Raw genomic sequence first — 280,140 nt, forward strand, 5'->3', positions numbered from 1 at the left:
CTATTGTTATACAAGTATTGGGACATTATTAAATGGTAAGATAGGTATCCCTATTGTTATACAAGTATTGAGACATTATTAAATGGTAAGATAAGTATCCCTATTGTTTTCTACCGACAGTTGCCCAAGTGGAGAATGTCTGGCTGCATAAAGCTGGGGTAGGTGTTTTATCAATTGATATCATAATTGGGTATCAACATCGCTTTAGTTATGACATTGAAGACTGAACAAACTTCTGTTATTTGTAGGTTGTTAAAAGGTTGTCAATATTCTTCGGTTCCAGATTTGTTTTTATACTATAAGTAATTATCTTTGAAATGGATACATGAAAACTGTCTAATCGTAGGATGAATGTTAAAGTACATGTAATCATTCATAATTTCTTAATTGATTCGCTGTGGTTACCAGATTTAAACTAGATTTTTAACTGTTAAAGAGATTAGAAGATTATTGATTAATACAACTTTATAATATGATCTAAAGTCTTGTTGTTTTGCTTTCGTATTTCATAGAATCGTTTTTGCAATAAATGTTGTTTATTTTGAAAGTTGTTATCTCATATTCATCGAGCATAACAATCTTTTCTCTAAAACAAAAAAATGAAACAAATATGAAAACAAAAAATGAAACTAATATATCTTATAGGGGTTTGGATTCGTCACGTTGTACGATGGTTCATCCGTAGATATGGCGCTGACATTAAAGGGGGTAAGTTTTTGACAAAATAACATCGAATCCTATGTCATTTTTACCGGCCCCATACGCCATCGTACAATACATTTTTACCAGAAATGACACAGATTCCATTCGAGTAGCATCCACACTTATTGAATTATCGAATACGAAATCGGTTCATATTTGTTGCGGCTTATACACCATTTCTCTTTATTTAAATGTTTTGACTCGATTTTGATTTTCGAAATTGTCCCTTTAGATTTACACATTAGCTTTGACCCTATCGTCTCTGATAATGCATGGAAAATAGATTTTTGATGCAAATGGATATATTACTTACTGTATAGATGATAATATATATAATATATATATGGATATAATGAATATTAAATTTCGCGTTATTTGCGGCCCAGCGAATATCACATATTGCACGTAAAATAAAGACGCCAAGGGCTGATAACAGTCAAAATATGAGTGATATCCATCGCTTAGTTCCACAGAAGGTTGATAATGCAAATTTAAAACCCGCTTATTAGAAACGTAAAATGTGTACATTGATTTTGATATGAAAAAATGAATTCAGCCATTTTCATACTTGTACAGTGGTTTTACACGAAACATGCGCTCTTTTTCAGAAGATCAAAATCAATGGAAGTATTCTGAGACTTAGTAGATATCAGAGAAAATATTCCCAAAGAAATTTACTTACCAAAGCGACTAAAGTTACCTCGTCCCATATTGATATCCAGATCAGCAGTGAACGTACTGTTCGTGGTAACTATAGTAACGGTGGAGGTCATGGCTATAACACGTACAGTGCCTTCCGAAGAGATGTACCACAGACTGACGACCTATTCAAATACACACAGCCCGTTCTTCCCAGAAACATGCAACAGAAAAAGAAACACCGGAAACATTTTACTTCGCTGTCACCAAAGGTAGAACTCCCTGCAAAACAAAGTCCAAAAGTATTGGCGACATCAGGACCGAAACAGGAAATCAACCGGGGTAAAACGATATGAAAAATCATTGTTTTTCTTCCTGTCTTTTAAAGCTGCATACTCCCAAATAATCTAAAATCCTAGTTGCACTCATGTATTAATAACAATCCAAGATGCTAGTTTAAAATCTGCTAACATTAAAATGACTACTGGACTGGACGCTTGACCAGGGGAATCCTTGCGACATCAGTGTATAAAAAAACTCGCCGCATCTTTTTTATCTCGAGATTTGTCAAGGAGCCGATAACGCGGCTACTACAACGTACATGTACACTACACATACATTACATGCATGCATGACTGGTGTTTACATATCGAGTATACGTAAACTTGCCTAATAATGCTCTCATTTGAACATATTAGTAAGATAAAATCGAAATAACTTATCAATATGAACAAACATACGAAATAGGCAACTAAATACTTTTTTAAATATAGCAATATGGATACAACAAAATATCGATAAAATTCAGATCGGTGAAGCTGACTATGTTCGAGGAATATGTAAAAAGCTAACCAACAATCCAATACACGTTCGGCAAAATCGGAATTCGAGTCTATTTCTTTTTCTTCTCTTGATAAGTTCCAAATCAATTCTTTTCCTAAGGAAAGCCCGGCGTTTTGCCGATTCCAGTCCCTTTTACGTTTCTTTTAGGCAGAATCTCTCTGCGTGTTTTGCAGGCCCACGCTTTCGACGGTCTACCATTTTGTGTTGACTGATAACCCGCCAGTTGCATTTTGGGACTAATTTGCACTGAAACTTAGTCCGTCGGACCCAGTTATAATTTTTTGGAATTTCCGGAAACTTTCGTAAATACACATATATTTTCCTTATATTTACATATACTTCTTTGGGAGTATGTTATGGCGCGGGAAGGATGTCATAATTAAATATTTTTGCCTAGGCAAAAATCGAATATTGCTTAGGCAAAAATATTTCAGCCTAGGCAATATTCGATTTATGCCTAGGCAAAATTATTTCTGCCTAGGCATAAATCGAATTTTGCCTAGGCAGAAATCGAATTTTGCCTAGGCAATATTCTTTTTTTGCCTAGGCAAAATTCGATTTCTGCTTAGGCAAAAATACTTTTGCCTAGGCAAAAATATTTAATTATGACATCCTTCCCGCGCCATAGTATGTGGCTTAAAATCAATCAAAATGTACCCTGACAGGATATTTTTCTTCCTTCTCTCACACTAAATTAAGAAACATACAATCGTATGGTTTTAATTTTCGTAACACATTTATGTAAGTGTACCAATGATTAATTTGCTTTTGTTTATATTTATACAACAGAGCCGCACAACACAGACAAATTTGGCTCTTACTAAAGGAGAAGAAAGAAAGGGCATGTTAGTCGACGTCCAAATGGCGGAGGGACAATATCAACACAAACTTACTTCAGACCCCGAGTTTGCTTCCACTGATACAAACGTACAACAGACCCCGAATGTTTTACGGCCTGCAGTAGCCCGTGTTCATGTGTACGATCATTCTAGGTATCTGTACGATGTAGATGTGGACACAATCAACAACAATGGCAGTGTAATTAAGGAAATTGCTTATAAAAGTCAAATTCCAGTGGCCTCACTTCTCTTGTCATGCAAAGGAAAAGTTGTTGGTGACACATTTTCATTGAAGGTTGAAGACGATGACAATATCCACATAACTGTCAAGGGGAAGGGTGGAATGAAGGAAGGTGGCGAATCTGTCGAACCAGGAAATTTAGCAGGTCAATACCTATATACGATTAAATTTGATGTTAGACCATGGCCTTCCGTTAATATAAATGTATTTGACATGAACTATTTTCAAATAAAATTTCAGTCGATACATTGATTCTGCATTTATCTATTTCAAATATTCATTTTTAATGCAAATCGTGTAGATCCTTAACACTGTTTCTTGTTTTTGTTCAGGTGACATGCTTAAATTAGAAAATGGAATTGTTGATGAACCCAACAACTCAACTTCATCGCCTCCAAGTAAAGATGAGAGCAATATACCTATTATGCATATGAAAGGTAATTATTAGTTTAATTCAACAGTACACTCTAAAAGTTGATTTAATGGATTATATTAGCTGTCAAAAATATAGACGCGAAAAATAATTTTGAGAGAAAAAATGCCAAAAAAAAAAAAAAAATAAAAATGTTAAACCCCATAAAAATGCGACAACTGATACAACATAATGTAGCATCTATAGTTTAATTTGAATAAATAGCGCTGCTGTCTCAGAATTTATGTACATCATATATGTATATTAAGTTTCTTCATCACAGAAAGTAAACAAACCAATCTAATTAATATTAGACTTGTAATATCCGCTCCTCTACGATACACTGCAATACAAGATCTGCGAATCAGCGCGGCGCGCCTCCTATGAAATTGTCGGTGTGATTTCATTCTTCAGAAGTACTGACGTAACGTGCCCAAGGTTTTGCGATGGTCGATAGCAACGGTAAACAATATGACTTCGCCCACTCCGTCTCACCGAAAACACCTCAACGAATTTATAGTTTTACAAACGTGTGCTGTCTGTGTGTTTTTTCCTTATTCGTACGGGAGATAGACAGTGAAGGCAACAGTGTTGTGGAAAAAAATGTTTGAAAGGAATAACGTGTATTGTAACGATTTTCGAAATACAGCTGGCAGCACAATCCGTCCTATCAACGAGATATTGTTTAATCGTTTTCTGTTCTTCTATCAATGTAACTTCCAGAGTATAGTCTACCAATAATGTTTGTGAAATTTTGCGTATTTCAAATAAAAGCTTTGAATAGAGTCTTAATTAGTAATGAGACTCAACCGAAGGCTCATATAAGATTCTTTGTCATTGGTTGATTACTGACGTCATTGACCAGTTTTCATTGGCTTACATGTATATTTGAAGCTCAAAGGTCATGCTGAGATGACCGCCAACGGGGTATTGTTAGATCTTGTATTGCAGTTGATCGTAGAAGTATCGTAAAGGAAAGGAAATCACAGGTATAATTTTAATTAGATTGCAAACCAACGGATGTGTTCTTGCGCACAGCGTGGGCATTAAATAACCTAATTTGGCGAAAATATCGTTTATATATCAAATCTTGGTTAATACCATTTTGGGCTGTATCTAACTCTTAATCTGTTTTGATAGGTGCTGATAATTTGTGATCTTTTGTACAATCGTTATACATTCAACGTAATGGAGACGTAAAGCAATTTGAATGCAGCTGATGTATAATACATGAAATTCAACATTTATCATATATATTTTCTAATCCTAAACTTCAGATAACGAAATAATTTATCGAATTATATCAAATATTTCTTAATTATCTTGCAGATTTAAAAGTTGCGGATGATAAGGAGGTCAGTCTTTTGGACGCTAGCTTGGCTGTCAGCGAGGCTTTGGATGAAACATGTTTTTCGCAATATCAAAATATGTTACAATGTGTCGTATCTCTCACAAACGAAACACCAATCGCGGCGTGCAGGTATGATCAAACGGAATTTGAAATGAAGATAGTAGAAAGCTTTGGAGAAGGTAGTCATGTCTTTCATAACACTCAATCTGATCAAGATTTAATGGTGGTTGCTGTCACATGTCAAGCATATGAACACAATACGCTTTGCGTGCCAGAAAATTTTTGGCAATTTAGGATGGAACCATGCGACATAAATACTTGCTATGTTAAACTCAGGGTAACGAAAAAGGGATCAATACCTGCCCTTTTTGATAAGCTACCGGGCATTGCAGGGTATGACACAACATTAAAAGGGAATTACTTGTCAAATGCTATCCCAGCAACCATGAATAATTTACGAAGGAACGCAAATATTTCACATCCATTGTTAGACCATTTACCTTTCAGGAATGTATTCAATGGAGGGAGGATTGTAACAGGGCCATCTCTTTCACATGTCATAAACGGAACGTTTCCTATTGATAAAGTTGATAACGTTATTTCTATACCTTGTCCAATATGGCCTGATGTGGCAAAAGAATGGGTCAAACGCAAGCGCAACTATGACTGGCCTTCTCGTGATTTTATATCAGAAAATATAAAACGTGGGTGTTACGTTGTCCCAGTCGGATGTAAGGAATGTGAGCGTACCTACCTGGATTGGAGACTGTCGTTTGTACTTGTTGAACAGGCGTTGGTTTTGGATTTCAACACAACTCAGCTTAAGTGTCTTTTGCTACTGAAACAACTTAAAAAGATCACGTTTGAGGAAGAAATCGGTGACATGATATCATCTTATATCCTAAAGACTGTTCTTTTCTGGGTAATAGAGGAATCTCCACCCGACCTCTGGGTCCCACATCGACTTCTAACAGCAGTCCAGGTGTGTCTAGATAGGCTGATCGCATCTGTACGGAATGACTTCTGTCCCCATTATTTCATTCGCACAAGTAATCTGCTGATAAAGAGGTACAACGCTACAGAAAAACAGGCGGTTCTTCGGGTATGTGTTTTGGCAAGAACGAACACTCAAACATGGCTGTGTAATATACCGCTATTTAATGAAGTGTTCCAGGCCCAAAATACGGAAAAGGTAGCATCAGAAACTCTGGATTACGATAACTTAGCATACATACAACATTCGATGTTCCGAATGCTGCTATATAACTTTATCAGTGCATTGTTCATGAGGTCATCATTATCAAACCAGGGATCATTACTCAACGCTATAGAATGTTGTAACAAAACATGTTACAACATTAGAAATATTTGTCTGAGAAATGGCATGCAACTACAAGGCGCCGCGGATTTAACGACTGATATAGAACTGATGCGAAGTCGACTTTTGTGGACAAACACTTATCAGTGTGAAGAAAGTAATTCAACTAATACATGTATCTCATTACCACAGAACACATCAACAAAAAATGATAATTTAATGGAAACTATTACTATCGGCCATCTGAATGCAGCTGCCGGGCACTATTATGTTGCTAACGACGTAGTTAAAGCGTTAATTACAAAACTGAAGCACTTACCCAACGTTCGGTTACAGACTATTTTAGGTTCATTTTCTGCCGTTAAGGATCATGCGAGCATTTATGAATGTATTTCAGAATGCCTGTTCAAGGCTGAGACCTGTTTTTCTCATAAATGTGATCCATTTTTACCGGACATTGTGTTCTTGCGATTTGAAATAGACCTCCTTCCTATGCCTTTACAATTGGAAATGATACCACTCCAACATCAGAACGAACATTTTGACTTGTCATCCGGTATGCGACAGACAGTTGTAGTAGATCCTCTCGTGTACGCGTGCTTCCTCAGGTTCTGGTGTTGTATGAAGCTGGAGCAGAACATAGAGATGCTGAAGGCACGTGACGACATGGTGTGGTGCTGCAATCTTCCAGAAATCACAAACAAAGCCGTGGCCTTCAATTTACTCGGGTTCTGTCACAAACAGCTGGAGGAATACCAGGACGCCTTCACGGCCTTCTGTACGGCATGGAAGCAACGTCCTCAGAGTAAAGCCACACTGGTGTACATCGCTGTCCTCGTTAACAAGACAATATTCAAAGACAGAACGCGACTTGTCGAAATCGATAACAGCCATATTCAATAACTGATCAGTATATTTCACAATACTATGAATTAATAAATACTTCTTTCATGGGTTTAAATTTCAGGTTTTTCAAAATGATGTCAATAAGGCGATATCCGTTTATTGCAAATAATATTGTCGGCCAATTAAAAGTATGATATTTATTTCAATGATTTGAATCAGTTTTCGTGAGTTAGTTCCAGCGTTTTAAAACAACACGGTACACCGATACCCTACACGGCACACCGATACCCTACACGTTACACCGACACCCTACATGGTACAGCGATACACTACACGGTACAAAGATACCCTACACAGTACACCGACACCTACACGGTACAACGATACCCTACACGGCACACCGACACCCTACACGATACCCTACACGGTACACCGATACCCTACACGGTACTCCGACACTCTACAGGGTACAGCGATACCCTACACGGTACACCGATACCCTACACGGTACACCGACACCCTACACGGTACAACGATACCCTACACGGCACACCGACACCCTACACGATACCCTACACGGTACACCGATACCCTACACGGTACTCCGACACTCTACAGGGTACAGCGATACCCTACACGGTACACCGATACCCTACACGGTACACCGACACCCTACACGGTACACCGACACCCTACACGGTACACCGACACCCTACACGGTACACCGACACCCTACACGGTACACCGACACCCTACACGGTACACCGACACCCTACACGGTACACCGACACCTACACGGTACACCGACACCCTACACGGTACACCGACACCCTACACGGTACACCGACACCTACACGGTACACCGACACCCTACACGGTACACCGACACCCTACACGGTACACCGACACCTTACACGGTACACCGACACCCTACACGGTACACCGATACCCTACACGGTACACTGACACCCTACACGGTACACCGTAACCCTACACGGTACACCGACACCCTACACGGTACACCGACACCCTACATGATACCCTACACAGTACACCGATACCCTACACGGTACACCGACACCCTACACGGTACACCGACACCCTACACGACACACCGACACCCTACACGGTACACCAATACCCTACACGGTACACCGACACCCTACACGGTACACCGATAACCTACACGGTACACCGACACCTACACGGTACACCGATAACCTACACGGTACACCGATACCCTACACGGTACACCGATACCCTACACGATACACCGACACCCTACACGATACCCTACACGGTACACCGATACCCTACACGGTACTCCGACACCCTACACGGTACACCGACACCCTACACGGTACACCGACACCCTACACGGTACACCGACACCTTACACGGTACACCGATACCCTACACGGTACACCGATACCCTACACGGTACACCGACACCCTACACGATACCCTACACGGTACACCGACACCCTACACGGTACACCGACACCCTACACGGTACACCGATACCCTACACGGTACACTGACACCCTACACGGTACACCGACACCCTACACGGTACACCGACACCCTACACGGTACACCGACACCCTACACGGTACACTGACACCCTACACGGTACACCGACACCCTACACGGTACACCGACACCCTACACGGTACACCGACACCCTACACGGTACACCGACACCCTACACGGTACACCGATACCCTACACGGTACACCGATACCCTACACGGTACACTGACACCCTACACGGTACACTGACACCCTACACGGTACACCGATACACTACACGGTACACCGACACCTACACGGTACACCGACACCCTACACGGTACACTGACACCCTACACGGTACACCGATACCCTACACGGTACACCGATACCCTACACGGTACACTGACACCCTACACGGTACACCGATACCTTACACGGTACACTGACACCCTACACGGTACACCGATACCCTACACGGTGCACCGATACCCTACACGGTACACTGACACCCTACACGGTACACCGATACCTTACATGGTACACCGACACCCTACACGGTACACTGACACCCTACACGGTACACTGACACCCTACACGGTACACCGATACACTACATGGTACACCGATAAACTACACGGTACTCCGACACCCTACACGGTTCACCAATACCCTACACGGTACACCGACACCCTACACGGTACACTGACACCCTACACAGCACACCGATACCCTACATGGTACACCGATACCCTACACGGTACATCGACACCCTACACGGTTCACAAATACCCTACACGGTACACCGATACCCTACACGGTACACCGATACCCTACACGGTACACCGATACCTTACACGGTACACCGATACACTACACGGTACAGCGATACCCTACACGGTACACCGACACCCTACACGGTACACCGACACCCTACACGGTACAGCGATACACTACACGGTACAGCGATACCCTACACGGTACACTGACACCCTACACGGTACACTGACACCCTACACGGTACAACGATACCCACGGTACAGCGATACCCAACACGGTACACTGACACCCTACACGGTACACCGACACCCTACACGGTACAGCGATACCCTACACGGTACATCGACACCCTACACGGTTCACAAATACCCTACACGGTACACCGATACCCTACACGGTACACCGATACCCTACACGGTACACCGATACCTTACACGGTACAACGATACACTACACGGTACAGCGATACCCTACACGGTACACTGACACCCTACACGGTACACCGACACCCTACACGGTACAGCGATACACTACACGGTACAGCGATACCCTACACGGTACACTGACACCCTACACGGTACACTGACACCCTACACGGTACAACGATACCCACGGTACAGCGATACCCAACACGGTACACTGACACCCTACACGGTACAGCGACACCCTACACGGTACAGCGATACACTACACGGTACAGCGATACCCAACACGGTACACTGACACCCTACACGGTACACCGACACCCTACACGGTACAGCGATACAGTACACGGTACAGCGATACCCTACACGGTACACCGATACGCTAAACAAATATATATATCATCAGAACTTGGTTAGTATAACAATGTAATCGGGTCCGGATTCAATCAGCCATGGAGGAATGTACATGTAACTTATGAATGAACCAACACATCTTTTAATTGTAAAACATAATGACATCACCATGCGTTACCAATATTTGATAGCAATTTCCAATTTTGTTCCGTCGTTCTGTTAAATATTTTCATCATATATAAATGTGCGTTCGTTATGGATTAAAAAGAATCAATATGATCAATCTAGCTTGTTAGAAGATGCATTGCCTTTAAACTGTTTGTTGTGTAATCCACATCTAATTGTATATGTGGTTTAATGTTGAATTTGGAAAAAAAAACAATAAAACAAACTAAATAACTTATTATATTACCTATTATATCGCAATATGATTTTGTTTTATCAAAATATGATTACATTGTATTTCGTTTTATTGAAATAATATTTCGTTTTATCGGAGTGATAATTCGTTTTATCGAAATATATTTGATTCATTATTATAGCAATATACCGAATTTAGACATTTATACAATATTAGACTGCAGTTTTTATTATCTTCGTCTAAACATCTTCCTAATTAACCCCGCAACGAAGTTAGGGGTGGTATATTGGAATCAGGTTGTCCGTCCGTCCGTCTGTCTGTAGACGTATTTTGTCCGGACAACTCCTCCTAAACCGATGGGCCAATTCCGATGAAACTTCACACAAATATTAATGATCATGTGTAGATGTGCATGCCACTTTATTTTTCTCAAAATTATGGTTGCTATCGCAACTGGTCACTATAAACAGGTTTTCCTAGAAGAGCCATAACTAAGTTTGTCCGGACAACTCCTCCTAAACTAAATGGCCAATTTCAATGTAACGTCACACAAATATAGAGGACCATGTGTAGATGTGCATGCCACTTTCTTTTCTTTCAAAATTATGGTTGATATGGCAACTGGTCACTATAAACAGGTTTTCCGATAAGAATCATAACTTTAAGTTTGTCCGGACAACTCCTCCTAAACCGAAGGGCCGATTTCAATGAAACTTCACACAAATATAGAGGACCATGTGTAGATGTGCATGCCACTTTTTTTCAAAATTATGGTTGCTATGGCAACTGGTTACTATATTACTGGGTTATCTTAGTTAGATTGCGGGGGTATTAGTCAGCCATCCTGGCGACAGTTCTAGTTGTGTTTGATCAGCATTGATTTTGAGTAACGGGATATACTGAGGCGATGGAGCAAATGTTAATATTCATGTATCGATATTTTAGAACCGAATGGGCGTAGAAAAGAACAAACACAGACACACGGAAGAAATGGGTCGTAAAAATCGAATTAAATTAATTGCAAATCATTACTTGTTTATTACTTCCTGTATCAACATTACATGTTAATTACTTCCTGTATCCACATTCCTTGTTAATTACTTCCTATATCCACATTACTTGTTAATTACTTCCTGTATCCACATTCCTTGTTAATTACTTCCTATATCCACATTACATGTTAATTACTTCCTATATCCACATTACATGTTAATTACTTCCTGTATCCACATTACTTGTTTATTACTTCCTGTATCCACATTACTTGTTTACTACTTCCTGTATCCACATTCCTTGTTAATTACTTCCTATATATCCACATTACTTGTTAATTACTTCCTGTATCCACATTACTTGTTTACTACTCCCTGTATCCACATTACTTGTTCACTACTTCCTGTATCCACATTACTTGTTTACTACTTCCTGTATCCACATTACTTGTTTACTACTTCCTGTATCCACATTACATGTTTACTACTCCCTGTATCCACATTACTTGTTTACTACTTCCTGTATCCACATTACTTGTTCACTACTTCCTGTATCCACAATACATGTTTACTACTTCCTATATCCACATTACTTGTTTACTACTTCCTGTATCCTCAGTACATGTTTACTACTTCCTGTATCCACATTACTTGTTTACTACTTCCTATATCCACATTACTTGTTTACTACTTCCTGTATCCTCAGTACATGTTTACTACTTCCTGTATCCACATTACTTGTTTACTACTTCCTATATCCACATTACTTGTTTACTACTTCCTATATCCACATTACTTGTTTACTACTTCCTGTATCCTCAGTACATGTTTACTACTTCCTGTATCCTCATTATTTGCTTACTACTTCCTGTATCCACATTACTTGTTTACTACTTCCTGTATCCTCAGTACATGTTTATTACTTCCTGTATCCACATTACTTGTTTACTACTTCCTATATCCACATTACTTGTTTACTACTTCCTGTATCCACATTACTTGTTTACTACTTCCTATATCCATATTACTTGTTTACTACTTCCTATATCCATATTACTTGTTTATTACTTCCTATATCCACATTACTTGTTTACTACTTCCTGTATCCACATTACTTGTTCACTACTTCCTGTATCCACATTACATGTTTACTACTTCCTATATCCACATTACTTGTTTACTACTTCCTGTATCCTCAGTACATGTTTACTACTTCCTGTATCCACATTACTTGTTTATTACTTCCTATATCGACATTACTTGTTTACTACTTCCTGTATCCACATTACTTGTTCACTACTTCCTGTATCCACATTACTTGTTTACTACTTCCTGTATCCACATTACTTGTTTACTACTTCCTGTATCCACATTACATGTTTACTACTTCCTGTATCCACATTACTTATTTACTACTTCCTATATCCACATTACATGTTAATTACTTCCTATATCCACATTACTTGTTTATTACTTCCTATATCCACATTACTTGTTTACTACTTCCTGTATCCACATTACTTGTTTACTACTTCCTGTATCCTCAGTACATGTTTACTACTTCCTGTATCCACATTACTTGTTTACTACTTCCTATATCCACATTACTTGTTTACTACTTCCTGTATCCACATTACTTGTTTACTACTTCCTATATCCACATTACATGTTTACTACTTCCTATATCCACATTACTTGTTTACTACTCCCTGTATCCACATTACTTGTTTACTACTTCCTGTATCCACATTACTTGTTTACTACTTCCTGTATCCACATTACTTGTTTACTACTTCCTATATCCACATTACTTGTTTACTACTTCCTGTATCCACATTACTTGTTTACTACTTCCTGTATCCACATTACTTGTTTACTACTTCCTGTATCCTCAGTACATGTTTACTACTTCCTGTATCCACATTACTCTGAAATCGATTGTGATGTGATGATCTGGACAATGACGTTTTTGACATTTTGACTTTAAACAAATCAAAATGAAAGATTTCTCAGTTATGCGATGAAGATTATGTTATCTCTCTCATTTCATCCAAGAATTTTTATTTTCGAGTAAAATTCAGTAGTATGATGTCAAATTATATCTAATTTGAAATCATTTTTGACAAAGGGACGAATGAAGTATAATGATTTATTTTGAAATTCATAAAAATTATTAAGAATGCGGAAATTGATATTCAGATGGCAGTATATTTGTAAACGTGGCCACTACCTGTTGACACGGACACTGCCCCTGGGTATACAATGCCATTTACATAAGAACTCTGTCTATTTGGACACAAGTTATATATTTACCTAAGTATTAAGTGATTTGGATTATGTAATTAACATCGTCCCTAGCATATAAAGAAGCAGTGCGACAAGAGTTAGGACCGGGGGGAGAGACAGCCTTAGGACCAAAGGTGACTGGTCCTCGGGACAGTCCGGCCAGTAGGCCGGGCGGGGACACTCTGATTTGATATCCTTTATTAATTAATTAAAAAGCGTTCCCATGTGTTACTATATTTGTATCTACAGGTTAGGTTTAACGAAGGTATACAATAACTGCATGTAAACAAAACTGAAGATCAGCTGTTAATTATTTATTGTTAATGACCCTACCCAGAGACATATATACAGAGAGATTGGCAGCTCTCTATTTGCCCTTGTGTTTACATAGTGGCCCCTGGCCTTCCCACAATCCTTTGCGGTCGCTCGGTTCAGTCTTCGCTAGACGCCATATTGGAGAAAACTTGAAAACCAGACACATAATTATCGATAATTTCTATTTGAAATCATCACCAAGATCCAATTATGTGCTTTAATTTTATTAATATCAAAGTGCAGAAGTGTCATCAATATGAAATATATCACAATTTGCTGTTCAAGTGTTTGTATTTTGAGTATGAAAGTCAAGCACAACGCAGGAAAGATCGGCGGGAATCTCCAATTTTCGAAAAGTCCCTATGGGGTTTTCGAGAATACGGATAAATGACAACAATGTGCATGATAATCAAGACCACATTCCATAAGTATGATAGTTTTTGGTTAATGTGGTAACTTTTGTAGTGGCCTAGATAAAACAATGTGCTTTTTGTGTGCGTTTAAAATTGACGATGTTTTGGTCTGACGTAATGGCGGCTTAATTACAAACTTGGACATGTCGAATAGGACCCAATGGATTTTCGAAAATACGGATAAATGACAACAATATGCATGATCAATAAGACTATATCTCATAAGTTTGATAGTTTTTGGTTAATGTGGTAACTTTTGTAGTGGCCAAAATAAAACGATGTGCTTTTTGTGTGCGTTTAAAATTGACGATGTTTTGGTCTGACGTAATGGCGGCTATTTACAAACTTGGACGTGTCGAATAGGACCCAATGGATTTTAGAAAATACGGATAAATGGCAACAATGTGCATGATCAATAAGATTTTATCCCATAAGTATGATAGTTTTTGGTTAATTTGGTAACTTTTGTAGTGGCCTAAATAAAATGATGTGCTTTTTGTGTGCGTTTAAAATTGACGATGTTTTGGTCTGACGTAATGGCGGCTTAATTACAAACTTGGACATGTCGAATAGGACCCAATGGATTTTCGAAAATACGGATAAATGACAACAATATGCATGATCAATAAGACTTTATCCCATAAGTTTGATAGTTTTTGGTTAATGTGGTAACTTTTGTAGTGGCCAAAATAAAACGATGTGCTTTCAGTGTGTATGTAAAATGACGATGTTTTGGTCTGACGTAATGGCGGATTAACCAGAACATGTCGAATAAGTTCCAATACTACGATACACACATGCGCATAGCCCGATTTACCTGCGCTCGCGTGTGTTTGATAGGAGGCAGGACGCTCTCGATAAGGGATATGCTTGAGTGGTCACGAATAAAGGGAGCCACTATGTGTACGGGGAAATAGCGATGTTACTAATCTCTCTGTATATATGTCTCTGCCCTACCTAAATGGATACGTATCCATTGTACAATCAGTCGATTTAATCATAATATGATGATTTAAAATGGTCTCATTGTTTCCGACAAAGATCAAAGGTCTCATTGTTTTATTTAAAAAAATCAATGATCCTATCGTTATGACGGATAATTGTTCTCAACATTTTCATAATTAGCCTTCGATCTCATTGTTTTTCTTATATGTTCATCATGATTTGTTTGTTATATTTATCTTATTTTCATTGATTGCGAAACAAGTTATATGAACTTATATAAATCACTCTTTTTGGTCGGGATGGGAGCGCGTGAGTGATCTTACTGTGTAGGGAATTCCAATTATGTTTTTAATGTACGTTAATGGTTTTAAATGATTTCATTACTAATGGTATTCAGCCATATGAATTCGGTGAGCTTAGTCTCTTTTAATTAATGAACGCTGATGAGCTGGTGCTTCTTGCTGAATCAGCTGAAGAGCTGCAAAACATGCTGAATAGGTTATTTGTTTATGCAAATACATGGGACCTGACAGTAAATACTTATAAATCTGAAATTGTGATTTTAAGAAATGGAGGCCAGTTACGAAATGAGATTTGTTTTTTTTTGATGGAAAGAAACTGGAAGTTGTGGAAGAGTTTACTTACGTTGGAATTATCTTTAAATCTGATAATAAGTTCAATATTATATATTGTACAAAAATAACTATCATTGCAAGGTCGAAAGGCTGTGTTTGCGTGGTGTCTTCCAGCCTAGCCAACATTTGAGATTTTAGGTGAAAAATAGGAAGAGGAAAATGTTGGCCAGGGTGGATTAGGTGTGTTTTATCAAAACAGCACAGGTACTTACCATCGAAACACTGACAGATCATGCAGGTAGACACAGGTGAACTCAGAAGAGAATGAAGTCATCACATTTTGAATATTTTAACATATTTTATTTCATTAACCAGTTACAAATAATTCATTAATAATTTAGTTATCACAGTTATGAAGACTTGCATACATATCATTTAAAACATATCATAATATCAATCTAAACTAATACATTCGATTGTGTCTATAATATTTATTCATCAATATTATCATTTATAAACTAAATGCATGTAAAAATAACATATGTAGTTCATATCACAAGTTATTTTCAGTCAAACATGATTTAAACAACCAGTCTTAAGACCATATTATTTAAAACATTTACCATTATAGAAAAATTACTTCCTATATCACAATTTGATCAATGTAATTTTATGTTTAATAAATTTAATAATTGAAACATTATTATAAAATCTTGAAAAACGAATCAGTGGAATTATCACAGAATTTGTATAAAAATACATATAAATATTAAAGAATGAGCACTAGTGTTTAACACTAACACTGGGTAACTACAGGTTTAGCTAAAGCACTATCTTGACAAGTGTAATATACATATATATGTATATGCGAATATAGCAAAAAGTATAAATCAATGCCCTACTGCTAAGATAATTCATTATAATATAGCATTTATAAATATAATAGCAAAATGTTCATATCACAGCTTGTATTACAGTTCAAACTTTTCAAGCGAATATGTAGTTGGGTTTTACTCATTTAGATGAATCAAATGAGAATCTGCGTCACCATACGCATAAACGTCAAGTTCGCCATTCCCTGTCCTTCGGGATGCGCAATCTGGTATCAATGCGCTGGTACATGGCCTTTTCCCTTCCTTGCTCTTGCTAGGAACTTTCTCTAACAAAGTCTTGACATCTACATCGAACTCCCTATATCCCTCATCATATAGTGATGGTACCGATGGAATTTCATCTCTACATCGTGTCTTCAGGTTTACTACAATTACATCAGCAGCAAGACCAAGAGTGGCGGGCGGATGGTTGTGATTCTGTCAATAATGTCCAACAGGAATATTATCAACAGTGGTTAATGATGCAGTGCAATTAAGATATCTTATATCTTCGAACACATCCCCAGCACACTCCTTTGGCCTTTCTTGTCTTAATGGAATACTTGTAGCCAGCATTTGATAGATGATGTCCCCCCTCTTCCATTCTCCAGAAAACCCACCTGTATCTATACATTGGTCATAGTAAACTGTGAAGTATTAGATTTGAAAACTAAATATAGGTAAGTGAGGTCTTTTTACCTAGAATTTACCTGGTGGTCACTCAGTTATGACCACGCCTGGCCAAAGTGTGAAAATAGAAATGTTGGCCAGAGTGGAATGGTGTTTGAACCGTTTGCATTACTTAGAAAGTGAAAAAAAAACATCAATTTAAATTGCCATACATTAATCAAACTTGTTGACACCTATGTTTCCAGTATACTGTGTTACGCATCCGAAGTATGGGGTTCATGCAAGGGTCACGATATTAAATAAGTCCACTTAATGTTTTGTTTGTAAAAAGATTTTATGTGTTAAAATCCACATGTAATGTAATGATTTATTTTTATTTTCTATTATGTATACCCAGTATTCTAAGGTAATTAAATACTGGTTCAAGCTATTAAATTTTAAGAATTGTATCCTTGGAGCTGCATATGATGAATAAATATATATGCCAAAGCGAAATAGTATATTTTTAATTAGTTAACATTTGTAAAAGACAAAACTTTTTTCACTCGGTCTTGGTGATATGTGGATAAATACTTTAAAAACAATTTAAATATTTCTGTAGACTTGACATGTATTAAGAAAAGAATGTTTGACGATGCACGACAAGATATGTTTACATTATTGGAGAATTCCTCAAAATGTTATTTGTATAGACTTGTAGTAGATGATATATCGATTTACAACATTAGTTCAGTAAATATATAACAAAACGCAATATAATTGCTTTTAGTAGATCACGGCTCTCAGCAGATACTCTGTACATTGAAACTGGTCGATATCACAATATTGGAAGAAATGAACGTCTATGTAAAGTTTGTCACCCTGGTAACATAGAAACTTTCAAGCTTTAAGATCAAGATTCATTAAGACTCATTACTGGAAAAAAAGTATTTAAGATGCAACGAACTTTAAAAATTTAACACTCTTATGTAAGAATGTACATGATGCCACACAATTAAGGAAAAATTGATCTTAAGTTTAAATTTGTTCACAGATTAGTCCATTCTCTATATATATTGATATTTCACTGCTATTTTGCAGTGACTGCCAATTTATTGTATATATATATATATGTTATACATGTATGTACTGGTGAGCTGTAAAACTTAAAGTCAATAAAATGAATTGAATTGTGTGGGGGAAAGAAGTACCCACAGAGAGCCCACGTTTTTTTTATTCGTTGATCTCAACGTTTTCATGATAGGAAGTATGATCTTCTGAAAGGCTAATCAGTACAGTGTTATGACCAATAGATTGGTAAAAAAGTAAAAACAATATGAAATCAACAGAAATATAAAACATGTGTCAACAATTAACAACATCGCCAAGACGACAGATACAATGTATCAGTGCTCAAATATTAATAGTAAAAAGTGGAAGAGTTTTAACAGTTTCAAAATTTAGACGTGTTTGTGGAAGTTCATTATGCATCAAATATGTTGTTATATTATTTTCATTGACCGTTGTCTTTTGCTATGATGTAAATTTCAGTGCTATTTCGTGGTATAAATTAATTAATTTAGATTATGATAATATTTTGATCACTCAGTTTGAAACTTCCAAGTATAGTTGTGTACGACTTATTGACGAATTAGGCTGATAATTTACAGGAAGATAGAAGATGTTACTATCTTAGATAAAGTTCATTACGTGGTTTCTCATTCAGTAGGAACATTCATGGATACAAAGAGTAAATAACGTTGCTAGAGGAAACCAGTGTCAGCAACTGACAGAATATCAAATTTTGTTTGTTTTTGTTTAACCTTCTATTAATAGCCAGGGTCATTTAAGGACGTGCCAGGTTTTGGAGGTGGAGGAAAAGCCGGAGTACCCGAGAAAAACCACCCGGCCTACGGTCAGTACCTGGCAACTGCCCCACGTAGGTTTCGAACTAAAAACCCAGAGTTGGAGGGCTAGTGATAAAGTGTCGGGACACCTTAACCACTCGGCCACCGCGGCGCCTGAATATCAAATACAGAGCCGGTAAAAATATTGAGAAACAAAATACTCACTATATTTCATATATTTAGAAAAATTATTTTCATCGATTTTTATGGCTTTCTTTTTCAATGAATTTTCTTGAAATTCTTTCCGTAGTAGACAATTGTCAGTTCTTTCACCTGATCTTTGCTGCTTTATATTCCAGAAAAGTATGACGTCGTTGCTATAGATTTTAAATGGAACGTAATGTGTCGTCAAATCGAGGAATATGTACAACTATTCAAAGTAAATGGCACAAACTTTTTTAAAGTACATCCGAAATACCAAACATCCTTTCAATGTCGGAAAGATCGGAGAGAGGAAGTTGTCCTCCCTCGGCTTCGTAATGGACACACATATCCTACTCATTCGTTCACGCCATGCATGTGACACTCCATTTACAATGGATGGAGCAGTTTTTAATAGAATGTTCCGATTTTAAGAGCATTCGTGCTAACTACCCTTTTCAGTTCTGTGGATTCGAAGGATTCGTGCTAACTACCCTTTTCAGTTCTGTGGATTCGAACCCACTATATATATATTTAGGTATTTGAAAGCCATCGGTCTATTCTATAGACCCCGATATCTCTCTTCTATTTATCTCTTTTATTATTTTAACCACCTTTTTATTTTATTTTTAAAAATGAACCTTTTCATCTTATTTTGTCTTTACTTCTCACTTGTTTGTTTATGATAAGAGAGTAAATGAATCGTCATGGTCCTTAATGACCACAAACCAGAACAGACTTGAAATAGCTATGCAAATGATTCTTTGTGAAATTTCAAGATAATCCATTCAAAAACAAAGTAACAAAAATTCACTGAAGATTTGTCAAAATGCATAAAATATGTAGTTAAAATATTTTGGTGTAACACTTTTTTTTCACGACTATGTAGGTCTTCATCTTCATTGTTTTTTTTTAATTGTACCTCTGCAACGAGCAATCATAAAGAAAATTAAATTTTAAACCATGAAATACGCGAAGAAAACAAGGGAATGACAAACAATTCGTTACAAATTAAACAATAAATAATAATAATAATGAATGGTTATGAAACAAGAGACCCAGAGGGCCTGTATCGCTCACCTGGTTTATTTGACCAAACATCCAAATAATGTTTATGTTCCATTTGCTAATAGCTTTATTAGCTGATGTATGACCTAAACATGATATATAATTATGTTGTCAGTCCCATTATTTGTATTAATTTGAATCCCAGCCTCCTTGGGATGTTACCACAGAAAATCAATGTCATACATTGCTTAGTTCCAGAAAAGAAGTCATTAATATAAACATTGCCAAATGGACCCCTTTTGGCCCCCACCCCTTAGGCCCTCAGGGGGTCAGCTCCACCTTTTGTACAATTTTAAATCCCTATCTCATAAGGATGCTACGAATTAAATATGAGCGATATATATAACTTAGTTTAGAAAAGTCGTTTAAATACATGTATCTTTCGCCAAATTGATCCCTTTAAATTCACCCATCAGCCACCTGGGGGTCAGCTGGACCATTTATGGTTTTTTGAATCCCCAACCCCTAGGGATGCTACCAGTCAAATATGAAAAATATTCATCGCTTACTTCCAGACAATTAATTGTTTATAGCAATTTAGCAAAATTGACCCCTTTTGGTCCAGCCCCTCAGGCCCCCAGGGGGTCGGTCCCACCATTTATACAATTTTGAATTCCCACGCCATAACGATGCTGCCAGACAGATATGAGCGATAGCCATTGCTTAGTTCCAGAGAAGAAGCTGTCTATATCAATTCAGCCAAATTTACCCCTTTCAGCCCACCCATCAAGGCCCCAGAGGACCAGCCCTCACCATTTGTACAATTTCAAACCTCTACCCCATAAGGATGCTACCAGTCAAATATGAGCGATATCCATTGCTTAGTTTCAAAGAATAAGTTGTTTACATCAATATAGCCTAAATTGACCCCTTTTGGCCCCGCCCCTCAGCCCCACCATTTGTACAATTTCTAATCCCCGCTTCATAAGGATGCTTCTGACCAAATTTGGTCAAATTCTAGTTATGAAGGAGTCGATTGTTGACCACGGACAACGGACAACGGATGCCACAGTATGGCTTAAGCTTACCTTGGTCTTTCGGACCAGGTGAGCTAAACATAATTTTTCATCCGGTAAAAAGATCGTTTTTTCATGAAAAAAATCCTTTTTTTTTTTTACAAAAAAATAGAATCTAGATTTAGATTAATCAACTCGTTTTCAGTTTTGTTTTACTATTATTATTTTCCATTGTGGATTAGACATTCAAAAGTTGAGGGTCGGCTTATTCCCGAATATTAGCCTATGCAGAAAAAAAGTGAAAAATAGGGGGGTGAGCTTATCCCCGAGCATGGGCTTATATCCCGTAAAATACGGTATAGCATTTTTACAACCTATGGGAACAACGATCTCTTTGCCGGATGAAAAATTATGTTTAGCTCACCTGGCTCTACAGCAACTTTGAAGTTGATTGAGGTCATTTCTATAGATATTATGATGATAGCTGCTTTATTCAAATATCGGAGTAGGCTAGGTTTATTCATGTCAATAAATTTTCTAGTCCTTCATTCCAGCAATTTATTTGGCTTATATCAGGTCTCGGAGACTCTTGGCTATGGCAAAATCATTGTTTAAAAATTGAAGCCTTTTTCACCCCGTGACTTTGAATGTAGGTCAAGGTCATTCATTCCAACAAACTTCACCCCAGCATGCTAGAGACAGGCCCAACATCAAGTCCCTGGGCCTCATGGTTGTTGAGAAGAAGTTGTTTGGAGATTTTAGCCTATTTGACCCACGAGACCTTAAATATAGGTCAAGACATTTGTTTGAACAAACTTGGTAGCCATTCATCCATGCATGCTACAGGCCCAATATTAAGTCCCTGGGCCCCTTGGTTATTGAGAAAAAAAGTCATTTGAAGATTATAGCCTATTTCACCCATGTGACTTTGAATGAAGGTCAAGGTCATTCATTTGAACAAACTTGGTAGCCCTTTACCCCAGCATGATACAGGCCCAATCTAATTTAAATCTAGATGGTCATTCTCACCAAGTTACATGAACATCTAACAACATCCCATAAGGGGTCCCGCCGGGGTGACCTTTTGGATTAGCCAATCAAATGACTACTTCCAGAACCTTGGAAGTGAATTTTATATGTCCGAATTAGCATGAGTTAGTGCAAAGGTTGCATAATCTGTCAATTTGTTTCAAGTCATTTCGTTCTACATAGCATATAGCTATATACATGCAGTGCCGAAATGGTTTGGTTCAGATGCATGCTGTGACGAAATGGTTTGCTTCCAAGACATCGAAAAATTGACAATTCGCCCTGAAAATGAAACACACACATCTCAAAGGTCATCATAACGTGACCCCTTTTATGTTGTTATATGTTCAGTTAACATAGTGAGAATGACCATCTAGATTTTAATTAGATTGGATACAGGCCCAATATCAAGTCCCTGGGCCCCTTGGTTATAACCTATTTCACTCATGTGACTTTGAATGAAGGTAAAGGTCATTATTCATTTGAACAAAAATGGTCATTCACTCCAACATACTACAAACCCAAAATCAAGTCCCTGGGCCTCTTGGTTATTGAGAAGAAGTCGTTTGAAGATTATAGCCTATTTGACCTCTGTAACCTTGAATGAGGGTCAAGGTCATTCATTTGAACAAACTTGGTAGCCCTTCACCCCAGGATGCTACAGGCCTAATATCAAGTCCCTGGGCCTCTAGGTTATTAAGAAGTTGTTTAAATGAAAAAGTATCTTTTTTTTTATGCCTGAGCATGTGTATTTGAGCACGAGTATGGTCTCATTAATGCGTTAGGACCCTGGTGTTTCAAAAGAGAAAATGTCTTCCATTTCATTGTCAATACCCGTCATGTAATTCTAGGTCAAAAATGGATTGTTCTCAAAAAGAGAACCAAGGTATGATGATAAAAATACAAGAACCAAATCCTATATGCATGTTTATATCATTTAATTATTATATTTAAATACATGAAGTGTTTCCCAACATAGCAATCAATCAACATCATTTGGTAGTATATATATATAAATTAATAATCAACTCTCATTATTTCAGTCACGACTCATTCCTAATATGAATTGTAAATGATAATTTGAACCAACCAATCTTTATTATTATCACAATATTGACTTTTGGATTGCATCATGTACATGATTACCCAGCACAAGCAGTGCTAATCACAATTACTGAAGTTAACACACAATTACTGAAGTTAGCACAATATAATCAACATACTTCATCCCTCTAAATATAATATCATTAGTCCTCAATACCTAGTTATATGGTTACAATAAAGTCCTTTCTGGTCATTTTTATACATCAATTACAATTATCCCACGATGTATACGACTTAAGTATTTTCATCATACATGTAGATTCTGGTATTTACGACTTCGTGGAGGTGTAATCTTTATGTCTACATATTTGTATGCATATCAACCTTCGTATCTTGATTATTACCGGTGTAGTCTTTCATTGGCCACCTCTCCATGCAGCTATTTTCCTTGATCCCTTTAGGTGGCCACATACCGGGTAACACAGACAGATCATAATAAACTATCCGACATGCACAGTAAACTTGTACTTGTACTTAATAAATAAACAATACAAATCTATATCTGGGTATATTGTGAATGTATATACAGTGTACTATCCATAACTTGAATAATTCAATAATGATTCAAGCATATCCCATCTAATATCTTAATTATGAATTTATTTAGCTTACAAGCATTTGTTTTATCTATTTCTTAAGGGTTTTGTTTGGAAATTTAAAAAAAAAAGTTGTCGGGTTTTTTTCCCCTATTATATCAATGTTTTTAAAGATTCATACTTCCCAAAATAGATTTTGAATTGTACTATGCTCAGGAACAACTCAAATAATCAATCAGTATATCAAACAAGCGTGACATTTTATATAGACCGAAGCTCTGATGGCCCAGCTATATTTCCAGCACCTCATTAACTAGGCAGAATGTCGAATAGAATGCATTATCTGTGCTTGCTTTTTTTGTTCACGAGTTCTTCATTTGTCCATGATATTTGTTGATGAGTTATCTCCCCTTTCAAAAACTGACTGTTAAGCAAATGTTAAATGTAAACGATAGAAGAGAATGCTGAATATCAGAACTGTTTGGGCGACACTTGTTCCTTAATGCGATTCCATAACAAGTATATATGCTGGGGATGAGGAAGGAGATAAGATAATTGATCATTCCGATATGTGCCGTCCAGTGATATTCTAATGACCAGGTATTACATATTGTAACACCGTCTCTGTTAATGACCAAGACTCACACCATCTCTGTAGGTGGATAAGTGGTAAGTCATCTAGCATAGAGTCTATATATTTATATATTCTGACTAGGAAATTATTCAAACATAAATTACAGTGGAAATCCAGATATATACAATATACATTGTAACTTTAATTTACAGTCACACCGCTTTATTACAAACACAGCCTCCCTGAAGGATATCATTGCTGCACACATACAGGGACTGAAAAAGATGTACTTTCGATGAAATAACCCTTCAGCTCAACAACAATTAACTTTTCTTTACGTTGATTATTTTGATTTTTAATATTTACTTCCTTCTCCAAAACAGCAAAATATAGAAAAACTCTTTAAACAAAAATAACATGGACTAGAGTCTGAAAATATGGTTTGTGATGTTATTTGTTCTTTACAGCTGTAAATAAACATGAAAGAATAAGATTGAGTGATGAGAGCAGCTGAATGTCTGAAATCCCAATTTGTAGTGTTTTCTATGATGGAATATTAAAATTAACATTACAGCCAACATGAGAAAAAGTCAGAAATCAGACTTTTATCTGTAAATTCTCATGCCTGAAGATTACATTGTCATGGAAACAAATAACATCAAATAATGGATTTCAGTCACATTCAGATAACATCACACATTCTCAAGATGACATCATATATTCTAAAGATGACATCACACATTCTAACCATCCAATAGTAAACTGATCACCTATCAGAAAATACCTGGAAATCAGTACTTACACTACAAATAGACATAATCGTTCAAAATCGATCTATTCTAAAATCATCAATATCACTAGGACGATATTGTCTCTTGACGTCGATATCTTACTGATTTACAGTATACTTGACGTCGATATCTTACTGATTTACAGTATACTTGACGTCGATATCTTACTGATTTACAGTATACTTGACGTCGATATCTTACTGATTTACAGTATACTTGACGTCGATATCTTACTGATTTACAGTATACTAAGTGCTTTCACAATACATTGTCAATATAAAGCAAAATGGAATGTATAAATTTCAGCAGACAGATTTTTTCCTTACAAAATTTTCGCAATTTTTCTTTCTTTAGAAAAAAAAAAGAATTACTAAAGAATAAAAACTTATTTGAGTTTATGAGTTTACCTGCTTTTATCTTCCTTTTATTATGACAATACATTTCATCAACTATTATAATAAAACACACACAATCAAATTTTTTGTGTATGTATTCCATTGTTAAACCTAAAGGCTATTACTGAGGGGTACAATCAATGGTATATAGTCTGTGGGGTCTCGTCATTCTTAATATCTGTGTACTGAGACTAAGGAAAAATCAATTGTGTTTGGCGTCACATTAATAGGTTTCCCTTCGCAATTATAAATCAACAACCCCTAAAACAATTGTAGTCTCGTGATTTCAATTTATGAAAAAGAATTTTCACCAGAAATCCTCCATTATAACATTTTTATTGTATATATAGATAATTATAATAGATGGTTGCCTATCTATCAGTTTCCCTATAAAATAAAACTATACTAATACCTTGAGTGTTTAAACAGTAAACCTACTTTGATCATCCTTACAATCAATACATATAACATTATATATTAATATAGTCCTCTCTCTCTGGACTGCTTACAATGACAGGAGTGACTAATGGCCGAACGATCCAGAGAGTTTAACAAATGTGCACCATTACGGAATGAAAACAGCATTGACACTGATGATGACAACATAACATCAGATGACTGCATTCAATGTAAACATCAATGACTTTGATGATGACTGCGTACCAGATTCCAGTCGACCTCACTGTAATGAGCTGAGACTAAGCCTTCGCGGGAACAAGACCTGGTGCATCTTTAGGAGTGGTGTCTTGTAACTGTCGGCCAAGGTATTCCCTATAAAATATGGGACAAAACATTGTAATTAGTATACCACAACATGAAATGTTAATATAAAATAACTTAACAAGTAATCATTATAATTTGCGGGGGACAACATATAAAGTTTGGCTTGAAGTAGGGGGGTGGGGTCATTAAGCTTATTGTATGACAAGGGGTTTATACTGGATTAATACTTTAAGTGACCCCTGTATTATACTAGTATGTTTCTGCATTGTTCTATTACATTTTCAGAAAGTCCTTCATTAAAACAAAATGTTAGGAACAGTGAATTGGTCAACACTATTTGTCAGTTAAAAGATTATATATTACTAACATCTTCAACTTGTCAAAAACCATATAGACCCTCTCCAAACATACCAGTTAATATGCACTTTCTATATCATATACTTACCAGTTAATATGTACTTTCTATATCATATACTTACCAGTTAATGTGTACTTTCTATATCATATACTTACCAGTTAATGTGTACTTTCTATATCATATACTTACCAGTTAAATAATGTGTACTTTCTATATCATATACTTATCAGTTAATATGTACTTTCTATATCATATACTTACCAGTTAATATGTACTTTCTATATCATATACTTACCAGTTAATATGTACTTTTTATATCAGATACTTACCAGTTATGTACCATGAGCTTCTGCACTGCAATCAGAGCTTCAAACCTCACATTAGGGTCATCATGGGAGAGGTACTGCATAACCAGCTGCTTACCACCAAGTTGTTCTATAACACTACAAATCAAACCACAATGTATTCATGGTTATATAAACACCACAATAAAACAACAATGTATTCATGGTTATATAAACACCACAAATCAAACCACAATGTATTCATGGTTATATAAACACCACAATAAAACAACAATGTATTCATGGTTATATAAACACCACAAATCAAACCACAATGTATTCATGGTTATATAAACACCACAAATTAAACCACAATGTATTCATGGTTATACGAACACCACAAATCAAACCACAATGTATTCATGGTTATATAAACACCACAAATTAAACAACAATGTATTCATGGTTATATAAACACCACAAATCAAACCACAATATATTCATGGTTATATAAACACCACAAATAAAACAACAATGTATTTGTAACCCTTGTAAATACTAGCTGCAATATACCGCTTGGCTAGAGAGATCTTCTCTTTAGCTCGATTGGTTGAGCGTAAGACTAGTAAGCCAGAGGTCATGGGTTCAATACCAGGCGGAGGCAGTGATTTAAATTTAATTAATCTTGCGCTCTGTTACATTGATGCCCATGTAGGGACCCGGGAAAAATACTCAGCCTTGCTCCACAAACATCGCTGTTACCCCTGGAAACTCGAGGACGAGTTCTTTCCTGGAGGGGGAAATGTGATCCTGGTAAATACTAGCCTCAATATACTGATCGGCTAGAGAGATCTTCTCTTTAGCTCGATTAGTTGAGCGTAAGACTAGTAAGCCAGAGGTCCTGGGTTCGATCCCTAGCGGAGGCAGTGATTTAAATTTAATTAATCATGCGCTCTGTTACATATTCATGGTTATATAAACACTACAAATCAAACCACAATGTATTCATGGTTATATAAACACCACAAATCAAACAACAATATATTCATGGTTATATAAACACCAAAAATCAAACAATAATGTATTCATGGTTATATAAACACCAAAAATCAAACAATAATGTATTCATGGTTATATAAACACCACAAATCAAACCACAATGTATTCATGGTTATATAAATACCACTAATCAAACAACCATATATTCATGGTTATATAAACACTGAAGATATTCATGGCTGTATAAACACTGAAGGTATTCATGGCTGTATAAACGCCAAGCTATTTTTTTTTATAAATACTGTAAAATAAATAATTATGACAAGGTAGTACTTACTTCTTTCCCCTGGGGTAGTATCGCACATACTCCCCTAAATCATGGGCAGACACAGACAAGATAAGTGGGTCTTTGCTGTCACTCAATAGCCTAACTAATATTCTGAAAGTAAAGTAAGTTCATAAATGTTGTAGTAAAATAAAGAAAAAATTGAACTCCTGACCTGAATATTCTAACATCAGTCACCTTAGACACCTAGTATGCCAACATCCTGTCTAATTTGACCTCAGAGTATGCCAACATACTGCCTAATTTGACCTCAGAGTATGCCAACATCAAGTCTAATTTGACCTCAGAGTATGCCAACATCAAGTCTAATTTGACCTCAGAGTATGCTTACATCCAGTCTAATTTGACCTCAGAGTATGCCAACATCCTGTCTAATTTGACCTCAGAGTATGCCAACATCCAGTCTAATTTGACCCCAGAGTATGCCAACATCCAGTCTAATTTGACCTCAGAGTATACCAATATCCAGTCTAATTTGACCTCAGAGTATACCAACATCCTGTCTAATTTGACCTCAGAGTATGCTAACATCCAGTCTAATTTGACCTTAGAATATACCAACATCCTGTCAAATTTGACCTCAGGGTATGCCAACATCCTGTCTAATTTGACCTCAGAGTATGCCAACATCCTGTCTAATTTGACCTCAGAGTATGCCAACATCCAGTCTAATTTGACCTCAGAGTATGCCAACATCCAGTCTAATTTGACCTCAGAGTATGCCAACATCCAGTCTAATTTGACCTTAGAGTATACCAACATCCAGTCTAATTTGACCTCAGAGTATGCCAACATCCTGTCTAATTTGACCTCAGAGTATGCCAACATCCTGTCTAATTTGACCTCAGAGTATGCCAACATCCTGTCTAATTTGACCTCAGAGTATGCCAATATCCTGACTAATTTGACCTCAAGAGTATGCCAATATCCTGACTAATTTGACCTCAGACTTAATACCAACATAATTTGACCTCAGAGTATGCCAACATCCTGTCTAATTTGACCTCAGAGTATGCCAACATCCTGTCTAATTTGACCTCAGAGTATGCCAACATCCAGTCTAATTTGACCCCAGAGTATGCCAACATCCTGTCTAATTTGACCTCAGAGTATGCCAACATCCTGTCTAATTTGACCTCAGAGTATGCCAACATCCAGTCTAATTTTACTTCAGAGTATGCCAACATCCTGTCTAATTTGACCTCAGAGTATGCCAACATCCTGTCTAATTTGACCTCAGAGTATGCCAACATCCAGTCTAATTTTACTTCAGAGTATGCCAACATCCTGTCTAATTTGACCTCAGAGTATGCCAACATCCTGTCTAATTTGACCCCAGAGTATGCCAACATCCAGTCTAATTTGACCTCAGAGTATGCCAACATCCTGTCTAATTTGACCTCAGAGTATGCCAACATCCAGTCTAATTTGACCCCAGAGTATGCCAACATCAAGTCTTATTTGACCTCAGAGTATGCCAACATCCTATCTAATTTGACCCCAGAGTATGCCAACATCCTGTCTAATTTGACCTCAGAGTATGCCAACATCCTGTCTAATTTAACCTCAGAGTATGCCAACATCAAGTCTAATTTGACCCCAGAGTATGCCAACATTCAGTCTAATTTGACCTCAGAGTATGCCAACATCCAGTCTAATTTTACTTCAGAGTATGCCAACATCCAGTCTAATTTGACCTCAGAGTATGCCTACATCCTGTCTAATTTGACCTCAGAGTATGCCAACATCCTGTCTAATTTGACCTCAGAGTATGCCAACATCCAGTCTAATTTGACCTCAGAGTATGCCAACATCAAGTCTAATTTGACCTCAGAGTATACTAACATCCTGTCTAATTTGACCTCAGAGTATGCCAACATCCTGTCTAATTTGACCTCAGAGTATGCCAACATCCAGTCTAATTTGACCTCAGAGTATGCCAACATCCTGTCTAATTTGACCTCAGAGTATGCCAACATCCTGTCTAATTTGACCTCAGAGTATGCCAACATCAAGTCTTATTTTACTTCAGAGTATGCCAACATCCAGTCTAATTTGACCTCAGAGTATACTAACATCCTGTCTAGTTTGACCCTCAAGCTATTTACTAGTAAACCAGAGGTCAAAGGTTCGTTTCTGATGTAGGCATTATTGTAACTATTAATAATTCATCCTCATATCTGTTACATTAATATTCATTACACCATTTGTTAAGATATACTTGGACAACTGGACAGACACTACAGATGTCAATAAATGCTTTTAAAACAAGATATTCTTCTTCAGAGGGTAGTGATCAGGATATGGGCATTCCATATCCAGCAGAAATACTTACTTAAGCAGTTCATAGTTTTTCTCGTTAAGCCGAGGGGCGTTTTCTCTCCAGAAGCGTTCAGATTTGTGTACTGGACTCCACTCCAGTCGTCCTGACTTCACCTCTGAGCAGTACTCATCAAACGAGCTGCAGAAGAAAATACAATCATATTACTCGTCAAACACTTCAGTGTGCTAAAAGATGGTACATTGTACTATAAGAACACTGTTGGACTCGCTCCACCTTAAATTTTACATTATGCAGGTATTAATATAAATTCACGGAAAACCATTGAAATGAAAAAATGAGAAAACAAAGAGTTTTTGATCATAAGCATCTTTTTTTAACATTTGGGTAATACTGTTACAATAGCTTTTTACTTCATTCTGAGAAAATTTGGAACTGCATATCAAATACTGTAAAAATTCCACCCATGTACACAGGCTGTCAAATACTGTTAATTAAGGTTTTGAAACACTGGCTCACCAATACTGTTAATTAAGGTTTCGTAAACACTGGCTCTCCAATACTGTTAATTAAGGTTTCGTAAACACTGGCTCTCCAATACTGTTAATTAAGGTTTCGTAAACACTGGCTCTCCAATACTGTTAATTAAGGTTTCGTAAACACTGGCTCTCCAATACTCTTAATTAAGGTTTCGTAAACACTGGCTCTCCAATACTGTTAATTAAGGTTTCGTAAACACTGGCTCTCCAATACTGTTAATTAAGGTTTCGTAAACACTGGCTCTCCAATACTGTTAATTAAGGTTTCGTAAACACTGGCTCTCCAATACTGTTAATTAAGGTTTCGTAAACACTGGCTCTCCAATACTGTTAAATTAAGATTCAGTAGTAGTGGCTGTCAATTTTTTTTTATTAAGATTCTGAGTGCATAAATTATCAAAACCTACCTCAGATCTTGGACTGATTTCTGGAGGTTTTCATTCAGGAACAAGATGTCATCCACGATATCCGGATCATCAAACTTGCGAGAATCCAGAAGCTCGAGCTGTTTGAGGACCTTACACTGAACCATAGCTAGAGCATGGTCCTGAATTGTCTCAGTTTCTGCTGGCTTCTCCAACAGGTTCTGTTATATAAACACCAAACTCGGATTACCATCAAATGTTGAATAAAGGAAACTCAATGATAAGCTAGAGGCAAGTCACAGGTTAGATAAGAGTGGGTCAAAGTCCAGCTAAATGCAGTTCAAAGGTTAGCTAAAGGTGAGTCAAAGGCTAGCTAGCGACAAGTCAAAGGTCATCTAAAGGTGGGTTAAAGGTTAGCTAAGAGCAGTTCAAAGATAAGCAACATGCATATGTAGGTCAAAGGTAACCGCAGTGTGGGTAAAAGGTCAGCTATCAAAACTAACGGAGGTCAAAGTTTAGCTAAATGCGAATCGAAGGTAAGCTGAATGTGGGTTGAAGATTAGCTAAAGGCAAGTCAAAGGTTGGCTAAAGACACATGAAATGTTAACAGACAACAAGTCACATGATCTATCACTAAGAATTGAAGGTCAATAGGTCAAATTCTTGATACATTATGTATGTCATATAAGACAAAATATCCCATAACCTATCCATCACAAATTATGAAAAGGTAATCAAGTCACAAACTTGCTTCAGTTAACCGAGACATTCCAAGTTACATAATCTCTGTATCTCTTACCCTGAAAACTGCTAAGATGATTCTGGAGACTTTTTCCTTCACATTTTCACTAAGAATGTCAGCTAAGGTTGGAATGATGTTGTACCTGTCAAATACATGCAGGAAATGATGAAAAAAAATTTGCAACATTTTCCAATACAAAATCATATTAGTTTTGTGTAAATAATCCAAATGATTTGGAATACAGATATCAAATGGATGATTCCTTGAAACATAACACCTAGATTTCACCATCAATCATGTCCCACTGTTTGTGTACCACTACAGACAGTATCAAGTTTACCTGGACACATAACAGCAGAGAAGTGCATGAAAGCCTATGATGAAGGTAAAGAAATCACAATGATCAAGTAAGGGTAAGAAGTTTGAGGTTCAGCCAAGACTTACATATAACTTCTCATGTTAAAGTATTGAAATATATCTCTGTCAACATCAACAGGAGTTTCGTGTTTCACTAATGATGCAGACAAAGACATTTTGATAAAGGTAATAGTCCAAAAAATGCTAAAATTTCCGTAGCATTTTCATAATAAAACAGTCAATACGTTTACTCGATGATTTGCTCCAGGAGATAAAAAGTGGTGCATGTCTAGCTTTTCTTTTGACATGCATTGAGTGTTTGGTATGTAAAAATAGGTTAAGGCGTTATGAGGCATTCAAAAGTAACAGTTCCAAATGACTAACAGTTACTTCCACAAAACTAGAATTCCACAGAAGTAGATGTGTCACCTGTGAACACTTTTAATTAAATTGACAGGAAGTTGTTTTGAATTTAATAACGAAAACTGTAATTTGATCATGAGAATTCCTACGACAAAAGGCCATAACTTCAACAAGAAATGGAATATTAATAGTGATACAGGGCTCAAACTTAATTTGTAATCCGTTATGATAATTGAAAGTCATATACAATGTTTCAAATTGATGCAACAAGCAGTAAAATGAACTGAAAAGTGAAGAATAAAACTTGATTATAATAATTTTCCATGTACAAAGGTTACTATCTCTAGTAAAAAGTAGAATACTGTAATCTATAAAGACAAAGCCACATTCCAGGTTACAAATTGATGTAGGAAGCAAAAAATAATTACGAAATTTCCGTAATGCAATGAGCCAATAAATAAAATAAAATAAAAGTAAAATCTGGAATACTGACACAGGGTTTTGACTCATAACTGCAATCCATTATGATAAATCCATAACCCAGGATACAAAATGATGTGGCAAGTGGTAGAAAAGAGGCCAAGAGGGCCTGCAATGCTCATCTGGATATTTCAGTAATCTTGGCAAAAATTATTTTTCTGCCTTTTTTGCTGCATCTGGACCAAATCCTGTCATTCTTCAAGAAGGAGTTTTTTTATTTTATTTTCCCCCTATTAGGCCCCCTCTCTCCTGCCAAAAGAGACCACACCCTCCATTTATACAACATAAGATATATTTTGCCCAATAATACTCCTGACTAAATTTCATTAAAATCCATTAAATTATTCAGGACTAGTAGCGATTTATAAGATTTACCTTAATTTCCCCTATTGGGCTCCATCCCTCTGGCCCCAGGGGGGTCAGACTCACCATTTATACAAAATCTGTTTCCCTTCCCCCAAGAATGTTTTTGTCCAAATTTTGCTCAAATCTATTTAGCACTTTGCGACAAGTAGCGATTAAAAGGACTTACCTCTATTTCCCCTATTGGTTCTCACCTCTCTGGCCCCAGGGGGGTCAAGAGTCACCATTTACGCCAAATCTGTTCTCTTTCCAACAACGATCTTTCTGACCAAATTTGGGTCAAATCCATGCAGTACTTTATGACTATTAGTGATTTCAAGGAACTACCTGTATTTCCCCTATTGAGCCCTGGCCTTCCAGTCCCAAGGGGGGGGGGGGGGGGGGGTTAGGGTCAGAGCCATCATTTATGAAAAATCTGTTTTCAATCAAATTTGGTTCCATTCAGGACTTTTTGACAAGTAGCGATTTAAAGCAAATGTTGACGGACGACAGATGGACACATACGACGGATGCTCCACCATGGCATAAGCACACCAGCCGTTTTGGCAAGGTGAGCTAAATTAAAGAACGGACAACAGTTAATTCAGAAAATTTCCTTTGTGTAAAGGGCCAAAAACCACAATATGTTGACAAAGGATTCAAACCCAATATGTAATCAAATCTGATAAAGTTACATGTAGCAAGCATCTAGAAAGCAGTTAATTTTGAGAATTTTCTATGTGCAAAGGGCCATAACTCCAGCAAAAAAAGGAATATTGGCACAGGGTTCAAACTTGATCCATAATCCAATGGGTGACAGACGATGACTGCAATGCCCACTACACATGACAAAGTGATCCGTAAGTATTCCCTTTGCCTTGCAGTCGACATAAAAACAGGTGGTCAGTATTCCAATGAATTGAAAAACATTAATGACAATTTTACCTGTTCATTTTTTCAGCTAAATCAGGGTTGAAGGTCAAACACCAAAGGCAGAAGGTCAACTGGTATTGGATTTGGAACCCCACCTTTCCAGCAAGGACCATAACAATTCTGAAATGTTAAAGGTTGAAGGTTAAAGGTTGAAGGTTCAAAGGTTGCAAATATCAGTTCAAGGTTACCTACCCTATACATTATATAATGTTAGCTTTGATGAACAAATCTGAAGGTGCATAGATTTGAACATAACATATCACTTGGCATTGTAGGAAGAATATTGACAATGTTTACTGTCTGTAAGATGTTATTAAATAACCAGCTTGATATAACCAGTTCTATTGTTCAAACTTTGTTTAAAATTCATTTCAAAAAGAAACTTTAAGATTGAACACTTTAAGAAAACATTATTCCTTATCTGTAGATTGGTTTCATAGCTTAACTTTCATCAAGCCTGTTATATATAGTTTATAACTGAAAACAAATACATACGAACAAGTTATTAGATATTTCTTATCACTAAAGAGGAAGAATAAAAGGGAGACAACTCACGTTGATATACCATCTACCTCCACAAACACTTGTCTGTACATGTCAATGCGTAACATCATCTGTAGACACCTGGCTGCTGTCTGCATATACTCGTTACCTGGCTGTCGGAGTTGATCCTTTAGCCAGTTCAGGTAAAACTTGAGATCCTCTGCTCCCATTGACTCCTTACTCCAACAGGCTATCTTAGCAATGATCCGACTTGTCTGTTCAATAATAATGAAATATTTATTTATCCAGCATTAAGCCAGTGTCTAATGCAGTCCACTAAAAAAGACTTAACATTGTCGCTCTAACAGACTAAGCTATTGTAGCCCCCTTACCTGAGCTAGGTTACGTGGCCAACAGTCTAACCGACTGAGCTATTTCCGCCCCCTCATTTGAGGTTATGTGGCAGGTGCTCTAACAGTCTGAGCTATTTCCGCCCCCTCACTTGAGGTTACATGGCTAGCAGTCTAACCGACTGAGTTTTCGTGGCCCCCTCACCTGAGGTTATGAGGCTGGCAGTCTAACCGACTGAGTTTTCGTGGCCCCCTCACCTGAGCTTATGAGGCTGGCAGTCTAACCGACTGAGTTTTCGTGGCCCCCTCACCTGAGGTTACCTGGCCAGCAGTCTAACCGACTGAGTTTTCGTGGCCCCCTCACCTGAGGTTATGAGGCTGGCAGTCTAACCGACTGAGTTTTCGTGGCCCCCTCACCTGAGATTATAAGGCTGGCGGTCAAACTGATTGAGCTATCACGGCTCCCTCACCCTAAGGCTACGTGGCCGGCACTCTAACTGACCAAGATATTGCTAAATGACATACAGCATTACAAGTAAACATATAACAAAATGCACCAGAGCACTTAGAGCTTGGTCACTTATAAGGACTATAAATATCACAACAAGGCTTACATGTACATCTAACTAAATATGTGTTTGTAAAACATGCATGTTCCTGTTTCTGCTTTGATGGAGTGAAACACTAGAATTACATTGTACACAAAATCAAAAAAAAATGTGAAAAATTTCGGGAAATCCCAATTTGATTGCACAACACTGATGTTTGACTCCAGAGGAATTTTTTGTATCAATATTTCTGAACATCCTATCACTATTTATGAATTCATGATAAAATACAAAACTTCATAACCAAATTTGAGGCAAGTGACACTTTATATTCCTCCGTCCACTTCCTGGTGGGGGCAAAAAATCCAGAATTATAGGTAATTACTTACTTGATACACAATGAAGCGGTCATCCCTGTTTAGTAGGTGGAGGAAGGGAGACCACACCGATTCCTTACTACGTTTAGCATACCCTTTAAATATGTCCACACGGGACTTGTCTTCCTGTTAACACAATACAAAGTGAAAATTAAAGTAAGAAGAACAACGCTAAGGAAAGACTTTCAACAAAGAATAAAATATTTCTGGCCTGAATTAAACAGGATTCATACTAGTAATGTGGATCACCTAAATCTGTCAGGTAACGTGGATCACCTAAATCTGTCAGGTAACGTGGATCACCTAAATCTGTCAGGTAAACGTGGATCACCTAAATCTGTCAGGTAACGTGGATCACCTAAATCTGTCGGGTAACGTGGATCACCTAAATCTGTCAGGTAAACGTGGATCACCTAAATCTGTCAGGTAACGTGGATCACCTAAATCTGTCAGGTAAACGTGGATCACATAAATCTGTCAGGTAACGTGGATCACCTAAATCTGTCGGGTAACGTGGATCACCTAAATCTGTCAGGTAACGTGGATCACCTAAATCTGTCAGGTAACGTGGATCACCTAAATCTGTCAGGTAACGTGGATCACCTAAATCTGTCGGGTAACGTGGATCACCTAAATCTGTTGGGTAACGTGGATCACCTAAATCTGTCAGGTAACGTGGATCACCTAAATCTGTCAGGTAACGTGGATCACCTAAATCTGTCAGGTACCGTGGATCACCTAAATCTGTCAGGTAACGTGGATCACCTAAATCTGTCAGGTAACGTGGATCACATAAATCTGTCGGGTAACATGGATCACCTAAATCTGTCAGGTAACGTGGATCACCTAAATCTGTCAGGTAACGTGGATCACCTAAATCTGTCAGGTAACGTGGATCAACTAAATCTGTCAGGTAACGTGGATCACCTAAATCTGTCAGGTAACGTGGATCACCTAAATCTGTCAGGTAACGTGGATCACATAAATCTGTCGGGTAACATGGATCACCTAAATCTGTCAGGTAACGCGGATCAACTAAATCTGTCAGGTAAATGTGGATCACCTAAATCTGTCGGGTAACGTGGATCACCTAAATCTGTCAGGTAACGTGGATCACCTAAATCTGTCAGGTAAACATGGATCACCTAAATCTGTCAGGTAACATGGATCACCTAAATCTGTCAGGTAACGTGGATCACCTAAATCTGTCAGGTAATGCCGATCACATAAATCTGTCAGGTAACGTGGATCACCTAAATCTGTCAGGTAACGTGGATCACCTAAATCTGTCAGGTAACGTGGATCACCTAAATCTGTCAGGTAACGTGGATCACCTAAATCTGTCAGGTAACGCGGATCACCTAAATCTGTCGGGTAACGTGGATCATCTGTCTTGTTGTGACTAGTACAGCAGTTAGTGTCAATATCAAAGAGGAAAGATTCTCACAGAGAGAGCTAAAACTAGGATTGTGAGCTAAACTTAGGATTTGTGATGGACTGGATGTAAAAGCTTTAGCTTGTTTTAACTGATACCTTCAAAATACAAAGTAAACGAGATCCAATGTCTGGTATAGGTAGTACTATACATACGGTAGTCCCACTTGGATTCCAAATAAAATTCACGAGAGTCGGGTCCATAAAACATATAAATGGCAAGTCCAGTCAACATTCGTAGTTCTGAAGATCTATCTACAGATGTTTCGTCTTCTGTACTTATTAATTATTATTACTGATATCTTCAAAGTTCACTTCCAAATCATTGTTGGTGTTTACTATAATGTTGACTGTAAAACATGACATTGTTCTATGTAATCTGAACAGACTACAGGGACATGACCTTATTCTGTCAGATTTATCTCACTATGAGGTAGAATCTATGCGTAAATTATGATATATTTCGATCACAACATGAACACAAACCTGTAGAACATCGTCCAGCATTGTCAAGATGTACTGTAGTGTCTGGTCCTTGGCAATCTGACTCATGAGGTTAAAAAATGTCTTGGCAAACTGGAAGGAAACACAAGATATAATTAAAATCTATAACATGAAATGAACTTGCGTAACCTTCTGATCAGATATCTTACTCTCGATTTACCAGATGGGTATTTTTTTTCAAAGAGATCAGAATTTGCTTAGAACAGGTGACCTCTAGCCTTTGAAACATGGAATATAAAAAATCCCCATTATTTTCAGGAAGTCTGTTTAAACCATAAAAAAGGACCAAACATAATCTAAAAATGACTCAATTTATAAAATACCCAGTGTAAACCCTGGATAGGAACATTTTTTGAAGATCATATAGAAATATTGTATACCTGACATTTGGACCTTGAAAGTCATAATTAGTGGGTGATATAATCCAAGAAGCTACAGAACACGTACTTCACACGTATCAGTAACAATCCCACCGAGGAATGTATAGCCGGAGATCCATTACATAAACGTAAACAGATACATGCAAGTAGAAATTCCCAAACTAATTGTTCTGAAACAAATTAGTCCAACTCCCCAGCACTACTTCGGGATAGAGTTTATGAGTTGGCACCATGGGCTTATATTACTGCTTGGTAAATACAGTATACTGCACATGTACTTATTTTAGCGCACTCATATTTTTGGGTTCTGAGTCTAGGGTATGTAGACTTATTAGCGCACTCTTGAATTCGCTCAATCATCACAAGTATATTTTTAGATTAGCAGTAATACACTTTTCTGAAACAAATACATGTCATGCAAACTTTGAATTCCCTTTAGACTAACATATAATGCAAAACGAAACCATTGGAGCAATGTCGGACTATATAGAGCACGTCATCATTCCGTGTGTGGAAAATGTCCGAGATGAGCTGCCGCTGAATGCATCTTCCAAGCCTACTTTATGTATATTTGACATTTATAAACCTCATTGAATGAAAGACCAATTAATTTTTTGTGTATGCAGAATGACAGGTCAGAGAAACCTTAGTGCCGCACTTGAATTAGTGCAATGACTTGAGCACAAAAGGCACTAATATTAGAATACCGCTAAAATAAGTACACGTACAGTAACTATGGATACACATGCATCATGGATCTTAAAGTGCCTTTCTAAACATAAAAATTTGAATACTGATGAACAACCATTATGGACAATAATATTTGACATTCGTACACACTGCTATCCTCGGCCCAGGTGAAAATTGCACTTTCACTTATTTGTGCTTAAATAAACAATGGTGTGATTTTCACGCAGGGCCTAGGATGAGGCACTGCATGCCAGAAGCTTGAATAAAAATAACTAATAATTATAATAATAATATTTAATGATTTGTGCCTTTTTTACCTGTGATGGATTTTCAATGAGGATGGCTTTTCGTACTTCACTGCTGGCCGTGTCAAATTTAGAGATGAAGGAAAAATCTTCTGAGGAGATCATCTGTCCCCTAAAATTAACATTTTATAGATATACAATTGGTACACATTTCTCTACAGTGTTATTTCCTATTTTCTCATCTCTTGAGTTGTACTGGTTTAACGATCATAATGACCATTATGGGTCTAAATTCTGGATCAAGAGGTCTTACTTTCTTGCTCGGTTATTAAAATATTTAATTCCGGAAAGTAGAATATTATAATAAGCAAGATCTATTGTAAAATTGAATTAAGGTATAATCATGAACTATTAAAACAGGTCACTGTGCATGATGATATACTACTGTACTAAATATATACCAGTATATATAGTATATACAGTGGACTCTGACTCCATTAGGACCATATAATTTGGCCGGTTTGAAGAGATTTTTAGATTGTAGAGAGTCTATATATATCTACTTTTACATCATTACATGTATAATAGATAGTGCTGGGAATCGCCATGATATTGAAGATCGATTATCAGGCTGTCTAGATCGATCGATAATCGATTATCAGCTGGAAATGGTTTTTAATTAGGTCCGACCACGTGTTTAATAAATTCTGGAAAGTCCGGATTCCGTCATATATTAGCAAATTAGTATAGCCTTGTACAAAACGCTGCACCGACCACGATTACGTAAGGTAGCTACAACGCTTGAATGCCGGCGTGGTTCAAGCGAGACATAACAAGAACAAGCGAAATGGATGTTTTATTTTGGTTTATTGAAAATAAAAGCATTCATAACAACAGTACGTATCTGAATAACTTCAGCCATTCAAATTAGAAACATATGAAACGATCTATGCATAGCCAAATTTCACAATCGATCTTTTAAGTGCAAAATCGATTATCGAATCGATCTTGGGTCCAACTCGATTTAATCGATGTTTCCGGTTATCGGTACACCACTAATAATAGATTTATGATATACGGCAGTTGAGTTTTATCCAATTGTATGTAAATTATACATACAATCCTGGGACCACATTTCATCTGTGTTTCATCAAATTGTATCTGTGAAGCAATGTTTATTTTATTTGGCAGGTTTAGTAAGAGATCCAGTTCAGACAGAGTCCGGTTCAGACAGAGTCCAGTTCAGACAGAGTCCGGTTCAGACAGAGTCCGGTTTAGACAGAGTCCAGTTTAGACAGAGTCCAGTTTAGACAGAGTCCGGTTCAGACAGAGTCCGGTTCAGACAGAGTCCGGTTTAGACAGAGTCCGGTTTAGACAGAGTCCGGTTCAGACAGAGTCCGGTTCAGACAGAGTCCGGTTCAGACAGAGTCCGGTTCAGACAGAGTCCGGTTTAGACAGAGTCCGGTTTATACAGAGTCCGGTTCAGACAGAGTCCGGTTCAGACAGAGTCCGGTTTAGACAGAGTCTGGTTTAGACAGAGTCCGGTTTAGACAGAGTCCGGTTCAGACAGAGTCCGGTTCAGACAGAGTCCGGTTTAGACAGAGTCCAGTTTAGACAGAGTCTGGTTTAGACAGAGTCCAGTGTAGACAGAGTCCGGTTTAGACAGAGTCCGGTTTAGACACAGTCCGGTTTAGACACAGTCCTATTTGTATATACTTACTGGAGGTAGGATTGCCAGTTGACACGATTGGAGCGGACATCATTTGCTCTCTGCTGCAGCAAGCTTGTGGCTACTTGTGCACCTACAACAGAAATACAATTCCACAATTAATCAGTTCCTAATTTACCACTGAAATAGGCCAGTATTCTGTTGTTTTGTTTCCTGTAAATATAATAAATTTCATCAAGAAAAAATAACCAATATATATCATGTAATCAAGTCCAGCGATCTAACACAATATAGCACAGTTTGATTCAAACTCAAATTAAGGAATACAATATGTACTTTAAGGAATGCTAATTGGCTCATGCATGACAAGGAAATGAGATTTTTACAGTACTACACATAATGTAATACATAAGAAGATCACCGGACAAATGTGGTATTTTTATTAAGCTTTTAAACCTTCATGTCATAGGATCTACGATATTCATGTAAAAATATATGTCCAATTTCAAGGAAATGACCGTTGAATAAATTAATCTTATCAAAAATACCTTAAAGTGTTTTTTCTTTTTTTTCCCATATAATTATAACTGATGACATATTGATACACGTTAATTAGTTTTGATTTTACCAATAATTACCGACCAATTTTCAACATGCCGTATAAACATTACATTTCTTGAGTAACATACCAAACAGACAATGCTTTAGTGAGGATCGATCCTATGTGGATAATATGTGTTCATGCACGGCAAGGAAATGAGATTTTTACTGTTACAATGACACATGGCTCATGACGATCATGATGTACTGTAATCAATATCAAGATATACACTGCTTATTTCAAGTGTAAAATTATTGCATGTCTGTATAATTGTTGTTTTTTTTAACATTATCTACAATGTGACTGTAAGATAGAGTCAAATGAAAGGATATTCTAAGAAATATCATCAGGAACACAGGGAATTAGCCGAAATTCCTACAGTACACAATTATTGCTTAATTGGTACTTATAATTATAATACACTATACATGGTGTAGGGTAATTAAGGGTTAGAAAACATAGTGCCATTTCCCTGTGATGAGGAGGTTTTGATCCCTATATGTAATTAAATGCACAAATCAATACGGGGATGGGATGGAGTGGAGAAACAACGTCCCGGAAGGTATAGAATTATAGCAATCTAGATGAATCTGCCGTGGATACAGGTGTACAGAGATCTCATCGAAAATCCAGTAATGAACTGATGACGGCTACCCTATAGCCAAAACATGTAAACAACGCTCTCCAATAAATCAGACCTTTAAAAGAATCTTTGTGTTGGGAAATTTTTATGCATACATTAAATAAAGAAAAACACATGCACATGCACCTACTACATTACAGAAGATCTAGTGGGATGAAATGTTATCTGATTTGTTACTATTTAAGAACATTAATGTTAACTCCAACAGGACTAACACATTTATAAAGTACGAACTATTCAAAAACTAATATTATATTAATTTTTCATACTATAGATATTGAAATACATTAACTTTTATAAATTGGATTTGAATTTCAAGGAAGTAATTTAGTACAATGGTGTCATCATTTTTTTTCATACATCTGCAATAACAACTTTGACCTTGACCTTTTGTCTGAAGATAGTGTGATGTCATGACATTGTCCATACGAATCTCTGTTTCTCCCGTCAAATTAATCCTGTGGCAATGTGCTGGTTCAGAATTACTACGACTGAAGAACCGTAGTTTTGAGTCTGCTTGCTGCCCCTCGGGTCCATCAGAATCATTAACCACATATGTATTTGATCTTCTCATGTTTATTTTCTGTCAGAACCCAGAATAACACATATAAATTTGAAATCAAATTTCAAATGTCATATTAACATTTTTCCTAGAGGCTTAGAGTCATAGACAGATTTGTCACCGTGATAGAGGCCGATGTGTCAACCAGAAGGCTCCCTTGTTGCCTAAATATTGATACAAAAATGTACCAAAGTTATATGATGCAAGCACACTGGAAAAGGAATTTTATCCTGACAATGTCATCCTCTGCCGACTCTCTTGTTCCCTAAATATCGCATACATATGTAATATTAATTAATGTCCGCACACTGGAAAAGGAATTTTATCCTGACGATGTCGTACAGATGTGTACATGAAGACACACATAGGGTGGAACTATATATACTGGCAATGTATATTTCTGTCATATGATACTAAAGACAGATCAACACCCAGGGTAATTTCTTTGCCACCTTAGGCAATTACATAGTAATGCCGGTAATATGTGACCATTTAGCCCCTAACCGACCAGTATACACATACAGTGATCATCACCTTAGAAATATCAACTTTGTTACTTTTACATTTCAGACCTAGTTAGTCAGAAAAACTTGATGTTATAATTAGCCCAGGAAAAATGTTTTAATTATGTTCATGATTGACCAAGAGAAATTCTTAACAAAGCAATTTTAGATTAAGTTTTGATAATTTGGTTCCCTATAAAGAAATGGCCTGACATGCTATATCAACCAGTGAAGGAGCTACTGGGTAAGTGATTGTTTTATCATTCCCTCCTGGATATATATACTTTATAGGCATAAGGCTCTGTAGCAAATTTAAGTTCAATAAATGATTAAAAAAACAAAAGCTGACTTTACACAGAGAAAATTCTTAATTGATTTAGAGATTTGTTTTCTTGTCTTTCCTAAAACTGGATGTGAAAAAGTGTGCAAGTTTCTTTTCTATATATTCTATATTTAGATACCAATATAGCACTAATCAAAAGGACTTATATATTATAATTAATGACATCAATACTCATTTTTACATTTCCATATCTTATGCTTGACTTTAATATTATGCCAGTAGATGAACCATAGAGTAGGGGATATATACCGAGTCCCTGTGACACCAATTACATCCAGGAAGTTAACATTGATGTACATCTCATCGTAATTACAGTAGCTGTAGGCCATGTGCTGACCAAGTCGCCAAGTTTATAAACACCTGGTAGGTTATTTTACCAACTGTACATGTGTATTTATAACATACAATTTTTGATACCAAATACGCTTACCGGGTATCTTGCAGGATGCCTAATTTTATTTGATTATTTGGATTTGATTGAGAACTGTGACAGTTAACTATGGTGGTGTAATATACAGCAGAACCGATGACATTGGACATGTTTGCTACCAACAAGGTAACTTGTCATTTCTTCTTATTGGCTATTAAATACATTTAATTAAGTAAGATATATATAGAGTTGTTAAAATAAGAGTTAATACATATGAGCAGGTTTTTTCCCAGTAATTTGGGATGGGGCCTTTTTGCTTCATTTTGGAAATAAAGTCAGTGAAATTTTCATGAGTAAACTACAAATTTTGGAATTTGACTTTAACATGAAATAATTTCATTTGAAAATTGGGCCTGAATTATCACTCACAAAATCCCTCAGAAAAAAAACCTTATCAATAAGGGACCTTTATGACCTTTAAATGGACTGTATTCTGCAAATAAATAAAGCTGCATGTATGATGAATTGTCTAATGAGCAAGTTCCTCTCACCTCGTTCTATACTACAATTACATTTATATATTACAGTATTTTGATTTCCTTACTCTATGCCTGTGTAGATGCTTTGTTGAAATTGACATATTTTACTTAGAAATATGACATCAAATGTTTATCAAGGTACGAACAAATAGTAATTGAAAAAAAAAAAAATCTCTTGTAGAAAATCTGAAGCCTATAGCTATGGCAATGTGATTCCAGGTAATTAATTTGGACACCCTTGATATTGTCTTCTGATTATATCATATATATCACTTGATACTCAATAACAATCATCCCAACATGCAATGATCCAACATCATGATCCTGGACATGGTTATTCAAGAGAGCTTTGCTTAAAGAGATAAACACATTTAATTCATTGCTTGAAAGAAGCCTGGGTCAAGGTCATTAACTTTACAGATTTCCCAGACCTTCATCACAGCATGCCTATGACCTAATTATAAGCTTGGTCTCTTGTTATTTAAAAGAATTTTTTTAAAGGTTTTAACACGTTTATCACTATTAACCTGAGAGGTCAAGATCCTCCATTGGAACACAATTTCATAGTTCTTTGGTTATCTCCGCATACTGAACTGGACAATAAGCTATATATATATATAACCCAGTTTAAGTTAATAAGACAATGATGTTTAAAAGATTAAGTCACATCTGACCCATGACCTTGAATGTGGGTGTCACTCATCATTTGAAAGACTACATAACCCTATACATCCCAGCATGCTCTGGAATCTGTTCTTGGTTATTATGAGTATGACAGATTTGCACACATTTGAACACTGAGGCAGGTCAATTCAAGGTCACTGGTATCAACAAACCTGACAACCTTTGGTTTCATCTTAGCATGCAATTTCTGATCAATGTATCACCACCATTTGGGTTTCTTAGTTTGATGTTTAATTTAGAAGAAAACAGTAGTTTGAAGATTTGTACTGTCACCTTGAAAGGATTGAGGTCAACCTGGGAAGTCATTCATTGGAACAAATCTGATTGCATTGCCCCTTGTTCAGTGATGTGTCTTACTCAGTAAATGTATACGTCATAAATATTATACCTATACAATGTACATTCAAAAGCTTTACTTTGTATTTCCAGTAGCCATTTCATTGTCAGTTTTGTACTTTGAAAGCGTGTGGCTTAATTCTGCCGTCTCAATTTGGAATCAATTAAACTATATAGAATCTGACAAGATAAATTTGTTCTTTGTGTAACTACATGTACTTCTGAACAGCTTTCAGAAACAACAATAATTCAATCTTAGCATTTCTCTTCTTGTGGAATTAAGTCATAGGAACAATTACAATATTCATGTGAAAAATGTATGTCCAAATTTCAGAGATATGACTCAAATGATATGGGTCTGAGCATACATGTTATACCAGTAATTTTACATACATATATAAAAAACCAACTGTTAGAAATGTCTGCCTTTGATGACAATTGCAAGTACACAGATCATCACAAGGAACAAAAACTCAAACACATAAAAGGTTTGAACATAAAATGAAGCTTGGCAAGGGTTATTTCACTTGTTACACTATAATCTACTGATCATTACGTTCAAGGTGAGGCTGCAGTGGCCGAGTGGTTAAGGTGTCCCGACACTTTATCACTAGCCCTCCAACTCTGGGTTTTTAGTTCGAAACCTACGTGGGGCAGTTGCAAGGTACTGATCGTAGGCCGGTGGTTTTTCTCCGGGTACTCCGGCTTTCCTCCACCTCCAAAACCTGGCACGTCCTTAAATGACCCTGGCTGTTAATAGGACGTTAAACAAAAACAAACAAACCAAACGTTCAAGGTACTTGATCACTTGCAAATCTGTAGCTGTTAGTATATAGGGCAAATGTAAACAACTTATTTACACATATATATGATAAAACAAATCAGTGAGTGTAGATAAAAATGCAACAATTTAATTCCAGTTGCCTAAAATTGAACATATTTGCCCACAATATGTTGTCCATTTTTTTTTTAATTATTATTATTTTATCTGCAGAGACCTATACACTATAGAAATGATATGCAGATTTTGGATCTGGATGGGAAATGTGACCATTATCGCTTAATTATCTGTTTGTTTACATTGATTAGGTATGCTTTCTCAGTAAGACATACCCCAGTTTTTTATGACCAACTTCGATAATATACTCGGAGTATACATTATGTATTTTAGAACTTTTTAAGTGTATATACAATTTTGTGATTACTAAGTGTGTGTGCAACCGGAATGAAGTCGCGAAGGACAATCATTAGCTGTGGGAAAACGTCAAGATACATCAAAGAAGTCAAATAAGACTTATATCGATGTCTTCCAGTGATTCAGTGATATGCCAACTATTTATAGCAAGTATACAGTCAGGTTCATAATTCTGCTAAAATTACTTCTCCTTAAGGGAACATATCATTTCATAGAGCGATTACTGTTCCTGTGCACATGTACGAATTAAAAGAGAAATATACATGAAAAATGGTGTTTATGGTATATTTACTGTGTCGAACTTCCATGGAATCAGTCAATGTAAGAACAACAGATTTCAGTTATCACAATACCCTATCAATGTGCATGTATTTCCCATCCCACCTGTGAAGAAATTTGATGAACAATGGCATATGTTGGAGATCACCTCATTCTGTTTAATTTAAAGTCAAATACAAATGACACATGGCCTGCTTAAAGGCCTAGTGCCGGGTCGAACGATTGGCTAAATCTGGAAATGACAGCAACCGGTTGATAGTTCGACGTAACCTAACATGTATAACATTTATGTGATCGGATTCTTTCTATTACCTTTCTCGATGTCATCTATATTTCCCATCACACTTCCGATACTCCCAAGGGAAGCCATCGTTATTTCGTTTAGTTTTTCTGCAGCTGAAGGTTAGAATTCCTCGGTTTCCTAGGCCTATCGACGTTTTCCTAACTTATCATATGATAAACAACGTCCTAAAAATGTTTTGAACAGAAATGATTCGGGTGTACCTGCAAAAATCGTTCAAGTGATGGAGATTTTTACATCGGAGTTGTAGGTCGAAGAAATGGATAATCCCCGAGGTATTCCTAAATTTGCTGATACCAGAAAAGAATAAGGGATAAAAGTTAAAAATTAATAAATGCAGTTATTTTTCAATCATGAAATGCAGTTTTGTACATTTATAATCAATAATCTTAAGTAACCTATAGATAGCTTAGTAAACTCAATTTGCAATGTTGATATTTGTATTATATAAAACTATAATGTTTTTTTGTCTTACATAAGATTTATTGACTACATTTACCTTTCTACTTCCGTTTCCAATATGTGTGTGCATGCTGTGGAGTGAAGGGTAAACTTTATCACGGTGCTTGTGTTATCACTTATCTTTAAAAGCCTGGATGCAGACTTCTGTTTAAAATGGGAAAGCCATTGACATTAATAAGTTTGTGTTAAATAAGCGATGTGTTAAAAGGAATTGTTTAGTGTAGAAACCAAAGACATGCCAGGTGTTGGTAATGGTGGGAACCTGCGACCGGGAGCCAGTTTGTTACATTATGTGAGATGGGAACATCTTCTCGCCGGTGTCAGTGGCGGGGTTATAGCCACTCTCGTCCTTCATCCTCTAGATCTCGTGAAAATCAGATTCCAAGGTATTTGCAATAAAATGAAATGACGCAATGACGCAATGCGAATCCTGTACTGTTACCTAGCTGGTCAGTACCATTCTTCCAACGGTAAAAGTGGAGAGTGCAGCACTTTCAGGCAGTCACTATATCAGATTCAACTGGAAAGAATCATACTCTTGCCATGTGGTAGGGTGGTCATAATATAGCAATATACTAGTTGGTAAACTAATAGGTGCCCAATTATGAGCCTGATATGTTTTGTCATTTATTCCTACATATTTTTGTCATTGATCATGCATGGATGTGATTATCTTTTGGCAATTTATAGACCTTTTCAAGGAGCGAGTTGTGTAGCAGAATTAGTTTCTCTGGCCCTACAACAGACGTTTGACAATAAATATTTGGTGTCTAAGTCTGGTGTAGGGCCAGAAGAAACACAGGCTAGGAGTAGTGTGAAAGTGGACAGTACAAATCACCTTACCAGATTGGTCTGGTTGAAAATTCCCTTAAAGTTTAGTTAGAGCTCTTATGACAAACTAAACTATCTGTGGACTTTTGTTGACACCCAGTATCTTCCTTTAACCATTCCAGCATGTGTTTACATTGTATTTGCTTATTGTTCATCCTTCCTAGTTGATTTCTACATATCTTTGTATTCCTCATTATATCATTAGGTAATCTGATAGCTAATTCACTATTTTTTTTAAAAAAAGCTGTGCATCTTCTTAGTCCTGGTCATATTTTCTATAATTGACTTTCATTTAGTTTTTTTCTTAAACACATATATGTGTTGCTTGCACAGTAATTCTTTGAAGATAAAAAAAAATAGCCAAAACTTTCACTTGCTATTGCTATCTTTCAACCCACAAGGAACAGTTCCAACTTAGGAAAGAAATTGGATTAACATGCCAATACCCATGTATTTCAAACCAATGAACATAAATATTAATGAAGTTGCTGTACATGTATATGATATTTATAAATCATGATGTACCAAATAGCCTTAGAGAATATCAGTATCTATGTTGCCTCTAAATAAAACACTTCCACTCTCATCCTTATATCATCAGTTGTGAGTGCTTCCTCCCCAGAATATGCTGCAGATTCTGCCATATTTTAGTAAAATTACAATATTATACTTTAACTAAATGTACTTTAACGTGGTCATTGAAAAGCACTGATATGGTTATGGTGATCTCTTTCAGTGCACGAAGGTACTGTGGCTACAGTGTCAAGACCAAGGTATAATGGAATCATGGACGCTTTTCTACAGATTATTCGTAAAGATGGAGTTACAGGGATTTACAGAGGAGTGGTGCCCAATGTTTGGGGTGCTGGAATGTCCTGGGGATTCTACTTCCTCTTGTAAGTAAATTATAGACAGAATTCTGTTAATAATCAGTGAATTATCTGTGGCCTTTCAGGGGCCAATATTTGTCATGACCTAATTCTTCCCAATTTTAATCTTACATTTCCCAAAAAGACCACACCCCCACAACCCTCTGCACAAAATAAATAAAACAAAAACAAAATATCCCAGATAATTATAAACCGTTTTAGTTTTATGGAGACTCAAGCAATTAGATATTTCTGTTTTTTTGACCAGATCTGTCCGGTAGCATACTACCATTAATCGACGCAGCATTTATGTGTGATGAATTTACATTAATAAGCATGGAGTTATAGGCTTTGTTTTTTGACAAAAAACTCAAAGAATGGGTGAAAAAAAGCTTGATTTCTGCCAATGGGAATGAGGGGCAAATTTCAAACCTAAATAACAGGTACATATCATTACACTGATAATAAGCGATGCCTGATAATCAGTCCATTTATGTTTATCAAAATTCAATAATGATGCCAAAACTGTCATTCAATTGTCGGGAATGAGAAAAAAAAAAATTATATTCTAGTCAAATTAGATTTGATTACAAATTTATAATAATCAAAAGCACAAAAGCTAAACTTGTGTAAATTTGGTAAATATTTAAGAGAAAAACACTCCTTTAGGATGGAATACTCTAAATAAATGACAAATTAGATATGTTGTCTTTACCCTAAATAAATGACAAATTAGATTTGTTGTCTTTACCCTAAATAAATGACAAATTAGATTTGATGTCTTTACTCTAAATAAATGACAAATTAGATTTGTTGTCTTTACAGCTATAATAGTCTCAAGACTTGGATGCAAGATGGAGACTCTCGTTTGAACCTTGGTCCAGCCAAACACATGCTTGCTGCTTCTGAAGCAGGTTTGTATACTTGGTACCACATGTGGTTCTTTATCCTTGCAGCCTCTGTAGTAGGTTTGTATACTTGGTACCACATGTGGTTCTGTATCCTTGCAGCCTCTGTAGCAGGTTTATATACTTGGTACCACATGTGGTTCTGTATCCTGTATTAGTAAATTCCAAGGAGTTGGCAACTCTCCTTCTTGACTGTCCATGACAGGTGAAAGCAAAATCCTTGTCAATCATGGTGCAGGATTGGATACACCAGTCCATTTATAAAATATTTGTTGCCTACTATGAATTCTTTTTGAATTCATATGACATTAAGTTGATTAAAAATTTATGTATATGAGAATTATTAGATTTAAATAAAATCCTCTCGATGGGAATTTTTATATTGAATACTTCTGACCAATGTTTACAGGTCTTCTTACTCTGATCCTGACCAATCCTATTTGGGTTGTAAAGACAAGAATGTGTCTACAGTACGAAAAGCAAGCAGGGTCCAATCAAAACTACAAAGGCATGTTTGATGCCCTCACCCGGATCTTCCAGAATGAGGGTTTCAGAGGTCTATATCGGGTATGTATACAGAAAGGAAGTATAAGGCTCCCAGAGGTCTATATCGGGTATGTATACAGAAAGGAAGTATAAAGCTCCCAGAGGTCTATATCGGGTATGTATACAGAAAGGAAGTATAAAGCTCCCAGAGGTCTATATCGGGTGTGTATACAGAAAGGAAGTATAAGGCTCCCAGAGGTCTATATCGGGTATGTATACAGAAAGGAAGTATAAGGCTCCCTGAGGTCTATATCGGGTATGTATACAGAAAGGAAGTATAAAGCTCCCAGAGGTCTATATCGGGTATGTATACAGAAAGGAAGTATAAAGCTCCCAGAGGTCTATATCGGGTATGTATACAGAAAGGAAGTATAAGGCTCCCAGAGGTCTATATCGGTATGTATACAGAAAGGAAGTATAAGGCTCCCAGAGGTCTATATCGGGTATGTATACAGAAAGGAAGTATAAGGCTCCCCGAGGTCTATATCGGGTATGTATACAGAAAGGAAGTATAAGGCTCCCAGAGGTCTATATCGGGTATGTATACAGAAAGGAAGTATAAAGCTCCCAGAGGTCTATATCGGGTATGTATACAGAAAGGAAGTATAAAGCTCCCAGAGGTCTATATCGGGTATGTATACAGAAAGGAAGTATAAGGCTCCCAGAGGTCTATATCGGGTATGTATACAGAAAGGAAGTATAAGGCTCCCAGAGGTCTATATCGGGTATGTATACAGAAAGGAAGTATAAGGCTCCCAGAGGTCTATATCGGGTATGTATACAGAAAGGAAGTATAAGGCTCCCAGAGGTCTATATCGGGTATGTATACAGAAAGGAAGTATAAGGCTCCCAGAGGTCTATATCGGGTATGTATACAGAAAGGAAGTATAAGGCTCCCAGAGGTCTATATCGGGTATGTATACAGAAAGGAAGTATAAGGCTCCCAGAGGTCTATATCGGGTATGTATACAGAAAGGAAGTATAAGGCTCCCAGAGGTCTATATCGGGTATGTGTACAGAAAGGAAGTATAAGGCTCCCAGAGGTCTATATCGGGTATGTGTACAGAAAGGAAGTATAAGGCTCCCAGAGGTCTATATCGGCTGTTCCTCCCAGAGGTCTATATCGGGTATGTGTACAGAAAGGAAGTATAAGGCTCCCAGAGGTCTATATCGGGTATGTGTACAGAAAGGAAGTATAAGGCTCCCAGAGGTCTATATCGGGTATGTGTACAGAAAGGAAGTATAAGGCTCCCAGAGGTCTATATCGGGTATGTATACAGAAAGGAAGTATAAAGCTCCCAGAGGTCTATATCGGGTATGTATACAGAAAGGAAGTATAAGGCTCCCAGAGGTCTATATCGGGGTATGTGTACAGAAAGGAAGTATAAGGCTCCCAGAGGTCTATATCGGGTATGTATACAGAAAGGAAGTATAAAGCTCCCAGAGGTCTATATCGGGTATGTATACAGAAAGGAAGTATAAGGCTCCCAGAGGTCTATATCGGGTATGTATACAGAAAGGAAGTATAAGGCTCCCAGAGGTCTATATCGGGTATGTATACAGAAAGGAAGTATAAGGCTCCCAGAGGTCTATATCGGGTATGTGTACAGAAAGGAAGTATAAGGCTCCCAGAGGTCTATATCGGGTATGTATACAGAAAGGAAGTATAAGGCTCCCAGAGGTCTATATCGGGTATGTATACAGAAAGGAAGTATAAAGCTCCCAGAGGTCTATATCGGGTATGTATACAGAAAGGAAGTATAAGGCTCCCCGAGGTCTATATCGGGTATGTATACAGAAAGGAAGTATAAGGCTCCCAGAGGTCTATATCGGGTATGTATACAGAAAGGAAGTATAAGGCTCCCAGAGGTCTATATCGGGTATGTATACAGAAAGGAAGTATAAGGCTCCCAGAGGTCTATATCGGGTATGTATACAGAAAGGAAGTATAAGGCTCCCAGAGGTCTATATCGGGTATGTATACAGAAAGGAAGTATAAGGCTCCCAGAGGTCTATATCGGGTATGTATACAGAAAGGAAGTATAAGGCTCCCAGAGGTCTATATCGGGTATGTGTACAGAAAGGAAGTATAAGGCTCCCAGAGGTCTATATCGGGTATGTGTACAGAAAGGAAGTATAAGGCTCCCAGAGGTCTATATCGGGTATGTATACAGAAGGAAGTATAAGCTCCCAGAGGTCTATATCGGGTATGTATACAGAAAGGAAGTATAAGGCTCCCAGAGGTCTATATCGGGTATGTATACAGAAAGGAAGTATAAGCTCCCAGAGGTCTATATCGGGTATGTATACAGAAAGGAAGTATAAGGCTCCCAGAGGTCTATATCGGGTATGTATACAGAAAGGAAGTATAAAGCTCCCAGAGGTCTATATCGGGTATGTATACAGAAAGGAAGTATAAAGCTCCCAGAGGTCTATATCGGGTATGTATACAGAAAGGAAGTATAAGGCTCCCAGAGGTCTATATCGGGTATGTATACAGAAAGGAAGTATAAGGCTCCCAGAGGTCTATATCGGGTGTGTATACAGAAAGGAAGTATAAAGCTCCCAGAGGTCTATATCGGGTATGTATACAGAAAGGAAGTATAAAGCTCCCAGAGGTCTATATCGGGTATGTGTACAGAAAGGAAGTATAAGGCTCCCAGAGGTCTATATCGGGTATGTATACAGAAAGGAAGTATAAAGCTCCCAGAGGTCTATATCGGGTATGTATACAGAAAGGAAGTATAAAGCTCCCAGAGGTCTATATCGGGTATGTGTACAGAAAGGAAGTATAAGGCTCCCAGAGGTCTATATCGGGTATGTATACAGAAAGGAAGTATAAGGCTCCCAGAGGTCTATATCGGGTACGTATACAGAAAGGAAGTATAAAGCTCCCAGAGGTCTATATCGGGTATGTATACAGAAAGGAAGTATAAGGCTCCCAGAGGTCTATATCGGGTATGTATACAGAAAGGAAGTATAAGGCTCCCAGAGGTCTATATCGGGTATGTATACAGAAAGGAAGTATAAAGCTCCCAGAGGTCTATATCGGGTATGTATACAGAAAGGAAGTATAAGGCTCCCAGAGGTCTATATCGGGTATGTATACAGAAAGGAAGTATAAGGCTCCCAGCTAGGATATTTGTCTAGACTAGACTCCATGCATTTGGAGTAGATTCCCAGCTAGGATATTTGTCTAGAATAGACTCCATGGAGTTGGAGTAGACTCCCAGAAAGAGTATAGACTCCTAGCAAAGGTATTTATCTAAAATAGACTCCATGCAGTTATAGTAAACTCCCAGAGAGAGTATAGACTCAAAGATAGGATATTTATCTAGAATAGACTCCATGGAGTTGGAATAGACTCCCAGCTAGGATATTTATATAGAATAGACTCCATGTAGTTGGAGAAGACTTCCTGAGAGAGTATAGACTCCTAGAAAAGGTATTTATATAGAGTAGACTCGATACAGTTGGAATAGACTCCCATAGGAAGAGTAAAGACTCCATGCTAGGGTATTTATCTAAGAATAAACTCCATGCCGTTATAGTAGACTACCAGAGAGTATAGACTCACAGATAGAAGGATCATTTTATTTCTAGAGTAAATTGTGCTGTTTAAACAAACTCCAAGCTAGTAATTCTTCCTATTTTGATTGTTTGTTTCCAGGGTTTCCTGCCAGGAGTGTTTGGGATATCACATGGTGCGATTCAGTTCATGGCTTATGAGGAAATGAAGTCCCAATATAATGTGTACAGAGATCGCCATGTTGACTACCGTTTGGTGAGTACTTGTTCCTAGCTGGTAAAAGTCCGCAAGAAAAACCATGATGAGGATACTTACACATATTTTCATAGCTCGAAGGGCCGATGAGCTTATGCCATGGTGCAGCGTCCGTCATCCGTCGTCTGGTGTCCATCAACATTTCCTTTAAATCCCTACTAGTCCTGAATGCCTGAATGGATTTTTTTTATGAAATTTAGTCTGGAGCATTATTGGGCAAATGGGATCAAACGTTGTATAAACGAAGGGTGTGGCTCCCCTGGGGTCAGAGGGGCGGGGCCCAATAGGGGAAATTGAGTAAAGTCCTTTAAATCCCTACTAGTGCTGAACGCTTGAATGGATTTTGATGAAATTTAGTCTGGAGCATTATTGGGAGAAGGGGATCAAAAGTTGTAAAACGAAGGATGTGGCTCCCCTGGGGTGGAAGGGGTGGAAGGGGCGGGAGGGGCGGGGCCCAGTAGGGGAAATTGAGGTTAGTCCTTTAAATCCCTAACCACCTTAACCACTCGGCCACCGCTGCCCCCTTTTAGCATCCTATTAACAGCCAGGGTCATTTAAGGACATGCCTTGTTTTGGGGTTGGAGGACCCGGAGAAAAACAACCGTGGTGGAGGGCTAATGATAAAGTGTCAGGACACCTTAACTACTCAGCCACAGTGGCCCCTGGGGTGGGAGAAAGGGGGCCCATTAGGGGAAATATAACAAAAAAAAACAAAAAACAAAAAATAAAATCTTTTTGAAGAATGACAGGATTTAGTCCACCTTGTTAGGAGAGGAAGTTCAAAAGTAGGAAAATATATGAATCAAAGCTTGAATTATTAGAGTATTTTGCCATAATTACTGAAATATCCAGATGAGCGATGCATGCCCTCTAGGCCCCTAATATTTCTTCTCATTTTCAGATGAAGAATGTACTGTTATGACTATCCAAATATTTTACACTATTCTGTTGTAGAAATCCTTGGAATACCTAGTGTTCGCAGCCTTATCCAAGATAATTGCAGCTAGTACAACATATCCCTACCAAGTGATTCGGTCACGACTACAGGACCAGCATAGACAGTACACCGGAAACCTAGACATTATACGGCAAATATTCCGGTAAGGTTACAGGTATATCTACTGGGGATGCTTCCTTGTCTTTTATATAAAGGGGGGATAGCTGATAACAAAGGATATTTCCTTGGACTGTTCCAGGAATAGATATATAGGGGGGACAGGTATAACAGAGGATGTTTCCTCGGACTGTTCCTGGAATAGATATATAGGGGGGGACAGGTATAACAGAAGATGTTTCCTTGGACTGTTCCAGGAATAGATATATAGGGGGGACAGGTATAACAGAGGATGTTTCCTTGGACTGTTCCAGGAATAGATATATAGGGGGGACAGGTATAACAGAGGATGTTTCCTTGGACTGTTCCAGGAATAGATATATAGGGGGGACAGGTATTTAAGGATGTTTCCTTGGACTGTTCCAGGAATAGATATATAGGGGGGACAGGTATAACAGAGGATGTTTCCTTGGACTGTTCCAGGAATAGATATATAGGGGGGGACAGGTATAACAGAGGATGTTTCCTTGGACTGTTCCAGGAATAGATATATAGGGGGGGACAGGTATAACAGAGGATGTTTCCTTGGACTGTTCCAGGAATAGATATCCCGGGGGGACAGGTATATAAGAATGTTTCCTTGGACTGTTCCAGAAATAGATATATAGGGGGGACAGGTATATAAGAATGTTTCCTTGGACTGTTCCAGAAATAGATATATAGGGGGGACAGGTATATAAGGATGTTTCCTTGGACTGTTCCAGAAATAGATATATAGGGGGGACAGGTATATAAGGATGTTTCTTTGGACTGTTCCAGAAATAGATATATAGGGGGGACAGGTATATAAGGATGTTTCCTTGGACTGTTCCAGGAATAGATATATAGGGGCAGGGTTTTTGCCAGGCATATTTTGGGTCCGGTACACGGACCCATTCCCAATTGAAAATTGGCACGTATTTTTCCAATTTCGGTCTATATTTTCCCAATTCCGGTCTGTATTAATTTTCCCAATCGCTGTTAACATAAGACCTAAAAATTTGGATTTATACGAGCTTCCAGTCATTATTGTGTCAACGTTAAAATGTTACCGTGAGTCATCGTGTTGTCGTTGGTTTTGCGATGCGCGCATGCGCTTGGATAGTCTTATTGAAGTCATATCATATCTGCGTTTGAATCGCCCGTTTAAAGGGGAGTTTAATGCAAAGCACGTACGTTGACTCGTTCTATTTACCGAGGTCAAATCAAATACTGGACTCGGGACGATATCACACAATTCCAAAAATTACGCAAAGAAGATTTTGCTCAAAGATTCGAAAGATTTAATGAAAGTTACGAGCTTTTTCAAACGAAATACTGGTAATTCCCGATCTGAAAGTCAGGCACACTAAAGTTTGCGCACACTAAAGACAGAAAATTAAACATTCTCTGATTGATTAAAACAAATATCCTGAAAAAAGATGCTGAATTGTATTCATTTGTACAAATATTATGAAAAGAAACAGCCAAGCTTGTATAATTCATATATTTTTCCAATTTTATAATATATTCCCAAATTTGATGAAACACCGATGATATTTTCCCAATTTTTGTTCAGGGACCCTTTCCCAAAATAGCTGGCAAAAACCCTGAGGGGGGACAGGTATAACAGAGGATGTTTCCTTGGACTGTTCCAGAAATAGATATATAGGGGGGACAGGTATAGCAGAGGATGTTTCCTTTGACTGTTCCAGGAATAGATATATAGGGGGGACAGGTATATAAGGATGTTTCCTTGGACTGTTCCAGGAATAGATATATAGGGGGGACAGGTATAACAGAGGATGTTTCCTTGGACTGTTCCAGGAATAGATATATAGGGGGGACAGGTATAACAGAGGATATTTCCTTGGACTGTTCCAGGAATAGATATATAGGGGGGACAGGTATAACTGAGGATGTTTCCTTGGACTGTTCCAGGAATAGATATGTAGGGGGACAGGTATAACAGAGGATGTTTCCTTGGACTGTTCCAGAAATAGATATACCCAGTATAGGGCTATTCCAGAAATTTAATATCGACTGTTGTAAGGATATTTTCCCGAGTAAACCTGAACAACGTGTATCTACAGACAACAAGTGGCAGGTTGTTTTGATCATTTACCGTCAATTTTATCCCCTTCAGATTTCCTAGATTTTGTCTGCTTTTATTCCAATATCTGTTTGTTTTCAATATTAACAGAAAAAATATTTTCTGATGGAAATTGATATTTGGTATCAATTGGTATAAAGTTCACAAAAATATCTTAATATGTTTATGTATCTAATGTATTAATGTTGCATTAAGAATAAATGTCATATTAAGTTACTGAAATTTTAATATGAGCATTTGCGACGGCTGCCACCAGAGAGCTTCTCAATCATTGATTGCACAGAATCTTTTCTTTGCTTCTCTTTTGTAATCAAGCAATTCAGCAAAGATGTTTGGTGTACAGAACAGGAAGAAATTTGTTAAAAGACTCCACTAACCCACCTTCATCAATGGAATGGTGGTCTGTTTATATCACCTGTCATCCATCTCTTGTCTCTCCTCTTCATCTTAAACACGTGTTATGATTGTGCCTATACAAGTCTCTCTAAAAGTGATAGAGCCATTTCTCAACTTTCAAGTGCAACACCTCCCATAGTCCTCATTGAGCATGCTTTAACTTAGTATGGGACTGCCAGGTTGCCATCTTGGATTGTTACAATTGAATTTTATTTCACAAGTTTTGAACATTAAATTAACTACAGTTCTGTATTTTATATCATATATCCATGTATCATATGGAATGTGGGTATCTGATGTTATTTACGGCCAGCCGTCCATTACACAAAATGTACGTGCCTGCATGTCCACAAAATTTGCATGGCTACATTTTACCAATTTCATTTTCATATTCTAAGCCATCGTTCACCCTGTTGTAGCGTTTGTAGGCATCTTGATGTACCAAAGGCGTTTCAGTTGAACCTTGAATTTCAGAAGTCACACTAGCATACTTCACTCAAATCTGAAGGGTTAAATTATACTGGTATTAACTCTTAATCTGAAAGATTTCCCAATAAACTAAAGAGTCAATAATAAACTCTTAAAGCTAGAATTATAAAAGCCATGATGTACTTCTTACAATGCAGGATCTGTCCGACCATTCATCAAATATTTTATTTCTGCATATCTTAACAAGCAAAACATGTTCATGATGAAGTGAGGGGCTTTACCATGCAGCTACAACATGTGTATTACAAGCAAAACATATAGAAGATAGAGCCTGCAGCATACAGTGTAGCTTTGTTTGTCACTGACAGAATACTGTTCATGAATTTTCTTGCAATATTTATTCGTATATTTCATTTTTGTGAAGTTTATTTATTTTGCATATTGTGCAGATGCCGACTGCCATTGGTTTTGTTTTGTGCAGGTATGAGGGGGTTCGAGGCTATTACAAAGGGTTTGGTGTTTACCTCTTGCATGTGAGGCCAAACATATGTATAGTGTTCCTTCTCTACGAATACGTGTCCACCTGGAAAAAAAACAAACGTGTAAGAGACCAGGATCAGAAGAACAAGTGGAGTTGATAAACATTCACATTCTAGTGTTCAGGGTACATGTATTTTCAAATTGAATCATCAGAAGCATAAGAGTTTGGATGATAAAGATCATTGAAGACGAATCATTGCAAGAGTTTGAAAGATACAGATCTGAATTTTTTTAAGGTCATCACAGTATACTACTCAACAATCCTGATTTCTCCTGTAATTCTCCCGTTTTATCTTCATTTAATAGTCCAAAAGCTTTGTTGATAACGAATCAAAGTTACATACATTTACAGGTAGCATACACTGTAGATTGCAGCTATCTAGACATTGAAACTGTGCCAATCCCGAAATTATACAGTTTTGAAAATAAAACTGTACACAATTGATAGCAATGATAAGTAATATTTTGTAATAGAAGCATGACAATCAGCAGTAACTTATTTTTGTGAATAATGTAGGATACATTTAGTTTGTGGAAGACAATCAGTGTCTGTGATAAATTTTACATTAAAAAAAATGTGATTCTTTTAGATTGAAGAATGTTGCTTTTAATGTGTTTTCGTTATCTATTTTAATCATGTATATAAAAAAAATCACCCATATTAGTTAATGTGATATTTTGGTGAATTTTCCATAAAGAGCATTTCATTCCATTCTAACTAGAGGTTATGCAATTGTGATAGGATACCTTTGTAGCACCTAAGTCTTCATAGTTCTTGTTTTAAGTGTGATATTTGAAGTTTCACAATTTGAGCTTAATAGGCCCTCTTGTTCTAAATATGTTGTCTTGTTCTGTCATCATAATTATAGCTAATTTATAGAAGATAATAGAGTTTAAGTAATTTAAATGTGATAAAGTTTCTGTTAAATGTATATATAATTTAAGTAGTGGGTTTTAGTTGTCCTATGCTGTCCTTTATTGATCATCTGGTCAGGAATCCTCTATCAAATAGGGTTTTTAATTAGAATATTATGTATGCTCAAGGCCACAGGGACCTGTAGTGAATTGCTTTCCTTAACATAGTTAAGTGATTACCTCCTGTGTATAAGGTTGACAATTTGCTACTGGTCCCTGTACTCAAGGCCTGCTTCTCCAACAAAGACTAATTATGATGTTTTGAAATAAGATGTTATATATTTTTATGCACTACCAAAATTTACTTACTTTATGCTATTTAGTGTGAGCTTGGAATTTTATCTTTTTAATTCAAAGTGGGTATACAGTGGAACTTCGTTAACTCGAAGTCGACGGGACCACGAAAAAACTTCGAGTTATCCGAGTGTTCGTATATATTTAAGCACATCCCAAAGAAATGCTGTCATGCCCCAAATCTCTTTCATGTAGCTTTCAGTCATTTAGCCATTCATTATTAGGACACTGTTTTTTTCCCTTTTATTGGTGTTAATTAGATATATGCCCTAGGTGACATTTTATGTATTGTTGTTGTGAAGAAGTGTATAATGTGTATTCACAGTTGATCAGGTAGCATCTTCAAATATACAATGTACTAAAAACCTCCTTAGATCCGTTCATGTCCGGTGTGAAAACCCTTCACAAACTGGAGATTTGGGATTATGTGTCTTAGATACAGTCATTCTGTTGTCCTTTTTACAACCTTATATTTATAATTATATACTGTAATCAACACAGTAGATTTTGTGAAAATACAAGCACTTTAAAAAATCTTCTGTTTCAATGAGACCAAACTTTAACATTGAAAATTGCCAAATTTGCTGAATTGAGCTAGATGCCCCAGTTAAATTTAATTTAAGAACTAGACATGTATGTGTCTATTGTATCCAGAGAATGTCTGACATCTGTTGTATATATGTGTATATATACCGTTTATCTCGGTATGCTGTGCTGTGTTGTTATTTTGATTGATGTGTTCTAGATTTTATTGTTCTAAGCTTTGTTACTTTCCATGCTTTTTTATCAGATATGTGTTCAGTGTTATTAGATATAATTTAACACACTGACAAGCTTGCCGTTCAGTGTTATTAGATATAATTTAAAACACTGACAAGCTTGCTATTCAGTATTATTATATATAATTTAACACACTGACAAGCTTGCCGTTCAGTGTTAAAATTATTATATATAATTTAACACACTGGCAAGCCTGCCGTTCAGTGTTATTAGATATAATTTAACACACTGACAAGCCTGCCGTTCAGTGTTATTAGATATAATTTAACACACTGACAAGCCTGCCGTTCAGTGTTATTAGATATAATTTAACACACTGACAAGCTTGCCGTTCAGTGTTATTAGATATAATTTAACACACTGACAAGCCTGCCGTTCAGTGTTATTATATATAATTTAACACACTGACATGCTTGCCGTTCAGTGTTATTATATATAATTTAACATACTGACAAGCTTGCCGTTCAGTGTTATTATATATAATTTAACACACTGACATGCTTGCCGTTCAGTGTTATTATATATAATTTAACATACTGACAAGCTTGCCGTACACTTACAAGCTTGCCGTTCAGTGTTATTATATATAATTTAACACACTGACAAGCTTGTCGTTCAGTGTTATTAGATATAATTTAACACACTGACAAGCTTGCTGTTCAGTGTTATTATATATAATTTAACACACTGACAAGCTTGCCGTTAAGTGTTATTATATATAATTTAACACACTGTCAAGCTTGCCTTATTTTAAGCTTTTACATTACATTATATGATAATAATAACCATATATTTAAAGACAAAATATGAATGTCTCTTAATCTCCACTACCGGTAGATGCATGCTGTCAAAATTCTCCACCAGTTTGTTTTGTGGTTTTGAATTTTTATTTTTCATTTCTAAGAATTCATTGATTGTTGCCATTTTATAAGATATGTCTTGAAATGTTAATTTGGTATGAAGAGCTATTTACATGTATTTTATTGACTAAATATTACTTGGTGGATCAGTACCCTTGGTAGTTCTATAATTGTATTTTTCAAATTATATTTTATTTTCATTCATTTGAGGTGGAAGGAAACAAGACTCACATCATAGTTCATGTATAATGCGTATTTTGCGAATGTTTTTGAACTCGAACATCAGCTTCAGCAATATGACAATTGGCTTCAATTTTATCAAATTTTTTATCAAACTTTTTTGAAATTTTGTAGGAAGAAGATGATTATGCTTCATTATATAGTCACATAACGGGGACCTTGCAAACTTGTCAGTGTTGTAGTTTTTAAGATTCAATATTGTCATTTCCATTTTTAGAATTCAATTCAGGTACAACTGCAGTCATTTTCAGTGTATTTGTTGTGTCGCCTGCAAAAAGCTCCCTTGGGCCGATCAAACTCAAACTTCATGCAGATCTTCCTTATCACAAGAGGGGCCGCGGTGGCCGAGTGGTTAAGGTGTACCGACACTTTATCACTAGCCCTCCACCACTGGGTTGCGAGTTCGAAACCTACGTGGGGCAGTTGCCAGGTACTGAACGTAGGCCGGTGGTTTTTCTCCGGGTACTCCGGCTTTCCTCCACCTCCAAAACCTGGCACGTCCTTAAATGACCCTGGCTGTTAATAGGACGTTAAACAAAAACAAACCAAACCTTATCACAAGTGCTTGCTTGGAATTGCTTTTCAGGTCCAGAGGTCAAGGGTCAAGGTCATTGTTAATAGAAGTAAAAAATTAGTGTTAATATGAATAGAAAATCTGTTTTCATGCAATAACTCTTGTAATCTGTGACCCAAATTTTTGCACAGTCGACACATCCACTTCTACGGAATTCTTGTACATTTTTGGTATCTATTTTTACATAGCTTCCCAAATTTCATATTTTGCCAGGTTAGACAATTGAATATCTGCTTTTAATGTATAATTTTGTGTTATGCTGGACCTGTTCTGGTACATCTGCTGTCTCCATTAACTTTATTTCTCAGATATTTTGTTTTAAACATTCATTGCAATATTGCAGTAAAAACTTGGTATTTAAAAACTAATGATTTTGTTTAATTATTTTTAGTTAAAGTTTATATGCATGGTGAAGTATTGCTGTGATCTATTTAAAGATCAGTATTTTGATACTTTAAACTGTTAAATGTGTTTTATGTTTAGGATTTTGGTTCGGTATTTTACCATTTCACCTGTGGTACTGCATCTGTCAGCTTTATATCCACCCCCACATCACGTTTTCCTGTGCTCGGCTGGCTGCTTTTCCATTAAAATCAGAAGCATACAGTCATCAGGCCAGATACATAATGGAGTTAAGGGCTTTTAAAATTGTTCAAGTGAATTACCTACCTTGACCTAGACTATTTTCAAGGCCATAGGGGTCAGACGGGTTAAATTCTCTTAACAACCTAAGTTCAATAACTTGGATGTTCAGGTTCATGACAGTAGGAGTATTTATTTGAGATTTACCTCAGTGGCCTAAGCCAACTTTGAAAGCTACATCATAGAAGTACAGTATATCAACATAGATTTTACTTCATAAGCTAAAGAACAGGCTGGATATACAGGCCTAGTGGACCTCTTGTTTTGTCTTGCCACAACAAAAAAATGAAATATAAAAAGATGTTTTATTTTGAATTACATTGTAGATCATTTTCTCAGTAAGTATTATTTTACGTAAATATAGCCACCAATTTGATTATAGAATGTACAACTTCAGTCAGGAAAAACTCGAGAATTTGTATGCTTATACAATGTACATTTGTATATCAAATTATCTGAGTTAAAAAAAATGAAATTATGATTGATTTTGAAAATTGGTCACAGCCCCATCATTATTTTCCGATTCCTTCATTATAACACAGGGTTTTGACTTATTGATCAATTTTGCTTTATTGGAGAATTAAAGTGGGTATTGTAAAACTTTTATTGAATTCTATGTTGAAACTTTTGTCTCGATCATTAAATAAATGTTGAAACATACCTGTACTTTTTATGTATTCATTTGATGTTGAACTGTCATCACAAAAATTCCCAACGTCACTCAGGATAAATTCTGTACCATTGATTACACAATCATACTCATGTGATCTGGAGATCACAGTGACATTGTGTATCTATGATCACTTCACCTTTTTCATTGGAGGAGATATATAGCTGCCATAATCATTCTGGCCTCTGATTGGTCAAACTGCCATAATCATTCTGGCCTCTGATTGGTCAAACTCCAAGATGGTTCAATTGTCATAAATTCTAGTGTGATCATTCTTTCCATGATAACTTTGTAAATTACCAATATTCTAATATACTGCAACATTTATCCAGCAATTAGCCCATGTCTATTAATAGACTCGCCTATAATTCATAGAAATTCACAATGCTCTGTTCCGTAATTAGTCAGGTATGCCCTTACTTTCAGATTTTGTTTTGCCCTCTCATCTCACCCCAGGTTTATTGTGGTTTGAAAATGATAATAATTGTAAATTGTATCTAGAAAACTAACACATTCCTACAACACCAAAATAATACACAAATCTGTTACACTCAACTTTAGAGCTACATCAAATTGTGTGTCTTTTCAATACCTCGGTATATAATTGTAGCTGGTTTAATTTAAAAAGTCTGATGACCCTTCAAAAACAGTAACTCAATCAACACTCTCCCTCTCTCCTTGGTAAACCCGTCAAACAAGTAGTATTCCATCCAACATCTTCCTTAATAGTTTGCCTGACTGTCCGACATGTTCGTCTGTTTACAGGTACGAAGGATGGCGAGGATTCTACAAGGGCTTGTTTCCAAGTCTGCTGAGAGTGACGCCTGCATGCTGTATTACGTTTGTTGTGTACGAGAACATTATATCCTACTTCACACAGAACAACAATAGCTGATCGTAGCTATAATTTAGGAATAGGAAAGCTGGAGTTATCTGTTCTTGACTTCATTATGAATAATGAGATTTTATGTGTTTCTTGTAAGCGGTAAGAATGTGTTTTTATATCCTGGATGTTAAATTTTACTAAATCTTGTAGAGCTGGGATTATGGATGTGATGAATTTGGAAGGTTTTTACTCCAGAGTTATCTGCCCCTCAAAGTATTTTAAAACAACCATCTCTTTATGTTGCTAGAATTAATTACAATCAGAGAGCAAAAAGTTGAGATCAAGAAGAATAAGTGAATTTGACTGATTTAATATGAAATGGTAACTTACAGTTTTGATATTTTTAAGAGATACAGTATTTATTTAAAATGAACTCGAGCTATATTTTACTTTATTATAACCAGTTTTGAAAGAAATTTTCTTTCGATTGTTCTTGATTTTTAGGTCACTTGAGACGAAGTCTCAGTTGACCTATTGCAATCGCCTTTTGTCCGGCGTCGTGCGTCGTGCGTCGTCCGTCATAAACAATTTACATTTTCAACTTCTTCTTAAAAACTGCTGAACCAGTTGGCGGGGCCAAAAAGGGTCAAATTGACAAAAATTCCAAAAATCTTCTTCTCTACTCTCAGATATGGTAGAATCAAATACTCTACATAGATGGAAGGGTCTTAAGGTGCTTTACCAAAATTGTGAATTTCATGACCCTGGGGTCTCATGTTTGCCCCTGGGGAGGGGGTAAACTTTACTATAGTTTATATAGGGAAATCATATTTTTGACTATTATTTGTTGGATTTGTATTGGAATTCATTCTAACTTGTATCAAATTATCAGCATGGGAAGACACTTTGATGGTATGTACATGTTGGCCCTAGTTGACCCCCAGGGGCTGGTGGGCGGGGCCAAAAAGGGTCAAATTGACAAAAATTTCAAAAATCTTCTTCTCTACTCTCAGATATGGTAGAATCAAATACTCTACATAGATGGAAGGGTCTTAAGGTGCTTTACCAAAATTGTGAATTTCATGACCCTGGGGTCTCACGTTTGCCCCTGGGGAGGGCGTAAACTTTACTATAGTTTATATAGGGAAATCACATTTTTGACTATTATTTGTTGGATTTGTATTGGAATTCATTCTAACTTGTATCAAATTATCAGCATGGGATGACAGTTTGATGGTATGTACATGTTGGCCCTAGTAGACCCCCAGGGGCTGGTGGGCGGGGCCAAAAAGGGTCAAATTGACTAAAATTTCAAAAATCTTCTTCTCTACTCTCAGATATGGTAGAATCAAATACTCTACATAGATGGAAGGATCTTAAGGTGCTTTACCAAAATGGTGAATTTCATGACCTTGGGGTCTCATGTTTGCCCCTGGGGAGGGGGTAAACTTTACTATAGTTTATATAGGGAAATCACATTTTTGACTATTATTTGTTGGATTTGTATTGGAATTCATTTTAACTTGGTTCAAATTATCAGCATGAGATGACAGTTTGATGGTATGTACATGTTGGCCCTAGTTGACCCCCAGGGGCTGGTGGGCGGGGCCAAAAAGGGTCAAATTAACAGAAATTTTAAAAATCTTCTTCTTACAGCCCATTTAAGGTAGAATTAAATACTCTTCACAGATCGAAGGGTCTTAAGGTGCTTTACCATAATTGTGAATTTCCTAGCCCTGGGGTCTCGCGTTTGCCCCATGGGAGGGGATAAACTTTACTATAGTTATAGGGAAATCACATTTTTGACTATCATTTGTTTTATTTGCTTTTAAATTCATTCTTTCATTCAAATTTACTGAAATATTTCAAAAATCAGGTGACCGTTAAGACCCATGGGCCTCTTGTTAATTAACTCAGTAATCCAGCTGATGGAGGGAGTAACCATCTGATTTATGATAACCACACTTTAATTGTACAGTAGGCCAATCATTAACAGCTGGGGTCTGCAGCAGACTTCTGTGAGAAGACATTTTCTGTTTTGAAGTTTGGAAACATATTTTAACAGAGATTGTTAACAACGTTTAATGTAACGCCTACAAAATTCATGATTAATGAAATCATTTTCTGTATCGCCCTGTAAAAAGAGCAAGCTGGAACAACACATAAAGTCAGACTTAAAGGGTGCAGGCTTTAATTTCAAGGAAATAGGATTTGTAACCATTTCTACTGAAATCTCGTTGCAGAGTGGGCTTATTATCAGATAGATAAATGGTACATGTCAAAAATAAAGGACTGCATTATCAGAGACTTGGCATGAATACCCAACCCTAAGTATATCATTGTAATACATAATATTATTTATATAGACCAATAATAGGTTGGAAATTTAAGCACTATTTCATCATTTTACAAAATGTGTATAATGGAACAATAATGGATGTATGAAGTATACACCTACACATAGTATCTAACATGGAGTGATTGATAAGGACATCTAACAATGTAGGGATCACACACAGTGGTCGGCTTCTACATTGGTATACACTAATTGCCTTTCACCTAGGAAGCCAAAATTCAATTCCTCCATTGGAAGTGAAAAGGTATGGGGTCACCTGTCCGGTATGGGGTCACCTGCCCGGTATGGGGTCACCTGCCCGATATGGGGTCACCTGCCCGGTATGGGGTCACCTGCCCGATACGGGGTCACCTGCCCGATATGGAGTCACCTGCCCGATATGGGGTCACCTGTCCGGTATGGGGTCACAGGCTTGGTATGGGGTCACATGCTTGGTATGGGGTCACATGCCTGATATGAGGTCACCTGTCCGGTATGGGGTCACATGCCTGGTATGAGGTCACCTGTCCGGTATGGGGTCACATGCCTGGTATGAGGTCACCTGCCCGGTATGGGGTGACCTGTCCTGTATGAGGTCACCTGCCTTGGTATGGAGTCACCTGCCCTGTATGGGGTCACCTGCCCTGTATGGGGTCACCTGCCCTGTATGGGGTCACCTACCTTGTATGGGGTCACCTGCCCGGTATGAGGTCACAGGCCCTGTATGGGGTCATCTGCCTGGAATGGGGTCACATGCCCAGTACGGGCTCACCCGCTAGTAGGGAGTGAGCTACCCGACCACATGGTTTTCTCTGGGTATGGTACTCTGGTTACCTCCCATAGTAAGGCCACTAAGTACACTTCCATCCAGGTCCACATGCATGCTGATAAAAAGGCAGGAAAAGTGACATAATTGTTTTGCTGTTTTTGTAAAATAAAGTTTATGTCAGCTTATACCAGGGACCATCTATACCCTGAACTGTGATCACCAATGTGATGTATTACAGAACTTAGTTCTCCAGGAATATGTGGCTTAATACACACACAGTTTTGATTGTGTTGGGTGGCCAGGTGGCACAGTGGTAACAGTGAACTCACCTTTTACTTAGGTGGTCACTTGCTCCACCATTTGGGTTATTTTCCTCCCACACTGATACTTCTACTGAGCTTCCATTTGGGCAAACAAGAGTGATTGATATAGTGATTGATATATAAATGGATATAACTTGTTTCGCAGTTGTTATAAAATACATGTAGATCAATTTCATATTATTTATATACAGTCAAACCTCATCACATCAAAGTCAGTCGAGTCATAAAACAACTTTTGAGATATCCAGCTGATGTTTGAGGTAATGGAGTACTTTATATAGAATTTTTAGAACTGAATCTTTATTTTGTAAATAGGCAATAAAAATCTGGTTTCAAGTTAATCCCTATGTTTGTCACCTTTAAGCACAATCTTTGAGTTACCAGAGTTTGAGATAATGAAGTTTCAGTGTATCAGATTTGTTCTCAGGGTATTTATAGTTATTACAGTGATAACATCATACTTTTCTATAGTTTCCTAAAAACAGGGACCTAATCTTTTTTTAAGCCAGAAATGTAGATCTAAATCCATGTAATCTATTAAATCTGTTGTTTTATCATTTTAAAATAAATTCAGATTTTAAATCCTATTTTTTGCGCATCCCTTATCTGAAGGAATATGATAAGATGATTTAGGTTCTTATTTAAAATCAAATATGAGTGAAAAACCTTCAGGATTCAGTAGGAGTACCATTACAGTTTTAACTATTTTCATACATGCATTGAAATTTTTAAATCATACTTACATTTCTGAACTTCAGGTCTGTGTTAAATATTTGATTCCAATTTCTAATTATGGTATGTCATATTTAAAAACATTTGAGTGTTCTAATATGAATGTGTTAAATGCAATACACCATTATCTGACAAGATTTTCCTTCAAAATTATCAACTTTTATCAGGAATTATCATCAATTAGTGCATAGATAAGGACAGCAGACAAGATACACTTCTGATTGGTCAATATTAAATGTGATAGCACTTGCAGATTTTTTTCTGATACATGTTGCATTGCATAAGACTATCCGTTTCTTGATGATGATAGAATCCAAAATATCTAATTATAGGATTATTATAATTCAAAATATCTAATTATAGGTTTATTATAATCCATAACATCTAAATATTGGTTTATTATAATCCAAAATATCTAAATATTGGTTTATTATAATCCAAAATATCTTAATATTGGTTTATTATAATCCAAAATATCTAAATATGGGTTTATTATAATCCAAAATATCTAATATGGGTTTATTATTATCCAAAATATCTAAATATGGGTTTATTATAATCCAAAATATCTAAATATGGGTTTATTATAATCCAAAACATCTAAATATGGGTTTATTATAATCCAAAATATCTAAATAAATATAGGTATATGATGATGATATATCAAAATCGAAACCCTTGGATTTGGTGATTGAGTGATACTGGCATAAACAAATTACAATAAAAAAAGACATGTACTTAAATTGATAATGAAGAACACATATCTACAATGTACAATGCTAAAGAACAAAGGATGTGGTGTTTGTTACTCAGTGATATCAACTGTACTGGTGATTTTGTGAAATTTGGCCATTAAAAATCCAATAGTGAAGGGAAATCAGTTTTATTCAATTAAGTGACCTTGACCGACCTTGTGTCGGGAGTCCTAGGGTAATGATAATACCCTGTAGTTATGAATAGATGTTTTTCAGGTGTTAAGGTCAAGGTTAAAGTTATATATCAAAATGAACCAGTAAACCAACACAGGATATATCTAAAAACATAAACCATAACTTGACCAAAGTAGGTTAATTAATTTAATTGTATGATTGCCATGGCATGGAATATTCATAGAACCCTCTTTCAATAACCTTGACCTTTACCACTGAAGTTCACGAAAGTGAGACATGTAACTGAGGAGTGACTGATACAGGTCCATTGGACCTCTTATATATAATAATGTAATGTGATGTCAAAAAGGAAAGTTAGGGAACTTTTCTTACAAAACCTGAAGTGTATGTGTAATTTATGTGTTTTTATATGTGATTTTAAAACTGGTAAAGAAAGTCAAACAGAAAACTATATGATTTGGGTCAGAGGTTATTACATGGAGGTTAATTAAGTGCAGCATGAAACATTTATTATCATTGAACATTTGTTATAGATAAGGTACCACACAAACAAATACATGTACAACAATCTTAACTGAAGGATTACAATGCTATTAGTTTTATATGACATCCACAATTACAGCTTGTACCATGAAACTATCTGAATAGCTTGTAACCATTCACATGGGATGTTATTGACTCATTGTAAATTTTAGTAACTGAATTTATGTTTGTACATGGTTAAAATGATTATTTGGAATTAAAATGGTTTAAATACACAATATAATTTTTTTATTATCAACTTTCATTTCGTTTCTTTTGTATCACATTTGTTTCGAGTGGCTGTACATTACTTTTCCTTGTGCACAAGATAACTCGAATGGATTTTCCTGAAAATTGGTCAATAAAGTCAAAGATGAGTCCAACTATCTGGCTGATTCCACTGCAACTTACAGAGTTATGGCCCTTCGTAGTTTTATTGCCATTTATTTTTAATAAATTTTTATGAAACTTAATTTTAAAATAATGGTCTGCAAACTTGTATCAATAAGATCTTGGATGAGTTTGTCTGAGAATTTGGCCGATTCAATTGTAATTTACAGAGTTATGGCCCTTTGTAGTTTAATAACTTTAATTAATTATAACTTGGTTATAATCAGCAGGTTTGGATGACAGTTTGTTGGTATGCACCTGTTAGCCTGAATGAAGGGCTGATGGGCAAGGTCAAATGACTGAAATATTTCAGAACTAGAGGTGACTGTTTAAGGCCCATGAGCCTTGATGTTTTCATTACTTAAAGTACAGACTTATGATTTAAGCTGCCTGAAGCACATGTTTAGATATGAAATTCCTTTCTGAAAATCATCAACGGAAACCAGAGACCTAGTACAGTGAAAGTATTACTCGGGGTTTTAAGTATTCAGTGATACTGTCTACTAAAGCTGAGGTGTAAATAAAGTCTGCAGCGGTCCAACAAATCACAATTTTTTAGTGATCTAGGAAATTAAATGTCTGACTGGTCTACCAATTATTGCAATTATGTAACGGTCCAGCAAATTAAAATTTTAAATGGTCCAGAATATTCAAGACTCGAATGGTAACTGGCAATTTTGAGTCTTAACAGTCTAGCTAATTCAGTTCTTCGACAATAACTTACAGATTCAAGTATTTAAAACACTGGGGTTGTAAGTAAAGTCTAGCTCCAATGCAAGGGTTCAGTGAATTCAACATGGGTTTGTAAGTAAAGTCTAGTTTCAAGGGTTCAGTGAATTCAACATAGGGTTGTGAGTAAAGTCTTAAGCTGCAAGGGTTCAGTGAATTCAACTAGGTGTTGTAAGTAAAGTTTAATTAGCTCCAAGGGTTCAGTGAATTCAACTAGGTGTTGTAAGTAAAGTTTAATTAGCTCCAAGGATTCAGTGAATTCAACATGGGGTTGTAAGTAAAGTCTTGTTTCAAGGGTTCAGTGAATTCAACATAGGGTTGTGAATAAAGTCTTAAGCTGCAAGGGTTTGTGAATTCAACTAGGTGTTGTAAGTAAAGTTTAATTAGCTCCAAGGGTTCAGTGAATTCAACATAGGGTTGTGAGTAAAGTCTTAAGCTGCAAGGGTTCAGTGAATTCAACTAGGTGTTGTAAGTAAAGTTTAAATAGCTCCAAGGATTCAGTGAATTCAACTAGGTGTTGTAAGTAAAGTTTAATTAGCTCCAAGGGTTCAGTGAATTCAACTAGGTGTTGTAAGTAAAGTTTAATTAGCTCCAAGGATTCAGTGAATTCAACATGGGGTTGTAAGTAAAGTCTTGTTTCAAGGGTTCAGTGAATTCAACATAGGGTTGTGAATAAAGTCTTAAGCTGCAAGGGTTTGTGAATTCAACTAGGTGTTGTAAGTAAAGTTTAATTAGCTCCAAGGGTTCAGTGAATTCAACATAGGGTTGTGAGTAAAGTCTTAAGCTGCAAGGGTTCAGTGAATTCAACTAGGTGTTGTAAGTAAAGTTTAAATAGCTCCAAGGATTCAGTGAATTCAACATGGGGTTGTAAGTAAAGTCTTGTTTCAAGGGTTCAGTGAATTCAACATGGGGTTGTAAGTAAAGTCTTAAGCTGCAAGGGTTCAGTGAATTCAAGATGGGGGTTACAAGTCTAGCTCCAAGGGTTCAGTGAATTCAACATTAGGTTGTAAGTAAATTATAGCTCCAAGGGTTCAGTGAATTCAAGATGGGGTTACAAGTCTAGCTCCAAGGGTTCAGTGAATTCAACATTAGGTTGTAAGTAAATTATAGCTCCAAGGGTTCAGTAAATTCAACATGTCGCTGCAAGTAAAGTCTATCTTCAAGAGGCCTGTGAATTCAACATCAGGTTGAATGTTGACCAGAAACTTCTCATTCCAGTAATAATAACAAAAAAAAAGTCTTTTTCTTTTTTTTTTATTCCATTGAACTTTCAATTTGTACAGTCAATCTATTTAGATATACAGTTAAACCTGTTATACGACACCTCTATATAAAGGAGACTTGTCTATAAAGGACAGACTCATCAGATCCACTTTCCTTCCAGTTTACTCTATAATTAACCTCTGTATGAAGGACACCTGTGTATAAAGGACAATTTGCATCTGTCCTTTGTGTGTTCTTTATATACAGGTTTGACTGTAGTCTAAAAATGATTTGATGACAAAATGATATACACAACATTAACAAGCTATATAATAGTTAGTAGTTCATCATTACTGTATTCAGTATGTTAAGGTTATCAATGGTACAAAAACAAAACAGAGACATATAATTAAGTTATATCCAGTGATATTTGTTTCCATTTGAAATCAGGGTTGGAAAAAGAAAATGAGAAATGTATCAATTTTAGACAGATAATGTCAAATCACTTCTCTGAAACATCTTGTTGTAAAGAGTTAAATTATCAGAGTATATTAATGATGTGAAGTAAGCCAGATTTTATGGATTTAAGTGTACCCATTATCTTCCCAGAAAAAAGGTGAGGATGGGCTTTTAGGGACGGATGCAGAATCCAGACAAGATAAATGGCGGAAGGTTGAACACAGTGAAAAATGACATACATTCCCCTAGGTTCATGGAGGAGGACTATAGTTAAAATTCATATTTGAGGACAGAAAGTATGGGAGACTATATTGTACAGCTTAGGGTTTTTTTTAACATGAGCAAGGCCTGGAAGTTTGTACATGTATATGTTCTTACTTCTATGAGTTAATGTCAGTTAATGATGGTAAGATTGTCACTGACAGGATGCATTGGCAGGCTTTATCATTATGATAACATACTGAATATGCTGAGTGGATTCGAGCATCATGATAACACCAAAGGAATTTGGTATAAATTTCCAACCCAGAGGCATATATATAATTATTTTATATAATACAAATAAAGGTGTGTGAACTGTGGGGTTGGAAATTCATGCCAAGTCCCTAAAATTGTACAAAATAAAATAAGTGTTTGATAAAATCTCTCACCCCCTGGGTGGGGGAGAGGATGGAGATCTGATATTTTTTTCCTACCCTGTTTATCCAGTCATATAATACCATCACATAATATATCTTATATATAAACATAAACGCAATCATTATGAGTAAAGTATCAATTTGAAATAGACAGAATCATTCCACCCTTTGAGGATGTGGTTAGGTGTTCAACCCAAAGGAATGGGGTTTATACCCTAGTGTAAATATGGACATTCTGTACCTATCGAGGCTATATCGAGGCTATATGTAAATCTACTGGGTCAGTAGATCTGGAATTGTGTTCCAAAAGCAATTTCATAATGTTAAGAAAATGCATACATTGTTAAATAAAACTGGAAATAACTTTGTGTTGGCAAGTTAAAAAGCATTCGTTTATGGCAAATCATTACCAGGTATACATTTATTTTGCATGGGGGGGGGGGGGGGGGGGGGGGGGGTTTGTACAGGTAAAACATTGCAAGTTGCAGAAAGACATATTTATAGATCTCATTTTGACAAACTAGAACCAGAAAGCAGCATGTTTGAAATTGTTGCTTTTTCTTGTAGATTTTTTTTTTTTTTTAATATGAAAAATATAAATGGAGAAAAATTCATGTCAAAAATTAGGTTAAAATTTTTAATCTCCCTCAAATATACAAAGGCAAATATGCATGTATACCAGGTAAAGTAAATGTATTGTATATACTACAAACTAAAACATCTATACTCACCTATAATGTATAATGATAATAATTATATTCTTTAACTTTAGGACCAATGATACACCCAGTGCATATATATCTTACATTGTGCTCATGATATGATATGTAACATATTAACACAAAATGACGAAGGAAGATCATTTTATGACTCGTGCCCTGATCCAGCCTCAAACAGCTTCTAATTGCCTAGCCAGAAATACCTGCGCATCACCTCCATGTTCTTGAAAAGAATGTTTCAATGGCACAGCAGAGACTTTTTATGTATAATAGTTAAATATAAGGTCTCTGGGCAAAGTGATGGTTGGCCTGATACCCAGACATGATCATAGTCGTCTATCAGATGATTTGGTTTGGTTTGTTTTTGTTCAACGTCCTGTTAACAGCCAGGGTTATTTAAGGACGTGCCAGGTTTTGGAGGTGGAGGAAAACCGGAGTACCTGGAGAAAAACCACCGGCCTACGGTCAGTACCTGGCAACTGCCCCACGTAGGTTTCGAACTAAAAACCCAGAGTTGGAGGGCTAGTGTTAAAGTGTCGGGACACCTTAACCACTCGGCTCCAGATGATATGAATACCTGGATCGCAATATGTATATCTCATACATGGATGTGAATTGCACACATTTCACACATGTTCCACATATATGGTACAATTTATATATAATGGTGTAACCAGGATATTTATCTGGCAATTAGCCCATGCCTGCTGAAAAACTCGCCCATATCTGGTGATAAACTCACCCATGCCTGGTAATAAACTCACCTATATCTGGTGATAAACTCACCCATGTCTGGTAATAAACTCACCCATGTCTGGTAATAAACTCACCCATATCTGGTGATAAACTCACCCATGCCTGGTAATAAACTCACCCATATCTGGTAATAAACTCACCCATGCCTGGTAATAAACTAAATCATGCCTGGTGATAAACTCACCTATATCTGGTAATAAACTCACCCATATCAGGTGATAAACTATTGCTGTATCGTATAATTGCTACCCAATGCTATTACATATATTTATAAATTACAGTAATGGTGTATCAACGACAACATTCACAGCAGCCACTACTACAAAGTTCATAAAACTAATCGTGTACTAATGAGTAGTGATGACATATGCATATACAGTATGAATATTCAGATCTAGGGTGTAAAACTCTTCAGCAACATTTCTACAAATATATTATAATATTTCATGCATATATTTTGATAGATTTTGTATGTACATATACCAAAAATTTCATCAACAAGGACAGGGTATTATTGGAATCAAAGAAAAAAAAGGCACTTAGTCGTGAACCACACCAACACCGCAGCATCCTCTGTACTCCTGGGGTTGCGATCTCTTTCGCTGTGTAGCTAGAGAGCGTGAGTGTTCTATCCACTGGAGTATCGAGGATGATCAACATATACCAATGGATACCCCATACACACAAAAAACTTTCTGCAGATTTTCTCTTTGTTAATTTATTAATAAGAGAATTAGAACTGCTACTAAATGATATTGCATGGAATTTGTATCCTAGAATTTGCTTAAGTAACAAACCCTCAGGGATTTGGCCCCACCCTTAGTCCATGTACATGTATATAATTATACAGTAATTTATAGGTATCTTTTAGTGATAATACACATGTGATACGGTCTGTCATGATGAGAATTTATACCAAGTCCTTGTGATCAAAACTATATTTTACATAAAACACCTCCAGATTAGTATATTCTCTCAGTATGATTTATATAATACCAAAATTCATCATCAAAAATGTAATTCTCTTGCATGAGGATGGAAAAACTCCAAATTTAACTAAAGGTGTAAATCTATGCAGACAAAAATGGCACAATTAACTGTGTTTAAATAAGCTTCTTTTCCACATTCACATTGATGAAATTAACAAATAATATCAGAAGTATAAATCAAGTTTGTAGATATATGAGGTCATGTTTTTGTTCCTTAAACTGGTAAAACATTGGAAAGATATAAAATATTAATCAAAAACTACAGTAATTGTATAACAAAATTAAATATGTATGTATTCAACAAACTACAAGTAAATTCATAAAAGCACTACACAAAATACTAATTATAACAATTATAATAACTTTAGATTTATATACCGCTATATATCACAGCAACAGTGTCATCTCAAAGCAGTTCACAAATTATTATCCATGCCTATCGGGACTTTTTGTAACCAGTCACTGTCTTTCTCCCTCAGTGCTAACAGCTTTCACCACCCTACCACGTACTCATTTACAGCTGAGTTGACTGGAACACAGCGGAGTAAAGTATCTTGTTCAAGGATACAACACAGCGCTCGTGTCAGGACTCGAACTAGCGACCCATTCGTCGTGGAGCCCTGTATCCTACCACTGCACCACCTTGCCTCCATTATGAAAATACTATGAATATTAAGACAGAATAAATAAATGTTATGGTAAAGTAGGGTATCATCAAGCCAAATAAGGTCCTGTTTGATAAATAAATTTTGATTTTGATGGTATGTTTTTCTCTGCAGAGACAATTATGTCACTCATTGCGATGTCAAAATATTATTAGGTTGAGGAGGTCAGTTATGTGGTAAATTTCAACTATTCAATGGATATTGAAAGTTTTGCTATTAAGTCAATTTCTATATTTTTTGAAAGGTGTAAATCAACCCAGTATATCAATACCTAGACGACAATTTTTTTTCCTTAACTACACTGAATGAACGTTGGTTCTTTGGGGATTTCCCCACTTAATCAGTATATCAATGATAGTAAGAAAACAATTTGTCTGTTCTTCAATAAAATGTCAGTTTTTAAACAAAAACATTTCTTTATGTCTCAAGTTTTGAATATATGTAGGCCCCTATATTGCTTTGTGACATAAACTAATATGCATATATAATGTACATGACAAACTCAGTATGGCTCACACTTTAGCCTTACAGTAATTAGTCATTTGGCTGTTTATAGACAAAAATACAGTACATTGCAACCACTTCATTCATACATGTCCTTCAAAAAACAGAATACAAAAATTAAAATGTTTGAAGTTAACTAAAAAAGGGAGCCAAAAAATTCTACATTACTCTATTTTCTTACTTCAACCAAACAGAAAATGTCATGCATTTTTTGTTTAGATCATCAGAATTTATTTTGGTATCTCAAATGCAGGTTGAACAGCTCTGTGGTTTTTCATAGCCCAGGCCATCCAGTCCAGTTGGTCAAGCAACTTTTTAGCACCAGACTCCATATGTTCGTTGAGGGGGTTTCCTTCTGTATCCAGGGACTTCTGGGCAGAGGGTATTCCAAATATGTTAGATACACTGAGACACCCCAACTCTCCTGTCAGTGCACGAAGCTGCATGGCTGCTCGCATTCCTCCATACTGTCCTGTATAAATGGAAGCCAGATGATGACAATCATGGAACAATTTTCATCACACCAAGCTTCAGGTAATACAATATTCCTATCGGTCCCCAGACACATCTTTTAAAGAAGTGCTTTCACAAGTTGAAAACAAACCAAAAATGCACAGAAATAACAACAAAAAAAATAGATAATAAGTTCACGCAAGAACATTCATGCAAAGAATAATATCAACATGCACTGCTGTAGCGTAAGTTTCGTCTGAATGGTAATTCTAATGCTTTGGATTAGTCTAATAAAATTAGCTTGAAAGACCCAAAGTCATATCAGCTAGTGTAAATGAAACAGGCTGCATGGCATGACTTGTACACAGTGTTTAATACATTCTCTGTCACCCTGCTGAAGGAAGGAGGAGATTTTGCCTCTTTGGCTCAAGAGGTAGAGCTGTCACTAATCTTGACAGTTGTTTTCCCCTGTTCTTTCACATCAGTATTTCTTGCTATTTTTATTATATAAGATAAATCTAATAAATATCCTAAAGGGCAGATGGACACAATCAGTATTCTGTAAATACATTGATCAAATCTGATAGACGATAAAAAATTTGCCATTTACCTGCAGAGTATGTGACAAGGCCGCTAGGCTTCATGGAGAAGCAACTGCCCCCGAAGTGATCAATCATGTTAGTCAGACCAGGTGGTATACAGTGGTTATACTCAGGGGAGATAATCACATACGCATCTGCTTCTTTGACAAACTTCTCCTTCTCCACCAGGAATTTTGGAGCTCCCTCTCTATCATTTCCATAGAAGAACACTGGCCTATTCAGCATAGTGAATTCATTATCCGCAGCATCTACAAGAATATACAACATAAGAGGTATAATGTGCTAGTGTTATCTTAAATCTGTAATTACTTCTAAGGTCAAATTATATGTATTTTGTACAACTTTCAAAGACTGTCGAGTTATTTCTCCTGGAATCCAGTTGATTTTTAACAATTTTTGAGAAATTGGAAGGGTCAAAACATATGTCAAATAGTCATGTCCCTTCAATCCGAAGAGTTTAATCTGATTTTGGGAGTCAAAATCATAATCTCAAGTGTCTACTGGAAGCCCTGATTTATAACTTAAAGATACATTGATATCTAAAAGGTGTATTTTTATAATTGAGAGTGCATCGTCTTAAGAGTCAGTCTCAAAGCCAGGTCTGTACAAGGCATACATCTATTTAATACGATTTAATACGATAAATAATGGACGCAGGCTGTAAGCCTCTATGTCCATATCAATTGATATTACAATGTTTACAATGTGATATACATCTGGTGTGCAATGAGTTAATTTGTCCTTTTTCATATATATACACAAGTTATTTGTTGGTATTATCCCAGTGATTGTCCAGTGCAATTTCAAACTGTTTAACCTCCTCGGCATCTATAACATGTTGTGGCAAATTGTTCCAAACATCTACTACCCTGAAGCTGAAAAAGTTTTTTCTTATGTCTAGGTTACATCGTTTTTTGAATATTTTGTGCGAGTGTCCCCTTGTCCTGCTGGTGGTGTCCATTTGGAACATATTTGTTGTGACTCGCTCGTCATAAATATTCTTCACGATTTTAAAGACGTTGATTAGGTCACCTCTATTCCTTCTGTGTTCTAAGGTTGGCAGTTTCAGTCTCTGCAAGCGTTCCGGGTACGACAAGTTTTTAAAACCAGGTATGAGTTTTGTGGCCCTCCTCTGGACGTTCTCTATCAAATCGATGTCCCTCGTCTTATAGGGACTCCATACGCTTGAGGCGTATTCAAGATGGGGTCTTACTAGTGCCTTAACCCTTTAAGCCCTGATGATGCATTAATGCATCACCGGGCCGGGGCCGAATGATGCATTAATGCATCACCGTGCCGGGGCCGAATGATGCATTAATGCATCACGGAAGTAGATTTTTTTTCTGCATTTTTTTGAAGTGATGATACAGCGATTTAAATAATCATGACTGATTCTTACTTGAATGAGATAATGTTTGGCAATAAATAATGAAATTAACAATACGTAACACAACTTTAGATGTCTAAATTTACGTATAACGTCCAACTTGTTTTTAACTTCTGCTCTCGAGAACTTCCGGTCGGACGGGAGCGAGTAAACAACTGATTCCCGAAAAAATATATAACGAATCTAGTTGTTTGTCCTGTGTAATAAAGCTGGGAATGTTCAGGACAGTTTGCAATATGTATTTAAATTGACGTTTTGTACAAATGGTTAACATATTCGTGAATTAAAAACACAGAAACAACGATACGTTTGATTAATTGAATGAACCACTGGTGCATCACGTCAGCGGCGCGGCAGTGTCTGCCAACTCGCTAGCTTTTATGATCAAATCTCCACCATCTATCAAAGACATCGTTCCAAAACTACTTGCATGGTTTTATATGTATGTTTCATTGTATTTCTGTTGATACTTTATCGGGAAACGAGCTAATAATTCGGATTTTTAACACAAACAGAAAACCGAATATTCTAATTTTAGTAACACAGATCATGATCACATGACCATATCTTATCCAAGATGGCTCTATAAACACACACATGTGAGTAACGTCGATTGATACGAATTCACGATTTGGTTTATATTTAATTGCGTGATTTTTTAAAAGATTTTGAACTTGTAATTCATATCGTTTTTTACATTCTCGTTACAATCATGGAAAAGTATTATATCTACCAATAAAGTAGCGATCTTTGTTGTCATGTAGTTATTTTGCGTGCTGTCAAAATCTGAAAATGTCTACGGCTTCGATTATTTTGAGAGAAGGCTACGACATATTTTTACATCAAGGGGAAACACAAGGTCCTTGACTTAAGACAAGGAGTCAGTGGATTATCTGGCATTGTTTTTAGATCAGGTATTAATTGATACACTGATAGAGGAGATCGGAATTATATGCTCAACACTGCAAATTCGAAATTGACACAAGTGACAAATCCGGAATAAAACAAAATTGCAAGCAACCTTGGAAGGGCCGCCTTGAAAGGCTGTTAGTGTTGTTAAATGAAAGCTTTCCTGTGTCTTTGTATGGCATTGAGTGTGGTCATGAACCAGGCTGTCAGTAAAACTTTATGGTAATGAATTGACTACTTCATCAGATACAATATTATCAGCTGATTATGGTATTTTTTCTCCTACATGTACTTGCATTTTTTTAATACCCATTTTTTATTACATTCATACTGAGTTGTACTCATTGTGAAAACATGTATCTCAAACTTCATACAACATCCATAAAGGTGCATATGTAATGCTGTCCCAATCACAATTATAGTGCAAAGATAAAATTTATTAACACTCAAAATGTATCCACTCATAACAAATAAATCCCTATATTATAATGACATTTTCATAATAAATTAACTGGAGGAAGATGCCATCATACAGAAGGAACTCTAGCCAGTGTTGTGAAGAAATGTTTACAGGGGACTGGTATTCAGGGTCAAGGCTGGGGACATGTATACCAGGATGACTCTTATTAACATCACTTTGAATGAGAACACCTATGACTGTTGTACAGTAATTATATATATATAAGGTCTATAGTAATTAAGGTCCAACTGCCATGATCTACCAAGGGATATCATGCAGAAAAGGCCAGATGATATTGTACAAAAAAGGCCCACTGGTATCTGTTGTATGGAAAGACAAAAAAATGTGTCACTGCACTCTCTACTTTTCATATCGAACCTGCCACAGAGGTATACACAGACTCACAGATTATTAAACAAGAAGATGACAAGTTTGCCAGGGAAATATATCTTGCCCAGAACTAATAACAGACTACATTTCCCATATTGGTGGTGTAAACAAGGCAGATCAAAACCTGCAGTATTTAATTAATCATATAAGCTGAACTCTTATCAGGTGTTCCTTCAATGTACCAACAACCTTCCTGGACAGGGCAAGCAATAGTTGTCATTCCTGCAGTATACATAAAGCATCATATGGGGACTGGTTGATAAATTCACCTCAAGAAAGGATTGTCTGACCCTACCTGGGACAAGTTTGCATCTCGGTCATGGTATCATGTTTGTTACATGTGTTGCACAAAGAGACAGCAGGATAAATCAGTCAGTCTTTTTGCTGAACATTTCATTTTTCTGGCAGTATTAATTTGCTTGAACTACTAAGTTGCAAGCAATGAATATCATTTACATTGTACCTCATTATGAAAATTAAAAAATAATGAAAACAAGAAAAACAAATTAAAAGAAAGAAAGAAAAATTGAAGAAAAAAAAAAGCCTTACGAAAATGCGTTTTTGTAATATTGCATCAAAATATAAAAAAAAATCATGTATTTTAAAACACAACTTGTTAAAAAAAATGAAAAAAAAAAACCAAACAAACAAAGAAAAAGGCTGCCCTTTCATGCTTGCAAGTGACTACCCACCCTTGATGCAAGCGTTTAACACTTGATTCACTGTGTTGTTCATTGTATTGTTTTCAATTTCTTTTTCCCTCGTTTATATTAAATGTTAGAAGAGCTCATTCAAACTGTATTTTGCTTCCTAAGTTTTCGTTGCGGCGAGAGTTATCCTTCTTGATGTTGGAACCGCGTCGTCAAAATGGCGGCTAACAACCAAAATCGAGAATTTGCTGTTGGTACTGCATGCTACCGCTGACTGTACAGAGCGGTTTCCAAAAACAATATCCAATAGTTAGATTTGTAAATCTCGTTTTTAAAAGTATAATATGATACTTGTTTCCATGACGAATGTACGTTTTGATCGCGCTGCAAAACGAAAGTACACATTCCCAAATTTGGAATTGTGTTCTCCGCTAGAATTATACGCAAGGTAGGCAAGTCACAAGCCAATTTGTTGTTTTCGACTGTATTTTTCACGCGTATTAAATCTATAAGATATTCTCGATAATCCTGTTTACTTATGTGCGTCTGTATCATCAATTCTGCAATGCATTTCTCTCAAAAACGTGCTTTTAAAAATAAATGTCAAATTGAACGTCAATAATCGTAAATTAATTCAGGCCAGGAAAAGCCACGTGCATATTTTCTTAGGGCCACAATACCCATCATGCAATTTATTCAGTGACGAAAGTGTTAAATAATAGTTTGAACATCTTTTCGTCTAAATATGTGAATGTTCTTCTAATTAGTCCTAGAATACTATTTGCTTTATTCACTCCCAACTGGATATGGGTTCTAAAATTTAAATTTTCATCTACTGTCACTCCAATGTCCTTTTCAGATGTTATACTTTCTAGTTCTAATTTTTCACCCGTTGTTCCTGACATGTAATATAATCTTTTCTCTTTGGAGTTAATTGAGAGCACTTTGCATTTGTTTGGGTGGAATTTTAGTAGCCATTTTGCAGACCATTGTTCAAGTTTGCTCAGATCATTTTGCAGAATGTCTTTATCGTTATTATTTCTGATTTCTCGGTATAGTTTTGTATCATCCGCAAAAAGTGGGGAATTTGATTTGGGAATTTCAGGTAAATCATTAATATATATTACAAACAAGATTGGTCCAAGCACGCTTCCTTGGGGTATACCGCTTACTACGGGGTACGTTTTTGAGGATTCTCCATTTACTAGTACTCTTTGACATCTGTTGCTGAGGATGTCTTTTATCCAGTTAGTGACCTGATCACTAATTCCGTATCCTTTAATTTTCTCGAGTAATCGACGATGTGGGACTTTGTCGAAGGCTTTCATGAAGTCCATGTATACAACATCCAGCTGACCGCCATTATCAATTATTTCTGTCCATTCTTCCAAAACCATTAGTAGTTGAAGTTGTGTAGATCTCCCGGAGACAAAGCCAAATTGTTTATTGCTGAGTAGATTATTTATGTTCATATGATTGACTATGCTATCCCTTACTAATTGTTCCAATGTTTTTCCTACTATGCTGGTTAAACTGACTGGTCTGTAGTTCCCTGCCTCTGATTTTGAGCCCTTTTTGAAAATAGCAGTAATGTTTGCCTCTTTCCAAGCTTCTGGTAATTTACCGTCCTGTAGTGATTTGTTAAATATTTCTGACAGAGGTTTACTGATATGTTTTCGTAGTTCTTTCAGTATTTTAGGGTGCATCATGTCTGGTCCTTGAGATTTATTTTCATTTAGATCCGACAGCAGTTTTTCAACCTTTTGCTGAGTGCATATGATATCCTCAAACGGGTGAACTATGTTGCTTTTGTTGAATTCTGGTAGGTCTCCTAGGGGTTCTTGGGTAAAAACACTGCTGAAGAACTTGGCGAGAACTTCGGCTTTGTCCTTATCTCTCACTGCAATTTTTGTATCATCTCCGTTCAGACCCTTAAGGTCCGAAATTCCAGTTTTGACCTTTCTTTTGGAGTTGACATATTTCCAAAATTTCTTAGGTTGTTCCTTAATATCCTCGGCAATTTTTTTCTCAAGTTCTCTTTTGGATTTTCTGACTTCCCATTTCAGCTGGTTTCTGATTTTCGCATATTCCTTATATTTTTCTTCAGATTTGGTTTCCATGTAGCGCTGCCATGCTCTGTGTTTTTTGTTAATCTTTTTCAGAATAGACTCTTTTAGTGGCATGTGATCCTTTTTGTTTCCCTGGTGGCTGTTAAATTTGTGTTTTGGGATATATTGATTTGAAAGTTTTGTTATAAAATCGGTATTTAATAGATACCGATTAATAGATATACACATCTACCCCAGGTGTTATCCAGAAAACCAAATAAAATGAAGTATCAGTTTATACCTCAACATTTTATTAGAGACAAAAAGAAAGGGTAACTGTGTATTATATATGGCACGTAAAATGTTGATATGAAGTATCTTTAACACCTACAGTACAGAGTTCCAAACCTCAGTCCAATTAACTCTATTCCACATGTACATGAAGTATTATATATATAATTATATTTCTTTCCCAATAACAACTTCAGAATACATGTATTATTTTTTACCCACTCTAGCGATTAAATCACAGGTACTTGTGGACATGATAATGATGTTTTTAATTTAAATGTTACATTATAGCAGAGACCTATATAAAGGTCTCTGATTATAGACAAGTAAATTATTGTATTTCAATCACATGCTTAATTTGTAAAAAAAAAAAAAATATCATACCTTGGCCTTATAAATACTATTTATAAAGCCAAGGTACAATATATTTTTTCATTGTCAGCCTCAGGGCCAAGGGAAACTCGGGCTAGCCATAACGGTGTACTGTGTTCGCGTTCTACATAATCACCCGGAAAGTATAGTCATCTTAAACACCGATATCCTGGACGCAAATTTATACATTGGTCATTGGATATGTTATATACATGAGTATATAATATATCTCGCCTACTTTACTTGTATATTATATACTTATATACTTCTAAAAATACTTTGCGAATTTCCGCCAGATGTTGTAAAGGAAGTCTGCTGTGGAACTACACTGTCTACAGGCCTTAAGTTAACTTACCGATAACATTGATCTCATAATTTCTCGCTTTCAGACGATTCATCATAAAATTCTTCACTCTTTCTCCAAGCCTTCCATCTCTGGCTGACCCAACAAACACCACAATCTTCAGATTTTTAGAAGCAGTTTTAGAAGCCATTCTGATCGCTGTCTTGTACGCCCGGTACATTGCCTGTCTCAGCGACAATTGAAGAGTGCCGCCTGTGTGAAACGACCTTCAGCTCGAGTTATCGAACTTGTTTAGCCGGGTGAAAAACTGGAATGCGCAGCATTTTGTTACTCTATAAGCTATAGGTGTGACTATTGCAATTACACTAATAAAATAGTTACCGTAAATGTAACAATAAAACAGGTATAGATTTCTACGGTAAATAATAAAGATACAATAGCGCAATAGTATAGAGTGCTCAAACTAAATGTTTCGACGAAAGAGTTATTTGCCCTTCGCAGAACTCTCTTTTCAATAACACAGCCTGTCAAAAACAACACGTGCGTGCTGTCTAGGTCTACTGATTTGTGCTGCCCTTGGAAGTATATTTGTTTTTAATGATTCTAAGGCATGGTGATGGATTGCCTCTTAGCACGAAAGCTGAGCATGTACTAATCATTTGCAGTACTGTTAGACAACTGCCTTGAACAGAACGATTACGCAGGTGCTGAGTTCATGAACATGATGAATATATGTCATTTTTTTCTTCATCTAAATTAAGTTAAGCAAACGTTCCTACGGATGTACTGTAGCCCTTCATCTGAAATCATGATGTTTCTTTATGCGGAACCTCCTTGTGTCTTACCCTAGTTTTATACACCAATTTTCAAGAAAGTTGTTGATAAGTCATGGTTTAGAATAGATATACATTTAAAAAATTGATATTTTTTACTAGAATTTATATTTTTAATATTATGATTTATTTTAATTGGCATTTTAGGATTAATCAACACATTCCAATAACTTGGATATAGGCTATCTGTAGTTTTTAATCACTGAGTTTGTTACATGTAGCCGATCATGTACATGTGCATCCAGGACTTGCAATGGTCTAGATACATGTAGTCACCTCACCTGCTGGCATCGTATCAACAAAGCTCTGTAAACAACAATTAAGACTTGTGTGTATGTCCTGCATACTCACCTGTTGGGATCATATCAATAAATCTCTATGGTAAAAAACAAGAATGACACGTTCTATATAATCAACTGTCCAAAATTAAGAACATGTACATATATAGAATAAAATCTACAGCTAGGCCTGTCCGCTCGCCTTGAAACAGCTTCATCATTGGTACACTGTACATGAAGTCATGAAAACCAATTTACAACAGAATAAAAAAAACAAAACATGGGAGAACATACAGTAATAATGAAAGAGATTATTAGATATTTGTAATAAGAGAGAAAAAATGCCCAGTACTCAAACCCTATAGACCTCTAACTATATGATCACAGCGACATGTATAGTATATGATAAAATTAGCCAGAAAAATATATATAAATTCATCATAAACTGGTACTTCTGGCTATTCAAGACTATAAACATCTTGTAGTTTGAGCTAACTGGCCTACATACCATAATTAACATAAATTGTTGTGGTTGACCTGGACCAGGTTAATTAAAATGACGGTGGTAAGATATCTCAAATCATTGCAGTGTCCGTCAAGAGTTCAGAGGTCCCAGGTTTGAGTTCTGGTCTGCTTATAAGGGTGGTATAGGGTCTTGTGTATGTCTTCTTGGTCAAAGACTTTGTTAACTCTTTCAGTACCATAGTCGACATCAAAATGTGCTCCCTCTTCCCTGTTGTCGACTATATTCAACATAATTTTAAGCTCCCTCTTCCCCGTGGTTGACTATAGTTGACATAATTTCAAGCTTCGATCCTCTTCCCCACTGTTAACTATACGCTATTAAAGTGTTGATTTGTTGAAGATATCACCCGGCATATACAATCAACCGATGAAATGACATATAAAAAGTGTTAAAAAGGTTTGAAACAAACATTTTTGTTGATAAATTCGTTTTTTTATTTTGTTCGGGCTACAAATTTTTCCGTGAGAGTAATAGGTGATATTTTCTCAATATGTTGTTAATGTAAACAATATGGCAGCTTGCTACATTTGCATTTTAGAATCAGTTTCTAGGATGTTTCAGAGTGTTCAATCTGACATTTAGATCTTATTTAGTTAAATATTTCTTAATTATGTACAAAGATGGCAATAACCTTTGTGTTTTTATATGAAAAAAATAACACACCAAAAACGCACATGTAGTCTGCCGGTCACGGGTCAATCTAGAATTTGGAGGTCCCAGGTCAATCTGGAGTTTGGAGGTCCCAGGTCAATCTAGAATTTGGAGGTCACAGGTCAATCTAGAATTTGGAGGTCCCAGGTCAATCTAGAATTTGGAGGTCACAGGTCAATCTGGAGTTTGTAGGTCACAGGTCAATCTAGAATTCGGAGGTCCCAGGTCAATCTAGAGTTCAGAGGTCCCAGGTCAATCTAGAAATCAGAGGGCCCAGGTCAATCTAGAGTTCGGAGGTCCCAGGTCAATCTAGAGTTCGGAGGTACGTCCCAGGTCAATCTAGAGTTCGGAGGTACGTCCCAGGTCAATCTAGAGTTCAGAGGTCACAGGTCAATCTAGAGTTTGGAGGTCACAGGTCAATCTAGAGTTCGGAGGTCCCAGGTCAATCTAGAGTTCGGAGGTCACAGGTCAATCTAGAGTTCGGAGGTCACAGGTCAATCTAGAGTTCGGAGGTCCCAGGTCAATCTAGAGTTCGGAGGTCCTAGGTCAAGTCCTGGTCTTGTTGCGTTATCCCTCTCCTGTTACACAATATCAACTTTATTTTGTACACACAACATGTACATTTCTCATGCTTTGAGATTAAAGTATATTATTTTATTTTCAGAGATGGCTGCCTGTAGATTATCCTCTCGGTTAGGCGACAGCCTCAGGAAGGTTTATGGGAGGTCTACCAATGTTTGTGATCTGTGTTGGCAGAGGTCGCTTAATATTGGATCTTCTTCACAAAAGAATGAACTACACAAACTTAATGATGAAAAAGTGATGAGATCTTCTGCACCTCCTCTAACTCCTGAAGGAGGACATTATTTATCAGCCAGAGGGCTTTATACAAACAGTATTTTCAAAGCATTTATTTTTGATATGGCTAAATCTACAAAACTATCTTGTTCGGGCAAACCAATGATAAGGACATCAGTGCTATGGTTAAATTACTTTTCTGGGACCAGGTTAAAATTGAACTCAAATCTATTTTGTGGTTCTAGACATTTTTGTAGTGCTGAATTCAGAAGAGATCTAGACAACACTGCAGAAATGAAGGAAGATCTTGGTGCTGATTCTGATACACAGGAAATGGATGAAACTGTTGGCGAGATGTTGCTCAATGTCAGTAACCATGGTGACCAGCAGGTTATTTCCAAACCTTTGGACGTTTATGATTACAGTACTAGAAATCAGGACAGTCAACTCCCCGGTACCACACAGCCTGCTCCACCATTGCCTTTTCAATCCTATAACTTGGCACCTTTTATAGCCAAATCTGATGTATTAAAATACCTGTTACATTTGAATGTGAATCTGGCAAAGGTTGAAGCAAAGCGGAATGCAGCCAGTAGTCTTGTGAAGTTGGACTTGAAGCAGGACGTCATGCCAGTGATGTTTTTCCTGAAGGAGGCCGAGATACCAGATGACAAATTAGGAAAAGTCATTGGTCTTTATCCTTTCATATTTGAGAAGTTTGATGAAGCAAAGGTAACATTTCATTGTATCCCCACTTTATTCCTGGGGGCCGGAGAATTGTATAGTGGCTATATTTTGCAGGGGTTTTATTTGCGATACATTTGCTTTTTCACGAAAATCCAGGAATTCTAAACACTAGTGAAATATTGAGTATATCACTGACATTGTAGAGAGGTTCAACATTATAGTATGTATCATTATTGGTAAATATATAACTAAACAACTCTACATAAGATTAATGTACATTTTAATCAACTGAAAAATAGAAGTTGGGATATTAAACGTATTCTGGTAACAGGTAGATACATGTTAAAATATATTGATATACAAGTGATACACAAAAATAATTTTAAAAAATAGGTGTAAAGGGAAATTGAAACCATGTTAATATGTTCCGTAAACGAAAACGCAAAATATTGACCCTGCAATTTTAAATTGCACTACACGGTATTTATAAAAGAAATTATGTGCAAGATGAGACTAATTTGTGATCATCTTTGTTAATCTCTTAAACATAACGGTGTTGTTCCCTAATTGTATTAATACACTGTATATCATTATTTCAAGCTCAATGTTTATGTTGTCACTGTCTGTTTTGCAAAAGACACAAAAAATGTACTGTAATTATAAAGATGATAGTGATGGAGTTTACTGGTATGCACCGGAGAGACAATTAACTTGCATTCAAAAGTCTCAATGATGTATTGTACCAAGTTTAACTAGAGAAGAAACATCCTTAACTGTCAAAAAATGAAGAAATAATCATTTTCCATTTTGCTGTATATCTTCTGGTGGTAAAGATTCAAAATTTTGTACAAGTCTTGCATTCCCAAAGTTAAAAGTTTAAAAAATTAAAATAGATACGGGTATATACATTTAAACAGTAAATTCATTATAGATTTAATTTCATTTACGATTAGACCAATATGTAGCTATGGAGTCAGCATCGATTAGACCAATATGTAGTTATGGAGTCAGCATTGTCTGTTTCAACCAATATCCTGTAACAAACAAAATTGATAATCCATCCACAATTATCTCATCCTCATATGACCCTGGCTGTTGTGAGGACGTTTAACCCCTGAAAACAAAAATCTCATTCATTATCTAGTTGTTTCAGGAGCGAGATTGACACAGTTGTCTCACTTTGCTTTCAACCCATGTCACTTTTCTTCTCTATCTTGCAGTTGATGATGGAGTATTTCAAATTAAAAAAATTTAAAAAGGAGTCCATTGCACATATAATTGTTGGAGCACCAACCGTTCTAGGACTGCAGGTTGTTACAACTGACACAAGAATTGGAGCATACCAAAAGTTCTTCAATCTCACAGGTAAGTTTGGAGTTCTCCAGCATTATTTATTTTTAAACATCTTCCCTATAAGCGGCATAGAGCAATGATGTTAGGCCAGTAAAATGCTGTGAGGGCCATCAAATTGGTTCAAAGGAATAACTTGACCTATTTTCATTCAGATTCAAATATTGAAAGCTTCAAGTGACTTAGAAAAAAATGCAGTATACCAAATATAATTGTTCCAAAGTTATTCTGAATTAAAGACTGTCAAGTTTGTCAAATTACAATTGTAAGGATTGGAATGTTAGCAGTAAAATCTAAAATTAAATAGGTTAAAATTAATGTGATGAAAACCTGATTTTATGTCCTGGTGCAGGTGACCAGACCAGACAGGTGATGACCAGGGTCCCACGAATTCTTCTCAATCACCCCGACGTATTAAAGGTATGGCCAAGTTATAGCATAGCCAAGGACATGCCTCTTCATACATAGGAAGATCACATTTAATGTTCCCAAACAATAACCAATACAGGAAGATAAATGTTCATCTTGCCCCTCCTGAATAGAAACGTCGTCTCCACAGAAATAGCTGAACCTATATATGAAACAAGATAATGATGTTCACAGATATTACTTTGAATCTAATATTTCACAAGAATTTTTATTTTTATTTTATTTAAAAACTTTCAGGAAACAATAGAGATGTTTAGAGCTTATGGGTTTTCAAAGGATCAGTTGAAAAATATTCTCCTCCAGTGCCCATCGGTCTTTAAAAGTAAGTAATCCAGCAGTCTTTAAATTTAAAATAAGTATTTTATTCCATACCTGTATGTACATAAGTATTTTATTCCATACCTGTATGTACATAAGTAAGTATTTTATTCCATACCTGTATGTACAGAGTCCAGCTGTCTTTGAATTTAAAATTTGTGAGTATTTTTTCATGTTATTAAAGTTTTGATAACTACGTCAAAGCTATCAGAATCTCATTTGATAAGAGTTTTCAGAAGACAACATGACTTGTTAAGTGAATTGAAATTCGCGATTAGTTTATTAAATGTAGGTCAAAGGACACCATCAAGGTCAGCCGGTTCGCAAATGTAACGGTAACGAAATGGAGGCCTCTGATTGGTCAAAATTAAGAAATTGTAAAATTAATGTGAAAATTGGTATAGATAGGTTATGAGGGATAATGAACACATTGGTATGACTGTGGGGGTGTTTGGGGGACATCTGTAATGGTCCCCATTACAATCAGTAATTGTTATTATATATGTACTACAGTGAAACCTGACTTTACTGACACTGTATTAGACAAAGTAAATGTGTCAGATATGACATTGTGTCAATTAAATCAGTGTTGACTGTGACATTGGAGCATGTCGTAGTTCTGTCAGATATAAAAGAATTTTGTTAAAGTCAGTGATTAGTAAAATCAGGTTTCACTGTATATAATAATTGTAATGAAAAATGGACTAAATGTAAACTGTGCGAGGATTTTATGTTCAATTTTTTTCAGCAACATAAAGGTAAGCTTTGAAGGGGTATTACAAAGTGTATACATATAGAAAAGCGATCCCTAGCCCATTAACTAAGGAGATAACAATTCTAAGAGTGTCGATCAGATTAAAATCTTTGTTTTCCAGGACCAGAAGAAGATAATTTGAAGCATCGTCTACAATACTTGCTCATGAACATCCCAATGGACCATAACACCATCACAAAGTTCAGCTACGTTCTCCGGTACCCCACCAATCCCATCAAGGAGCGACATCTGTTTCTATTGGAGCTTGGCCGTGCACAGTATGATCCCACCAAAGAAAATTACATCTCTCCAACAGACTTGGTGTGTTCACCCGAGTCAAAGTTCTGCCAGCTAGCCAGGACTACACCAGCCTTATTTAGGGAGTTTAAAACGACCTTATAGTGGTCTAGTAATTCTGTGAAGTGACGAGTTGAGACAATTAGTGATACACTCATTAATGAGACAATGAGAGATAAAAGAGTGCCAACGTTTAAGTGAAATATTGTCTGGGCTACACTCATTAATGAGACAATGAGAGATAAAAGAGTGCCAACGTTTAAGTGAAATATTGTCTGGGCTACACTCATTAATGAGACAATGAGAGATAAAAGAGTGCCAACGTTTAAGTGAAATATTGTCTGGGCTACAAATTTTATATGGTTTGAGAGCTTAAAGTACATCTGCAGCATCACTTACAGGTGTGAAGTACATAGAAAGCATGTCATTGTGACCTTCACCTCAAGGTCAAAGACAAAAGAAATACAAATATTGTTGTTTGAAATCCTTATAAGGCATATTTGTGTTCATGAAATCATGTATTGTTAACGTCAGGATGCCTTTGGCACCTGCCGTTATAGTCGTGGTGGGAAAATGTTGTTAGTGACACTTTTGTTTCCGGCTAACTATTCCTCTTTTCTGTCATACAAATGATATACATCCGCAGCCTAATATAGTTCCTATTTTGACAGCAATTATTGACACGATTTAACTGATGTAAACCGTGTTTACTGCAATCATTAAAAATGAAATATGAATGTTTGGTGTTCTAGACTATTTTAGAGTATAAATATAAACATTTTCCTCATCAGTATATGCAATTCTGTTGGCGTAGGATTACGTAGTTCTGTCTCGATCCTGCCTTCAAAAAGAAAGTATTAAAAATCAGTTTGATCGTCGTGGAAATTTACATGCATTCACAGAGAAACTATCCACATGTATTAAGACTCATATGTTCATCCTGAGTTCATATGCAGGAACATTTCATATAAGCCTAAAACCAACCCTATTTATGTAGTCAAATGCACCCGAGCATTCCATGAGATAACTTCAGCTGTCACGTGACTCATCACTAGTCGGCCAAAATGGCGGTTATGTCTAATGTAACTAAACCAGCGACCGTTCACAGTTTCATATTCATTTGTATGTCGCTAGAATACGCAAGAAATATCACCAGGAATTGAAGGCAAGTTGTAACAAACAACATTGCCGTTTTTCTTGAGGATTTTATTAAATAAGGTTATTATTTGTTTATTTGAAAAGAATCTAATGATTATGATCCGTGACTGATCATGAATACATGATGTACTGGCGTCGGTGTCAAAACTAGATATGTCTCGTCGGACAACGCGACCGCAGTTTTCTATCGGAGTTAAAATATGTTACTAGGGGTCATAAAATAGATGTTTGATAGGCCTTATTAACATCTTATAGTATAAATAAAATTTTTAAAAACTTAGGCTGTGTACATCTTGGATTTTATCTTTGGTTGTACAACATGTTCTGTTAATAGACCGATTTGTCATTCAGTTGATTTTTTTTCAAAGTTTACAAGCAGCTTTACTGATTCAGGAGTATATCAATAATCTTCCACAAGCATAAAAGAAATAGGGAAAGAACTATACTCAGCTATTGTAAAGTTGTCAGCTGATAAATATGTTATACATGTTTTCTTGATTATATATAGAATAGGAATACCAGATTCAGACATTTCATCTGATACAAATGTAACTGACTATAAAATCCAATTTTAAATTTCTTATTATATGACCTCAGACCCTGACGTTTCTCAGGACCTTTGGCCCTTTGATTTAATTTGATCACCTGCTTTCATATCACCAGAAAGAATGTCACAAGTAGCCCTGTGTTAAATAATAAATAATAAACTTGTATCTGTCATGATTTTATTTGAAATACATAATGATGGCTTGTACTTGTACATGGGAATTTAATTCACTCAACCAACTCCAGGGATATTTCAGGCGCAAATCTCATGTAATAATCAATGTATTTACAGGCCAGGCTAGTGCCTGTGTACCAGGTACAGATATACAGATACAGGCCAGGCGAGTGCCTGTGTACCAGGTACAGATATGCAGATACAGGCCAGGCTAGTGCCTGTGTACCAGGTACAGATATACAGATACAGGCCAGGCTAGTGCCTGTGTACCAGGTACAGATATACAGATACAGGCCAGGCTAGTGCCTGTGTACCAGGTACAGATATACAGATACAGGCCAGGCTAGTGCCTGTGTACCAGGTACAGATATACAGATACAGGCCAGGCTAGTGCCTGTGTACCAGGTACAGATACAGGCCAGGCTAGTGCCTGTGTACCAGGTACAGATATACAGATACAGGCCAGGCTAGTGCCTGTGTACCAGGTACAGATACAGGTCAGGCTAGTGCCTGTGTACCAGGTACAGATATACAGATACAGGCCTGGCTAGTGCCTGTGTACCAGGTACAGATATACATATACAGGCCAGGCTAGTGCCTGTGTACCAGGTACAGATATACAGATACAGGCCAGGCTAGTGCCTGTGTACCAGGTACAGATATACAGATACAGGCCAGGCTAGTGCCCGTGTACCAGGTACAGATATACAGATACAGGCCAGGCTAGTGCCTGTGTACCAGGTACAGATATACAGATACAGGCCAGGCTAGTGCCTGTGTACCAGGTACAGATATACAGATACAGGCCAGGCTAGTGCCCGTGTACCAGGTACAGATATACAGATACAGGCCAGGCCAGGCTAGTGCCCGTGTACCAGGTACAGATATACAGATACAGGCCAGGCTAGTGCCTGTGTACCAGATACAGATAAGGCTAGTGCCTGTGTACCAGATACAGATATACAGATACAGGCCAGGTTAGTGCCTGTTTACCAGGTACAGATATACAGATACAGGCCAGGCTAGTGCCCGTGTACCAGGTACAGATATACAAATACAGGCCAGGCTAGTGCCTGTGTACCAGGTACAGATATACAGATACAGGCCAGGCTAGTGCCTGTGTACCAGGTACAGATATACAGATACAGGCCAGGCTAGTGCCTGTGTACCAGGTACAGATATACAGATACAGGCCAGGCGAGTGCCTGTGTACCAGGTACAGATATACAGATACAGGCCTGGCTAGTGCCTGTGTACCAGGTACAGATATACAGATACAGGCCAGGGCCTGTGTACCAGGTACAGATATACAGATACAGGCATGGCTAGTGCCTGTGTACCAGGTACAGATATACAGATACAGGCCAGGCTAGTGCCTGTGTACCAGGTACAGATATACAGATATAGGCCAGGCTAGTGCCTGTGTACCAGGTACAGATATACAGATACAGGCCAGGCTAGTGCCTGTGTACCAGGTACAGATATACAGATACAGACTTGTTAAACTGATGGTAGGGTCAATACAGTTTTGACATTTGTCTTTCTATGGATAGAAAAAGTCATCCACATCTCAATCTCTATTTCTGAAATACAATAGAAATATCCACGAGGAAAGTTTTCTGAATTGAATGACAAAACTTCCACTCTATTTTTTGTCCTATTTTCCGAGAACAAGAATCTCCATATTTCTCATGATCTTGTGTCAATTTCATCTGTAAAATCTCGGAAATGGTAAGATGTATGATAATTATTTCATAAAACTGGAATCAGATTTATCATTAATCCTGAACACATATTTTGCAAATTAATTCAGACACAACCTGCTTTATATTACTAAATTATAAATATTTCAAAGGAAATGAAATTTAATATTTACAGAATTTCAGAAATACAAGCATGTGGTTTTTCCAATGGAATCTTGCAAACTTGAAGCAGAGAACATGTAAATGCATAAATATTTTTATTCATCTATTTCAACAGAATATAAATCTATTCCGTACATAATATATAAATAAATTAAGGTGATTTTGTACAAATTAGTAACAAATACAATGTACATATTTTTTGCATAGATTTTTTGTTTTTCTTTACAAACATATTTTCCTTAGGGAACTATATAAAAACGAACAATGCCAGCATCATACTTGCACTTAAGAATGCTCATATCTATGTTCTTGTTTTACAAACTATAATAGAACTGCCATCTATGGTCATGAAATGTTTGATAATAAGGGGGACAACTGTGTTAAAATTTCTATGTGGTGGATACAAAAACAAGAGGCCCATGGGGCCTGTATCGCTCACCTGGTTGGATTAGACCAAATGTCAAAATAATGTTCATATTCAATTTGTTTTATTTGTAAATCTCTAACAATGCTATATATGGTTATAGTGTGGGAATCCGAACTGCTTTAAAGATTAATGAAGTCCAGACTCTCTTAGGTCTCAAAGACCTCAAGAATTGTTTTTAGAACATGCATGCATTCATCACTTTATGACTAGTAGCAATTTAAAGGAATTACCTCTATTTCCCATATTAGGCCCCGCTCCTTTGGCCCCTCGAGGGTCAGAGTCACCAATTATGCAAAATCTGTTCGCCTTACCCCAAGGATGTTTCTGACCAAATTGGGTTCAAATCCATTCATAACTTTATGACTAGTAGTGATTTAAAGGAATTACCTCTATTTCCCCTATTAGGCCCCGCTCCTTTGGCCCCTCGAGGGTCAGAGTCACCATTTATGCAAAATCTGTTCCCCTTCCCCCAAGGACATTTCTGACTAAATTTGGTTCAAATCCATTCATAACTTTATGACTAGTAGCGACTCAAAGGAATTACCTCTATTTCCCATATTGGGCCCCGCCCCTTTGGCCCCTCGAGGGTCAGAGTCACCATTTATGCAAAATCTGTTCCCCTTCCCCCCCAAGGACATTTCTGACTAAATTTGGTTCAAATCCATTCATAACTTTATGACTAGTAGCGATTTGAAGGAATTACCTCTATTTCCCCTATTGGGCCCAGCCCCTTTGGCCCCTCGGGGGTCAGAGTCACCATTTATGCAAAATCTGTTCCACTTCCCCCAAGGATGTTTCGGACCAAATTAGGTTCAAATCCATTCATAACTTTATGACTAGTAGCGATTTAAAGGAATTACCTCTATTTCCCATATTGGGCCCCGCTCCTTTGGCCCCTAGAGGGTCAGAGTCACCATTTATGCAAAATCTGTTCCCCTTCCCCCAAGGATGTTTCGGACCAAATTAGGTTCAAATCCATTCATAACTTTATGACTAGTAGCGATTTAAAGGAATTACCTCTATTTCCCATATTGGGCCCCACTCCTTTGGCCCCTCGGGGGTCAGAGTCACCATTTATGCAAAATCTGTTCCCCTTCCCCCAAGGACATTTCTGACTAAATTTGGTTCAAATCCATTCATAACTTTATGACTAGTAGCGATTCAAAGGAATTACCTCTATTTCCCCTATTGGGCCCAGCCCCTTTGGCCCCTCGGGGGTCAGAGCCACCATTTATGCAAAATCTGTTCCACTTCCCCCAAGGATGTTTCTGACCAAATTGGGTTCAAATCCATTCATAACTTAATGACTAGTAGCGATTTAAAGGAATTACCTCTATTTCCCCTATTGGGCCCCACTCCTTTGGCCCCTCGGGGGTCAGAGTCACCATTTATGCAAAATCTGTTCCCCTTCCCCCAAGGACATTTCTGACTAAATTTGGTTCAAATCCATTCATAACTTTATGACTAGTAGCGATTCAAAGGAATTACCTCTATTTCCCCTATTGGGCCCCGCCCCTTTGGCCCCTCGGGGGTCAGAGTCACCATTTATGCAAAATCTGTTCCCCTTCCCCCAAGGATGTTTCAGACCAAATTGGGTTCAAATCCATTCATAACTTTATGACTAGTAGTGATTTAAAGGAATTACCTCTATTTCCCCTATTGGGCCCAGCCCCTTTGGCCCCTCGGGGGTCAGAGTCACCATTTATGCAAAATCTGTTCCCCTTCCCCCAAGGATGTTTCTGACTAAATTGGGTTCAAATCCATTCATAACTTTATGACTAGTAGCGATTTAAAGGAATTACCTCTATTTCCTGTATTGGGCCCCGCCCCTTTGGCCCCTTGGGGGTCAGAGTCACCATTTATGCAAAATCTGTTCCCCTTCCCCCAAGGATGTTTCTGACTAAATTGGGTTCAAATCCATTCATAACTTTATGACTAGTAGCGATTTAAAGGAATTACCTCTATTTCCTGTATTGGGCCCCGCCCCTTTGGCCCCTTGGGGGTCAGAGTCACCATTTATGCAAAATCTGTTCCCCTTCTGCCAAGGATGTTTCTGGCCAAATTTGGTCAAAATCCAATAAGAACTTTTTGACTAGTAGCGATTTGAAGCAAATGTTGACGGACGACGGACGGACGGACGGACGACGGACGGACGACGGACGCTGCGCCATGACATAAGCTCACCGGACCTTTGGTCCAGGTGAGCTAAAAATTAATGTATATTTGGATAAAAGAATGAAAATTAGCCACACAAAATCACAAGCATACTGCACACTGATATATACAAAACACGTGGTTTAACATCTGACAGATGGTTAAAGACACTTCTGATGGCATTCTTAATTAAGATAATTAAGAACTCGTCCCAATATGATATAACAGAGAGATGCTAGTACCCCGGTAGTTAACATTTCGAAAAAAAAAAGTCTGAAGATACATGTATTTTCTTTGTTCAGTTGTTTTCGAATCGATCATTTACTAAGGGTAATTATCAACAGTAAATGACCTTTAAAATGTTTTTAGCACCCTGTACATTTAATACAATTTGGAAGGAAGACCCGATTTATGTCCATAATCACAACATGTTTCAAGCATCTTACCAAAACTGCTTCATCCAATTTCGACTTCTTTTGCCATTGAATGAGAAGTTTAGAAAACATCCATAAATTTGATCATTGCACATACACTCATGACTTGACTACAGAATTCTGTACAAATTCTGTGAGAATATTTTTTCAAGACTTATTTGCATTCGGTAAAGACTTGATAAGTTCATATTCTACGGCTTTTTCCAGAGCGGTGACCACACATTTACGAGATTCAGCACGGGTAGGATCATCTAAAATACTGAGTGCCATTAATATTTCCAGCAACTGTCCCTTCAACAAGCTTCGCAGCAATATCTTTATCAGCACACATCAAGTTCATAACAATGTAACAGCCTCGATGTTGGACTTCAACTGATTCCTCAACCAACAGACTTTGGAGTATCTCGTACCAGGAGTTTACCTGAAAATGTATTTCAACAAGAATTGCTATTAATGACAAACCAACAGCATTCTAAAGTTTGATCGTAATATTAGTATTGGAGGTTTACACATATTTTAGTTTTTGTCTGGTTTTAACAGGTATCATTTTTCAATAATTGAGTTAGACCGACATGTTCAATGTTCTGAAATAATTTTTCGGCAAAAACAATTTATGCATCCCTTACAATACAGAGGTAATGTTTGTTATGTTTGAACAAGGTTCTATTTTTCACTCTCCTGAGAATGGGATACCAATCCAAAAAGAGACATTGGAAATAAAATCAGTAGAGAAAATTATAGTATGTTTCATAATTTCAACCAAAACTCTTTTTGTTTAACAATGTATATATAAAATCAGAAATTTTAAACCATAACAAGAGGCCCAGGGGCCTTAACGGTCATCTGACTCTAAATTAAAACCCTTATATTATTGTAGTATGCATTCTCTGTAGCAAGTATATAGTGGCACTGTTGGCCATGGTGGCCATCTTGGATATCTGACCGACCCAATAAATGATAACACTTGGTCTGGACCATCTAAGGATAATTTCTGGTAAGTTAGAGCTGAATCCCACGGTGTGGAATTTGAGAAGAAGTTTGAAATAGGTGTTGTTCAGGAAAACCATGATTGCGCAATCATGTTACAAAATGGCCACCATTGCTGCCATGCCAAAGTTTTTACGAGGCCAAAAAAATAACAACACTTTGTTTGCCCTCCTTCCTTAACATCCTCACCAATTTCGAGCTCAATGGCACCAGTGGAACTGAAGAAGAAGTTTAAAATGTGTTTTTTAAGATGGCGGATATGGCGGACTGACCTAAAAAATAACAACACTTGGTCGGGATCATCTCAGGATTATTTCTGGCAAGTATCAGCCCAACAGCACTGGTGGAACTTGAGAAGAAGTTTAAAATGTGTTTTCAAAATGGCGGCTTTGGCGGCCATCTTGGATTTCGGACCGACCCGAAAAATAGCAACACTTGGTCATGATCATATCAGGATCATTTCAGGCAAGTTTCAGCTCAATAGCACAGGTGGAACTTGACGGCCATCTTGGATTTTGGACCGACCCGAAAAATAACAACACTTGGTCGGGATCATCTCAGGATCATTTCAGGCAAGTTTCAGCTCAATGGCACTGGTGGAACTTGAGAATAAGTTTAAAATGTGTTTTTCAAGATGGCGGCTATGGCGGCCATCTCGGATTTTGGACCGACCCGAAAAATAACAACACTTGGTCAGGATCATATCAGGATCATTTCAGGCAAGTTTCAGCTCAATGGCACCAGTGGAACTTGAGAAGAAGTTTAAAATGTGTTTTTCAAGATGGCGGCTATGGCGGCCATCTTGGATTTTGGACCGACCCGAAAAATACCAACACTTGGTCGGGATCATCTCAGGATCATTTCAGGCAAGTTTCAGCTCAATGGCACTGGTGGAACTTGAGAAGAAGTTTAAAATGTGTTTTTCAAGATGGCGGCTATGGCGGCCATCTTGGATTTCGGACCGACCCAAAAAATAACAACACTTGGTCGGGATCATCTCAGGATTATTTCTGGCAAGTTTCAGCCCAACAGCACTGGTGGAACTTGAGAAGAAGTTTAAAATGTGTTTTCAAAATGGCGGCTATGGCGGCCATCTTGGATTTTGGACCGACCCGAAAAATAACAACACTTGGTCGGGATCATCTCAGGATCATTTCAGGCAAGTTTCAGCTCAATGGCACTGGTGGAACTTGAGAAGAAGTTTAAAATGTGTTTTTCAAGATGGCGGCTATGGCGGCCATCTTGGATTTCGGACCGACCCAAAAAATAACAACACTTGGTCGGGATCATCTCAGGATTATTTCTGGCAAGTTTCAGCCCAACAGCACTGGTGGAACTTGAGAAGAAGTTTAAAATGTGTTTTCAAAATGGCGGCTATGGCGGCCATCTTGGATTTCGGAACGACCCGAAAAATAACAACACTTGGTCGGGATCATTTCAGGAAAGTTTCAGCTCAATAGCACTGGTGGAACTGGGGAAGAAGTTTAAAATGTGTTTTTTAAGATGGCGGCTATGGCGGCCATCTTGGATTTCGGACCGACCCAAAAAATAACAACACTTGGTCAGGATTATATCAGGATCATTTCAGGCAAGTTTCAACTCAATGGCACCAGTGGAACTTGAGAAGAAGTTTAAAATGTGTTTTTCAAGATGGCGGCTATGGCGGCCATCTTGGATTTTGGACCGACCCGAAAAATAACAACACTTGGTCGGCATCATATCAGGATCATTTCAGGCAAATTTCAGCCCAATAGCACTGGTGGAACTTGAGAAGAAGTTTAAAATGTGTTTTTCAAGATGGCGGCTATAGCGGCCATCTTGGATTTTGGACCGACCCGAAAAATAACAACACTTGGTCGGCATCATATCAGGATCATTTCAGGCAAGTTGCAGCTCAATAGCATTGGTTGAACTTGAGAAGAAGTTTAAAATGTGTTTTTCAAGATGGCGGCTATGGCGGCCATCTTGGATTTCGGACTGACCCGAAAAATAACAACACTTTGTCCGGATCATATCAGGATCATTTCAGGCAAGTTTCAGCTCAATAGCACTGGTGGAACTTGAGAAGAAGTTTAAAATGTGTTTTTCAAGATGGCAGCTATGGCGGCCATCTTGGATTTCGGACCAACCCGAAAAATAACAACACTTGGTCGGCATCATATCAGGATCATTTCAGGCAAATTTCAGCCCAATAGCACTGGTGGAACTTGAGAAGAAGTTTAAAATGTGTTTTTCAAGATGGCGGCTATAGCGGCCATCTTGGATTTTGGACCGACCCGAAAAATAACAACACTTGGTCGGCATCATATCAGGATCATTTCAGGCAAGTTGCAGCTCAATAGCATTGGTTGAACTTGAGAAGAAGTTTAAAATGTGTTTTTCAAGATGGCGGCTATGGCGGCCATCTTGGATTTCGGACTGACCCGAAAAATAACAACACTTGGTCAGGATCATATCAGGATCATTTCAGGCAAGTTACAGCCCAACAGCACAGGTGGAACTTGAGAAGAAGTTTAAAATGTGTTTTTCAAGATGGCGGCTATGAAGGCCATCTTGGATTTCGAATCGGCCCGAAAAATAACAACACTTGGTGGGGATCATCTCAGGATAATTTCTGGCAAGTTTCAGTCCAACAGCACTGGTGGAACTTGAGAAGAAGTTTAAAATGTGTTTTTTCAAGATGGCGGCTATGGCGGCCATCTTGGATTTCGGACCGACCCAAAAAATAACAACACTTGGTTGGGATCATCTCAGGATCATTTCTGGCAAGTTTCAGCTCAATGGCACTGGTGGAACTTGAGAAGAAGTTTAAAATGTGTTTTTCAAGATGGCGGCTATGGCGGCCATCTTGGATTTCGAATCGGCCCGAAAAATAACAACACTTGGTGGGGATCATCTCAGGATAATTTCTGGCAAGTTTCAGCCCAACAGCACTGGTGGAACTTGAGAAGAAGTTTAAAATGTGTTTTTTCAAGATGGCGGCTATGTCGGCCATCTTGGATTTCGGACCGACCCGAAAAATTACAACACTTGGTTGGGATCATATCAGGATCATTTCAGGCAAGTTTCAGCTCAATAGCACTGGTGGAACTTGAGAAGAAGTTTAAAATGTGTTTTTCAAGATGGCGGCTATGTCGGCCATCTTGGATTTCGAATCAGCCCGAAAAATAACAACACTTGGTGGGGATCATCTCAGGATCATTTCTGGCAAGTTTCAGCTCAATAGCACTGGTGGAACTTGAGAAGAAGTTTAAAATGTGTTTTTCAAGATGGCGGCCACAGCAGCCATCTTGGATTTCGGACAGACCCGAAAAGTAACAACACTTTGTCGGGATCATATCAGTATCATTTCCGGCAAGTTTCAGCTCAATAGCACTGGTGGAACGTGAGAAGAAGTTTAAAATGTGTTTTCAAAATGGCGGCTATGGTGGCCATTTTGGATTTCGGACCGACCCGAAAAATAACAACACTTGGTCAGGACCATCTCAGGATCATTTCTGGCAAGTTTCAGCTTAATCCCACTGGTGGAACTTGAGAAGAAGATTGAAATGTGAAAAGTTTACGCACGGCGGACGGCGGACGGCGCACGACGACGGACGAAACATGATGGCTATAGGTCATCCTGACCCTTCGGGTCAGATGACCTAAAAAAAGGAAGTTAAGGTCGCCTCATTGTCAGAAACCCACGATTGATTGCACTAAGCCATGATGCTTCCTCTATTTCTCCTCAGCTCTTAGTAATTGTTACTTTAAATTGAGCCCTATATCTTCAATATTTCAACCACTTCCTCCTGCACTCAATATAAAAGGACAGATTGATATCTCGGTCCTATACAACTACCAGCTTACATCACGTAAGGGGGAGCTGAGGAAGAACGTACCTGTAGAACTCTTTTACAGACAATTGGAGGAGCGTACCTGTACAACCCTTTTACAGACAATTGGAGGAGCGTACCTGTACAACCCTTTTACAGACAATTGGAGGAACGTACCTGTACAACCCTTTTACAGACAATTGGAGGAGCGTACCTGTACAACCCTTTTACAGACAATTGGAGGAGCGTACCTGTACAACCCTTTTACAGACAATTGGAAGAGCGTACCTGTAGAACCCTTTTACAGACAATTGGAGGAGCGTACCTGTACAACCCTTTTACAGACAATTGGAGGAGCGTACCTGTACAACCCTTTTACAGACAATTGGAGGAGCGTACCTGTACAACCCTTTTACAGACAATTGGAAGAGCGTACCTGTAGAACCCTTTTACAGACAATTGGAGGAGCGTACCTGTACAACCCTTTTACAGACAATTGGAGGAGCGTACCTGTACAACCCTTTTACAGACAATTGGAGGAGCGTACCTGTACAACCCTTTTACAGACAATTGGTGGAACGTACCTGTACAACCCTTTTACAGACAATTGGAGGAACGTACCTGTACAACCCTTTTACAGACAATTGGAGGAGCGTACCTGTACAACCCTTTTACAGACAATTGGAGGAACGTACCTGTACAACCCTTTTACAGACAATTGGAGAACGTACCTGTACAACCCTTTTACAGACAATTGGAGGAACGTACCTGTACAACCCTTTTACAGACAATTGGAGGAGCGTACCTGTACAACCCTTTTACAGACAATTGGAGGAGCGTACCTGTACAACCCTTTTACAGACAATTGGAGGAGCGTACCTGTACAACCCTTTTACAGACAATTGGAGGAATGACCTGTACAACCCATTTACAGACAATTGGAGGAGCGTACCTGTACAACCCTTTTACAGACAATTGGAGGAACGTACCTGTACAACCCTTTTACAGACAATTTGAGGAGCGTACCTGTACAACCCTTTTACAGACAATTGGAGGAACGTACCTGTACAACCCTTTTACAGACAATTGGACTGTGTGTGAGTATGGCTAGTGCTCCTGATGCAGCCTTCACAACATGTGGGTCTTCCTCAGCACAATACAGCGTCATCAGCTTGGTCCGATCATTCTCCATCTCGTACATCTTCACTACCTGTGTAAAGTACAACTTTATAAGTCACTACCTGTGTAAAGTACAACTTTATAAGTCACTACCTGTGTACAGTACAACTTTATAGGTCACTACCTGTATACAGTACAACTTTATAAGTCACTACCTGTGTACAGTACAACTTTATAAGTCACTACCTGTATACAGTACAACTTTATAGGTCACTACCTGTGTACAGTACAACTTTATAGGTCACTATCTGTATACAGTACAACTTTATAAGTCACTACCTGTATACAGTACAACTTTATAAGTCACTACCTGTATACAGTACAACTTTATAAGCCACTACCTGTATACAGTACAACATTATAGGTCACTACCTGTAGACAGTTCAACTTTATAAGTCACTACCTGTATACAGTACAACTTTATAAGTCACTACCTGTATACAGTACAACTTTATAAGTCACTACCTGTATACAGTACAACTTTATAAGTCACTACCTGTGTAAAGTACAACTTTATAGGTCACTACCTGTATACAGTACAACTTTATAAGTCACTACCTGTGTAAAGTACAACTTTATAAGTCACTACCTGTGTACAGTACAACTTTATAAGTCACTACCTGTATACAGTACAACTTTATAAGTCACTACCTGTATACAGTACAACTTTATAGGTCACTACCTGTATACAGTTCAACTTTATAAGTCACTACCTGTATACAGTACAACTTTATAAGTCACTACCTGTATACAGTACAACTTTATAAGTCACTACCTGTATACAGTACAACTTTATAAGTCACTACCTGTGTACAGTACAACTTTATAAGTCACTACCTGTATACAGTACAACTTTATAAGTCACTACCTGTATACAGTACAACTTTATAAGTCACTACCTGTGTACAGTACAACTTTATAAGTCACTACCTGTGTACAGTACAACTTTATAAGTCACTACCTGTGTACAGTACAACTTTATAAGTCACTACCTGTGTACAGTACAACTTTATAAGTCACTACCTGTGTACAGTACAACTTTATGAGTCACTACCTGTGTACAGTACAACTTTATAAGTCACTACCTGTATACAGTACAACTTTATGAGTCACTACCTGTGTACAGTACAACTTTATAAGTCACTACCTGTATACAGTACAACTTTATAAGTCACTACCTGTGTACAGTACAACTTTATAAGTCACTACCTGTATACAGTACAACTTTATAAGTCACTACCTGTGTACAGTACAACTTTATAAGTCACTACCTGTGTACAGTACAACTTTATAAGTCACTACCTGTATACAGTACAACTTTATAAGTCATTACCTGTATACAGTACAACTTTATAAGTCACTACCTGTGTACAGTACAACTTTATAAGTCACTACCTGTGTACAGTACAACTTTATAGGTCACTACCTGAGTACAGTACAACTTTATAGGTCACTACCTGTGTACAGTACAACTTTATAAGTCACTACCTGTATACAGTACAACTTTATAAGTCATTACCTGTATACAGTACAACTTTATAAGTCACTACCTGTATACAGTACAACTTTATAAGTCACTACCTGTATACAGTACAACTTTATAGGTCACTACCTGTGTACAGTACAACTTTATAAGTCACTACCTGTGTACTGTACTGCTATTTAACTGTGTATAGTATTTCATAAATGAACAACTCTTGTCCTACTGGTCCAACCTTTTGTACCGCGATAAACAAAAACAGACCAGTTGTTTATTAAAACTTTGACTTACCTCCTCGTTCATAACCAAATTACACATGCATTCAGTAGATGCCCGTGACAACATTTCATGTTCCTCTGTCATGTAGTTCTCAATCATGGAAACACCTTTCTCCGCAACAATACGCTTCCTGGAAAGAAAAATGGGGTTGATTTAACAAAATGTTAAACAAGATAGATCAATAGTTGTCTCCCTTTGTTTTAAATTAACAGCATTTTATTTCAAAAACCTCACACAGTTGTTCTTTTTACATCTAATTTGACAAAGATTCCTCTCCCAATTATATATTGCAAGCATTTTCTCCCATACTTCTTAGAGGAATCTCTGTTTTGGAAGGGAAAAAGAGAGCAAGCGCCATGATGCACAGGTGGGGGTTGCATGAGGGAGCCATTTTTTATATATATAAATATGCTTTCTTTAAAGTGGCTCTTGATACAAGGTGGCGTTTTTTGGCCCCCTCGCACACAACAGTTATACAAACTTAATATTATTTTGTATTAGTTCAGATAAATACAAAACAAATGCAAGTTGTATTCTTTGTAAGGGGCTTATTACATGATTTGTAAAATGTATGTTATATGTTATGTCGTTTAGATAAAACGGTCCTTTTCAATCAAAACTTGAAGTATTGCTTATTTTTTACTATAATTGTACTATTAAATAGCTTGCTACTGGTCTGTCTGAGGAAACCATTCAACATAAATATAGAAATTATATATAAACGTATGGTTATATTTCTATAAATAATTCTAGAAACACCAAATTTGAAATGAAAAGTTTGAGTTTAACTCCCATCTGTAACTCTCTACATGATGTCAAGTTGAGTAAACATGTTACACAGACTCGACACAGCCAAATCCTGCACTGTATGTCACAAAAATTCAATTAAATACTGTAGGTCGCAGAAATTCAATTAAATAATGTAGGTCACAGAAATTCAATTAAATAATGTAGGTCACAGAAATTCAATTAAATATTGTACCGGGTAGGTCACAGAAATTCAATTAAATAATGTAGGTCACAGAAATTCAATTAAATAATGTAGGTCACAGAAATTCAATTAAATAATGTAGGTCACAGAAATTCTATTAAATACTGTAGGTTACAGAAATTCAATTAAATAAATAAATGTTGGTCACAGAAATTACATTAAATACTGTAGGTCACAGAAATTCAATTAAATACTGTAGGTCAGTCACAGAAAATTCAATTAAGTTCTGCATCCACACGGCCTTGATAAGTTAACGCTCATCTTTAAGGGATTCAATGATGGACCTTTACTACTGATACATGCATATACTGACCTGAGAGAGTCGCTGATTGAGGAAAGGTTTGTGAGTGCCATCAGACCCTCAAAGTTTTGTAGAGCAGTATTGTCAATGTGGAGGAGATTCAACATAGGCCTTACCAGCTCATACATCTGTGGAATTGAAAGTTTTACAAAAACACAATATACTTTGGAATAATCTAATGAAAGGAATTAAAACCAAAACAGACCATCTTGGCACTGAACTTATGAGTTTCTATATTTAGAATTCACCTAACCAATCATTAAGTTTCCGCCTAATTATATAATACAAGGTTACATTGAAAGCAAATAGCTCTGAATTAAACACTTCAAGTCTCAAATGAGATATCAACACTGTTAAGTGTCTGATATCTACCTAAAACGCCACAAACACATCCTGGGAAATATCTGTTTTGCCAACAACTATATTAGGAGATTTAATTGTAAGCTTCATTTTTTCCTAATGAAGACAGAAATATCTGTGAGCTTACCCGTTGTCCTGGAAACGTTGTTTCTGGGTTCATTGTTATGGTGATTTTAGCGAGGGCCTGTGCTGCCAGGGGCTGGCCTTTGTCTGTATTGTTATCCATGGCCAGACCCATTAATGCCTGTACATTAAACATGATCAGGAAATAATGAACTGATTATCGTAACACGTAATTACACGTAATTACATGTGTCAATATCTTAGAATTCTACATGGGTACTTTAGATATATTTGAAGAGACTAATAAATCTTAAAGTTCTGAATAATTAGGCAATTATTAGGCAATAGGTGCGAGAAATGCAGAAATTATTGAATTGTATATATATGCAGATGCATTATAAGCACATCTGTCATTGAAACGCTAAAAATATACTTAAACACATAACCTAAAATTGATTTTGTTCTAATTCCAGAAAGATTTTTATCCCAAAACCTGCAGTAGGCTCTACTACCTTTGATATGTGTATGACTGAGGTTTGCTTGGTCTAGCTATGATACTCTCTCAGATATAGACTTAAACTCAAAACCTTAACATTGATTTTCTTCTAAGTCCAGAAATTTTATGTTTTTAGCCCCAAAAAACAAAAATCGTAGAAATGCTAGTAAAGAGTGTAATGCATTCAGCTGTACATCCCAACGTACACCTACAACCAAAGTTTGATTGCTCTAGCTTTTATAGTTTGTCAGAAACAGCCTAATACCCAAGAGCTTAATGCAAAACCTTAACTGTGATTTTTTTTAGCTTAATGCAAAACCTTAACTGTGATTTTTTTCCAAAGTCCAGAAATTTGAGATTTTTATCCCAAATATGCAGAAATCCATGAAATATTTTAGTGTAGTATGCGCTACTACCCATGTTTTATCTATGATTGAAGTTTTGTTGGTCTATTTTTGTCAGAAACAAGCTTAATGCAAAACCTTAACAATGTCGACGCTACCAGCGTCAGAAACCATCTATGTGACAGAGTCATTTAGGATAATCCTTAAAATATTTCCTACCTTGGCTCCTCCCTGTGCGACAACTAAGCCCCTCAACTCTTCCTCATTTGTCAGTGCCAAGAATATCCTGAAAGAAAACAAAGATTGTGACAGTTCTGTTACTCATGTATGTACTCTGAACCTGCTAACTCCTTATTGATGAGCACCTTACTGTAGTTGTAGTTAATTATCAGACATCAATTATCACAGACTAACATTTTACAACATAAAACCGGATATAATGTATGTATACATAACAAAAGCATTCAATGTTAATTGTGAATTGTGTCTTCATTAAGCAATTGTAATAGAAAAGAGAAATACTTAGTTTTGTGTGTCAAACTACCGACGACCTCATACTCTCAAAGCATACAATCCTTACCACTAGGCTGAAGACAAATCCCCACTAGCCTCCGCTAGTCAGGCGACTCTATGATACCACTTTTACACTACTCCTTGTTACCGATGACAACCACATCCCTGGATCTACTGATTCAACAAAGGACCTTAATCTCCTATAATAGCTAAACATTAGAAGTGGCTAACCGCACACACTATAGGACCAAACATTTATGGAGGAAGCCTTGTTACCTGGATAGCTGTTCCCGTGTGTTTTTACTTTCAGCATTACTGAGGGCGACCAAGGCTGTTACCACACCCGAATTTGCCAAAGTCATCACACGCTTCTTCACGAATTCTGGCTTGTCCTGAAATATACACCCTCAAAAATCTACACACATTCTGGTATGTTGTGAAATATACATCATCGAAATCTACACAAATTCTGGCTTGTCGTGAAATATACATCATCAAAATCTACACACATTCTGGCTTGTCGTGAAATAAACATCATCAAAATCTACACAAATTCTGGCTTGTCATGAAATATACTTCACCAAAATCTACACACCTTCTGGCTTGTCGTGAAATAAACGTCATCAAAATCTACATCTTCCTAAACCTACAGTATTTACAATGTCCTACAATAAAACACTTAGCCTCTGAGTTAAAGCCAAGAATGGGCTAATCACAGAATAGCAATACGAATAGGTACAATGTAGGTTTAGTAAATAAGAATGGACCTTTTAGATCATACAGTATCCTACAATTGCTTCAGGGGCACAATCCTGTAAATCACTTATGTTTAGCATGGGATTTATTTCACATTAATGCACAAGTTTGACGAGAAATTCAAATCCTTCGCGATTATTTGTACGAAAATAGGACATTTGGATGGCAACCAAGCTATCAGTTTGATTTACTGATATAGAAGCATTACAGAGACCATGACTGTAATAGTTCATCATTCCTGATTTTAAAGGCATTCCTAAATCAGCACTCACAAATCTTATATAGCTGAATATGTCTGAAGTGTCATATGATTGACTGAGCGAGGTCCAGCTCCCTGCCATGTTGGGATTGGGTCATACAGATGACTCTGCTGGATTTAAAAGCTTCATTACCACTACAAACTGGAGCTAATTATTGATTGATATATTTCGTGAAATTTTGACATTTATCCTGAGTTTGTCTTTGCTAACCTTTTCATGTTCCTCAGGCACATGCTGTTTAGCATATTTGGCCAGCTCAACCATTTCTGGGACAATTTCTTTCTGGTCGTAGCTGTTTGTGATATTCACAAATACTGTTGAGGCTGGGTACAGAATATTCTTCTCTGCTTTCTGGAAAGGAGAAATTAAAAGTATGATTCTAAATGCAGCAAAATGACTAAGGATACTACTTTTGTCAGCTGATAGTCAGATACAAAATTATAAAAGTAAGGAGTTTTTATCAGTTATACCAAATGTTGAAAGTAGAAAGTTTTTCTTGTGGAAAATACAATTTACCGGTAAAAGAAACCATAATTTTACCTACTAATTAATTCCTAATGTGAAGGTGGAGATTATGAAAATGGTCATCATTTGACTACTAACTTAATTTTCATTATGCAGTGTTTTTCGTAAAATTTGTAAAATGAGCCACAATGAATACATTTTCGAATTTACTCCTAAAAATTCCTGATCTTCAATGTAACTGTTGTATGTTTTTTTGTAGGGGAATAATAAACCACAACTTACTGCTGTCACATCTATAAGTGACTTTAAGGCACTGACATCGTTGACAAGATCTTCCTTCACTTCAGCATCCAGTGTGAGGAAAGCCAAACCCTCTGTTGCCCAACGTCGCAAATCTACGTCCTTTGAGGGATTATTCAAAAATCTACAAAGAAAATATTTGCATTCATGATTTCATCATAAAATATTGCATAATGTAAACTATTAATTCTAAATAAGAATCAGGGAACTGGCCCAACTGGAAACTTGTCGGGTAGTGAACCTGAAAGATGGACGGGCGACAGGCGATGGACACCATGGCATACAAGTTAAGTTCATTTGCCTTTTGGACAAGTGAGCTCAAAAGTACAAAATAATAAAGAATGTGTTTGTGTTTTTCAATATATGTACAGCTGTGATATGCACAGATATCCTAAGATCAAAATCATCAATTATAACTTACAAAATGGCCATTACGATTTTAAATATCCTCTCAGCAGAACAATCAACTGTCTATCAGATGAGCTTACCGTCGGCAGGACTTTGCCATTGCGAGAGTCGAACCCTCAGCCATGGGCTTATTGCTGGCATCTGACCCTCCTGATGTCCCAAGTTTACACAAACCCTATAAAACAATAGATAAATATAATAAATAATTAATGGTACATGTTAAAATGTAAACAGTATTACCAAAACTGTTCTACAGACGGTATTACCACAGCTCTTATACAGATGGTACAGATACACATTTCAGCTTCTCTCGATTCTCTTCTTGGGTGTAATCTCCTTTACATATGATCAATCAAATCTTATACATTTGTATACATAATACCTTATTTTGATTATGAGATGAAATTTAATAATGTTTGTATTTTAATTAAAATTATATTTCTTTTTGTGAAATGGAGATTAATTCAAAATCTAAGTTTAAAACATGTCATAAGTTGATTAAGAAATTTGATTTTCCAATTTGACTGCACAGCAATGCAGTCACCACTTCACTCACCACTAAGGCGCGCACTTTGATGGAGTCTTCAGCAGTCTGATACAATTTCTTCAGAATGGGAACCGCACCGGCGAGGAGACTGTTACATCGCTTCTGCTTTTGTGCCGAATGGACAATAGCCTCGACGGCAATTTGCTGTAAATTTTTACAATAAGAAAGGGAAAGTCAAAACAATATTACAGATAAACCTATCAGGGGTCATCAGACGCAAAAAGTTTCTTTTCTACAATGTGTCCGATATCAGGCCTTTTTTCACTTGTAAAATCCAACTAAGAATTTGTTTCCATTAGGATAGTTTTGGTAAGCAGTGTTGTTTTCCATTAGGGTAGTTTTGGTAAGCAGTGTTGTTTTCCATTAGGGTAGTTTTGGTACCGTAAGCAGTGTTGTTTTCCATTAGGGTAGTTTTGGTACCGTAAGCAGTGTTGTTTTCCATTAGGGTAGTTTTGGTACCATAAGCAGTGTTGTTTTCCTATTAGGGTAGTTTTGGTACCGTAAGCAGTGTTGTTTTCCATTAGGGGTAGTTTTGGTACCGTAAGCAGTGTTGTTTCCTATTAGGGTAGTTTTGGTACCGTAAGCAGTGTTGTTTTCCATTAGGGTAGTTTTGGTACCGTAAGCAGTGTTGTTTCCTATTAGGGTAGTTTTGGTACCGTAAGCAGTGTTGTTTTCCATTAGGGTAGTTTTGGTACCGTAACGGTGTTGTTTTCCATTAGGGTAGTTTTGGTACCGTAAGCAGTGTTGTTTTCCATTAGGGTAGTTTTGGTAAGCAGTGTTGTTTTCCATTAGGGTAGTTTTGGTAAGCAGTGTTGTTTCATTAGGGTAGTTTTGGTACCGTAAGCAGTGTTGTTTTCCATTAGGGTAGTTTTGGGGTAGGCAGTGTTGTTTTCCATTAGGGTAGTTTTGGGGTAAGCAGTGTTGTTTTCCATTAGGGTAGTTTTGGTAAGCAGTGGGTACCTTTTTGTCAGCATAGTCATCAAAATCCTTTCAAGCCAATTAATTTGAGCTAATTTCACAATTTGTCAGCCATTTTGTTTCTGAATATTTTTAAAATTCAATATTCCCAATTAGAGATGAAGGGGAACCTACTTATAAAATTCAACTGGGGACTATAAAGCACTTCCAAAGAATTAGTGATAACAACTTTCAACCTGTCAAGATTTAATATAGCCACCTGTAACCTTCATTTATTTTACAATAATTGCGAAACCAATGACAACAACTTATATTAGTCACTCTTGTTGGCCCAAATGGAAGCTTGTGAGGGTCATACTATGGGAAGAAATGAGAGTACCTGCTGGGTGGGAAAACCCATGAGGTTGGGCAGGTCAGTTTCGAAAATCAATATGCATATCTAGGGACTATGGGGAATCTACATATACTGTATACAATATAAAAAGTTTGAGAAAAATCCATACAGTACTTTCTGAGAAATAGCGGTATAAAGATGTCGCACCATGCCATAAAAAAGTTAACATATAAAATAATTGATTAGATAAAGGCCCCTTTTCATCCTTTCTGAACTGTACAGATTAATCAGCTTTTCAAAAGGTCGAATTTATAAAACGCAATTCTAATTAAAAAGGGAAATCCAGCTATTTTGTTAGGTACACAATATTTGGTGTTTTCAGTCAATTCCACAACTTTTTTTAACGAGTGATTTATAAGAGTAATGCATAACCTTAACTGAACCTACCTGGTGGAGAACATTGTTGCTGTCCGCTAAGGCAAACATGATTTTGGTGACTCCTTCAAACCCCAGGATCATGCTGCCTACCTCGTACGGGCCCTGTTGATGAAAACAGATACCATAATCAATTGGCATATCTCCTCTATCAAAAGGATTCTCTGCATTGCCTGACCATACAAATAATATAAAACATCACCTAAAGGCGATAAACTGATGTTGTGCAGTAGATCTGTAGACCACTTTATTTACTAGTAACAATATTGGTTTGGTTTGGTTTTGTTTAACGTCCTATTAACAGCCAGGGTCATTAGTAACAATATAGGTAGTTCTCTACTGGTGTAGTTTATATATAAATGACATGCTGTAATTGTACTGTGTGAAATACACATACAAATCAAAGAACCACAGGTAAAACCTTTTTGAAATACATGTACCTGTATCAAATTACCTGTAATAAAATACCAAATTACCTGTAGTAAAATATCAAATTATCTGTAATAAAATTCCAATTCTACCATGTTTGCTATGCAACGCCAGTTTTGATTGGTTTAAAACCATGTATTATTTTCCAATAATACACGCTCGTGCCAATAATACATGCTCGTGAGTCACGGCTGTTACAATTTTATATATCTAAAATTCACCCGTTTCATAAAAGGTTACTATAGCCGAGTGGGCTAATGGGTTAGTCTTTCAATACATTTTTATCACGACGAGAGTTCGAATCCTATGGAGGCCCCCCCTCTTTTTTTCTTTTTCTTTTTTTTTTAATTTTCAAAATCAATGCCATATGATAGATGCTTTTGATCGTAGTACTGTATTGCCTGTATATTTCATCAACAAACAATGCAATACTCAAGAAATAAATTACAAGGTTTTCTCGGGGTTTCTTTGCTGTTTTTCTATTAGAAAGAGGTCAATCTCAGAACTAAACAGTACATGGTAGAATAGAAATAATCAACTTTGACTCGTGTATTGTTGCAGGATATACAACTCGGACTTGGATATTTTGCAATTTTAATTAATAACTCAGGCCTGCGGCCTTCGTTATTAATTTAATTGCAAAATATCCTCGTCCTCGTTGTATATCCTGCAACAATACACGAATCGTCGTTAATTATTTCTTAAATTACCTGTAGTATAAAATTACCTTACCTGTAGTATAAAATTACCTGTAGTAAAATATCAAATTACCTGTAATAAAATATCAAATTACCTGTAATAAAATATCAAATTACCTGTCGTATCAAATTACCCGCAGTAAAATATCAATTTAACTGTAATATCAAATTACCTGTAATAAAATATCAAATTACCTGTAGTATCAAATTACCTGTAATAATATCAAATTACCTGTAGTATCAAATTACCTGTAATAAAATATAAAATTACCTGTAGTATCAAATTACCCGTAGTATCAAATTACCTGTAGTATCAAATTACTTGTAGTATCAAATTACCTGTAGTATCAAATTACCTGTAATATCAAATTACCTGTAGTAGTATCAAATTACCTGAAGTAAAGTTGAGATGGCTTTAAGGGCTTCAATCTTGGATTCAAATATTTCATCACCGAACAAATCTCTGAAAACACAAGAATATTCATTGCAGTTCAGATTATACAATCACCTAATCTGATTAACATACAGATCATCATCATTATACAATACATATGTAAGGGGTCAAGAATATTGTGTACTGGTCCCGAAGGTCAAAGTTTGGGGTATTCCATAATTTTCTTGGTCACATGCATACATGTATCCGTAGCTAAAATATTTTGTACAGGTCCCGAAGGTCCACCAAATTAAAAAGACTGCCTCAATTGCAGCCAGTATCTAGATCTGTTTTAACAAAGGAAAATCCACAAACTATGCATCTTTTGTCCACATCATTTTAGGCATGCACTGGTTTGGAATGGACAGATTGAAATTTTCAATTTTTATTTAATTGTTCAAATATTGTACAGGGCTGACTGTTAAAGTGTTTTATGAGAACCACTCATCCCTGAACTAGAACCACTCATCCCTGAACTAGAACCACTCATCCCTGAACTAGAACCACTCGTCCCCCTGTCTTCTAATTTTCAATTTAAAAAAAAAAAGCACACAAAACCTGTGTAAATATGTTTCAATGTTTCTATCATTACTAGTTGTAATTATAATTTGAACAGCAGTTTTGTGAACATTTCTTAAAAAACGAGTCCATATATCGTTCACTTCGCCATGGCCTAACAGGAACTAACAAGTAGATTCTAATCAGTAAAACCTTTTAACGGACTTTTGTTTTAAACAAAGTTTAATCACGTATTCGCCTTCTGCAGAGCAATCACGGAGAGAGGACTCACTGCTCGATGGAACTTACTTCTAAGTTTGATTTAATCCTAATTTGTTAAGAAAGGTCTATAGACTTGTGGAATAAACACCAAAGACAATATCTATAAACATGATTTATTCATTATTTTCTTTTGAAATTTACTTGTCACCAGGGACGAGTGCACGACGACATTCACTCATCCCCAGCCAAATTTAAATTGTCCAGGACGAGTGGACAAGTGCTTTTTTCGCACCCTGCTGACTTCGTAATTTTGTATTTGTTGATCATTAAATGACATCATTGGTCAGGCCGGTGCATTGTGAACAGTTCAGGCCGGTGAGTTGTGAACAGTTCAGGTCAGTGCGTTGTGAACAGTTCAGGCCGGTGCTTTGTGAACAGTTCAGGCCGGTAAGTTGTGAACAGTTCAGGCCGGTGCTTTGTGAACAGTTCAGGCCGGTGCGTTGTGAACAGTTCAGGCCGGTGCGTTGTGAACAGTTCAGGCCGGTGCTTTGTGAACAGTTCAGGCTGGTGCTTTGTGAACAGTTCAGGCCGGTGCGTGTGAACAGTTCAGGCCGGTGCGTTGTGAACAGTTCAGGCCAGTGCGTTGTGAACAGTTCAGGCCGGTGCGTGTGAACAGTTCAGGCCGGTGTGTTATGAACAGTTCAGGCCGGTGCTTTGTGAACAGTTCAGGCCGGTGCTGTGTGAACAGTTCAGGCCGGTGCGTTATGAACAGTTCAGGCTGGTGCTTTGTGAACAGTTCAGGCCGGTGCGTTATGAACAGTTCAGGCCGGTGCGTTGTGAACAGTTCAGGCCGGTGCGTTATGAACAGTTCAGGCCGGTGCGTTGTGAACAGTTCAGGCCGGTGCTTTGTGAACATTTCAGGCCGGTGCGTTATGAACGGTTTAGGCCGGTGCGTTGTGAACAGTTCAGGCTGGTGCTTTGTGAACAGTTCAGGCCGGTGCGTGTGAACAGTTCAGGCCGGTGCGTTGTGAACAGTTCAGGCCGGTGCGTGTGAACAGTTCAGGCCGGTGCGTGTGAACAGTTCAGGCCCGTTCCTTATGAACAGTTCAGGTCAGTGCGTTGTGAACAGTTCAGGCCGGTGCGTTGTGAACAGTTCAGGCCGGTGCTTTATGAACAGTTCAGGCCGGTGTGTTATGAACAGTTCAGGCCCGTTCGTTGTGAACAGTTCAGGCCGGTGCGTTGTGAACAGTTCAGGCCGGTGCGTTGTGAACAGTTCAGGCCAGTGCTTTGTGAACAGTTCAGGCCGGTGTGTTGTGAACAGTTCAGGATAATTTTCATGAACACTTCAGGCCGGTTTGTTGTGAACAGTTCAGGCCGGTGCGTTGTGAACAGTTCAGGCCGGTGCGTTGTGAACAGTTCAGGCCCGTTCGTTATGAACAGTTCAGGCCGGTGCGTTGTGAACAGTTCAGGCTGGTGCGTTATGAACAGTTCAGGCCGGTGCATTGTGAACAGTTCAGGCCAGTGCGTTGTGAACAGTTCAGGCCGGTGCGTGTGAACAGTTCAGGCCGGTGCGTGTGAACAGTTCAGGTCAGTGCGTTATGAACAGTTCAGGCCGGTGCGTTGTGAACAGTTCAGGCCGGTGCTTTATGAACAGTTCAGGCCGGTGCTTTATGAACAGTTCAGGCCGTAACGTTATGAACAGTTCAGGCCGATGCTTTATGAACAGTTCAGGCCGGTGCGTGTGAACAGTTCAGGTCAGTGCTTTATGAACAGTTCAGGCCGGTGCGTGTGAACAGTTCAGGTCAGTGCTTTATGAACAGTTCAGGCTGGTGCGTGTGAACAGTTCAGGTCAGTGCTTTGTGAACAGTTCAGGCTGGTGCGTGTGAACAGTTCAGGTCAGTGCGTTGTGAACAGTTCAGGCCGGTGCGTTGTGAACAGTTCAGGCTGGTGCTTTCTGAACAGTTCAGGCCGGTTCGTTGTGAACAGTTCAGGCCGGTTCGTTGTAAACAGTTCAGGCCGGTGCGTTGTGAACAGTTCAGGCCGGTTCGTTGTGAACAGTTCAGGCCGGTGCATTGTGAACAGTTCAGGCCGGTTCGTTGTGAACAGTTCAGGCTGGTGCTTTATGAACAGTTCAGGCCGGTGCGTTATGAACAGTTCAGGCCGGTGCTTTGTGAACAGTTCAGGCCGTGCGTTATGAACAGTTCAGGCCAGTGGGTTGTGAACAGTTCAGGCCGGTGCGTTGTGAACAGTTCAGGCCGGTGCTTTGTGAACAGTTCAGGCCGGTGCGTTGTGAACAGTTCAGGCCGGTGCTTTATGAACAGTTCAGGCCGGTGCGTTATGAACAGTTCAGGCCGGTGCGTTCTGAACAGTTCAGGCCGGTGCGTATGAACAGTTCAGGCCGGTGCGTTATGAACAGTTCAGGCCGGTGCGTTATGAACAGTTCAGGCCGGTGCGTTATGAACAGTTCAGGCCGGTGCGTTATGAACAGTTCAGGCCGGTACGTTGTGAACAGTTCAGGCCGGTGTGTTGTGAACAGTTCAGGCCGGTGCTTTGTGAACAGTTCAGGCCGGTGCGTTATGAACAGTTCAGGCCGGTGCGTTATGAACGGTTTAGGCTGGTGCGTTGTGAACAGCCTATTGGTGTTTGTTGTTGCCACCTGGGGGTGGGTTATTGGAGAATATAGCTTACAGTTAGTTACTTAAAATACAGACATTAAGACTCACTTAAAATATTCACTGCACTTCGCTTTAAACTTGTCCGACTCCTTGTCACTGTAGAGGTCGTCGTAAATGTTCGATAGAGCCACAGCCGCATGCATCTTAGAATTCTCTGTCACAGGCAGTGTCTCGTGTTGTTTGATCGCCCCAGCAACAGCTAATAATCCCTCTACACCTGTGGAGCATCATTTTATCATATTACACATTTATTTCAGAATTTTTTTTTTGTCGATCATATTACCAATTAAATAATTGATTTTATCATTGATTTTGAAGGGGAATGTTTTAATGGACTCATTAATACAATTATATTATTATTTGATTACTAGGGATTCTGCCCATAGTTCATTCATGCCATATTCAATTCTCAGTTTACCTACATAATCCAAAACCATACAGCTACAGAGATACATATCAACAAAGATATAGCGAATTGATTGATTGGTCACTAAACTGAAATCATTGAAGTTGTCCAGATCGAGACACAGAAATCTGTATAATTATACCATCAAACACTTGTGTCATTAGAGAATTCCACACTGGGCACCGATATTGGAACAAGTATTGGGTACTCACTCCTTTTTTTGCCAATAATTTTGTAAAAGGAGCAAATTTCACATAAATAACCTTCCGAAATGAAATGAGAAAATATTGATATGGTGACTATCTCATCTATTTCTAACATGATTATATATAAGTATGTTTCTGTTTTGGGGGGTTTGTTTTGACAAACAAGAGGCCCAATGGGCCTGTATCGCTCACCTGGCTCTACAGCAAATTTGCAGTTGATTGAAGTTATTTCTACAGATACTATGCCGATAACCAATTTATTCAAATATCAGAGTAAGCTAGATTTATTCATGTCAATAAATATTCTAGTCCTTCATTCCAGCATACTATTGGCCTAATATCAGGTCTTGGTGACTCTTGGCTATGGCAAGATTTAACAAGAGGCCCAATGGGCCTGTATCGCTCACCTGGCTCTACAGCAACGTTGGAAGTTGATTGAGGTCATTTCTACAGATACTATGCTGATTACCTCTTTATTCAAATATCATAGTAAGCTAGGTTTATTCCTATTAATAAATTTTCTAGTCCTTCATTCCGGCAATCTATTGCCTAATATCAGGTCTCGGAGGCTCTTGGCTATCGCAAAATTATTGTTTACGGATTTAAGCTGATTTCAAACCTGTGACCTTGAATGTAGGTCAAGGTCATTTATTTGAACAAAATTGGTAGCCCTTCACCCAGCATGCTCTAGGCCTAATATCAAGTCCCTGGTCCGTTTGGTTATTAAGGAGAAGTCAATTGAAGATTATAGCCTATATGACCAATGTGACCTTGAATGAAAGTCAAGGTCATTTATTTGAACAAAATTGGTAGCCCTTCACCTCAGAATGCTACAGGTCCAATATCAAGTCCCTGGGCCTCTTGGTTATTGAGAAGAAGTCGTTTGTAGATTATAGCCTATTTGACCCATGTGACCTTGAATGAAGGTCAAGGTCATTTATTTGAACAAACTTTGTAGCCCTTTACCCCAGCATGCTACGTCCCCAATATCAAGTCCTTGGGCCTCTTGGTTATTGAGAAGAAGTCGTTTGAAGATTATAGCCTATTTGACCAATGTGACCTTGAATGAAGGTCAAGGTCATTTATTTGAACAAACTTTGTAGCCCTTCACCCCAGCAAGCTACAGGCCTAATATCAAGTCCCTGGGCCTCTTGGTTATAGAGAAGAAGTTGTTTGTAGATTATAGCCTATATGACCAATGTGACCTTGAATGAAGGTCAAGGTCATTTATTTGAACAAACTTTGTAGCCCTTCACCCCAGCAAGCTACAGGCCTAATATCAAGTCCCTGGGCCTCTTGGTTATAGAGAAGAAGTTGTTTGTAGATTATAGCCTATATGACCAATGTGACCTTGAATGAATGTCAAGGTCATTTATTTGAACAAACTTTGTAGCCCCTCACCCCAGCATGCTACAGCACCAATATCAAGTCGCTGGGCCTCTTGGTTATTGAGAAGAAGTCGTTTGAAGATTATAGCCTATTTGACAAATGTGACCTTGAATGAAGGTCAAGGTCATTTATTTGAACAAACTTAGTAGCCCTTCACCCCAGCATGCTACAGGCCCAATATCAAATCCCTGGGCCTCTTGGTTATTGAGAAGAAGTTGTTTGAAGATTATAGCCTATTTGACCAATGTGACCTTGAATGAAGGTCAAGGTCATTTATTTGAACAAACTTTGTAGCCCTTCACCCCAGCATGCTACAGGCCCAATATCAAGTCCCTGGGCCTCTTGGTTATTGAGAAGAAGTCGTTTGAAGATTATAGCCTATTTGACCCATGTGACCTTGAATGAAGGTCAAGGTCATTTATTTGAACAAACTTAGTAGCCCTTCACCCCAGCATGCTACAGGCCCAATATCAAGTCCCTGGGCCTCTTGGTTATTGAGAAGAAGTCGTTTGAAGATTATAACCTATTTGACCCATGTGACCTTGAATGAAGGTCAAGGTCATTTATTTGAACAAACTTTGTAGCCCTTCACCGCAGCATGCTACAGGCCCAGTATCAAGTCCCTGGGCCTCTTGGTTATTGAGAAGAAGTCGTTTGAAGATTATAGCCTGTTTGACCAATGTGACCTTGAATGAAGGTCAAGGTCATTTATTTGAACAAACTTGGTAGCCCTTCATCCCAGCATGTTACAGGCCCAATATGAAGTTCCTGGGCCTCCTGGTTATTGAGAAGAAGTTGTTTAAATGAAAAAGTTGACGCCGGACGGCCGGACGGCCGGACGGCCGGACGGACGGACGCCGCACCATGGCATAAGCTCACTTGCCCTTCGGGCAGGTGAGCTCAAAATATTTCAACCCTGTGACCTTGAATGTAGGTCAATGTCATTCAGTTGAACAAACTTGGTAGCCCTACAACCCAGCATGCTACAGACAGGCCCAACCTCAAGTACCTGAGCCTCTTGGTGTTTGAGAATTTGTTTAAAGATTTTAGCCTATTTGACCCATGTGACTTTGAATGAAGGTCAAGGTCATTTATTTGAACAAACTTGGTAGCCCTTCACCCCAGCATGCCACAGGCCTAATATCAGGTCCCTGGGCCTCTTGGTTATTGAGAGGAAGTCTTTTGAAGATTATAGCCTATTTGACCCATGTGACATTGAATGAAAGTCAAGGTAATTTATTTGAACAAACTTGGTAGCCCTTCACCCCAGCATGCTACAGGCCTAATATCAAGTCCCTGGGCATCTTGGTTATTGAGGAGAAGACGTTTGAAGATTATAGCCTTTTTGAAACATGCGACCTTGAATGAAGGTCAAGGTCATTTAATTGAACAAACTTGGTAGCCCTTCACCCCAGCATGCTACAGGCCCAATATCAAGTCCCTTGGCATCTTGGTTATTGAGAAGAAGTTGTTTGAAGATTAGAGACTTTTTGACCCATGTGACCTTGAATGAAGGTCAAGGTCATTTATTTGAACAAACTTGGTAGCCCTTCACCCCAGCATGCCACAGGCCTAATATCAAGTTCCTGGACCTCTTGGTTATTGAGAAGAAGTTGTTTGAAGATTATAGCCTTTTTGACCCATGTGACCTTGAATGAAGGTCAAGGTCATTTATTTGAACAAACTTGGTAGCCCTTCACCCCAGCATGCTACAGGCCTAATATCAGGTCCCTTGGCCTCTTGGTTATCAAGAAGAAGTTGTTTGAAGATTATAGCCTATTTGCTCCACGTGACCTTGAATGAAGGTCAAGGTCATTTATTTGAACAAACTTTGTAGCCCTTCACCCAAGCATGCTACAGGCCTAATATCAAGTCCCTGGGCCTCTTAGTTATCAAGAAGAAGTTGTTTGAAGATTATAACCTATTTGATCCATGTGACCTTGAATGAAGGTCAAGGTCATTTATTTGAGCAAACTTGGTAGCCCTTAAACCTAGCATGCTACAGGCCTAATATCAGGTCCCTGGGCCTCTTGGTTATTGAGAAGAAGTCATTTGAAGATTATAGCTTTTTTGACCCATGTGACCTTGAATGAAGGTCAAGGTCATTTATTTTAACAAACTTGGTAGCCCCTTCACCCCAGCATGCTACAGGCCTAATATCAGGTCCCTGGGCCTCTTAGTTATCAAGAAGAAGTCGTTTGAAGATTACAGCCTATTTGATCCATGTGACCTTGAATGAAAGTCAAGGTCATTTATTTTAACAAACTTGGTAGCCCTTAACCCAAGCATGCCACAGACCTAATATCAGGTCCCTGGGCCTCTTGGTTATTGAGAAGAAGTCATTTGAGATTAAAGCTTTTTTAACCCATGTGACCTTGAATGAAGGTCAAGGTCATTTATTTGAACAAACTTGGTAGCCCTTAACCCAAGCATGCCACAGGCCTAATATCAGGTCCCTGGGCCTCTTGGTTATTGAGAAGAAGTCATTTGAGATTAAAGCTTTTTTAACCCATGTGACCTTGAATGAAGGTCAAGGTCATTTATTTGAACAAACTTGGTAGCCCCTTCACCCCAGCATGCTACAGGCCTAATATCAGGTCCCTGGGCCTCTTAGTTATCAAGAAGAAGTCGTTTGAAGATTACAGCCTATTTGATCCATGTGACCTTGAATGAAAGTCAAGGTCATTTATTTTAACAAACTTGGTAGCCCTTAACCCAAGCATGCCACAGACCTAATATCAGGTCCCTGGGCCTCTTGGTTATTGAGAAGAAGTCATTTGAGATTAAAGCTTTTTTAACCCATGTGACCTTGAATGAAGGTCAAGGTCATTTATTTGAACAAACTTGGTAGCCCTTAACCCAAGCATGCCACAGGCCTAATATCAGGTCCCTGGGCCTCTTGGTTATTGAGAAGAAGTCATTTGAGATTAAAGCTTTTTTAACCCATGTGACCTTGAATGAAGGTCAAGGTCATTTATTTGAACAAACTTGGTAGCCCTTAACCCAAGCATGCCACAGGCCTAATATCAGGTCCCTGGGCCTCTTGGTTATTGAGAAGAAGTCGTTTGAAGATTATAGCTTTTTTAACCCATGTGACCTTGAATGAAGGTCAAGGTCATTTATTTGAACAAACTTGGTAGCCCTTCACCCCAGCATGCTACAGGTCCAATATCAAGTCCCTAGGCCTTTTGGTTATTGAGAAGATGTTGTTTAAATGAAAAGTTGACGCCGGACGGACGGACGGACGACGGACGCCGCACCATGGCATAAGCTCACTTGCCCTTCGGGCAGGTGAGCTAAATATCATACAAATTAATTTAGAAACTATTTGATATAATTATAATAAATTATTCATTTTATTTCCAGATTTTTAATTAACAATAATTCTTAACTATTATGATTAGCTCCCTTTTGAGTTATCAATCAGAAATGCAATCCTGAATATGACAACATTTTAACACTGACATTATTTGGATAGACAGTGCCAGACAGAGTGATCAGACGTAAATATCTGAGCAGTACATCTGTCTTAGGAGACCCTGATTCCAGAAGACCTTCTCCAACATCTAACAGGGAGTGTTGTGTATTTCATAGGAAAGCTAACTTATGAATTGCATGAATTTTTGTACCATCAGTTTCCAAGAAATCTCTTGTCCATTGGAGACCATTTTTGCGAAGCATGTTTTTGATAAGAAGTTCCATGGCAGCATCTCTTCCCTCTCCGGAAACTTTGTAGTTCTGTAGCATCTTGATCAGCATGTGGAATGTCTCCTTCAGATATTCTCGTTGGTCTTCATCTACAAAATACATAACATCACAATCATACAATTACATCACAATTGTACAATTACATCACAATCATACAGTTACTTCACAATCATACAATTTCATCAGAATCATACAATTTCATCAAAATCACACAATTTCATCACAATCATACAATTACTTCACAATCATACAAATTCATCAAAATCGTACAACTACATCATAATTGTACATATTCATTACAATTGTACAACTACATCACTATTGTACAATGATTAGAAAGGTATAATGAGACCAAATGACTTGACAATAATGAAACATACAGTTCAGACATTAAACAGTAAATTTATCAATTTTGTTGGTCTTGATGGAAGCGCATAGGGGGTCTAAATTAAACTATGAGAGGAAATCAGAGTTTCCCAAGGAAAACCCACATAGTCAGGCAGGTAACCACCGTACCTTTAATTAACTGAACTCCAGTCACCTAGGTGACGGTTGAGATTGTTACTACACTATCTGGCCACCCTGGCTTTACTTACTACATATTTCTGATATATTTCCCTACACCACCAAACTGCTTACTCACTTATCTCAAGCCTTGGTCGGCGACATGGTTCAGCTCGCTTCCGTTTGGCTTGGTATTCCTCTTCTGCTTGTCGATGTACATCCAGGCCAGTGATTTTAATTAACATTGTCTCAATTAACTTTCCTGTTGACGTCGCTAAAGCTTCACTTGGCTCCCACATCAGTAAACCTAGTCGCTTAATGCCGATTTCTTTTGATACCAACCATGACTGAAATGTTATAAACATCCATGCATTTAAATAATTATAATTTTAGTGCGAACTGTATACACCTGTCACAAGCAGAAAGGACTGTCACAAGCAGGAGGCTGTCACAAGCAGGACAGAACCTTGATTCACGTAAGACCCACTGTAGAACAAAGTGACATACCCAGCACCCTTCTAGTGCCACTTGGTGTAAAAGTATTGAAATGTAACATAGCTCTATAAATGTAGGGCTTTATTTTGAAATCACAATATATGAGCTAGTTTATACTGAACAAGAAATTGAGAAATTATTGTGTATTTCATATTGTTAAAAGGTTGTTTTTTTCAGATTGTTCAAATTTTAACTGTTTTGTCCTTGTCACTAAATGATGGAACAGACTTTCTGATCTGAGCCTCTCACTTGGTGATATCTTAACAATATCTACTAATCTACAATCTATATATTTATCATGATTTTATTCATGAAAAAATAACAAACATTCACTAGTGGAATTTCATTTTTTGCCTACAATTTTTTGTAAAACCAAAACAATTTCAAACATCAAAAATCAAATTCTACATTACCAGGTATATGCTGAACGAGATGAAAATGAAAATTTAGATCTTTTTCAAACTTTTAATTTTAATTTTAGAACTAATGGGGCCAATGAATTTTGAATCTGAAAGTCTGGCTTCATCACAAATACATGTTTATAGCGACCACTCTCAGACTAATTAAAATGTTTGGGTTTTTTTTGCTTTTAATGTAAATGGTCCTCACTCAAAGACTAATTCCAATGGGTTTTTTAAGTAAATGTTCCTCACTCAAAGACTAATTAAAATGGGGGTTTTTTTGTTTTTTATTTAAATGTTCCTCACTCAGACTAATTAAAATGGGTTTTTTATGTAAATGCTCCTCACTCAAAGACTAATTAAATTTTTTTTTTTTTTTTTTTTTATGTATAAATGTTCCTCACTCAAAGACCAATTTTTTATTTTTTTATTTAGTGTTTTGGGTTTTTTTTTTTTTGCTTTTAATGTAAATGTTCCTCACTCTAAGACTAATTCCAATGGGTTTTTTGTTTTGTTTTTTTATGTAAATGTTCCTCACTCAAAGAACAATTTTTTATTTATTTTTTTAGTATTTTGGGGGTTTTATTTTTGTTTTTTATGTAAATGTTCCTCACTCAAAGACTAATTAAAATGTTGTTTTTTTATGTAAATGTTCCTCACTGTAGGACCAATTTTTAAAAAAAAAATTTAGTGTTTTTTTTTTTTTGTTTTTTTTTTATGTAAATGTTCCTCACTCAAAGACCAATTTTTTATTTTTTTATTTAGTGTTTTGGGTTTTTTTTTTTTTGCTTTTAATGTAAATGTTCCTCACTCTAAGACTAATTCCAATGGGTTTTTTGTTTTGTTTTTTTATGTAAATGTTCCTCACTCAAAGAGCAATTTTTTTATTTATTTTTTTAGTATTTTGGGGGTTTTATTTTTGTTTTTTATGTAAATGTTCCTCACTCAAAGACTAATTAAAATGTTGTTTTTTTATGTAAATGTTCCTCACTCTAGGACCAATTTTAAAAAAAAAAATTTAGTGTTTTTTTTTTTTTTTTTTGTTTTTTAATGTAAATGTTCCTCACTCAAAGACCAATTTTTTTTTAAATATTTTTTTTAGTGTTTTGGTTTTCTTTTTGCTTTTAATGTAAATGTTCCTCACTCTAAGACTTATTTAAATGTGTTTTTTTTTTTTTTTTTATGTTAATGTTCCTCACTCTAAGACTAATTCCAATGGGTTTTTTTTTTGTTTTGTCTTTATGTTAATGTACCTCACTCTAAGACTAATTTACATGTTGTTGTTTTTTTTGTTTTTTTTTATGGAAATGTTCCTCACTCTAAGACTAATTTAAATGGGGTTTTTTGGGGGTTTTTTTATGGAAATGTTCCTCACTCTAAGACTAATTTACATGTTGTTTTTTTTAATTTTTTTTTATGTAAATGTTCCTCACTCTAAGACTAATTTAAATGGGTTTTTTTTGTTGTTTTTTTATGTAAATGTTCCTCACTCTAAGAGTAATTTAAATGTTTTTTGTTGTTGTTTTTTTATGTTAATGTTCCTCACTCTATGTTGGATAGAATGCAAGCTTCCAGCCTTACATATACAAATTTAGTAATCAGACTAAGAATTCTTCCAGTAGAATACAAATTCAATCAATACCTAATTAAGTTTGTGAAAGGTGTTAATATTCTCTATTATACACTGGCCTGTCAAACCCCCCAGTAATTGTCAATTCCATAGTTGAGAATACGATCAAATCATCAGGAAATAGGCTAGGCCAAACTATTTCACAGTGTCAAGACTTTCAATGTCTGAGGCAGGGTTTATCTACTCATCCACATACTGTGTAATATCATTTTGTTAAAATTAAAATGTAAATCTATTTTACATGTGACTCAAATTGTCCATAAAATCATCATGTGAATTTCAATATCTTAAATTAGCTGACAAATTCGACAATCTATATAATAGTTAAAGCATACAAATTAAAAGTTTGTTTGTAAGAAAAGCGATATATTTGGTTAGAACATTGAATAGTTGCTGGAATTCCAATGAAATAAATTGAGATGTCTGATATATGCATAGATTAACATGAATTACATGTCATTATATGTCCCGTTTTGTCACTTTGTCAGTATAGTATTAGTTTTAAAAAACTAAAAAAATTCTCTAAAATTTTAGTATACAGTATTTTCAAAAACAACTAAAAGAAACTCCACTTGAAAGTATGGAAGCACCTCTTATGCATTATAGACATGCATAAATATTCATGCATTGCGAAACAAATAAGAAATTCTACCAAATCACTAATTCCTAATTTCCAGAGTCTCTGGACCATAAATTCTGGATGATAGTCTGTAAATGAAGGCCGTGTTGAGATGTCCACTATGTGATCTAACTACATACCAAGTTTAGTTAAAGCTAGACTTATACTTCTTGAGCACCAGATCTAAATGCAAAACTTTAAAGTGAAATGTTGATGATAAGGACTACAGTGTCTCTGCCTGGAAAGTTACGTCATAGTCTCACTTCACAACCTCATAGCAGGCGGGAAACAAGAGATCCCAGATGGATCTTGGCGCCCACCACAGAATGATCTTTATTGGTTCTATGTCAAACTGTTCTTCTCTCTACTTTTCCGTTATTTCATTTGTTGTTTCAACTAATCTGATAACATGAACAAGTGGAACCTACATGTTAGTTTGAGAAACATCCCTTCAATGCTTTTCAAGAAATAGCAATAATAAATTTCGATTCTCAAAATACAAGATGGCTGTCTGTCAGCCATTTTGTTTTTCTGATCAACAATCAAAATTCAATTGGCACAAAAAGCGACCAACAGGAACCTACACACGAAGTTTGAGGAATATCCCTCCAGTACTTTTCGAGAAATAGTGATAAAAATGATTGTTTACGGACGGACGGGGTTGACTAGTGGGGTGTAGTGTTTTGTCTATAAACTTGTGAGGTGCATAGCGCAAGTCGATCAAAATTTCAAAATCTGTTTTTATTTCCGTTCATTATGTCGCTAAAACAGCACATGCGCAGCGAGATTTAATGTTGATTTATGTGTAAAAAACAAAAGTACTTTAAAAATCGTCTCGTATAGGCGACGAAGATATTTTGACGCAATACATTGGTGAATGCACCCCACAAGGATGTTGAGTGAGTACGGATGGACGGACAGACAGATGACAGACGGACAATAGACCTAGACGCAGGCAATTAATGTTATTATAATTAGTATTTAAATAAGAGTTGTTGATGAGCACACAGTGAACCAGTTTTACCGCATCATCTGCCTGATCAGAGCTGACGTCAAAGCTCACGTGTTGCAACATGTGGCATCACGCCTAAACACGAGGCATTGAAGTTACATACGTAATACCCTTGAGATATAAAACCGACGGCATTGCCCAAGGCTGATCAGCACACATCATTAATTTAGTGAAGCACATTTAAGTTGTTTTCACATTACAGAGATCTTTACTTCATATCCTATAGCAACATCCTCTACCTAACGATCTGTCAGTTTCATAACTTGCACTCACAGTCAATTATAAAGGATCTTTGATAATCAGAGGACAATTCTGGAGAATTTCTACCAGATCAATATTAATAACAAGAAAGAAATTTCATGTGAAGAAGAAATTCAGGATTTTGGGATCAGATTTAACTGATAGACAACAGATACTGGACCTACAGCGACAAGGAAATAAATCCTTCGTTTGTAATCAATTCTTCCTGTCATCAACAGATAATCCACAGAATCAGGATCAAGTTTCTTCAAAGAGATGAAATTTGTTGTATTTTACAGTTATGAATCAGTAATTTTACTGAAATAAAACACAAATTGGACACAAAAATATCAGGAAAGTTAAAGGCTTTCCAGAGAAGAAGAGAACACAAGACGTTATAAATTGTATGACGGATTGCTTCCCAAAATAGAAGTTGATGTGACATCCATTAAGTAACTGGAGGAAAGAGGATATAGAAGAAAGTACATGACCCAGAAGTTGTTTTGACATCCATTTAGTAACTGGAGGAAAGAGAAAAGGAAATGACTGGTACTCCTGTGTATAGTACATGGAACATCAACAGTGGAGAAATAGTAGATGGAATTGGAGATTTGAACTTCAACACTACAATCCTAATGTCAGGAAAGGACAATATGATTAGTAGATACTTAACACTGGCTACAATGGTGGATGGTGAGAGGTCATACTACAGTGAAGAACTAATAACGGGCTCTACCTAAAAACATCGGAGACCTTAAGACATTCATATCTGCTGCTTTCATCTACTTTTACTAACATTCATTTGGTAAAATCTGCTTTTTAAAAGTTCTTCACTTTCTATTGAATGGATTAATATACAAAGTCAGGAGGATGCAAAGTTTGTATTAACATTTTTGATCTAGAATCAAAGTAACACAAAGCTTGATTGTAAATGTTAGTCTAGAGACAAAGTTCATCTGTATAGCATAATTCTCAAACATTCTTGCTTTCTCCATGACCTGTTCATAAATAATTTATAGATAATTCAGTGATTTACTTAATAACATTATATTCCAGATGTAAACTTAAATATCAAATTATCAAAAACCTAATATAAAACCTTACAACGAGATCTATTTTAGATAATAGTAAAAACTTTCAAACAGATGAGCTGTAGTATATTACTGTCCCAGGAAGTAAAAACACCCTGAATGTAATTAAGATATATCTGTATCCATAATGTACACCAGTAAAAACTTCACTAGAGAATATGTTAAGTGTTTCGTTCTACACAACCATAGTGATATTAGTAAAGGAGACAATACTGTTGATTTCACCACCTCATTGACAGCATTTCTCATACTTTTAAGTGTCCTAATAACATTGAGTAATCTCCTGATCATCGTCATGGTGATAACCTCCCGTCAGCTACACAAGACTACATACTACCTCATAGCATCCCTAGCTACTGCTGATATGCTTGTAGGTCTAATCATTGCACCATTTTTCATTCTTTGGCTTCTCAATCATGCCTTACTACAAAATCCTTTTTTTTGTAAAACAGTTTTGATTAATTCTCTTTTCCTAACATCAGCCACCATTGTTAATCTTATGGTTTTAACTATCGAGAGATATCTTGCTATCTGTCACACGTTTTTTCACAAGTTTCTGGTTTCCAAGAAAAACTTTGTAAAAATTACCATCAGCACTGTGTGGCTGGTTTGTGTTTTATTAACACTATTATCTTTGTTTATTGGGATGAAATCAAACCTGACAGGAAAGACCTGTAACTATTATGAAGCTTTTAACGAAGAGTTCCTACAAGGGGCCTTAATAATAGGAGTTATGATACCATTTGTGAGCATGTTAATACTTTATGTGAACATTTTCCACAGAACCAAAACGCATTTAAAACAGAAATTTATTCACTCCCATAGTATGTTAAAGTCGGAAAGCCTACAGAAGATAAAACACAATCACAAACTCACAGTTACACTCTCTCTCATATTTACATTTTTTGTATTAGCTTGGGGGCCTTTTTTCTCTGTCATATTCACAAAATGCTTTTGTTCCTCTTGTACTGTACCCAACATTTTCAATGACCTAATTGTACTTTTCGGGTTTATGCACTCACTAACAAACCCTATCATTTATTCCCTACGACAACCAAACTTCAAAAAATTATGCCGCCAATCCATCCACCGCATTTACAGAAAAACCTGGTACTTTATGATAGGGGTTGACATTGACAGTCACCTGGCAGCTCTGGGATACCTGGAATCTGGTCGAACTACCAGGATATCCGAGTCCAGCAGCTAAACACACGGATATTTTCATCCATTTGTATGATCATTTGCTTCAATTTTCTTCATTTCTTACAATAACTAAATCAGGCTTTTTTTCACAGTATACAAAGTTAACTGTTAGCAGACTGAAATCAACGCCCTTTGTGACTAAATCAAAATTAATTTCATGTCAGTTGTGACCAAAATGAAATTCATGTCATTTTTACCTGAATTAGAATGAAATTAATGTTTTGACTAAATGAGAATGAATCTCATGCCATTTACAACTAAATTAGAATGAAAATCATGTCATGGGTTTTGGTGCCAAAAAATTAAGTCCACCAAATGGTAAAATGCCAAAAAAAATCACAATTTTTTTCTGTATGATTTTGCCAAAACATCACTCCTGGACCTCTAATGAATGTATAAACCAAATTAGAAGGTTGTGAGGTGTACACTTTTGGACTTAGAAGCTTTCCAAAAACTGATCCCAAAAACTTTAAAGTGGGGTGGGACGCGGACGCCGACACCAAACCGACGCCGGGGGTACAGCATTAACTCACAGTTACTCGTAACCGGTGAATTAATGATATATCCTAGTTTAAATAAAATGCTGTTTCCTATAGTTTAAATAAAATGTTTTATCCTACTTAAAATAAAATGCTGTATCCTAGTTTAAATAAAATGCTGTATCATATAGTTTAAATAAAATGCTGTATCATATAGTTTAAATAAAATGCTGTGCATAATCTATAGTTTAAATAAAATGCTGTGCATAATCTATAGTTTAAATAAAATGCTGTACATAATCTATAGTTTAAATAAAATGCTGTATCCTAGTTTAAATAAGATGCTGTATTCTATAGCTTAAATAAAATGCTGTATCCTAGTTTAAATACAAGAGGCCCATGGGCCTTAACGGTCACCTGAGATTTGAAATATTTCAGTTAATTTAATTGACCCTTTTTGGCCCGCCCATCAGCCAGCCCCTAGGGGTCAGTCAGGGCCAACATGTGTATACCATAAGCTGTCATCCAATGCTGATAATGTTAACAAAGTTAGAATGAATTCCAAAAGAAATCAAACAAATCATAGTCAAAAATGTGATTTCCCTATATAAACTATAGTAAAGTTTAACCCCTCCCAAGGGGCACACTTGTGACCCCTGGGTCATGAAATTCATAAATTTAGTAAAGCACTTTAAGATGGCTCCACCTATGAAGAGTGTTTGATTCCACCATATCTGAGAGTAGAGAAGAAGATTTTTTAAGTTTCAGTCAATTTGACCATTTTTAGCCCTGCCCATAAGCCCCTGGGGGTCAGTCAGGGCCAACATGTGTATACCATCAAACTGCCATCACAAGCTGATAATGTTAACCAAGTTAGAATGAATTCCAATAGAAATCAAACAAATTATAGTCAAAAACGAAATTTCCCTACATAAACTATAGTAAAGTTTACCCCCTCCCCAGGGGCAAACGTGAGACCCCTGGGTCATGAAATTCACAATTTTGGTAAAGCACCTTAAGACCCTTCCATCTATGAAGAGTGTCTCCGGTGACCTAAAAATGCTTTATCCTTGTTTAAATAAAATATACTGTATCCTAGTTAGAACTTAACTGATACATCGTTGTAAAAAAAATGTGACATTAACTTGTGCTTTATTTCCAAAAGCTTGATTTTTTTAAATGTTTGCTGAAATTAGAAAATGTTTTCCTTCACATTAAGTGAACTACAAGACACATTCTTTCAGATGATGTCATTTAGAGGTTAAACTATTCTGTAGTCATGACAACCATCAGAATTTCCACAGCATCCCACTTGATGATATATGCACATATTTGATAGTATTTTTATCACACAACAAATTTCACATTTTGTGTAAAACTATCGATATATGGTACATTATCTGTTATATGAGGAAGCATTAAAAAAAGCACACAATTCTAAGCAGTAAGAGAGGTCAGACTTGAACTCTAAAATGAAGCTTGTACAGACATTTCTCTGTTCCTTATATGGCTACATGGGGTGTTTTGTTTATTTTTTCTGTTTTTTTTTTTTTAACGTACTATATTCATGTTTGGAGATTTTTTCATCCAGTAAGTTCTTTTATGATTTGAATAAGACAAGAGAGGATTGGAACATCAATTAGAATAAATATACATGTACTATCATAATAATAATGTTGGTCACAAAGTTCCGTAGACAGAGAGTGATAAGGATAAACAAGAGGCCCAATGGGCCTGTATTGCTCACCTGGCTCTACAGCAACTTTGAAGTTGATTGAGGTCATTTCTACAGATACTATGCTGATTACCTCTTTATTCAAATTTCAGAGTGGGCTAGGTTTATTCACATCAATAAATTTTCTGGTCCTTCATTACAGCATACTATAGGACTAATATCAGGCCTTAGACACTCTCAGCTATCGCAAAATTATTGTTTACATATTTAAGCTGATTTCACCCCTGTGACCTGTGCTACAGGCCCAATATCAAGTCCCTGGGCCTCTTGGTTATTGAGAAGAAGTTGTTTGAAGATTATAGCCTATTTGACCCATGTGACCTTGAATGGAGGTCAAGATCATTTATTTGAACAAACTTGGTAGCCCTTCACCCCAGCATGCTACAGGCCCAATATCAAGTCCCTGGGACTCTTGGTTATTGAGAAGAAGTCGTTTGACAATTATAGCCTATTTGACCCATGTGACCTTGAATGAAGGTCAAGATCATTTATTTGAACAAACTTTGTAGCCCCTCACCCCAGCATGCTACAGCCCTTATATCAAGTCCCTGGGCCTCTTGGTTATTGAGAAGAAGTTGTTTAAATGAAAAAGTTGACGCCGGACGGACGGACAGACGGAGAGCCGGACGGGCAGGTGAGCTAAAAAGGATGATGGGAAATGTGTGAAGAAACAAGACATTATTGTACATACCCTTGAAGTGGAGTTACTGCATACACATGCGAGCACTCGAATGGCTGCCTGAATCAGTGCTAGGTTTCGTCCCTCAAGTAAATCCCTCAGCCTCTGTACCCCAGACTGGTCGCATATAAACTTAGCTCCTGCTTCTTCCCGAGCCAATACCACTAGGTTGTTTAATGCCTGAAAATCACACAACAGCATACAACACATTAGGGCCTTAGGACTTCTGAAGTTGTACGTATAAATGTGAAATGTGTCATTTATAACATAACCACAGTAATATATATATACCTTGGTATTGGTATCACCATGATATTAATGTATATTTTTACGAGTGATTGTCGACAGCGCCATGATAGTAATGTATATTTTTACGAGTTATTATCCACTTAGCCATGATAGTAAGGTATATTTTTACGAGTAATTGTCCACACAGCCATGATAGTAATGTATATTTTTACGAGTGATTGTCGACATCGCCATGATAGTAATGTATATTTTTATGAGTGATTGTCCACACAGCCATGATAGTAATGTATATTTTTACGAGTAATTGTCCACACAGCCATGATAGTAATGTATATTTTTACGAGTGATTGTCGACATCGCCATGATAGTAATGTATATTTTTACGAGTGATTGTCCACACAGCCATGATAGTAATGTATATTTTTACGAGTGATTGTCGACAGCGCCATAATAGTAATGTATATTCTTACGAGTGATTGTCCACAGCGCCATGATAGTAATGTATATTTTTACGAGTGATTGTCGACAGCGCCATAATAGTAATGTATATTCTTACGAGTGAATGTCGACAGCGCCATGATAGTAATGTATATTTTTACGAGTAATTGTCCACACAGCCATGATAGTAATGTATATTTTTACGAGTGATTGTCGACATCGCCATGATAGTAATGTATATTTTTACGAGTAATTGTCCACACAGCCATGATAGTAATGTATATTTTTACGAGTTATTATCCACTTAGCCATGATAGTAATGTATATTTTTACGAGTAATTGTCCACAGCGCCATGATAGTAATGTATATTTTTACGAGTGATTGTCGACATCGCCATGATAGTAATGGGTGGGTTAGTTATCAGAAAAGGGTTGTTTGCTAGGTGTCTTTGGCTGTATGCTTCAGCTCGGATTAATCTACAATTTACTTTAATGAGTCTATTTCAGCTGTATTTCTAAAAACAATGAGTCCCACAATGTTAACTTTAACTATTTCCTGAAATTCTGTGAGTCCCATCAAAATTCTGTGAGTACGGGAATCACATTAAGATTTATCCCTGCTTCAGTGAGATAGCACTATAAAGTCGTCATCAGTTATACACTATCATGTGGAGGCAACACGATCATAAAGCCACCTCCCAAAACACACATTCACCACACCCATGAATCTCACACACGGGTGGACGTCCTTAAATGACCTTAGCTGTCAATAGGACGTTAAACATTACTCTACCAAACAAAAACAGACATTGGATTATTGCTAAATATCCATATCATCCTGAATAAGTTTTGGTGTGTATTCCATTCATTTCATATTCCTGAATGTATATTTGTGACTAAAGACTTTAAAGACAATATTTATTTGTGAGAACTCTATATCAAACTGATATACTTGAAGAATCATAACACTGTCCACTACTGTATATTGTCAAATAATATTGTTTTTGTGTTTATGTGAAATAAAAAGGAAATTTTGTGAATTGTAGCCTGTAGTTTTGTTTTTTTCAAGTGATGAACATCAAAGTTATTGGTGAAACAATGATCATTTACACTGCATTGTGTTAAAAGTAAGTCAATCTAGAAGGTAGTACCGTATTTATCCTGAAATGTATTGTGTTAAAAGTAAGTCAATCTAGAAGATAGTACCGTATTTATCCTGAAATGTATTGTGTTAAAAGTAAGTCAGTCTAGAAGATAGTACCGTATTTATCCTGAAATGTGTTGTGTTAAAAGTAACTCAATCTAGAGGGTAGTACCGTATTTATCCTGAAATGTGTTGTGTTAAAAGTAACTCAATCTAGAAGGTAGCACCGTATTTATCCTGAAATGTATTGTGTTAAAAGTAACTCAATCTAGAAGGTAGTACCGTATTTATCCTGAAATAAGCCTAATAGTATGTGCCAATGCATAAACACTGATTCAAAGTAGGGCCCTGAAATAGTATCTATTGTTACCCAACTCTCTATGTTAATGTTAATTAAACATTTTTGACAGTTTCCCAGGAAAAATGCTAGAAAATAGTAGCAAGCCAGTCAACAGTCAAAAATATTGACCAGCATGGAACATTTGAACAAGCATTCTGATTATGAAGAGGAATCTTTCTGATCACGATTGCCGATGTCTACTACAGAACGGGATATATCAGACGAGGATCTTCTGGATCCGATTTTTAAATGGCCTATAATATTATATATCCGATTATTTTTGGTTATTCAGGAAACAAAACATTGGTTTCATGCCATTTATATCAACAGTCAAAAAACCTTCCCCTCGGTGTTAAAACCAACTCGACAGTTTTCCTTCGCCTCAAAGAAAACAATTTTGACTATTGACTAATAAGGCATGAAATAACTGTATAACAGCAATTCTACTGAACTTCAACAGACACAGAGAAGTCTGTTACCAGGCCTAGGTTTACTACACGAAGGGGAAATGATGTCACAGTTCAATTTTACAATTCTTACGTTACCGGGGAGCTTTAGATATAAAGTATAAAAGGGCAGAATTGTAATCCCGAATTGGCTTTCTTTGTCAAGATTTGATACTTTTCTAAAGATTGATTTTCTCTTCATTATAATGAGAATGACCTGATGGGGTGATTGCTAGGTGTCAGTTGTATGCAGTATGATTTGTCACAAGGAGACAAAGTGAGGTCATATCAGATTGGGGTCCACAATGATGGTCCACGTAAGTGATGTCATATCAGAATGGGGTCCACAATGGTGGTCTACTTAAGTCAGGTCATATCAGTATGGGGTCCATAAATGGTGGTCCACGTAAGTGATGTCATATCAGAATGGGGTCCACAAATGGTGGTCCACTTAAGTCAGGTCATATCAGTATGGGGTCCATAAATGGTGGTCCACTTAAGTCAGGTCATATCAGAATGGGGTCCACAAATGGTGGTCCACTTAAGTGATGTCATATCAGAATGGGGTTCACAAATGGTGGTCCACATAAATGTTGTCATATCAGAATGGGGTCCACAAATGGTGGTCCACGTAAGTGATGTCATATCAGAATGGGGTCCATAAATGATGGTCCACATAAATGATGTCATATCAGAATGGAGTCTATAAATGGTGGTCCACGTAAGTGATGTCATATCAGAATGGGGTCCACAAATGGTGGTCCACTTAAGTGATGTCATATCAGAATGGGGTCCACAAATGGTGGTCCACTTAAGTGAGGTCATATCAGTATGGAGCCAACAAATGGTGGTCCACTTAAGTGATGTCATATCAGAATGGGGTCCACAATGGTGGTCCACTTAAGTGAGGTCATATCAGAATGGGGTCCATAAATGGTGGTCCACTTAAGTGATGTCATATCAGAATGGGGTCCACAAATGGTGGTCCACTTAAGTGAGGTCATATCAGAATGGGGTCAACAAATGGTGGTCCACTTAATCAAGGTCATATCAGAATGGGGTCAACAAATGATGGTCCACTTAAGTGATGTCATATCAGAATGGGGTCCATAAATGGTGGTCCACTTAAGTGAGGTCATATCAGAATGGGGTCCATAAATGGTGGTCCACATAAATGATGTCATATCAGAATGGGGTCCACAAATGGTGGTCCACTTAAGTGATGTCATATCAGAATGGGGTCCATAAATGGTGGTCCACGTAAGTGATGTCATATCAGAATGGGGTCCATAAATGGTGGTCCACTTAAGTGAGGTCATATCAGTATGGAGCCAACAAATAGTGGTCCACTTAAGTGAGGTCATATCAGAATGGGGTCCACAAATGGTGGTCCACTTAAGTGAGGTCATATCAGAATGGGGTCAACAAATGGTGGTCCACTTAATCGAGGTCATATCAGAATGGGGTCAACAAATGGTGGTCCACTTAAGTGATGTCATATCAGAATGGGGTCCATAAATGGTGGTCCACTTAAGTGAGGTCATATCAGAATGGGGTCCATAAATGGTGGTCCACTTAAGTGATGTCATATCAGAATGGGGTCCATAAATGATGGTCCACTTAAGTGATGTCATATCAGAATGGGGTCCATAAATGATGGTCCACATAAATGATGTCATATCAGAATGGAGTCTATAAATGGTGGTCCACGTAAGTGATGTCATATCAGAATGGGGTCCACAAATGGTGGTCCACTTAAGTGATGTCATATCAGAATGGGGTCCACAAATGGTGGTCCACTTAAGTGAGGTCATATCAGTATGGAGCCAACAAATGGTGGTCCACTTAAGTGATGTCATATCAGAATGGGGTCCATAAATGGTGGTCCACTTAAGTGATGTCATATCAGAATGGGGTCCACAAATGGTGGTCCACTTAAGTGAGGTCATATCAGAATGGGGTCAACAAATGGTGGTCCACTTAATCAAGGTCATATCAGAATGGGGTCAACAAATGGTGGTCCACTTAAGTGATGTCATATCAGAATGGGGTCCATAAATGGTGGTCCACTTAAGTGATGTCATATCAGAATGGGGTCCACAAATGGTGGTCCACTTAAGTGATGTCATATCAGAATGGGGTCCACAAATGGTGGTCCACTTAAGTGAGGTCATATCAGTATGGAGCCAACAAATGGTGGTCCACTTAAGTGATGTCATATCAGAATGGGGTCCATAAATGGTGGTCCACTTAAGTGATGTCATATCAGAATGGGGTCCACAAATGGTGGTCCACTTAAGTGAGGTCATATCAGAATGGGGTCAACAAATGGTGGTCCACTTAATCAAGGTCATATCAGAATGGGGTCAACAAATGGTGGTCCACTTAAGTGATGTCATATCAGAATGGGGTCCATAAATGGTGGTCCACTTAAGTGAGGTCATATCAGAATGGGGTCCATAAATGGTGGTCCACATAAATGATGTCATATCAGAATGGGGTCCATAAATGGTGGTCCACTTAAGTGAGGTCATATCAGAATGGGGTCCATAAATGGTGGTCCACTTAAGTGATGTCATATCAGAATGGGGTCCATAAATGGTGGTCCACGTAAGTGATGTCATATCAGAATGGGGTCCATAAATGGTGGTCCACTTAAGTGAGGTCATATCAGTATGGAGCCAACAAATGGTGGTCCACTTAAGTGAGGTCATATCAGAATGGGGTCCACAAATGGTGGTCCACTTAAGTGAGGTCATATCAGAATGGGGTCAACAAATGGTGGTCCACTTAATCGAGGTCATATCAGAATGGGGTCAACAAATGGTGGTCCACTTAAGTGATGTCATATCAGAATGGGGTCCATAAATGGTGGTCCACTTAAGTGAGGTCATATCAGAATGGGGTCCATAAATGGTGGTCCACTTAAGTGATGTCATATCAGAATGGGGTCCATAAATGATGGTCCACTTAAGTGATGTCATATCAGAATGGGGTCCATAAATGATGGTCCACATAAATGATGTCATATCAGAATGGAGTCTATAAATGGTGGTCCACGTAAGTGATGTCATATCAGAATGGGGTCCACAAATGGTGGTCCACTTAAGTGATGTCATATCAGAATGGGGTCCACAAATGGTGGTCCACTTAAGTGAGGTCATATCAGTATGGAGCCAACAAATGGTGGTCCACTTAAGTGATGTCATATCAGAATGGGGTCCATAAATGGTGGTCCACTTAAGTGATGTCATATCAGAATGGGGTCCACAAATGGTGGTCCACTTAAGTGAGGTCATATCAGAATGGGGTCAACAAATGGTGGTCCACTTAATCAAGGTCATATCAGAATGGGGTCAACAAATGGTGGTCCACTTAAGTGATGTCATATCAGAATGGGGTCCATAAATGGTGGTCCACTTAAGTGAGGTCATATCAGAATGGGGTCCATAAATGGTGGTCCACATAAATGATGTCATATCAGAATGGGGTCCACAAATGGTGGTCCACTTAAGTGAGGTCATATCAGAATGGGGTCCATAAATGGTGGTCCACTTAAGTGATGTCATATCAGAATGGGGTCCATAAATGGTGGTCCACGTAAGTGATGTCATATCAGAATGGGGTCCATAAATGGTGGTCCACTTAAGTGAGGTCATATCAGTATGGAGCCAACAAATGGTGGTCCACTTAAGTGAGGTCATATCAGAATGGGGTCCACAAATGGTGGTCCACTTAAGTGAGGTCATATCAGAATGGGGTCAACAAATGGTGGTCCACTTAATCGAGGTCATATCAGAATGGGGTCAACAAATGGTGGTCCACTTAAGTGATGTCATATCAGAATGGGGTCCATAAATGGTGGTCCACTTAAGTGAGGTCATATCAGAATGGGGTCCATAAATGGTGGTCCACTTAAGTGATGTCATATCAGAATGGGGTTCATAAATGGTGGTCCACGTAAGTGATGTCATATCAGAATGGGGTCCATAAATGGTGGTCCACTTAAGTGAGGTCATATCAGAATGGGGTCCATAAATGGTGGTCCACTTAAGTGATGTCATATCAGAATGGGGTCCATAAATGGTGGTCCACTTAATCGAGGTCATATCAGTATGGAGTCTATAAATGGTGGTCCACATAAATGATGTCATATCAGAATGGGGTCAACAAATGGTGGTCCACTTAAGTGATGTCATATCAGTATGGAGCCAACAAATGGTGGTCCACTTAAGTGATGTCATATCAGAATGGGGTCCACAAATGGTGGTCCACGTAAGTGATGTCATATCAGAATGGGGTCCACAAATGGTGGTCCACGTAAGTGATGTCATATCAGAATGAAGTCAACAAATGGTGGTCCACTTAAGTCAGGTCATATCAGTATGGGGTCCATAAATGGTGGTCCACTTAAGTGATGTCATATCAGAATGGAGTCTATAAATGGTGGTCCACTTAAGTGAGGTCATATCAGTATGGAGCCAACAAATGGTGGTCCACTTAAGAACTGATAGTATATTGTTGTCACAATGTAATACCACAGCCTGAATATAAAGGCTTAAAAGTTTACTGATTTTGAAACTCGTAAAAAAAAAAATAATTACACAATGTACTATAATAGATTTTACAGTGACTGTATATACACACAAATCTTAGCTTACTTCACAATGTAGGCAGTGTTATACCGATGTTATTACCCACGGAACTACAGTTGGAATTTGATTACCATGAAATTAAACAACTATACTGTCAGCAGTTTATACAAAACTTGACTATTACTAACTTAGATATAAATTCCTCAGAAATACTACCAGGATCTGATCAATTCACCCTTGACAAAAGCTGGAAGATATTTCTCGGTTCAAGGATCAGTCAGTACCTATTTAGTATTACAGCATGTCTATCCCGTCCGAATAATTTCCAGTTGATAGTAATATTTCATCAATGACAAAAAAAATCATTATTTCAATAAATATAAAATATGCGGCCAATAATACCTGAAGTTTCTTTTCATCATCGCTAGCAGAGTCAAATGCTAAATTGAACATCTGTGATACTTTTGCCGAGGTGCTGTTTTGCTGTTTCATCTGAAGGAATATAAGTGATACATTGGTATTTATACAGCATGTCAGCTATGGTGATATGGTCTTAACTTCAATTTTTTTTATTTATATGTATTGATATCACATCAAGAATTCTGAGAGGAATCTTTGTGCTCAACAAGTAGAAAGATCGTTTGCCTCTGAAATCCTGAGATCTGTCTTAATAATGATGACTTTTATTTTTATCTAATCAAATGTACATTTTTGTCTGGAAATGAATGTATATATTTTCCTCCAAGACAATGATTTTTAACCTGCATCAGTGGAAAGCTTGGGTCATATGCATTACACAACTGGCATCATTATGACTTTAAAAAATTGAGACAAATATGCAGCAATTAAAAACCAGCAAAACAAAGGAATGCTTTAAGCTGGCTGATTATTGTACAAAATTGTTGCAAAGTTAAGGTCACATGTTTTATTGACGAAAAGTGTTCGAGAACAAGTTAATCTATAAACTTATATAGATTAGCACAATGGTTAAATGGAGCAGATGGTATTCCTTTTTGTAAAAATCAATATTCAGAATCTGCAATTAGTGTAATCATAATTTGTAAACTTTATTTATTTTACAACAATTGTAAACAAGTTATATCAACTAATATCTATTGTTGGTCCAGATGAAAACTTCAATAGCGAATAATTTGAGTTACCTTTTCCTGAATTAGTGGCGTCAGTCTACAGATAACTGGTTGAATGGCTGTATTCTTGGGATCGACTTTGATTAGTGCTCCAGCATCTTTGTAAGCTTCCTCCACCTTTCCCAACTTCTCATAGGCAAGACATCTCCGGTAAAGAGCTTTAGGATCATTGTCATTGACTTCTAGGGCTGAATAACGTACATTGTATTGGCACAAAATTATCTATGTTCTGAATTGATCATTTTAAACATTCAGTTCATTTTCTGAACAAAGCACCTATAAACCTGAAATGCATCCACAAATATTACAAGAATGTTAATCCTGATACCATTTGTAATAAAAACCAGAAGAAAATGTTTTGAAGATGTACTTTATGGCTGATCATATATCAACTAATGTGGAAAACATTTAATTTCAGTTGAAACATCAATATTTTACCATAAAATATAAGTATTTTACAAATTACAAGTTGAAAATAATTCCAGGTCATAAATCTGGTCATCAGGAAAATTTGGGTAATACATGATTCCAGGTTGTGGTATATATAAATTAAAGTAAAAGCACCTGTAGTTAACTAACTTTCTGACGATAAAAATTATATTCAGACCACAATACAAAAATTTCAAATGTTTCAAAAATTAACTGGATAATCACTGGAAAAATGTGTCATATGGAATTTATTAAACAAGTTCAAATTATTGAACAAGTTTATAAATTTCATATGACATAGCAACGAGAGTACGATTCTATTCATCACACAAGTGTAAGTTTCTATTTATCAAATAACTACTATTTATGAGAATATAAGCAAAAAACATTCAATTTTCATTTCTATATAAGACAAAACGATGGGATGTTTCCGTGAAAGGGACAATCATACGACATCACACATTTATTATGACTTACTTAATGATGACAATAGTGTTATTACACATGTGTTTTACAATATTTATGACATGGCTGTATAACATGGAAGAACGGGCCAGTTATGTGGTAAAGAATGTTACATACCAGCAGTTGCATCCTCTATAGCTTCTGTATATTTCTCCTGTTTTAAATGGCAAGCAGCCATGTTTTTATAAATTGCAGCTTTATCAGCATCCTTCAGGTCCGAGATATCCAGAGCATTAGTGTAGCATGTGAGAGCTGCAACCAGGTCCCCATCCTTGAAGAATTTGTTTCCTTCCTCTTTCAGTACAAGTGGGTCAGACATCTGTTGAGATTAAGACATGTCTTGACGAAATAAAGACTTTAATACATTACATAATTTCTTTCATACATCAGTACCTAAATATGTTTGTAAAAGAAGTAATTTGGTCCAATATTCCAAACCGTTTGAACTTTTTTTTTTCCAATTAGTATGTGAAATGTAACTGGGTTCACTTTTCAAGTGTCATGATTATATTATTATCTAACAGGTTTTATGTTATGGGAGAACCATCCGTTCAGGTTTGATCACATAACCAGCTATGGACCAGATACTGGAAGGACGATAATTATAAGTTAAGCAGCATTAAATCAATACTTATCATATATACTACCTGGTGTTCATGAGCTTACCACTGATTGAGCTAAAGGAACATTCTCTAGATGATTTGGTTTGGTTTGTTTTTGTTTAACGTCCTATTAACAGCCAGGGTCATTTAAGGACGTGCCAGGTTTAGGAGGTGGAGGAAAGCCGGAGTACCCAGAGAAAAACCACCGGCCTACGATCAGTACCTGGCAACTGCCCCACGTAGGTTTCGAACTCGCAACCCAGAGGTGGAGGCCTAGGGCTAGTGATAAAGTGTCGGTACACCTTAACCACTTGGCCACTTCGGCCCCTTTTCTGTATCAGTATCTGAATCAGTAACAGCATCAACGGTATGCCAAGGGTCCTATATTGTGCCTATAGTTACACATAGACACACTGTTGAGAAGTGTGTGGTCAAAACCTTCATTTTTTATTTTTGCATTAGGTTAGGAGATGACCTCCTACGGGGCATCGTCACATCTTTTTATGTTGAAGTGTATTGTAGAGTATTGTAGAGGAGCGGAAATCACAAGTCTAATTCTAATTAGATTGAAAACTATCTATTAGCAGATCAAAGTGGCATGATATATCATGCCTATGTGTAGATCTGCTTTGAATGATGTTAGGTCAGGGCTGAGTGTAATGTCTGGGGTCAAGGACTAACTCATAGCTTCTGTTGTAGTTGAAAAGCATATAATGGTCAAATGATCTTTTGCTACAGCAGTAGTTAACTAACTTACTACTGTGGCACGTGAATTTCTATGTTGTTGAATGAAATTTCATAAAATCAGGGACCCAGTCTAAATAATATTCATTAAAACTGGAAAATAATATTTCAAATTGTACTATATTTAATAAATATCTTTGTTGAAAACCCTTCAGAAACTTGGAATAGAACGTTGATAAAATAAATTATACGTGTATGATTATGATAATCGTAATAATTCGAAAATTTCAAAACATAGATAATGGTCGTGCCTCCTCCAGTTACATTGTACACAAGCACTGCTGTAGCTACATGTATCTGTCTATAGCGCAGCTGTCTGACTAGCTTTATAAAATAATAACATATAAGTGTACATATAAATGAGATGTTATTTATATTATCTATTATGTTATTACTTTATAAAACGAATCAGACCCCTGTGGTATATAACCAGTACTGTACTGGTCCATGAACGTTCCGACAGTGCTGATGGTAGGGGCTGTACTCAGTAGACGATGAGCGGTATTGTTCATTTCTAAGTCCAAATCAAACGACACTTAAGTGTTAACAACGAAATGAGATTTATCTTAATTAAACCATGATAGACAACGAACTTCTCAACAATATACAAGGACACAAACACAGAAAATGTGGTCTTACCTTTTTGACGTTTTATATTCCGCATGCAGTCGGTAAACCGGAAGTTAGTATGAACCAGCCTTCTGACAAAAGAGTTCCTCTACAGAAAAAAGCACGTGAAACACACTAATTCCTTACTTGATATTAAGATTCACAGTGTGTTCGGTCATTTACTTGGCCATTTTGCCCTAAGTTGTTATCCGACGTTTAACTGTGAACTGCTGTGTGATTGTTTTACTACATAAAGACCGTAGGCCATGATACCATATATGGTCATGAAATGCGATGCGACCGATCTCCAGCATCTCTCCCAGTAGGGGCCAGAACATTCGACATCCAGAATCGTCTATAAACACTCCAATAAAGACCAGATGTTAACGTACGATGGATATATCAACGGGATATTAAATGTTGTGTTTATAGTAACGGAACTGAAGCTAGAAAGGGTCTTAGATAATTTTGGTCCGATATCTGGTTAATTGGGGCTTTTTTTCTCGCTGGTTTGGAATGGGCCCTTTTGTCTCATTTTAGGTAGAAATTTTAGTGAATATTGAGAAAGATTTTGTTCGGGAGTAAATTGCAAATTTTGGTTTAAAATTTGAAATAATTTGGAATGGGATCCATTAAACGATACTGAAAAAATCTCAAAAAAAAAGAGCTCTAATTACAACTATAGATGCAACTTCGCTAGCCAAGGGTGTTCAATACGGTACCGTATTGATAGCCAAGGGTGTTCAATACGGTACCGTATTGAACACCCTTGGCTAGCGAAGTTGCTATAGATGATGCACATGTACGAGTTTATCAAATAGTAAAATTCATAAAAACACGAAGTCGATATTCTATAAAATGTAGTATGATTTTGAAGGTTATATGAAATTAAAAAAAAAAAAAAAAAAGTTTATATTATTCAGATACCAGTTTATCAAATAAGATATGCACGTACATAATGTATATACACTGTAAAACCCTATTTTGGACATTAAACTACTTGAATATCAAAAGCATTATACAATGCATAGCGTTTAATTCGAAACGGAAGGTTTAATTAGCATCATTGCCATTGATGCTCGTATATTACCTGTCCGGTAAATGGTTATCTGGACATCCGGCTTGGATTTATAAGTACGTGTGATGACCACCCAGGCCTGACATCGCCCAAGAATCTGTAATAGGACTCATGGTGTCACGTGACATAGTTGGTACAGTAAGTGTCCAATGAAAAGATGTCGTGAATAGTAGACTAGAGTGCAACAATCAGATGATATATCACCTATAATCGTTATATATAGTATTCTATTATCACGAAAAGCAATAGAAAGTTTTTAAATAACGGCGGGCCAATCTCATAAACATATCGTACGGGAAACGATGTGGAAGATGTGAGAGATACGGCTTTCCTCCTGAACTGAACTGGTAAATAGGGAAAATAAAACATAAGGGAAAATAAAACATTAGGGAAATAAATCATAATGGAAATGAAACATAAGGAAAATTAAAACATTAGGAAAATAAAACATAATGGAAATTAAAACATTAGGAAATAAAACATAATGGAAATAAAACATAATGGAAATAATATTGATTTTACCAGAGACTTGTATATCACAGTAGAGAAAAGGTCTCGAATTGGTAAGAAATTAAACACCCAATGATAAGTCAATAGATGGACTAGTCCATATTTGATTCATGAGAGTGGCTGTACGATAACATTTAGGTAAACAGTATTTCACCCGACTTGCCATAAACTAATAACTATTGCAGGCCCACTGTTGCCAAATAATGTTATATCGAAGGCCAAGCGCTTCAATTGTTGACATTATCACAAGCACTGGGGTTACAGAGGCCAAGGCGAGTACAGCAGGAGAAGACAACGTACGGGAAACGTACGATGAGGATGAGACGTTAGAAAAGGTCGTCACCAGATAGGATATACAGGAGAACATATCCACTGTTATGATATGCTCCTGGAATATACACAGAGATTTTTGTAATAAAATCGTAAACAATGATTTTTTGGGTGATTGTCTTTTTATGTCTTAAAAATTCGTGTAGTTTAAAATTGCAATTGTATTATTGTAATCATATGATATACACTTTTTTGTGATGGCAAAAATATATATATATTAACACATGCTTTATTGAAATGTATAATACTTGGTGTTACATTGGCTGTGTTCTCCGCCGTCTTGCGCAAATGTAAATTGTTGTCATGTGTATGAATATTGTGATCCTATATGCTATTTGCATACGGAATAAAATAATTGAGAGTGGCTGTACGATAACCTTAAGGTAAAAAGTATTTCACCCGACTTGCCATAAATTAATAACTATTGCAGACCCACTGATTGCCAAATTATGTCATGTCGAAGGCCAAGCGCTTCAATATTGTTGACATTATCACAAGCACTGGGGTTACAGAGGCCAAGTCGAGTACAGCAACAAAAAAAAACAACCTGCAACCTAAACAGGAAGGGGTAATAATGATAATGACAGTAATGATTTAATTATCATTATTATCTTTTTGTATGAGTCCGATTCCCTTTCCGGAACGACACATTTTCAGCATAATAAACACACCAAAGGGTACGACGGCGTCATCACGATGATCGTGATGTCTGTGGTGATATTTGTTGCTGCACCTTCACTCAAAAAATCTTGTATGTGATGTTTTGTAACATTTATTAAGATATTTGATTATTGAAGTTTAATATTTGAACATGTAGCAAAAAATTATCCAAAAATAAATATTTACTAAAATCAATAAATTTCGGCAATCCTGAATGGGTTAGCGGCAGTACAATATAGTCCCGCCGGTTGCCGGTTTCACCAGAATAAGGGGACTAATAATTCTAACGCCTGGGATTTTTTACGCTGAATATTAAAAGTGACTGTGCTTATTTAAATGATTTTACTGTAGAAAAGCACCACCGTGATAACATTTAAGGGTTGATGTTCAATGCTGAAAATGTAATCGGTCTTATTTTAGGGAGAAAACGCGTCCTTACGTCCTAGAGTCGATTTTCAACGCTTAATATGTGACATGAGATACGTGTATTTGTGTATGGTATCGTAATTGTTCAATATTTCCTATAGTAGATAGTGTAGAAACGGGTACAATTCAGATAATGGTGAGTTGTGTGCATCTTGGAAATATTCATAATACAATTAAATTGTCAAAATCTAAAATACAACCAACAACTACAAGAACTTAAATTAATCCAGTGATAATGTCAAATTTAAACTAATTGATAAGATTTTCTTTTATTTCTTGTGTTTATTTTTTTAATCACCAGTTTTAAGAGATTTAACTACTTACTTCTTCGCTGTGTTCACATGGGATCTAACCATAGTTCTTCACAAAAACATCGAAGTTTCTTTTCCATTGAATGTTAAGCGAGAAATGCGATTTTTGTATGAGCACTATAATGAATTGGCGGGAAATAATTATGACATTGAAAACAAATAATGTAAGGTTGTTGTTTCTTTAATTCACTTATTCACATTAAAATTGTTTCCTCGAACACTGGACATATAGTTTTCACTTGATTATCACAGGATCTATGACTTTAAGACTGCTGCCACGAATACTCGTTCCCAAAATGGGCTTCCGGAATCGGAATCCGAATTTCCGGACTGGTGAGTACAAATAACGTTACGGAAATCCGTTCCCATGCTATTCCGTCCGGACTGTGAGTTTTCCGGACTATCGGCGTCCGGATTATCGCGGTCACATATGCCCGCTATAAAACTTTCACTTTACATGTTCTTTTAAAAACATAGTTTATTTTCTAGTTTCTACAAAATAAAACAAAACAAGAATCGTATCGGAAACAAAAGTATATTTATTGTTAAAAAGTCCGACAATTAGACGTGTTTATGAAACGTCCCGGATTGTGTATAATCAAGGGAGATAACTCTTACACGACAATTTTTTTGACCTGGTAGACGAAATTCGGCAGTCCGGAAAACTCGTAATCCGGACGGTTTGGGCTGGGAACGAATGTGTTCGGATTATCGAGGGTCCACTGTACTATTACATGAATACTGTTTAGGGTGATTTGAGATAGATCTCTGCAATACTATCGTCTTCGCTAGCCAAGGCTTCTGATTGCGTTACACTCCACGACGCAATCAGTTAGCCTTGGTAAAGAAGTTGGTCGAGTGAAGGTTCTGATCGTGATGTTTAACGTTCATTATCGGAATTTATATTCTTGTTATTTTTCAAACCTTGAAATCGCGTAAATGGTATCCACTGCTTCAGCTCTTGCTTTAATTCTTGGTCATTCAGTTAATCAAAACTAGTGTTTTATCAAAATTGACCTTTAATATATGGGTCAAAGTCATTTCTTTTCGGGTGTAATAAACAAATAATCGTAAAAAATGGAAGTTCGTGAATACCGCTCTATCAGAGCAATAGAGCTTCACAAATTATTATCGGTGTTATTTGGTCTTAACATCCAAACAGTTTCTTTTTCAACTTCCCGTGAAGCAAACAGCCGGAGCTGCAATTCAGTGTTATCAGCTAACAGCCGAGTCAACTCGAAATCAATGGGAAAAGTACCTTCGTCAAAGATATTAGTGTCTGTGCCTGGACTCTAACTTAGGATCTTTCAGCCGCGCAACCCAGCATTTAACCACTAGACCACTGTGCATATCTGATCCGAACAATATGGGCCATGGTAGTTTCATTTCACAACTTTGTACGTACTTCTACCAGGAACCTTTCATCCAAATACATGTATTCTGATTCTATGCCTTTTGGTTAACCAGGAGAAATTCTTTTATGGTTTTAACAAATTTGACGCCCGTGACCTTTAACGTGGTTCATGGACCTATCTTTTCCCAATTTTGTGTGTTGGCCTAAGAACATTAATTCCTACCAAATATCTTGAATCCAGGCCTTTTGGTTAATTCAGAAGATGTATGAGTGTTTTAACCTGTGACCTGTCAGTGAGGTCATTTCTTTTTGAAAACTGTTATGGGTTTTATTCTTGAAAGAATATCTTCATTCTAGACTATTGGTTAACTTGAAAACATTGTTTGAATGTTTCAACAATCTTACTATGTGACCTTGGTCAAGGTCACTTCTTTCACAAAATTTGTCAGATGTACCATACAAAGAATCTTTCAGCCAAATTCAAATTGGATGTTGTGGACAACCTTTCTCTGATCAATATCTGAATTGAATAGTTCAACTATGTATGTAATGTCAGAAACAGTTTACACTCTCATAAATAGCTATACAAACTGACACATTTAGTTCTTTTAATAAGTCTTTAACTAAATATGCTCAACTATTGAACAAATGGAACCTGCAATGAAATCTGACGAAGACCCAGTCTCTATTTCTTGCTGAATAAAAAAAACGTGTTTAAAGTCAGAAAATGGATTTATCGCATTTTGGTCCTCAAATATTTTCATTGCAGCGATGAGCAGTGACAATGTAAGCTTTTGCAGTGAAAATATAAGAATATTTCGATATTTTCCCCACATGCTTGGCACTCATGAAAATATCAATATTCGGTTATACTAATGAAATATATGTTATATTAAACGGGAAACCATTCAATATCCTCTATTTATTCTGGTCAAGGTACAAGAGGCCCAATGGGTCTGTGTCACTCACCTGGCATCAATCTGAGAAGTGGGTTTAAGGTGAAACATCTTTGACTTGAAAATATATTGGGGTTATTCATTTGAATATCAAGCCTCCAGGCTGGTAGCCATTCATCACAACATAATGTCATCACTTTAAGCCTTTTGAATTTTCAGGATAACTGGCTGTTTTAAACAAATCTGACCCCTATGACCCTGGATATAAGTCTGTGTGATTCATTCCAGCATGTAGCATGTTCAATATAAGGTCTCTGGGCCTCTGATATTGTGAAGTTGTTAAGATTTTAGCATATTTGACTTGTGACCTTGAATGTAGGTCAAGGTCATTCATTTTCACAAACTTTGTAACCTTTCAACCCCGACAAATATCAAATCTCTGGGCCTCTTGGTTCTTGAGAAGTCTTTTGAATGAAAAGTTGACGACGGACAACATATTCTGCACAACAGCATAAGCTCTTTTGGCCTTAAAACTAATAAATTGAGGTCCAACATATTATAGTCTTAGGTCTGTGTTGTATAATTCTATATGGAAGTTTTACTCCATACTGATTTTAAAGAGAGATCAAAGACCATAGAACCTAAATAAAACCTGGGATAGATTACAAAAGGAATTCATGGGACAAGTCAAAGTTGGTATGTAATAGAGATTTTTCCCCGATTTGACCGTAGATTTTTCTGACACCATCATCATTGAAGCAGAAGACGTTCACTCTTTTGGAGCACCTGGTCTAACTCTCCTTGTATTTAATTAAGGAGTTTCCATGCCGATCTGTATATCTGTTTATATATTGTTCTTGTTCGATTAATTTTGAGTTTGAATTATGGTTTTGTTATTATGTCAGTATTCTTTGTTGTTTTGGTATAAATTACTTCAATCTATCTGGTGATACATATATTGATGAACATAAAAAGTACACTATATCTAGAAAAAATCACAAAATTCTTCATCAATTGCTACCTTTTTATTCTTCAACATGTTACAGACAATACTATATTGACATAGTAATGCATGTATTCTTTAATTCTATTATTTGTTTGATATTTTACATAAATCAAAACCGACAAGAGGTCACAAATTAACAACATCACTCTGTGTAATGAACTAAATACAGCAGCCATTCCACCTTGTGAAATTAGCTATCAAGTGGATATGTAATGAAACACCCACCCTGAACATTTAAACAATCTGAAAATTGGTCAATGATTAAGATAGGATTTTAATTATGTAGATTGAAGCACACCTTTACATGTAAATATTGATGCAGTTCAATGAAAATGTTAGCTAACAAAATTTACTATGCTTTTCATTGTCCTGCAATAAGTCCATCCATAAAATTTTACAAACCTTCTCCTACCCGCACACCCCTTAGATTATTAGACATAAACCCATTATGACATTATTTATAGATGGCCACTAAACCATGATGGTGGTTCATATTATAACAATGTTATCGGAGATACCTAAATAAGACCGAGATTATTTATACACACAACAATCACAAACATCTGGACTGTACACACTCACACAGTTTTGCATTTAAAATTCTATACTAATCAATGTAAGGCATAAAGATCACAACAAGTACCCTGTAATTCTTGTCAGGTATTTCTGACATGGCTGCTAAATAATTTACCTTATCAAGTGTGTCTGATGATCGTTTACATTTATCAGGTGTCTATGTCAGGTGTGTGTTTACCTTTATCAGGTATCTATGTCAGGTGTATGTTTACCTTTACCAGGTATCTATGTCAGGTGTATGTTTACCTTTATCAGGTATCTATGTCAGGTGTATGTTTACCTTTACCAGGTATCTGTGACAGGTGTATGTTTACCTTTACCAGGTATCTGTGACAGGTGTATGTTTACCTTGGCTTTACCAGGTATCTATGACAGGTGTATGTTTACCTTTACCAGGTATCTATGTCAGGTGTATGTTTACCTTTACCAGGTATCTATGTCAGGTGTGTGTTTACCTTTACCAGGTATCTATGTCAGGTGTATGTTTACCTTTACCAGGTATCTATGTCAGGTGTATGTTTACCTTTACCAGGTATCTGTGTCAGGTGTATGTTTACCTTTACCAGGTATCTATGACAGGTGTATGTTTACCTTTACCAGGTATCTATGTCAGGTGTATGTTTACCTTTACCAGGTATCTATGTCAGGTGTATGTTTACCTTTACCAGGTATCTATGTCAGGTGTATGTTTACCTTTACCAGGTATCTATGACAGGTGTATGTTTACCTTTACCAGGTATCTATGTCAGGTGTGTGTTTACCTTTACCAGGTATCTGTGTCAGGTGTGTGTTTACCTTTATCAGGTATCTGTGTCAGGTGTATGTTTACCTTTACCAGGTATCTGTGTCAGGTGTAGGTTTACCTTTACCAGGTATCTGTGTCAGGTGTATGTTTACCTTTACCAGGTATCTATGTCAGGTGTATGTTTACCTTTATCAGGTATCTATGTCAGGTGTGTGTTTACCTTTATCAGGTATCTATGTCAGGTGTATGTTTACCTTTATCAGGTATCTGTGTCAGGTGTGTGTTTACCTTTATCAGGTATCTATGTCAGGTGTATGTTTACCTTTATCAGGTATCTGTGACAGGTGTAGGTTTACCTTTACCAGGTATCTATGTCAGGTGTAGGTTTACCTTTATCAGGTATCTATGTCAGGTGTATGTTTACCTTTATCAGGTATCTGTGACAGGTGTGTGTTTACCTTTACCAGGTATCTGTGACAGGTGTAGGTTTACCTTTATCAGGTATCTATGTCAGGTGTAGGTTTACCTTTATCAGGTATCTATGTCAGGTGTATGTTTACCTTTATCAGGTATCTATGTCAGGTGTATGTTTACCTTTACCAGGTATCTGTGACAGGTGTATGTTTACCTTTATCAGGTATCTATGTCAGGTGTATGTTTACCTTTATCAGGTATCTATGTCAGGTGTATGTTTACCTTTATCAGGTATCTATGTCAGGTGTAGGTTTACCTTTATCAGGTATCTATGTCAGGTGTATGTTTACCTTTACCAGGTATCTATGTCAGGTGTATGTTTACCTTTATCAGGTATCTATGACAGGTGTATGTTTACCTTTATCAGGTATCTATGTCAGGTGTATGTTTACCTTTACCAGGTATCTATGTCAGGTGTATGTTTACCTTTATCAGGTATCTATGTCAGGTGTATGTTTACCTTTACCAGGTATCTATGTCAGGTGTATGTTTACCTTTACCAGGTATCTATGTCAGGTGTATGTTTACCTTTACCAGGTATCTATGTCAGGTGTAGGTTTACCTTTACCAGGTATCTATGTCAGGTGTATGTTTACCTTTACCAGGTGTCTATGTCAGATGATTGTTTACCTTTATCAGGTGTCTATGACAGGTGTATGTTTACCTTTACCAGGTATCTGTGACAGGTGTGTGTTTACCTTTATCAGGTGCTATGTCAGGTGTAGGTTTACCTTTATCAGGTATCTATGTCAGGTGTAGGTTTACCTTTACCAGGTATCTGTGACAGGTGTATGTTTACCTTTACCAGGTATCTGTGTCAGGTGTATGTTTACCTTTACCAGGTATCTATGTCAGGTGTAGGTTTACCTTTACCAGGTATCTGTGACAGGTGTATGTTTACCTTTACCAGGTATCTATGTCAGGTGTATGTTTACCTTTACCAGGTATCTATGTCAGGTATATGTTTACCTTTATCAGGTATCTATGTCAGGTGTATGTTTACCTTTACCAGGTATCTATGTCAGGTGTAGGTTTACCTTTATCAGGTATCTATGTCAGGTGTATGTTTACCTTTACCAGGTATCTGTGTCAGGTGTATGTTTACCTTTACCAGGTATCTATGTCAGGTGTATGTTTACCTTTACCAGGTATCTATGTCAGGTGTGTGTTTACCTTTACCAGGTATCTATGTCAGGTGTATGTTTACCTTTACCAGGTATCTGTGTCAGGTGTATGTTTACCTTTACCAGGTATCTATGTCAGGTGTATGTTTACCTTTACCAGGTATCTATGTCAGGTGTATGTTTACCTTTACCAGGTATCTATGTCAGGTGTAGGTTTACCTTTACCAGGTATCTATGTCAGGTGTAGGTTTACCTTTACCAGGTATCTATGACAGGTGTGTGTTTACCTTTACCAGGTATCTGTGACAGGTGTATGTTTACCTTTACCAGGTATCTGTGTCAGGTGTATGTTTACCTTTACCAGGTGTCTATGTCAGGTGTATGTTTACCTTTACCAGGTATCTGTGTCAGGTGTGTGTTTACCTTTACCAGGTATCTATGTCAGGTGTAGGTTTACCTTTACCAGGTATCTATGTCAGGTGTATGTTTACCTTTACCAGGTATCTATGTCAGGTGTATGTTTACCTTTACCAGGTATCTATGTCAGGTGTAGGTTTACCTTTACCAGGTATCTATGTCAGGTGTATGTTTACCTTTACCAGGTATCTATGTCAGGTGTATGTTTACCTTTACCAGGTATCTATGTCAGGTGTATGTTTACCTTTACCAGGTATCTGTGTCAGGTGTATGTTTACCTTTATCAGGTATCTGTGACAGGTGTATGTTTACCTTTATCAGGTATCTATGTCAGGTGTATGTTTACCTTTATCAGGTATCTATGTCTACCTTTATCAGGTATCTATGTCAGGTGTATGTTTACCTTTATCAGGTATCTATGTCAGGTGTATGTTTACCTTTATCAGGTATCTATGTCAGGTGTATGTTTACCTTTATCAGGTATCTATGTCAGATGTATGTTTACCTTTATCAGGTATCTGTGACAGGTGTGTGTTTACCTTTACCAGGTATCTATGTCAGGTGTATGTTTACCTTTACCAGGTATCTATGTCAGGTGTATGTTTACCTTTACCAGGTATCTATGACAGGTGTATGTTTACCTTTACCAGGTATCTATGTCAGGTGTAGCTTTACCTTTATCAGGTATCTATGTCAGGTGTATGTTTACCTTTACCAGGTATCTGTGTCAGGTATATGTTTACCTTTATCAGGTATCTATGTCAGGTGTAGGTTTACCTTTACCAGGTATCTATGTCAGGTGTATGTTTACCTTTACCAGGTATCTATGTCAGGTGTAGCTTTACCTTTATCAGGTATCTGTGACAGGTGTATGTTTACCTTTACCAGGTATCTGTGACAGGTGTATGTTTACCTTTACCAGGTATCTATGTCAGGTGTAGGTTTACCTTTACCAGGTATCTATGTCAGGTGTATGTTTACCTTTACCAGGTATCTATGTCAGGTGTATGTTTACCTTTACCAGGTATCTATGTCAGGTGTATGTTTACCTTTACCAGGTATCTATGTCAGGTGTAGGTTTACCTTTACCAGGTATCTATGTCAGGTGTATGTTTACCTTTACCAGGTATCTATGTCAGGTGTATGTTTACCTTTACCAGGTATCTATGTCAGGTGTATGTTTACCTTTACCAGGTATCTATGTCAGGTGTATGTTTACCTTTACCAGGTATCTATGTCAGGTGTGTGTTTACCTTTACCAGGTATCTATGTACAGGTGTATGTTTACCTTTACCAGGTATCTATGTCAGGTGTATGTTTACCTTTACCAGGTATCTATGTCAGGTGTATGTTTACCTTTACCAGGTATCTATGTCAGGTGTATGTTTACCTTTACCAGGTATCTATGTCAGGTGTATGTTTACCTTTACCAGGTATCTATGTCAGGTGTATGTTTACCTTTATCAGGTATCTATGTCAGGTGTATGTTTACCTTTACCAGGTATCTATGACAGGCGTATGTTTACCTTTATCAGGTATCTATGTCAGGTGTAGGTTTACCTTTACCAGGTATCTATGTCAGGTGTATGTTTACCTTTACCAGGTATCTATGTCAGGTATATGTTTACCTTTACCAGGTATCTATGTCAGGTGTAGGTTTACCTTTATTAGGTATCTATGTCAGGTGTATGTTTACCTTTATCAGGTATCTATGTCAGGTGTATGTTTACCTTTATCAGGTATCTATGACAGGTGTATGTTTACCTTTACCAGGTATCTATGACAGGTGTATGTTTACCTTTACCAGGTATCTATGTCAGGTATATGTTTACCTTTACCAGGTATCTATGTCAGGTGTATGTTTACCTTTACCAGGTATCTGTGACAGGTGTGTGTTTACCTTTATCAGGTATCTATGTCAGGTGTAGGTTTACCTTTATCAGGTATCTATGTCAGGTGTAGGTTTACCTTTATCAGGTATCTATGTCAGGTGTATGTTTACCTTTACCAGGTATCTATGTCAGGTATATGTTTACCTTTACCAGGTATCTATGTCAGGTGTATGTTTACCTTTACCAGGTATCTGTGACAGGTGTGTGTTTACCTTTATCAGGTATCTATGACAGGTGTATGTTTACCTTTACCAGGTATCTATGTCAGGTGTATGTTTACCTTTACCAGGTATCTATGTCAGGTGTAGGTTTACCTTTACCAGGTATCTATGTCAGGTGTATGTTTACCTTTACCAGGTATCTATGTCAGGTGTATGTTTACTTTTACCAGGTATCTGTGTCAGGTGTATGTTTACCTTTACCAGGTATCTATGTCAGGTGTAGGTTTACCTTTACCAGGTATCTATGTCAGGTGTAGGTTTACCTTTACCAGGTATCTATGTCAGGTGTATGTTTACCTTTACCAGGTGTCTATGTCAGGTGTAGGTTTACCTTTACCAGGTGTCTATGTCAGGTGTATGTTTACCTTTACCAGGTATCTATGTCAGGTGTATGTTTACCTTTACCAGGTATCTATGTCAGGTGTATGTTTACCTTTATCAGGTATTTGTGACAGATTAGAATGTTATTGATTTAACAGTCAACAGTTATGTTGAATGATAAAAAACACCTGTTTACTATTACAGATAAATATCAAGGCAATGGAAACAATTAAGTACATTTCAACAGTATCCCAAGTTACATACTGTACCAAGATAACTTACATCTTGTTTAAATATTTTTTCATAGCTTGCTCAGGTGACTGCCATTGGCACCAATGACAAAAATGAAGCATTTGGCAATTGCAAAATTGCATTGGCAAAAGGAGAAAATTATCATAAATGTTTTCAGTTTTCAGTGCATAGATATGCATGTCATGGTCATACCTAGTCTTTCTGACTCGGACACTGGGTCACTGTAGTACTTTTGTAGTACTCTCCATAAATAAACTGTCTTTGTCAAATCTAATCTAACATCATTATTTGAAAGTATTACCAACATACAACTTGCATGTATCTCAAAGCTCAGATGATGATTATCAATGAATTTCATTACCCTGACCTGACAGAATACCTAATGATCACAGGAATTTGGCATACATACATACAGCCCAATTATAATTAATAGATAATGCATATATATGTACGTGGTATGGGACTGAGAATACATGTCAATTCCCTGTGGTACTGATTGTTAATTGGTCCTGTTTACTGATATTCTGATCCAGAACTAAAATTATCTGTCTCCCATGTATGTACAGTGTGTTTCCAATGACAGGTCCTGGGGGCCAAATCCTCAGAAAACGGGTACTGATAAGGGGGCGTACCATTCTGAAAATTTTCCACTAGCCCAAGGGCTAGTAGCCATTTTTGCAATTTTTCAGTACATGTTCTTCCAGAAAATATTATTTTTTCTAATAATTTACCTTTTCCTCAACTATCTGTGCTTGTAAATTTGTATTAGACCACGGCAGTTACCATGTCTTCAGCTACTAGAACTGTGTATATAAACAAATTGGCTTTTAATGCAGATTTGTAGCAGAACTTTTCACTACCCCACGAGTTAGTCAGTGTCATGGAGCAACTAGCCATGACCTGAATACCACTCGTCCTAGGGCATCAGGCTAGTAAAATTGTGTACACTCTGCTGACAATTTAAGTAAGTTGAAAAAACATGGAGTAGAATACCTCAGCAACTTTTCAAAGTTATCCATGACAGATAAAATGTGGTACAGTACATTCCAGTTAATCGGGTAACACTTAATAGGGTATTTCGTTTATCGGGGTAAAAATTCAAAAACCGAAACCATTTTCTCTTTAATCACATGTAAAAAAAAATCTTTTAATTGGGTTGGAAAAGTCGTATTTTTCAGTTATTCGAATACGATAATTTGACAAAAAAAAAATAGAAATGCTCCGATTTTCACGAAAGTCATCATGTATTTCTTTAAAGTTTTAGACATTTATCAACAAATAGGGTAATTTAGATGGTTAAAATGTAAAAAAAACAAAACGGTAAAATAATGATTTTGATCCTATTCTAACATCTCTATAACTGGACATAATGAATCAGTTTAATCTATAAATAGAAATGAGACATGGTATCTGTACTTTAGGTTTTTATTATGATTGTTTCTCTGTTTTTCTACATAATCAAAATGGAAATGATGAAGAATGAACAATGTATGTCCAGAAAACTCGAACAATATTAAAACAGTAAATTATGACTTTGTAGGTTCTTTACTGCGGTCTAAAGCAACCAGCAAAGTAAATTTGTTAGATTCTATAAAATACACATTATCCTAAATAAAATTCATGCTATTTTCCCAATCATACTGTAGAATTTATTCCACCATTTACATTAAAATCTCACAAAATATAGCTAATTATTCTACTGTGATCATCTCTTGAATATATAAATACCAGCACAATGTACAATTAACCGTAAATGTCTTTGAATTTTACACAGATTGGTAGAAAAGGACATCAAATTTACTATTGTTACATAGTATATAAATAACATCTCTTTATACAACTTTGTAAAATAATCTTATAATCTAACAAGAGGCCCAGGGGCCTTAACGGTCATCTGACTCTAAATTAAAACCCTAATATTATTGTAGTACGCATTCTCTGTAGCAAGTATATAGTGGCACTGTTGGCCATGGTGGCCATCTTGGATTTCTGACGGACCCAATAAATAACAACACTTGGTCTGGACCATCTAAGGATAATTTCTGGTAAGTTAGAGCTGAATCCCACTGGTGGAATTTGAGAAGAAGTTTGAAATAGGTGTTGTTCAGGAAAACCATGATTGCGCAATCATGTTACAAAATGGCCGCCATTGCTGCCATGTCAAAGTTTTTACGAGACCGACCCGAAATAACAAAACACTTTGTTGGCCCTCCTTCCTTAACATCCTCACCAATTTCAAGCTCAATGGCACCAGTGGAACTGAAGAAGAAGTTTAAAATGTGTTTTCAAGATGGCTGCCATGGTGGCCATCTTGGATTTCAGACCAATCTAAAAAATAACAACACTTGGTCGGGATCATATCAGGATCATTTCTGGCAAGTTTTAGCTCAATAGCACTGGTGGAACTTGAGAAGAAGTTTAAAATGTGTTTTTTAAGATGGCGGCCTCAGCGGCCATCTTGGATTTCGGACCGACCCGAAAAATAACAACACTTGGTCGGGATCATATCAGGATCATTTCAGGCAAGTTTCAGCTCAATAGCACTGGTGGAACTTGAGAAGAAGTTTAAAATGTGATTTTCAAGATGGCGGCCTCAGCGGCCATATTGGATTACGGACTGACCGGAAAAATAACTACACTTGGTTGGGATCATATCAGGATCATTTCAGGCAAGTTTCAGCTCAATAGCACTGGTGAAACTTGAGAAGAAGTTTAAAATGTGTTTTTCAAGATGGCGGCTATGGCGGCCATCTTGGATTTCGGACCGACCCGAAAAAAAACAACACTTGGTCGGGATCATATCAGGATAATTTCAGGCAAGTTTCAGCTCAATGGCACCAGTGGAACTTGAGAAGAAGTTTAAAATGTGTTTTTCAAGATGGCGGCTATGGCGGCCATCTTGGATTTCGGACCGACCCGAAAAATAACAACACTTGGTCGGGATCATTTCAGGATCATTTCAGGCAAGTTTCAGCTCAATGGCACCAGTGGAACTTGAGAAGAAGTTTAAAATGTGTTTTTCAAGATGGCGGCTATGGCGGCCATCTTGGATTTCGGACCGACCCGAAAAATAACAACACTTGGTCGGGATCATTTCAGGATCATTTCAGGCAAGTTTCAACTCAATGGCACCAGTGGAACTTGAGAAGAAGTTTAAAATGTGTTTTTCAAGATGGCGGCTATGGCGGCCATCTTGGATTTCGGACCGACCCGAAAAATAACAACACTTGGTCGGGATCATCTCAGGATCATTTCAGGCAAGTTTCAGCTCAATGGCACCAGTGGAACTTGAGAAGAAGTTTAAAATGTGTTTTTCAAGATGGCGGCCTCAGCGGCCATCTTGGATTTCGGACCGACCCGAAAAATAACAACACTTGGTCGGGATCATCTCACGATCATTTCAGGCAAGTTTCAGCTCAATGGCACCAGTGGAACTTGAGAAGAAGTTTAAAATGTGTTTTTCAAGATGGCGGCTATGGCGGCCATCTTGGATTTCGGACCGACCCGAAAAATAACAACACTTGGTCGGGATCATCTCAGGATCATTTCAGGCAAGTTTCAGCCCAACAGCACTATTGGAACTTGAGAAGAAGTTTAAAATGTGTTTTCAAAATGGCGGCTATGACGGCCATCTTGGATTTCGGACTGACCCGAAAAATAACAACACTTGGTCAGGACCATCTCAGGATCATTTCAGGCAAGTTTCAGCTTAATCCCACTGGTGGAACTTGAGAAGAAGATTGAAATGTGAAAAGTTTACGCACGGCGGACGGCGCACGGCGCACGGCGCACGGCGGACGGCGCACGACGACGGACGAAGCATGATGACTATAGGTCATCCTGACCCTTCGGGTCAGATGACCTAAAAACTAATCTGACAGAAAAATGAAGAAAATAAAATTATGATAAAAATACAAATATTGAGCTATGTATCAAATTGATTGAGGTTTCTAACCATTCAATGTAGAAGTCAAGGACATTTATCAGCCCGTGAATGCAACATTCACAACACATAAGACAGTCATGGTGACTAAGTTACTACAAACATCAAGACACACATGGTGAGGTTTCTGGCGGCATGTCAAACTCATAGTCAGTCTCCTGACAGTCATCCGACACAACTTCCCTAACCTTTGACCCCTTGCTAACAGAGGTGTCACATATACTCAGTTTCTGCATACGTGAAATGTCTTTTGTTTGCTCCGCCCCCTGATTTGTGAGGACTTTGTCCATATCATTTTTTGTTTGCTTGAGCATTGGTTCTGCAGTTTCACATTTCTCCCCCACTATACTCACACTTGCTGTCTCTACTTTCACAGCACCTATATCACTGTTATTGTCTTTTTCTTTGTCCTGCCCAGATGTTGGAATGCCGTCTGATAAGTCACCTTCTGAGTGAGCATGTTCAGTGGAATCGGAATTGGAATTACTACGCCCCAGAGTATCCTCTGAAACTTCCGACATAGTTTCAGATACAGTCTCCTCACTTGACAACTTCACCAGTTCATCCAGAAAGGAAAATGGCAGCTCAGTTGGGTTCTCTGTACTTTCCGTGTTGCTAGCCTGGCGTGACATCTCACACATCCCGCTCTCTGTGAGGGAGATCCCTGCGTCACTGGTGGAAACGCCGGCATCACTAGTGTGGTGCTCCTCAATAGCAGGTGCAGCAATGGACTGATTTGGCTGGCAACCATTCTTATAGAATTCCTAGAGTAAGAAATTGAATTACATGAAATCAATACTGTAAAGCTCCTCACGTCAAATAAATCAGCACTCGATCATTACAACAATATCAAGATTGTGATTATGATTATCCATTTGTCAAGTATTAAATAGATTTAGAAAGATATCTATACACTGTAACGAATATAATAACAGAGTATGGTCACTTAATGTTATAAATACAATATATATTCCTAGAAAAATGCATACTTTTTGTTTCAAACATTTGGTATAATTACCAAAAGGCCGAAATATCAGAAAAACAATTTTACAATGAATTGCAATTGGTATAAGCTTGCTGTGTTTGAAGATTCACATCTGTCTATTGCAGTTGTATTAAAAACTATTATAGCTAAGATTGTACTGAACTCTCATTTGATTCTGACTTTACCTGAGTTTGACCCAGATTTTGACCTAGATTTGTACATGGTGGGTGTCATGGATAATGATGCCTCCTCCTCCCGAACCCCTGGTCTTATTCCCCTTATATATTTTATTTTTTTGCCCTCGTTTAATTGATTTTGGGCGTGAATTTTAGTCGCGCTATTATGCTAGTATTCTCTGTTGTTTCTGTACTAGACTACAGAATCTTCAGAAAATGTATTTTATTTGATATATAGATTTCAGAAAATGTATTTTATTTGATATATAGATTTCAGAAAATGTATTTTATTTGATATATAGATCTCAAAAAATGTATTTTATTTGATATATAGATTTCAGAAAATGTATTTCATTTGATATATACATCTCAAAAAATGTATTTTATTTGATATATAGATTTCAGAAAATGTATTTTATTTGATATATAGATTTCAGAAAATGTATTTCATTTGATATAGATTTCAAAAAATGTATTTTATTTGATATATAGATCACAGAAAATGTAATTTATTTTGATTTATAAAATTCAAAGGAACATTAATCACAAACTGAGTGATGTATTCTATTAGTTTGTGTATAGACGGACAGATAAAAGGTGGACAATTTGATGAAGGGAGGTAATATTCATTATAGTATCATGTCATATGGTATTCTCAAAACTAACTTCTGCTGTGTAATCTTCATTTAGGTAACCAATAAAACTCAATTTGTATATTCAAGTCCTGAGAATCATTTATCATACACTAATAACATTTTGGAATTTGAAATAACATTATTCCTTTAAATACACATTGATTTCTTTTTTCCAATTATGATAACTAGCAAATACAAACACTCGATCTAATATCTAATTTACATTTTCCTTATGTTCAATTGATATGGAGTCCCTTTAAATCAAGGATAGGCACTCAATGATAAAAAAGAGCTCAGTAAAACTACACACTAAATCTTGAAATCTGGGTTATCAATCTGGAGATGTATACGATACCTTGCGAGCTTGCAGTTGCTCTAAGGAAGCTGGAATTTCGGAATGATTAGAAGGCGCATTCAGATTTAGGGAGGCAAACTGGGAAAATATTTGAGGTGTGTGAGTCACAGGCTTTGTCTGAAAAAATAACCCAAGGCAAAAAACATAAATGTATGCATCATGAAATATTCAACTCTTTGAATGACTCAATACGATAGCAATATACATTAATGTATTCCACAAGATTTCAATTTGCTAATGATAATTTAAATATCATGTTAATAACCTCTACATGAAAGTCATAACTTAATCTTGATAGGCCTCACGCTTTTAGAAGCTTTTCTCAAATCAGTTAAAGAATATAATAACATGGTTCATACAGATTTTTTATACCAAAATTCCAGCAATTTTCAAGCACTTTAATAGCACTTTTCTCAATTTTCCAGGTCTATTTTCCCCCCAAACATGTAGGGAATTAATGTCTTTTTTCGTTTTTATTTTTATTAATTTTAGAAATAACAAAAGAACATTACCACTAATATCTAACAGTATCTCTACCAGCTTCTGACTTGGGGACCAGAATTGAATGTGGAAATCAAATTGTTTGGCTTTCATCAAATAAAAACATGTAATCATATTTCTTTTATAATTTTCTCATGATGAAATATTTCATTTTTTAAGGAATCTGTAAAGAATCACATTTTTACAGCAAGAAAGTATGAATATTAGTACTGTTTCAACACTGACCCTAAATTCCAGCACTTTCCAACACTGACCCTAAATTCCAGCACTTTCCAACACTGACCCTAAATTCCAGCACTTTCCAACACTGACCCTAAATTCCAGCACTTTTCCATCACTGACCATAAATTCCAGCAGTGTTTCAACACTGGCTCCAAATTACTTTTTTTACATAAATTCATTTGGTAAGTCAAAATTAATTTTAAGCATGTCTGAAATGAAATTAAACAATCAAAATCTGAATATATTAAAAGGAGCTTACAACTGATGAGAGACGTTTGCCCTTTTTACTGGGTCGGCGTTTCCCTGAACGTCGGCCTGTCCCTGGATATTCTGAATCATCTTCTGTCTTACGTTTGAGGACATAAATTCCCTCCTCCAGCTCAGCCGCCAGTTCAGCAGAACAGTTGGAAGAGGACAAATCTGTGAGCAACAAGAGCACATCTGTTAAAACTGTCAACATCACGGTCTGCTTATTATTTGGGTAAAAGAATAAAAATTACCTCCTCTAGGATATTTCACATGTGTAAATTACTTCCACATTCAGCTATGGAAACACTTGTTTAAAGCCCAGACAAACAACACAGATTGCAAAGTTAAATCTTTATTAGCCTCTTTGTGGAATGCATTATTGGGAATTTTTTTCTGCAAATAACAGATACACCAAGATATCCAATCTTATCATACAAGAATAATATTTGATAATAAATTATATGGTATAAATATGAATAGAATAAGTGGTAGGTTCCTGTTTATGGTATATTATCAGACAGATCAATTATACCTTTTTTTTTCTTCTTTTTTTTTCTTAATCAAATTAAAATTAAAGATTTAATTAATCAAAGTACTGAAAGTACTGTAGGAGGCGTTAGTCAGATGTAAAAGGAGATATTTGAAATAAAGCAAGAATACAAATTAAACTGATATCAACATGACTAAACATTTCCACTTAAGTGTGTCAAACCAACTGGACATAATGGTTTTCACAGTCCTGATGAATGTAATGGTTTAGACTGTTTCGATGTACATAATGGTTTTAACCATCTTAAAAGTTGCAAACCTACTTCTAAAAGTAGTTAAACATTTCTTATTTCAATCAAACCTTTACTTAAAAAGTCCAACATTTTAATTTTTTTTCAAATCAACTTCTACTTAGGTACATGTCATTAACATTCATACTTTAAACCATCTTTTATACTTAAGTAGTTCAAAATTTGCATTTATGTGTTTAAAACAAACTTATATTTTATAGGCCTGGGTATTAGAAATGTCGAAACAATATGATATGCATTTCGATAAGTTATAACAATACACGATATGTATTGAAAATACAGGGAGTGTCTGCTACTTTTTTTGTTGAAAGTGTGCAATGTCTTTCAATATCTTGTAAACAAAATTGTTTATTCCTTTCTATTTTGATCTTAGAATAATATCAAAATTAGATTGACAGCTTTTAAAAGTTATTACACTTTTTTTTCAACAAAGACCTCATTTTTAAGGACAATTATTTCAAAATTAGATATAAATTCCATCTATTTTAATAGATCCAATGGCAATATTAACAATAAACTGTGATTTGTGATGTTGCTTTTTAATTTAGCACCAAGATGTAGATAATAGCCTAGTAGCTATAGGTACTGTATATAAATATACAGCGTTTTACATGCAAAATATTGAAGAAAACTTTCATATTTGATATCAATTCAATTTGATTGTATAAGGCCCTTGGGGTGGGGAAAGAACCCTGGGCCTATTTTTACATCAGGATTGTGTTCATCTCTTGTTGTCCAGCAAGATTATGGAGTTGGGATCTGAATGGTTTCACAGATAAAACAAGAGGCCCAGAGGGCCTGTATCGCTCACCTGGTTTTATGAGATATGAAACAAAAATGATGCTTAAGTTTATTTGTCAATATATCATAAGCATTTTATATGGGTACATGTACATTGGTTTATTGTTATTCTAAAAATGTCAATTTAGCGAAATTGACCTATTTTGGTCCCATCCTTCAGCCCCCGGGAGGTTAACCCCAACATTCGTACAATTTTGAATACCCACCCCATAACCATGCTACCATACGAATGTAGGTTTTATACCAAATTGTGCAATCAATCCATGAAATGAAATTGACTTTGGGTACAACCCCATAGGGATTGCTACCACACCAATGTGAGTTATATCCATAACTTAGTTTCAGAGAAACCAATTGACCCCTTTTGACCCTGCCCCCCGGGGGTCAACCCCACCATTTTTACAATTTTGAATCCCTACCCAAAAGGATGCTACCAGTCAAGTATGAGATATATCGATTGCTTAGTTTCAGAGAAGAAGTTATTTCCGTCAATTGAGCCAAATTGACCCCTTTTGAGCCAACAATTGAATTGCAATTTATGGATAATTTTTGATTTTGGCAAGAAAACATTCTTTAAAGGGCATGTCTGCATCATTTTTAATAATTTGCCTTTGAAACTTCGCACACACCTTCATAAGAGCCGGTTCTTTAAAATGTGAATGAAGGTCAAGGTCAGAGAGATAAACTCAATATTTGTAGCCAGTCACACATCTTACATGTATCCAGCCTTCGTGTGTATGTGCAGTTTTGGGTCATTTTTTAATTTTGGTAGGAATTTCTTTTTAAAAGTGCCATATCTGCGTCATTTTGATTATTTGACCTTGATGCATTGCACACACCTTTAAAAGGGCTGATTCTTTAAAATGTGACCCAAATTAATAATTTGAAAGAACTTTGAATTTTCTTGGTCATTTGACCCCCATGACCTTGAATGAAGGTCAAGGTCAAATATAAGTATAACATTTGTAGCCAGCCATACGTTATCGATGCGCCAAACATCAAGCCTTCATGTGTATATTATAGATAAAAGAGCAGAAACCTTTATTCTGCAATTTTGGATTATTGTTTAATTTTGGCTGGAGAAAATAGCTTTATGATTCTTTTCCAAGTGCCATATCTTTCTGCCATATTTTTATCTGATGACAATAAAATATGCACATTCTGTTTCAGTGGACTATGTTCTTTCATATGAAATGGAAAAAAATAATCAATATAAGATTTTTATTTTTGACATTCGAACCCATAGCAAGTCGTTGGCCTTGACATTCTCTGACAATATATCATTGAGAAAAGTTTTTTTTTTTATTGATTTAAACATATTTTTATTTGTAACTGAACTTTACAAAGGGATTGGGCACAAGTTATACAACTTATATAAAGCCCTTTCCCGATATAATTATACATAATCATTACAACAAGATGGCATATTTACATATTTACATATTTAAATTGAGAGAGAGAGAGAGAGAGAGAGAGAGAGAGAGAGAGAGAGAGAGAGAGAGAGAGAGAGACATATCTATATATATCCACCCAAGTAATTTAGATAAGAGCTAATCCGATGCCGACAACAGAAGTATACACAAAGCGCTTTCCAAAGCTTGCTGCTGGTACTAATGTTCATCACTTCCCATGCCAATGTTTCGTTCTCCTTTCACTCCTTACTTCCTTGAATATCCGTTTCTCTTTTGTTGTCGGCAACGGAAAAGAATAAGTATAATCAATTGATAATATATATATACACACATACTTATGTATACATACACAAAAACATAACATACCATATGTAAATATATACATGAAATATAAATCTAAAATGGGTGTAGGAGAGAAATCAGAATCTATTTGAGTTAGCGATGTATATCTGAGTGACTTGACAAATTCTTAAATTTTCCTCTTGCAATAAATCATTTCTTCCGTGTAAAAGTAACTGCAGATCCAGTGGAATATAGTCATTCAGATCACGAAACAATGATATTCTCTGGTTCACATAATCATTACAAGCAAAGAAAAAGTGATATGCATCTTCAATTGGATGTCCACATTGGCACTGACGGTAATTAATCAAATTTACTCTATACAGGTCATTGTTAAGTGTGCTGGATTTGTTTCTTAGTCTAGCATGCAATATATTTAATTTTCTATCACCGAAAGAATAATAATTTGGAACCACAGAACTGTTTGAGAGAGATTTTTTAAAGGATGGATAAGACACGCTATTTCTGATTTCAAGATCAAGTTGGTTCCACTGTCGAATGGAGGATGGAAAGAAAGAGGAGTTAGTTAATTGTAAACGGAAGTTTGGAAGAGAAAAGTTGTGTGAATCGCGCAGATTGTATTGAGAGTTTTCTGAAACAGGAGGAGGTAATAGTGACGATAAGTACTTTGGAACCAAGTGGTTTTTAATTTTATAAAATAGTTGAATTTTTCTTCTGGAACGTCTGTTACACAATGGTTCCAATCCACTTTCTGAATAGAGGGATTCTCTGCTGGCATACGATGGTAACCCAGTTATAATTCTGGAAGCTTCTAACTGTAGCTTTTCGAGTTTGTCTGCATCACTGAGAGAACAACCATCCCAAACTTCACAACAATATTCAAATAGTGGTAGACAATAAGCTTTGTAAATCTTTAATAAAGTTTGCTTGTTTAATACATATTTTAATTTACGAAGTACACTTATCTGTTTTGCAACGCTTTTACCTATATTTTCGATATGTTTACTCCATTTACAATTTTCATCTAACGTTACTCCTAGGTGCTTGTGATGATCCACAAAATCAACACTTACATCATTAAAATTAATATCTATAGCATAATCGTGTTCAGTGTTGGAAATGAGTAGAGCTTCCGTTTTTAAAGGATTAAACTTAACAAGCCATTTTTCTGCCCAACTTTGAAATTTTGCTAGGTCATTATTAATTTTTGTTTCGACAGCCAAAAGAGAATTATCAGAACATAATAAGGAGGTGTCGTCTGCAAATAGTTTAGAAAGACTTTCAATGTTATCAGTTATATCATTGATGTATATAATAAAGAGTAATGGACCTAAAACAGAGCCTTGTGGAACACCAGCATTTATATATTTAACAGAGAAAAGTTTGCCCTAACCACGTGCTAACCAATTTCCAATGAAAATGAAACAAATTATGCTAAAATATGTGTGATGAGTTTTCTATATAAACTATAGTAAAATGTATCCTCTCCCCAGGGAGAATGCGACACATAGGGGGCCATGAAATTAACAATTTTGATAAAACAGCTTAAGAACCTTTTGTACACCATTCTGCGATATCTTGGTCTTAAGAAGAAGACCGACGCATGACGACAGATCAAATTATAATGGTGTATATTATGAGCTGAATGTCAAAGGATTGTAAACTCTACAAATTGTATTATATTATCAGGCAGTCAGCCTAAATGTATGTTTCATTTCTACCATATTAGAAGTTTGATGTTTTGTACGATATATATATATACTTAATTTTTACACATACATTAAAGGAGTTAGCTACTTTCATAAATTAAGATGTTTTTTCTAGAGTTTACTAGGCCGGATGAAATATGATCATGAGCAATCAGTATGGTAAATATGAGATTTGATAAAATGCCTCTCGTAGTCAACCAATCATGATCACTCAACTTCTTTTTGTAGGAGTCAATATTATATGTAGGAGAATTAAACTCTCGCGATGTCTGTTGCACATAAGTACAAAGAAATACATTATCACTGAAGCCGAAAAAATTCACACTTAAGTAGCAATAACACATAATAGTCAAAAACCCAATATATGTGATCAGTGATAAGAAACAGTACTTATAAGCATTTTTGGCAATTTATCCTGAAACAGCTATAGCCTTCCATATTTGACATCCCACAGATTGTTGCTTGTATATATATATAGTTTTAAAGGTCAACATTGGAAAAAACCTAAATGGTTATACATGAATTCATAATGAATAGAATTATTGACAAAAAAGTTTCATTTATTTTCACACTTTCTGGAGACCAATAAGGAGATTGATGATCATTTTAAGGGATTTGTTCGTGACATGAAAATCAAACATTTTTAATGAAATTTCAAAAGCAAATATAGATTTATTTTGAAAGTTATGAGGATATTGATATTTGAGAAAGTCTTATATTATATGGATTGTATATCGATTGCCAATAGATATACATGTATTTATCATTTTACATGAAAACAACAAAAAGTTATATTACATGAAAACAACAAAAAGTTGTACTAGTACGTTAAAATGCAATTGGTATACATTTTGTTAATCTACAATTACTTTGTATTGTTTAAATATTCTATGTAATACAAACATTTCACAGCTTGGTGCATACAAATGTATATACATATTACATGAAAACATTTGAAAAGGTTGCATTGAATCGTGAGCTGAATAATATATAAATAAGCTGGTTCAATAATAATTTAGCATTTTCATATATATTACGAGTGCGAGTAGCTACTGCAGTAAACCTTATCACAAAAATCCATATCCTGTATATTGTCTCTGTCGGGGAAGGTACAGCACAAATGACCACCACGACAGATATGTGCCAGTTTTCTTAGTTTTGAAAAATAAACGATCGAATTCCATCACGCCATCACGTAGGTCTGCCGATTCATAGATTTGAAACACAGGGACTTCGATCAGTTATCGCAGTAATCCGAAAGGTTCTGGTGTTTATATCGCCTTAAAGCTGATTAAAGTCTGCATATAGTATATAGCAAGATCGTCAGAAAATTCGGACTATAATCGCAGTAGATATTGTGATTTTGTGGTCTGGCCAGGCTTGAACAACTTATCGTAAACAGTTTCGTCCTAAATAAACAAACGCTTATTTCAGTGGGTCAACAAACAGATTTTAACTTTGTAAGCAACTTGCCTTTAATTCATAATGATAGATATTAATTTCTAGCGACAATCATCACACTTTGATGCTTCGTGTGAAGCCCGTGTCCACGTGCCTCCATTTTGACAGAGTGCTCGCTCACGTAAACAGACGAAACACGTGATCGCTAAATATCGGACCAAATCTCATAAAATCTCGTGAACAAACTACCAAGTTGTAAACAAAAGAAATGTTGTTAGCCAAAACCTGGAGGGTTTTATGAAAATCGGAAATTTGTTTGCGCTTGGGTTGTTATGCCGTCTTTATTCCTAGTAGTTAAACAAGTGTCCTCTGTAAGGTAACGTCAGAATATCGCAGTTATCTCCCTTCAATCAGTATTTTCGATATAGATTTGCAAAAATCGATGCAGGTGTGGATATTTACAAGACATTATTCTTATTGTTTATTCAAAATAGTTCCTGAAATGTTCACAACATTATCAGCATAGTTAATACATTTCTGTACACATCAACTTTGAATGACGGACTACAATGACGTGCCTCATACTTGGACTAATAAGCGAATCATTACCCCTAGTTACAGAAATTACCACCAGAGGTCTCAAATTCCGGGCTTCCGCCGAAGAGAAATTTATACTGAATATACCTTTTTTCATGTAATAGCACTTTATTTGTAGTCGTGATAGTTTTCATAAATGTATATATAGTTCAACTACATCATATATGAACCGAAAGAAACTACAAAATGAACTGTGAAAGGAAATATAACGAAAATGAAAGTGAGAGATTGTGACGTCACAACTCGTAGGTGATTGTAATATGGCAGGCGTAAACGCCTCCATAAAAAAAGAAAATCAACTTCTTTGATACCCTTTGCTGCCTCCTTCGTGCTATAAACTCATTCCGAGGCCTGTAATGTAGATTAAGTACTCACTCAGACTCTTACTGACAGGTGGGTCCTCCTGAGGCAGGTCGTCTGAGGACTGAATATATTTCTGTAGGTAGTAAATTAGCGTATTACACAAGTTGATCTCGTCTGTGTAAGGTTCTCGCTGTAAAGTGTACTCCTCGCTGTAACATATCAAACAAAGTTTCTATTAAGTACAGTGTAAGAAGACATGTTTCTACTGCTGTGACCATGTCTGACCTAATCTGAAATAACATACATAAGTTTTCAAAGTGACAAGGCTCATTTGGTTTTGTTTTTAGGGTTAAAGCATCCTTGGAATAGCCAGGCTCATATGAGGATAAATGTTAAGGAGACACAATCAGTCAGGGTCATATGAGGACGGGTCTAGGGAGACACCAACAGTCAGGGTCATATGAGGACAGGTGTGTAGGGGACACCAACAGTCGGGGTCATATGAGGACGGGTGTGTAGGGGACACCAACAGTCAGGGTCATACGAGGACGGGTGTCTAGGGAGACACCAACAGTCAGGGTCATATGAGGACGGGTGTCTAGGGAGACACCAACAGTCAGTGTCATATGAGGATGCCCCCCCACGGGTGTCTAGGGAGACACCAACAGTCAGGGTCATATGAGGACGGGTGTCTAGGGAGACACCAACAGTCAGGGTCATATGAGGACGGTTGTCTAGGGAGACACCAACAGTCAGTGTCATATGAGGACGTGTGTCTAGGGGACACCAACAGTCAGGGTCATATGAGGACGAGTGTTAAGGAGACACCAACAGTCAGGGTCATATGAGGACGGGTGTGTAGGGGGACACCAACAGTCAGGGTCATATGAGGACGGGTGTCTAGGGAGACACCAACAGCCAGGGTCATATGAGGACAAGTGTTAAGGAGACACCAACAGTCAGGGTCATATGAGGACGGGTGTCTAGGGAGACACCAACAGCCAGGGTCATATGAGGACAAGTGTTAAGGAGACACCAACAGTCAGGGTTATATGAGGACAAGTGTTAAGGAGACACCAACAGTCAGGGTCATATGAGGACGAATGTTAAGGAGACACCAACAACCAGGGTCATATGGGGACGAGTGTTAAGGAGACACCAACAGTCAGGGTCATATGAGGACAAGTGTTAAGGAGACACCAACAACCAGGGTCATATGAGGACAATGTTTAAGGAGACACCAACAGCCAGGGTCATATGAGGACAAGTGTTAAGGAGACACCAACAACCAGAGTCATATGAGGACGAGTGTTAAGGAGACACCAACAACCAGGGTCATATGAGGACAATGTTTAAGGAGACACCTATAGAGGAAAACAATAAAGCAAAGAAAGACAGAGCAGTGAGGAAAGAAAGGAAAGATAAGAGTTGCCATGGGGACAGAAGATCTATTTTGGTCTCTTCAATGTCACCTAAATAGAAGACACAGAAGAAAATCCCCACTTTTAATTGTCTTCTATGATCAAAATGCACTGGATACAGCAGGCCTTGTTCTTGGACTCTCCTGTGTCCCCTTATCAGAAGACAGATGAGAAGTCAACCTTGACCCACAATAAGTTGTCTCTTACGACATACAGTAAGATACAGCTTCTGTACGGATTAGGCTTATTTGTATATTAACGTACATAGGCAAATTCTATTGAACACTCTTCAACAGCAAAAATTGCTTGTCAAATGACCTCTGACAGACAATATACATTGTTACCGTGACACTTTGTCTAATAAGACTATAAACAAGCATAAGTTAACATGTTCTTCCTGTGATAAAGACTTCAACAAAATGGAACTGGAATTTCATAGATGAAATCTCAAAATAAAACTCTGTTATTAGAGAACTTGATACCTGAAGGTATTCATGCATGTATATTTCTGGAAGTGGCTGAGGGCTATTTTGGTAAAATATCCTACAACAGGATTTTAGAAAAGAAGAAATGCATGTTAGATCTGGGAGGAAATGTGTCCTGATACGGTTTTAAGTAAATCCTTCATTTCTTTTGTTCCTGTACATATTGGGTAGATATCTACTACCATATTCTTTAAAGCTAAACATCACAGTCACATAATGATTGTTTCTTATTTAGATTGTAAATTTGGCTTTGAATTAACTCAATATTTAACCATTTATGACCTAATATGATCGTCATAAAAGAAATAATTTTCAGTGTAAAACAATTTTGCCATTTTAGACAAGGACCTGGATAAACAGCCTAGTTTTCAGAAGGCCTTGCTTATATTCATCCCTACACCAGAAACTATTTTTTTCCTTTATACAGGTCTCGAAGAACTTACAGTGACTTTTGGAATGCCTCCATTTGGGAACATGGCTCCTCTTTTTTCTTTACAATCTCTTTCCTTTTCTGTCGACGACTCTCTCCTTTGACCTCAACATAATCTTTCTCCTGTTGCTTAAAATCTTGTACCAGGCGCCGCTTCATATCATACAGATTGTCAAGCTCTGAAAAAATTATAAGAATCAACTTGTTTTAGATTTCAAGTTTCTTGCAGAATAAAAATTTGTTTAACACCTAGCACGAAAATTGGCAAAGGTGTTTCTATATGTCTTGGTTGATTGCTGGTTTGACTTTCCCTTATATGGCCAGAAGATGCTTGTGCTCAGGTGACACAAATTGTTTAACTGGATACAGGTACCCCATCTAGGGCCTCTAAGTAATACAACATCAGCACAACCAAAATGACATCAGTAATACGAACCCATGCCCTAAGTAATATGAACCCATGCCCTAAGTAATATGAACCATGCCCTAAGTAATATGAACCCACGCCCTAAGTAATATGAACCCACGCCCTAAGTAATATGAACCCACGCCCTAAGTAATATGAACCATGCCCTAAGTAATATGAACCCATGCCCTAAGTTATATGAACCCATGCCCTAAAAGAACCCATGCCCTAAGTAATATGAACCCATGCCCTAAGTAATACGAACCCATGCCCTAAGTAATACGAACCCATGCCCTAAGTTATATGAACCCATGCCCTAAAAGAACCCATGCCCTAAGTAATATGAACCCATGCCCTAAGTAATACGAACCCATGCCCTAAGTAATACGAACCCATGCCCTAAGTAATATATGAACCCATGCCCTAAGTAATACAAACCTGTGCTCTAAATGAACCCATGCCCTAAATGAACCCATGTCCTAAATGAACCCATGCTCTAAATGAACCCACGCCCTAAGTAATATGAACCCTACCCTTAGTAATATGAACCCATGCTCTAAATGAACCCATGCTCTAAATGAACCCATGCCCTAAGTAATATGAACCCATGCTCTAAATGAACCCATGCCCTAAATGAACCCATGCCCTAAATGAACCCATGCTCTAAATGAACCCATGCTCTAAGTAATATGAACCCATGCTCTAAATGAACCCATGCCCTAAGGAATATGAACCCATACCCTAAGTAAAATGAACCCATGCCCCAAGTAATACAAACCCATGCTCTAAATGAACCCATACCCTAAATGAACCAATGCCCTAAGGAATATGAACCCATGCCCTAAGTAATATGAACCCATGCTCTAAGTAATATGAACCCATGCCCTAAGTAATATGAACCCATGCCAAGTAATATGAACCCATGCCCTAAGTAATATGAACCCACGCCCTAAGTAATATGAACCCATGCCCTAAGTAATATGAACCCATGCCCTAAGTAAGATGAACCCACGCCCTAAATGAACCCATGCCCTAAGTAATATGAACCCATGCCCTAAGTAATATGAACCCATGCCCCAAGTAATATGAACCCATGCCCTAAGTAATATGAACCCATGCCCTAAGTAATATGAACCCTTGCTCAAAGTACTAAGTTCAAGTGACAAATAGTGCATGAGATAAGGCCCAGGAATTTTTTTTTATGGAGGTCAAAGGTCAAAATGTGTGTAAGTATAGTCTACATCTGCAGGGCTTTTTCTTGGGGCTTTTAGGGGTCATTAAGGGGTCATTAAGGGCCCCATTCCCAATTGAAATTATTTCATATTTAAGCCATATTCCCAAAATTTGTAGTCTACTCCTGAAAAAATCTTTCCCAATTCACCAATTTTCTTCCCAAAATGAGACAAAAGGGCCCTTTCCCAAACCAGTGAGAAAAGGCCATAATCTGGTACTCAACACTTCCCTTCACCCCTAGGTGAATCCAGGCCCAAAATTAGAAGTTCCAGTGACAAGTAATGCAGGAGATGGAGCCTGGACGAGATAAAGCACTAAAGGACAGCCTAACACTACGTAAAAACTATAGCCCCCCCCCCCCCCCCCCGATAAAAAAAAGAGTTTCTAATCAATGTCTGATTCTGCAGTTGCATTTTTTTCCATACCTTTTTTGAGGGTGTCCTTTCTGAATTTCTTCTTCTGAACAGTTCCTTTATGTTCTTCTTCTTTGCGACGAAGCTGGTTAACCAACTTCTGAGAATTCTGTTGACAAAAAAAGTAGTCCACAATTAAAAGCTTAATATAACGCATAACAAAATTTTGTCATCACAAAAACGGTCAGTTAATATATCAATACTTTAGAATTAAGTAGAAATTGGAGGTTTCTGTAAAATTTTCACCAAACAGAATGTTACATGTTTCCAATTCACAGGAGCTTATAATAAAATTCAACGCAGAATTTTCCCTTTACACCAAAATGTCTTCCTATATATTCCTGACCATGACTTTCCGCCGACCCCAGTCCCCAGGACATTTTATCATCTACATATGTATCAAAGATGGATTTTTCAGCCATATTAAAACTCAAAAGTCATTCATTGTAAAATTATTTATTCTGGACTTGATTCCATTCTTAAGGGCTTAGCACTAACATAGCATGCGAAAGTGTCTTGTAAAATTTTACTAAAATACTATGATAGATACCAGATATTTCATAGCAGCAGTATTATACAAGAAGATTTCATAACTTCTGGAATATATATAATCTTCACTCCTTAAGTTCTACACACAGCAGAAAAGTCTCATATATCTGATGACCAAAGGAAGTTCTATCACATAACGGACAATTCTGAACTGTTTTATGGGTTTCCGTGGTGTGGTTATATGGACCTAAGGACTGATGGTAATTGCCTTTATATATATATATTTTTACTGTGTCAGTAAACTGTCAATGACAAGGCCAATCGTAATATATTACATTACTTACATCTCGCTCCTCTCGCAGACATTTCTGCCTGCTTCGCATATCATCATTTTCTTTCTTCAGTGCCAGAAAATCTCTATTTAACAAAAGACACATACAAGATTATGGAGTGTTAACGGTAACCAAAAGGAACAAATTCTCAGGGCCGTACCCCAAATCTAATCTGAATGTAACTCTATTTTTTTTAATGCTAAGTTGGAATTTTGATCCATATTTTCTTTTATAATAAGTGGGAATTTTCCATAAATAGGGAAGAATTGTCAAAAGAGGTTTTCACAGTGTTACAAATAGGGTCCTTCGTATAATTTTGAAATAAAATTCCTGAACATAAATTGGGGCCCTTTTTTTAATTTTATGCTTTAATGGACTATTGACTTATATGCTTGACTTGGCCAACTTTGGTCGAAGATCTATGTATAAATCTCAAATGAAAAGTCACCTTACCGTAAAACTTTCTTTGAGCGTTTCAAGCTATCAATTTCACTGACAATCTTCTTTTCTTCAGAGAGTTTAAAGTTCTGCTTCTTAAGCAGAGAATCAAGTCTTCTGCAAAAGAATAATTAAAACCAATGATTTAGTTCCTAAATGTTTTTCTGTACAAATACCATGCAGCAGTTTTTTTTAATCGTTTGTAAAGGTTAAACTACTGATGGCCAAGTACCAGGTTATGGAACAAGAGTTCCAAGACACAAGTATCAATCAATTATCATTGGTCAGTAAGAATACACATAAAGAACTTTCTCAGATAAAAAAGACAATAGTGAACAAGAGATACTAGAGGGATCTTGGCGCCCACATTTGAATGAGCTTTATTGGTTCTGTCAGACTGCTCTTCTCTCAATTTTTCCTTCTTTCTTCTTTACCTCTTAACAATCTGATAACAAGAACAAGTGGAACATACATGTGAAGTTTGAGAAAAAGTTCTCCTTTTGTTTTAATGACTTAACGATAACAAACTTCAATTCTTGAAATCCAAGATGGCCTCCTATCAGCCATTTTGATTTTCTGATCAAATATTTAAATTGAATTAGCACAACTAGTAACCAAGGGGAACCTACACATGAAGTTTGAGGAATATCCCTGCAGTACTTTTCAAGAAAAACTGACAACGAACTTCAATTCTTAAGATCTGAGATGGCCTCCTATTGGCCATTTTGTTTTTCTGATCAAATATCTAAATTGAATTAGCACAACTAGCCTACTAGGTACGAAGGGGAACCTACTTATGAAGTTTTAAGAATATCCCTCTGGTACTTTTCAAGAAATAGTGATAACCTTCAATTCTCAAAATCCAAGATGGCCGTCTGATTTATGATACAGCATTTTTTTTGACATACATTATGTTTCCTGTGTAAATCTATTAAATGGATATCATATCAGAGACTGATTTTAAAGGGAAGCATCACCTTATGAGAATGTGTACTTTGAATTGACGGAAAAATTATAAAACGTAACTATAAAATTGTGGCGGAGTATTGGGGAGATCTTTATATCATATACAAATGTAACTGTACTACATTGTGGCGGAGTATTGGGGAGATCTTTACATCAAATACATATGTAACTGAACTACATTGTGGTGGAGTATTAGGGAGATATTATTCACATTATCTACAAACTTACGTAATGGAATGGTCAATCCGGTCCTCGCTCTTATAATGTAGAGAAGATTGCAACCGGTCTAGTTCAGCTTTCTGAATGAGAAAGCAAAACTTAGGTGAGTTTCTCACTTGGAATTTCAAAACTTGTAAAGTCTTTTGACAACACCATTTTATGAATGACTTAAACTGTATCATAGATTGGGCAGGTGATATTTCATAATAGGGTATTGTTACTTCCAATCGCTACTTACTGACAATCATTAAAATGATCATTTCATTTTATAACAACATCATTCATACTTGTAATAACTTCTTTAAATTTCCATAGAGGAATCTACATTGGTTATAACATGCTCTCTTTTCTAGATTAAATTGATTAGATTTTTAGAAATTGTGTTAAGACACTTTGCAGAATAACAATCTCCTACAGTATGTGAAATTACATGCCAAGAATGAAAATTCAATATATTTTTTATAATGTAACTCAGAGGTCAAAATGTAGGTCAGGGTAACCTACTTTTAATACATAAGAAATGACACACTACTTCACCTAGGTCAACCCATGCCCCAAGCATAAAGCTTCAGTGACAAGTAGTGTAGTTAATAATCCCAGGCAAATGTTTTCTTTGATGTAGGTCAAAGGTCAAAATGTTTGGTATACAAAAAAACGTAGCCTGACCTTAGAGGTGAACCTCTGCCCACAGCTATAAATAGTGTAGGAGACAGAGCCCAAAAGATCATAAATGGATGCATTTTATATACCTGGTCTATATAAGTACATTGTACTTATAATAAGAATAGTGTGTATGACAGGTATATTAAATTCAAAGGTGAAAATACCTTGCATTAGTCCATTTCTTAACACTGAATAGCACTTTCATGTCTTTTCAATTAGCACATTTCAAAATACTTTGACCAGCTGTAGCATTTTCATGTCTTTTCTATTATATAAATTAGTCCATTTCTTAACACTGTGACCAGCACTTTTATGTCTTTTTTTTCTTCTATCAGTAAGAACAATAGCTTCAACTTATTAAATTTAATGAATAGTTCTAATACAAGTACATGCACATAATTAATGTTTAAGTGACAAACATAATGGAGCTATTATGATATTGTCAGCAGTGGACAGATTCATTCACAAACAGGAAACATTGTGTATAAAAAAAAAAGATCTTCCACTGAGGATTAGTTTTATTTTACGTACCTTTTTTGAGATGTCCGAGTTAAGGTTTTTCAGCTCCTGTTCAATATGTTTGAGTCTGTCTATAAAGGCACTCTTCTCAGACCTCATGGTACGGAGGCCATTCTTGTGTGTGTCATCACTCAGGTGTTGTGTGATTGACCTCTGTGTAGATGTTAAGATCATAACATTTCCATGGTGATGTATAAAATCATTGGCCCACAATTTTCCTGAATGACCCACATGATACAGAAAAATCCTTTAAATTTCTATAAATGGCCGATAAATTATATTACAGATAGTTCTTTTTCTTGAAAATGACCCTGTCCGTTACCCAAAATAATTCCTGATTGATTACAGAGTTATGATATATACCACTGGTTCTGTTGGGTTTTTTTTTCCTTCGCTTAGGATGTAGCCATTGATGATTATTTCGAAAGGATGTTTGAGGAGAAAATTTATTAGAAAACAGAAATATGTGAACATAATTGAAATTTCTATTCTTTCATTACTTAAATCAGAATTGTTAAACATTTGACACCATTTGAAACTTGGTTAAATTTTCATTAAGCTCCATTTCCATGTTTCAAATACACATTGTTTTTGAGATTCAATAATACAAAGGATACATGTTCAGCTTCTTTTTCCTTGATAGTGTTCTGGAGGGCTTCAAGTTCTTCTTCATAGCGTTTCTTGTTTGGTGGTCTAACCTTCCTTCCACTAGAGTCTAGGGAGCCTGTGGAGGACCCTAAACCACATAATGATGCACAGTATTAGAGCCAATATCAGGGCCATGCTTGTAGAGACAAGGGTGTAACAGGGAAGCCCCTGTGAGTATATTTAACTGAAGTTACAATAGAAGTTACTTTTTCCCCATTTAGTGATATCACCCATTCATATATCACTTCAAAGTTTTGTTTAGATGGATCACTTAAAGCAAGAATGGAATAGACAGTAAAACAGTGTCCATATACTTGTCTTGACCCTTCATATTTGTGGTAACACATGTACACAAATTGCTAATTGTCATGGGTCAACTGAAAGCCATGAATTAATTTATTTCCAAAACAATTTTATATCAAACTTCACAAATGTCTGATTGAAATGACATATGTGCATAAGAAATGATTATATTATAATAAAATGAAGTCATCAATAATTATTACAAGTTAATTAGATATAGGAAACCTAAACAGGTTTGTAACAGGAGCTTATATATTCATATTAACATTGCCAAATGAATGCATAAAAATGTACTCAAGGGAAAAAAAGAGAATAACAGTACAATGTGTCCCTTTATAATACTTGAATAATGAGTTTTTTGAAACTTGTCTGTATATTATTATTAGGCCTAGAACATTTCTGTGTTAGCTCCTTAAGCTTGTGTACTTTTGACTAGGCCAAGTACTTTTTGAAATGTCAAATGCAAACTAGCATTGTTTGTAATTCTCTCAAGTCTAACCAATTGTTTAGTTCTAACTGTGAAGAATTCTTGGTGATCATCTGGCACATAAATATGTTGCATCAGCAGTTTTTTGGTTGGCTGCCAAATGAACAGCTAGAGACCAGGTAAACACGGCACTGTTTATAATATTGCTAGCCACAATCCGACTATGTTAATCAACACTCAACAGTGGCAAGTTATGAACAGAAAACGGATTACAAGTACGGTACTGAAGGGAAATTTAATAGTGAACTTAACATATTGTGCAATACATCGCATGCTAACTTTCAACTTCTGATATTTCAAAAGATTCCAAATACAGCTGCACCGACAAACATTAATACATATAAAATGATACTTTGCAAAATGCTTTTCAAATAATTTCTTAATGGTTCCGTTTAGGGTGTGATAGCCTAGGACATAGTTCTAATTCTTCAGTGTCAAAACAAGTCATGGCTATTTACGTATCCAATGACTCAACTGTTGAGGAAACACCCTCTCCTTAGAGAAAAAATAACATTGTTCGACACCTTTAACATACAGATAATCTTTCGTCTGCATCTTACCAAGAAGTTGGTTTTCTGGGTCCACATTTGTGGACTCGAGAGAGTCCCCCATTTTGCACACATCAGAAACCACTGATCGTGCCTGCGTTGTCTCAAAATAAACCTCCCAACTTCCTGTCCGTAGTCACACGTCAGGCATTGGGAGCCATGATGGAACTTTGCTCACATGACTCTGACGTCACAAGTAGATGTGCTATTCAACATCCCCCCAAGGTCGCCTCTATATCATATGTATTTCAAGTGTTATTGCGCGAAAACAGAGAATTACTTTAGAAAACTACAACACTGAAACAACGCTATGTATATTTTTTTTCATTTAACAATTTCATGGTGTAAAATCCCATGCAAAGGTATTCTATGCATTTGACATTTACGCGAATATCAGAGCACTTGTTGTGTACACTTTGAGATATTCCTACGCTGCGGTTACGGGGAAAACCTGTAAAAAGAGAAAACTGTTTTATTTAATTATCTTTTAAAAACAACATGACTTTTTATATCAATTGATTAAATTGAAACACATCACAGAAAATTGTTGACAAAATGGTCAGAAATATTACCATCAAATTGCGTTATTTTAATGCACTATTTTGCTACGCTTCCTAATTTCATCGCGATTGGGTCAATATTTCGAACTGCATGTTTGGGCGGGAAAACAAAAGAGACGCCATTTTTGTTGGATAGACGCACAGACGGTATCAACTACGATAATATTATGTGGGATAATACTCTATGTTCCTGTGACCATCCTCCTGATCCTTATGTCTGAGTGACGTATTCCAAATTTGTTTGTATTATGCTGTTATAAATTATTGGTAAGTAAGCTGAATTGTAGATGCATTATAAATAAGGTGACGCGGTAAGTTCCTGTATCGAAATCTAGGCCTACAAGCGTATAAAATCGATAGTGTTGCAAAGTTGTAATTTTCTGCCATGCACAACGCGGTTATTTCTTCTTTTTTTCATCACTATACATTCTATCATCTGTATCTTTGTATAATATAAGACCAAATTTGTGGTAGAATCGCCGACTGCATATTCCATAGACATAGTCATTCTTTTGAGCTTGACCTACTTTCTAGGAAACTGACAACAACGCTATTTATTAGTGTTTTACTTTTTCAGTAGATCTATTTATATGTATAGTATATATGAGATCGGCTTTAATTTGTACATGGGGTGATTTAGAAGGATCGGTAACAGGAAAACAACAGTTCATTAAAACCCAGCTACGATCTTGTCGATGAGGATGCAACTGGATATGATAAAGATCGACAACTCCATCATACCTTAGGCTTATGTTACCTTTAAAATGTAGTTCCCGCCTGCAGTTAGTACCTATTGGTATATAGGCAGTTCAGAGTTTTGCTTTTGCTGGTATGACAATTTAATATAGCTTACTTTTTTAAACGATTAAAATGTAATTGCTGAAAATAATGCAGTTTAGTCACTGGTAGGAACAGTATTACAGTTGACTGGCGATGTCTAACATTTGTGCCCCAAGTGGCAGTCAGACTAATTGTCAAAGGGGGTTTCTATTAATTACTGTCACCTGATTTAGCAAATATAACTATTTAAATGATTCTGGACAAGGTATCCATATGTATACCATCATATATACTACAACAATGTTAGAGGTTTTACACGGAGAGATACTTTTGACAGGCGCTGTGTAACCTCTAACTGCCCATAGCTGATTTTCCCGATGGTGACGAAATTTTCAAAGTTCGTATATTGAAAAAAATATAGCGTGTCAACTTACATTTAAATGATCAACGGGGTCCAATATATATTTCTTTCCATAATCCAATGATTAAATGAGAATAATTTCGTAACAAACACAAATTATGAAGTTTTCTTCTTCCGAAGCAGAGCTCAAGCAGACAATACTGCCAGTAGTGATAGTAGAAATACCACATGATTTGCCGGTTAATACAAAAATGGATTACAACCCAGTGTTTTTGTTTGGCCTGTTTTACCCCCGAATATCGGCTATTTCCCCTAGGCCAAAAATGCTGTATTTCCCCAAAATTTCAATGAAGTTCCCAATTATCAAAGCTGGGGGAAAAAAATGATTGTTTCTTTTACCCATTCTGAAATTTTGTAAATGATAACATCGTGATTTCCGAAGCCATAAAGTATTTTCCGAACCTAACTAATATGAACGTTATCACTTTCAAACATGTAACATCATCACGTAGGCCTATAGGCGTGCGATCTTTGTTGTTTTAGATCTTGATCATTGAAACGCTTTGTAATAGATGTCATTGATTTCAAGCGCTCAAATGATGCAGACATCGTACAACCAAATACTACACAAATGAACATGAAGGTCTTGTTAGAATTAGTGATACATTAATTCGGATACTAATATTAATTTTCCAAATCATATCTCGATATATATGTGTACATACAACAGCTCTGTGCAGGGCTTGTTACGTTATGGGCTGTAGACTGAGTATGAGGTATTTCTTGTATCCTGACAGAGTGCAGTGCATGCAGGGTATGAATACTAGTAGAGTCATTCTTACCGGGATTTGCCACCTGAACAAGAAGCTTTCGTTGACTAATTAAGAGGAACTTGTTGATTTTTTTAAAGGATTAAAACAATGAATTCAGAACTTTAATAGCAACAAGTCATATCTCACCAACTTATATTGTGTGTTTTTTTGTAGCAAGTGATGTTTACTTTAATAATGCTGAAAACATTGTGAACTATATATTAATAAATTTATTTGACAAAATCAGTACTATTTTTTTGCAATTTGGTATTTTCCCAAATTTCTCAAAATGTTGAATTTTCCCAACTCAAAACCCATGGGAGGCTGAAAAATAATGGGAACAAAAACACTGCAACCTATGTCCTACAAGCGGAATACAACAAAGTCTGTATCATTTCGTTCCGTTTGAAATAACTGCAACTATTTTGTATCAACCTTTAGGCAGCCATTTTTAAAAACGACTAGAAAAGTGCTACAACGACATGGGCATGTATTGGGCATGTATTTTGTGTGTTCTACACCGTATTATACTATATATTTGTGTCATGTGACATACATATGGGATATATATTGCATACATGATACGTATACATCGTTGTAATGACCTGTCAACCTCTTAAGTGGTTTTTTCAAGCATATTTCGTTGCGCCCGGATTTCGGGCGGAAACTGCATCAAAGAATTAGTGCTTCGGAAATAAGAGGTCGCAGTCGGCAAAATAATATCCGATAGAAAAAGAGCCGACCAGCGGCCTCTTATGTTATAGGAGTTACCTAGTACATATATACATGACCAAAATGTGAATTAAGTGCCAGCTTGACGCATGACATGCAAAAGCCATGTGTCAAATTTAATTTTGCTGCATTTTTGACCTGAGTTCTTGGGTTAATGTATGTCCTGACATGTATTATGGCAACCTTTTCATAATCTGATGAGTTTGCCTCAATCGTCTGAAAACTAGGCTATCACACAAGCATGCGTTTTACACCTTGGTTATGCTATCTGTCAAAAGAATACGAGTGAGCGAACTTTGTTATGTCGGTCCCATACCAGAACTACATCAAGGCTATACTTTGCTTGTACATCTGTTATGTTTGTTTCTGTAAGTTTTACAATTGCAATTTGTATAGTTTTCTGAAAGTAAATTGTAAACCTGAATGAAACTGATTGCTAGATCCAGATGTCCTGGTTTCAGTCCCTAGCTGCTAGATCCAATGGTTCTGGTTTCAGTCCCCAGCGGAGGCAGTGATTTAAATTTGGTAATCATGTGCTCTGTTACATGACAACTAATTTAGATATATTAAGTTTACGTGTTAAAGTACTGAGGTGTCAAAGTCATTGATTAAAAAGAATCTGATTTGTAATATAAGATGCCAGGTTATTTGTAGTGATGGTAACTTTTGTTAAAATCTTTTCCAGATGTTAATTTGAAGTTGAACCTGAGACAACAAGATGTTTTATGCACACTTTGTGTTGAGTAAAAAAGGGCCATTGGCCCGTATATGGCTGGCAGCCCATTGGGACAAAAAACTGACAAAAGCTCATGTGTTTGAGACTAATATTGATAGTAGTGTCGAAGCCATCATGCAGCCAAAGGTAAGATTGCTTAAATATGAATTGAATTTTTATTCTTTTCTTATAATTACATAGACTCTCCTGTCTTGATATAAATGACCCCTATGCATTTTTCAATTTAACCTGAAATGCCGTTCAAAATCTGCCAAATTAGGACCAAGAGGCATTTCCCAAAATAGCCTGCAGGAAAGATCCTGATACATTCAATAAGGTTTAGACATAAAACAACTTTGATTGCTTTGTCTAATTACATGTTTACAACACTACATAATGTTATCATAGTAATATTATAACAATATAAAAATTTAGATAAGACTTAAATTTTGAATAAATCTATAAAACAAATAAATTATGAGTATAATTTTCAAGCAGATTTATCAAAATAAAGTGATTGCAAATGAATGTCAATCTGACTTAAGAAACATGTCTTCATTTCTAATGTTTTGAATTTTAAATGAGTATTTTCAAATTTTCAGGTGAAGCTAGCATTGAGGACATCTGGACATTTATTGCTTGGTGTTGTGAGAATTTATTCACGGAAAGCAAAATATTTGTTAGCGGACTGTAATGAAGCATTTGTTAAAATCAAAATGGCATTTCGCCCAGGAGTTGTGGACCTTCCAGAGGAAAATAGAGAGGCAGCAATAACAGCCATCACCCTCCAAGAAAATTTCCATGATTTTGACACAACACTTGCAGATTTGAAGTAAATTTCGTTGAGAATTGATTTGTGGTATTAAGTATGAAGGAATTTAGCTATAGGGGTTATTTGTTGATCCTGTAATATTTATTGTCCAATAATTATTATTTATTGACCAAAAATAAGTTATCAAATTGTTTGCCTCTGAAGCCTATGTCCACTTACAATCAGTTCTTTTGTAGATCTATGAATTTGCTTGTTAGTCCCCTACTGGTGAAACCGGGGGGGGGGGGCTTCCATAGGTTTCCTCCCCATCCATCAGTCAGGCTGTACAGTCGGTTTTCCACACTTTTTTCAGTCATGCTTCATGGGGTATGTTGATATGTAACTTCAGGGCTTGGATAAAGTACTTGTCTTGATGGTGCCAAGTGAGGTCTCGGTAGTCACTAGGCAGTGCCTAGCAGGAGAAAAATCTTAATCTAAGCCCTGAACTTTACTAGGAGTAGCTACAGATATTCCCCCAGACCCCCCTTTAAGCTTCTTTTTTTCTTTCCTATACAATCATGTCTGTATTTATGGTGAATCAATTGAGAGACTGGGAATATCCATTACAGAATGAATTCAACCTGAATGAATTTGACTTCTCGGAGCACTCTAATCAGTTGTAATGAAAATTGTAGTTAATGCGATTATTTTGATAGTGTATTTATATTTTTGCTTCAACTTGATTTTTAAAGCACATATATATATATTGCATTATTCTTGGAAAACTGGAAAATTTGAATTAACGGCTTGATGACAACTTTATAGAGTGCTTTGATGATAATGATGCAAATACCTATTTAATTTCCAGTGATTTAGATGTACAAGCCCAATTCTCTGTAAACCAAAGTCGTCCAGAGGAGATCACCATGAGAGAGGATCTTGCCAGCATTGCCTTTGTGGGAGATGATGGTTTTGGTATGTTACGTTTATATTTGCATGTTGTGTATCTTTTCCTGTGCCACACTACTGAATATTATTAATTGTAGCTTAATGTATACACGTGTCTGATGTTTTCCTCTCAAGGAAAAATCCTTCAAAGAAGACTCGGGTTTTCATCCAAAAGCTGATGTCATGTAAGATTCGTCATCAGCAAGATTACGAAGCCTTATGATGTACGTGTGTATTAAAGAATTGCAGAAGATTCATCGAGATGTTCTTATCATTTTTTGTGTGTTATATTTCCATGCTTTCTTCACTGTCCTTTATATCCAATAGATATAACTAGCTCGCAATACCATGTTGTGAACTAGGAAAAAGAATGAGAACAATGTGCCTGCTAGCTACTATATTATATGTTTGTATGTGGGGGATGTCCAGGCATAGATATTTGGCTTTACTAAACTGACTGTTGCTTTATGATGTACAAAATTATTTGAGAGGTAGGTATAATATAGTTTAAAAAACAATTTAATACTTTTCGACTTCCAAAGTTTTGTAATGTGAAGAGATATTCAAAAATAATATTAGCAATTTCTTAGCTGTAAGATAACTATTGCTCAGAAAAGATTAATATATTGTTGCCTCTGTGAAAGGAGATTATTGATGCTAATTAACCTGATAAATATGTTTAATTTAAATGTTTTTGTTAAATAGAAAAGTTCAAAAGAAAAATGGGGGGATTTGATATTGTGTATTTTATCTATAGGTGTTATGGAAGGTTTTGGTGGGGAAATGGATGAGGATGAGATATGTTTGATATTATTTGGAAGCCAAGGCTGTGTTAACTGTGACCTTACATGGGATGAATTATTCAACATAGATTTTTTCTTAACAAAAGTGCCAAAAGAAACCCATAAACAGCCTTCTAAATGTGTTTCAACAACAACTCATTCCACAACATTTAACCAAGATTCTACTTGTATCTGTGATACCTCTATTAAAAATAAGTGCTCTTGCTCTTGGGATTACATCAAGAAAAAACATGTGGAAAGTACTACCTCCTTAGTTCCTAAACCCAGAATAGTGAAACTGGATTCTGGTATTGGTATGGATAGCGATCCAGGCCACAGTGATTTCTCCGATGGTGAATCGGATTATTACGTCGACTGTGCCTGCGAAAGTGATTCCAATGTGGAAAATACGCCAGACGTGTCTTCACAGTCTCCACACAAATGTCTCAGGATGTCAACCTCTTCACAGGGTAAGGAGTCTCGACAGGAGGAGGTCAATTAGTACACATCTTTAAGTCATGTTGAAGTTTTATGAAGCTGGAGTACAGTTGTATCATGGTAGCTATTCAAAGTATTTTGGCATATTAAACATTATTTTAAATTCCTTTAATATTCATGATAATTGAAGTAATTCATTGTTGTGGATTTTTTTTTATCATAGTGTTATTTTAGAAAGATTGATGAACATTTACCTTTATTTATTGTTTTATTTTTCAATCTTTATTATTAAAGGTTTTGTTTTTAAAGAATAACAAGAAGTTCAAAAAATGAAATTTGAAATCTTGATTTAGTTTAATACTAGGAATCTAAGATTGATTTATTTAAGTACGATTTTTCCTTTTTTTAAAACTGACTTAAAATACTGTAGGTACTAAATATGATTTCCCCTGAAGAGAAACCCTGACACAACTGTATCGATGTATGTTTATAAGCTGCTTAGACATGACTCAGGCAATCTGTCCTGTGTGATTCCAATTGGAGTCCAGGCATACAAAAAAGATAACAAAATTTTGACTCGACGTTCATCCACAGTCTACTGCAGCCTAATTGGATTGCTAATGATATTTGAGTCAGCAATTTATGCTTCAGAGTCAATTCATTTGATCTGACCCCTCCTTTCGATGGCTTCTTATGTATTGGGGCTCACCCGAAACTTTTAATATTTGTGTCAGCAGGTTGATTTTATAATAGCTCCATTTGTATGTTTAGCCTGCAAACTATATCGCTTCAATAATATCAAATGTAAAGATGTTATAGACGGGTGAGCACTCATATTTGTGTGCAAAGGCTGACTTTGTATTCTGGTTACTGTGGAATGAATCAATTTTTTTTTTGCTATAGTGCAATATTTTAAAGTTTGGCTGATGACTCCAATTGGATTCAGCTGGTGCTTATCCCAAACCCCAGTTTTGCTCGTTCTGCACTACAATTATGGCTTTTTTCTTATGTGAAGAAATCTTTTGATGTTTCTATGATCCTAGGTATGTGCTGTCATTTTTTACCTGAAATTGTTGAAATATCATTACTTTTGTCATTTTATGGAATGCAAGAAAATTAATTTAGGTTAACTGATGTTTGGATTATTTGTAATATAATTATATTATATAAGCTTCTCATTAAATGGTTTCTTGGCAATGCTTCTAAATAAAGAAAACCTGTATAAAATTTGCTCCAAAAACATATCCTAGCAATGCTGGTAAGTGTATGTGCAGAAGGGGCTGTCATTTAGATATTAATTCCTTTAGACTTTCTCTATGTATTTTTTAATGTATGTTGCTTGCTTTGAGTTTGTGCTGTTCATTATTTTTTTTTTTTTTTATTCATTTCGTGCATGTGTTCATTTTCAATCCCAAAATAAAACTGATCATTTTTATGACCCATTTTTTTCCCACAGATATATTTTATTGGCCTTGTTGAAGCGTGACTTATATATGTGAAAATTTTCACTCGGTTCACGGGGATATTTTCTATTGATGATGGAGTTGACTTTAAGAAGTAGAACTATGTTCGAAAATCTTATAACCAGCTAATGTGATAACCTATGGATGAAAGTACCCTGTGTGAAGGATCAGATGAGAATCAATGGACACTGGACGAGTCCTGGCACAGCTGCGATTCTGAACCTTTACATCCAAATATTAAAGCAATTTGAAGTATTTCAGACCCCAGCTTTGGAATACCAGCACTGATGCTAATAAAATCTTTGGAATATTTGAATTTTGAGTCTTAAACCTTACCCATAATATATATTATATAAATAACTCCCTTCATTTTCCTGTTTTGTCTCATTGTTTAAAAGCCCATTAAAGCATATAACATTTCACATGATTGTGATGTCTGTCTTTACGTCCTTTCAATAAAATAACAAGATTTAAATGTACATGACGTAATATAGAACTATTTTGGTTGGAATTACACTGAACATTTCTCTTTCATAGGTGATGTAGATGTAGGTGGATTTGATGAACGAGAAATCCTTCGTGATGCCACCAATTTGGAAGACTCTCTGTACAAACAGCCAGACATCTCCAATCACCAACCAGTAGAGGAGAAGGAAAAAACTCTTAATGAAAATGCAACAGAAAAATCTATTAATATGGATGTGGACCTTGAAGCCCCTGTGACTGATGATGGATTCGGAGGTGCTGTCGATGGAGGATTCATGGGTAAATTTGAATTAACAAATTTTTGGGGTTGATCATCCCTGAAGTTATATCACGAAACTATCAGAAATTTCACTCACTGTGATTAATGAAAATATGTACATGGTAAGAAAAGACTTATTTGTCAGTTATATGGAGTAGAAAACCAATAATTCCTGTTTGTATAAATCCTGATTCAAAGACTTGATTCTTGATTGTAATGCAGTATTAAACAAGTATTTGTTTTGTTACAAAATTTTCACTGTTTGTTGATCACTTTTTCCTTGTTCAAGCATGAAAATGTTTTCACACAAATACAGAGACAATTCTTCTTGTTCTGAAAATAAAATATAAATGTTATGATAATGCCTACGTAAAATATTGAAATGAAGAATGGGCTTTGTATAATTTTAACTAACATTTCATGATTTTTCTGCAAAATTGTTTTACAAAAAAAAATCTGGTCCTTTTATTACTACAGATTTTCTCCCCTAAATAAATAGAATTAGACTTACTAATGGTATACAATACAGATTGCCTTCATTATCAAAAAGAAGATTATGAATATCTATAAATGATGTGGATGAAAGAATTGAGGACACTTAGGATGGCTGAAGTATTATTTCAAGTGCTGAGATATACATTGTTCATTTTGTTTTGCTTACTGATGGAGATGGCAGCAATTGAGAAAAATACATGCAGAAAAAAAACCTGATTTTGTTCATTAAATGGAAATCTTCTCAAGGACTGAATACTCCTTCAATATGATGTTGATCAGTTATTAGAGTTAATGTTGATTGTTTATTTTGTTTGCATTGATTGTTCATTTTGTTGGCATTGAAACTAACAGATGCAGATGATGATGACGATGATGATAATGATGATGGTGGTTTTGGAGGAGGTGTTGATCAGGAGTTCTTTGGTAAGAAGCATTGTCTGATATGAAGTGAAGCTCAAATATATTGAGCTAGGCTGCAAAAAAATGTAATGTATAAATCGTAATACCTAACGACCAGTGATATTTTTGACCCTATTACAGCCCAAAACAGACTGTTTCCCTTTGCTAAAGATGCATGTTATTTTTCCAGAACAAAAACAAAAAATTATATATCTTCAAAATTTTGAAAAGAAATATATTTTACCTCATTAAAACATGCTTAGTCTGTTGTAATTTCATGAAGAAAAAATGCTAGAGACAGACTATTTTACACTGCCTACCCTACTTAACATCACCAGTGAAATTCAAGCCAGTTACATTTCCATTTTCTTCTCAAATTACACTTGTCACAACATGTACAATGCATTGAATCAAAATGATTTAATCGAACTTATTGAAACAAAACGACCTTTTGGAAATTTTGTTGAAACATTAAAAAAAACATTTGGTACAGAAGTTAACCATTTGTAGTCTAGCTGTACACTATCAAATGAAAAACTTTCAAATAACTAGTAAATTATGTGTTAATGTTTTGGTCATGGCAATGGATTTACAAATGATTCTCAATCTCGGAGGAAAATTTCAAGTTACAAAATTCAAACCAACTCCTTTGTTAATCATTTGGTCTATGCGGGTTGCTCAGTAGGATTTTATCTTTGCAGCATAACCAATTCCTTTTTCTAGATCATTGATGAATGCAGGGCTTTTCGGGGGTGTTGATGTACCCCATTCCCATCTGAAATTATATCATGTTTCTGTAAGCCATATTCCTAAAATTTGCAGTTAACTCCTAAAAATCTTAACCAATTTGCGAATTTTCCCAAAATGAGTAAAAAGAGGCCCAATCCAAAACCAGTGAGAAAAAGCCATGTAATGTTACATTTGAAGCTTAGATCTATGTAAGCAATGATGCCAATAAAAAAAACTTTGCCAAAAGAGATGGGCTTAGAGAGTTACTGTAGTTAATGCCAACTGTGTGTGCCAAACTGCATAAATTTGTCTAACCTGTTGTGTAGAAATATGTTTGTCTTGGTTTTGAAATATCTTTCAGTATTAAGACCAACAGAGAAAATGTATGAAATTTCCATTTTGCTCAAGTAATCCCCACAACAATTTTCAAAATATGCTGTGTATCTATATAAAATATACTTCTCTGTACAGGTGACGATTTCATGAACTCCGGTGGTCTGTTTGAGGATGCGCCTATGGCTGATGTTTCTATGCCAGCACCAGTAGAAGTTGAGGGAGCCGTCCCAGAGAAAGCACCTGGTAATAATTATCTTCTAAGATTGGATATTTAATTGTTCGTAGACAAAGGCTCTGATATTAGGATAGCTTATCCCATAGCTTTTTACAGTAAATTGTAGTACAATATTGTAATGTCATGCTAGGTCCAATTTGACACTTGATAAGGTTCCAAGGCTGTTGAGGTCTACTTTGAATTTGATAGGGTTCCAAGGAATTGAAATATGATTATCTTATTTGCGCAGGGCAGGAAATCATTTCCGCACCACTGGTCCTTTGGGCAAGTTTGGGTTCATCAGTATTTGCCCAAAGCCAAGTGAAACATAGTAGTCCAGTTAAACTGAATTAGTAGTATCATAAATTACTCTTTAAGCATTCCTTCGGTCAGACATCAGAAACATGCCCAATTTCTATTGATGAAATCTATGTCCGAACGATGACTATATTATTGGTGCTTGTGTCTACCAAGTAATGAAATTAACTCCAAAATGTATAGGAAAAAGGTGTATCATATACAAATACTGTATGTCTTTGTGGTAATTAGTGATACTTCGGGTCAAATTAAGAATTCTCCGGACTTAATACTCAAAGAACTTGGTTTTCACTATTTGGAAAAAATATATAATTTCAGTAAGTTTAATTTTGATGACCAACTTTATTCAAACCAAGTAATGCCTCTTTAAGGAAAAGTTAAGAATTACAAGAAATTGTTCACTTGCCAATAAGGACCTGTACAACTTCTACACATTTTGCCTATTGTCACAGTTTATTTGGATAGCTACATGATAAGTATGCAATTATGTCCTAGATTTGTCATATAGAGTAGAACACTGCAAAATATATTAACACAGGTAATAAATGCAAATATGTTTATCTGTCACATACCAAACAAATATGTCCCTTGTGTGACACAGCTTTTGACTGTAGGAACATTTTGGTACTATGTTTGACCCACTTGAAATGTTCGTTTTTGTAGAACCAGTTGGATCAGAAAGTATACAGCCAGAAGCAGAACCAGCTCCGCCACAACAAACAACAGTGGTTGCAACAGAACAAACAACCCTCATCAACAATGAGGAAGAAGCATTTGCTTTGCCTCCTCTTGATGCCACTATTGTACAAGGTATATATTTTCATATAATTCTAGGAGACATGAAAATGCTTCTAAAATTGATGTTGTCTATGATAATTTCAATATATTTATTCTACAGCTAAAACAGGCTATGTTTTCTTTTTTACCTATTTTCTTGTGTATATTTTTGTTTCGCTGAATTTTGATAAACAATATCATCATTATATGATTTGGAGAAATTTAGGTAAATGATGCATGGGATTTTTTTCAGGTGTTTCAGAAAAGAAGGGAAAGAGGAAGAGAAAACTCATTGTTGATGAACAGAAGGGCATTCCTAGTGAAACCATGAAACTACAATTATCAGATACATCTGATGTGATATCAACACTTGATTTGGCCCCTCCTACCAAAAAGCTTATGCATTGGAAAGAAACTGGTGGGGTTGAGAAGTTGTTTTCTCTTCCTGGTCGAACAATCTCTTCCAGAGCTGCTTCAAAGGTAAAAAAAAAAAAACTTGCACAGGGCTGTGTTAACAAGTTTAAAGTGTTCAAGGCATTTAATTTTGTCAAGTTGTGCTTTTCAAGTCAATTAATTTCGTTAATGTCTGGTGGTTTGTGCACACAACGATGACTTCTTGGCTTTACAAGTCGGGTTGCCTATTTCAGCATTAAATGTTTAAGAATCTCACTAGTTAAATTACATATGAAGCAATGTTTATGTATGACTTCTTTTCTCACATTCTCTGTCGCTTTCAGTGTTTAAAAATACAATTTGAGCAATAGTTCAAACTACTAACAGCTCAGTATTTTTGGCGAAAAATTGTATAGATTTATAAAGCTTCCTTTTACTAGGATCTCGGGCTGAATCTTCCAAAGAAAAGAAACACACTACTTCACTGCTTATTTGAAATAAATAACATGAAGGTTTTTACAAATGTCAATTTGCTTGGAATCAAAAAGTTTATTCTCAACTCCTACAATCTACTTTTTAGCTTTTTGGGAGAAATTTGATCACAAGGCAAGTGAAGGAAGAGGATTATGAAGATGAAGAAAAGATAGTTCTTGAATCTCCAGAAATTGTTAGAGAGGAAGATAAATCCGTACACAGTGAGTACATAACTTTGATAATAGCAATGATATTACAATTTTTTCCCCAATTTTATAGCTATTTGCAAAGAAAGTTCAGTTCTAAAAATGTTCATCCTATTAGTATTGTATGATTGACTATAAGGATCTTAGAGTGATAAATTTGGATAACAAATGCCTGGTACACTTCAACATTCTGTGTGGAATATAAGTCGCTTAATTGCAGTAAAAATAAAGTACTGTATTTGACCTGCCTCAATAAAAGATTGGCATGCAAATTGAAACTAAAGATCACTGATCTGAAATATAATATTCAGTCTTTTAACCCAAAGTATCTAGGTTTTCGCTACATAATTTCACATGGAAATTTTTGTCTGTACATGGATTCATTTAGCACACCTCTTTTGTGTTATAGTAAGCATACTGTGTGCTAAGGTTGAATACAGTAACATGGACCATGCAAAATTTACAAAATTGTGACCAATATATTGCAATATATTTTAAAATAATTTTTACACCCCGTTCCCAGCCCTACTAGCAACAACTACAGTTATTTAATTAAGACTGGACCATGGAAGAAAAATAAAACGTTGATACATTCAGAATGATAATGGTTCATGTCTTGTTTACAGATAAAACAAAACCACGTGTGGAGGACATCAGTACTATTATGGAAGAGCCTTCAGTACTTGAAGCCTCGAACATTTCTGCACGATCTCGGCGTAGTGAAAAACCTAGAACTCCCGCTCCTATTCCGGAGCCAGAGAAATCAACAGTTGAGGAACCAATCAATACAACTGATATTTTCTCCAATACATTTACTGAGGCTGTAGTGGACATGCCTGCTGACCCTCTGGCCCTCAACCCACAGCTCGATCCCTATGACCAGGATCCCCCATCTATAGCCCCATTTTCTGTCCCTCCTCCTTCAGTGCCGCCTCCTTCTGTAGGACCACCACCATCAGAACCACCTCCAATGGCACCAGTAAGTAATAAGATTCTACTAGATGATTGGTTTGCAGTGCATTTCAGTGCATACCTTATTTGTGGCGTGTTTCATACATCTTTGGTTACATATACTTGGTTAGTCAGGTCACGAGTCTATGAACTATCATGGGTGGCTTGTAATGCTTTATCTTTTCAGAACCAGCCTATGCAAACATTTTCTATCTGGAATAATAAATTTGTAATTTCCTATCGTTCTGAAATTAAAAAATCTATCATACTTTATTTTGTAACAGACTCTAAAAAAAAATTGTATTGTAAAAAGTTGATTCTATTCTGTAACAATCTAGAATATTTATTTGTTCTTCAACAGACATTCAGCATAGAGGGTGATTTGGAAACGGAGGCCATGCCAGAAAATGAGGAACAAGAAGAGTTAAGATGGACAAAACGAACACAAAAAATGCAGCATTCTCTCGAGATTGGTTTTCGTTATAAAAACCCTCTTGGATTTAAGGAGATGTCTAGGAATCTCAATCGCAAGCAGGCTGCGGCCCGTTTCTATACTCTACTTGTGTTAAAGAAATATCAGGCTGTTGAAGTTGACCAACCAGAGGAATTTGGAGATATCTACATCAGAAAGGGTCCTCAGTTTGGCGTCGCATGTTGAGGGCATTGTTTTCTGTTAATATGTTTTCAAAGTTTATATACTGCAACACTTCAAATCCATTATGTGTGCAGACACTTGCAATGGCAAAATGATCATCATTTCATCAAGTCGCTGAAATTATCCAGATGTTCTGTGAACTGTCTGAATCAATACATTAATGATTAGATTGTGGATGTTGATATTAGGGACATTATAAGATCTCCTTAATGTCAATGTATTTCATGTTAAAATGTGTTCAGATTTTTTATGGGTAAATTGATCCAAGAACATTCATGTCATGAAAATTGGGGAACAAATTTTAAATCTCAAAAAAATAGTGTTTTATCAATATCTTGCTGAATTTTAATGAAAAAGTACACCTTTTTTTTTTGCATAAATTGTTTATTTTAATTGATAATACTGAGTCGCCTACAAGTTTGATATCTGGCGACAAGACTTTTTCAAAGAAAGAGTTTTGGTTTTTTGATTTGAGTCATTAAAAGTGAATGAATGAGAAATATACAGAGATCATACTAAATTGTGCAATGTCTATGTTATTCACTGTTTTAACGTTAACCCTAGCGGTTTAGTGAGAATTATAATTAGATTTTCTTTCCACATTTACAAAGCTAGTTGAGGGGTAAGCTGCAATACCAAATACCTGAATCGTGATCCATAATAAAACATCACCCCTTTACTGTTATTATACAATCTATCCCTTTTGGAATATTAGTAATTGTTTTTAAACTATTGATAATGAGGTCCAGGTTTTTATTGAAGGAGATTATTATATTTCAGTAATATTCTTCTATTTAAAAAAAAACAACAACATGTTCTAAGTAAATTGTAAAAGGGTTTTCATTTGGAAAACTAAAGCTATCTGTTTCCTGGTATTGACAAGAAAATTTAAGTATTATTTTCGTTAATTGTCCAGTGTTCATCTCTGTGTGTAGTTCATCGTCAATAAGTTGTATATAACATCAATCATCCAGGGGTGTTTTGTAATACAGGAGTAAATACTTTTATTGTCAGTTAAGAATTTCACTGAAAAGGCAGCTTTTCTTTTAATTGACACCTGAGTACACAAAACTATCATTTTATACAAGTACCTGTACGCATATGAACAAAATCTGAATATAATAGTTCAAAGCTGTGTAATACATATATTTGTGTCTTATTAAAGAAAAAGATTTTCTGGTGAATAGCATTTAAAATTGCTATAAATTTGAGGGACATTTAGACGAGAAATTCAATAAAAATTAGGTCATTTTTGGAATGTTTTCCTTTTGACATTCATAACATGACGATAAAGATAGTGTTTAATGTTGTGGTTGATTTTGTCAAGAAATATATATTTTATGCATAAAATTCAAGTTCCTTTAAATTTCCTTTCCTTATTTTATATATTTTTTTTTTAGTCTTGAATGGGAATAAGCAGTGCTATAATGTCAAATAATATTATGGGCATATTTGAAATTTGTATCCAGCTTTATTTCAGGGAAGGTCATCTCTCAAAATTTATAAACATGGAACTTTTAATTATTTAAATTATTGACAAGATTGTAAAATATTGAAATATGTGTTTATATTAGATTCCGCTTTGATTTAAATGTTGAAAATCATTGTTCTGAATGTTGTATAAATGATGAGATTGTAAGGTCGTGTAAAAGTGGTAGAAGTATTAGTTACTGTGGAAATGACTGGGATTATTTTTATATGGGCTTAGCGGAAGTAACACAATGGATTTGTTTTATTGCCGTTTTAGTTACATGTGAAATGATGTTTTATGTAAATTTGTTATGTATGTAAAACTGGTTATGTATTTTCTCACATCTTCATCTTTTCTTTTTAGAATCATTCTTCATTCTCGTAGCATACGTTCAATTTGTATTATAATAAAAACTCAGTTGAAATCTTAAATATATATATAAATTTTACGTCTTTGTTGTAATTCCATATATAATATGAAATATGATTGGCTTGGATTGCCTTCTGTGTGATATCAATCTCTCCAAGGGTTCAATACATTAGCTAACTACACCTGTAGTTGGCTCACAGCAATTACAGTATATCCTCAGATAATTGTATTATGATATTCAAACAAAATGGTAGCATCCATTTTGAATTGCCACATCTGTTACAAATACAATAACACGCGTAGTTACTTTGTTATATATATCATAGATCAAGGGCATGGCTACTGTTTTGAATAAAAAAAATCTTTTGTGAACATAACACCACCCAGAAATATAATCCAACAAAATAAAACTTAAAAATACATACATATAACTATTACCATTCACATCCATGTATGTATATATTGATTATGATCGTGTCGGGGTTTTGAGAACGAATGTTGTACAGTGGTATAAAATATCTGGCTAGAGGATAAGGTACTGTGTATCGAATGTTTGAGGCCTGATCAGGGCACGAGTCATAACATTGTCTCCTCCTTCATGTTACTATGTTGCATACTGGTATATATCTAAAACAACACAAATAAGAAATGATATGAAGTAATAAAACACATTAGATTTTGATTTTTAACCAAACACTATCAGATGGGCTATTCAAATCCATAAATGACCCTTGTTATCGCTATTTCAAGTAAAAGTACTGGAAGTTCTACTTCATATGTGGATTCCCCTAATTGTCTACCCAAGGTCATGTTGTCAAAGGTCATTGATGAACATTTTGTTAAGACATTATGAAGCAGAGGTGGGCATTATTAAACTAGGAGTCGGTTTGGTCGGGGTCATCTTTGTACTGGTTTTGTGATGACATGGTGAAGCAAAGTTGGTCAAAATTAAACAAGTCAACTTACCAAAAGTCCAGGTCAAATTTTGTATCTTTTAACTAAGGATCATATATGAAGACGGTATGAAGCAAAGTTGAGCAGAAGTGGACGTCACATTTTGTACAGTACATGAACAGTTTGTCTTGACATGATGAATCAAAGTTGATGAGAATTAAACGAGGAGGCATTTGAACAAATGTTAAGATCAACGTCTGTGTTAGAGGCCAAGGTCACATTTTTTCACATTTCGTTGATTGACATTTTGTGAGATTATGACTCGCGGTTGGAATATAAAGGACTCTTGTAAAGATTTTAGCACATTGATGCCTGTGAAAAAAGAAGTTGTTCCAAGATTTCAGCATATTTGACCTCTGTGACCTTGAATGCCGGTCAACATAATTCATTTAACCCATCTTGATAGCCCTTCATCCCAGCATGCTACGGCACAATATAAAGGCTCTAGACCTCTTGCTTAATGGGAAGAAGTTTAAAGATTTTAGCATATTTGACCCCAGTGACCTTGATTGAATGTAGAGGTCATTCATTTGAACAATTTTGTTAGCGCTTTCCCCAAGCATTCTACAGGCTCAATATAAAGTCTCTAGACCTCATGGTAAGTCTTTTAAAGATTTAGCATTTTTGACACATATGACCATGAATGACTGTCAAGGTGATTCATTTGAGCTATCTTGATAGCCCTTCACCCCAGCAATCTACATGCCGTATGTCATGTCTCTAGGCCTCCTGGTTATTGAGAAGATGAAAATGTAATTTGTTTACAAACGAACTACGCACGACGACGGACAAAGGGCGAGTAGAATAGGTCACTTGAAACTTCGTCTCGGGTGACATAAGAAGGTAGTAACGGTTATCTTAACCTTGATCTTGACCCAACAACCCTGAAACCGATATAGTATGGTCCTTTTATCATCGTGTAAAGGTTTATCAAAATCCTTTGGACAACGAATAGAAGCCACAAGAGCGATGTCAAACTTTGGTGTTACGTACCTACGATATGGAAGGAAAGGGAAACTCGTTCATTATTATGAAATTTAAGACCCATGAAGGAGAAATAGCAATAATTTGACTTAAAACAAGTTAAAAATTCATCGTCATCATCATTAGTTATTGTAAATATAAAGATATATTTATATTTACAATAACTAATCATGATGACCTTAAAAATTGCACAAAATCAAATATTTGAACAAATTGACACCCTACTTGCTCAGTACCATCACCCTAGGCCTCTGGAGTATTGAGAAGTCCTTTAAAGATTTTGACCCGTGTGACCTTGAAAATCGTTGAAGATCATGCATTTAACAAATATTGGTAACCCTTCCTACCAGTGTGTTACCGGTAAAATATCATCCTTGGCCTGTGCCGACGACTACAAAGAAGTCGTTTACAGATTTTAATACAGTAAAATGTTGATGGCGATGGGTGCTACACCACTGCATACGATCACAGTAAGCTAAACTCATTCTCCGACTATAAAATGGCCGTCTGTCGGCGATCTCGCTTTACAATCAGTCTTATTAAACTTATAATCAAGGACCAAGGGGTATATAGTCTGGAATTTGAATGAGATCCATGGAACACTTCAATAACGGACTTCTACTCATCATCTGATACTCGCGGTCGACTGCACTACACTACGCTTATATCGTAAGTGGTAAGTCAAGCGTAGCTTATATCGTAAGTGGTAAGTCCAGCGTAGCGTAGTGCATGCCACCGACGATGACTTCTGTCAAAATTCCAATAGTCTGTCATCTTGTGTTCTGATCAGTCCCATAATTGAACTGTCACAAATTTGGACCAAGGAGAACCTGAATATATGGAATTCGAGAGAAACAGCAACACCAAACTAATGTCAAAATTCAAATTGGACTTCCTGACGACCATCTTGTGTTCTAATTAGTCCCAAGATCGAGCATGTACAACCATTTACCAAAGGACACCTCGACCTACACATGGAATTTGAGAGGTCGGTCACTGGTAATTCTCAAGAAATAGCGATAATGAGGATTTTTCAATTAAGGACAGAGAAAGACGACGGGCAAAGAGATGGATGATGATGATGATGATGATGATGATGAAAGTCTAATGAAAGGAACAACAAAAAATAAATTGCTGGTATTCATTTTTATGCACGTACCTATATATATATATAGCATAACACTATACTGTACACATAATTTGTAACGTCCACTCTTGGACATCACAGTTCACATTATACATTTTTGTTGCTGATCAAGGTCGTTGCCCCATGCACCTTTGGATCGGCATCTGTCATCCTGGAATTCTGTGACTCTGTCTATTGAATTAAGAGCCAATGGAGTATGGTCACTTGCCTCCCTGGGACGTGAATTTACGATCCTGTTGGCCTAATTTTCAGATATGTTAGAGTTCAGTATACACCCGTCATAACGGACAGATATAATTCTTCAATGGATTGTTCAACTCTGCTTATACTTATGAATCAGTTCTCAGCATTACAACCTTCACTTCTTAGCTCCTAGCTCCGAAGCCTTGAGGGTTGCTGCCTCCACAGCGTCCATAAGTGCCCCTCGGAACCCTCCTTTTTCCAGTTTATGCATTGCGGCAATCGTGGTGCCACCTGGCGAGCAAACTTCGTCTTTCAATTGGCCCGGGTTTTTGCCAGTTTCCAGAACCATTTTTGCAGCACCCTGAAAGAAACCGAATTTATATACAATGTATTAAGAATGTGTAAACACATCAAACGAGTTTTATGTTCTTAAGAGAAACGCTTTGTAACAAAATCAAGTAGAACATTATTTCGGGTATTTAAGAACCGAAACACATAATACATTTCAAACATTTGATGCGACATATTTTTGTTTTTATCATGCAGAAAGATCAGCGACCAGCATGCAGTTTCTTTTTTTTTATTGGTAAACCTGCAAGCAGATGAATTCCCTTATAATATCAGATGAAGGAAGGGAGTCAATTTTGCATCTAGGCTACCTTGGACTTCTCCGACGATCTTCACATAAAAAATTGCTTTATAATTTCATAACGTATTGGGTTGAAAGATATATAAATATAATTACCTTAATTTTGGCTTGATTATAAGGACATGTGGTATATAATTTTATGTTCGACCAAGTTTGTATCATTGTCAGATCCAAAAATAAACCTCGACCTTTAAGCTATTGTACTTCAATTTAATCGCTTTCCAGTTCGATTCACAAAACTTTTTTTTTCTTCAAAAAAAGTCATTAAAATGTATGAAAATATATCAAATTAGATTTTGACCTTTGACCTCACGACCTGGACCTTGGTTAGAATATCAGGTTTTCTTCATTATGTCTCAATATAACAGATAGAACAAGAGTGTATTTACCAGAAGTGTTTGGGCAGCTAGTTTCACAGCCATGTCCCTCGGGAGTCCCATCTTGACGCCACCATCTGCTAATGCCTCTATAGCAACGAACGCCTAGAAACGTAAACAAACGACTGACATATCTGAGCCGTGAAATAATACTAACTGTTATGTACTGGTCGTTTATTGTCTGGGGAAACTAACTCTATTCCGGATATTTTTTGTTTGGTTTTATATTTCGTTTTATCAGTTTGTACTTCATTCCGGATAAATGTATCCGGTTAATGTTTTTCTTGGGTTTTTTTTAATTCACGTGTTTTAGAAAGCAAACTCACAGCCAAGACTCCCACACAAAAAAAAAAACATATTATTCGCCGTAATCTTCGCCCCCTTTTTGCAGTGGAATCAGTAACAACAGTATCAATATGCTATTCCTATAAAATGAAGTGTGGATGCTTCATTCACCATTACCGGGTCAAGGGCATTAGATCTCAAGGTCAAAGTAAATTTTTGTATGTTTTCACTTATAAATATTTTGTTATGATAGTATGAAGACAATTAGTTGGAAACAAGGCGTCAACTTTCCAAATGTCAAATTCATGGGGTCGAAGGTCACAGTCGAATTTTGTATCTTTGGATTAATGAATACTATATCAAATAACGTTGGTCGGAATCAAAACAAGTGGTTGACTGATCAAATATCACGACCACTGGGTCAAAGGTCAAGGTCATTTTGGCCCAAAGGTCAAGGTCAAGATATCAAGAATATCAAGGTCACTGGGTGAAAGTCATTTGGGTCCAAATTAAAGGACGGAGTGGATCATGGGGAGGTGGAGGAAGGAACAAGTTTTACATCATCATATATAAGTATAATGTATATGTTGCTTCCTTGCAATTTTTAAAAGCCCAAATGTCAAACGTCAACCTCAGTGATATGGACAGCTGGTCCACACGACAAGACTGTTGATGTCAGTGTTCTAGTTATATTTATAAGTTAGCTTTATTTCTTATGAAGAATTTTTCTCTGAATAGCCATATGTCCCTTTCTAATTTTAAATATATTTCTATCATTCATATAAAGTGTAAATTTATTATCAAATATTATATTATTATTTATTATATGGACATAGAAGTACTGTGTGTCTGCGTCCATTATATGTCCTAATAAATGACCCCGTTAGCTATTGTTATAGGTTATGGTCCTATGACTTCGATATCAACTTGAATGTGTTAGAACCATGTTGATATGTACTGACGTAGGCGGGTCCACTGCCACTGAGCCCCGTGACAGCGTCCAGTAGTCCCTCAGTGCTCGACTCGCAGATTCCAATACAGCTCAACAGCTCGGACACCAGCTCTGGGTCCCCGGACAGGGCGCCTGACCCCGGGGCGAGGACTGACGCTCCGGCCTGTACCAATGCGGGTGTGTTGGGCATCACACGAACAACACGTGTAGACGGGAGCAGATTCTGTCAACATACTCATCAACTGATCATGATGTCACATGCTATTACATCTGTGTTTAGAAATAATGTCTCTTTAAAAATTGATAGAGCTAAAGGGGTAAAATTGTGATCATCAATTTATTGGCTATTTAGTAAGATTGCCTTCATAATGTCCTGGTCTGAGTTTCAGAAATGAGAAATTTTAGTTTTAATTTCAATAAAATTTCTTCAGAAAACTATTAGAGAAGTTAAAGATAACCCAGTTATCGCAAAATTAGCAAATATATCTAAGGGATTTTTCCTCGTGAACGAACGTTTGTGAAACTTTGACTAGGGCATCAAGAAAAATGTCTCATTTTCCGCATCGTCAGTTTCTTTGGCGGGGTCAAGGTCATTTGATAGTAAATGGACGCGTAATCGAGTAAATGAGTTAGTAAAGCATTCCTCACCTCCTCTAATGTAGACAGTGTGATCCCTGCTGCTATGGAGACCATGAGTTTATCGCGGGAAAATGAGGGAGAAACCTGTTTTAGGACTGGAGTGATGATGTGAGGTTTAACTGCCAACACCACCAGCTGACTGTCAGCAACAACCTTGAGATTGTCATCCGTGACCTTGACACCCATGCTCTACAATAAAAGTTCAAGGTCATCGATTCGTGTTAAACTTTCGTTTGTGAAATTTATTTAAGATATCAATAAAACTGTACATAATGTTAACAAAATACTGCTTTGGATTCACAAACATCATTATTTCACAGGGACCTGAGAAGTTGTTACAGTTTGTGTGTATTTGAACTTATTCTAGTGTGTTAGCATATTTTACACATAATGGCATCTCTCAGTGTTTATGATTTAGTGATTGGAGAAATGCCATTGATACAGCCCCTTAAATGTGTGTAAAAATGTGCTATACTCACTAGGATACGTCCAAATTCGCATAGACTGTAACAAATGCTCAGGTCCCTGTGCAAAGTCTGTGTGTGATGTATTTGACTCTTCGTCGACAAAGATGCCAAGAGTTGCGTTGAGAGGACTAAAATGTCTTAATTGACATGACATGGCCGTATAGCAATGCGATAACTGATATTAGAAATGTGAAATCCAATAATATTTTAGGGTGCCAAAAACATCTGTATATTCATGACAGTATCATGAAAATTGATAATGTACTGTTAGGATTGGTGGCCGCGGCGACCACGCGGTCTAAGTATATAATACCATAAACACATACTGTAGCGGTCACATTGAGACTTTTTTTATTTTTTTATTTTTTTTTACAAATACTAGGGCAGTTGTAAGGAAGCATTATCTAATAACATAAACACATACTGTAGCGGTCACATTGAGACTTTTTTTATTTTTTTTTTTTTATTTTTTACAAATACTAGGGCAGTTGTAAGGAAGCCGCGAGGGACTCGAAAGGCGACGACAAGGCGACCACATGGCGATCGTACTGCCAGACTGACGACATATGCAAGGCCACCGTACGGCTGATATGCGGTCGCCGTGGTACCGCTCTATGGCATGCCACGTCGGCCGTAGAAATACATGACCATCTGCGGCCGCTGCAAGTTTCTCTCGATATCAAGGGTTTAAAAGGACTCACACAACTAAATAATTTACTATATGTTATTACTAGTGACCCCATCCCTTTATTCGCTTGTTTGAAGTTCAAATGATGTGAAACTTATATCAAATTAAAGTTCGAAGTTTTTTCTATCGGGTAAATGTTGTTATTGTATAGGTTCTAATGGCATATTAGAGCACATGGGTACTCGAAAGACAGTAACCCTGACATTAATAGTACACTGGGGTAGCCCCATCTGGAGAATGTCCGCCTTTTTACACCTCGAATCATACGCCATTCTATTTTCAGCAGGAGTGTATATTTTTGATTATCAAAACCTCAAGACCTTACACTTTATTCTCGTATATAGAAAGTACTCATTTCATATGTTATTTACTCAGGAAAACAGCTACAAACCTAAGAAACACATTTTCCTCAGGGACTTGATTCAGGCGAAACACCAGCTGATTGGCTGATTTAGTTGTGTGAGTCCTTACAACCGTCTTATCCTGGCCGGATTATACTAATATGACCAGGGTATTGAACTAAAATTGTGATATCTTATATATACAATTAGGAGATCGAACCGACTTCGTAGGTTGGTTTGGGAGTTGTATGTATAGCCGGGGTACATCGTAATCCACGGCTCAGACAATATCCTTGGTTGGTAAGTTGTACCGAGACCCTGTGACACAACCTACCTGTATAGACTGTAGACATATTGGGTCCGGATCACTGGCAACAATGTTCGATGCCTTCAGGATACCTAAAATAAGGAAATACATATTGTATAGTTTAAAGGGAATGACGAACTACATGTACAGTGGAACTTCGTTAACTCGAAGTCGACGGGACCACGAAAAAAACTTCGAGTTATCCGAGTGTTCGAATTAAGCGAGTTTTCTTTACTAAGATAAAGAGAGAATTCGGCCGGGACTGACGAGGTACTTCGAGTTAAGCGGAGTATTCGAGTTTTCCGAGTTCGAGTTAACGAAGTTCCACTGTATATAGGGAAATGGCTATACCCCTAAGTTCCACAGCACAGGAGACTTTCCTTTACTATTTAATTTAGTATACAGTACACTTGTGCCGAGTAAGATTTGAGAAACAACCAAACGGTTCCTTATCAATGATGAACCCATCCACAAATGTTTGGATGTGGTATATTTGTAAGGGGAGAGTTACAGAACCATTAATAATATATTTCAATAAAACATTATTTGAATTTGATAAAATGACCCAGTTTATAATTGGTATATAATTAGAATTGAGAGAGCTTATCTTTTTTTTCGTGAAACAGTTACAACAATATCATTGTATTAGTGTTTATCTTTGTCGTGCCAGGCTTGGTTTTTGTTCAAATGTGATCAAAATAGTGTTGTATTGATAATTTTCATGATAAAAATGACTATTTATATTCATGTAAAACCATATAAACTGTCTAATTTGAGCTTTAACATTGTTTTTTTTACAACCAAAACAAAAAACCTGACACGACATAGAGACACGGTTTCACAAAAAAAGGTTTTTAGATACGCTCTCTGAATCCTTTAGTTTTCCATTTCACACCAAGTAGGCGGTGTGTAAGTTATCCAGACATAGGTAAACCGTACGTGTGTGGTTAACTCGTGTAGACTTAACCAGTATTACATTGTCATCACACCAGTTAAACATTTAAAGGTGACGCAGAATTTGTGAATGTTGCCAAAATGATGAAATTGAAGATGAGTTCCATTTTATACTTCAGTGTCCATTCTAAATAGAATTTAGACAAATGCATATTAATAAATATCATAAATCACCTAGCGTCTTTAAACTCGTACAGCTGACAAGTAGAAATAATGTGAAGGAACTAAATAATCTCGGGAAATAGATTTATATATCGTTTAAGAGAAGAAGAGCGCATTTTTGCTGAAAGAAAATACTTTTAATCCATCCCTTAGAATTAATATGTACTTCATGTATTATTTTGAATGCAAAATGTCTTCGCTGAAATACCACCTGTCTACCTGTTGTCTGTACAAATACTATTGCTGATGTTACACGACATACACATGTATTTATTAAACTTACAATTAAGTGGTTGATTGATTAAACAGTTTGTAAACTTCAATTTAACTTAGGTCAAACCTTTTTTTGTACTGAACTGTCTATGTTGTATGGTATACAACGATGTTTATGTTACTAGAAACACTCTCCAAATATCTATGACTTATATGTTATATGTATTGTACCATGTATACCTATGGGCCGTAAGGCTTTCAGAATAAACTGGAATTGAATAGAATGGACGACCCGGTTACCTGTGCACGAGCGCTGCTATTCAGACCAAACGTTGGTCGGCTAGTCAACTCTGCGATATATTTCTCAATTTTTCATACAAAAGTTTTTTGCTATTTACTGATCAACACCAGTCAATTATTGATATCAATTAATTGGCATTAATACGATAATTATATACTCTTGTAGCATTCCGTTTTTACATTTGGTAATATATATTTGTGATACAGCAGTATCTGATACTGGCGTACTATTGGGATGTATGTATCATGACCCACCTTATATATAATCTAATCACATCGCTAAATTGAATAACTGGTAACTTTCTCCTTTATAGTGATGTCACTAAATAAAAAATCAAAGTGTCGAGGTCACTCATAGGTGCTGTGTATGAGGGATTGAAATACAGGAGAAAAGCAAATATTATATAAATATAAAATGGCATGTATTGAGATGCTTTTATTGTTTTGTAAGTGCATTTCTGAATGTTTTACTGATGATTATCCAATGTCATGTTAAGGAATTTTATTTACTTTAAAAAGGCTGTGGTTGTGTTAAAGTTGCGATGAACGGTGAAGAATTACGTTTTTAAACCTCACTTGAATTGGCATACTATGATTAAGTTTAATTCTTAGATCAATTAATCTGTGGTGTCAATTAGTCATGTTTCTTGATGAACCACATCGCGATTCCCTATATATAAGATTCCTGTGAATTACTCTCCCAGTTTATTTTGGTTCCTAAGTTTTTAAATTGTACTCAATTTACTGGGGTTTTTCTCTTCGTGTAATGACTGACCTGTTAGGATTAATTATAGATTTGACAACTTTCGACAGAAGAAACTCGTCTCGGGAATTTAATTTGTTCCCGATGAATTGGCCTACCTAACATCTGTTCCGACGACTTGTTGAATTTCACGTTCATATTATATACATTGTACAAGTATTTCACTATCGACTGAATTAAAACATGGAACCTCTTTATTGCTATCGGAATCTCTGTTACGGAAACAAGCTAACGTTAGGTGTGGCCTCCTAATTACTATTAAGCAACTCAACCAGCACGGCCATTTTTGTGTGGCCTATTTCTCGGAAATGGCGAATCATTAGGAAGCATTCTACATTTATTTTATGTATCGAATGTAAAACAATCCTTTTCGATTTCCAATTGAAAAAGCCGAGACTAAAAACAGTATTCGACGGCCGAGGACCATTTCCAATGTCGAATCAACAGTGTATACGAGCTACCTCCCCCCCGCACAAACCAGTTAGCAACCGTAAAACATGTCATTGTGTACGATTTAAGCAGCTTTCTATAATTCATTTAAATTAAACAAATGTCTTCAAAATATAAAAGCGTGAATCATATTACTTATCACAAACAAATACTTCGTGGAAGGAGACAAGACAATTAATTCCGGTCCCATTCTGAACTCCTCGTGTGTTATCATTGAAATAAGCGACATTTTGATTCCCCCGAGAGTTCCGAATGAATTTATTCTAGCGGAATTTGGCGATGATCGCTTAAAGTTGCTGTTTCCCAGCACCTAAAAACTAAATACCTTAAAACATTCAAGACTTACTTATTTCCCAAAGGAGATACAGATTTGTTTATTGTGGATTTTACGCTCCCAAAAGAGGCAATGCCATGTAAATACTGTGTCTAACGCATGATGTGCCGCTGGCGAACGAACGCTTTATAGCGCTAGCACACTGAAATGCCGTATGTACATGGACATGTATAATAACAAGGGCCATACACATCCTCACTGTCACATTTTAAACCAAGCGCGGAGCAGAGAGTCGTAACTTGGTTTGTCTTAGCAGTCCGGGGACACAGGGACTTGATCAATTGCTACAGTCTACGTTCTCATAGGTCCCTGTGTCGGGGGATATAACCCATAGCCTGTTTATATAGATCTCCTGGTTGAACGTTCGAACTTAAGGCCGAAATTTTGCTATAATTTGGCAAATAGGAGTTAATTATTTTACGGTGATGCTTACCAAATTAATATTTACAGCCGATAATTTTTTTAAACCGATTACTAACTTTTTATTAAAACAAAATAGTTTAATATTAATTAGCGTTATCACCCCTGATGCACATAAATCGGATTAGGTCGGGAATCTGAGTCATGCCCTAAACATCCGTAATACTCCTATAGGATGCCCATAGACGCACTTCCGTAGCTGTGATACATTTAAATAGGAACCTGTTGCGCTATTTTACAAATAAAGTCGGTTCAATCAGTGCTGCATGAATGAAGTAGACATACATGATTTAAATTTTAATTTCCAACATTTTCATATTCAATTCAATTTATCAACTGTAGGCGTTACGTCACACGAATACATATCACGTCACATGAATACATATAACGTCCCATGAATACATATCACGTCACATGAATACATATTACGTCACATGAACACATATTACGTCACATGAATACATATTACGTCACATGAACACATATTACGTCACATGAATACATATTACGTCCCATGAATACATATTACGTCCCATGAATACATATTACGTCACACGAATACATATTACGTCACACGAATACATATTACGTCACACGAATACATATTACGTCACATGAACACATATTACTTCACATGAATACATATTACGTCACATGAATACATATTACGTCACATGAACACATATTACGTCACATGAAAACATATTACGTCACATGAATACATATTACGTCCCATGAATACATATTACGTCACATGAACACATATTACGTCACATGAATAGATATTACGTCACATGAACACATATTACGTCCCATGAATACATATTACGCATGTACAATAAATGATAAGAATGTGAGACAGCAAGCCAAAAGTTCAAAAGGGGATTCTGAATGCGGCATTTTCAACAAGAAGGGAAGTTTTTAACTGGTCTCTGTTCAGAGATACAAGTCAACTCAGGTCTTTAACCTTTAAACAATGCTACATCTCGACTCCCATCAAGGGGCCCAGTGTGCGTTGTCTGTACATACTTAACTTGGGGTGAAATGGTACTATGCGTCAAATGAAACCTAATTTGATATAAAAGTACCTACAGAATAGATAATTAAGAAGTTAGTCATTACATGAGTTCAAATTCCGAACCCCAAAGTGGGTTCAGTCACTAAAGACCAAACGTGTATTACAGGCCGTCAGCCATTAGAGAGATCTAATCACTACCACGTCAGCCGTTAGGCGTTACATGGGTTCTGTACATATGGATATCGTGAGGTATATCGAGACGTGTAGTTCTATGTATTAAAGGTCATGCAGGTCATATAAATGCATTAGCGAGATTAGAGACATCACCACGCAGTATTCACAAAAAATCTGTCTTGACGGTCTCTGTCAATATCGTGTCCTTCACTGGGATATCGAAGTTAGCATTTGCCTTTTAGTTAGGTTGCATGTCAGTCTGTTTTTTAATGTTATCAAGTATCACCCAATCTCTACGGTCCAGTAAAACCCAGCACATATGCTGAATCAGTGAAAGTGTGATTGCGTCATCATTATCGACTTAGGCGCATTCAATACACGTTTTTAACCATTCTTATAGCATTGGTCGTCTCGGACGTACAGTATTCACAAACATCTACCTGGGGACGTCACTGACAAACAACCTGTAAAGAATCATCACGGTGATATATATAGGTCAATCAGCGAAAATGTTAATTTCGATTGCATCATCATCCCTAATCCGAGTGACCTAAATTACAGCTCCGACTCTAAACCCCGCGAACGTGTTTTGTACGTGCATTTCATGTCTAGTCTTAGTTATGCTGAGATTAAATCATTATATATTAATTAAATTGTTTTATGGACATCATTGGTGAAGTGTAAATGGCAAGATTATACTATGTATGGGTCCGATGCTGATAAAAAAAACAACCGAAAATTATTTGATCCCTTCCCTTCCATTCCATCCTTACGGTAGGTCATCGTTTCAGTATACGCCGAGTCAGCGGTGTGATAGACTCGCCACCATACCCTATTTCAAATTAAGAATTGCCAAGCTAAATTCTAATACTAGCTTATCTCCCCCTAGTTTTAAACTTAGAATCAGACATATCCTAGGGACAAAAATCAAACAGGTCAATTTTATTTATAATTTTTATATTCGAGAGGGGGGAGGGGGCAGTCCAGCTGTGTGGATGTACTACTGTGTATTGTCATGCATGTACTGATCATTTAACTGTTAATCGTGTATATAATTTGTTATGCAGTTTATTTGCCTTGACTCGTGGGCAATGTTGAAGTTTTATTTAGGTAGCTAAGTAGCCATAGATAATCATTTTGGTTGGAAACTATAGATTATAGTGACCGAGTGAATTCTTGTGGTCGAAGTCTGGTCTGTGACATAACTTGTCAGGGCGGCCGGATGAGCTGACCTCTGGGTTAATTTTAGCAGGTCTTAAGCATAAAGGTCAATCTAAAGTTATCCTTATGAGCAGTCTCGTTTCAGTGCACCAGGATTCTGTCAACGAGGACATATTTAGTATAAGGTTGGTTTATTTTGTCGTCCTATTAGTAAGTTTGGAGAGAACGGCCAGTCGGGAGTACAGGCACTATAGTAGTAGGGGCTGGGAGTCAGTAAAGAGGAGGTCTGGAGTTTTAGAGTAGAGAATTGAAGTAAGGAGATTTTAGAGACGAGAAGATAGTCCAGAGATTTGATAGAATAGTAGTTTTAGAGAAGTTTGTAGTAGATCGTGTGAACGGTGTGTAGTTATAAATAGTGTCAGTGAACAACTAAGTAGATCTGTAATAACAAATGTTATAGAGATTGGAGGCTGGTGTTGAACGCATGTATATTACTTGTTGGATAAAGTGGTAATATAATCTTACATAATTTGTTATTCAATTAATTTTGAACTGGTGGCAGTGGTTAAATACAATTATGATATATGGAAACATAACACTGGTACCAGCAGTGGGATTGTTAAGATACAAAAACACTAACACTTGTACCAGCAGTGGGATTGTTAAGATACAAAACTGTAACACTGGTACCAGCAGTGGGATTGTAAGATACAAACACTAACACTTGTACCAGCATTGGGATTGTTAAGATACAAACACTAACACTTGTACAAGCAGTGGGTTTGTTAAGATACAAAAACTAACACTTGTACCAGCAGTGGGATTGTTAAGATACAAAAACTAACACTTGTACCAGCAGTGGGATTGTTAAGATACAAAAACTAACACTTGTACCAGCAGTGGGATTGTTAAGATACAAAAGCTAACACTTGTAAGTGCAGTGGGATTGTTAAGATACAACTGCCTACTGTAACATTGGTGATCAGCGGCAGTATTTAGATTTAGAGAAACAATAAACGTAACACTATCACACCAACGTAATAATACGGTACCATATAATACAATAGCTGTATATACTACGATCAGTGTATGGTATGATAGTACGTATGGATAGCGAAATGTCGTACCTAACATTGAGGCGTGTTGTACCACAGGGGCTGTGTGTTGTACGCTTCAATTATAAGATGTTTGCTTTACTGTCAATATCATTGTTTTATTGTAATTCATATTGACCTCTTGTCTTAAACAATATAAAGATTGTCCGAGTGAAATAAAATTGAAAAAAAAAATTAAATGGTTAAGTACTGTGTTCTAACAATGTTAGAGTATAGCTGGCTAGTACTCTTCTCTTGTCTGTATCAATCACCTCACTTTTTATGATTGCGTCATCGTTGACTTGCCGATATTCTATAATTCTGTCTATTGTGTTAGCTCTTTGTTGGTTCTATTGTTATTGTAGTCCGAACTATTCTCACTATCTATCTGCTTTAATATACGTGTACTGCTAGGGGCGGACGAGAGCTAGTGGAAGATGAGAGATTTAATATACTTCTAGGGGCGTATAAGAGATTTAAAATACTGTTAGGGTAGGACGAGAGCTAGTGGAAGATGGGAGATTTAATATACTTCTAGGGGCAGATGAGAGATTTAATATACTGCTAGGGGCGCATAAGAGATTTAATATACTGTTAGGGGCGGACGAGAGCTAGTGGAAGATGAGAGATTCAATATAGTGCAAGGGGCGGATGAGAGATTTAATATACTGCTAGGAGCGGATTAGAGATTTAATATATTGCTAGAGGAGGATGAGAGATTTAATATACTGCTAGGGGCGGATGAGAGTTAGTGGAGGATGAGATATTTAATATACTGCTAGTGACGGATAAGAGATTTAATATACTGCTAGGAGCGGATTAGAGATTTAATATACTGTTAGGGGCGGACGAGAGATTTAATATACTGTTAGGGGCGGACGGGAGATTTAATATACTGTTAGGGGCGGACGAGAGCTAGTGGAAGATGAGAGATTCAATATAGTGCAAGGGGCGGACTAAAGATTTAATATACTGCTAGGAGCGGTTAGAGATTTAATATATTGCTAGAGGAGGATGAGAGATTTAATATACTGCTAGGGGCGCATAAGAGATTTAATATACTGTTAGGGGCGGACGAGAGCTAGTGGAAGATGAGAGATTCAATATAGTGCAAGGGGCGGACTAAAGATTTAATATACTGCTAGGAGCGGATTAGAGATTTAATATATTGCTAGAGGAGGATGAGAGATTTAATATACTGCTAGGGGCGCATAAGAGATTTAATATACTGTTAGGGGCGGACGAGAGCTAGTGGAAGATGAGAGATTCAATATAGTGCAAGGGGCGGACTAAAGATTTAATATACTGCTAGGAGCGGATTAGAGATTTAATATATTGCTAGAGGAGGATGAGAGATTTAATATACTGCTAGGGGCGCATAAGAGATTTAATATACTGTTAGGGGCGGACGAGAGCTAGTGGAAGATGAGAGATTCAATATAGTGCAAGGGGCGGACTAAAGATTTAATATACTGCTAGGAGCGGATTAGAGATTTAATATATTGCTAGAGGAGGATGAGAGATTTAATATACTGCTAGGGGCGCATAAGAGATTTAATATACTGTTAGGGGCGGACGAGAGCTAGTGGAAGATGAGAGATTCAATATAGTGCAAGGGGCGGACTAAAGATTTAATATACTGCTAGGAGCGGATTAGAGATTTAATATATTGCTAGAGGAGGATGAGAGATTTAATATACTGCTAGGGGCGCATAAGAGATTTAATATACTGTTAGGGGCGGACGAGAGCTAGTGGAAGATGAGAGATTCAATATAGCGCAAGGGGCGGACTAAAGATTTAATATACTGCTAGGAGCGGATTAGAGATTTAATATATTGCTAGTGGAGGATGAGAGATTTAATATACTGCTAGGGGCAGTTGAGAGTTACTTGGAGGATGAGATATTTAATATACTGCTAGGGGCAGTTGAGAGATTTGAGATATACTGTTAGAGGCGGATGAGAGATTTAATATACTGCTAGGGGCAGTTGAGAGATTTGAGATATACTGTTAGAGGCGGATGAGAAATTTAGTATACTGCTAAGGATGGCTTAGCCCGAGTTTCCTTTGGCCCTGGTACCATGTCTGGTGCAGGACACCACCAGACATTGCGTCGGGGAACTCAGGAAACTCATGTTAGGGGCGGATGAGTGATATTAAGTCGCTTATCCGCCAGTGGATAAATAGTCATAAATAATTCAGACCATTGATCTGGTAACAAAATATAATCCATGCCCTTGAATGTATGAATTATATTCAAATGTAATCTATACCTCACGTATTAATTTCAATATAATTAATTTTTCTTTGTTTTCATGGTAAAAACACAACTGTTTGAGAGAATGATCAACCCTGATCTCCATAACACCGCGTCACAAATCATTTAATTAAAAATGAGTTGTTGATGAAGGCATGTTATATTACTAGAGCCATGACACACTGTAAACAAGATAGGGATTCTGTTATATTACTAGAGTCATGACACACTGTAAACAGGATAGGGATTCTGTTATATTACTAGAGTCATGACACACTGTAAACAGGATAGGAATTCTGTTATATTACTAGAGTCATGACATACTGTAAACAGGATAGGGATTCTGTTATATTACTAGAGTCATGACATACTGTAAACAGGACAGGGATTCTGTTATATTACTGGAGCCATGACATACTGTAAACAGGATAGGGATTCTGTTATATTACTAGAGTCATGACACACTGTAAACAGGATAGGGATTCTGTTATATTACTAGAGCCATGACATACTGTAAACAGGATAGGGATTCTGTTATATTACTAGAGTCATGACACTGTAAACAGGATAGGGATTCTGTTATATTACTAGAGTCATGACATACTGTAAACAGGATAGGGATTCTGTTATATTACTACAGTCATGACACACTGTAAACAGAATAGTAATTCTGTTATATTACTAGAGCCATGACATACTGTAAACAGGATAGTAATTCTGTTATATTACTAGAGTCATGACACACTGTAAACAGGATAGGGATTCTGTTATATTACTAGAGTCATGACATACTGTAAACAGGATAGGAATTCTGTTATATTACTAGAGTCATGACAAACTGTAAACAGGATAGGGATTCTGTTATATTACTAGAGTCATGACATACTGTAAACAGGATAGGGATTCTGTTATATTACTAGAGTCATGACACACTGTAAACAGGATAGGGATTCTGTTATATTACTAGAGCCATGACACACTGTAAACAGGATAGGAATTCTGTTATATTACTAGAGCCATGACATACTGTAAACAGGATAGGAATTCTGTTATATTACTAGAGTCATGACATACTGTAAACAGGATAGGGATTCTGTTATATTACTAGAGCCATGACACACTGTAAACAGGATAGGGATTCTGTTATATTACTAGAGCCATGACACACTGTAAACAGGATAGGGATTCTGTTATATTACTAGAGCCATGACACACTGTAAACAGGATAGGGATTCTGTTATATTACTAGGGCCATGACACACTGTAAACAGGATAGGGATTCTGTTATATTACTAGAGCCATGACACACTGTAAACAGGATAGGAATTATGTTATGTTACTAGAGCCATGACACAATGTAAACAGGATAGGGATTCTGTTATATTACTAGAGTCATGACACACTGTAAACAGGATAGGGATTCTGTTATATTACTAGAGCCATGACACACTGTAAACAGGATAGTAATTCTGTTATATTGCTAGAGCCATGACACACTGTAAACAGGATAGGGATTCTGTTATATTACTAGAGTCATGACATACTGTAAACAGGATAGGAATTCTGTTATATTACTAGAGACATGACACACTGTAAACAGGATAGGAATTATGTTATATTACTAGAGACATGACACACTGTAAACAGGATAGTAATTCTGTTATATTACTAGAGCCATGACACACTGTAAACAGGATAGGGATTCTGTTATATTACTAGAGTCATGACATACTGTAAACAGGATAGGGATTCTGTTATATTACTAGACCCATGACACACTGTAAACAGGATAGGGATTCTGTTATATTACTAGGGCCATGACACACTGTAAACAGGATAGTAATTCTGTTATATTACTAGAGCCATGACACACTGTAAACAGGATAGGGATTCTGTTATATTACTAGAGTCATGACATACTGTAAACAGGATAGGGATTCTGTTATATTACTAGAGTCGTGACACACTGTAAACAGGATAGGGATTCTGTTATATTACTAGAGCCATGGCACACTGTAAACAGGATAGGGATTCTGTTATATTACTAGACCCATGACACACTGTAAACAGGATAGGGATTCTGTTATATTACTAGAGTCATGACATACTGTAAACAGGATAGGGATTCTGTTATATTACTAGAGTCGTGACACACTGTAAACAGGATAGGGATTCTGTTATATTACTAGAGTCATGACATACTGTAAACAGGATAGGGATTCTGTTATATTACTAGAGCCATGACACACTGTAAACAGGATAGGGATTCTGTTATATTACTAGAGTCATGACATACTGTAAACAGGATAGGGATTCTGTTATATTACTAGAGTCGTGACACACTGTAAACAGGATAGGGATTCTGTTATATTACTAGAGCCATGGCACACTGTAAACAGGATAGGGATTCTGTTATATTACTAGACCCATGACACACTGTAAACAGGATAGGGATTCTGTTATATTACTAGAGTCATGCCATACTGTAAACAGGATAGTAATTCTGTTATATTACTAGAGTCATGACATACTGTAAACAGGATAGGGATTCTGTTATATTACTAGAGCCATGACACACTGTAAACAGGACAGGAATTCTGTTATATTACTATAGCCATGACATACTGTAAACAGGACAGGGATTCTGTTATATTACTAGAGTCATGACATACTGTAAACAGGATAGTAATTCTGTTATATTACTAGAGTCATGACACACTGTAAACAGGATAGGAATTATGTTATGTTACTAGAGCCATGACACAATGTAAACAGGATAGGGATTCTGTTATATTACTAGGGCCATGACACACTGTAAACAGGATAGGGATTCTGTTATATTACTAGAGTCATGACACACTGTAAACAGGATAGGGATTCTGTTATATTACTAGAGTCATGACACACTGTAAACAGGATAGGGATTCTGTTATATTACTAGAGTCATGACATACTGTAAACAGGATAGGGATTCTGTTATATTACTAGAGTCGTGACACACTGTAAACAGGGTAGGGATTCTGTTATATTACTAGAGCCATGACACACTGTAAACAGGATAGGAATTCTTTATTTCTTCCGTTTCAATGTGTAAATAAAACCCAAACATCTGTTGTTAAAATTAACACTACCAGAATACTTAGTTTGCGTGTTTCTATCCACCTAAAGTGGAAATCTCCTTACTCTTTCATATGTTAAAACGTAATTTCATATCTAAATTGAAAGGTTTATATAAATACATGCAGGATACAGTGTGTATATGTTAATTTATCTGAGCGTTATCTCGAAATACTTAATTATGGTTCAAAGCTCACAAACAGGTAGCAGGTACTTGTTAAGTGTTATTCGTGTTCGGACTATGCAATTTTACAGTTTTAAATTCAAAATTTAATCATTTGTGTTAGCCAATTTATATCTAATGTAAGTTGTTTTTTTATTCAATTTGATCGTTACCATAACGGAAATTTACTTATTGCATCATCACTCATCAACAAGCATTCAATAGAAATACTCACTCGCTCAGTTGCCTCATTTAAGCGTAAATTCGGTTTTTCAATTTTCATGATGAGTATCATTGCTAAAATTTTGTCCAATGCTTATCCATTTAATCGGAAAATCGTTATAGATCTAACATGTCTATCGGACGCTCCGATCAGATGTATTCACCCAATAACAGAATGGAACGTTGCATCATCGTATTGTGTTGGGGCCGGTTTTGGGGTAACCAACCCGTAAATAAAGTCCGAATTATGGATCTATTATTACACACATAATTTACTCATGACTGCACACGTGTCTGACAAACATTTGTTTGATTCTGACAGACTCACCTGTGGAGATGAAGCCCTTAGCCATGGCCTGGGCCATCCGGCCCGCTCCAATAAAACCCACCGTCATATCCTCCGGTACATGCTTCCTCGTCACTGTCGGAGTAGCCATGTGATTTCTATGTTATGGATTGCTATTTAAATGAGCTCGCAAGAAACACGCATACACACCGTGTGTACGCCGGCAGTCAGTGACCTCCAACCTTACTAGGCGCGTTCGATTACAAACTGTGATCACTAGCCTTTCACATGTACAATGTCGATTGTGTCCTAAATTTGTAACACCTAAGCAGTTTCCAACCGGAAGAATTAACAATGTAGTTGTTAAAAATAGTTATACTTTGCTCGATTACAAACTGTGATCGCTGGTTTAATCAAGACTTATATTAGCGTCTCTGCTTTATAATCGTGGTTCACAAGCCCTTGCGGTTTAGGTTGTGTGATTCTATTAGTCCTGTCTTCAGAACAGAATCAGAGCTGGAAAAGTTGATGCGAACTTAAGTGTGACGGTCGGGTCGTGTTCTACTGTACATGACCCAGAAAGAATAGCTAACCATGTTAATCATGTTCAAAAGGATTTACTGAGTATAACAGAAAAAAGCGAAACTGACTAAGATATTTTTTCCATAAAAAGAAATAACAGTCAAAGAAATTTCTGAAATACTTGAAAGCCTTCAGACAAAAAAAAAAAGGCCTCCGATAGGCCGGACGGTCTTATTATGCATGGGCGATAGAAGATATTGCATGTTTGTTCAATCTTATTGTTAAATATGAACATATTTCCAAATCGTGGACACAAACAGCTAGGGTACAGTATAACATTTACATGTACTTCCTGTGTTTTTCAAGATTATTGAATATTGTGACACTCGCTTGTACATGTTTTAAAGTCCAGTCCTAGAATCATACAAACAAAACGGGCATCGATCAACATATCGTTAAAAGTGTATTACCTAGATAATGGATTTGTTGTATTTGTCGCTTTTCTAGATAACCATAAATCTGTGGAGCAAGAACGACTATTTTCTAAGCTTTACAATATCGGAAAACTTGAAATATCATAAAACAAATATATTATAGATTTACTAGTAGTGTTGTTCATAAAATGATTTCAAGTCTGACACTGTTATGACACTAGGAATCCTACAGGATGGGTATTTGACCACAAAAGTGTATTTAGTCTTTATCAATGATTTGCTAAATGAAGTGGAATTTAGCGTTGATAGTCAACAGTATCTACTCTCTATTTGCGGGTCATAGAGTTGAAAGTGGATATTTACAATTCCCCTCTCTAAATATATATGGATATAATATATATATATATTTTACATCTAAAATAAACCTTATTTTCAATTTGATGTCATTGTATATGGAAAGAAATTACGAATGGTAGAAAGTATAGCTCATGTCGACGTTTAAATAACAATGTTTGGCGTTATGTCTCAATTCGTTCTGAAGCACATCTATGTGGTCTGAATACTTTGACTACTGCAAAAATTGGAAAGTGTAAAATATATCATTCAGCTCCCCGGTTAGACTGGCCCCCTGTCTCTAGAATATTAAAATTATAAATATAATTGAGCTTTATGATTTTGGTCACTAGGATATGTCTAGTCCTAAGTTTCAAACCAGGGGGAGATAATCTAGTATTAAAATTTAGTTGAGCAGTTCTAACAAAAAAACTTGGGGGTTGGTGGCCAGTCTACTCCCCTTCGCGTGGCTGGGAATCGTGGAAATTAAAGTTGAAATGAGTTTTCATTGTTAAATAAATCGAAGATTTTACAGAACAGATGTGTACACGTCTTTAATTGGTTGGTTTTCAGATGAAGTATACATCAGCGTAAAGAAAGTGTTATTTCTTGATAAAATATGTACAATGGAAGTTAACTGTCTGAAACGCGAGTTTTTTTTATCAATTCAACCTGTGTTATTTTAGTGAAGGGTTTGATGAATATTGTTCTCTGTAACTCTTCATTCTTGGAGGAAATAAAGGACATAGTGATTTATTTAATGTTTAGGTTTCCAAAGGTACTGTTTTGTATCTCTATATTTACTTCAGAACATAAAACAATGTTTTCACTGGAGAAATTAATGAAAATAGCACGTGTCCACACATGTAGAGTCCACACGTGTACACGGTTCACACGTGTACACAGTCCACACGTGTACATATTCCTCACGTCTACACACAGTTCACACGTCTTCACAGTCCACACGTCCCAGAAATCACACGTGTACAGATTCCACATTTGTACACAGTGTACACGTGTAAAGAGTCAACACGTCTAACCAGTCCAGAGTGTAAAGAGTCCACACGTGTACAGAGTCCACACGTCCCACAGTCCACACGTGTACAGAGTCAACACGTCTAACCAGTCCACAGTGTAAAGAGTTCACACGTGTACAGAGTCCACACTGTACAGAGTCCACACGTCCCACAGTCCACACGTGTACAGAGTCCACACGTGTACAGAGTTCATACGTGTACAGAGTCCACACGTCTAACCAGTCCACAGTGTAAAGAGTTCACACGTGTACAGAGTCCACACGTCCCACAGTCCACACGTGTACAGAGTTTACACCGTTGACACGTAGTGTGTATGGTTAATAATTATATTTGTTTTAATGATGTTTATGTGACTTTAATATGATTGATTAATGTTTCTATTGGTACTAAATAGTAAAGGCATTAGTTACTTGTTTGATGATTCCTGTTTTGATGGTTATTAGTTTTTATGGATTGAGTTATCTCCCTTCAACTGTAATGCCCAATACTTGCAGACTACAGATTCATAGATATAAGCTTCTTGAGGATACTTTTTCGTCATTTCTCTTTAAGGAGTTATGGCTACATCTCCATGCGAGGTTATATTCTGGTTGCGCATTGATTAGTTTGTTTTTCCTGTAATTATTTCGAAATAATAACATTACACCTCATATATACAACTTATATCATCATTGGTGGAATAGTTTAAGGAGACAAAGGCTAGGCTGGTGATGACTGTCAGAGACTCCAAAGATAAGAAGATCAGGAATGCTAGGATCGAGGCTCGGACAGGACGGAAGTGGTCAGCAAGCAGCGCGGTTCAGAAAGCAGAAAGTAGATTGAGGCACGGCGACATTGTTGGGACTACCTGCATTGGAAGACAGGGGCTTGGGACAACACAAGTGCAAAGGTGGGGAACAGCGGACGCGGTTTGTAGGAGGAAGATGGTCAAAGACAACATCACCAAGATGGAAGAAGAGATGCGGAAGGCAGAGATGGCGGAAATGGGATCACAGGGTGCATGGATGAGATGGAAGACAACTGAAAGGCGTCTTACATGGTCAGACATCCGGAAGTTGGAACCATGTAGAATCCAGTTCCTCCTGCGTACAGGGTACGATGTTCTACCAACACCTACCAACTTGCATCGATTGGGAATGACAGAAAACCTCAACTCCTCGCTTTGTGATCGCCCGGGTAACCTGGCCCATATACTGTCATCGTGCAACACTGCTTTGACCCAGGGGAATTATATACATGGAGGCACAATAAGGTTCTATGGGAGCTAGCAGACACGTTGGAGAAAGAAAGGCAGAAAAAGAGGAGATGTATGAAAGATCTGGAGAGACAGGCAGCAAAACAACAGCACACCAGGGAGGGAGGTAGGGATACTGGACGGAGCTCAGAACTGGGAGATTCGAGTTGACTTTGGACAAAGACTGGTTTTTCCAGAGGTCGTCCAAACCAACCTTCGTCCAGATATTCTACTATGGTCACAGCTAGGGAAGAGAATAATAATTATTGAGCTGACTGTTCCCTGGGAGGAGCGTTGTCAAGAGGCATACGAGCTGAAAAGAGAGAAGTACGCCAACCTTGCTGATGACGTGATAGCAAAAGGATGGTGTGTCGGGGTCATGCCAGTAGAAATGGGGTGCAGAGGATTCCTTGCACAGTCCATGTCGAGGATGTTTGCTGTTGTAGGCATCCGGGGAAAAGACCGAAGGGCAGCTGTACAACGACTGGCAACAAAAGCAGAGAAGTCGTCCGGCTGGCTTTGGTGGAGAAGCTCCCTTCTCCACCAAAGCCAGCCGGACGACTTCTCTGGAAGCCAACCATCGGCGGGCAGTGATTTGACCAATCACTGTCGACTCGCCACCTTTAGGGCGTTCCAGGATGGCATTCGAAACGCCCAGTAAGAGGTGGTTCTGGCTGACGACGCCGATGGATTTTTCGGACCTTCCCTAGTGTGTATAGCACAAGAAACTGAGAACTTCGAGTATTTGATTTTAGCCGTGTCAACTAGATTTTGTTTGTCTGTGTTAATTAGATTTCGTTTGTCTATGTTAATTATATTTTATTTGTCTGTGTTAATCAGATTTCGTTTGTCTGTGTTAATCAGATTTCGTTTTGTCTGTGTTAATCAGATTTCGTTTTGTCTGTGTTAATCAGATTTCGTTTGTCTGTGTTAATTAGATTTCGTTTGTCTGTGTTAATTAGGTTTTATTTGTCTGTGTTAATTAGATTTCGTTTGTTTGTGTTAATTAGATTTCCTTTGTTAACTAGATATATCTCCGTACGGTGGATGTCATTCGTGTCGTTATTGTGAGAGCCAGTTTATTACACATTTCTAATGGTAACCTTAGGACAATCAAAGTAACACAAACCAACACATGTCACTAGATGAATGCTTTTATTAACAAAGTTCAAGACACTTTAATATAGAATTTAAGTTTATGGTACTGGTGGTGATCCAGACCATCAGCATGGATATTTGAGCATACACATTGTACGAGCACATGACTTAACATTTCACCTTAACACGGGGCCCTAAACCTGTGACATTGTTATAGAACATATCAGGCATCGGACACGACATTTTGAATGCGATTTACAATTACCTCATTGATCATCCAAAACAATACTCAATATCATACATAAAGTAACTTTAAAATACCTTTCACCTATGCGGCCGAGGTTAGATTCCCCGACCGGACGTGAAAAGTTATGGGGTCACCTGCCTGACCACGTGGGTTTTCTCCTTCCGAAGTAAGACCCCTGGCCCGCTTCCATCCAGACCAACAAGAGTAATTAATATAAGTTTCTCAACTTTTGTAAAATAAATAAAACACCTTTTTATATAAAAGCGAAAAATCAGGGTAAAGTTATCAGAAAACATACTTATAAAAGGGGAAAACGATAATGTTTATTGATGATTAATGATTATTAATAATTGATAAATTGATGATGATTATCATATAGTAGTATGTATCATTATAAAACATTCTTTGGTTAGGGTTGATGAAAAAAACCCAAACCCGTATATTACCTTGTAATACACGAATCATCGTTAATTATTTCTTAATTAATGTAGGCAGCTTCTGATCTGAACTGTACGGCTAGCTCTCACTATCCTCAGCACCAAGACATTTTAAAATAATTTGTGAAGCAACAAACTCTTTACATGTGATAAACATAATTTGAATTATATTTGAAAAATAAACAAATAAAACCAGCACAAAAAATAAAAATGAGAAAAATATCAGTAAGACGATATCCCCCCCCCCCCCCCCCCCCCCCCCCCCCCTTCCTGTTTTATTTTCATTTTTTTTTTATATTGCTATCTGAATTTTATCAATGAATAAAGGCGGTCTAAAATCTACGGATTAAACAAATAGACACTTTCTGATCCACAGGAAATTGATATCACCAAACCACAAAATATAGTAATGATATTACAAGAACAATGTATCGACGAAATGATACCACATTAACAGAGTAAGTCTAGTTATGCCAAAACAACACTGAAGCGGTGTAGCGATGTCGTCATAGCACTGAACCGGTGTAGCGATGTCGTCACAGCACTGCGTCAAAGTGATGATACCGCAACATCTTTAAATCAATGAATCAGAATTATGACGCCACCTTGAAATTGAGTCTGTACGACGATGCCACCACAACACCGAGACAGAATGATACCACATCAATATTGAGTCAGGAGTATGATGTCACCACGACAACAACGAGACGGTATGATGTCATTACAACAACGAGTCGGTATGATGTCACCACAACAACGAGTCGGTATGATGTCACCACAACAACGAGTCGGTATGATGTCACCACAACAACGAGTCGGTATGATGTCACCACAACAACGAGTCGGTATGATGTCACCACAACAACGAGTCGTTATGATGTCACCACAACAACGAGTCGGTATGTTGTCACCACAACAACGAGTCGGTATGGTGTCACCACAACGAGTCGATATGATGTCACTACATCAACGAGTCGGTATGATGTCACCACAACAACGAGTCGGTATGATGTCACAACAACGAGTCGTTATGATGTCACAACAACGAGTCGGTATGATGTCACCACAGCAACGAGTCGGTATGATGTCACCACAGCAACGAGTCTGTATGATGTTACCCAACAACAATGAATAGCTATAATGATGCCACCTCAACACAGAATAGCTATAATCGCTAAGATGATGCCACATTCAACAAAGAATCGCTATGGTGACCCCACCTCAACACAAAATCATTATGATGATGTCACTTCAACACAGAATCGCAATAATGATGCCGTTTAATCACGTTATCAGTGCGATGATACCAACTAATCACAGCTGACTTATGATATTAAGATTTTTGTTCACTGCACGGTACTGTAACACAAGTCCAGTATTACATGTAAAACATACACTGGGCTGTACATCAAATAGTCCAGGAATAACACAAATATAATTACAATATAATTATCAAAAATATGAGTAAACATATCGACAATGTGGTCGACTATTTGAGCATATATATATACGTTATATAAATAACATTGTAAATATTTTTTTCTCAAATACTTTTAGTACCTTATCAGTTTAGCACAATCGTTTATTTGTCAAAAGAGTACACGGAACTTCTTACACACCAAACTCGTTACTGTAGTCATCCTGCTCGTCCTACACTTATACACCAAACTCGTTACTGTAGTCATCCCGCTCGTCCTACACTTATACACCAAACTCGTTACTGTAGTCATCCCGCTCGTCCTACACTTATACACCAAACTCGTTACTGTAGTCATCCCGCTAGTCCTACACTTATACACCAAACTCGTTATTTCAGTCATCCCGCTCGTCCTACACTTACACACCAAACTCGTTACTTCAGTCATCCCGCTCGTCCTACACTTACACACCAAACTCGTTACTGTAGTCATCCCGCTCGTCCTACACTTATACACCAAACTCGTTACTGTAGTCATCCCACTCGTCCTACACTTATACACCAAACTCGTTACTGTAGTCATCCCGCTCGTCCTACACTTATACACCAAACTCGTTACTGTAGTCATCCCGCTCGTCCTACACTTATACACCAAACTCGTTACTGTAGTCATCCCGCTCGTCCTACACTTATACACTCGTCCTACACTTATACACCAAACTCGTTATTTCAGTCATCTCGCTCGTCCTACACTTATACACCAAACTCGTTACTTCAGTCATCCCGCTCGTCCTACACTTATACACCAAACTCGTTACTGTAGTCATCCCGCTAGTCCTACACTTATACACCAAACTCGTTACTGTAGCCATCCCGCTCGTCCTACACGTATACACCAAACTCGTTACTTCAGTCATCTCGCTCGTCCTACACTTACACACCAAACTCGTTACTGTAGTCATCCCGCTCGTCCTACACTTATACACCAAACTCGTTACTGTAGTCATCCCGCTCGTCCTACACTTATACACCAAACTCGTTACTTCAGTCATCTCGCTCGTCCTACACTTACACACCAAACTCGTTACTGTAGTCATCCCGCTCGTCCTACACTTATACACCAAACTCGTTACTGTAGTCATCCCGCTCGTCCTACACTTATACACCAAACTCGTTACTGTAGTCATCCCGCTCGTCCTACACTTATACACTCGTCCTACACTTATACACCAAACTCGTTACTGTAGTCATCCCGCTCGTCCTACACTTATACACCAAACTCGTTACTGTAGTCATCCCGCTCGTCCTACACTTATACACTCGTCCTACACTTATACACCAAAATCGTTACTGTAGTTATCCCGCTCGTCCTACACTTATACACCAAACTCGTTACTGTAGTCATCCCGCTCGTCCTACACTTACACACCAAACTCGTTACTGTAGTCATCTCGCTCGTCCTACACTTATACACTCGTCCTACACTTATACACCAAACTCGTTACTGTAGTCATCCCGCTAGTCCTACACTTATACACCAAACTCGTTACTGTAGCCATCCCGCTCGTCCTACACGTATACACCAAACTCGTTACTTCAGTCATCTCGCTCGTCCTACACTTACACACCAAACTCGTTACTGTAGTCATCCCGCTCGTCCTACACTTATACACCAAACTCGTAACTGTAGTCATCCCGCTCGTCCTACACTTATACACCAAACTCGTTACTTCAGTCATCTCGCTCGTCCTACACTTACACACCAAACTCGTTACTGTAGTCATCCCGCTCGTCCTACACTTATACACCAAACTCGTTACTGTAGTCATCCCGCTCGTCCTACACTTATACACCAAACTCGTTACTGTAGTCATCCCGCTCGTCCTACACTTATACACTCGTCCTACACTTATACACCAAACTCGTTACTGTAGTCATCCCGCTCGTCCTACACTTATACACCAAACTCGTTACTGTAGTCATCCCGCTCGTCCTACACTTATACACCAAACTCGTTACTGTAGTCGTCCCGCTCGTCCTACACTTATACACCAAACTCGTTACTGTAGTCATCCCGCTCGTCCTACACTTATACACCAAACTCGTTACTGTAGTCATCCCGCTCGTCCTACACTTATACACTCGTCCTACACTTATACACCAAACTCGTTATTTCAGTCATCTCGCTCGTCCTACACTTATACACCAAACTCGTTACTTCAGTCATCCCGCTCGTCCTACACTTATACACCAAACTCGTTACTGTAGTCATCCCGCTCGTCCTACACTTATACACTCGTCCTACACTTATACACCAAACTCGTTACTTCAGTCATCCCGCTCGTCCTACACTTATACACCAAACTCGTTACTGTAGTCATCCCGCTAGTCCTACACTTATACACCAAACTCGTTACTGTAGCCATCCCGCTCGTCCTACACGTATACACCAAACTCGTTACTTCAGTCATCTCGCTCGTCCTACACTTACACACCAAACTCGTTACTGTAGTCATCCCGCTCGTCCTACACTTATACACCAAACTCGTTACTGTAGTCATCCCGCTCGTCCTACACTTATACACCAAACTCGTTACTGTAGTCATCCCACTCGTCCTACACTTATACACCAAACTCGTTACTGTAGTCATCCCGCTCGTCCTACACTTATACACCAAACTCGTTACTGTAGTCATCCCGCTCGTCCTACACTTATACACCAAACTCGTTACTGTAGTCATCCCGCTCGTCCTACACTTATACACTCGTCCTACACTTATACACCAAACTCGTTATTTCAGTCATCTCGCTCGTCCTACACTTATACACCAAACTCGTTACTTCAGTCATCCCGCTCGTCCTACACTTATACACCAAACTCGTTACTGTAGTCATCCCGCTCGTCCTACACTTATACACTCGTCCTACACTTATACACCAAACTCGTTACTTCAGTCATCCCGCTCGTCCTACACTTATACACCAAACTCGTTACTGTAGTCATCCCGCTAGTCCTACACTTATACACCAAACTCGTTACTGTAGCCATCCCGCTCGTCCTACACGTATACACCAAACTCGTTACTTCAGTCATCTCGCTCGTCCTACACTTACACACCAAACTCGTTACTGTAGTCATCCCGCTCGTCCTACACTTATACACCAAACTCGTTACTGTAGTCATCCCGCTCGTCCTACACTTATACACCAAACTCGTTACTGTAGTCATCCCGCTCGTCCTACACTTATACACCAAACTCGTTACTGTAGTCATCCCGCTCGTCCTACACTTACACACCAAACTCGTTACTGTAGTCATCCCGCTCGTCCTACACTTATACACTCGTCCTACACTTATACACCAAACTCGTTACTGTAGCCATCCCGCTCGTCCTACACTTATACACCAAACTCGTTACTGTAGTCATCCCGCTAGTCCTACACTTATACACCAAACTCGTTATTTCAGTCATCCCGCTCGTCCTACACTTATACACCAAACTCGTTACTGTAGTCATCCCGCTCGTCCTACACTTATACACCAAACTCGTTACTGTAGTCATCCCGCTCGTCCTACACTTATACACTCGTCCTACACTTATACACCAAACTCGTTATTTCAGTCATCCCGCTCGTCCTACACTTATACACCAAACTCGTTACTGTAGTCATCCCGCTCGTCCTACACTTATACACCAAACTCGTTACTACAGTCATCCCGCTCGTCCTACACTTATACACCAAACTCGTTATTTCAGTCATCCCGCTCGTCCTACACTTATACACCAAACTCGTTACTGTAGTCATCCCGCTCGTCCTACACTTATACACCAAACTCGTTACTGTAGTCATCCCGCTCGTCCTACACTTATACACCAAACTCGTTACTGTAGTCATCTCGCTCGTCCTACACTTATACACCAAACTCGTTACTTCAGTCATCCCGCTCGTCCTACACTTATACACCAAACTCGTTACTGTAGTCATCCCGCTAGTCCTACACTTATACACCAAACTCGTTACTGTAGCCATCCCGCTCGTCCTACACGTATACACCAAACTCGTTACTTCAGTCATCTCGCTCGTCCTACACTTACACACCAAACTCGTTACTGTAGTCATCCCGCTCGTCCTACACTTATACACCAAACTCGTTACTGTAGTCATCCCGCTCGTCCTACACTTATACACCAAACTCGTTACTTCAGTCATCTCGCTCGTCCTACACTTACACACCAAACTCGTTACTGTAGTCATCCCGCTCGTCCTACACTTATACACCAAACTCGTTACTGTAGTCATCCCGCTCGTCCTACACTTATACACCAAACTCGTTACTGTAGTCATCCCGCTCGTCCTACACTTATACACTCGTCCTACACTTATACACCAAACTCGTTACTGTAGTCATCCCGCTCGTCCTACACTTATACACCAAACTCGTTACTGTAGTCATCCCGCTCGTCCTACACTTATACACCAAACTCGTTACTGTAGTCGTCCCGCTCGTCCTACACTTATACACCAAACTCGTTACTGTAGTCATCCCGCTCGTCCTACACTTATACACCAAACTCGTTACTGTAGTCATCCCGCTCGTCCTACACTTATACACTCGTCCTACACTTATACACCAAACTCGTTATTTCAGTCATCTCGCTCGTCCTACACTTATACACCAAACTCGTTACTTCAGTCATCCCGCTCGTCCTACACTTATACACCAAACTCGTTACTGTAGTCATCCCGCTCGTCCTACACTTATACACCAAACTCGTTACTGTAGTCATCCCGCTCGTCCTACACTTATACACCAAACTCGTTACTGTAGTCATCCCGCTCGTCCTACACTTATACACTCGTCCTACACTTATACACTCGTCCTACACTTATACACCAAACTCGTTACTTCAGTCATCCCGCTCGTCCTACACTTATACACCAAACTCGTTACTGTAGTCATCCCGCTAGTCCTACACTTATACACCAAACTCGTTACTGTAGCCATCCCGCTCGTCCTACACGTATACACCAAACTCGTTACTTCAGTCATCTCGCTCGTCCTACACTTACACACCAAACTCGTTACTGTAGTCATCCCGCTCGTCCTACACTTATACACCAAACTCGTTACTGTAGTCATCCCGCTCGTCCTACACTTATACACCAAACTCGTTACTGTAGTCATCCCACTCGTCCTACACTTATACACCAAACTCGTTACTGTAGTCATCCCGCTCGTCCTACACTTATACACCAAACTCGTTACTGTAGTCATCCCGCTCGTCCTACACTTATACACCAAACTCGTTACTGTAGTCATCCCGCTCGTCCTACACTTATACACTCGTCCTACACTTATACACCAAACTCGTTATTTCAGTCATCTCGCTCGTCCTACACTTATACACCAAACTCGTTACTTCAGTCATCCCGCTCGTCCTACACTTATACACCAAACTCGTTACTGTAGTCATCCCGCTCGTCCTACACTTATACACTCGTCCTACACTTATACACCAAACTCGTTACTTCAGTCATCCCGCTCGTCCTACACTTATACACCAAACTCGTTACTGTAGTCATCCCGCTAGTCCTACACTTATACACCAAACTCGTTACTGTAGCCATCCCGCTCGTCCTACACGTATACACCAAACTCGTTACTTCAGTCATCTCGCTCGTCCTACACTTACACACCAAACTCGTTACTGTAGTCATCCCGCTCGTCCTACACTTATACACCAAACTCGTTACTGTAGTCATCCCGCTCGTCCTACACTTATACACCAAACTCGTTACTGTAGTCATCCCACTCGTCCTACACTTATACACCAAACTCGTTACTGTAGTCATCCCGCTCGTCCTACACTTATACACCAAACTCGTTACTGTAGTCATCCCGCTCGTCCTACACTTATACACCAAACTCGTTACTGTAGTCATCCCGCTCGTCCTACACTTATACACTCGTCCTACACTTATACACCAAACTCGTTATTTCAGTCATCTCGCTCGTCCTACACTTATACACCAAACTCGTTACTTCAGTCATCCCGCTCGTCCTACACTTATACACCAAACTCGTTACTGTAGTCATCCCGCTAGTCCTACACTTATACACCAAACTCGTTACTGTAGCCATCCCGCTCGTCCTACACGTATACACCAAACTCGTTACTTCAGTCATCTCGCTCGTCCTACACTTACACACCAAACTCGTTACTGTAGCCATCCCGCTCGTCCTACACTTATACACCAAACTCGTTACTGTAGTCATCCCGCTCGTCCTACACTTATACACCAAACTCGTTACTTCAGTCATCTCGCTCGTCCTACACTTACACACCAAACTCGTTACTGTAGTCATCCCGCTCGTCCTACACTTATACACCAAACTCGTTACTGTAGTCATCCCGCTCGTCCTACACTTATACACCAAACTCGTTACTGTAGTCATCCCGCTCGTCCTACACTTATACACTCGTCCTACACTTATACACCAAACTCGTTACTGTAGTCATCCCGCTCGTCCTACACTTACACACCAAACTCGTTACTGTAGTCATCCCGCTCGTCCTACACTTACACACCAAACTCGTTACTGTAGTCATCCCGCTCGTCCTACACTTATACACCAAACTCGTTACTGTAGTTATCCCGCTCGTCCTACACTTATACACCAAACTCGTTACTGTAGTCATCCCGCTCGTCCTACACTTACACACCAAACTCGTTACTGTAGTCATCTCGCTCGTCCTACACTTATACACTCGTCCTACACTTATACACCAAACTCGTTACTGTAGTCATCCCGCTCGTCCTACACTTATACACTCGTCCTACACTTATACACCAAAATCGTTACTGTAGTTATCCCGCTCGTCCTACACTTATACACCAAACTCGTTACTGTAGTCATCCCGCTCGTCCTACACTTACACACCAAACTCGTTACTGTAGTCATCTCGCTCGTCCTACACTTATACACTCGTCCTACACTTGTACACCAAACTCGTTACTGTAGTCATCCCGCTTGTCCTACACTTATACACCAAACTCGTTACTGTAGTCATCCCGCTCGTCCTACACTTATACACTCGTCCTACACTTATACACCAAACTCGTTACTGTAGTCATCCCGCTCGTCCTACACTTACACACCAAACTCGTTACTGTAGTCATCCCGCTCGTCCTACACTTATACACCAAACTCGTTACTGTAGTCATCTCGCTCGTCCTACACTTATACACTCGTCCTACACTTATACACCAAACTCGTTACTGTAGTCATCCCGCTCGTCCTACACTTACACACCAAACTCGTTACTGTAATCATCCCGCTCGTCCTACACTTATACACCAAACTCGTTACTGTAGTCATCCCGCTCGTCCTACACTTACACACTCGTCCTACACTTATACACCAAACTCGTTACTGTAGTCATCCCGCTCGTCCTACACTTATACACCAAACTCGTTACTGTAGTCATCCCGCTCGTCCTACACTTATACACCAAACTCGTTACTGTAGCCATCCCGCTCATCCTACACTTATACACCAAACTCGTTACTGCAGTCATCCCGCTCGTCCTACACTTATATACCAAACTCGTTACTGTAGTCATCCCGCTCGTCCTACACTTATACACCAAACTCGTTACTGTAGTCATCCCGCTCGTCCTACACTTATACACTCGTCCTACACTTATACACCAAACTCGTTATTGTAGTCATCCCGCTCGTCCTACACTTGTACACCAAACTCGTTACTGCAGTCATCCCGCTCGTCCTAAACTTATACACTCGTCCTACACTTAGTCTTGTATTTCAAAGATATGGTGACGATCCTAATATGTAAACTCTCCACATCACGATATGATACTGAAATAGAAAAATAGGAACTTAGAAATACAGGAAATAGAAAAGCAAGATTTTTCATGATACTAAAATAGAACAAGAGGCCAACATGGCATGTATCGCGCACCTGGTTTCACGTACGAGATATAAAACAAGAATCATACATATGTATATATATATATATGTGCCACCTGTTTTGCTATGTCAATATATCATAAACATTTTATATGGGTACATGTACATTAGCTATTGTAATCATAAAAATGTAAGGTTTTTATGCCAAAATGTGCATTATTCTAGCCCCGCCATTTGTATAATTTTTAATCCCCATCCCATAACGATGCTACCAGAAATATATGAGCAATATCCATTGTTTGTTTACAGAAAAGAAGTCGTTTATATCAGTTTAGCCAAATCGACCCCTTTTGGCCTCGCCCTCTGCCCCCGGGATGTCGGCCCCGTCATTTGTACAATTCCGAATCCCTACCCCCAAAGGGATGCTACCAGTCAAATTTTGTTGAAATGTAATCAGCGGTTATGAAGAAGGAATTTGAATTTGTGTGATAAACATAATCCTACTTTAGTGGAAATGTAATATGGACATAGCAACGTGCCCAAAGGCTCGTGTGATATCAAATTATTGATTTGATTAATAAATTCCGTATTACATATGTACATAGCCACTGGTGTAATATCCTCTGTCACTACGATAGACAACAATGATAACTGGATAATGAAATAACTTACCATCCAACCTTCCCAACCACTGTCCTCTTATCTCCGAGCATGCGCAAGAGGAAACCTCCCTCGTGACCTTGTGATTTACAGTACGGAACTATGACGTAATTTCCTTCCTCCAGATCCAAGCGTCCGGTTACTTCCCGCTGGTCATAGCTCGACTCAAACATTCCAACTGGTTGAAGCTTAGACAGGGGGCGCTTTTCATCCTTGTCTGAACTTTTTGTCTGTAAAAGAAACAATGTGTATAGTAACATAATGCTGTCCATAAAGTAATGAAGGAAACGGCACCAAGTCGATACTACTTGGTAATACCTGCTTACACGCTTCAATGGTACTATAAAGACTAGGTTTTCAATTGGTCGCATTTTCCCCAGTGATTTTATGATGGAAATAATGATATGTGCTATAGATTACCCTATAATTCTGTTTTTCGAGATTTCATTCTATGACCAGTCAATGAAATCTCGTTCAAACAGACTCTTGTTTGATCATGCTACGCCAACAGAAAGAAAGTACAGCTAAACCTGTCTATAAGGACACCCAAGGGATAGATTAAAAAGTGTCCTTGATAGACAGGTGTCTAAGTACAGTCAAACCTGTCTATAAGGACACCCAAGGGATAGATAAAAAGTGTCCTTTATAGACAGGTGTCTAAGTACAGTCAAACCTGTCTATAAGGACACCCAAGGGATAGATAAAAAGTGTCCTTTATAGACAGGTGTCTAAGTACAGTCAAACCTGTCTATAAGGACACCCAAGGGATAGATAAAAAGTGTCCTTTATAGACAGGTGTCTTTTATACAGAGGTTAACTATATAGTAAATTGGAAGGAGTGAGAATGCTGAGTCTGTCCTTTATAGACAAGTTTCCTTTATATAGAGGTGGCCTTTATAACTGGTTTGACTGTAATGGTGAACCGTCTGTTTGAACAAGACTTCGATAAAAAGTGAAAACCAGAAACCTTTAAAAGTAAAACAGTAATTTATAATAATTCCTACCCTGTAGACGCCAAAGCCTATTGGAATGAGCAAGCTGTTGGCAGTGGACGGTCCGTGACGACAATCCTGCAACAACGAGATCAGCACGTGAGATTTCCCACGAAATGGCGGCGGTGAAATGGTGTCGTCAGACGCCTGACTGCTATTAATGGCGAAGCAGATTCTGGGATTGTGAGAGTTGGCTTTCATTTCGTTTAAATCAACTGTCATTTGCTCTGAAACAATTAAATTGAAGATCATTCTGATTTATCTCATCGTCAAGTCAATACCCCATTTTGTTCCACTTCTGGTACGAATCGTTATCGTGCCAACTTAAAAACTAGAATTTGAACTAGAAACTTGACTCCATTATATTGAGTAAAACAAAAATTGAGTGAAAAGAAAAAAAAGTGTAAGTGTACCTGATACAATAAACGTATCACTTGACGTATACAGATTAATACCACACCGAATTACTTTTCGTAAACATCAATATACAGAATCTGTTATTAGCGTAATCATAATTTAGCGTTAGGCTTACAACGCGAAAAGAACTAAAATAAGATACCACTAAAATAAGATACCACTGAAATAAGATACCACTAAAATAAGATACCACTAAAATAAGATTACCACTGAAATAAGATACCATTAAAATAAGATCCGACTAAAATAAGATACCACTAAAATAAGATACCACTGAAATAAGATACCACTAAAATAAGATACCACTAAAATAAGATTACCACTAAAATAAGATACACTAAAATAAGATACCACTAAAATAAGATACCACTAAAATAAGATACACTAAAATATGTACGTTTACAGCGTAACCTCATACTATTTATTCGAGCTTATCTATAGAAAATAACAATATTCTCTTTATAGGATTTTTGAATCAGTTAACATTTTGCCGTTTTCTCCGACAAGTCTCGACAAAATGCAATATCAACTTGCAAATTGTTCACGTCGGTTATAAAAGAAATAAGGAATTTCCTAGGCTTCAGAATTTTTGACCAATCACAAAAGAGATTTGTCGATCATCGGACTATAACATATATAAACAAAACAGCTGACAAAAGTAGTTTCGAGCTTGAAAAGAAACGTTTTGGCCGTGTTTCGGACACCAACCTACAAAATATCACGGTAAACACACACATAGAATAACATCAAATCCACAAAGATGGCACAGGTAAAGATATTCAAGGATTATTTTGCGCGAAAAGGCCACGGCTTTAACTTTCAACTGAGGAATGCGAATCAATAATACATGTATAGTCATTTGAGGACTTGTTTATTAGACGTCTTAATTTCAAATAAAAACGATATTTTAAGGTGAATTACTAAGGCTAAATGATGTGTTCATTTCAGAACTTAGCAATAACAAGTGAAGAAGTTGATCGAAATAACCGGTCCAATTCCGGATATAATTGGTCGGACGAAGTTTTGTTAGAATGTACATGATTACAAACCAGTTATAGGCTTTATTTAGGTTAATACAAGAATTTTTTAACCTTCCGAAGGTGATATTTCACGCGGCCCCACATTCTCAGTTTAACAATTCCATGTATTAACCTAAACAAAGGCAATACATTGTATATAGCCAATGATTTCGCAACCAGACATCACGCAAAGATATTGTACGACTTGACCGAACCTTTGGTGTTCTATGCTGAAATATACATAAACGAACCATAAATCTGGACTAAAAAGAGTGATTAATGTCAGTTGATATAACTTGTTTCTTATTTGTTGTAAATTAAATAACGTTTTCAATTTTAAGTTTCAGTATTATGTGCTAAACTTACTCGTCCACTTGTCGTAATGTTCCATAATCAATTTCCATTCATCATGTGACCGGAAGCTGTCCGTCTTCATCGCAAAAAAGTTACTTTGAGTCAAATGAGACACAGAACCTGTCGAATGTTTCCGGGTATACAAAAGTGGAAAAGATGAATTCCGACATCCTGTAGATAAAGAGTTCTCGCGAGACCTCATTTCCGGAATGCTCACTGATATGTCGGAAGCAGAATAGGTGCTTTCCAATTCTGACGAACACGAATGAACAGATAAACTACTGTTTAGTGGCTGAAGTCTGTCAAATCTGGGGTGTTCTATTCGGGCGGAAGTGTGTGAAGCGCTGCGCTTGCGTACGTATCCCGTTTGATCACATGTCCTGTAACTGTTTGGGTTCTCTGAGCCTCGTCTTCGTTTCAAAAGAATCTGTATTATGCTTTCCTCGTCCGAGACGGGTGAGACAATGCCGACTTTGTTCCGCGGGAACTGTTCTTTCTTTGTAGTGTCTAGTTTGATAGTCTGTTTGTTTTCCTTCACGGTGATCTCATTGTTACAATCCTGTGTACGTGATGGATATCTATTATTCTCGGTTTCACTTACACACTTCCCAACACGATTGTTTTTTAACACAGTTGAGCAGGGCTTCCTGCTGTATGTATCACTACTCGTATTGTTATTGACAACACTTTCCCGCTCTTTTGCACACGAGTAACTTCTTTCTACGTTGAAACCCTCCAACCGAAAAGGTTCTCTTCCACTGCAGATGACTAATCCTCCGAAATTACACCGGAAGTCTTCCATCGAAATCCAATATTCGTCCGGGTCTTTGCATAATAGTGGTCGGTACCTGTCTAAAAACCCGGGGTTCAAAGACATCCATGACAAATGGTCCCTAAGGATGAAAAGAAAGTGAAGCGTATAACAATTGTTTACATTTTATTCGCATAATCTTAATGATAAATCTATCAATAACAATATGTTCTATAGTCATAATGATAAACCTATCAATAACAAATATGTCCTATAGTCATAATGATCAACCTATCAATAACAATTCTGTCCTATAGTCTTAAAGGGACATCACGGTAAACCAATTTTTATTTTGTATTTTTTCATTTTATTGGGTATATCTTTAAAAAAAATATCCTTATGAACAATAACCATTCGAATTTGATGATATATGTATATAAAAAACATCAATTATTAATTATAAAAAGGTTATCACAATTCGTTGATCAATAGTCTGAATATGCAAATTTTGTGACATATACGATAACACGCATGCGCACAACACACTAAAACACCTGAAAACAAAAATGGCTTCCAATGTGAATCGACTGCGGTTGAAAACGATAACAGCTTCCGCAATGAAGAGAATAATTGGAAAATGGGTCAAACACAATCCTAGAATTAAACTGGGGAAGCAGTACAATACAGTTCAAACATGAAAACAGCAGTAATACGGACGCTGCTCGTATTCTGCTTGATTGCTGGATAGTAGGTCATGACAATCTCGGTAATATTTACACAAACTCGGTAATATTTATACAGTCTGTACCAGTACATCGCTACTGTCACTATACTATATGTACGGTGTTTACACTTATTTACACGTAAATATATGTGCCGGAATATATACAGAATGTGTTATTTAACATTTAAACCACTGTATAATATCGTTGTCCAACTAATCCAATTCGCCTTGTAAACTATCGTGTGTTTGTGTTGCCTCGATTTCAAAACAGTTACGTGCACGTGATGATTTAAAAATAATTTCCGCGCTAAATTTAGAGGGGGATTCCCAACTAAATCAAGTGGTCAAGCTGGACATGAGGCTCGACTGTGAACATTGGGACAGCACAGAAACATAACTGGAAAGGAACAAAACACGTACATTCATTGAAAATTACAACGTTTTTACCGTGATGTCCCTTTAATGATAAATCTATCAATAACAATTCTGTCCTAACGTCCTAATGATAAACCTATCAATAACAAATATGACCTATAGTTCTGATGATAAACCTATCAGTAACAATTCTGTCCTATAGTCCTAATGATAAATCTATAAATAACAAATATGTCCTATAGTCCTTATGATAAACCTATCAATAACAAATATGACCTATAGTCCTAAAGATAAATATATCAATAACAATTCTGTCCTATAGTCCTAATGATCAATCTATCAATAACAATTCTGTCCTATAGTCCTAATGATAAATCTATCAATAACAATTCTGTCCTATAGTCCTAATGATAAATCTATAAATAACAAATATGTCCTATAGTCCTAATGATAAACCTATCAATAACAATTCTGTCCTATAGCACAATGATCAATCTATAAATAGCAAATATGTCCTAAAGTCCTAATGATAAACATATCAATAAGAATTCTGTCCTATAGTCCTTATGATAAACATATCAATAACAATTCTGTCCTATAGTCCTAATGATCAATCTATCAATAACAATTCTGTCCTATAGTCCTAATGATAAATCTATCAATAGCAAATATGTCCTATAGTCCTTATGATAAACCTATCAATAACAATTATGTCCTATAGTCCTAATGATAAACCTATCAATAACAATTCTATCCTAACGTCCTAATGATAAATCTATAAATAACAATTCTGTCCTATAGTCCTAATGATAAACCTATCAATAACAATTCTGTCCTATAGTCCTAATGATAAACCTATCAATAACAATTCTGTCCTATAGTCCTAATGATCAAACTGTCAATAACAAATATGTCCTATAGTCCTAATGATAAACCTATCAATAACAAATCTGTCCTATAGTCCTTATGATAAACCTATCAATAACAATTCTGTCCTATAGTCCTAATGATAAATCTATCAATAGCAAATATGTCCTATAGTCCTTATGATAAATCTATCAATAACAAATATGTCCTATAGTCCTAATGATAAACCTATCAATAACAATTCTGTCATATAGTCCTTATGATAAACCTATCAATAACAATTCTGTCCTATAGTCCTAATGATCAATCTTTAAATAGCAAATATGTCCTAAAGTCCTAATGATAAACATATCAATAAGAATTCTGTCCTATAGTCCTTATGATAAACATATCAATAACAATTCTGTCCTATAGTCCTAATGATCAATCTATAAATAGCAAATATGTCCTATAGTCCTTATGATAAACCTATCAATAACAATTCTGTCCTATAGTCCTAATGATAAACCTATCAATAACAATTCTATCCTAACGTCCTAATGATAAATCTATAAATAACAATTCTGTCCTATTGTCCTAATGATAAACCTATCAATAACAATTCTGTCCTATAGTCCTAATGATAAACCTATCAATAACAATTCTGTCCTATAGTCCTAATGATAAATCTGTCAATAACAAATATGTCCTATAGTCCTAATGATAAACCTACCAATAACAATTCTGTCCTATAGTCCTTATGATAAACATATCAATAACAATTCTGTCCTATAGTCCTAATGATCAATCCATCAATAGCGAATATGTCCTATAGTCCTTATGATAAACCTATCAATAACAATTCTGTCCTATAGTCCTAATGATAAACCTATCAATAACAATTCTATCCTAACGTCCTAATGATAAATCTATAAATAACAATTCTGTCCTATAGTCCTAATGATAAACCTATCAATAACAATTCTGTCCTATAGTCCTAATGATAAACCTATCAATAACAATTCTGTCCTATAGTCCTAATGATAAATCTATAGATAGCAAATATGTCCTATAGTCCTAATGATAAACCTATCAATAACAATTCTGTCCTATAGTCCTAATGATAAATCTGTCAATAACAAATATGTCCTATAGTCCTAATGATAAACCTACCAATAACAATTCTGTCCTATAGTCCTTATGATAAACTTATCAATAACAATTCTGTCCTATAGTCCTAATGATCAATCTATAGATAGCAAATATGTCCTATAGTCCTTATGATAAATCTATCAATAACAAATATGTCCTATAGTCCTAATGATAAACCTATCAATAACAATTCTGTCATATAGTCCTTATGATAAACCTATCAATAACAATTCTGTCCTATAGTCCTAATGATAAATCTATCAATAACAATTCTGTCCTATAGTCCTAATGATAAATCTATAAATAGCAAGTATGTCCTATAGTCCTAATGATCAATCTATCAGTAACAAATATGTCCTATAGTCCTAATGATAAATCTATCAATAACAATTCTGTCCTATAGTCCTAAAGATAAATATATCAATAACAATTCTGTCCTATAGTCCTAATGATCAATCTATCAGTAACAAATATGTCCTATAGTCCTAATGATAAACCTATCAGTAACAATTCTGTCCTATAGTCCTTATGATAAATCTATCAGTAACAAATATGTCCTATAGTCCTAATGATAAATCTCTCAATAACAATTCTGTCCTATAGTCCTAATGATAAATCTATCAATAACAATTCTGTCCTATAGTCCTAATGATAAACCTATCAATAACAATTCTGTCCTATAGTCCTAATGATAAATATATCAATAACAATTCTGTCCTATAGTCCTAATGATAAATCTATCAATAACAATTCTGGTCTATAGTCCTAATGATAAATATATCAATAACAATTCTGTCCTATAGTCCCAATGATAAATCTATCAATAACAAATATGTCCTATAGTCCTAATGATAAACATATCAATAACAATTCTGTCCTATAGTCCTTATGATAAACCTATCAATAACAATTCTGTCCTATAGTCCTAATGATAAATCTATCAATAACAAAGATGTCCTATAGTCCTAATGATAAACCTATCAATAACAATTCTGTCCTAACGTCCTAATGATAAACCTATCAATAACAATTCTGTCCTATAGTCCTTATGACAAACCTATCAATAACAATTCTGTCCTAACGTCCTAATGATAAACCTATCAATAACAAATATGTCCTATAGTCATAATGATAAACCTATCAATAACAATTCTGTCCTATAGTCCTTATAATAAACCTATCAATAACAATTCTGTCCTAACGTCCTAATGATAAACCTATCAATAACAAATATGTCCTATAGTCCTAATGATAAATCTATCAATAACAAATATGTCCTAAAGTCCTAATGATAAATTTATCCTTAACAATTCTGTCCTATAGTCCTAATGATAAATCTATCAATAACAATTCTGTCCTATAGTCCTAATGATAAACCTATCAATAACAATTCTGTCCTATAGTCCTAATGATAAACCTATCAATAACAATTCTGTCCTATAGTCCTTATGACAAACCTATCAATAACAAATATGTCCTATAGTCCTAATGATCAATCTATAAATAACAATTCTGTCCTAAAGTCCTTATGACAAACCTATAAATAACAATTCTGTCCTATAGTCCTTATGATAAATCTATAAATAACAATTCTGTCCTATAGTCCTTATGACAAATCTATCAATAACAATTCTGTCCTAACGTCCTAATGATAAACCTATCAATAACAAATATGACCTATAATTCTGATGATAAACCTATCAATAACAATTCTGTCCTATAGTCCTAATGATAAATCTATAGATAGCAAATATGTCCTATAGTCCTTATGATAAATCTATCAATAACAAATATGTCCTATAGTCCTAATGATAAACCTATCAATAACAATTCTGTCATATAGTCCTAATGATAAACCTATCAATAACAATTCTGTCCTATAGTCCTTATGACAAACCTATCAATAACAAATATGTCCTATAGTCCTAATGATAAATCTATAAATAACAATTCTGTCCTAAAGTCCTTATGACAAACCCATAAATAACAATTCTGTCCTATAGTCCTTATGATAAATCTATAAATAACAATTCTGTCCTATAGTCCTTATAACAAATCTATCAATAACAATTCTATCCTAACGTCCTAATGATAAACCTATCAATAACAAATATGACCTATAGTTCTGATGATAAACCTATCAATAACAATTCTGTCCTATAGTCCTAATGATAAATCTATAGATAGCAAATATGTCCTATAGTCCTTATGATAAATCTATCAATAACAAATATGTCCTATAGTCCTAATGATAAACCTATCAATAACAATTCTGTCCTATAGTCCTTATGATAAACCTATCAATAACAATTCTGTCCTATAGTCCTAATGATAAATCTATCAATAACAATTCTGTCCTATAGTCCTAATGATAAATCTATAAATAGCAAGTATGTCCTATAGTCCTAATGATCAATCTATCAGTAACAAATATGTCCTATAGTCCTAATGATAATCTATCAATAACAATTCTGTCCTATAGTCCTAAAGATAAATATATCAATAACAATTCTGTCCTATAGTCCTAATGATCAATCTATCAGTAACAAATATGTCCTATAGTCCTAATGATAAACCTATCAGTAACAATTCTGTCCTATAGTCCTTATGATAAATCTATCAGTAACAAATATGTCCTATAGTCCTAATGATAAATCTCTCAATAACAATTCTGTCCTATAGTCCTAATGATAAATCTATCAATAACAATTCTGTCCTATAGTCCTAATGATAAACCTATCAATAACAATTCTGTCCTATAGTCCTAATGATAAATATATCAATAACAATTCTGTCCTATAGTCCTAATGATAAATCTATCAATAACAATTCTGGTCTATAGTCCTAATGATAAATATATCAATAACAATTCTGTCCTATAGTCCCAATGATAAATCTATCAATAACAAATATGTCCTATAGTCCTGATGATAAACATATCAATAACAATTCTGTCCTATAGTCCTTATGATAAACCTATCAATAACAATTCTGTCCTATAGTCCTAATGATAAATCTATCAATAACAAATATGTCCTATAGTCCTTATGATAAACCTATCAATAACAATTCTGTCCTAACGTCCTAATGATAAACCTATCAATAACAATTCTGTCCTATAGTCCTAATGACAAACCTATCAATAACAATTCTGTCCTAACGTCCTAATGATAAACCTATCAATAACAAATATGTCCTATAGTCATAATGATAAACCTATCAATAACAATTCTGTCCTATAGTCCTTATAATAAACCTATCAATAACAATTCTGTCCTAACGTCCTAATGATAAACCTATCAATAACAAATATGTCCTATAGTCCTAATGATAAATCTATCAATAACAAATATGTCCTAAAGTCCTAATGATAAATTTATCCTTAACAATTCTGTCCTATAGTCCTAATGATAAATCTATCAATAACAATTCTGTCCTATAGTCCTAATGATAAACCTATCAATAACAATTCTGTCCTATAGTCCTAATGATAAACCTATCAATAACAATTCTGTCCTATAGTCCTTATGACAAACCTATCAATAACAAATATGTCCTATAGTCCTAATGATAAATCTATAAATAACAATTCTGTCCTAAAGTCCTTATGACAAACCTATAAATAACAATTCTGTCCTATAGTCCTTATGATAAATCTATAAATAACAATTCTGTCCTATAGTCCTTATGACAAATCTATCAATAACAATTCTGTCCTAACGTCCTAATGATAAACCTATCATTAACAAATATGACCTATAGTTCTGATGATAAACCTATCAATAACAATTCTGTCCTATAGTCCTAATGATAAATCTATAAATAGCAATTCTGTCCTATAGTCCTAATGATAAATCTGTAAATAGCAAATATGTCCTATAGTCCTTATGATAAATCTATCAATAACAAATATGTCCTATAGTCCTAATGATAAACATATCAATAACAAATATGTCCTATAGTCCTAATGATAAACCTATCAATAACAATTCTGTCCTATAGTCCTAATGATAAACCTATCAATAACAATTCTGTCCTATAGTCCTTATGACAAACCTATCAATAACAAATATGTCCTATAGTCCTAATGATAAATCTATAAATAACAATTCTGTCCTAAAGTCCTTATGACAAACCTATAAATAACAATTCTGTCCTATAGTCCTTATGATAAATCTATAAATAACAATTCTGTCCTATAGTCCTTATGACAAATCTATCAATAACAATTCTGTCCTAACGTCCTAATGATAAACCTATCATTAACAAATATGACCTATAGTTCTGATGATAAACCTATCAATAACAATTCTGTCCTATAGTCCTAATGATAAATCTATAAATAGCAATTCTGTCCTATAGTCCTAATGATAAATCTATAAATAGCAAATATGTCCTATAGTCCTTATGATAAATCTATCAATAACAAATATGTCCTATAGTCCTAATGATAAACATATCAATAACAAATATGTCCTATAGTCCTAATGTTTTAGCCAAACAGAACCGACGAAAAAAGGATTATATTTTGATTTTTATCAAAAATGTATTCCATTTCTCTAAATCGTTATCGTCTTCAAGTTTTTTAAAGTTTCAATCAGGACATACAGTTGTGATATCAAATCGTATTTATTTTTTCTTGAGTTTATGTTTTGGAAAAGAGAGTTATCACAGACAGTGTTACCTGTTAGAGTATTTCCCCCTCCACTGAGGCTCCGCGTTATAGGGACACTTTAGTCGTACAACTTCAACCATCCTAGCATCCATGGAAGGGAACTGCAAGCATAAAATATCACCATTATATATAGATATTGGTAAGTGTCACAGTATATTACTAGTAATCGCAGTTTTTTCTATCGCTCTTGGACTGGTGACGACTGATATTTTGAACTCTTTTTATTGATTTTTAGTCAAAAGTCGACTTTTTCGGCATAGCCGTATAATTTGTTTTGGCCCCGGATATGACGCGACAGGTGGCGCTACTGGTCAAGATGAAGTATGTGATTGGTCAATGTAGCGGTAAATGCAAAATGCAGATATGCAGTTAAAGACGAAACAAAATTAAGATTGAATGCAAGCTGAAAAAGTGGATGTATCTTTTCAAATGACACATTAATAAAATCATATTCCTGATTCAAATGCAGTCAGTCTTATTATCACCAAAAATGATTCAAACTGATATAATTCTGTTATCCGTGCTGGAACTGCACATTTATTAATTAGTTCGTTAATTTATTTCACCAGCAGTTTTACATTATAACCACCAGCATCTAAACTATGCCGTTTATCTTTTTTGAAGATATTTCTTGTTTTAACACGTCACTATTTCAGATACAAAAATGGACGACCAAACACACAGTTTGATTGTTTACACATGATAAAAAAAAAAGTTAATAAGCTAGACTATCAAAATAATTCGATTAACCTCGGCAGATTCCGGTACCCTTCATCAAAGGTTTGATGTAGGTACGGAATCTGCCGAGATGAGACGAGTGTATCAGAAGGTGTGATTACCATATAAACTAGTCCCTAGTGGCCGCCATTGTTGTGTACTAACCTTAGTAACAGCGGTGATGATGTGTAGGTATCTCTCGTTGTCCTCGGCCTCAATTTCCTCCTCAGACTGGAAATAACAAACAGTATCAGTTGATTGTCTTGTCTATTGTTGATTAAGAGGAACAGTGTGATATTTTTAAAAAGTTGAAATGTAATTTTCTCTTACTCTGGGTAGGGCTATCCACAATTTAACCGGTGTGATATTTTCTCATCTCACCCTTAAGTTGAGACAATATACAGGTGCTTTTTGCACGTTCTCTGCGATTGGTATAGCTTCACGTCAACGACACCATGATGTCACGGTAACAATACCATGACGTCACGTCAACAATTAAATCACATCAACATTGCACTGCATTGATTTGATTTTAACGTCAATATTAGATACATCATGTACATACGAGAGTAAACTGGGTCAGAAAACAATCACCATCCCATTGAGAGTGAGACAGGTTCCTATCAATCCTCAGAGCCGAGTGCTTGCGATTTAAGAATCTTTACCTTCGGGTCAATGAGATCTCCCAGTCTTTATGTTCTCACTTCATTGAAAGCATAAGCCTTACCTAGTGTTTTAGTTTTACAAAACTGACCCCTTTACCTCTTGACCGCATCCTGTTGTAGGCCTACACATTTATCTCCCAGCTGACTTGAAAATTAAACCAGATGTATCTATTCGTGAATATAATAAAGGGCCCGGATCGCCGGACTTATGTCTGTGACGTCACAGAAGGGTCGGTCTACCTTAAACTGGCATCTCTACGGTGGCTGATTGAGGACACCAAAATAATTAAATTTATCTCGTTATAACGACTTAGTATCTGGTCATTACGACTTAGTATCTCGTTATAACGACTAAGTTTCTCGCTATAACGACATAGTATCTCGTTATAACGACTTAGTATCTCGTTATTACGACTAAGTATTTCGTTATAACGACTTAATATCTCGTTATAACGACTTAGTATCTCGTTATAACGACTTGGTATCTCGTTATAACGACTTAATATCTCGTTATCACGACTTAGTATCTCGTTATAACGACTTAGTTTCTTGTTATAACCACTTGGTATCTCGTTATAACGACTTAGTATCTCGTTATAACGACTTAATATCTCGTTATAACCACTTGGTATCTCGTTATTACGACTTAGTATCATGTTATAACGACTTAGTATCTCGTCATTACGACTTAGTATCATGTTATAACGACTTAGTATCTCGTTATAACGACTTAGTATCTCGTTATAACGACTGAGTATCTCGTTATAACGACTAAGTATTTCGTTATAACGACTTAATATCTCGTTATAACGACTTAGTATCTCGTTATAACGACTTAGTATTTCGTTATAACGACTTAGTATCTGGTTATAACGACTAAGTTTCTCGCTATAACGACTTAGTATCTCGTTATAACGACTTAGTATCTCGTTATAACGACTTAGTATCTCGTTATTACGACTTAGTATCTCGTTATAACGACTTAGTATTTCGTTATAACGACTTAGTATCTGGTTATAACGACTTAATATCTCGTTATTACGACTTAGTATCTCGTTATAACAACTCAATGTCTCGTTATAACGACTTAGTATCTCGTTATAACGACTTAGTATCTCGTTATCACGACTTAGTATCTCGTTATAACGACTTAGTATCTCGTTATAACGACTTAGTATCTCGTTATAACGACTAAGTATCTCGTTATAATGACTTAGTGTCACGTTATAACGACTTAGTATCTCGTTATTACGATTTAGTATCTTGTTATAACGACTTAGTATCTCGTTATAACGATTTAGTATCTCGTAATAACGACATAGTATCTCGTTATAACGATTTAGTATCTTGTTATTACGACTGAGTATCTCGTTATTACGACTTAGTGTCTCGTTATAACGAATAAGTATCTCGTTATTACGACTTAGTATCTCGTTATTACGACTTAGTATCTCACTATTACGATTTAGTATCTCGTTATTACGACTAAGTATCTCGTTATCATGACTTAGTATCTCGTTATTACGATTTAGTATCTCGTTATTACGACTTAGTATCTCGTTATTACGACTAAGTATCTCGTTATCATGACTTAGTATCTCGTTATTACGATTAAGTTTCTCGTTATAACGACTTAGTATCACGTTAATACGACTAAGTATCTCGTTATAATGATTTAGTATCTCGTTATTACGACTTAGTATCTCGTTATAACGACTTAGTATCTCGTTATAACGACTTAATATCTCGTTAATACGACTAAGTATCTCGTTATAACGACTTAGTATCTCGTTATAACGACTTGGTACCTTGTTATTACGACTTAGTATCTCGTTAATACGACTAAGTATCTCGTTATAACACTTAGTTTCTCGTTATAACGATTAAGTTTTTCGTTTCGTGCTTGAAATTGATTTTCAGATCTATCTTTGTTTCCGATTGAGCAATCATATAATTGCGTTTTCTTTATTCACATATACATTTAATTGATTACATTGATACTAGACAAATATGTGTTGTAAGCTACTGTTATAACGACCTAAGGTCACTTTTCAACGGGGGTCTATTTTCAACGTTACATCAGTGATGGGGTTTGGTGGGGAATTGTTATGTGAGTCTCGGTTAGTCCAGCTGATGTTAGATATTGAAGCAGTTGAGGCAGATCTAATGAGACTTACGTTATCATGGCAAAGACGCCATTACATAATTGTAGTGGCTTCGATCTGTTCATACTCGGCTTATACCAAGTACACGGGTCTTCAAACGAACCAGTCCTAACATAATTGGGTTAGGGTTTATCAAATGAACCTAAACTACTATATACATTACACATAATGATGAATGAATACTTCTTGTCACAAAACTGTAGGGAGCTGTTTCACGAGTCTATAGATAAAGACGACACGTGATTCCATGGTTATATTGATTGCGTATAAGCATAAAACCAATAACCCTGAGTGGAATACAACATATCAATTCACATGTTCAGGGCACTTACGTTAAGGTATTCGGGCTTCATTAGCTTTGTAAGTCTCATAATTAATTGTGGTATGTCTTATTGAATAAGATTAAATCATTTTGAACTTATGAATAATTTCCCTTCAGTATTCCGAAAATGCGAATTACACAGATACTTCAGGTATGTAATCATTATCATTTGTAACAACAAGGACTGCCTTTTTTTAAAAGCCTCCGGTCTTTGCCGAGAGGCTTTTTTTTTTTAAAAGCCTCCGGTCTTTGCCGAGAGGCTTTTAATCTGTTTTTGCCCCTCTAAAACGGAAGTAACCGTAAACCGGAAATCGCGGTTTTCGAGATCTCGCGGGTTTTATGAATAAAAAATAAATAAACTGATTTCAAGTGCTAAAATCGAGAGAATTCTCATACAATAGATATTTTATAATAAAAGTAAATGCGTAGTTGAAGTTCTATAGTATTTTAGTAGAAATATCTGTCGGACAGTTGGAGTTGGTTCGAGATTAGGCCGGAAATCGACAAGGTGTCATGGTTGCCAAGTGGAAGCAGACGCTCGGCGACCGAGAGGAGAGAGTTTGTTTTGCAACAATTTGAAAGGCAAGTTCGTGTATAAAGTGTTTATATCAGCTAATTTTGGTCTTCTTATGCAACTTACATCTTTAAAAAATGATATAATGGACTATTCAGGTAAGATAGAAGACTATTTGTGCTGACTTAAACGTTCATTGATAAAGTTTATTGAATGAAGTGATACTGAACCAATCATATTTATGTTTACATACACTGTTCGGAAGGCTCAGTTGCGGTAATTTGAATATAGAATATCTATTGAAATAATAACTAGCAAGAAAGTGCGGGGGAGATGTTCATCCAGACTCTTTGTTATTCTTTGTTAGATACAATTATTAATTAAAATTTCTAACACTGACAATTCTTTTTACATTGAAAATAATCATGTGTGCATCACAGAATATTACTACTGGAGTCAACAGACAACAGTTTCGTTGTTCCAGAAGTTCTTGACTGTAGTTTTTGTTGCATTTTGGTGTATTGGAGAATGGATATCTAAATCGGGTATATTCTAGAGCAAATAATTACTTCAATTTCTATCAGCAACCAGAAGATTTGAATATTGAGTTTATAATACGTAGTGTTGCATCAATTGAAGAATTGACAACGTCCTCAATCTCGCGTTTACAAAAGCTGACTGATGTGATCATAAACTCACATAGTATTTTTGTAAAGATTGCTGCAGGCATCAACAATTGTTTACATAAATATCCAGTTGTTTCTAATAGAAATTTGCTTTAATCCATTCTGTAAATAGTTATGATGGATCATACTTTATACACCTTTATTGCCAGTGGTTGTACATGTAGCTATTTGGACTTGATTTCTGTATGCAGATAGTGATAGTACCTTATCAAATGGATTTGTGCATATGCTGTTAAGGGATATGTAATATTGATAAATATTGTTGCTTATGAAAATTTGCCTTTATACTAGTCCATTCTTAAATATATAGTTTTGATGGATGGTTATAAATTTAGCTAGTGAAAGTTTTATGATTGTCGAAATGAATTTTCGATAGTTTTAGTTAAATGGATTGATTCAATGGCTTAATGGTTGTGCTGATGAAATTAGTTGTGAGGTAAGGAGGAATAATTTATATCTACTTGTGAGAAATTGAATTGCTTTCCATGAACCACAGCGCCATGCAAGAATCCTTGATATTTAGTAAATGAAGGTAATACACAGTTTAGAACTTAAATACTTCTAAAGAGAGATAATTTGATGATTGACTACTTTCACTATTGATTAGTCATTTTAAAGGATAATGAATCAAAAGAGTAATTTTGTGTCATTTGAAATTAATATTTTTATCTTTAAACTATAACACTTATGTGCTTGCATAGTTAAAAATTTTAATACTTGTATTTTGAAGATTCAACAAAAAAAGAAAAGTAATTGTAATTACAGGATGGACATACACTTAAAGCCACATACTCACGAAGAAACATATATATCAATGTTTACATTTTGAGCTTTTTACAGTTTTCGGATTTGATGCATACCTAACAGATTGATGTAAATCAGAAACTGAAAGAAAATGTGTATTTATGAAAGTATACGGGGAATTCCAAAAAAATAATAACTGTGGCTGCTGGACCAAGTTTCTCTGAAAATTAGCCCCACGATGCAACGGCGGGTTTACAGTCCATATAAAATGGTGGAACTGCAAAAATGCAGACAGATTCTGCCAAAATAAAAGACACAAAAGTGTGTGGAATCGGCAAAACCCAAGTATTTTCTTAGGAAAGGAAATGATTCGTTGGAACTTAACGAGAGAAGAAAAAGGAATAGACTTGAATTCCGATTTTTTTCGGATGTCTATTTGATTGCTGGTTAGCTTTTGAACATTGTCAACTTCACTGATATAAGATTTTATCAATGTGTTGTATGCATATTGCTACATTATAGAATAAAGGATTTAAATGTTAACTATGTTTGTTTATTTTGTTCAGTTACCTGGGTATTACGCGAATATTCTGTTAATATGTTTAAATGAAAGCATTATTAGGCATAGTTTATGTATGCTCGATATGTAAACAACAGCCATGTGTGTAGTTTATGTGCAGTCCACAATGTTATAGCCTCGTTCTCGGCTCCGTGACAAATCTCGCTATAAATATAAATGCGGAGAGTTATTTTTATACTCTGATGTCTCAAGGACTCCCTCGGTCAAGCGTCCATGCCAGTGGTCATTTTAATGTTGGTAGAGCGTGAATGAGCATCTTGGAAAGCCATTAATGCATGTGTGCAACTAGAATTTTAGGTTGTTCGGGAGTCTACGTGGCTTTAAAGAAGTCAGGGTATACGTAGGACACTAAAATTGTGAATGGTAACTATCTCATGAGATTAGTCATTAGTGATACATAAAACAACTACATGATTTACATACATGTCTTTGAAGGTTTTTTTTAATGAATCTATCCAGCAGCTTTGCTGCATTTTCTTGTTTTTGCAGAAACTCTCTTGACGAAATGTCGCCTTTCGAGGCAAATATTATTATTTCAACATACTGTCTCACCAATCATCGATATGCAAACCTGTTTAACTACATGATTCCAAAACCGCCTTCGGCTTTCTTTACTTTGATGAAATTTTGAGCAGAAAACCACTTTCCCTACACTAACATGTTCCCGGATGGAATACCCTATATAGTTACACAATGGAAGTAACATCTAAATGGATACGAATGGAAAATCATACCTCATCACTGTTGCACCGGAAGTGGTTAAATCCTGTTGGAGTGAGTCGTTTGCTATTCCTCCAACACACCATGTAGGACCTGTTTTCCCAAGACTTGTAGATAATGTGAAAAAAGTGTTCCGGGGGATTAATATCTGGGGTGTAGAATTCACATACAGCACCGGTTATATCCGTCAAGGCGTCGAGGGTATTTCCGCTCTCGATGGCTTCATAAGTTTGCATAATTCTAAAGGTAAAAACATAGATAGCATCTTACAATTGACGAAATCGAGATGCAGAATGAGTTTGCTTATAACTTGTTTATTTTTCTTTTAAAATGAATGTTACATGTTATACCAAAATTATTAAATTTCAACATACACCTCACTACAGAAGGCGAGTCGGGGATAAAACACAACAAATATACGATATTTCATCACAAAAACGTCTTCTATTTTCATCAATACTTTGGTTTGTTTTTGTTTAACGTCCTATTAACAGCCAGGGTCATTTAAGGGCGTGCCAGGTTTGGAGGTGGAGGAAAGCCGGAGTACCCGGAGAAAAACCACCGAACTACGGTCAGTACCTGGCAACTGCCCCACGTAGGTTTCGAACTCGCAACCCAGAGATGGAAGGCTAGCGTTAAAGTGTCGGGACACCTTAACCACTCGGCCACCACGGCCCCTTCATCAATACAACTACCCATATATATATATATATATAATGTGTACTGAAAAATAATGTAATTTTCATTTCTTTTCCTTTTACCTCGAATATTTGCGACAAATACGATTGAGCTGGGGGAACACATTTGTCAACATCTCCTTAATAACTATTATGACAGTGAAAACATAGGGATATATCTAAATTAATTTCACATTGAGAGTCATTTCTCTGAAAACTGGACATGTTTTCACTGTGGATATCGTAGATCCTTGGGTCAGGGATCAGCAGCTGTATGGGATGTTGATGTTAAGTTAATTGCATCAATTAAACCAGATATATTCAGCGATTCATAAATGGTCTAATCTTAACGAAAACAACGGTATTGGTGCTGTTTTCTTTATACTTGATCATCGCAAGAAAAACTGTGTAGAAATCTTTCATTAGGTACTTACTTTGCATACGACTTTTCCAGTAGAGGTCCCCAGTATTCTGGAGGGTTCCCGAATGAGCGACAGTAATTAAGTGAGTTCTTATAAAGTGGTAAATTGTCATCTACTACGACATCGATCCACTCTCCATAACGCCAAACGTTGAAATGGAAGGCACCTATGTAGAACAAAATTAGGCTACCATCATTGTAATATACTTATCTTTGTTATGTTTCCACTTAACTATTGACCAATTCTATTTTGGAAAATTATTCCATTAATTGAAATTATTTCTATTTTTGATATAACTAATACTATACTACCGTCTTACTCAGTAACCAATATTGCCTTTTTAGCAATATATCATTAATTTAGTATCTAAATATGGAACATAGCATCTTTCTGCCAGGTCTAACTGGAATATCTTCAGAAGAAGACTTATATAGGCTTAGCCTGTTGTCTCATTCTTTTGACACTACTGTATTTTATATGTGTATTGTAAATAAAATATTTTGAAACGAATATACTTATCTTAATTTACAAACCTTTTGGTGGCGGTTGATTTAACTCCGCAATGCATGTTATTAGTGTGGATAGCTTCAATTAAAATGCTATTCTCATGATTGACTTTTCAAGTAAGTTTTCAAAAATGTGAATTCAGCAGAATATCTTTTTTTTTCAAAAATCCATATAACTACGAAGCTATTTCATTTTAATATTTCTGAGATACCCCACATTTCGCTATGATCATGCATCGCCTGCGATATACATATGTATCAAGGAATTATATCAGGCATGACATGAACTGAGTGAATTCTGAGTTGTTCATTAAGCTGCGTCGTTTAATGATTTTACCTATGTAATCAGTGGTAAAGCCTTGTTCACACATTCGGTAACCAGGGACCAGCCGTTCTACATAACGAACACAAAGGGAAGCAATCACAACGGCGGCTTCGAACCATTTCCGCTTCCGGAACTGTTTCCATGGAAATGGTGCTTCCAACACTCCACCGGCTCCAATAAGCACTGCATTAGAAGAAGTTGTCTGCAATAAAGATATATACAGCATTTTATCAACTTATTAATATAAAACAAGCATAACCTGAAGCAAGAGCAACGGCGAAATGTCGATTCATTTTTGAAATCCCACTTTTTGAAATAGAAAAGAAAAGATTATTGAAATAGTTTTATATTTGAGACAGCGTCTGAGAATGCACATCCAATGAAAATGGAGAAAACGAGGGAATTCCGTGACGTTATATTCGGTAAATTACTTGTTAAGTAATTACGCCGTTTTCAACCCTTGAAGCGGATAGGCTACCTCCTCGCACCTGTAACATCGCACTCACACAGACAGGAAGTAAGATTAGTCGATAGTCGTCTGCTGACTGTGCTTTTGTTAATGATCGAATAATATTGGCGCATTCATACATAAGGTGCCACAATGTAGGTGTAAAGTTGTCTCATTTGCCATTTGATTTCCGTACCATCGGTATAGTCGATGATTTGGCGCTTGAAAAGGAAATCAACGAAGAATTTCCCCCTCTTCCTTCACCACCGCCGGTTGTTACTGGCACTCCAATTTAATGAGAAGAAGACGGACGTACATTATACAGAGTCCTGTAACTCAGAAGCGGTTGCGTGAAGAAAGTCGACACTCCTTTAAAAAAGTTCTCAGGGAAACACGACCGATTAAAACAACATCTGTCGCACAGAGTCACTGTCGTGTACCCGATAGGGAAGGGTATTTTCAAGATGGCGGGCCATCATGATTATAGAAGGTAGTAATACACTTTAAGCTACACAATCATGTATTCATAAGAACAATCTGACTGAAACAAGCACCAAGTCTAACTCAGAAATCGTTTAAACTTATATTATATTTATCGGATGCTGTTTAGTTAATAAATAACAGCGAATCCTTGGCAAAATTGGGCAAACTGTAAAACTAGACAGCGAAGAGCGATTCGCTGTGAATTTTTGCTCATATCAAATTATCAAAACAACCTAACGTTCATCCTTATTGTCAGGAAGACTTCACGATGGTATCCGCTTTTAAGCAATATGTTGTTTACACTCAAAGCCCTCTAATATTTACCAAATCAAAGGGAAATGATTTTGTTAACGTTATGGATTGGTATCCCACAATTTATAACAGGTTTAGCCGAAAATGTTACGGATTGGTCTAAAAGAGGTACATTTTTGTTACGGATTGGTCTAAAAGAGGTACATTTTTGTTACGGATTGGTCTAAAAGAGGTACATTTTTGTTACGGATTGGTCTAAAACAGGTGCATTTTGGTTACGGATTGGTCTAAAAGAGGTGCATTTTGGTTACGGATTGGTCTAAAAGAGGTGCATTTTGGTTACGGATTGGTCTAAAAGAGGTGCATTTTGGTTACGGATTGGTCCCAAATAATGACTTAAACGGAAATTCCTTCTTCGTCAGAATTTAGCGGAATTATGGAAATGACAAAATGTCATAAATTATACTGTATCTTCAATACAGTAGTGGCATCGCATAAAGTGACACGATGTGTGTTGAGCGTCCAAAGTCTGCACTACATATGCACGATATTGTATGTATGTGCGATCGTATTGTATAGCAAGGGTACTTTATTTCGCACAGGAATTTAGTAGCAAGCCCACTCTGTTCCTTTCAAGAGGCATATGAAACAAACGCCCATTATTTCCTATCTTGTCGGAACTACGAAGGCATTAAGCAAATAAGCTTCCGACCTATCCAAAACGATGTCATCCTGTTTCTCCCAAAACTGAAAAATATATATCCTGGTTTTCCCTAAAACTTATGTAAACAATATAGGAGGAGTGTTGTTTTAACATTTAAATTAACTGCTACATGTACAGGTAAATCAACGTTCCGGTTACCTGTACAGGTAAATTAAGGTGTCTATTAATAAAAATAAAAGATGTATCCATATATTCACAGATGGCTTGAATTTAAAAATAAAACGTGCAATTTAATGAGATGATAAATCATTTAAAGTTATTTTTATTTTAACATTTTTGATATAATTGACTTATTTTATATGTATCCCCAATATTACACATTATCAACTTCAGGAGAGGTGTCACTAATTATATTTTGTAACTAATTAAAGTTGATGAAGAAAATTGAACACCTAAGCTACATGCCATGCACTGAACACCCAAGCTTAAAAATAAGTATATAAACAGTCTATCACCAGAAAATTCATCATTCTCAGTATGGCTAACTATCAAGTACACGTCCAGTTTACTGCAAACAAACATGGTGGTAGGACTCTATTCCAGGCTGGATACCGGTACATGGTGAAGAACAATTACAGAAACACTACCTACTGGAGATGCTGTGATAAAGACTACCCTGCAATCATCAATACTACCAACGATATTCCTCTAAAATTCGGTCATCAACACAACCACCCACCCAACCATTTCCAGGGGGTAGTTCAGAAGATAATAAACAGCATCAAGAAGAGGTGTAGAAGGAACTCAAACCCATACCCGATCTACGACGAAGAAGTATCAAAACTACAGACACATGACTGGGCAGCTGACAGACCACTACTTGAGCAGATAACCACCTACGTAACCTGACCTCTCCAGAAGCAAACTATGACCAAAGCTACCGACATCCTTGGCAGACATCATTTTGGAAGATGAATGGACTCGAACCAATAACTGTGACCAATTCCTCCTCTTTGATGACAACACAGACAACCAACGCATGCTAGCCTTTGCCACTACCAGCAACCAAGAGGATCCCACACGCACACCCAAACATGTACATCTTCATCCGTGTACTTAAAGAAATCCAGGCTACAAACGACATCACCCGACTTCAGCTTGCTGCCGGAGGACTGCCAATGCCCAAGAGACGCAGATACCGACAACTAAACAACCGTTTGACCCAATTGAAAACATATAGCGACCAAGCAACATATTTATAACAAAACCTACTACATATATGTAGTTACGTATAGTTCTGTTAACAGTGTATCATCTTTAATATAAATTCATCTTTTGTTATACAGTACAAATATTATAGAGATAAAGTAAACTATTGGTTTATTTATGATATAAATAGTGCTCATTTGTAATGTATGTATGAATGTATGTGGTGCGTATTATATTATATTTTGAAGATAATATAGTGCTTATTAGTTATCCATTGTACAAGTATCATATCATCAGTAAAAAAGTACATATATATGCATTATTTTTTTTTAACTTTTTAAGTGTAGAATATGTTTGAAATATTTATTGACATATATATGATTATGTCAATGAAATTTAATATGTAATTTCACATCTCGAAGTATAACATTAAATTGACATTTCTGTATAGTTCTATCACCTATCTACCTGTATTTGCCTGGATTTACCTGGATTTTGCAATAAATAAATGAGAGAGATAATGACCTTATGTGTTTACTTAATAATTAGACCCCTGTGTAAACAAATCCTGTTTCTCCCAAAATTTTTACTTGGATTTTCAGTTTTGGGAGAAACAGGATTAAACCTCCAAAACCATATATCACCAGAAGCCCTACAGTATAGCAGGAACCTTTCATCTGGTCAAAATAAAGATATATTTATTTGTGTACAGAACTTAATTATCAACTCGTAACGTTTTCTTTAACTCATTTCACCGATAAAATAATCTCTGCTTTCAAATTTCATCATTGTGAATTATTTATCTTTACGCTCGAACTATATCACGTGTTATTGGTTTATATCAACTAGCAGTTTCACAGCATCAAAAATGTTTTTAAATGTTTCAACGTAACAACTCATGTTAGAGTTTAGACTCGGGCAAATGTTCGCCCACCTTCCCTTCCCTATCCATTTTTTCTCCTTCTTCTTCCAATCTCTTTTTCATGTAATTAAATAAATTGTTAGATTTTTCTATAAGTTTTGTATTTTTGCTAATTAAATCATTGTTATTCACTATAATTTTAATAATAAGGAAACATATTTATATAAGTTTAACAACTTGTTTCTGTGATAATTTTATTTTTACTTGGAATATTAGATCATCTGCCATCTTCGATTTGTATTTTTGTATTACTTGTTCTGAATTTACAGTAAGCTTTGCTTAATTTGGGAGGAAGTTCTAGCAAATAATTTTCTATAGAAATTTCAATCTTGTAGATTCTATCATTGATTCTTTTCGAGGAAGCAAACATTTCATTTCTCCAGTTTGCTAAAAACGAAATTCCTTCAGTTTATAAAATATTGCACTCTTCAGCTAATTTATACCTGAAAACTCTTGACTGTTAAATAGATCTTAAAAGCTACATTTTTCAAATATAGTTTTCATAAATTTCAACCAAGACGAATAATAATATGACATAATTGTTAATGGTTTGTTGCTTAACTTATTCTGATTTTTTTTTCCAATTGAGCCCAAAATACAATCATTTTGACTTTAACATTGAAAACAAGTGGGAACCATCCAAGTTCTCTCTATATTACAAATTGGGTGTAGACGTTTTAACATTTTGAATCTGTTTACAAAATTTTAGGAGCAAGCGCTCAGTAAGTTTATAGTTACAGATCCCAAACTTCACATCCACATAAAACAATAGGTTTGATAGCTTTATCAAATATGTCAAATTGACAAATTCCAATCTCTACATTTACCAATAGTAACATACATTGCTTTAACACCCTACCTATTCCGAACGTAAAGCGGCGCGACCTTGAATTGTCAGCCACCAACGATCGACACGTGCACCCGAGGTCATTCGACAGACAAATGTCTCTAAACTACGAAAGGTGCGTTCGGATAGTCAAATTAGTAGCATTGAAAACGGTCTCTGTCTTTCAGCTGACAAAGCATTGTTCTTTGACTCGTGTCGGTCAACTTGACAGGAATGTGTTTTCCCTACTCTATACTATATATAATACAATATATGTCCACGGATGAACTATATTCGTTTATTTAGTTATGTTTTGTTGTCGTGACTAAAGACACACGAACTTAGGAATAGGTAAGTCAAGATGTGTACATATTTGTAAATATCGACCTCTGTTGTTATTAATTCATAAGACTTGGCAGTTATTTTGTATAGAAATTCTTGAGACGACCCTCAATTCGCCGAAGTCTGTATCCGAGTTGTTGTCGGAGGAGATGATGAAAATGTCAATTTGTTTTACCTGGAGCTGTATTCCTACACTGACCGAATCACTTAAAATTATAGTATACAGTCTGATATACTAAATTTAGTTTACTAGCGATATACAGGCAAATGCAAAACAGATTGTAAATACAGTTCTTGTATATGCATGTGGAATGAGTCTTACCAGAGGTCTTTCGAATATCATCTTCTCATACCGATCATCTCCACTGTATACATAACTAAGAGAAGAAAGATCTGGTGGAAAAGACGGATCGACAAATAGGTCTCCCTCAGCGATCAAATTATTGCGATTTTCTTTCCGCTTGTCTAAAATGTCTTTTTTAATACGAGAATAAATTTGGCAAGGCACTTCTTTGTTTGGCGTTTTTAGCGTAGACATGTCTTTCCAGGCTAATTGATACGTCCACTGGTCTTTAAACTGTTCATATTTCTACAACATCTGAAATAATTAAATAAATAATGTAAATAAAGATGAATTAATCAATAGAGAACATTTTGCGAAGTCGACGGTAAAACATTGAATAAAATATCATAATAATAATTATTAGGCTATTCAAAATACAAATTCTGGAGTATTGACTATTTATTAGAATTCCATTAATCTGATATTCATTAGAATTTTCACTTCTGCTTGAATATTACTAAATTAACTATATATCGCCAGACTTTTTACACTGATATTAAATACGTATATGATGACATTGATAAACCTGCCATATTACAGAATTTCCGATCCTCAATATAAATACACCATCGATCACCTCTTCCATAAACAGTTTTTTTCACGACCTTAATTTGTTATTGCTGCTAATCCATCAACGAGGAATTATGTTGGCGCTCCTTTATGATCACGTACACCAGTGTGGGGTGATCGTATTTCTGTTATCCTGTGACAAATATATAGAGTTATTAATATGAAAACAAGAGTTTCCATGGCAAAGGGCGTCCAGGTTTCAAAGCTAATATTTCCCATCTATAAAGAAAGATGGTATAACGACAGTGTTTCTTTATACTTCAAACACAGGTCAGTTATTTAAATATCAATATTAAAAAAAAAAAAATGTTTACATATTATTATGTTTATTTCAGCATTGAATTGTTAGCAGATGCTTGTATCAATCGATATGAATACACTTTGGATTACAGATGGCTTAATGTATGCCAATTCAACAGTATATCAGCTGAAATTTATCACAACATTTATAATTTCCGTTGAAGAAAAGAAAAATGTATGTGATATTTCAAAGGCCTTTTTTATCATCTTTGGCATAAAAGTAGGTTTAATGGTGAAGCTAAAATCCTATAGAATTTGTGGTGATGTGGACATATACCTGGCAGACGTCAACACGTATCTTGAAATAATTCTTATTCACATTAAGGTTTGAATTTAAAAGGGGTTCCTTAGGCCAAAGTTCCATTCGTGACCTACTTTTGTTTTTAATTTACATTAATGATATTGCTGATGTCCATGGTTCAGCTGCTTGTCTTTTTGCTGATGATATGTCTCTATTAATGTCTTCCTCATCATGTCTTTGAATTAAAACTGTCTTAAAAAGGAATCTTGAATCTTTAAACCTATGGTCTAAACCGTGGATGGTAACTTTTAACCAAGACAAAACAAATAGATGAAGATTTAGAGTTGAAATTTGATGGAAAAGATATATTTTTTCGGATAGCCATAGGCATCTTGAAATTTATTTTAATGCCAGCGCCGTTTGGGGCGATCATATAAATGCATAAACAGTTCTGTTATGAAGATAATAAATGTATTAAGAAGATTGAAATTTTTGCTAAATCGAAATAGTCCTTTTAAAAATTATAAATCTTTAATCTTGCCGGTTTTAGAATATGCGTATGAAGTATTGGATGGTTGTACTATATTTGAAACTGTATTTTAGAGAAAGCTCAAAGGGAAGCTGCCCGTATCATAACAGGCCTTCCCTCGTATGCGCGTATAGAAGATCTACATTTTAAAACTGGTTTAAATATTCTTTCAAATCGTCAAAAACAAAAGCTTTCATATCAAATGCGTAATAGATAATCGCCGGACTATTCAAATGATCTTCTTTCACCTTCTGTAGACTTAAACTCTCTTGTGTTCCGAAGTGTGCCAAACTAAATCAAATCTAGCAATATATTTTGATATGTATTCTTGAACTGTTTCTTGCCATCCTGTGTCTATGTTAAATATTCTTTGTCTACTTCATGTGTTATGCCTATCTCATTGTGTTTGTTTGATGTGAGAAGACGTCCACAAGTTGAAACATACTTGTGCCTTATCATTTGTCTCAATCTAATTGGCAATAAAATATATATAATTAGTCAAAGGGCGACATGAAAACGGGCGACATTCTATCCAACAGTCCCCGAAATAGTAATCATATCGGCTGTATACTAACGTCTGGTAATAGTTCAATGGCTATTATTACATTCATAACCTTTGTTGTGGTTGATGGAAGAATGACTTTAACACAAAATCTAGCTTTGTTATACAATAACGTATGTCTGTAGATATCACAAAATGGTTAACAATTACATAATATATTATTGTTAGAAATTAAAGCCGTTTTTATGGCTTCATAGCTTGTGAAGTTGCTTTATTTTTGTTTTGGTGGTTTATGTGGCTTAATGTTTACAAGTAACTGACAATCATTTTTAATTAGTTTTACCGGGTATCCAGGTACACCTGGAGTCGTATTCCTTAACTGACCGAATCACTGTAAATTACAGAATACAGTCACCATATTAACATATATACAAATATCAATAATCGGGACCCTATTTAATTATGTTTATCACTCTCAATTATGGTATAATCGTAGATTTCCAATGGACGATGATGTAGAATTATCTTTAAAAAGTATTTTCATAGAAGACCTTAATGGTGACTTTACTTGATCCAATTTTAGTACCAGAAGCTTTGTTTTGTACCGACTCCTCCGTCATAGCTACCCAAAACTCTTTACTGGCCACTGATATTGTGTGTCATACATGATGTCCTGTCGTTTATCAAACTTAGGTGACCATGTATTACTTCATCACATAATCCAGGAATATGACTTGAATACTATCTTAGCTACACGGACCTCTGTTGATTCGGCTAGTGAACGTTTTACAATTCAATACCACATACACATATTACTGTAAGACCGAATGATAAACAATGGGCAAATTCAGAACGAGAAAACATATGAAATTATGCGATAGAGTACGAAAATAGCCGAGCATTCTAAGGATTCACGGGAGATATTTATATTAAAAATCAAAAGTTAATAACTTGAAAAACATGCTAGACAATCCTTCTATAAAACTGTTGATATTGATTTTTATCATACGTCTGATCCTAAAAATAACGGGTGACTGAAGCAGAGATTAATTGGAAATTTAGAGACTTCGTAGTAGCCTACTTTAGAGACTTCGTAGTAGCCTACTTTAGAGACTTCGTAGTAGCCTACTTTAGAGACTTCGTAGTAGCCTACTTTAGAGACTTCGTAGTAGCCTACTTTAGTTGATTCAACATCGGGACGTTTAATAGTTGACAACAAGCTGATTGAATAATTGTTTTTGCAGTATCACTAACATACATAATAATAATACTGATATTCCTATTTTAGAACTGGAAACGGAATGGTAAATGTGTGTGATGTCTTGTTGAATTAAAACTTTGCCAAGCCTCGTGTGTGTATGAAATCGACCACAATATGTGAAGTTCATTGCAAAAACTGTATGTCAATCACATTATTTATCCTAATATTGGGAAATTTGAGAATTCCATGCAGCTTTTTAAGAACATTCTAAGAGCTGTACGCTCCACAATATTCAGCCTAGGTTTTGACAAAACACTCAATTGCGCCGTCTAGTTGACGTTTCCTAACGTCACAAGTAGATGTCGTCATGAATTATATGTTACCGATTCCCGCGCTTAGTTAATTTGCTGAGTCTTTTTCACTGCATATACGCTTATTTATTCGCAGTTAGAGTTTACTAAGCTGAAGAAGGGAGATATGTAAATAGTGTTGCTAATCGGAACGAAAACTAATCTGGATGATTTTAAAAAGTGAGACAAATTCATCATCAACTACAAAATACTTAACTTTAAAGATTTCTAGGTCATTCAAAATAGCTTCTGGATAATGATAATATGTCGGTCATTATAGTTAAACAACAAATGAAATTCATCTCAAATCGATTTTCGACAACAATGGTTGTGAATTCCATTTTCTCACCAGCTGTGTTTAATCGGTAGTTTGACATTGCATGTTAGTACAGTAAACATCTACTAGTTTTAATAAGCATAAGTAAGTCTCCAACTATCGTTTCCCCAATAGTATGTAAACAAATGTTTCTGTAATATAGACAATAGTACAGGTGAATCCTCGCAAACTTTTTTACTTTTGACATTTGATATTTCTATTTTAAATGGTTGGAAATATGTTAGCACACTCTAGCCTTTCACTTAGAAAACCAGGATTCTATTTACTGATCGGGCGTAAAAGGTAAGAGGATTACCTGTCAACCACGTGAGTTTTCGCCTGGTTTCCATCAACTGTTAGACCTCCCGCATGATATATATTGTATATAAATAGTCTGTGACGTAATGTGGTATATAAATAGTGTGACTTAATGTGGTATATAAATAGTATGATTAAATGTGGTATATAAATAGTCTGTGATTTAATGTGGTATATAAATAGTATGTGACTTAATGTGGTATATAAATAGTCTGTGACGTAATGTGGTATATAAATAGTATGATTTAATGTGGTATATAAATAGTAGGATTTAATGTGGTATATAAATAGTATGATTTAATGTGGTATATAAATAGTATTACTTAATGTGGTATATAAATAGTCTGTGACGTAATGTAGTATATAAATAGTATGTGACTTAATGTGGTATATAAATAGCGTGTGAATTAATGTGGTATATAAATAGTATGATTTAATGTGGTATATAAATAGTATGATTTAATGTGGTATATAAATAGTATGATTTAATGTGGTATATAAATAGTCTGTGATTTAATGTGGTATATAAATAGTATGTGACTTAATGTGGTATATAAATAGTCTGCGACTCAATGTGGTATATAAATAGTATGATTTAATGTGGTATATAAATAGTGTGATTTAATGTGGTATATGAATAGTCTGATTTAATGTGGTATATAAATAGTATGATTTAATGTGGTATATAAATAGTCTGTGACTTAATGTGGTATATAAATAGTATGACTTAATGTGGTATATAAATAGTCTGTGACGTAATGTGGTATATAAATAGTCTGTGACTTAATGTGGTATATAAATAGTCTGTGACTTAATGTGGTATATAAATAGTCTGTGACTCAATGTGGTATATAAATAGTCTGTGACTCAATGTGGTATATAAATAGTCTGTGACTTAATGTGGTATATAACTAGTCTGTGACTTAATGTGGTATATAAATAGTCTGTGACGTAATGTGGTATATAAATAGTATGTGACTCAATGTGGTATATAAATAGTCTGTGACTTAATGTGGTATATAAATAGTCTGTGACGTAATGTGGTATATAAATAGTATGATTTAATGTGGTATATAAATAGTCTGTGACTTAATGTGGTATATAAATAGTCTGTAACGTAATGTGGTATATAAATAGTCTGTGACTTAATGTGGTATATGAATAGTCTGTGACTCAATGTGGTATATAACTAGTCTGTGACTTAATGTGGTATATAAATAGTCTGTGACTTAATGTGGTATATAAATAGTCTGTGACGAAATGTGATATATAAATAGTCTGTGACTTAATGTGGTATATAAATAGTCTGTAACGTAATGTGGTATATAAATAGTCTGTGACTTAATGTGGTATATAAATAGTCTGTGACTTAATGTGGTATATAAATAGTCTGTGACTTAATGTGGTATATAAATAGTCTGACTTAATGTGGCATATAAATAGTATTACTTAATGTGGTATATAAATAGTCTGTGACTTAATGTGGTATATAAATAGTCTGTGACTTAATGTGGTATATAAATAGTCTGTAACGTAATGTGGTATATAAATAGTCTGTGACTTAATGTGGTATATAAATAGTCTGTGACTCAATGTGGTATATAACTAGTCTGTGACTTAATGTGGTATATAAATAGTCTGTGACTTAATGTGGTATATAAATAGTCTGTGACGAAATGTGATATATAAATAGTCTGTGACTCAATGTGGTATATAAATAGTCTGTGACTTAATGTGGTATATAAATAGTCTGTGACGTAATGTGGTATATAAATAGTATTACTTAATGTGGTATATAAATAGTCTGTGACTTAATGTGGTATATAAATAGTCTGTAACGTAATGTGGTATATAAATAGTCTGTGACTTAATGTGGTATATGAATAGTCTGTGACTCAATGTGGTATATAACTAGTCTGTGACTTAATGTGGTATATAAATAGTCTGTGACTTAATGTGGTATATAAATAGTCTGTGACGAAATGTGATATATAAATAGTCTGTGACTTAATGTGGTATATAAATAGTCTGTAACGTAATGTGGTATATAAATAGTCTGTGACTTAATGTGGTAGATGAATAGTCTGTGACTTAATGTGGTATATAAATAGTCTGTGACTTAATGTGGTATATAAATAGTCTGACTTAATGTGGCATATAAATAGTATTACTTAATGTGGTATATAAATAGTCTGTGACTTAATGTGGTATATAAATAGTCTGTGACTTAATGTGGTATATAAATAGTCTGTAACGTAATGTGGTATATAAATAGTCTGTGACTTAATGTGGTATATAAATAGTCTGTGACTCAATGTGGTATATAACTAGTCTGTGACTTAATGTGGTATATAAATAGTCTGTGACTTAATGTGGTATATAAATAGTCTGTGACGAAATGTGATATATAAATAGTCTGTGACTTAATGTGGTATATAAATAGTCTGTAACGTAATGTGGTATATAACTAGTCTGACCTAATGTGGTATATAAATAGTCTGACTTAATGTGGCATATAAATAGTATGTGACTTAATGTGGTAGATGAATAGTCTGTGACTTAATGTGGTATATAAATAGTCTGACTTAATGTGGTATATAAACAGTCTGACTTAATGTGGTATATAAATAGTGTGACTTAATGTGGTATATAAATAGTGTGACTTAATGTGGTATATAAATAGTGTGATTTAATGTGGTATATAAACAGTATGATTTAATGTGGTATATAAATAGTCTGTGACGTAATGTGGTATATAAATAGTGTGACGTAATGTGGTATATAAATAGTATGTGATTTAATGTGGTATATAAATAGTCTGTGACTCAATGTGGTATATAAATAGTGTGACAATGTGGTATATAAATAGTGTGACAATGTGGTATATAAATAGTATGTGATTTAATGTGGTATATAAATAGTCTGTGACTCAATGTGGTATAAATAGTGTGACAATGTGGTATATAAATAGTGTGACAATGTGGTATATAAATAGTATGTGATTTAATGTGGTATAAAAATAGTATGTGATTTAATGTGGTATATAAATAGTCTGCGCCTCAATGTGGTATATAAATAGTCTGTGATTTAATGTGGTATATAAATAGTATGATTTAATGTGGTATATAAATAGTATGTGACTCAATGTGGTATATAAATAGTATGATTTAATGTGGTATATAAATAGTATGATTCAATGTGGTATATAAATAGCATGTGACTCAATGTGGTTTATAAATAGTATGTGGCGTAATTTGGTACATCAATAGTCTGACTTAATGTGGTGTATAAAAAGGTTGTGACTCAATGTGGTGTATAAAAAGGTTGTGACTCAATGTGGTGTATAAAAAGGTTGTGACTCAATGTGGTGTATAAAAAGGTTGTGACTCAATGTGGTGTATAAAAAGGTTGTGACTCAATGTGGTGTATAAAAAGGTTGTGACTCAATGTGGCGTATAAAAAGGTTGTGACTCAATGTGGTGTATAAAAAGGTAGTGACTCAATGTGGTGTATAAAAAGGTTGTGACTCAATGTGGTGCATAAAAAGGTTGTGACTCAATGTGGTGTATAAAAAGGTTGTGACTCAATGTGGTGTATAACAAGGTTGTGACTCAATGTGGTGTATAAAAAGGCTGTGACTCAATGTGGTGTTTAAAAAGGTTGTGACTCAATGTGGTGTATAAAAAGGTTGTGACTCAATGTGGTGTATAAAAAGGTTGTTACTCAATGTGGTGTATAACAAGGTTGTGACTCAATGTGGTGTATAAAAAGGTTGTGACTCAATGTGGTGTATAAAAAGGTTGTGACTCAATGTGGTGTATAAATAGGTTGTGACTCAATGTGGTGTATAAAAAGGTTGTGACTCAATGTGGCGTATAAAAAGGTTGTGACTCAATGTGGTGTATAAATAGGTTGTGACTCAATGTGGCGTATAAAAAGGTTGTGACTCAATGTGGTGTATAACAAGGTTGTGACTCAATGTGGTGTATAAAAAGGTTGTGACTCAATGTGGTGTATAAAAAGGTTGTGACTCAATGTGGTGTATAAATAGGTTGTGACTCAATGTGGTGTATAAAAAGGTTGTGACTCAATGTGGCGTATAAAAAGGTTGTGACTCAATGTGGTGTATAAATAGGTTGTGACTCAATGTGGCGTATAAAAAGGTTGTGACTCAATGTGGTGTATAACAAGGTTGTGACTCAATGTGGTGTATAAAAAGGTTGTGACTCAATGTGGTGTATAAAAAGGTTGTTACTCAATGTGGTGTACAAAAAGGTTGTGACTCAATGTGGTGTATAAAAAGGTTGTGACTCAATGTGGTGTATAAAAAGGTTGTGACTCAATGTGGTGTACAAATAGGTTGTGACTCAATGTGGTATATATAGAGGTTGTGACTCAATGTGGTGTATAAAAAGGTTGTGACTCAATGTGGTGTATCAAAAGGTTGTGACTCAATGTGGTGTATCAAAAGGTTGTGACTCAATGTGGTGTATAAATAGGTTGTGACTCGATGTGGTGTATAAAAAGGTTGTGACTCAATGTGGTATATATAAAGGTTGTGACTCAATGTGGTGTTTAACAAGGTTGTGACTCAATGTGGTGTATAAAAAGGCTGTGACTCAATGTGGTGTATAAAAAGGTTGTGACTCAATGTGGTGTATAAAAAGGTTGTGACTCAATGTGGTGTATAAAAAGGTTGTTACTCAATGTGGTGTATAAAAAGGTTGTGACTCAATGTGGTGTATAAAAAGGTTGTGACTCAATGTGGTGTATAAATAGCATGTGACTCAATGTGGTGTATAAATAGGTTGTGACTCAATGTGGTGTATAAAAAGATTGTGACTCAATGTGGCGTCTAAAAAGGTTGTGACTCAATGTGGTGTATCAATAGGTTGTGACTCAATGTGGCGTATAAAAAGGTTGTGACTCAATGTGGTGTATAACATGGTTGTGACTCAATGTGGTGTATAAACATGTTGTGACTCAATGTGGTGTATAAAAAGGTTGTGACTCAATGTGGTGTATAAAAAGGTTGTGACTCAATGTGGTGTATAAAAAGGTTGTGACTCAATGTGGTGTACAAATAGGTTGTGACTCAATTTGGTATATATAAAGGTTGTGACTCAATGTGGTGTATAAAAAGGTTGTGACTCAATGTGGTGTATAAAAAGGTTGTGACTCAATGTGGTGTATAAAAGGTTGTGACTCAATGTGGTGTATAAATAGGTTGTGACTCAATGTGGCGTATAAAAAGGTTGTGACTCAATGTGGTGTATAAAAAGGTTGTGAATCAATGCGGTGTATAAAAAGGTTGTGACTCAATGTGGTGTATAAAAAGGCTGTGACGCAATGTGGTGTATAAAAAGGCTGTGACGCAATGTGGTGTATAAAAAGGTTGTTACTCAATGTGGTGTACAAATAGGTTGTGACTCAATGTGGTGTATAAAAAGGTTGTGACTCAATGTGGTGTATAAAAATGTTGTGACTCAATGTGGTGTATAAAAAGGTTGTGACTCAATGTGGCGTATAAAAAGGTTGTGACTCAATGTGGTGTATAAAAAGGTTGTGACTCAATGTGGTGTATAAAAAGGTTGTGACTCAATGTGGTGTACAAATAGGTTGTGACTCAATGTGGTGTATAAAAAGGTTGTGACTCAATGTGGTGTATAAAAAGGTTGTGACTCAATGTGGTGTATAAAAAGGTTGTGACTCAATGTGGTGTACAAATAGGTTGTGACTCAATGTGGTATATATAAAGGTTGTGACTCAATGTGGTGTATAAAAAGGTTGTGACTCAATGTGGTGTATAAAAGGTTGTGACTCAATGTGGTGTATAAAAGGTTGTGACTCAATGTGGTGTATAAAAAGGTTGTGACTCAATGTGGCGTATAAAAAGGTTGTGACTCAATGTGGTGTATAAAAGGTTGTGACTCAATGTGGTGTATAAAAAGGTTGTGACTCAATGTGGTGTATAAAAGGTTGTGACTCAATGTGGTGTATAAAAAGGTTGTGACTCAATGTGGCGTATAAAAAGGCTGTGACGCAATGTGGTGTATAAAAAGGCTGTGACGCAATGTGGTGTATAAAAAGGTTGTGACTCAATGTGGTGTATAAAAGGTTGTGACTCAATGTGGTGTATAAAAAGGTTGTGACTCAATGTGGTGTATAAAAGGTTGTGACTCAATGTGGTGTATAAAAAGGTTGTGACTCAATGTGGTGTATAAAAAGTTTGTGACTCAATGTGGTGTATAAAAGGTTGTGACTCAATGTGGTGTATAAAAAGGTTGTGATTCAATGTGGTGTATAAATAGCGTGTGAATTAATGTGGCGTATAGATAGATTACTTGCTACATTAAGTCATATAAAATATAAAATTGTTATAAATCATATCAAGAGATTAGACATGGGGAAACGGTGTTGTGTCTCCATTAAATCACTACAATCACGCCCAAAGGTACCTGGGAATGTGTTACAGTCTATGTGGTTTAGCTATTTCGGCTTTATTCTGGCTTTTTCTTATGAAACGTGAATTCGTATTTTGATAGCATAACATGTCATGACAACTGTACAACACTCCTTAATTCAGCTGATAATGAATTTCATTTCTTTTCCCCTTCACCCATTAACCGGTCGTGTAGATACAAGTTCCAGATTGCAGAAATACTTCTGATCTGTTTATTTATAAAACCAACATTATAACCGAGGAAGATAGGCCTCTATCCAGTTTGATTAAATGTTTTGTATACATCATCTTGTTATTTTCATTTGTTCGTATTCAATAGAGGTAATACAAATTTTAATGAATTTAATTGAAAATAAATGTAATATTTGAGAATATTTATAAGCTTACCTGTGTGTTTGCTCCGAACGTATTGAAATATACCTGGAATTCCAGATTTGACTCTCATCGTGCCGATATGATGATCTCGATGGAATTCTTTTACGACACCGGTATATGTAATGAGTATTAAATCCCGGCACTATGTTGTAGATAGACCATGTCATCTATCGTTACGATAGTACCAATAGTACACGTCGCCCTGTATAGCTGCTTAATACTGCAGATGTTCTTCGTGGGGGGAAATTCATGTCGTGTTCTCAACACAGGAAGACACAGATGAGACCATTAACAGTGCCTGCCATACAGGACTGTTGTCATGGTAACGGTTTGTCGTTATTACACTACCTGTCGTGCCAGCCACACTGTATCGACAGTGGTCTTCACTATAACTACAACAAAACATCTCCACAGATAGATTTTCTGGTAAACGTGGAGTTACTTAACAGAAAATAGTATTTGAATACTTTTTCTGGTCATCAAAAACGTATTCCCCTATAGTATTTGTATCTCCTCTTGACTTGGTGTTTTATTTGTAAATATATCGGGAAAATATGACTTAGACAGCTAGGAAATTGACCATATACACAAACACACAGGTGTCAATGTAATTGTAAAGGTAGTAATTAGTTACCTGGTCTGGCATAACAGTAGGCTGGGGTCACACCTGACTGATGGTCCAGGTAGAAGCTAATTGGTGTAGAGTTTACCTGTCTACCACAAGGCACATTATGGTGATTATTTCTTGACAAGCCACAAAGTGAAGTATCTGGAAACATTTTGTATCATCTGGTAATCTATTAATGATTTGTAGTTTGTATATGATCTACATGCATATCGCGATTACCAGTCTAGATCTGCTGATGTTATAACACTACTCTGTTGCTAACTGTGACTTGGTGCGTCCATGTATATTGAAAGCAGATAGATTTAAAAGTAATCCATCCAAATAACATGACATACTTCAAATTAAATGTAAATGGATAAATGACTTAACAATTCGTATCTTAATATGTAACAGCTGTAAAAATTACCAATTACTAATTAATATTAATACAAATTTGTCGTTTTAGATTTACAAAAATAAATACGGTATATTCAAATAAAAATATTTTTTCTTAATTCCAATTTATCTATACATTCCTTGAATGTAAACTTAATTGATTTATCCATAAAATAAAGTATTTATTGCAGAAGGTATAATATCAAGTTAAATAATTAATACTTAAAAGAATGTCACAAATTATATAAATTTTAACACAACTTACTAAAACAAAAAAACCACAAAAGATATAATTGTTTGTAATCCTGATAATATATCCTCCACTCGCAGTGATATGTTACCTTCATCCCTCCACCTCCAAAACCTGGCACGCCCTTAAATGTCCCTGACTGTTAATAGGACATTAATCAAAATAAACCAAACCTTCATCTGTATATTACCTAATACAATTGGTAAGGGGACGTGATGTTATTTTAACAGTATCAGGACAGACTGGGAGGCAGACAGAAAGATATTAGGATTGCTGGAACAGCCAAAATGAATTCTGCATAATTACCCGGAACTAGTTTTACTGCATCATTCAATGTTGTGCTTTTAATCCATCGACTTTGATGCCGAAAGCCATCGGCAAATTGCTGACTATTACAAAAGTGATCCCATGGGAAGATAGTGTCCTAAGGAAGTACTTATAAGTTTATTTTAAACATGTACCGATTAGAAAAAAATATAAGATATCAAATCAAAATGTTTCATTATAACTTGCAATCCATGTTTCTTTTATTTAAAACCAAGATATTAGTCAAATTTTAAAAGGCTAACCATATCAAAATAAAATTTGATTTTTACAACATTAAATACTTTATCCTATAACCCAAGCGTGTATTTTTGTGGAAAAGCCCAATAATTTCAATATCTAAAATTATTTTGGATTCTGAATAATTCCAAAACCTAACTTCAAAATTAAACCAAATCAGTATCAATCAATAAAGACATGTTTGTATGCCCCCTGATATCTTATAGTCTCCCTCGGATACATTTATGGTGGTTAACGTATTCCCCCCTTGATATTTTATAGTCTCCCCAGGGATGCATTTATGATGGCTATCATATTTATGGGGTACGGACAAAAGCCTCCCCCCCTGGATATCAGCCTCCCCCCGGACATTAGCCCCAAGGACAAAAACCCCTTCACACTATTCAAAAAGTGGACAAATGCCCCTTCATAAAAAATGATATTTTTCTATTTTTTTTCCTTAAAATTTCAATATGTGTTTCTAGCAATGTATATATTAATTTAATTAAGTGTAATATATATACATATATGTATAAATAGCTTCAGTCACCTGGCTTCTGCAATGTTAACAACCCCGGTTTATACATCAACTGCTTGAACTGTTGCATAAACAGTAAGCTGTTTGGCAGGTGTTTAGGCAGGTTTTTCATTGATGTTGCATTCCCCTGAAGAGAAATATATCATTAATGGCTTCATGTGTGTCAACAGTGAAATGTCAATTTTTACATAGTTATCGATTTGTTTTTATATTGTTTCTTTGACTTTAATCATTCCTAAACTTGAAATAATTACAACACAGAGCAACATGTTGGTAAGGCACTCATAATTAATATTTGTTGTATATTAGGAGGTCTGAAACTATGTGTAATCAGTAACAATTTGTTCATCATGGAGATTATACGTACTGCCAAATGTGTAGATGGTTGTATATGTTTACAAAGAAAGGTACAAACAAAACAACAATACGATGGGAATGTTCTCAGAGACGAGCTCAGTCATGTAAAGTTGCCATTGCAACAGATCATCATATGCAAAGAGTCGTTTCGTCAACTGCTCACAGCCCCGAAAGTGACATCAATAGTGTAAAAGCGGCAAAGATACGTTTAGCCATTAAAGACAATGTCGTGACAAATCGAGGGCGACCAGGACAGTTGCTGATGCCTTACGGCAATGTCGGTGGAAGTTCGTGTTGCCAATGGGAAATTAGATATTGTCAAGAGGGCCATTCGTAGACAGAAATGTGGTACTCCTTCCATGGAGCCAGCTATCCTTCGAGAATCCATCATTGATGGCACATGGAAAACCCACAGGAACTGATGATGAGGAACAATTCCTAATTTATGATTGTGGATCAGAGTCGTGCTGTAGTGTTTATGTCAGAGCAAGGACTGATTGAGGGCTACATTTGGACAACATATGAACTCTCAATTGTTGTTTCTACCATCTTACACAGAACACATGGCACAAGGTACAGGAAATAGGACTTACAGATGTGTACAAGTCTGATGAGAGAATTAGTCTGTTTTGTGGCATGTTAGATGGTCTGACATTTTTACCTGTTCTAGAAGTGTCCAGTGGTATGGATTATCTCAAAGTAAACATTTCAGCAGGACTACTTCGACAACACATACGTTTCGGACCCGTATCGACGTGTCCAGCCTCCACTTTTACAGCCAGGAAGTGTTTCCTGACCGGTACAATATGCGAAGAGTGCCACTGGTGTACCCACAACATCTTTAGAATGTTCCAGAAGCAGCCATTCAGGGTGAGGATCGTACTAACAACCTATGTGAGAGCTCCAGCAGCTGGTCGAACACAAAAGCCCATCTGTGTTGACGGCCATGGATTGTCTTAGGAAGGACCAGGCGGTTGTCACAGCAGCATTGCTAGCAGACCCCCGTTATGCTCCTCCTACCAAACGCGTGAAACGTGCAACCAGAGACATGCAAGTAAGACTTCGAAATTCGGACACTGCCTCCGATAGGAGAAACGTTGAGGATTTCCTTCTTGATGTTGGGCACTGTATACTGTTTAAAGTGCGCACTTAAACGTTATTTAAGGATTAAACTGTCTTGGTTTGGTGTCTATGGTCGATATAGATGCCAGAGCTTTGCAAACAAACGTCATATTGTACGCTAGCACACATTTGTCGAACCCCATTGACGAAATCGCTGAATATTGGCATTTTTTATGCTCAATTTTAATTTTTTAAAAATAACAAAACAAATATGATGGGTCTGCTGATAGATTATCTAAAAAAGGGATAAATAATCAATGCCACATACTATGTGCCCCTTCTGAGGCAGTAACGGGAAAATATTAAACTTAAGCGCCGCGGAAACCTCACTAAAGGTGTGTTATTACATCAGGACAATGTTCCTGTTCACGAGTCTGTCATTGCCATGGCTACCGATTTGTTATAGTCTGTATGTATCTGATCTCTATAGACAGAAATGTGTTATAGTCTGTATGTATTTGACCTATATAGACAGAAATGAGTTATAGTCTGTATGTATTTGACCTATATAGACAGAAATGTATTATAGTCTGTATGTATTTGACCTATATAGACAGAAATGTGTTATAGTCTGTATGTATTTGACCTATATAGACAGAAATGTGTTATAGTCTGTATGTATTTGACCTATATAGACAGAAATGTATTATAGTCTGTATGTATTTGACCTATATATAGACAGAAATGTGTTACAGTCTGTATGTATTTGACCTATCTAGACAGAAATTTGTTTGTCTGTTTATATTTTACCTATCTAGCCAGAAATGTGTTTGTCTGTTTATATTTGACCTATCTAGACAGAAATGTATTATAGTCTGTATGTATTTGACCTATATAGACAGAAATGTATTATAGTCTGTATGTATTTGACCTATCTAGACAGAAATTTGTTTGTCTGTTTATATTTGACCTATCTAGCCAGAAATGTGTTGGTCTGTTTATATTTGACCTATTTAGACAGAAATTTGTTATAGTCTGTATGTATTTGACCTATCTAGACAGAAATTTGTTTGTCTGTTTATATTTGACCTATATAGCCAGAAATGTGTTTGTCTGTTTATATTTGACCTATCTAGCCAGAAATGTGTTTGTCTGTTTATATTTGACCTATCTAGACAGAAATGTATTATAGTCTGTATGTATTTGACCCATATAGACAGAAATTTGTTATAGTCTGTATGTATTTGACCTATCTAGACAGAAATGTGTTTGTCTGTTTATATTTGACCTATCTGAACTCTTTAGGTGCTGAATAATTACCTCTGGCATCATAGCGTAAAGAACGACACCGTCAGAACTGTGTACATATTGATCCTACGCAATCTGACGAAGCCGAAAGCAGCGTGTGTAATCGATGTGTAATGTACACCTCATATCACACCTCCTATCAGATATGTTATTGATATATTTACATTCGGATCGCAAAGCTAAGCTATAAAGTTACTAGATATATTATTGTAGTATATGAGGGTATAACTGACACCATGATCGTGACATCATTCCATGCGTATGAATACATATTGTTTACGCGGAAGACAGCCTTTCAATGTTTGAATAATTGCAATATCGAAACACGAAACATCGATGTTAATAATATCCAAGCATAAAAAAAATAAATCTTGTCTTTTGGCGTATGATAAGACGCTTTCACGTGTCGTCA

The 280,140-nt window shown here is 36.5% G+C and overlaps 9 protein-coding genes across 14 annotated transcripts; 3 read left to right on the forward strand and 6 right to left on the reverse strand.

Moving 5' to 3' along the window:
* Positions 1 to 26,211: 26,211 nt before the first annotated feature.
* On the reverse strand, positions 26,212 to 48,437 carry LOC117316713 (V-type proton ATPase subunit H-like). Of its 2 annotated transcripts, none has more exons than XM_033871466.1 (13): positions 48,290 to 48,437; positions 41,974 to 42,055; positions 40,326 to 40,425; positions 38,921 to 39,010; positions 37,013 to 37,126; positions 35,798 to 36,000; positions 35,255 to 35,362; positions 32,825 to 32,909; positions 32,068 to 32,246; positions 31,176 to 31,301; positions 28,832 to 28,933; positions 27,541 to 27,654; positions 26,212 to 26,901 (listed from the first exon to the last, which is right to left on the reverse strand). In XM_033871466.1, the coding sequence occupies exons 1-13, from the start codon at positions 48,345 to 48,347 to the stop codon at positions 26,829 to 26,831; spliced, it is 1,434 nt and encodes a 477-aa protein (XP_033727357.1). In that variant the 5' UTR covers positions 48,348 to 48,437; the 3' UTR covers positions 26,212 to 26,828. The 2 variants fall into 2 exon arrangements, with proteins under 2 accessions (XP_033727357.1, XP_033727356.1); XM_033871465.1 differs by lacking the exon at positions 48,290 to 48,437 and adding an exon at positions 43,554 to 44,071.
* Positions 44,824 to 66,215, forward strand: LOC117316714 (mitochondrial folate transporter/carrier-like). Of its 4 annotated transcripts, none has more exons than XM_033871470.1 (7): positions 44,824 to 44,937; positions 50,308 to 50,467; positions 51,266 to 51,354; positions 51,758 to 51,915; positions 55,565 to 55,678; positions 56,633 to 56,778; positions 60,170 to 61,504. In XM_033871470.1, the coding sequence occupies exons 2-7, from the start codon at positions 50,358 to 50,360 to the stop codon at positions 60,324 to 60,326; spliced, it is 774 nt and encodes a 257-aa protein (XP_033727361.1). In that variant the 5' UTR covers positions 44,824 to 44,937; positions 50,308 to 50,357; the 3' UTR covers positions 60,327 to 61,504. The 4 variants fall into 4 exon arrangements, with proteins under 4 accessions (XP_033727361.1, XP_033727360.1, XP_033727358.1 ...); XM_033871469.1 differs by lacking the exon at positions 44,824 to 44,937 and adding an exon at positions 44,983 to 45,130; XM_033871467.1 differs by lacking the exon at positions 44,824 to 44,937 and adding an exon at positions 48,722 to 49,126.
* Positions 66,216 to 74,450: 8,235 nt separating this feature from the next.
* On the reverse strand, positions 74,451 to 86,777 carry LOC117316718 (quinone reductase-like). The gene is made up of 3 exons (XM_033871473.1): positions 86,570 to 86,777; positions 79,716 to 79,955; positions 74,451 to 79,124 (listed from the first exon to the last, which is right to left on the reverse strand). The coding sequence occupies exons 1-3, from the start codon at positions 86,736 to 86,738 to the stop codon at positions 78,883 to 78,885; spliced, it is 651 nt and encodes a 216-aa protein (XP_033727364.1). The 5' UTR covers positions 86,739 to 86,777; the 3' UTR covers positions 74,451 to 78,882.
* A 234-nt stretch (positions 86,778 to 87,011) lies between these two features.
* Positions 87,012 to 93,898, forward strand: LOC117316717 (transcription termination factor 3, mitochondrial-like). Its single transcript, XM_033871472.1, has 6 exons — positions 87,012 to 87,222; positions 89,471 to 90,336; positions 91,512 to 91,656; positions 91,994 to 92,061; positions 92,308 to 92,392; positions 93,264 to 93,898. The coding sequence occupies exons 2-6, from the start codon at positions 89,473 to 89,475 to the stop codon at positions 93,542 to 93,544; spliced, it is 1,443 nt and encodes a 480-aa protein (XP_033727363.1). The 5' UTR covers positions 87,012 to 87,222; positions 89,471 to 89,472; the 3' UTR covers positions 93,545 to 93,898.
* A 6,264-nt stretch (positions 93,899 to 100,162) lies between these two features.
* Positions 100,163 to 148,025, reverse strand: LOC117316716 (protein unc-45 homolog A-like). Its single transcript, XM_033871471.1, is given in 22 exon segments — positions 100,163 to 100,489; positions 100,491 to 100,619; positions 106,064 to 106,210; positions 107,951 to 108,068; positions 109,243 to 109,358; positions 109,718 to 109,834; positions 110,713 to 110,779; positions 111,283 to 111,398; positions 112,233 to 112,373; positions 112,770 to 112,911; positions 113,276 to 113,370; positions 113,752 to 113,886; positions 115,442 to 115,534; positions 116,950 to 117,019; positions 120,433 to 120,601; positions 126,015 to 126,182; positions 126,737 to 126,944; positions 136,194 to 136,361; positions 143,796 to 143,885; positions 144,554 to 144,729; positions 145,553 to 145,754; positions 147,421 to 148,025. Coding segments are annotated over 21 exon segments (2,811 nt in total). The 5' UTR covers positions 147,421 to 148,025; the 3' UTR covers positions 100,163 to 100,345.
* Positions 148,026 to 161,390: 13,365 nt separating this feature from the next.
* On the reverse strand, positions 161,391 to 184,720 carry LOC117316720 (centromere-associated protein E-like). The gene is made up of 13 exons (XM_033871476.1): positions 184,388 to 184,720; positions 183,007 to 183,125; positions 182,402 to 182,542; positions 181,217 to 181,287; positions 180,038 to 180,139; positions 179,597 to 179,669; positions 178,776 to 178,872; positions 176,725 to 176,890; positions 174,448 to 174,584; positions 167,060 to 167,220; positions 166,078 to 166,194; positions 163,846 to 164,690; positions 161,391 to 161,845 (listed from the first exon to the last, which is right to left on the reverse strand). Exons 1-12 carry the CDS (start codon positions 184,437 to 184,439, stop codon positions 164,031 to 164,033), a joined length of 1,896 nt encoding a protein of 631 aa, XP_033727367.1. The 5' UTR covers positions 184,440 to 184,720; the 3' UTR covers positions 161,391 to 161,845; positions 163,846 to 164,030.
* Positions 184,721 to 185,012: 292 nt separating this feature from the next.
* LOC117316719 (double-strand-break repair protein rad21 homolog) lies at positions 185,013 to 201,323 on the forward strand. 2 transcript variants are annotated; one of them, XM_033871474.1, is made up of 13 exons: positions 185,013 to 185,202; positions 188,306 to 188,482; positions 188,938 to 189,167; positions 189,955 to 190,061; positions 190,792 to 191,286; positions 193,255 to 193,482; positions 194,309 to 194,380; positions 195,557 to 195,664; positions 196,617 to 196,763; positions 196,984 to 197,210; positions 197,704 to 197,818; positions 198,430 to 198,782; positions 199,116 to 201,323. In XM_033871474.1, exons 2-13 carry the CDS (start codon positions 188,339 to 188,341, stop codon positions 199,410 to 199,412), a joined length of 2,523 nt encoding a protein of 840 aa, XP_033727365.1. In that variant the 5' UTR covers positions 185,013 to 185,202; positions 188,306 to 188,338; the 3' UTR covers positions 199,413 to 201,323. The 2 variants fall into 2 exon arrangements, with proteins under 2 accessions (XP_033727365.1, XP_033727366.1); XM_033871475.1 differs by lacking the exon at positions 190,792 to 191,286 and having other exon boundaries at positions 185,014 to 185,202.
* A 2,993-nt stretch (positions 201,324 to 204,316) lies between these two features.
* On the reverse strand, positions 204,317 to 222,552 carry LOC117316847 (pyrroline-5-carboxylate reductase 2-like). Its single transcript, XM_033871629.1, has 6 exons — positions 222,354 to 222,552; positions 209,250 to 209,314; positions 207,429 to 207,608; positions 206,791 to 207,003; positions 205,556 to 205,648; positions 204,317 to 204,878 (listed from the first exon to the last, which is right to left on the reverse strand). Exons 1-6 carry the CDS (start codon positions 222,460 to 222,462, stop codon positions 204,693 to 204,695), a joined length of 846 nt encoding a protein of 281 aa, XP_033727520.1. The 5' UTR covers positions 222,463 to 222,552; the 3' UTR covers positions 204,317 to 204,692.
* A 14,190-nt stretch (positions 222,553 to 236,742) lies between these two features.
* On the reverse strand, positions 236,743 to 263,736 carry LOC117316119. The gene is made up of 10 exons (XM_033870618.1): positions 263,482 to 263,736; positions 258,026 to 258,215; positions 257,195 to 257,348; positions 256,098 to 256,323; positions 249,853 to 249,918; positions 248,980 to 249,071; positions 240,460 to 241,340; positions 238,670 to 238,884; positions 237,678 to 237,895; positions 236,743 to 236,954 (listed from the first exon to the last, which is right to left on the reverse strand). The coding sequence occupies exons 1-10, from the start codon at positions 263,695 to 263,697 to the stop codon at positions 236,942 to 236,944; spliced, it is 2,271 nt and encodes a 756-aa protein (XP_033726509.1). The 5' UTR covers positions 263,698 to 263,736; the 3' UTR covers positions 236,743 to 236,941.
* Positions 263,737 to 280,140: the final 16,404 nt, after the last annotated feature.

This window comes from Pecten maximus, chromosome 18 (genome assembly GCF_902652985.1).
Source record: "Pecten maximus chromosome 18, xPecMax1.1, whole genome shotgun sequence".
Classification (NCBI taxonomy): domain Eukaryota; kingdom Metazoa; phylum Mollusca; class Bivalvia; order Pectinida; family Pectinidae; genus Pecten; species Pecten maximus.

Excerpts from the sequence above, each read along its gene's own strand:
- LOC117316713 (XM_033871465.1), bottom strand. The coding sequence starts at position 43,740 with ATGAGAAGATCAAATACATATGTGGTTAATGATTCTGATGGACCCGAG. Across the intron at positions 39,011-40,325 it reads TCATTGAAAATCCATCACAG|TTTGCCAAGACATTTTTTAA; the intron begins GTAAAAAAGGCA and ends GTTTCCTTCCAG. Across the intron at positions 32,910-35,254 it reads TTAGCTGAAAAAATGAACAG|GTACAACATCATTCCAACCT; the intron begins GTAAAATTGTCA and ends TGTATTTGACAG.
- LOC117316714 (XM_033871467.1), top strand. The coding sequence starts at position 48,976 with ATGCCAGGTGTTGGTAATGGTGGGAACCTGCGACCGGGAGCCAGTTTG. Across the intron at positions 49,127-50,307 it reads CGTGAAAATCAGATTCCAAG|TGCACGAAGGTACTGTGGCT; the intron begins GTATTTGCAATA and ends GATCTCTTTCAG. Across the intron at positions 50,468-51,265 it reads TGGGGATTCTACTTCCTCTT|CTATAATAGTCTCAAGACTT; the intron begins GTAAGTAAATTA and ends TTGTCTTTACAG.
- LOC117316718 (XM_033871473.1), bottom strand. The coding sequence starts at position 86,738 with ATGTACCGGGCGTACAAGACAGCGATCAGAATGGCTTCTAAAACTGCT. Across the intron at positions 79,956-86,569 it reads TTATGAGATCAATGTTATCG|ATGCTGCGGATAATGAATTC; the intron begins GTAAGTTAACTT and ends ATATTCTTGTAG. Across the intron at positions 79,125-79,715 it reads CCTTGTCACATACTCTGCAG|GACAGTATGGAGGAATGCGA; the intron begins GTAAATGGCAAA and ends CCATTTATACAG.
- LOC117316717 (XM_033871472.1), top strand. The coding sequence starts at position 89,473 with ATGGCTGCCTGTAGATTATCCTCTCGGTTAGGCGACAGCCTCAGGAAG. Across the intron at positions 92,062-92,307 it reads ATCACCCCGACGTATTAAAG|GAAACAATAGAGATGTTTAG; the intron begins GTATGGCCAAGT and ends AAAAACTTTCAG. Across the intron at positions 92,393-93,263 it reads GTGCCCATCGGTCTTTAAAA|GACCAGAAGAAGATAATTTG; the intron begins GTAAGTAATCCA and ends TTTGTTTTCCAG.
- LOC117316720 (XM_033871476.1), bottom strand. The coding sequence starts at position 184,439 with ATGGGGGACTCTCTCGAGTCCACAAATGTGGACCCAGAAAACCAACTT. Across the intron at positions 166,195-167,059 it reads GCAAACGTCTCTCATCAGTT|ACAAAGCCTGTGACTCACAC; the intron begins GTAAGCTCCTTT and ends TTATTTTTTCAG. Across the intron at positions 164,691-166,077 it reads AGCAACTGCAAGCTCGCAAG|GAATTCTATAAGAATGGTTG; the intron begins GTATCGTATACA and ends TTCTTACTCTAG.
- LOC117316719 (XM_033871474.1), top strand. The coding sequence starts at position 188,339 with ATGTTTTATGCACACTTTGTGTTGAGTAAAAAAGGGCCATTGGCCCGT. Across the intron at positions 195,665-196,616 it reads CGTCCCAGAGAAAGCACCTG|AACCAGTTGGATCAGAAAGT; the intron begins GTAATAATTATC and ends TCGTTTTTGTAG. Across the intron at positions 198,783-199,115 it reads AACCACCTCCAATGGCACCA|ACATTCAGCATAGAGGGTGA; the intron begins GTAAGTAATAAG and ends GTTCTTCAACAG.
- LOC117316847 (XM_033871629.1), bottom strand. The coding sequence starts at position 222,462 with ATGGCTACTCCGACAGTGACGAGGAAGCATGTACCGGAGGATATGACG. Across the intron at positions 207,609-209,249 it reads TATGTCTACAGTCTATACAG|AGCATGGGTGTCAAGGTCAC; the intron begins GTAGGTTGTGTC and ends CTTTTATTGTAG. Across the intron at positions 205,649-206,790 it reads GTGGCAGTGGACCCGCCTAC|GCGTTCGTTGCTATAGAGGC; the intron begins GTCAGTACATAT and ends TTACGTTTCTAG.
- LOC117316119 (XM_033870618.1), bottom strand. The coding sequence starts at position 263,697 with ATGTCTACGCTAAAAACGCCAAACAAAGAAGTGCCTTGCCAAATTTAT. Across the intron at positions 249,919-256,097 it reads TCCGGTGCAACAGTGATGAG|TCTGAGGAGGAAATTGAGGC; the intron begins GTATGATTTTCC and ends TGTTATTTCCAG. Across the intron at positions 238,885-240,459 it reads ACATTACGACAAGTGGACGA|AGCAAATGACAGTTGATTTA; the intron begins GTAAGTTTAGCA and ends TAATTGTTTCAG.